We start from the raw sequence: 288,358 nt of genomic DNA, 5'->3' as shown, positions 1-288,358 counted from the left end.
CATTCTGCATGTTTCTGGCTTTTTTGTATATCTCTGGATGTTCTTCTAAAATCTCCCTTGCTGGATTATTCTCCCCTTCCTGTCCATTTACCATTGCAGTTTTAAAAGATTAATCCTAATCTCTACTATTTTCCTCTGTATCTGTGCCCTAGCATTCTAATCTATGACTATGTTTCAATTTCCACCTAGGCAGACTATCTAAAGAGTTATATCATCAGGCTTTGTACAACACTCTTTTGACCCATGCCAACCCTGCATGCTTAAAAGTCCTTTTGAATGTTTAAAACACCTTAAGCATTAAAATGTCTATAAATAAAAAATGCTGGAGAGGGTGTAGAGGAAAGGGAGCCCTCCTACCCTTTTGGCGGGAATGTAAATTCTACAGCCATTATGGAAAACAGTATGAAGATTTCTTTTCCTTAAAAAACTAAAAATAGAGTTGCCATATGATACAGCAATCCCACTCCTGGGTTTACATCCAGAAAAGATGAAAACTAATTTTAAAAGATACATGTACTCCGGTATTCATAGCAACACTGTTAACAATAAGCAAGATATGGAAGCAACTTAAATGTCCATAGACAGATGAATGGTGTATCTATATCACATCTTTATACACACACACAAACACACATATGCATGCACACAATAGAATACTGCTCAGCCATAAAAAAGAATGAAATAATGACATTTGTAGCAACATGGATGGACCTAAAGATGATCATACCAACTGAAGTAAGTCAGAAAGAGAAAGACAAATACTATATGATATAAATTATATGTGGGATCTAAAATATGACACAAATAAACAGACTCACAGACATAGAAAACAAACTTATGTTAACCAAAGGGGAAAAAGGGTGGGGGGAGGGGATAAAGGAAGAGTTTGAGTTTAGCAGGTACAAACTACTATGTATAAAATAGATAAACAACAAAGTCCTACTGTACATTACCAGGAACTATATTCAATATATTGTAATAAAACTTACTGAAAATAATATCATAAAGAGTAAGTGTGTGTGTGCACATGTGTGCGTGCGCACACATGCAAAGTCACTTCAGTTTTGTCTGACTCTTTGTGACCCTATGGACCACAGCCTGCCAGATTTCCCTGTCCATGGGGTTCTCCAGTCAAGAATACTAGAGTGGTTGCCATGCTGTTCTCCAGGGGATCTTCCTGACCCAGGGATCGAACCTGCATCTCCTGTGTCTCTTGCATTGTAGGCAGACTCTTTACCATATATGGGCTTCCCAGGTGGTGCTAGCTATAAACATATATACCTAAAATCACTTTGCTGTACCCCATAAAGTAATACAACATTGCAAATCAACTATACTTCAATTAAAAAATAAAAACACCTCAAAGTTTAAAAGTCTGAAACTGAGCTCCTAATACTTCCCCCAGAATTATCTTATCTCCATAAATGATACCAGCACCAAACCATTTTTCACAAGCTGAGAACCAAGGAATCATCATTGATGCCTCCTTCTCCTCCCCGATAATACCATATCCAATTTGATTCAATGTCCTGTCATTTTATGTCTGAAATAGTTATGTCAATTCACTTTTCTCTATCCCAACCACTTTCATTCTAGTTCAAATTAACATTATCTCTTGTCTGAATGATTACAATCCCTTCCTAATTGTAAGAGTCTACCTGTAACCCCTACAGTTTCTTCTACTTTGCCTTGAAACACAATAGGACTTAAAGCAGGTTCCATCTGCCCCCATATGAGCTGAGTTTGATGAGCTCACTCTGACTTTCTTATATAAATCCAAGCAATGGCTTGGATCCAACCAGTCCATCCTGAAGGAAATCAGTCCTGAATATTCCTTGGAAGGACTGATGCTGAAGCTGAAACTCCAATAGTTTGGCCACATGATGTGAAGAACTGACTCATTTGAAAAGACCCTGATACTGGGGAAATTGAAAGCAGGAGGAGACGGGGATGACAGAGGTTGAGATGGTTGGATGGCATCACCGACATGATGTTTGAGTAGCACGTAAGTTTGAGTAGGCTCCGGGAGTTGGTGATGGACAGGGAGCCTGGCGTGCTGCAGTCCATGGGGTCGCAAAGAATTGGACACGACTCAGCGACTGAACTGACTGACTGACTGTGGCTCCTAAGTCCCTCTGTGTCTTACCTTCATTTCAAGCCTTTTGTCACACCTCCATCTCCTCTGCTCTCTAACCTTCTAAATTTCATACGTACTGTGTCTCCTCCTGACAGAGTCGTGTGTCTGGTCTCTATTTCTAGAATGCTCCTCTCTTCTCTTTAATCTGATGTCTGCTCAAACTTCACTTCCTGAGCCTTATCGCACAGTTGCAGGTTTCAGAGCCCATTAGTACTTTTATTATTGATATTTTCCTTTTTTTAATCACCATTTACCTAATTGAATGTCTCCTTCATTAGACAGTAAACTCTGCAAGCATAGACATTATGTCAAGTATTTGTTTGCCACTGTCTCCAGAGGATTTGTCCGTTTCAGGAAAAAAGGAGGTACCCAGAAACTATTGGTGGAATGAATAAAGCAGCATAATTACCAATTAAAATTATACTATCAAACATTGAAATATGAAATATTTATGTTACTGTTTTGGTCTGATTGTTCAAGATGCAAATCTCTCCTCCAGTTTCACTTAGGCTTTTTTATAAAACAGCAGATAAGAGTCAGCAAAGTAATAGAAATAGTATGACTTATCCTGGGAAACCTTGCAGAACAGCTAAGAACAGTGAGTGATGAAGAAGAGGAACGCAGAGGAGCAAATAATTTTTATTAGGATGATGTGCTGTGCTGTGTCTAGTCGCTCAGTCCTGTCCGACTCTCTGCGACCCTGTGGACCATAGCCTGCCAGCCTCCTCTGTCCATGGGGATTCTCCAGGCATGTTACCATGCCCTGCTCCAGGGGATCTTCCAAATTAAGATGATAGTTTTACTCAAAATTTAGGCAATCCTTCAACTTTTGAATGGATAAAGAAACCGTGATCTATACAACAACAGAATATTACTCAGGGATAAAAATAAACTACATGCCACAGATGAATGAATCTCAGATACATTATGCTAAGTGAAGAGAAGTCAGACCCAAAAATCCACCCACTGTATGATGCCACTTTTGGAAATGGCACAACTATAGGGAGAAAAGAAAAAAACGGATCAACGGTTGCCAAGGGCCAGAGGGGATGAGAGAGAGTGACTAAAAAGGGACACAGGGGACTTTTGGGGGAATGGAAACGTTCTAAGTTTTGATTTTGTTGGCAGTCACATGACATGGGCTTGTCAAAACTCATCAAACTTTACCTTAATAAGAATAAATTTTACTATATTTTTTAATTTAAAAAAAGCCAAAAAACCAAATCCAGGCAAGAATTAAGTATGGTCAAAAAGCATTCTGTCCCATGACAAAATAGTTTTTAAAATGAAAATATTATTTTATGTTCTTGTATGGGAGTATCAGCATTTCTAAGAGCATTTCAAAATGTTTAAAGATAACAGTGTTTTAGTTACAGTGTGATTGACTCTCCCCAAATATCTCAGGATAAAATCTTAGGATTAAGCTTATGAAATTACTTAGCTCTCTTCCACTTTTTCTCCTTTTAACTGAGAGATTTACATGGATTATTCATTAAGTCACCCAGCAAACATGTATTTTTCAACTTGTGCCATATTGGGCTCAGCTAAGACAGTTCAGGGAGCTTTCAAACTGGTGGAAAAAATGATATACTAAAAGAACTATCAAAAAGAGAAAATACAGTAAGTAAAAGCAAAAATAGAGACAAATGCTAAAAGCATTCAGGAAGGGGAGAGAGTGTTTATACATTTGAAGATCCTGAAATCTGGAAAACCCAGGTTATGCCTTGAAACATGAGTAATTAGGGGAGTTGAGGTGACAAATTGACACAGGAAAATCCTTTGCTCACCAATACCCATATCTCTCTCTTCTTCCTGGGAGCACATAGCTTGATTGCACTTCCCAGTTTCTCTTTAAGTGTTGAGATAAAGTCATGGAATGCGGTAGAAGCTATGTGCATCTCCAAGCCTGGCCCATAAAAACCTCCAGGCACAATCTTCACTTTCATCCTGAAGAGAGAAGCCTCTAATGACCTAAAGAAGTTAAGACTCCTAAGATGAAAGGACCCTTGATCCCTGGCCTTGGCAAGAAAAGAGAACACCAGTCAACCCACTCTGGACCATGATCTGAAAGGTGAAGAGATATATTTAGACCAGGAGACCATCAAAGGCCAGGTTAAGGGAACTAGGACTATTGAAATATTTTTGCAGTTACCTGATCAGAACTGGATCCTTTAGAAAAAAATGGCCTGAGTATATATTTTTTGTAAGATGGATTGATTGGGAAAAAAGAGAGTATCAAGGGATTCCAAATTTTAGTACAAGTTGAACTAAATTAATCATTTAGAAAATCTGCTTTGGGAAAGTGACTGCAGAAGTAAAAGATTTGTGACTGTAAGAACATGTTCAAACCTCTGTGAACCCTTAATTTGCTACGTACAAGAGCCTTGCAGACAACACCCTGGGCCCGCACATATGGTTTAGCCAAGAGAAACGCTTTCCATCTGAGACCCGTAGAACCTACTCGCTCTGTCAAGGTTTCAAGCTGTCTTATCCCTACTCATCTTCACAGAGTCACTCAGTTTGTTTGCTTGGCTTTCCTTTCTTGGTGCTTCACTTCTACCGACTTAGTGCATGTCTCCCTGAACTCCATTTTTTTTTTTTTTTTTGCAATTTAGATTATCTGAGTCCCTTCAAAATTGTTTCTGGTCATTCTTATTGGATCCCATTGATCTTTAAGCCTGTCCTTACTTTCTGGCACTGTATGAACAATTTAAAAATCTGTCCTTTTGATAAAACAAATTAAATTAACAGAGGTCTTAAATTATAATCTATTAAATTGCTTGGCAAATGTTTGTTGTGCACTTACTATGTGGCAGGCTCTGTTTTAATGCTCAGAATAGGAACAAAACCAGGAATGGCCCTGGAGGCAGTGATCTCTCTGATGTGTTGCAGTGATCTCTCTGATGTGTTCAAGTGCTGTGTTTGAGGATCAGCCTAAAGGCTAGTGTGTTAGGAATGGAATGTTTATAGAGGACATTGGTGGTAGATGAGGGTGAGAGATGTTGACAGAAGATTGCATGGGACCTCAAAGATCATTATAAAGACTTTGACTTTAACCAGAGAGATAGGAAACTGGTTCAGAGTCTTGTGTAGAAGAGTGATATTGTCTAACTTAGGTGTACTCCTAGCCTCTGTGTTGAGAATATCCTCTTGGAAACAAGGTGAGAAGACCTGTTAGAAGGTTATTGGATATGCAGATAAGAAATAATGTGCAGTGGAGATGCTGAGAAAGTTTGAGAGTCAAGAATGAAAAACATTTGCTCAGGAATCAGATATAAATTAGTGAGAATAAGTAAAAACAGGAACTTGAGATGACACCCAGGTTTTTAGTTTAGACAGGATGGACGAGCCATTATTTGGTTAAAGGAAGACTGAGCTAGTGTAGGGGTTGAGGATAGACTAGGAGTTCAGTTTTGGACATGTTAATTTTTAATACTTATTAGACATCTCATTAGACAGGTGGATAGAACGTAGACAAATCATTCTGGAAATGAGGGGTTCAATCTGGACTGGAGTAATACATTTAAATAACTTTAGTGTAGAAAATGGTATTTAAAACTTTGAAACTGAGATCACCAAGGGAGAGTGTAGATAGAGAAAAGAAGAAATCAAAGGGTTGAGAATTAGCTTTATTTCAACTTCGGGCCTTGCAAAATGCAGCAATAAACTCCCTAGAAACAAACGAAGAGAAAAACCTCCTCTCCCTCCATTGTGGTGAAGATAATTTGTCCACCTATATGTATGATGGTTGTATGATAGCTATTTGATAGTATGAGCAATTTATAAAGTAGTTATCTTAATCTGTCTTAACAGAACACTCTGAATATATACATATAGATAAGTACTAAAATAAAGCATCTATATGTACATACACTTCACTAAACATTTTGTTGGTAGTGTTTTCAGTCTTTTTTGGCTTAATATGTGTTTTCCCATTAGCTGGACCCTTGATTAGATAAAAGCTCTCATTTGTTTATTCTCTTTTTCAAATGCTATTTGTTAAGTGCCTGCTATGTGTTCAGCATTTTTGTGGCTAGGTATTATGATTATAAACATCAATATTTTTACTATCTTTCTATTCCTTATTCTTTGAAAAACTCTGAGTTGGAATTTTTAGAAGAAACCAAGTGTGAATATTGCTATTTTTAGAGTGCTGAAAATAGATATGCAAAAATCAAATACGAATGCATCCACTCTGTTTTTATAACTACAGCAACACAAGCAAAATTTCATGTTGAGAAACTTTGTTATAAAAATGATTTTTAAAAATCCCACAACTAATACATCCAAAGATTTCATAAAGTCAAATGAGCTCAATTACTTCAAGCTTAAAAAGCCAATTAAATATTGGAGTCATGGGGTTCTTTGGCAATGACCTTGAAGAGCTGAAGGATGTTCTGGGAATCTCCCTGCTTTATTTCTGAAGCTACTAATTCTTGCAGGTCCCCACTGATCCATATCAACTACTGTTGGGCTTTTGATCTTAAACTAAGTACGCTGACCTATCTTTGATATCATGAATTCTTATTGTTTTCATTTGCTTAAATATAAAAACCTGGTATTCCTTAATAATTATTTTTTAGACAATAACTGCAAGGTGAGGTAAATTTTTTTTTCAAAAGCTGAAGAAGTTTTATTTCCAATTTCCAGACTTCCTGGGTTTCACAAATTAAGTGAGCATGTTGACAGTAATTTAGTGAAAAGTGATCTATTTACATGGGTAACAGTCCCTTCTGAATCTTCCTTATAACTTTTGAACTTTAAAATGTTAGAAAAATTAGGTTGATACTAAATCACCATGTCATATAATATCAGTTATAGCAGCAACCAAACAATCTGCATTTCTATCTCTTGAAAACAAAATATCCCAAACCATTCAAGGTTCTTCATAAAGCGTGAAATTACCTCCTGTTACTGAGTCACAGAATAGAACTGGAGCATAAAATAAAGATAAAGATCCATACCAACCTGAAGAAAACTTGTCTACTTACAGATGTGCAAAAAAAAGCACAAGCATATGCCAGGGTCTGAGAAAGCCCCAAAGCTACAAAGAAATAGTTAGAAGCCTCATGCTTCTGGGCAATGGAATTTAGAAATTATTAATGTGGGAAGTTTCATCTACAAAAAATGCAAATCATTCCAGAAGCAAAGAGTTTTAAATGTCATTACTTGTACTCAATGAGAAAAACATATTTAGGAATACCAAGATCAATAACTAAATGTCACACTTTCCATGAATTGTTCATGAAAGTTGCATCTACCCAGTGAAGTGTGGAAGATAATAAATGCCCTGAAATTTGCTGGTCTGAATTTTGGTGTTACAGAGATTTAAAAATAAATGAGTAATGCATGTAGCTTTAAAGGTTAGCAAATACAAGATAAAATCAAGGAAAGTTGTTGAAAATAATGAGATGCTCTTACATAGACTGAAATGTAACGATCTCCCAGATATTATTAAGAAGAAATAATTTGTGAGTGAGTGAGTGAAAATCACTGTCGTGTCCGACTCTGCGACCCCATGGACTATACAGTCCATGGGATTCTCCAGGCCAGAATACTGGAGTGGGTAGCCGTTTCCTTCTCCAGGGGATCTTCCTAATGCAGGGATCGAACCCAGGTCTCCTGAATGCAAGTGTATTCTTTACCAGCTGAGCCACCAGGAAAGCCCAAGAAGAAATAATTTGTAGAAAAATATATATGATGTAATGCCATTTGTACAAAAATATGCATGTGTATAAGTAGACAGAAAAAACTGCCAGGAGAACTGATTTCTGAAGAGGGCAGAGTGGATGCAAAGCTTTTACATTTTATTCAACATATTTTCACAATGCTGAAAATTTTTATATTAAAAAATTATTTGATGGGCCTACTGGCTTTATAAAAACATTTTACACCAAATAGATATATACAGAAAAACCAATTATAAGAAAGATTTAGAACCTTACAAATTAATTAAAAAATAGACAAATGAATTGCTTACTAAAGACCTGAAAATACTGAGGATATAAGTGGGAACACCATGAATGCATTTGAAATAGACATGAGAGTAGTCACATACTAAAAAACATCTGTAGGAAGAAGTTCCTCAAACTAGATCCACAAGACTAAGAACAATGCTGTCATCTTCGTTGGCCAATTTCACTTAGATGTCTATGACAGAAGACAGGTATACAACAATGGCTGTAAGCTTGTGAGTTGCAAATAAGCTATTTTCAGTCCACTTAAAAAAAAAATCAATGTTATCATTGCAAATGTATTACATTGGAATGACAAGAGGTTAGAAAATTTATGTTATTCTGTATAACATCTAATACATTTAATTCTTTGCTGGTCCTTTAGAATAAACTCTTCCCATGCAATATTATTAATTATGTCAGTATCAGACATTTGTGCTGCTTAATATTCTGCAGTGAGCCAGGAAAATCCTTCAATGAGTTTAACTTTCCCTCAGGATTATGAATTTCATTAGAAACTAACAGCAATTAAAATGTGTCTGAGAGAAGTTAGTGACATCTGTATTGAAATAATGGAGCCAGGGAGATATCTCCATTAACCTGTTATGGTTAGCAGAGAAGATGAAAAAAAAAATGTGTCTTGATTGTTTGTTTTCATAAACAAACACACACAAATGATGCATGATTTGATCCCAAACACTACAGGAATAAAACATCTTTTATATTTCTGACTCAAGCAAGCACAAATTTTTACTTGAGGGCATTTTTTTGGTCACTTGTCTTTCTGATATTTTAAACCTCAAAACAATAATTTATCCAGTCACAAAAGGAAAGAGTTATTCATTATATCTACCCTCAAATCATATCAGAGATAAAGTACTTTGACATGTTCATATTTTATGTGAGATGTTTCTAAATAATTAATAAAAGATTCCAGGAAATCAGCTCTGAAGACTGCAATTGTGTAGAAACAAGTGAAATACAGACACGTTTATATTTAAAAATAAATATTTTAAAATTTACATTATTCTATTCAGGATATTGGAAAGGATTCAGTTTTATTTGTGGAGGAAGTATCGTACCTCAGTACATGGTGATATTGTGGGTCCTAGAAACTCAAGTCTGAGAAATTGCATTCCTTGTCTTCTATAAGTAGCTATAATCTAATTTTCAAATTATTTTAATAGAGCAAAGTCGAATAACCATACTGGACTCTATGTATGGTGATAGCCTGGTGGTGTGTGTTGCTGAGGAAGAAATAATTCTATGAACTGACACTAAACAACTTCAGAGCCCAGAGATAGACCTAAGACCTCAAAGCTTATAGTTTAGGAAGCTTTTTAAAAGAAAAAGATTAAAAAGTGAAAATCCAAAATTAGATGTGAAAGTAAACATTTGCTTAGGATGAGAGAAAAATCACAATGAACTACAAGATTTTAAGTTAATAATTGCACAGGCATCATGAAAATCTGGAAAAATAACCTACACTTTTATCTGTCATAATCTTGTTGTAATTTTTGCCTACAGTTATTGGTTCATACTCTGGTTGCTTCTTTGTCTGAAAATAACATTGCACTATCATTTTGGTTGACGAATATAAACATAATATAGCTTTTTTTCTAGCATGGGTGATAAAACCTTACGTTTTATTATTAACACTCAGCACACATAAAGCATTTACTTTCCAAACATATTTACTGTATGTGTGTGGCTTTAGTTAGGCTTCCCAGGTTGCTCAGTGGATAAAGAATCTGCCTGCAATACAGAAGACACAGGAGATGCGGGTTCGATCCTTGGGTTGGGAAGATCCCCTGGAATAGAAAATGGCAACCCACTCCAGTGTTCTTGCCTGAAAAATCCTGTGGACAGAGGAGCCTGGTGGGTTATGGTCCATCTGGTCACAAAGAGTCAGATGCAACTGAAATGACTAAGCATGCATTCTTGGCTTTAGTTGAACCTTAAAAATACAAATTCTGATTTTATATTGCTTAATTACCATCAAAAAAGAAAATATGATCTGGTTATAATTATAAATGATACATTTTAAGAGTATGTCTGACAGGAGAGAATATCCATATTCACATGATACTGAAGACAAAATTCTCTCCTTACACCTTTAATGTCTGATGACTGAAGAATTTTTCAGATTCTACATGTGCTCATCCATGCTGAGCACTGTTTGTAAATAGTAATTCTTATTTTATTACATGTTGCAAAGAGTCAGATATGACTGAAGCAACTTAGCATGAACACACGCACATAGCTGTTTCATTCCATTGTATGCCAGAAACTAACAGCCTTATAAGGCAACTATACTCCAATAAAAATGTATCAAAAAAAAAAGTTTCATTAGCTTCAGAGCCTCTGCCAGCCGCTCACATGCACACAGCCAGAACTACACCTTCCCCTCCTTCCCCATGGATGGGAACAGCCTTCCTCAAGCTCCCTACCTACTCTTTGGCTGTAGTCTCACCTAGCTTCAGTTTTCTAAAAAATGTTGGTGGGATTAGTAGTGGTTACAAGCTGGTGGTCTAACAGGATGGTGACTTTTTTCTCCAGGACTGTCCCAACCGTAATTACAAAATCCAGAAGGCATTCATCCAGACTATACTGAATAAATCACCTTCAATATTTCAGTGAGGCATCTACTATGCTGTGTGCTTATATGGGGGCATATACATAATCTGTCCTGTGAATACATGGCAAGTGGTTGTTTCTTCATGAATTATTTTATTATTATGTACTATTTAACCCTCAAGCCAATATGCTAAAACAATCTATCTGATCAGTTCAATCAAAAAATAAGTAGCACAGTAATGATGATCAGGTTAGGCAATTTACTCAGTATAGCCGAAACCCCAGAACCTCACATTTAATAGTTTATGCTTCTCCTTGTATACAAAGAAACAAAAATCTGGCTCTTGATAATAAAATAAGATTATTTAATTTGATATTATATAGAGTGCCTGGTAAGTGACTTTGGGCAACACTGATTTGGAAGAAATTCAATTTCAACTAGTCGGTTGTCATATGAGATTTAGTGAGGGCATTTCATAATTAAATTTAATCATAGCAATCCCCACACTTTAATACCAAAATGGTCCTAATTTTAGATCTTTACCCCCAAATTTTTTCTTAAAATATTTCTGCCTGCTTCTCTTCTCAAATTACTTCTGTGACTACTGCATAATGAACATAAAGTAAAATAATTCCTGACCTATTGCTGTTGGGAAGCTACCTAATGAGAATACACAGGCATGACATGAAATGACACTGAATCCCCTGAAGTGGATTCATTTTCAGTTTGGTCTTCAAAAAGGAACTCCCCTTTTCCACTAAGGGGAATCAAATACATTTCTTCCCTTTTCACCTTTAGATTACAGAAAACTGTCATTGTGTAGAGAGTAGGGAATATGTTGAAAGTTAGAGAAACAAGACAGAGAACATTTGGATCTCAGGAAAAGAATCTAGTCCTGGAGGAAAAAGTTCTGACCTTCAAAATGGGGACATTCCAATGTAATCAACCTGCCAAAAGGTAGCAAGCTCAAGGTGTAGAAATTAGTGCCGTGTTAGGACTCAGCTATGACTTCATATGGTTGGTGGGTTATGTACTCAGCAGTGAGGAGGTGATAGCCAGACTTGGTGAGGGAGCAACAAGGTTGTTGAGGCATGCATAACCCCCATCCCTGATGGGTATTGTGAAAACAGTTTTATATCTTGTATATTGGTTGTCTGAAGATATATTCCATACACAACAGAATAGCACCCCAATATCTAAGCGGTTCATAGCAGCTGCTGTGATTGTGAATCCTCAACAGACCATTTCATTGCTTTGTTTTTCTGGGTAATGAGATGTGTGAATCATCAGTGAATTGTGAGAAGAGTCCATTGCTGCATTTCCAGGGATATAAAGGTATCCCACCTGGATGTGATGTTGGATGGGCTATCACAGCAGTGAATGAGATTATCTACAAGTAGACAACTGGTTGTGGATGAAAGTCCTGTAGACAGAAATAGCTACGTATGAGGAGATTTGCTAATTCTCTCTAATAGATTCCACATTCTAAGCCACAACTGTGATTAGCATCACCTCCTGATTAAATTTGCAATAACTGACTGCCATTCTCCCAGAATGTATTTGTCTTGTGCCCAGCCAAATAGACATGCTCAGTGGTCAGAATTACATCCCAGAAACTTGCACATCTTCGTGTGTATTCTTAATTATACATGCATAATTGTTAGCTTCCTTCCAGGGCTTCCCACTGACAGACCAAACCAAAAGCAAGCGAGCCTGTTGATGTAGTCTGTACAGATCAGATACCCCTGAGACAAAAAGATTGAAGATATCTGACTCAGAATGAAAGTGAAGGCATACAGTTTAGAGACAGAAAAAGAGAACACAGCCGAAGAAGAGACTCAGAAGAGTCACGTGGGACTTCCCTGGTGATCCAGCGGTTAAGGATCCACCTGTCAATGCCGGACACATGGGTTTGACCCTTGGTCTGGGAAGATTCCACATGCTGCAGGGCAACTAAGCCCATGCACCACAACCACTGAAGCCCAAACCCTAATGCCCGTGCTCTGCAACAAGAGAAGCCATCGCAGGGAGAAGCCCACACACCACAGCTAGGGAGCATCCCTGCTGGCCACAGCTAGAAAAAGTCCCAAGGCAACAACAAAGACCCAGTAGCCAAAAATAAATAAATAATTTTAAAAAAATCTTTAAAATATGTATACTTTAGAAAACCAGGAAGAGTCGTGTGTCTAACGTAAATTATACTGGGAATACGTTTTGCAGACTCAAAGAAGATCTGTTTAGGTACAGAAAATTCAAAGCAACTTTCATCAAGACCACTAGTAGAAGGAAAATATAAGCTTTTGATGTAGCCAAATGGGAAACAGGCTGGTTTGTAATACATATTAAGAGGAATCTGCTTTTAGAGATTTATCCCCTAGGCCCATTCAAGCTGTATGCTGTATCTAGACATACAAATAGTACTTGCCTACCTGCATATTCTTTGAAGCTTCATTTATCCTTACTGCCTCTAATATTGTAACCGTACACTGCTAAAGCAGTAGCTCCTAAAGCTTTTTTAAGCTCTTTCATTAGTTAAAAAGGGGCTTCCCTGGTAGTGCAATGTGGGAGACCCAGGTTTGATCCTTAGGTCAGGAAGATCCCCTGGAGAAGGGAGTGGCTACTCACTCCAGTATTCTTGTCTGGAAAATCCCATGGCCAAAGGGGAACCTAGTGGGCTACTGTCCATGGGATCACTAAGAATCAGACTTGACTGAGTGACTAATACTTTCACTTTCTTAGTTAAAAAAAGTACTAAAACATTAAGTATGAGCATTATTTAAATTTATGAACTGCATAAATGTATAACTCTTCTAATAAAATATGTACTCTATTAAACACACAAAGATATACATTTAAGGATGAGATGTAGCTAAATAAAACAATGTATTTGAAGTACTTTATTTTTGATAAAATGAAAACATTCAGTGCTCAGTAAAAGCATATTACAAACAATATGCTTTAGTGAGAGCAATGCTACTGAACAGGTTTTACTAATATTAAAAACCTTAGTTTGAACATTTTGTGAAACAGCGATTCAGTATCTATCTGAAATTTAATTTTTAAAATATTTCTGATATCATTGTCAAAGTACAATTAATATACATAAGGTACACACATGTACTAAAAATGTACAATTAAATAAATGTTGATATAAGTATATAATATGTATACACACACATACATACAGACCCTTGAAAACATCACTACATCCAAGGTAAAGAAGATATGTATCACCTCCAAAGGTTTTCATGTACCTCTTTGTAAAGGCTCTCTCCTGCTGCTCCTCATTGCAAGCATCCACAAATCTGTTTTCTTTCACAGCCCATTTGCTTGCATTTTCTAGGACTTTATATAAATTGAATCATACAATAGGTGGTCTTTTTTGCCTAGCTTCCATCCTTTAGCATTATGATTTGATTCATCCAAATTGCTGCGTCTGTCAGTAGTGCATTGATGAATAGAATTCCATTGTATTTATATGCCACAATTTGTCTATCCATTAATCTACTGATGAATATTTGGGTCAATTTCAGCTTGTGGCTATTGCAAATAAAGCTGATGTGAACATTTACTTTCATTTCTTCTGGGTAAATACTTAGGAGTGAAATGAATGGGTCATATGGTAAGGAAGGACATGTTTAAATTTTAAGACACTTCAAACTGACTTTCAGAATGATTGTATCACTTTAGGTTTTTCCCAGCCATGTATGAGAGTTCTAGTCCCTCCATATCCTTGCCAAAGCTCGGTATGAAGCTCAGTTGTTGTATTAGTAATGGAATCTCTTACCAAAATAGCATTACTTTCATGACTAATAATGCAAATAATTGTCCATGTATTTATTTGCCATCTGTTCATTTTATGTGGTGATGTGTTCAAATCTTTTGCCTATTTTTTGTTCAGTGGTTAGTTTTCTTGTTATTTTTGTTCCAGGAGTTCTTTATAAAAAGAACTCCGATAAAAATCCTTTATCCAATAAAAGTCCTTTATTACGTAGACAATTTTCAAATACTATCTTCCAGCCTATTCCTTGTAGCTCCTTCTCTTAACAGTGGCCTTCAAGTAGCAGAAGAGTTTTATTTAAATGTAATTTAATTTATCATCCTTTTTCTTCCTGTTTGGATGATGTCTCTGGTGTTGTATTTAAGAATCTTTAAGTTGTTATATCTCAGAAATCTTTAATTTTTGCCTTATTGTAGACCGAAGAGAGTTTCTTCCAAGTTTTCTTGCACAAGTTTAATGTTTCAGAACTTACATTTAGGTCTGTGATCCATTTTGAATTTTATATATGCTGTGACATGTGGATTAAAGGTTTTTTAAATACATGAATATTCATTTTTTATATTACCACTTTAAAAAATACTATCTTGGGACTTCCCTGGTGGTCCAGTGGTTAAGACTTCATCTTCCAGTGAAGATGTGGGTTTGATCCCTAGCAAGAGAGCAAAGATCCATATGCCTTGTGGCCAAAAAGCCAGAAACAACAGAAGCAATATTGCAACAAATTCAATAAAGACTTTAAAAATGGCCCACATACACACACAAAACTTTAAAAATAAATAATTTTAAAAGACTGACTTTTCCTAATGAATTATCTTTGTAATTTTGTGAAACATAACTTGCCTGTGAATGCAGGAACGTTTCTGAACTTTCTGTGAATTCCCTAGATCTGTTTTTCTATTTTGATACCAATACCACACTGTCTTAATTACTGACCTTTACATTAAGATATGTGCTATTAGTATTAGTAGTATTAGTCTTTCAAATTTATTCTTTTTCAAAGTTGATTTGTTATTCTAGGTCCCTTCCATTTTTGTAAGAATTTGTTCATCGGCTTGTAAATATCAACAAAACGTCTACTGAGATCTGATAGGGACTATGAGGAATATGTAAATCAACTTGGGAGAGGAAAGAAAAAGTGAAAGTGTGAGTCACTCAGTCGTGTCCAACTCTTTGTGACCCCATGAACTGTAGCCCACCAGGCTCCTCTGTCCATCGGATTCTCCAGGCAAGAATAATTGAGTGGATTGCTGTGTTCCTTCTCCAGGGGATCTTCCCGACCCAGGGATTGATCCCCGGTCTCCTGCATTGCATGCAGACTCTTTACCGACTGAGCCACCAGGAGAGGAAATACATGTTAATAATATTGAATCTTAAAATATATAAACAGTCTTCAGAATTTTCAAAATAATTTAAAAGATTTTTTTGCATCTATGTTCATGAGGGACACCGTAGTGTAGCTTCTTTTCTTTTAATGTCATTGTCTGGTTACGGTATCAAAGCGACACTGATCTCAGACCAATCTGGGATGTAGTACTAGTTCCTTGGGCTTCCCTGGTGGTTCAGACTGTAAAAAATCTGCCTGGAATGCAGGAGACCTGGGTTCGATCTCTGGGATGGGAAGATCCCCTGGAGGAAGAAATGGCAACCCACTCCAGTATTTTTACCTAAAGAATCCCATGGACAGAGAAGCCTTGTGGGCTACAGTCCATGGGGTCACAAAGAGTTGGACACAACTGAGCAACGAACACTAACAGGAGTCTGGTATATATTCAGTTCAGTAGCTCAGTCATGTCCGGCTCTTTGTGACCCCACGGACTGCAGCACGCCAGGCCTCCCTGTCCATCACCAACTCCTGCAGCTTACTCAGACTCATGTCCATTAAGTCGGTGATGCCATCCAACCATCTCATCCTCTGTTGTCCCCTTCTCCTCCTGCCTTCAATCTTTCCCCTTCATCAGGGTCTTTTCCAATGAGTCAGTTCTTTGTATCAGGTGGCCAAAGTATTGGAGTTTCAGCTTCAACATCAGTCCTTTCAATGAATATTCAGGACTGATTTCCTTTAGGATGGACTGGTTGGATCTCCTTGCAGTCCAAGGGATTCTCAAGAGTCTTCTCCAACACCAGAGTTCAAAAGCATCAATTCTTTGGCGCTCAGCTTTCTTTATAGTCCAACTCTCACATCCATACATGACTACTGGAAAAGCCATAGCTTTGACTAGATGGACCTTTGTTGGTAAAGTAATGTCTCTGCTTTTTAATATACTGTCTAGTTTGGTCATAGCTTTTCTTCCAAGGAGCAAGCATCTTTTAGTCTGGTATGGTGTTTTAGTTGAAAACATTGTAATTTCCTCATTGATTTCCTTGATCCATGGGCTACTTAATTTGCAAATATTTGAGGATTTTCCAAAGTTGTTTCTGTTATTAATTTGTGATTTAACCCCATTCTGGCTCAAGGACATACTTTGTAAGACCTAAATCCTTTTAATTTTGTTAAATCTTGTTTTATGACCCCAAATATGGTCTATCTTAATAAATAGTAATTTGCGCTAAGTCGCGTCAGACTGTTTTGTGACCCCATGGACTGCCCACCAGGCTCCTTTGTCCATGGGATTCTCTAGGGAAAAATACTGGAGTGGGTTGCCATTCCCTCCTCCAGGGGATCTTCCCGACCCAGGGATCAAACCTGCATCTCCTATGTCTCCTGAATTGGCACATGGGTTCTTCACCGCTATGCCACCTGGGAAGCCCCCAAGCTACACTTGATCTTAACCAGAAAACCAAGAAGCATCTGAGAACCTATTTGGAAATAGGTTATTCTATAGAGACTGTTTTTGATTTGTGGGACCTGAGCAGGTAAATTAATGCCCATCATGAGGCAATACCTCATGATTTCTGAGTACTGTACCCAGCCCACTATTAACTATGAGGTTTCTCCATCTGGCTAGTGGGAACTAGAACTGTCTCCAACCCTATGTGAGCATTGACTGTTGTTCCTTCTAATCAGCAGTTCTTTCCTGGAAATGAGTAATTTCCTCACATGTGTGCACAAAGTGTTCTGCAGATCACTTGAGAATACACCTTTTGCAGATCTCTGGGCTAATTTCCCTTTGCAGCTTTCTCCTCTAGTACCCTGTCCTGTAAATGCTAGCCACTTTAGTCTTCCAAGACCCAGAACTTATTTCCTGAACTTGGCATCACCTGTTTTCCCACCTTTAGTTACTGCAAAGCACTCTCTTAAAACAGTAAGTTGGCACAATCAGGGGTATATTTTATTTGTTCACTGCTTGGGATGAGTCACTGTTCTTTATACCTGAATTCCAGTGGTATAAAAACGATCATTTTATTTATTGTGTCTGTTTCTTAAAAAATAATTTCAGGCTAGAGAGTAAATCTGATTACTATTACTGTCTGCAGAAATAGAAGTTCCTAAATGCATTTTAAAAATTGATTCGAATGGCTATCCCATCTGAAAAAGATGCCTTCAATTATAAGTAGATACAAATGAATGAAGTACATTGTTTTTCATGCTTATCATATCATGGTACTGATTTTTGTATTCCATATATCAAATATACAGAAATTTTTGTTGGAACATGGCTGTTATATTGCTTTCTCCCCAAATGCACTCATTCTTCTTGAACATGTTGTGTTATTATATTTTAAGAAAATGACTTAACATGCATCAAAGCTCTTCGGAAAGTTTTTGAAACCGCTTAAGTAAATCTGTGGTCATATTTTTAAGTGTGTGAATATGAAATTTTCATAGATGACATACTTATACCATTTTCCAAATCACACAGTGATGGAGACACTAGAAGACAGCAGTTCTCAAAATGTACTCTGCATGTCAAGGAACTCTTTTTAAAAGTAGGTATTTTCTCGCTTGTTAAAATCTTTGCCTAGAAGGAGCAGATTAAATATTTTTTATTTTAGGCAACATATTTTATGGATAGCATATTATTGCAAGTAACTTATTATCACCAGGAAGGTCAGCAAATTGGGTTTTATGTGGCTTAAAGCATCAGTGGAAAAAATTGCAAAGGTTTGTCTGCATTTTCTGGTTGCTTAGATTCTAAATGTCTTCCTAATTGCTATGGCTCCACATTATCATTAGCTAACATTTCAATGCAGAAAATATACCTAATGTGAGATTCAGATAGCCTCAATAAGTTTGAGTTATTTTGGCTTCTTTCTTGTCTTATCTGATTGCATCTTCCTTGTTTCTTCCCCTTGGTGTGCTTGATAAAGAGCTCAAACTAAGAATAGAGGTGTCTACCAATTTTTGCTGTTAGCCTATAAATTAATGGTATTATGTTTAGGTCAAGTTTCTTGCAGGAAATCTCAGCCAAGAAGCCATGGCTGTCACCTTCTGTGTACTTAGAATCTGCCCTTCCCCTAGCTTGCCTCAGTCATCACACATGACATAAGCCTGTCTTATACACAAAGTAAATTCGGGCGCCTGTATCTATCCACATGTGACAGTTAAATAAAAGTTAATTTCCTATTTTTTTTAATTTAAAATATATAATTCAAAGTTCTCATATTGTAATCGATGTCTCACAACACAGAGGAGGCTGGTTTGGCTTTCAGTTATGGTGTTTACTCAGCTAAATTAGACTTCCGTGGTGGCTCAGGCAGTCAAGCGTCTGCCTACAATGTGGGAGACCCAGGTTCAATCTTTGGGTCAGGAAAATCTCCTGGAGAAGGAAATGGCAATCCACTCCAGTATTCTTGCTTGGAAAATCCCATGGACAGAGGAGCCTGGTAGGCTACAGTCCATGGGATCACAAAGTCAGACATGACTGAGTGACTTCACTTTCAGCTAAATTAGAAGGCTACAAGGAAGGAGGGAATTACATTCCCAAGGCTATAACTATTGAGTGATGGAAGCAGGCCACTCAAGCAACTACTGCAGCAATTAAGAGCTTGTATGAAAAACAAAAACAAAAAATCTACTCAGGACTAAAACCTTACTACTGAGGACATTTCTAGGAATGAATGAATATATAAGGATCATACTCAAAAATTTAAACTTATGTAACTATTGGAGATCAAACTAGTCAATCTTAAAGGAAATCAGTCCTTCCTTGGAAGGACTGACGCTGAAGCTGAAGCTCCAATACTTTGGCCACCTGATGTGAAGAACTGACTCATTGGAAAAGACCCGGATGCTAGGATAGATTGAAGGCAGGAGGAGAAGGGGACAACAGAGGATGAGATGGTTGGATGGCATCACTGACTCGATGGACATGAGTTTGAACAAGCTCTGGGAGTTGGCGATGGACAGGAAAGCCTGAGTGCTCTAGTCTATGAGGTCACAAAGAGTTGGAAATGACTGAGCAACTGAACTGAACTATTGGAAAATTAAAACAAATTCCTTGTAAAAGAAAACTGCTTGCTACCTCAAGATTAAATATCAGGATGACACCTAGATTATATACTTTCTCACACAAGAAAACATGCAAAGAGATTAATTGACATATTAGTGGATCTTAAGTTCTGCTGTCAGCAGATTTTGTCATTCAACAAGGCAGGCACAGATGGATAAAAACATCAAGCAGTTCATTCTTTAAAAATTCTTTAAAATTAATATTCTTTAAAAATAATTTTTCATTTTGGAAAGAATTTTAAGATCAAGCAAGTAGGAACTATTTTATCAATACTGCACTCATATTCCTGAGTCATAGGCTCTGCTCTTTCACAGTCTCTAATTTTAAACTTGTCCCATTGGGTTCAACATGTAGCAATTTTTGCAAGTGTATAAGGCTTGATTTTCAAGATAGAGTGGATCTCAAGGTTCTAGCCCCTCTGTCCTGCAACTGTTCCAGGAGGAATGTGTGACGGCTGGCTGGTTGAGAATGTCTATTATGCTGGAGATGAGGAGCAAAGCCTTGACCCTCAAGTATTTTGTTGAAAACTGGCTCATCGTCTGCACATCGACATACTCTGTTTATCAAAAGAGTCGTTAAAAATTCCACAGTCAATGCAGTGAAGATGGGAAAAGCCAGGAGACAGAGCCACTATCCCAGGCTGTTTATCATCTGTTTGCCTTTGGTTGCATTCGCCTGTGATAAAGTGGCACATTCTGCAAGTCTCTCTTTGAAGATTATATCCTTGACTCAGCTCCCAGCTGTGAGAATCCTGGTTCCAGTAACCTGAGCAGATGGCCACTGATGCCTCTTCCTCCTTCGAGAAAAGCATCTGAACCTAGTGATGTTACATTATCATCCTAAGTGTTTCAAGTTTTTAGAAGATCTCTTTTCCTTGTTAACTTAGCTTCAATTTTATCATTAAATGAGGTAACAGAAACATGTCAGATGACCTAGAAAAATTCAAACATTGATGACAAAATGCAGATACAAAAGGATTTTTGAATTATTTCTGCTTCTTTAAAAAAAAAATTATTTATTTGGCTCCTCCAGGTCTTAGTTGTGGCACATGGGATCTTCGATCTCCGTTGTGGCATTCAAAATCTTTGGTTGCAGCATGTGGGATCTAGCTCCCTGACCAAGGATCAAACCCAGGCCTCTTGCACTGGGATCATAGTGTCAGCCACTGGACCACCAGGAAATCCCTATTTTTGTTTTTTAAAAATGGATACTTCTTTCCTTTTTTTTTTTATTCTATGTCATCAGCATCACTCTTAGGATTATTGGCAAGATCAGAAATTAAGATAAAATTCAAAAATATGTATTGAATTTTTTTTTAAACCAACAATAAATTATTCCATGTCTAATATGAACACGGTCAGTTCAGTCACTCAGTCATGTCTGACTCTTTGCGACCCCATGGACTGCAGCATGCCAGGCTTCCCTGTACATCACCAATTCCTGGATATGAACACAGCTCTGCAGAAATACTATAAACCAGTAAAAACAGATTTTTCAAATCAGATGGGAGCACTTTTACTTTTATCATGTTTGTACCATGTGCATATGATGACGGTTGATGAAATGATATTTAGATGAATATATATATTTTAGTGTGTGTTAACATTTTAATTAGAATTTCAAATGCATGCTTCAGAAATATTCATTTTAAAAAAGAGTTAGTTTGAAAACCATCTAAAAACTTTTAGATATGTAGTTGCATCAGTCATATGCAAATATGGTCAAATAGTGCAGGTGAATAGCTGAGTGTTTGAGAGATAGTGCGCTGTGTTGCTTGTAGCGCCATGGGCATAACTTATGGGCTTTGTTGACAAGCTTCCCTGGGACTCAGACGGTAATCTGTTTGTAATGCATGAGAGCTGGGTTTGATCCCTAGGTTGGGAAGATCCCCTGAAGGAGGAAATGGCAACTCACTCCAGTAGTCTTGTCTGGAAAACAGAGGAGACTGGCGGGCTATAGTCCACAGGGTTGCAAAGAATTAGACCCAACTGAGCAACCAACACTTTTGTTGACAAAAACATCTTACATGCAGTTTTAGGCTGGATTCCTGAGACATGGAGCCTGAGGCAAGGATTTCTATACAGGTGATTTCTTAAGGGGAGGCTTTCAGGAAAAACCTAAAGGCGGGAAAAGAAGCTAGGTAAAGCCATAATGTTAGGAGAATCCTTAGCTGCAGACTTATCCTACAGGGAATTTGAGTATGTAATTGCAACAGAAGACTTGCTCTGCCCAGAGGCAAGGGGGACCAGCTGTTATAAGCCCACTTCAGTCTGTTGTGGGCCATAGACCACTTGGGGGAACAGCACAATTTCCCAGGTATATGCTGGTAAGGAGGTAACCTTCTGCAGGGGAGAGCAACAGTCACAGAAACGGGGAGACAGGCAGTCCGGCCCGGTGAAGGAATTCTGGAGGGGACAGAGAGTACTTGCCATGCAATCTTACTCAGGACAAGAAAATATCCCAAACAATAGTAAACACCCAAAGTCCCTGGATATAGTTCATTTGTAGATTGCAGTCCAATCAGATCTTGAAATCAACTGGCAACAATGACAATACATCATTTGTAAGAATTTCTGGCAGAAAAGTGTGTACTTTATTTGCTTAATCGGGTCTGACTCTTTCCGACCCCATGGACTGTAGCCCATCAAGTTCCTCTGTCCATGGGATTCTCCAGGCAAGAATACTGGAGTGGGTTGCTATGCTCTATTCCAGGGGATGACATAGGAACTGAACCTCAGTCTCCGGCACTGCATGCAGATTTTTTACCACCTGAGCCACCAGGGGGAGTCTCATCAGTTCTAAAGGTCATGTTGACCATCTTCATACTGGTGTCTTGCTTTCTAGGCAGACCTCCCTGGGGCTGACGGTACCGGATGACACCAGCAGGATTGTGACATGCCATCGGCAGGGGACTGGCCTTGTCTGATGGGGTCCCTGACCAGAGTGTTCCGTGTAGTCCGGCTAGCTGATACTCTGAGTTTCTGTTCAGTCATCACAAGGCAGAAATATTTCCTCTTCATTAGAGAGTCTATTATAAAGGGATAAAATGTGCAGAATGAATTAGCTGTGTGGCAGGCACTCAGAGGAAAGAGAGATTAGGTTTCCACTTGCAGGAGATCTGGCTTCCTGCAAGGGCTGGCCCACTTCGGGGCATGTCAATTCATTGCAGTTGACCACATATTTCCACCTAGTATCTTGTGGATGCAAACCGGATGCATCTGATTAAGTGCTCTCGGCTCTGGCTGCTGTAAGTGCCTCCCTGGCAGCTCGCCTTCTTGCAGCTATTCTGGGCGCTGGGCTCAGAGCTGGGAGCTACTGAGGTTCGCCATGCTCACCCCAGAGGCGGCTTCAGCAGGGCCAGGTACCTGGCAGTGTTCCTCTGCATCCTCTCTTTCAGCTCCTTTCAGCTCTTGGTTTTGTTTTTCCCACTCTACTCTCGACACTGTGCCTTGCTCAGCAGACCTTACCCTCTTTGTTCTGCTTGCTTGCTACCTGTTTCCTTTGGCCTGGCTGCCCAATTTGGAGCAGCCCAGAGCGCTCCATCAGGGTCAGCTGGAACTCTCCTGGGAGGGAGAATTCTTAGTAAATTTGGTCAATGACCACCTGTACAGGTCCCTGGCAATCAAGACTGCACAGTGTTTTTCCTGTTGGACATACGATGTGATTGACCACACAGTGATGAACAGTACAGACTCTGCAGCCAGACTCATTGCATTTGGGCAATATCACTTAAGAGGCTGTGTTACCTTTTGCAATGTATCTACTTTCGTGTGCCTCAGAATGACCAAATAGTCTACTACATAGGAGGCTGTGGTTTAGTTGCTAAGTTATGTCTGACTCTTTTGCGGCCCCATGGACTATAGCCCACCAGGCTTCTCTGTCCATGGGTTTTCCCAAGCAAAAATACTGGAGTGGGCTGCCGTTTCCTTCTCCAGAGGATCTTCCTGATCCTGGGATAGAACCTGCGTCTCCTGCATTAACAGGCAGATTCTTTACCACTGAGCCACCACAGTACCCTATCATAGTAGGTTACTCCTGTGGAATAGCTGTAGCAGGTTATTTCTATGATGCATACAAATGGTTAGACATAGTTCCTGCTATACAGAAAAATGTTGATGAAGTATGAGCAATTTTCCTTGTTAACATTATATAGCTAATGTAATTTATATTAATTTCATAGCTCTTCTAAGCAAATGTCTCTAATATCTTAGCTGATGAATTCACATCATAACCCTGAATTATTTTATGCTGTATCTTTCCATTTACCAAAGTTGTACACAAAGAAATCTACCTTGTCTCTCATTAAAGTGTTAACTGTATACAGTAATGAAAAAGTTTGATTGATTTCTGAAAAGTGAAAGTGAAAGTCACTCAGTTGTGTCTGACTCTTTGCGACCCCATGGACTGTATAGTCCCTGGAATTCTCCAGGCCAGAATACTGGAGTGGGTAACCTTTCCCTTCTCCAGGGGATCTTCCCAACCCAGGGATCCCACATTGCAGGCGGATTCTTTACCATCTGAGCCACAAGGGAAGCCCAAGACTACTGGAGTGGGTAGCCTATCCCTTTTCCAGGGGATCTTCCTGACCCAGGAATTGAACTGGGGTCTCCTGCATTGCAGACAGATTCTTTACCAATTGAACTATGAGGGAAGCCTTGTAAAAAGAAGACATAAAATTGAGGTGCAACTAAAAATCACAAAACAGTATGTGTAATATGACTCTATAGTCCCATTTTATGTTAAAAAGCAAATTTATAAATATATATAATTAGGCATGTGATTACATTTATGGAGGCATTATAACATGAAACAAAAATTAACCTTTATAATTACTGGTAGAGGAATTGTTTTATGGGAAGAGACCACTTTTGTTGAAACTGTACATTAAGAAAGTGTCTTAGCCTGACGGTCAAAGTACATGGGAAAGGGGGTGGAGGTGAAGTAAGATGGAGGTGGGAGTGGGCAAGTGCAGCGCCCAGCGTAGGGTGGAAGAATATCAAAGAGGAGAGAACCCCCAATTGGTGGCAGTGGGCATGATGAGAGAACATTTAAAGACAAAGAAATGCTTAGCAGAGAGGACTCCATCAGTAAACTTGACACCGCCCCCTAATACTTCAGAGAGTGAATTTCCTTTATGTAGACCATAGAAAAAGGCTATATTCAGCTTCCAGTTTGGAAAGGAGAAGAGACAGGGTTTTCAGTTGGCAATGAGCAGCCTTTAAATTATTGGGTTGGCTAAAGAGTTTGTTTGAGTTTTTCTGTAAGATGGTATGAAAAACACGGACTTTTAGCCAACCCAGGATAGGTACAGATCTATGGGGAGGTGTGCTTATAGGGACACACACACACATACACAGAGAACCTAAAAGCAGGACACACACAGTTCAGAGTGTCCTGTGACTGTGAGGAAGAGGGCATGCGATTGTGAGGACAGGAGGGCTCACTGTCTAGCCTCACTCTCTCTGTCACCAGGAGTGTGTCTTCGTGTCTGTAGGAGCAAAACGAGCAGACGAGTGGCCCTCTCCAGGTCTCCCTGGTGAAACGCTTCCGTCTTTCTCAGGCCCCGGGGCCCAGGCTGTCACTTAACTCCGCCTACAGTTGCCAGTGCCGAGGAGGTGTTGAAGGGCCTGGGGTCCACTTTGTGACTGGTTTGTGTGCCCAGCATGGGTGTCCTTTATCCTCCCTGCATTTTCTGCTAACTTTGTAAAGGCTTTGATAGAGAAGTAAAGCAATAGATGTTCTGTAGTCAGCAAGATGTGCCAGGCACATCTGTTGCAGTGAAAATGAAAAAAAGAGGAATGAGGTTTTTTTTTTTTTCTTCTTCCCCTTTCCTGAGAACAAGGAAGATAAAGAGAACGGTGAGCAGGCTTGAACATTCCTAGTTGCGTTTTGTTTTTTTAACTGTTTCTAACTCTGTATGTCTGTAACTAACTTTGTTTTCTGCCCCTTAACCCTGCAGAAGCTACATTTGACACTTATTTCCTTTAACTCGATGCTAAATACATCCCGTATCTGGTATTTACCCTTACAACACCCTTCTCTTTGTAGTTATATTATCAGAAAGCAGGCCTCAGAGCTCCCAAACTGCCAGACTCAATTACTGGGTTACTGACGCCAGCCTATGCCTGTTTTTGACAAGATCCTAACACTTTTGTTCCTCATCACTGACTCTTGACTAGGAGTCCTCATTTCTTGAAGCGTGAACTTACTGTGATCCCCTCTCCGCCGTCTGGAATTAAAGCCACCTTTCTATTTCCTCCAAACTCTGTCTCCGTCATTTTTATTCAGCTTCGGTGGGCTGAGAAAGCCAAGATTTTGGCCAGCAATGCATCCACTCACGTTTCCCCTTTAATATTCTCAGTAACCCCCTGAATTAGTCACTAGAGGCTCCATTTCACAGATCGAAACATCAGGCTCAGAAACATTTCCCTGAGGGCGAAGATCCTATGGCTAGCCCGTCTTATAGTCAGGGTTGAAACCCAAGGGTTTTGGGGTTGTAGTTATGTTGTGTGGACTTAAAAAGATTCATAACCTTAAAGTTGAGAGTTACTTTTTATTCAGTAGGAATTCTTAGGACGTCAAGTCCAGAAGGCAACATCTCCTGTGACCGTGAGAACTGCTCTGAGGAGGTGAAGTGGGGAGCCAGGTTACACAGAAGTTTTGTGCAAAACAAAGAGGAGGTGGTCTGAACGTCAAAAGATTATTGTGAATTAAAGGAAAATCAGGTGTTGCAAAGAATTTAGCACTTTTCTGTGTAAGGGAAGATGCAAGCGTGTGGGCTCACTGAAATCATTCCTTTGATATGCACCTCAGCGGTCTGGGAGTGGCTGCAGTCTGATGGCTGCTCCAGATGGCAGATATTCTTTCCTTCCTAAATTCTTTCAGGGCTTTCGACTGCAAGACTGCAATCGCTAAGGGCTGTGACATCCTTCGTTTACTAATTTGGCAGGAAAGATTCCATTTCTCGGTGGTTTTGTTTCTGCTTTTTGTTTTAGTTTCACAGCGGGCCCTAATTGGATTGCAAACGTTAAACCCTCAACTCCCTAGGGTGACTTCATTTTCTAATTCTCTATCTTATCTCACTGTCTCCTCTTCCCTGGTGTTAATCCTGCCTGCTGTCCTCTGAATTCCTCACCTGCTTGCAGCTTGTCCAGTTTCCTTCCCAGTTGCTCCATAGTTGGTTCTGTTTTGTGTGTTAGTCAAGTTGTCATAGACAGATTTTCTTTTTCTCAGTCATCTCTAGATACAGTCTACCAGCTCTTTGAAGGCAGTACTATGCTTTATCCATCTTTCAGTTCCTGGGAACATCACACTCCTAGGAAATCAATAGTTTTGAATAAAGATTGGTTGGACACGTGGATGAAAGAGTGTGGTACAGCTTTATGTGTTCATGGTTTTCTGCTAAGCTTGAGGCATCTCCATGTCTGCCCTTCATGCCTCCAAGTGCAAACACAATCCCTCCATCAACAATTTCCCCTTTATTTCTGCCCTGAAATTTTGCCCCACTTGCCTTCCCACACTATTCTGTGGAAGCTGCAGAAACTGTGTCCGCAATGGCAGTCTTCCTACTTGCTCCTTCTGAGAAAGCCTCGACAAAGGAGCAGGTGGTTCCCCAGACCTCGGTCAGTGAGAGAGTTGAGAGACCCATTAATAAATAAAGCCAGAAGTTTCCCTATAGCTTTCCATTTGCGGATGCCAACTGTATTACGTGAATGGCTGACTCTTGACATTTTAAAACTATAAAACATAAGTCCTTGAACCGTATTTGAATTTCAGTTATGAGAGTGTGAAGTCTCTTGAGAGAGTCAAGCCGAAATTACTACCATCTAGCGATATTAACCCTAATGGCAAGAGGATGCCTTTCATCTGCAGGAAAGTGCTGAAATCCTGCCATCTTGTGGCCAACTCAGGTATGACCTCTGTTGATTTTCTCTCAATTCTGAAACTGCAGTGGGAATAGCAAGCAGCCACCAATTGCCTGCTTAAGAAGTATTCTTCGCCACAAGCAGAGTGAACAAGCCTGTTTCTTTCCAGCTGCACTCTTTAATGCTCAGCATCCCTGCTTCTTAAAAAAAAATTTCCACTCTTTCCAAAAATATGTTTCTCCAGTGGAAGTCTAGATATTCAGTCAAGGTACCCTGAATTTCATGGCCAGAAGGTGTATGGTGGGCTTTTTGTTCAAACTACAGGAGATATTTTGGTCTATTTGAATCTCAGGGAACAGAAACAGGCAACCAACGCCTTCCAAGTGCTTTCTTCCACTTTTCTTCTCTTTGTCTGGTTGCACCCTCCATTGAAGCAGATTTCTAAACATGCAAATCAACCAGGATTCGAATAAACCTTTCATAGACAAGAGGAAAAACAAAGGATAAATAAGTGATGAGATGGTGATTCTTCAGTGAGACTGTGAAAGGTCTAGATGAGGCCACACTATTTGTGGTCAGCAGATGCAAAGCCCAGGCTCAGTGGGAGCCACCCTCTTGCTTTAATCTCCTTGTTTGTCCAAGTAATGCCCCGAAAGGAGGAGGAGTGCTTCTCTGAAAGCCATTGCCACACACAGCTCCTGCACATGGAGAGAGTGAAGGGGATGTACAAACTGCTGATCCGATGTTCTTGCTGGTGGGCAGATTGTACAGGGACCAAATGCACTGGGTCTGGAATACATTTATCACAATTTGATTAAAGATTTGGATCACTTATGCTGGTACCCTAGAAATTGGGTTATTTTAATTTTTTTTCAATATTACGATGAAATGAAAATGAGCTATTAATGCTGCTAATGAAGTGAAAGTTGCTCAGTCGTGTCCAACTCTTTGCGACCCCATGGACTATTACAGTCTATGGAATTCTCCAGGCCAGAATACTGGAGTGGGTCACTTTTCCCTTCTCCAGGGGATCTTCCCAACCCAGGGATCCCACCCAGGTCTCCCACATTGCAGGCAGATCCCAAACCCAGTCAGAGGGATTCAAATCTCTCCAAGTGTTTCAAATCATTCAGTAGCAGTTATCCACATCCCTCTTCCACATTTGTAGAAGCAAACTGTTTGCAGAACTCTGCTCAGGGTTATGTGGTAGGTTGGATGGGAGGGGAGTTTGGGGGAGAATGGATCCATGTATATGTATGGCTGAGTCCCTTCGCCGTAAACCTGAAACTGTCACGACATTGTTAATCAGCTATATGCCAATGCAAAATAAAAAGTTTATTAAAAAAAAAAAAAAAAACCGCAAACTCTTAAATAAAATTGTAGAGACAGTGACTCATTCTGAGAAAGCTTGTCTTTTTCTTCTGTAGTTTATGGCAGTAATGACACTCAGAGGTTAAGAAAATCAGGGCACCAGTAAAACATTTTGTGTGCAGGATCGTTTTTCTTGGTAAGAAGTCCAGTCCCTGGTACTGGATGTACTTTATAAAGATGACTCACTATTGCGAGTCAGAATTCTGTAAATACCTGAGCTGGTGTAGAACTTTCCAGAAAGTTTCTATGGCATTGCAAAGACATAGTTACTTCTGAAGTGAGGTGCTCGGGGCCCTGTGGAAGACACACTGGTGTATTTGTGTAGATCTCTGGGCCCCAAGGCAGAACAGTCAGACCAGACTCCCTGGAATGTGGCCCTGGACTCTGCATTTTTGAGTCAGGTCAGGTGACTCTTGTGCTCACCAGCATTTGTGAACGCTTGCTCTGAAATAGTAGGTCTCAACTTCCCAGAGACTTTAAAAAAATGATTTTAAAAAATACTGTCCACACACTTTGATACCATGTATAAAATAGATTAATGAGAACATACAGTATAGCTTGGGCTTCCCAGGTAGTACTAGGGATAAAGAACCTGCCGGCCAATGCAGGAGACATAAGAGGTGTGGGTTCCATCCCTGGGTTGGGAAGATACCCTGGAGGAGGTCATGGCAACCCACTCCAGTATTCTTGCCTAGAGAATCCCATAGACAGAGGAGCCTAGCAGGCTATAGTCCATAGGGTCGCAAACAGTCCAGACACGACTGAAACGACTTAGCGGGTATGCATGCCCAGTTTAGCTGAGGGAAGGCTGCTTGGTGCTCTGTGGTGACCTAAATAAGGAAATCCAAAAAAGAGGGAATACATGTGTATGTAATGGCTGATTCACTTTGCTATACAGTAGAAACTAACATTGTAAAGCAACTATTCCACAATAAATATTTTAAGAAGATATATATGTAGAAGGGAAAAAATAATGATGTCCTATTCCCTTGAGATCCTGAATTAAATGGCCTGAATTAATTCCCTTGAGATGCTGAGTGTGGCGTGGGCGTCTGGATTTTTAAAAATTTAATAGGTCGCTGTGACATGCAACAAAGGTTGACAACTTGTGCTCCAAGAATGGGACTGACAATTTTTTTGTTTTTAAATATACAGGGCCAGATAGTAAATATTTTAACCTTTGCAGGCCATTTGGTCTCTGCCCCCACACCTACCCTACTGTGTTACTGATGTCTGAATGCAGTCATAGATCCTAAGTAAACAAACAGATGTGGCCTGCGTTCCAGAGAAACACTGTTTACAATAAGAGGCTGTGGGTTGGATTTGGTCTGCAGGCTGGACTTTGCTACCTTTTGGTCTCCAGTTTAAGGCAGACCCTTAAGACCCACTCAGGTGGCTCAGAGGTAAAAGAATCTGCCTGCCAAACAGGAGACAATGCCTGCCCAAGCTCCCCGGGTTCAATTCCAGGGTGAAGATCCCCTGGAGGAGGAAATGGCAAGCCCCTCCCGTATTCTTGCCTGGAAAATTCTACGGACAAAGTAGCTTGGCAGGCTACATACAGTCCCTGGGGTAAAGTAGTCGGACACGGCTTAGTGCCCCAGGCTTACTGAATCAGACTGTGCGTTTCAGCCTGTACTACATTAAAGCTCAAGAAGCACTGCTTTAGAAGACAGCAGGGTGGAGAACAGAAAGAGCAAGTATTTGTGTGTGTGTGTGTGAGCTCAGTCGTGCCAGACTCTTTACAACCCTATGGACTGTAGCTCACCAGGCTCCTCTGTCCATGGGATTTTACAGGCAAGAATACTGGAGCGGGTTGCCACATCCTTCTCCAGGGATCTTCCTGACCCAGAGATTGAACCCGGGTCTCCTGCATTGGCAGGTGGATTCTTCACCGCTAGTCATACCTTCTACCACGCCCATGGTAGACGCTCTGAAGGTCATAGTGCCCTCTTCAGCACGGTCTCCAGATGACTTCAGAATCACTCTTAGCACAGCACTCCAGGTAACATGACTTATTAGCCGTGTCATATGGAACACAGCACTCAGCTTTTCCATTTCCTCATATATTAAATTAGATAGTTCAGAAAATTTCCAAGCTCCTTTTTTTGCGATAGTTTAGAAATTTTTGAAAATTTCCCAGCTACTGCAAGGAGATCAAGCCAGTCAATCCTAAAGGAAATCAACCCTGAATATTCATTGGAAGGACTGATGCCGAAGCTGAAGCTCGAGTACTTTGGCCACTTGATGCAAAGAGCTGACTCATTGGGAAAGACCTTGATACCGGGAAAGATTGAGGGCAGGAGCAGAAGGGGGTGACAGAGGATGAGATGGTTGGATGGCATCACCGACTCAGTGAACATGGGTTTGAGCAGACTCCAGGAGATGGTGAAGGACAGGGAAGCCTGGAGTGCTGCAGTCCATGGGGTCACAAACAGACGTGACTGAGAAACTGAACCTCAACAAATGTTCCGTAATGTTGACTAACTGTGGTCTAAATAATTGGCATGAATTAGTTAAAAAAAAAAAACTAAAATAGAAAGCAGAAAATATTATTTTGTACTTCAGAAATTGAGCAAAGTATTGCAGGGCCCAATCACTAGGGGAACTTAGAAATCCAAGAAGAGAAGATGGAAACTTGAAGAAATGCAACTCGTATCCCGTAGAAAACCTCACATAACTGTCAGGAGGGGAATAAAAGAGGATGTTGGGGAGTCATTTTTAAAATATCAAAAAAGAGCTGTTTCAATGGGTCAAAGAGAAAAGGAAAATGAACAAACAGAGGAAGGGATGCCCAGAAATGAGGATGGAATTTGAATACATTAATTTAACTTTAAAAAGGAGTCTTTCTCTACAAATAGGAAAGAAATTCACTGCTTCCCCAGTAAAGGGTAACTGTTGTGAAGTTTATTGATTTATGGTACAGAGGTAAGCTCATTCCCTGCTCTTTAGCTGTTTGGATTAGGAACCAGACTGTACACACCCCGTTTCCTCTTGGTCAGTTTGACCTTGGTCAGGGCAAGTGGGTGATTCCAGGCAGACTGAGGTCTGAAGAGCCAGTATGTTTGGTTTAACACCAGAGCTAAATGTCCGCAGAGGTGTAGACGGGACTGGCCAATCTTTCATTTGCTGTTTCTTTCACAGAATGGAAAGAATGAACTATCAGAAACTAAAGGACCCTTCAGTCAAAATAGGATTCAATTTGAATTTTCTCTCAACCATTCACAAGTGCTTTGACTTGGGCCAAATCACTCACCATCTTGGATCTTCAAATTCCTTAACCAATAAACAATTTCATGCCTTAGGATAGCTGTGAGCATTAGAGGGATAAAGAGAATTTTTGCCCAAACCATAGTACACATCAGTAATTATTAGCTTCCTTTCTGGGCCTCTTTTTTTTAGGTATTCAGGGAAGTAATTTTTTTTCTTGGTGAATGCCTAGTGATGAATATATGATTTATACAAATTTGTAAATACAGCAATGAGGAAAAGAGGCCATAAATGCCTGCAAGTAAACAGTTTATGAATGAGTGGAACTTGAAAGGCATATGCTTTCATATTTTTTTCCAGTCACTATTTTCATTTTTGGTCTGTCTCATCTCTCTTCCCCATCTATTAATTCTAATTGGTGTGATTCCATAGCTTTCCAGTCACTTGTAGGTATTATAAGAACATGATTACTTCTCAGGGATGAAAATGCTCAGTCAAATCTAAAGAACAATTATCTTCTCGTCTTCAGTTCAAAACTCGTTTCCTTTTCCAATGAGGCAGCTCTTCACATCAGGTGGCCAAAGTATTGGAGCTTCAGCTTCAGCATCAGTCCTTCCACTGAATATTCAGGGTTGATTTCTTTTAGGATTGACTGGTTTGATCTCCTTGCTGTCTAAGGGACTCTCAAAACCAGCATACAGTAGACAAACAGAATAATTGTTGACCAAAGATCTAAAGAGAAAAGCCAGGTCATTAAAACTATAAAATTAATTGATTTGTAAATTATCCTCAAACACCTATTTGATTCCATGTACATTTACTGAACACCAGTTCAAGGCAAAGCCTTTTAGTAAAGTAGTAGTTTGGAGGGGAAAAAAAGCACACTAGTGGAAAGAGAGGTGGATATATATATTTGATTTTGATATAAACTGACTGTGATAAATACAAGTAGAACATAAGCTCTTTGAAGGCAGAAGCTTTTCTAACCCTAAAGCTGGGAAATAATAATACAAATAGAATGTACAAATGGATATAAAAAACAAAATACAAAATTTCATAAAATATCAGAAGGAAAAAGTGGGGCATAATTTCAATAGGTTTTATATCTTAAGCACTTAAGATTGTTAATAGCGTAACTGAAATGTGTTCCACATTCCCACTCTTGACTGACACTTCTTTTCTCTGTTTTCAATTCTGAACAACTTTTTAAAGTATAATTGATGAATAATATTATATAAGTTACAGTTGTACAATACAGTAATTCATAATTTTAAAGATTATTCTCCTTTTATAATTATTATAAAATATTTGCTATATTCCCCATGTTGTATCCTTACAGCTTCTTTTATGCTGAATAGTTTGAACTTCAACTTCTAAAAATGTCATTGCTTTTCGTGAACACGAGGTGGCACTACAAATGCAGGCACTGGAATAAAAATTTGTTTTTCAGATTCCTGCCTACATACTTAGAAAGGGAATCTTCTATCTATTTTGTGGGACTTTTTTAGTTAGCCAGAGCTAGAGAAAGAAAAATAGTAAAGGAGAAATACAGGTGGTTCTCATTTTTGCAAGAACAGGGATTCTATCTAATATTTGGATTTTAATCAGCATTTCTTTGGTGAAAGTTACCATTTGAAAATTAAATTTCCTTAAGACTCTTTTTCTGTAAGACCTTATTTTATTTTTAGCATATAGGAGTTTTGGAAAAGATGCTTTTTTGAATTTGATGTATCATCAATTTTTTCAGTCATTACATATTTAATCAAATTCCCTAGGATGTTTTAAACTACAGTGACAATTTCAAGATTTTGTAGCTGGATTGCCTCAAACGGTTAATCATCTAACATACATACAGAGTTTACTTTAAATACTCAAATACAGATCTAACAGCATCTTGCTAACCCCTGCATTTGTAAATCAAATAAATCAGATGCATAAACCTAGTAGATCAAATTCGTCTAAGCATTTCAAACAGCTTGAGACCCAGACCACACAGACAGCATCATAAATGATTCCTTACTGACAGCCTAAGCCAAGCTCTGTTGCTTTGGGCTCTTTCGCATGGTCACATTTTTGACTGTCACGTGAGCAGAAGCTTTCTAAAATTCTCTTTTCCTCTGAAATTAACTAGCTACTTACATTTACATGATTGCAATCCAGTACCCTTGCCCCAAGTAATTGGTCCTTTAAATTCAAAGAAAATGCTCAGGTTTTTGGCCTTATAACTTTTCTATAATTATTATGTGACATCTTCAGTAAGATCTAGTGTGTTCTGATGGAGTTCAGGACCTCTTCCTTTGGCTGGGGTTATTTCCTTTCACTCTCATAATTTATGCTTCTCACTAGCCCCACTTTTGGGCTTTCCAGATGGCTCAGTGGTAAAGAATCCACCTGCCAATGCAAGAGATTGAACATGGGTTCAATCGCTGGGTGGGGAAGCTCCCCTGGAGGAGGACATGGCAACCCACTCCAGTATTCTTGCCTGGAGGATCCTGTGGACAGAGGAGCCTGGTGGGCTATAGTCTATAGGGTCACAAAGAGGTGGACACGACTGAGTGACTGAGCAGGCACGAATCTTCAATTTATAGTTGTTTCATTGACATCAGCTTGGAACTTCCTCTTTATCCTAGAGCAGGGAAGCACCTTTGTCTCAAATACAGTTCCTTTGACACTAGATACTGGAATCAAGACAAGCAGGCGTGTACCTTTGATCAAAATTGTGCCAGACAGCAATTCTCAGCCACTGATCATGAAATATGGTATCAGCCAAATGAATTCCTCTAACTTTCAATTCATTTGTGCTTTTGCTTTCCTATTCTCCTTTGCCCTCCAGGACCAAAAGTGTTAGAGAATTTGATCTGATACCAAAAGTATCAGACATATTGGAGACCGTATTCCCTCAACTCTGCAGTTTTACAGAGAAGGATTCTGAGGTTCCTTCATATGCCTGACCAAAGTCAAATATCTGGGCAAGATTAGAGTTGACACTTGAAGCCAGGAATCAGACTCTTTCTGGACAGTTCCCCTGATACGATGTGGGTTTATGACAGGGGCCAACTCTGTGTTATGTAGTCCCTATTGAATGGCAGGGAGTCATTTAATTGAATCCACTTTATTTTTTTTGGAAGAAAAATCAATAACCTCAAGATCACAAAACTACTGACCTTAGAAAATGACTTGATTTTATGAACTTCAGTGATAGCAACTATTTATTTATTGAATAAGTAGCATGTAGCAGGAGTGGGATTACTGTTTTCCACATGTAACAACAATATTGTAAGGGAGAAATTATTAACTAATATAACAGGTGAGGTAACTGAGACTAAGCTGTTAAGGCACCTTTTCAAGGTAAAAAAGAAAAAGATCTGGAATGAATTTCAGAAACATCTGCTCTGAAATCAGTGCTATTTCTTCAGCATTGGAGGTTCTCTTCATCTTTGTTTAGTTTTAGTTTCCACTGCTTTTATTTTTAATATAAGACTTCCTACAGTTTTATAGCTCACTAACAGTTTATTTCAAAATTGCTTTTGAAGTTATCTTCTACCTAGGTATTAATGACTATTATTCAGTGTATGACACAGGGTTCTAGATGGGGCCTGTTTATCTCCCTGAAGAGAAATAATTCTGCAGTTCTAATAGTCCTGGAAACACTTGATCTGGAAACACTTGATCTTATGGATGCAGCCTCTGAAATTGATGATGTTGGGAGCCTGAAGGTTCGTGATCCCCTCTAAGCAGTCTTGATGGGGATCTAGGTTTGATCCAAGCGCCTGCTCCACAATCTCTGGTATATTTGCTTTAGTCTTCTGCTTCATTGTGGAGAGATACACCTCCCAGTGGGTTTTCCCTGGTGGCTCAGAGGTTAAGAATCCGCCTGCAATGCAGGAGATGCAGGAGGCTCAGGTTTGATCCCTGGGTTGGGAAGATCCCCTGGAGGAGGGGATGGCAACCCACTCCACTATTCTTGCCTGGAGAATCCCATGTACAGATGAGCCTGGTGGGTTACAGTCCATAGGGTCACAAAGAGTCAGACACGACTGAAGTAACGCACGCATCCAGGCACACCTGTCTCTCTGCTGCACTAAAGAGAAGGTCCCTTGTACTGAGAAAGCAAGTTTTCTACGGAGCCCCACCTAGCAGCCTTCAGCTGTTTCTCTACTCCCACGAGGCCACTCCTAGAGAGAAGGTTACTTGACTCAGGCAACCTACAAAGGTAAATTACAAAAAAAAAGAAAAAAGCCTTCGGAATTTAGAAAAAGTGTGCAAGGGGTGAAAGTTCAATGACAAATCCTGAAAAGTTGAAGCCTGTTTTACGGCCTCAGGATTTCAGCAGAGTCAGGAAATACTTCAAGCTGCCAGTCTCAAAGCAGTACGCCAAGTTGGGGAGAAACCAAATCCACAGAGTGGGATGGTCTACATCTGTCTCACGCAGGGATTAGCTCTAAAGTATGCGCGCTGTCTCTGGAAAATCCTTTAGAAATGAATCAAGTTAACCACAGATATATTGATTCCTAGTGAGCACAGTGTAGAAAATTTCTGCTTCAAGTTTTCAAACAGATCAGCTTTTATTTTTGGTTGACCATCAGATGAATAGTTGGCTTTTATTTATGCACATGGTTGTATAAAAAATACATGCCTTTAAAACTGTAATTGCACTTAAGTATCTCAGATAACGAATAGCTTATGTGCAGCAGACACTTGTTAACTCCTTACCAAATACCTATTTCCTTTTTTTCTCCTTAAACAAAATTTTGTTGTTACTATATTTTTACCCTCCCAGATTCTGTGTGACTAGGGGTGGCCGAATGACTCTTCTCTGTCTATAAAAAATTTAGATGTTTAAATTGTGAAATATAATTACATAGAGAAAGAATATGTATTTTCAGTTTGGGCTTCCTAGGTGGCACTGTGGTAAAGAATTCACCTGCAAATGCATGGGATGCAGGTTTGATCCCTGGGTGGGGAAGATCCTCTAGAGCAGGAAATGGCAATCCACTCCGGTATTCTTGCCTGGGAAATCCCATGGACAGCGGAGCCTGGTGGGCTACAGTCCACGGGGTTGGAAAAGGTCTGACACAGCTGAGTGGCTGAGCACATGCATGCACACACACGCATATTCAGTTTAATAAATAATTATGATGAAGACAACACCTGGGTAACCATACCTATCAGATTTTTAAAATCTTGTTTGGGAGAGTCATCCATGTCCTTACAGTTTTAGTTCACTTCTTTTCATTGTTGCAACATATTTCCTTGTATGAATATATTCGGATCCAATATTGTAACCACTTTTATGCAATGGATGATGACAGGATTATTTTACAGTGTATAAAATTATCAAATTGCTGTGGTGTACACCTGAAACTAATATAAATTTGTATGTCAAATAAGACAATGAAAAAGAAGATTATGTTCTGATTTGTTTATTTACTTTGCTTCCTATATCTGTATCAAGTTTGTTTCTCATTTTGTTTCTTACTACACATTCTTAGGCTTCCTTGGTCTAGTCAAGACTGTGGTTTTTCCAGTGGTCATGTGTGGATGTGAGAGTTGGACTGTGAAGAAAGCTAAGCACCAAAGAATTGATGCTTTTGAACTGTGGTGTTGGAGAAGACTCTTGAGAGTCCCTTGGACTGCAAGGAGATCCAACCAGTCCATCCTAAAGGAGATCAGTCCTGGGTGTTCATTGGAAGGACTGATGCTGAAGCTGAAACTCCAATACTTTGGCCACCTCATGTGAAGAGTTGACTCATTGGAAAAGACCCTGATGCTGGGAGGGATTGGGGGCAGGAGGAGAAGGGGACGACAGAAGATGAATGGCTGGATGGCATCACCGACTTGATGGGCATGAGTTTGGGTAAACTCTGGGAGTTGGTGATGGACAGGGAGGCCTGGCGTGCTGCGATTCATGCAGTTGCAAAGAGTCGGACACGACTGAGCGACTGAACTGAACTGAACTGAACTAAGGCTTCCTTGGTGGCTTAGATAGTAAACAACCTGTCTGCAATGCAGGAAACCTGGGTTCAATCCCTGGGTCAGGAAGATCCCCTCGAGAAGGAAATGGAAACCCATTCCAGTATTCTTGCCTGGAGAATTCCATGGCCAGAGGAGCCTGGTGGGCTAGAGTCCATAGGGTTGCAAAAAGTCAGACATGACTGAAAGACTAACACTTTCACTTTCACATTCTTAATGTGTGTATCTTGGTGCAGAGAAGTCATTATTCTCACTGATTAATTACTAGGGTATATGCCTAAGAATGGAATTGGAAAAGCAGGTGTCCTGAGGCAGGAGGGAGACAGAGGTGTTTTTTTTTTTTTTTTTGCTTTGATAGTCATTATCATTAGAGAACAATCTTTTTTATCTTTTTATTTTGTATTTGGTGATAGCAGATTAACAACATTATGATCACTTCAAGTGAACAGTGAAGGGACTCAGCCATACATATGAATGTACCCACTCTCCTTCAAACTTCAGGAGAGAGCCAGAGTTTTCTGTATCCATTCTCCTTCAAACTTCAGGAGAGAGCCAGAGTTTTCTGTATCCATTCTCCTTCAAACTTCAGGAGAGAGCCAGAGTTTTCTGTATCCATTCTCCTTCAAACTTCAGGAGAGAGCCAGAGTTTTCTGTATCCATTCTCCTTCAAACTTCAGGAGAGAGCCAGAGTTTTCGAGGAAGAGCACAGAGGCCATTGCACCTGGGGCAGAATAAGTGAGGAGATTAGTCAGAGATGAGATCAGACATAGGGGTAAGTATGTATGTGTATGTGTGTGTGTGTGTGTGTGTGTGTGTGTGTGTGTGTGTCTATGTCTGTGTCTCTATCAGTATATGTGAGAAATCCTGCAAGACCTCATGATTCATTGTAAGAGTCTTGGATTTCATTCTGCTTAAAGAAGGAGTCTTTGGAGAGTTTTGACGAAGAAGTGACATGACCTGGGGTATGTTTTAAGGGGATTACTCTAACTGCTTTATAGAGAATAAACTGTAGAACGGTACGGAGACTAGCTAGGAGGCTAGTGAGGGAATGAGATGATGATGGCTTACTCCAGGGTAATGATGATGAAAATGGTAATCAGTAGATAGATTTTGAAGACAGCACCAACAGGATTTATTGAGGGGTAGGGGATAAAGGAATTGGTTATGGGGCAAAAGAGATAGAGAGGGGTCAAGTATGACTAAAACTTTGTCTAGTGCAAATGGAAAGTGGGTGTACCATCAACCGAAATAGAAAAGAATTGTGCATGGAGTAGATGTAAGGGAGAAGATGAGTCAGTAAGTGATGAACATATATTTGCTAAAAATTTTATGAGATAACCCAGTGGGGCTACAAGTAGAATATGAGTCTAGAGTTTGCAAGCAAGGTCTAGATTGCTGTGAAAGTATCCAGAATAGAGATAGTATTTAAACTCATGACATTAGATGAGTGTAGAGAGAAAAGATGGAGAAGGAAATGGTAACCCTCTCCAGTATTCTTGCCTGAAGAATCCCATGGACAAAGGAGCCAGGTGGGCTAGAGTCCATAGGGTCGCAAAGAGTTGGAGATGGCTAAAGCGACTTAACACTCATGCACACAGACAGAAAAGAAAGAAACAGATGTAGAGAAGGGAAGTCCAAGAACTTACTTGCATACGCTAAGGATAAATAGTAGAGAGAAAAGGAAGAACCATTACAGAAAATATAGTCAGTGGTTTAGGGAGAAGAGCAAGAATGTATCTTTGGAAGCAAAATGAAGAAAGTGTTTCAAGGAAGATGGACTCACCTGCGGATTGTGTCAAATACTATTGATGGGATAAGTAAAGTGAAAACTGAGAACCGGCTACTGTTTTGAGGCCACAATGTGAGGTCCCTGGAGTGAGGATTTAGAAGAAAAAGAAAGGGGGATTAGAAATCATGAGAACAACCAACCCCTTGAAGAAGTCTTGAGAAAAAAAATGGAACAGGGAAATAATATTGTATGGATGTAGACTATTTATAATGTTAAAAGTAAATTCCCACTCCTTGTTTCCTCTGAGACTCTCCATAAGACAGGGCAATGATTTCCTATTTTATAATTAAGAAATTAAAACTCAGGAAGGTAAATTGTCTTGGTCATTATCACACAGCTAGCAGGTAACAGAGCCAGAAGCAGAGTCCAGACAGGACTTCTAGTCCAAACTGTTCCAGAATGCACAATGCAGATGCTACCACAGTGAAGGTAAATTCTGCGTGCTTAATGGTTCTGCTTAAGGTCATGCTCAGCTGGGCTTATTGCACAGCTCAGTCATCACTAGTGATGATTTTTTTTTTTTTTTTTTGCAGGTTGATGAAGTAATTTATTTGTTCAGCTCCAGAAACCCTGTGGGTGTTCAATATGTGTTAATTCATTAATTGATTCTCAAGAGGAAACTTGTAAACACCAGTCTGTTTTCTTTATTGAAGAATATAATCACAATTCACACATAATCACTATAATCACATATTTACTCCTCAAACTAAGATCCTTTTGATTTTCTCAGTGACAACTGGGGACCTCATTTCAGTTGCGGCCTGTAGTGTAGCATCATCCAAAGGGCCATTATGGTCATAATTAGCATGTAAATTTAATTTAATGTCTATAGCAGGCAGAGGAAATTAGTCATACACATCATATTCTTCCTAGGCCCTTTGCAATTTCTTTTTACAGGAAACTGGTTAAGTCTAAATTAATGTCCATCAGATAGGGAAAGGAAATTTTGCCAGAGATAGATGTAAACAGGCATTTATGTTCCTCAGCTGTAAACAAAGCGTTTGTGAGAACTTATCAGACCACTGAGTGAAATCCCTAGCTGTTTAACTGTTGCTACGCTCCAGTGTGGAGAGGAGAAATAACATTTCTGGAATGGAAGTGTCAGTACACAGGAAAACATGTTTTAAAATGATAAATGGAATTATCATTATTATTATTATGCTCTAGAAATATAAATGAAACTATCCCCCAGTCAGACACACACATACACACACACTCTTTTTCCATATCTCCTCTCTGTTGCACTGCTTTCTGTCTTTATCTTCCCTGATTTCTAGAATCTCTCATGTGTATTAAGCATTCACACCCACATGCTAAGTCACTTCAGTTGTGTCCAACTCTTTGCGACCCTATGGACTGTAGCCTGCCAAGCTACTCTGCCCACGGGATTCTCCAGGCAAGAATACTGGAGTGGGTTGCCATGCCCTCTTCCAGGGGATCTTCCTGACCTGGGACTGAACCTGCATCTCTTAGTCTCCTGCATCGGCGGGTGGGCTCCTTACCACTCGTGCCACCTGGGAAGCCCTAATTTACTATAATCTATTTCCGGACATACATTTTTAAAAATTTCCTAATTCATAAAATTCCAAATTTCATTTTCTATCCTTTCATTTTAACCAAATCTTTACTCAAGTGGATGGGAAACTCAAATATAAGGACCAAAATGTTTCTGAATTTTGTTTTATTATCTTGTGGACAAATACATTGGCACATTTTCTCCATGTGGAAAAAAAGAATAATTCCAAACTAACATTGATAAAAAGCCAAACATGATTGAGGTAACAGCAATCCTTAGTTGATCCTTAACAAGGTATTTTCTTGATATGTATTGAAAGAACCTCTATAATCAAACTGAGCCAAACTTGACTCATTTCAATTTGTTTATCTTTCTTTTTTAAGTAAGAGTTTCTAACTGATTGCACTCAGAAAAATGTGTAACACCGTCATTATGTAAACATTTTCCCTTGTTTCTCTTACTATTTGCTTTTCCTAAAGCAAACTGATTAATTTTCTTGAAGCTTAAAGAAAGAAGTCTTATATAACCTGTGAAATGTGGGACTTGAGAAGGTAGGAATGCAATTTTATGATAAACTATAAAGGAATTTAGGCACAAGTGATTAGGGCATCAAACATTCATTAAAGATCATGGTCTGCTGTGGAACATAAGAGCATGATTTATGTTCACTTCTTTAAATAGCATTTCAAGCAACATAATTGAAGCAAGGCTGCAGTGGTTGGCAGTGTGGTGATGAGGAAATTGGACAGGTAGGTGGGGAAGAGAGTAGCTGCGTATAGTTGGATGGAGTGGGAAAGAGAACATCAGGGGGAGGGAGAGTAAATTAGCAGCGAAGAGAATCAAGGTGGTGGAGTCGGGTGTTTATGTACTTATTTTATCCCCTGTGTGAGTATGTGTGTATGTTCAGTCCTGTCCAACTTTTTGCAACACTGTGGACTACAGCCCACCAGGCTGCTCTGTCCATGAAATGTTCCAGGCAAGAACACTGGAGTGGGTTGCCATTTCCTTCTCCAGGAGATCTTCCCGACCCAGGGATCAAACCCAAATCTCTTGTGTACCCTGCACGGGCAGGTGGATTCCTTGCCACTATACCACCTGGGAAGCCCTGTCACCTCATATAAGGAATTACAGGCAGTTTACAGAGAATATATGCTACATACCAAAAGAGCTAGCTTTCTTTTCCCTTCCTTCCTTCCTGTCTGCCTGCCTTGTCTCCTACTCCTCTTCCCCCGCCCCCCCCCTTCTTCTCTCTTTTTTTCCCACAGACTGCTACTTTTCAAGAAGGAATGAATTACTAAGAAAATGAAACATAAAGAAAACACTCAAATTGCTCCATCTTTTTTCAGTGAGATGAGTTCACTGACCACAGGCTTGAATATCATGTCAATGTCAAATCATTCTTAGTTCTCAATTTCTTTACTTCTCTGTCACGGACCACGCTTTTACTAGCACTGAGCTATTCAAACATAAATTAAAATAAAACTGAAGAAAGCAAACAGTCACCTACAGCATCCAGAAAACCTCATGTTAGAGAAGGAAGCACTCCTGCTCATTTGCTCCTGAACGTGGTCCTTAGCGATGTTTGCATTTGTATACATCCCTCTGGCTTAAGTGCAGTGAGTAGGAGTCACTATTTTTCTGCTTTGTGAGTGATAGAAACCTCGCTAAACAGTTTTCAATTGGAAATGCATTCATTTGGGTGAATCCTAGGAAGAACAGAACTCAAACAGATTTCAGAGATTCGTGGAACCTGGCAATGTGATGACTACGTAATCTCCATTTTCTTTTTCTCATCCTTCCTAAACGAGCCTCAGAGTTTGTTGGGTGAGGGGAAGTAGATATGAGGGGAGCCTGAGAGTTAGGACTTGGTTGTATGGGCTCTTCACCAGTGTTTGAGCGCTCTGTGCTACCAATTCCTGGAGGAGGAAATGGCAACTCACTCCAGTATTCTTGCCTGGAGAAACCCATGGACAGAGAAGCCTGGTGGGCTGCTCTCTATAGAGTTGCAAAGAGTTGGACATGACTGAAGTGACTTAGCACGCTGCATGCACATGCATAAAGAATCAGAGGGAAATGGATATTGACAACCTCCACCCTGCTGTGGGTTCCCAGTTTCTGAGATGTGGGGAGTTTAGATCTCACACTTCCCTGCACGGGTGGGAGAAAGGTTCTAGAGAAAGGATGGGATCGTATGCTTGTTCATGTGGAATAAGAGGCACATATGTCATAAGAATACAGTGGGGAGAGCTATGGCAGGGGGATGGAAGACATGGCTTATGTTACAAGAGATCAGTGATGCCCAGGAGAGTGCTGCCGCCCGGCCACTGCAGGTCACAGAAAATGAGATGGAAAAGCAGTTACCAAGCAAACGAGGAGATGGGGGAGGCCTGGCAAAGATGGTCACAGAGGAGAGCACTCTGTCACTCTCTTCTCCTTACCCCAGATCTGGGAGGGAAAGAGTCAGGAAGGACCACGTCCTTCCACTCAGAGCCACGTGAACTGCCAGCGCCCTGCTGGCTGGTGGGGTGGGGAGAACAGCTAAATTGCACAGGAGAATCAAAGTCTTCAAATAAGCAGGTCTGAGTCATAGAAGCTGAATGAAACCAATTGAGCAAAAGTGACTGAAACCTTATAGAATCAAGCTGAGATATTGCCCAGGAAGATACTCCTTAGCGGGAAACAGTGTCTCATCAAGTATTAGAGTTGTGTGTTGCGTATGTGTGCTCAGTCGGGTCCGACTCTTCAATCCCATGGACAGTAGCCTGCCAAGCTCCTCCGTCCATCAGTATTTCCAGGCAAGGATACTGGAGAGGACTGTCTTGTCCTTCTTCATGGGATCTTACTCCTGCATTGGCAAGAGGATTCTTTTCATAGTCATCACTGTGTTATGTAGGTATCATCTATACAAGTAGTGGAGATAGCATTTATACTATCATACTTCCTGAGAAAATTTAGGCAGAGAGAGAGAGAGCAGAGGGACCAAGTTAAAGGCTCCAAGAAGCTTCAATATTCATAAGTAAGGTAAGGAGGAACTTGTGAAGGAGCTTAGAGGGGAAAAATAGATGGTATCATAGCATGTTGAAGAATAAAGGCAAAGTCTTACCACCATAGATCCTTCTCGACCAGAGATGAATCTTCCTTTGGTTCCTTTAGTTCTTTGACAGACCTAGTCCATTCGTCCATTAATTGTTGGGACATGTTGGGACATACTATAACTGATAGTAAGACTTAAAGTGCCAATGAACCAAAAACTTCATGAAGCAACCCTTTAGATACCAGTCAATTGTCTTCAGTTCATTTGATTAGTAACAAAACCTAACAGATGGAAAGCACCTTGGGGCACATTTCAGTTTGAAAGTTTTTGTGGGACTGGGAGAAGAATTGAAACAAAAAAGCACAATTGAAAATAAAAACAAAAAACCAACCAGTCAAACAAAAAACTACTAGAATATCAGCCACTATTCATTTTCACTCCCATTTATCAAACTGCTAAACATAATTTCTGCTTCTTTCATTTGGTTCATAAAGTTGACATTTGAGCAGAGACATCCATTTTTAGGCTTAAGTAGAATAAGTATATTATATACGGATGGTTTTTACTGCCCAAGTGCTGTTAAAGTGAATAATCTTAAAAATGTTTGTATGGAATGAGTGAATATACAAATGAATTAAATAATGCATGCAGTGTGTATCATACTCCAAACAACAAGAAAAATTTGAGAATGTATGAAAAGTTGAATTAATATTTCTCATCTGCTTTCTAAGCAGGACATCATTTTCTAGTTAAAGAATGTCATGTAACTTATCCTAATAGAGCTTAGGCTCTGAGAAGCTTTTAATTATAAATATTGTTTTGACTTTGTGGTTCAAATTATCTAGTGGAGCTAGAAAATTGTATATATAATTTTAAACGAAGATTTAGCTGTTAGGGTTCAGGATTAATTTTCACAATTGTTTCTTTGCATTCTTTCCTTTTCAGTTCAGTTCAGTTCAGTCACTCAGTAGTGTCCGACTCTTTGCAACCCCATGAATCGCAGCACGCCAGGCCTCCCTGTCCATCACTAATTCCCGGAGTTTACTCAAACTCATGTCCATCGAGTCAGTGATGCCATCCAGCCATCTCATTCTCTGTCGTCCCTTTCTCCTCCTGCCCCCAATCCCTCCCAGCATCAGGGTCTTCTCCAATGAGTCAACTCTTCGCATGAGGTGGCCAATGTATTGGAGTTTCAGCTTCAGCATCAGTCCTTCCAATGAACACTCAGGATGATCTCCTTTAGGATGGACTGGTTGGATCTCCCTGCAGCCCAGGGGACTCTCAAGAGCCTTCTCCAACACCACAGTTCAAAAGCATCAATTCTTCAGCGCTCAAACTAAGACAAAATGACTTAAACAATATTTTATCCATCATTGGAACGTTATTGTCTGAAGCCATTTTGGACTGAAAGATAATTTTTAGCATTTTCTAAACTCTAGAAAGCAACTTTAAACATTGGAATCTAGAAATTTCAATCAATGCATCAATTTCTTTTTAGGGAACAGTGGTAGTTAGGTCTTTGCCAAGTAGAAAAGGGGCTTTCTGGCACAAAGATACACTTTCTTGATCATATAAAGTAGCAATTATTGCCATCCAAAGCTATTTTTAAGTTGTTTGCCCCTGATTTAATGTTTGTGAAAATCAGTTCTGGCTGAGGGAAAGCTTGACTTAACTACTTAATTGGCATAAATATCACAAATGATTTGCTCTAATAAATGTGAACAGAAAGAAGTGATTCTCATTTTTTTTTTAAATCCTTAATAGCAGGAATTCACTTTTGAAATTTTATCATCCTTTGTTCTCAAATCGTTCATTTGCCAATGGTACATCTTGGTTCATTTCTGCAGATTTTCTATACTTGTGCTGCACTGGGGCCAGTTAGCCAGAAAGCCTGGCTAGATTTTCAGTCTCTGGGGACTATATTCAGCACAGTGGTAAATGTAAGAGGAATTTGGTTGGTGTTGAGTCAACTTGGATGGTTCAATTGCCAGGAAATGGGGAAATGGAACTACGTCAGAGTTATTTGTTGGCCATGGGGCAGGGTCAAGGTCCCTAAAGGTTGCAAGCAGTCAAGTCAAAGGGCATCTGGTGTGGTATACTTGTATACTCTCATGGGGGCCAAAACAGTGTGGGTGGAAGGTTAGTACTAAAGAGTTCTCCCCATCCTGGAGGCAGGCCAGCATATTTGGGAATCAGTGATATATATTCCCTTCCTCTTCTTAACGGGTTATGTTGGTGGCTCAGTCTACAAGGAGACCGCCTGCAATGCAGGAGACCTGGGTTTGATCTCTGGGTTGGGAAGAGCCCCTGGAGAAGGAAATGGCAACCCACTCCAGTATTCTTGCCTGGGAAATCCCAGGGACAGAGGAACCTGGCGGGCTACAGTCCATGGGGTCGCAAGAGTCGGACATGACTGAGCAACTAAACCACACATCTTCTGATACTTTTTATAGTTTTACTCAAATTTAAAAATTTTCACAGGTAATTACATAGATGTAATACAATATTCATAGAGTGAAAATGGTATATAATGAAACATAAGTACCTCTTCAAGCCTTCAGTTCTCTTTTCCAGAAGAAACCATTGTACCGGTGGCCTGTATACCCTCCCTCCAGAGATGGTCTAAGTATGCATGAGGACACATGTGTGTGTATAAAGACAATTTTAAAACATACAAATTGTGTCATACTGGTTTGCTCTTTATTTCTCATTTAACAACATATCTTTCCCCACTGCGTCTACATGTGGTTCTCTCCATTTGCATCTCTATTCCGGCCCTGCAAATAGGTTCATCTGTACCACTTTTTTAGATTCCACATAGACGTGTTAATATATGATATTTGTTTTTCTCTTTCTGACTTACTTCATCCTGTATGCTTTCACAGCTCATTCCCCAGGGCAGGTCTTTGCCTACCTACATAATCTCCCTTTTCCTCTGAGTCACCGCCCAGGGACACAGGTTGCTTTTGTTCCCTTCCTACCTGATGATACGTGTGTCTTTCATGTAGCCTTGGTCGCACTTGAGTCCTTCTGCCAGCTTAGAGTTAGGTTTCAGTGGAGTTGTTTCATATGTCGATGTATTTTGCACATGTTTGTGGTGGGAGGGAGGTGAGTTCCATATCTTCTTACTCCTCCATGTTGGTCAGTCTGGGCTTCGTCATTTTTATAGGTTCTGTTTCTCTATTAAAATCCAAAAATGGACAAAATATAGTATTTTACATTTTTATCTATTTTGTTCACTACCTGATGAGAAAAATAATCCTAGAAATTTTGAAGTTCTAGTCTAGTTACTCCAAAGTTTAGGTCATCTATTTGTCTACTTCTGTTGACTTTTATCTCTATATTATTAGAGATAAATCTTTTTATGCTTCTTGCTTATCTGGTAATTTTATTCTATTTTATTTTATTAATGGAGTATAATTACTTTACAATGTTGTGTTAATTTCTGCAGTCCCATAAAGTGAATCAGCTATATGCATGCATTTATCTCCTCCTTCTTGAGCCTCCCCATCCCACCTCACCCCTCTGGGTCATCACAGAGCAGTGAGCTGAACTCCTTGTGCTATATAGCAGCTTCCCACTAGCTGTCAGTTTACGCATGGTAGCGTATATATGTCAATGTTACTCCCCCAATTTGACCTACCCTCCTCATCCCTCCTGTTATGTGCACATGTCAGTTCTCTACATCTGCATCTCTATTTCTGCCCTGCAAATAGCTTCATCTGTACCGTTTTTATTTAGTAATTTTTATTGTATGTACTACAGATTAAAGGTCTGTGCCCCTCCAAATTTCATACGTTGACGCCCCACCCCTCAATGTGGTTCTATTTTGGCATAGGACCTTTACAGAAGTAGGGTTAAAGGAGACCTTAAGAGTGGGGCCCTGATTTGACAGAATTAGTGTCCTTATAAGAGGAGATAAGGTGACGCTAGTGGTAAAGAATCCAGTAGTCATGTATGGATGTGTGAGTTGGACTATAAAGAAAGCTGAGTGCTGAAGAATTGATGCTTTTAAATTGTGGTGTTGGAGAAACTCTTGAGAGCCCCTTGGATTGCAAGGAGATCCAACCAGTCCATCCTAAAGGAAATCAGTCCTGAATATTCATTGGAAGGACTGATGTTAAAGCTAAAACTCCAATACTTTGGCCACCTGATGCAAAGAGCTGACCCATTTGAAAAGACTGTGATGCTGGGAAAAATTGAGGGCAGGAAGAGGAGGGGAAGACAGAGGATGAGATGGTTGGATGGCATCACTGACTCAATGGACATGAGTTTGTGTAGATTCCGGGAGTTGGTGATGGACAGGGAGGCCTGGCGTGCTGCAGTCCGTGGGGTTGCAAAGGGTCGGACATGACTGAGCGACTGAACTTAACTGAACAGTGGTGAAGAATCCACCTGCCAATGCAGGAGACAGAAGAGAAGCAGATTCGATCCCTGGATCAGGAAGATCCCCTGGAGTAGGAAAGGGTACCTCGCTACAGTATCCTTGCCTGGAAAATTCCATGGGCAGAGGAGCCTGGTGGGCTACAATCCACGGGGCTGCAAAGAGTCGGATGCAACTAAGCACTGTACAGGGCACAGTAAGAAGAGATACCAGGGTCTCTGCAGTCTCAAAGAAGAGGTCGTGTAAGTACACAGTGAAACAACAGCTACCTAAGAGCCAGCAGAAGGAGGCCTCATAATGCACCCTACTTAACCAGAACCTTGATCTTGAAATTCACAGCTTCCAGAACTGTGAGAAATAAATTTCTGTTGTTTACTTTACTTGGTCTGTGGTATTTTGCTGTGGCAGCCCAAGCAGACAAAGACTAATGTCTGACATTATAGATGATGATTAGAGAAGCTCTGGATCGTGTTCTCTTTCTCAACAGTTTTGTTTGAGAAGGCGGTTAATTTACTGGTGGATTAGCTTGTCCCTCTCAAGGTCTCGTCTTAGCCTTCATTCAGGGGAGGGAATGTATTTCACATTTACCATTCTTCATAGATTCTTGTTCTTATTCCCAAGCATGGCTCTCACTCCTAGGATATGGGCCTACTGAAGTCTCAGTCAAACGTCCAGGATGTTCACCAAGTTCTCTGAACTCTGGCCTGGGTCAACTCCAGTGTGTCTTCGAGGACGTGGAGATCTCTGAAATCTCCGCCCAGCTTTCAGACACCACACAGCTGTTCTTCTCCGAGGTCTCCCAGAGACTCACGAGACAACGTGCAAGCTCATGGACTGGCCAAGGTCCCAGGGGCATGTCTATGCAAATATCTGGAATTCTCTCTCTGTGACTTATCTTCTACAAGATTTTACATCTGTTCCCAGGCAGAGGGAAAGTCCAGCCATGGCCCAAATCAGATTTTCCTCTGCCTAATATTGAAGCAACTGAGCACAAGCAATATCTAATAAAATAGAGAAAAACAACAATATCGCCCATCCACAGACCAAAAAAAAAAGTCATTTGCAGCAACAAAATCAGGAAATGGGTTTGATTTCTTGCCATAAAACTTTAAAATGAATCTTCTAATGAAATAAAAGATTAGGGTATAGACAGGCACTGACTTCCTGAAGCAGTTTCAGTGAGTCATCAAATCCTGAGTATTCTGTTCACCAATAATGAATACCTCCAATTTTGGAGAGAAATAAACTGAGCAACTATCCTTCTCCTTTTCTAACAGGAGGGACAGGGTGAGTGGGAATGGCTTAAGGGAGAGTGTAGAGGGCTCTGAGAATGAATGGAGCCTCTCAAGCTTGGGGGAATCTTTTCTTTGGAATAGTGTCGCTCCTGATTGCCTATACTAAATCCTGGCACTCGGCCATTAACAAGGCTACACAGAAACTGCCGTGACCTCTCCTTTTTGCTTTATCTTCACATCTCAGCATGATAGACAGAGTGAAATGCTTAGCCCTCAAGCCATGGCTCCACCGTTTAAAACAAACAGGTTTCAGATAAGGGAGGAACAGAGCCAGGAAGAATTCCTTTATTATGTATTGCAGCAAATATGATATCTGATTAAAATAAACAATATAATAAACAGAAAAATATGTTTTGCAAGAAAAAAGGAGGAAGGGGATCACATAAACAAAAGAAGGGTAATAACAAAATAAATTAAAAATAGCAAGGAAAGAAACAGTTGAATATACTCAGTTATACAATACAGCCCATCCAAGACTTTCTTGAGAACATTACATCAGGAAGAAATGAAAAGGGATGAATCAAAATAATCAAGAATAGAAAAACTACAGTAAAATAATTGAATAAATTTATTTCATTTAAATATAGGACTAAGTTTAAAGCCCTTTGGGACTTAGTGTTACAGAACAAATGCAGATATTATAAAATCTTGATTAAAAATAATACAGAAGTAAAAATATAGTAAGAGGGATGGGGAAGTAAGAGGCTAATTTCCTCCTGATTAAATGGCAAGAAGTCAACTGACGTTGACTAAAATATATGGTTAAATATGAACCATATAGGAGCTTCCCCTCTAGCTCAGCTGGGGACGAATCCGTTTGCAATGTTGGAAACCTGGGTTTGATCCATGGATCAGGAAGATTTCCTGGAGAAGTAAATGGCAACCCACTCCAGTATTCTTGCCTGGAAAATTCCATGGACAGAAGAGCCTGGCGGGCTACAGTCCATAGGGTCAAAAAGAGTCGGACACAACTGAGTGACTAACATTTTCACTTTCAAAATAAGTAAATATCTAAAATGAAGACAATCTTTTAAGGTTCACTTTCATTTCTTTGTCTTCTGCTTAATTTAGTGTATTTATTAAATTAAAAAATAGCATTTATTTATTATTAAAAGGATATGATGGCCCTCAGCATATCTATATGCCATTTAATATCAGTATATCCATCCATTGATTCATTTATGTTCTATAGCATCTTTAATGAGGTTCTTTTATGGTAACAATGGTTATTTCTGGATGGCATCATTTGGAGTGTGATTTTCTACTCTGTATTTTTCAACTACTCCAATTATTTGCAATTAACATGACTGGCAACTACACATACACACACACATTCCAGTCTATAATGGGTATTTCGGGCTTATACTGATGATTCATCTACTAATTTTGTGTTAGAAGTTTTAGCTTAAGCCTGAAGTCAGGCTGAGGGACCAGAGGATAACAAGAGCTCTCCCGAGGGCTATTGCTGCCTAGCAAGCAAATATACTGGGATACTACTCTCACAGAATATAGGCTACTGAAGATATTGAGGCTTCTCCAATGGATCAGTGGTAAAGAACTCGCCTGTGATACATGAACCACAGGAGACACGGTTGGATCCCTGGGTGGGGAAAAGTCCCTGGAGGAGGGCATAGCAACCTACTCCAGTATTCTTGCCTGGAGAATCCTGTGGACAGAGGAACCTGGTCATCTATAGTCCATAGGGGCACAAAAAGTTGGCCACGACTAAAGCGACTAAGCACGCACGCATGTGCTGAAAATGTCACACAATGGGTATCAGACTCCAATATGGCTACTTCACCTCTGTGGGCACAGCACGTCAAGAGTGGTAGGTATGCCTGAAAGTGCTTCCCGAAGTGAAAGGAGATTGCTGGCCTACGTACATGGGCTAAGTAGGAGGATGGAGAGAACAGATTCTGTAGACAAGTTCCCACAACTGTTACAAAAGGAGCCTGGCTTGGACCCTCTTCAATAATTCCAATTAGGTAAGAGTGGCAAAGTAGGAGTTCAACTTAAGTCTCTGTAAGTAGGAAAATAGGTATCTACATATAGATATGTAAATACAGATCTTTTTGTTAACTCCTTCCATGAATACTGGAGAAGGAAATGGCAACCCACTTCAGTATTCTTGCCTGGGAAATTCCATGATGGACAGTCCATGGAGTCACAAAGAGTCAGACACAACTGAGTGAATTCTCTTTCTTTTTTCTTTCTTTCCATGAATACAGGGTTTGATAAGCAAAGAAGGTAACATGTGAAACCTAAACACCTTAAAGCCACAGAATTCCATGTAATTGGATTTCTATAAAATTCCATATAATCTACCTGGATCATTCTTTCCACAACAGAGACTTTGAAAAGTTCCTGTATACTGAGACACTCCAATCTGTCTCTCAGACCTCCTTCCTGAGTTTCAGACTCATATTACTAGCTATTCTATCCCAAATTAAGCATATGCAAATAAATCCAATATGCACAGTCCCAATTTGTTCTCTTCATTCACTCAACTGTTTTTTGAACACCCACTATGTGCCACCATGACCGGAGAGCCTGAAAGCACAGAGACAATTATGCAATATCCTTACATTCAGGAAGGTCAAAGTTTCATGGAAAAGACTGAGGAATAAAACTGAGTACGATGCAAATATGATGATGGAGCACGGGGTGCTAGGGGACATAGAGTTGGGTCATCTAACCCAAGTGTGTATTTAGCAGCAAGACATAGGTTTGTGATGAGAAAAGTCACAGAGGAGACAGTATTTGAGATTTCTCAAAGAATTCTTAGGACAACTCCTAAGCTGCAAGGAGATTCCTGCCTCTGCCCCAGACCTAACTGCTCTGGCCAGTGTGGTCCACAGCTCATGGCTGCAGTGACTTTTCAGGTGAGCTGGCCCTGGGAACAGCCTCAAGAACACACTGCAGAGTGTACACTCAGCTCCAGGCCCCTGTCTGCTCTATGTGATAGTTTCCTGGAGCCCACCTGGTATCTTGCTAAAGATACCTAGGTTTCAAAGGAAAAAAAATAACCTAGGTGTTTCCTGCTCCTCTAACCAGAAGTGTCATAGTCTTTGGAAAATCATTTAACCTCTCTGAACTGCACCTCCTCATCTCTGAAAGGATAATAATTTTAAATATGAGTGCTTACCTCAAGGAGGGTATAAATACCAAGTAAGATAAGAGATATGAAAGGTGGTCTAGCATAGCACGAATGTTAATTGTGTTTGCTAGGTTTCGAGGACGATGGACAGTGACTTCAATACAACTGTTATAAATGCAGATCTTGTAAGGAGAGTGTGAAGCTTTTGGAACTTTCTCAAATATACAGATCTGAATTTCCATTAAATTCAGTATGTATGTCTCTTCTAGCATCTCAGCTTCCAACCCGGCCTGAATTTCATTCCAACCATTTACTAGCCTTGGGGACAAGTTCTGCGCTCAGTCGTATCCGACTCTTTGCGACCCCATGGACTATAGCCCGCCAGGCTCCTCCCTCCATGGGATTTCCTAGGCAAGAATATTGGAGTGAGTTGCCATCTCCTTCTCCGAGGGATCTTCCCCACCCAGGGATCGACCCTGCACCTTCTGAATTGCAGGAGGATTCTTTACCGCTGAGCCATCCGGAAAGCCCCAGGAAAAGTTATTTATCCTTAGTTTCCTCTTGGGTCTCATGGGGATAATTAAACATGCCTCTAAAGGATGGTTTGAAGTAGGGAATAGAAAACATCACGCATGCTTTCACACGCGAGGTTTTAACCAAGGGAAGAGGTCCTTCTGTGAGACCCCAGAGGCCGGGAACTGAGTGGGGCCAAGCGAAAAGTGTCTCGGGTGCAGCGAAGACGGGTATATGAATGGATGCTCCACTCTGCAGCGGGAGGCGGCCTCGCGTGGGGAGCGGGGCGCTGGTGCCGGTAGGGGGCGCCGGAGCGCCGCACTGCAGCATCCCGGCGGCCTCCCGGGCTGAGCTCGCGTCCTGCCGCAGTCCCTCGGCCGCTAGTCGGAGCGAGCGGCAGCGAGGAGTCCCCGGCCGCTCCGCCAGCACTTGCCGCCGCTCCCACCCACGATCTCAGCCCAGCGGCTGGGAAACGCCCCCCGCAGACTGCGCTGCGCAACGTGGGAGGGTTAGCGGTCCCGGGGAACCGCTTCCGAACTTGCCAGGGGACCGCGGCTCTCCCGGGCCTGGAGAGTGTGAACAGGTGAGTGTAACGCACGTGCCCAGGTGGCCCTTTCGGGATGACTTCCTGAAGACCCTTCGGAGCCCCTGAACGCTTGGCCTCTGGGGCGGTCCTCCTGGTCCCTGGGTCCTCGCAGGCGGGGGTTGGGGGTCGCCGAGAGGGTGATGTGAGCGCCAGCGCCAGGGGCTTGACAGTGTCAAGGAGCTAAGACCAGAAATGCCCTTTCGACTCAGGTTCCATTCTCTGCCTAGATTGAGAGCAAATGACCTGCAGTCCACGATGGGCTTGTTTATCATTCCAGGATACCTGTTGCTTTCTGAGCAACGCTATAGCCAGGGGTCTCCTACAATCTTCCTCCTCCCCGTGCATGCTGCGTTGTGATAAGATGAGGGACAATTCCTCGGTAATGAGACTGGCAAAACTTGGTTTCAGAGCTAGAGAAGGAGTGGCCCAAAGAGAATCTCAGCCCCACCGTCAGATTAGAGTCTTTGTTTCCCTAAACACCTGCACTTTATTTTGATGAGACCATGAACACAGAAGTTGAAACAACTATTACCTTATAAAGATGCTTGTAAGTATAATAGTTTAGGGATTTATTATGAATAAATCTTTTTTTTAATAAATAAGCTCAGCTTATAGTGAACTAAATGTCATAGGCCTATTGGTCTGTAAGCTCTTTGAAGATGACCATTTGCGATTAGCATGAATGTGGGATGAATCAATGCATGCATTAATAATAACAGAATTTGGAGTCTTCCTAAGCTTTCTTTTGGTACCTTTCTGTTTAGGAAAAAGATCAATACACCTTTAATCTCTCAAATGAACCTCTTATCTGTGATTTTATCTTTAGTAGTGATAGGAACCGAGAAATTTTTTTGTCCTATTAAAACAGTCCACCTAAAAACTGAACGGCAGCTTTGAGACCCAGACAGAATACTTCTGCCCAACAACATGAAAACAAATGTTTTCTTCCATCCATGTCATGGAAGCTCTTGGATCATGAATTATTTTGAACATCAGAGACTTGGCAACAGGTCCCTTATTAACACAATTGACACATTCATCTTTGCTTCCTGTCTTTATCAAATGTAACTTTTTCATATATTCATGTGAGAAAATGTTCAAAGATGTATGTCAGTTTGTGTCTCCCTTTAAGGGGTTTTTCTTAACATAACCTAAAATTGACACTAACTAGCTGTGTCTTTTTTACGTTATATATGAAACATTCAACCCACATAATTTCTCTTTCTTATGTGAAATTCCTCTGCCTCTGAGGCCATTTGGGAATTACTGAAAAACTTGACTTAACAAGTGTGTGGTTTGTTGTTTTTTTTTAAATCACATTTGATGGCTACTCTCTTGAAGCATAAATCAGATAGTAAATTATTTGGATTTTTATGGGCATGGGAATGAGCAGTCCTGCATGAAATAACAAATTGTTGTTTATACAAGCTCCAGACACTTGCATGTTCTATGTTTCAAAGAAATGCTTGCCATTCTTATTTAGAATTCATTTAGTTAATATATCTCAATAGATTATGTTTCTGTGATGCTTCTGTGTTGAAGCACTGAACTTTAAACATAGAGGCCTTTTCTTAATGAATGCACATAAAATGACAACGGAATTCTTTTATCTTTAGCCGAAAGTGTGGGACTGGACAAATTACAGATGTTACAACTTCTACGTTTTGTGCTACTAATGATCACTAAGGAGTTTTTTCATTATTTTGATGAAGTAAACAACAGCCAATGCTAATGTTGACCTTTCTGTCCTTCGGAGGAAGCTCTGACACTGTGAAAGTCAGCAAATACAGAATTTGTGAGGCAGAGGTCAATGGTTTAGATGCATAGGGAAGGAAACAATTATATGTTAATGTCTTTGTAGAAATACTTTTTCAGAAGAACTTTTACTTTTTTTCTTTCTCTGGAAAAGCTCTTTTAGAAAATTTGTAGATGCCAAAACCCTGGCAGGAGCCGTTCATATGTTTAGATAACAGACTTGAAAGTGAAGTCTTGTATTTAAGATGAAAACATCGATTGCGGAAGTTCAGAGTGGGGGAGCCTGCAGTTCATGTGAAAAATGTGAGCCTTAATATGAGTGATTGTGCTGGAATATAACCAGCATGCCTTGACGAAGAAGAGGAAGAATCCCATGAAACTTGTGCTGGGTCATTTGTCAGGTCACATTTCAAGGGGTTGAATGCAGAGGATGCCACGTTTCTAGAGTGATTAAAATGGCAAATGCCAGGGAAGGGAGCTGCATGTGGTCAAGAGGGAAGGTGAGGGTCAAAAAGCATAAACAAGAACAGACGTCTCCATGTAGAACCAAGGAAGAGGACTGGGTCTCACTTTCCTAGAAAGTAGAAGTCTAGAATGGGACCAAGGCTCCTAGTAATTGCTAGATACTTGAAGGGCTCTGAGTGAAAGAAAAGAAAAAGTTGAAAGAAAAGAAAAGTTATGCTCCTCCTCCCCCCACCCCTGGAAGTGGTAAATTAGACCCTGAGTGGTTATTAGATGGTTGCCTGGTCATATGAAAGGGCTCCTGTGATGGCTGGAGAATTTTTTTTTTTCATTAACTCCAGGACTCCAATTTTACATTTCCATGGTACCAAGGACCTTGGCGTCATTCCTAAAGCACCCATAATATAAAGTGGGCTTGCATCCGTGTAAGTTACTGCAGTTTTGTCTAACTCGTGTGACCCTATGGACTGTAGCCTGCCAGGGTCTTCTGTCAGGGTGTTCTCCAGGCAAGAATACTGGAGTGGGTTGCAGTGCTCTCCTCCAGGGGGTCTTCAGGGACTGAACCCGCATCTCTTACGTCTCCTGCATTGGCAGGCAGATTCTTTACCACCAGCGCCACCTGGGAAGCTTACGCTTACATAATGTCTTTTACCAGGTGGTGCTAGTGGTGAAGAATCTGCCTGCCAGTGCAGGAGACTTGCAGGAGACGGGGTTTCTGATCCCTGAGTCAGGAATATCCCCTGGAGAAGAAAATGGCAACCAACTCCAGTAGTCTTGCCTGGAGAATCCCATGGACAGAGGAGCCTGGCCGGCTATAGTTCATGGGGTCACAAGGAGTCAGACATGACTGAGCACCCAAGTGTTAGGACAATGCCATAAACTAATGTACTTGAGGTTGTTATAATAGCATTTATCTTTTGTGTTCCAGGGCATTGTGCCTAGGAAAATGTAAAAATATGTATATGTTATGTATCAATTTTAGGAACGTGGGTATCTGTTACATGACTTGACCTTGTGATCTAGTGAATGGAGATAAAACTTAAACCTTGAAAGGCAAATTCAATCATGTTATAGTGGGGTTAGCTAGTAGGAATGTGTATTAGTCAGCCCAAAGGGAAATCGAATTCCAAATGTGACTGTCTGCATCGTGTGTTTTTGTATATTGAGTGTTTACAGGCACATGGTAAATACATGTATTCACAGACAAGGATTTGTTATCAATTACTGACATAAAACATTCTTTGAGGAAGTGCTTTTGAAAATGCTATCTTGTGTTAAAAAAAAAAAAAAAAAGTATGTTTTAGAACCAGACAGATTGAAGAGCAAGTCCTAGAACTATTATTTTTTAGTTGAATGGTTTACAGTAAATTGCTTGAGCCCTCTTGCAGGATTGTGATGGCGATCAACAGGGAAGATGCTGATCAAGTCAATGATGCTGGCACATAGAAGATGCTTAATAAATATGAAGTTCTTTCTCCAGTCACTTTCTCCAGTGAATTCCCAAATCTCTTTTGTTTAAGGATTGCAGATTTACCATGATATGGTGAATCCCAGGGCTGGAAACAAAAAGATCCTCTCAGCTCTTTCGTTCGAACCACAGTGAATTGTCTCCCAGCACCCAGCATGGCTAAAAGTGCAGAGGTCAAACTGGCAATATTCGGGAGAGCAGGTGTGGGCAAGTCAGGTAAGGTGTTTGTTGTGATTGTAGTGCGTGTGTGTCTGTGTGTGTCTTTGTTACTGCGATTTGTTACTAACTGAGCCGGGGGGTGGTGGGGTGGTGGGAGGGGGCGGTTGGCATATCTCCTATTCTCCTGTGTGGCTCTATTAGATGAAGCGTCTTTCTCTTTAACTCAGATTTTCATTTTGCATAATCAGGTTTTATGTCCTCTTTTGCTTCTTTATGGTAAAGCAGCGCTGTTGATAATACACAAGGCAATGGATACGTCAGAGGTCTTGATATTCCAAGAAAGGATATCTGAATTCCAGAGAAATAAGATTGTAGAAATTAAAAAATACATTTGCTCTTTTTTTTTTTGTCTATATGAGATCCTGAGGGGCCAATGTAATATCTCATCAATCTCTATATGCTCAGCAACCGGCTCAATGTCAAGCATGTGTTGAGTGCTGAATAAATGCGTCTTTACAAGGAGAAGAATTCTATTATTGTTATCCAAAGCAGGGTTCGACTGCTCACTGCTCAAAAGTCAATAAAGAGGCCAGATTGGTGGAAAGGAAAGTTTGCCTTATTTTGGATTCTGGCAGCCAGGCAGGGAAAGAGGACATCTGTCTAAAGGCTGACTCCTCTGCACCCCAATCAGGGCACATGAATTTTTATAGACAGAGGGAGGGGGCTACATGCAGAAACCACACAGTCAGCTCTGACAGTCATCTTGAAATTGGTCATCGATGGTCTGACCAGCATCATCTTGATTGTTTTTAGTACAGTTAATTTTCAGTTCCCAGGTCAGTTTGTTTCCATTTCCTTGAGGCCAATTCTTGGAATTGTGACAGCTTATGTCACGGCTACAGTCTGGTCATCCTGTACTTAACTCTCCACCTGGTAAGGCTTTCAGTATCTAGAAGAGCTCACAGGATATGCCTCAGAATATTATCTACAACCCTTGAGAAGGGAACTAAGGGTCCTTGACTTTGCTTAATGACGACATTATTGTTATTTGGTCTCCTTTGACTATTTTCCTTTGTTTCTGCATATTCTCACTTCTCTGATTAAACGTATTTGGCTAGTTTTTCCACAGTCAAAAGGCAGACAGAGGACAAGGGTGAAGGACCGTAGAGTTCTGCTCCATTTCATTGTCACTCGACACGTCTAAAATCAGGGAGGACTGTGAAGGCTGGGATGTGCCTGACCTCAAGGGAAACATATTGCCAGCACCTCTAGGGTCAATTTAAATGACCAGATTGTGGTGCTCCTCAGTAATTGAGAGCCTTTAGTGTTCCACACCTGAGGAAAGGTTTGCAGACCTTTCAGGTGAAGGGCAAAATGGTGGAAGTGAAAAATGTATCTAGTCCAATTTGAAAAACAGATCTCAGATTTTATAATTAAAGAGTGCTAAGCAAGTGTTGCTAAAATGCCAGGGTAACGTGGTTTTTCAGAGAATGTTGCTTTGGTCTCTTACTGGAAGAAAGACTCATAATTGATTTTGTCCACTGAGCTTTTGGTTCTCAAGAGAGGACTCTAACAGACATAGTGCGTGTGTGTTTGTAGAGAGAAGCCTGTTCAGATCATCCGATACAACAGGTCATCCAAGTAATCTTAAACACGTTGTTGTTGTTGTTCTGTCATTAAGTCATGTCTGACTCTTTGTGACACCATAGACTGTAGCCCACTAGGCATCTCTGTCCTCCACTGTCTCCTGAAGTTTGCTCAAATTCATATCCCAAACACATATGAGCAGTCATTAATTCTGTAACCAACCTCTCTTTCCAAATTGGCTCTCTGGTTTCATTTCAGCAGTAAATACTGCCGACTCTAAGTCTTTCTCTCTCTTTTTCTTATAATTTTCTTGAGAGGGCTCTTCTCTGCCATCACCCTTTTCTCCCACTTGCTATTTGCTTTGGCCTTTGGCAGAAACCAGGTAAAGAAAGTAACAGACAGTTGGCAAGGCCAAGAAACTGCCAGCCTTCACAAGCTCTAAGATTGTTAAACTCCTCCCTATTCATCTTAGTTTCCTGATCGCAAGCATGCATGCTTGCTTGCATGCATGCTAAGTTGCCTCAGTCGTGTCTGACTCTTTGTGACCCTATGGACTGTAGCCTGCCAGGCTCCTCTGTCACTGGGATTCTCCAAGAAAGAATACTGGAGTGGGTTGCCATGCCCTCCTCCAGGGGAACTTCCTGACCCAGGGATTGAACCCGTGTCTCTTATGCTGCCTGCATTGTCAGGCGTGTTCTTTCCCACTAGCGCTGCTTGGGAAGCCTTCCCGATGGTGTGAGAACCTAACTTTTGTGGCTGGTGGAAGGATCTGGAGAATGAGGAAACTGTTTCAGTGAGTGGAGGATGAGGGTGAGGCAGTGTGTGGGAAAATTCATTCTGCCCACAGGAGCTGGCCTGAATTTTCACCAGTGAGGGATCAAGGCTCAGAGCTCATTGTTTAACATCTATTCATTCACAATTTAACATAGGCAATAAGGAAAGGGGAATTTTTAAACCTCATGTCATCGCCAAAAGTAAGTCTACATGCTTTGGAAAGTGAATCATGAAAATAAAAATACAGTTGAGAGAACCACTTACTTTCTGTACCGTATGCGTGCTGCATGCTGAGTTGCTTCAGTCCTGTCTGACTCTGTGCGATACTATGGACTGTAGCCCACCAGGCTCCTCTGTCCATGGAATTCTCCAGGTAAGGATACTGGAGTGGGTTGCCATGCGCTCCTCCAGGGGATCTTTCTGACCCAGGGATTGAACCTGCATCTCTTACGTCTCCTGCATTGGCAGGCAGGTTCTTTACCACTAACATCACCTGGGAAGCCTGTGTACCCTGTAACCACCACTTTTTCATCTGTATTATCTCTGAACACACTGGGTATCTCCTTCTGTCAAGGCTGACCCATCAGAGCATAGACCTCAGTTGGCTTTGTCTCCCCCAAAATAGTTTCAATCCTTGTTTCAAGGATTCCTCTCATTCTCTACTGACCTTTTCCCCTGAGCATTTCTTTGTCCACTACTCCATCTTTTTCTTTTCTCCAAGGTTATTGAACATGGACTCTGGCCTCAGTGTCTTAACTTTTTTTTGACTTCCTGTTCATTGCTTAAACAACTTTCACTGTGATCATACTGCTGAAACTGATTTTATAAAGGTCAGGGCTTCCCAGGTGACCCAGTGGTAAAGAATCTACCTGCCAATGCAGGAGACGCAAGAGATGAGGGTTTGATCCTTGGGTCGGGAAGATTCCTTGGAGGAGGATATGGCAACCCACTCTAGTATTCTTGTCTGAAAACTCCCGTGGACAGAGGAGCCTGTTGGCCTACAGTCCATGGGATTGCAAAGAGTTGGACATGACTGACCACACACACACCATTGATCAATAACCAACCAATCTAATGAATCTTTCCCAGTTCTGATCTTCTTAGAACTCTTGTTACCATTTAACACTACTACTTACTCTTTCCTAAAACTCCTGCCTTCCCAGGTCCCATTACATCACCCTGCTTGGCTTTCCTGCCACTTCTCTGTTGACCCTAAGCAGCTGGCCTACCTCTCAAAGATCGGAGCTTCCAGCTTCCACAGACTATTCTCTTGTCTTCATGCTCCATACCTTCAGGGAATGAGCCCTCATGCCCAGAGCTTGAAGATAATACCTGCCCAAGAAGTCCACATTCTGCAGACCTTGGTTTTAACTTACGGAAAGTGCAGAAGTGGAACTTGTTAATTAAGGTCCTTCCCAAGTCTTAAATCCTATGATTCTTGATTAATAACTCTTCTTTGGACTGATTTCTCACTCTACCTTATATACATTCTGCCATGGGTGTTTATTTTCATTTAGGGGAAGATGACAGTGATAGACCACATGCCTTTAAACAATTGCCTTTTTGTCTGTCATCTATAAACAGGCAGTGTTTTCATATTTCAACATGAGACTGTTTTCCCGAGACCTTGTAACCACACCTCCCATTTAAAAAGAAGTATTGGTTTAACTTATGTATGGGAGTCAGTTCTGAGACCTTTTCCCAGAGTTCAGTGAAAACAACCACAGAGGACTTGATAACCTATCAGCTTTGAAACCAGACTCTAGCCATGGTGAATTCATGTTTATTCTAGTTCTTTATTAATATGGATAGCTCAGTCTCTGCCTTCTCATTGTACTCTACCTTCACCTTCCTATTGTACAGATTGTATCTGTTTTGTAAATAACTTTTGTTTTTTTTAAGTCTGCAAGAAATTATACCTTCTGGAATGTATTCGGCTCCTCACTTACTCAAATGCCTCCCCAAATGACCATGATCTACTTGTGGGCTCAAACAATCCATTTCTCACCAAACGCCCAGCAGGAGACATATTCCTAGGAAGGGCGGGGCAGCAGGTGACCTTGGAGTAAAGGAGTGGTAGAAACTGAGTGTCTCTGCTTTGAACCTGGGTCTAAGTGTCAGACACGACTTGGCAACTGAACAACTGTGTGAATTGCTTCAGAGGCTCAAGTCTGCCATGGCCTATCTGCTATCCCCCACACTCAATACCAATTTGGAATTTAGTATGCTTAGTTACTCAGTCATGTCCAACTCTTTGAGACCCCTTGGACTGTAGCCCACCAGGCGCCTCTGTTCATGGGATTCTCCATGCAAGAATTCTGGAATGGGTAGCCATTTCCTTCTCTAGGGGATCTTCCTGACCCAGGGATCGAACCCAAGTCTCCTGCATTGCAAGTGGCTTCTGTACACTCTGAGTCTCCAGGGAAGCCCAGGCACTTAGGGTAAATAAGACCAACTGTCTGCTAACAGTGGCCCGGGTGGCCTGGAGTCAAGTACAAGAGCCCCAGTGTCCTACTGTTGGGTCTGACTCCCAGTTCTACACATTATTAGCTGTGTGAACTTGGCAACTTTGACATGGCCCTTAAATTCTCCGCTTCTGCAATTATACAAAGATTATAATAGGGCCTATCTCAAAGAGTTGTTGTTAGAACTGAGTGAGATATTATACACAAGTTTTTTAGATCAGTATCCGGCACAGAGTAAGTGCTCAAGTATATTACAGTTTTCAAGGTGTGCCTTTTAAGTTTGTTAGTTGTCTAGTGAAAACATATAAAGATATATTTCTACTCAAGTGAGTATTTGGGTTTTCAGTAAAAGTCAGAAAACTTATAATAAAAAAATTCTGTATCACTGCTCAGCACACACACACACACACACACACACACACACACACTTTTTCTATCTCTCTCCTCTTAAATCCACAGTCTGGTCTATGTCAATTACAGCTTGACCACTGATGATCATAACAATACTTCTCCTGGCTAATATCTTGGAAATCTTGGGGAAAAACAGCCAGAAATATTTTGGTGTCCTTAATAAATTAAACCTCTTAAATTTGAAAGCGCTTCTGGTATGTAGTTGATGGCTTCCTAAGCCCAGGTAACAGATAAGCCCTCCATGTTTAAAACAGACTTTAACGGTAACCAGAACTCTTTGGTTGACAGGTTGACATTAGACGCGTCAGCACAAGCGAAATTTAATAATGTGTTAATTACCAAACACATGGGGTATGTCTGTGTGTGTATGTGTATTGCAGAATTTACAGGGTCTTTTGGTTCAGGAAGATTCTTCTTCCTTCTGTCTAGTTTTGGCAGTTCTCGCAGTTCTGTCTTCAAGTGATCTTTCTGGCTTAGTGAGCTCACTGGTTCAGCATGGGGAGCACTGTATGGATGCTTCAAAGTGTAGAGTCAAAGGAAGCCCCGAGTTTTCCCAACCCTTTCCTTTTTCTGTTGCCCCAGCAGAGCAAATGTTTTTCTTCTCTGGCTAAGGATAAGGCAGCCAGTAATAACATGGCATGTAGGACATAGATTTTCCTCACATGTTTGCATCAGCCTCTAATGTGACAAGTAATGAAAGCAAAAAGACCTGTCGTAAAACCTAGAATGCACACCATATTTATTATGTAAATGCTTCCTGGATTCACAGTATTCAAATGGGTAGTATGTGTGGGAGGAGCCGGAACAGAAACAACTGAAATTTTCAATTCCGTTTCACAGTTGACATTCTCATTTTAGGACTGAAATATTGTGTGCCTTAGCTAAATATATTTCTTGAAAGGGCTAGTCTCAAAGTTAATGGAGTAACCCTTGTTCTCTAATTCAAAAGCCAGTTGATTCACTCATCCATGAAGGCCTAAGTTCATAGATTCAGATTGCTGGACTGTAAATTGGGGTGCCAAACACAAACAAGCATGTGATATCGTTTCCCTTGGCACAAAGAGATTTATTTTTTTCTTCCCTTCTCTTGCTGTTGTTTGATTTTCCCTCTGTCTTAATTATAAAAAGTTTTCAGAAGTTCTTTGCATTTTATCTTCAAGTAGGACAGGCAAGGACAATGCTGATTTTAAACGTAACTCTTCCAATGAGCATTGGACACTGCTTTAATATGCATGTGTCCTTTATGTCTGAGTTATATTTATGAGATCACATATAATTAATGTATTAAGTAAAAACAGTATCAGTGGTGTCTTAGGTAGGTCAATTTCCTTAATGCTATAGTATGTTTTAGAACTTTTTCTTTACCCAAGTAGTTACACCAGTCTATATCCTTCATTGGAAGGACTGATGCTAAAGCTGAAACTCCAATACTTTGGCCACCTCATGCGAAGAGTTGACTCATTGGAAAAGACCCAGATGCTGGGAGGGATTGGGGGCAGGAGGAGAAGGGGACGACAGAAGATGAGATGGCTGGATGGCATCACCGACTCAATGGACATGAGTTTGAGTAAACTCCAGGAGTTGGTGATGGACAGGGAGGCCTGGTGGGTTGCGATTCATGGGGTTGCAAAGAGTCAGACACGACTGAGCGACTGAACTGAACTGGACTGATATCCTTCATTTATACTGAACAGTGTAGATTGATGCTTCTTAAACATTGTCTCCAAGGTGCTTTACAAAAGAAGGAGAAGGGGACTTCCCTGGTGATCCAGTGGTTAAGACTTTGCCTTCCAATGCAGGGGGTGTGGGTTTGACCTCTAATAGGTAAACTAAGGTCTCACATACCTTGAGGCTGAAGAACCAAAACATTAAACAGAAACAATATTGTAACAAATTCAATAAAGACTTTAAAAACGGGCCACATCAAAAAAGTCTTAAAAAACTAAATAAATAAAAGGAGGAAAAAGATCTAGGGGATTGGGTCATACAAGCATCTCATTACAGTCATGTAATTCTATTGCATGTTTTATTGATTATATAAGTATAGGCAAAATTTAATATCAATGGTAATATATAATATTAACTAAAATAGTGTTTATAATATTAACATTAAATTATTAATAGTAATGTGTGAATATTAACATACCATGCTTGTTTGAATATAAAAATTATTTTCTCTAAAAATCAGTGACCAAAAGGGACTCTTCATGAAGATATAGCAAGTCGATCTCTAACACCTAGGCATCGGGTACAATTCCAGGAACAAGCAGGTTCAGCTATGTGCATCACATGGTGTGAGCATTGACTCCTGTACTTTACCTACTCAAGAGCCAATCAGCTCTTCAAGTTCTTGTTTATTCTTGTCCTAAGACTATACGGTATAATCTTAATGATAAATTTTCTTTAGCTCTTTGTTTAGGTAAAAAGAGGGACAGATTGTGTTTCAGGTGGGTGCAGAACTTCCATGGCTCCTGGAAGAAGTCTGTGTGTGTGTGTGTGTGTGTGTATGAAGATGCCTTACCTAAGTAGTTGTTGAAATTTAAAGATTACCAGCAATGAGGTCCATTGGTTATTGTGCAGTTAGTTGATGGTTAGAGAAGTAATTGTTTTTTTTAGTGGATTGGATCAAAGAGAGGAACGTGGCATTGAGATGTTTCAATGGGGCTGGAAAAATAGTTGTTCTCTTGTCATAAAATATGGTAATGTGGCCTTTGAGCTTTTATACCTTCCTTTACCTGAAGAGATGGAAAACCAGAAAGAGGCAAACAGCCAAAACAAGTTGATTTTCTTCTGGTTGTTCCACCCCAAGAGGAATAAAAGGGTGTTTTCAAATTGCAGGTGTATACCTATGTGTACATATTAAGTTACTTTAGTCGTGTCTGACTCTTTGCAACCCTATGGACTATAGCCCACTGGGCTCTTCTGTCCATGGAGTTCTCCAGGCAAGAATGCTGAAATGGGTTGTCATGCTCTCCTCCAGGGGATCTTCCCGACCCAGGGATTGAACCCACGTGTCCTGAAACTCCTGAATTGCAGGTGGATTCTTTTACTGCTGAGTCACCAGGGAAGGCTATACCTAGGGAAATGTACAAAAAGTCAGACTTCTATGCAGGGCTTAAGTCACACTGACCTTTCTTGCATGCCCAGGAAGTCAAGCAAAATGAGGAGTCATGCTTATAAGGGTTTAGAAAATGGAAAGGAAAGGAAAAATTAAAATCATAAAAATCAGTTGCTTATTGGTGGGTAAACATTTTTGTAGGCTGGCAGTGACCAATTCTTAAACTTTTCTCTTAAAAACATATAACTAGGAAGAAACGATACTGGAAAACAAAACAAAATCAAGAACTGTTTTTCAAAGTCAAAAGGGCATATCTCTGTCCTGGTTTTTTTCTGTTGAAATATATTATTAAAATTCAGTTGTCCTTTATTTTTATCTGATAGCTAATTTACTCATTGAAATACTTCCCTGTAGTTAATTATCAGTTGCTAGCTGGTTCCATTTTGATCTTGTTTTCTTGGCAACTGACAAAGACTAACTTTGAGGAAAGGGAGGGAAGAAAATTGTAAATCATCCTTGTAATTCCCCTTTTTATTACTGGTATTTCTCCAACTTATGGGTTTGGGGAAATCAGCCAAATTTTCAAGGTGGTACTGGCCTCGAAGCCAAAATTCCAGTGCAAACGCGTCCTTGTTGCTCACGCTGCCTTTGAAAATTGATGTGGTTTCAGAAAAACAGCCATAATATCCTCCATCCCATTAAAAATGAAAGTAGTTATATTATGAAGACAAGGCAGCCTGAAATAGCTAATTTCAGCCTTGAATAAGAAAATATGTAAAACTCTTATACATACATATGAGAGAGAGGACTTCCCTGATGGCTTAGACAGTAAAGAATCTGCCTGTAATGCAGGAGACCTGGGTTTGATCCCTGGTTTGGGAAGATCCCTGTAGAAGGGAATGGCTACCATTCCAGTATTCTTGCGTGGAGAATTCCATGGACCAAGGAGCCTGGCGGGCTACAGTCCATGGGGTCACAAAATATATATATATGAGAAAGATTATTACCTAGATCATCTGCCTCCATAGAGCCACAGCCAAGTCATGAAGCTCAGTTTATGACTGTGAGGCTTTTGCAACTTTTTGCTACGAAATGTTTTCATTTTGTAATACCCTATTCCTTTCAAACACCTTATGTTAGAAACATCATTAGAATTTTGTGATATGAATTTTGTTAAAAAAAAAAAACTAAAGAGTTTATTTTTATCAGAGATTTCCACTAATCAATGAATTACCAATGCATGACAAAGGCCCCTGGGAGTCCTAGATAAGTTGCCAGTCAATTCAGTCAACATTGTCAGCAACCTGTGTATATGGACATTCCCCTATAATGCAGTATTCCATTTCTTACAGCTTTGGATCAAAAGTAAGAAGGCTGTTGAATCATCTCCTGCTAAAGAATACATTTTTTATTGCTGTTATTAAAGAAGAATATGATGTACCATATTCTTTCAATATGATCTAACTTTTTAAAAAAAGTGCCCAACTGAACTATCAGGATTGGGGTTTAAACTTCACACCATCCATCACTCTCTCTTTTCATTCATCTGTCAAATGATACATCTATTTGCTTTTTTTTCTGTGATGCCAGTCAGGCTGTGAAGGTGCTTTGAAAAAGTACAAGTTGATATAAAATATGCTCCAAATATTATCATACTCTTTTAAAAATTAATTAATTTTATTTTTGGCTGCCCTGGGTCTTCGTTGCTGCACACAGGCTTTCTCTAGTTTCGGAGAGCGGGGGCCACTCTCTAGTTGCAGTGCACAGGCGTCCCACTGTGGTGATTTCTCCTGTTGCGGAGCCTGGGCTCGAGGGCATGCAGGCTTCAGTAGCTGTGGCGAGGAGCACAGGCTTAACTGCTCCACAGCGTGTGGAATCTTCCCAGACCAGGAATGGAACCCGTGTCCTCTGCATTGGCAGGCAGATTCTTACACACTGTACCACCAGGGAAGTCATATCATGCTCTTGTTATTAATATCCGTGCAGTGCTTCCCCTGTGTTCCTTAACATGTGTGTTTGGAAAAGCAGTATGGTCAGTTTCCTGGCTGTCCATCACAGGGGGCTGGATGGATACGCTCAGGCCAGTAGCCGTCTGTGAGTGTTCTTCCACTGAATGTATACTGTTATAGACTATTGGAAGGTTGTAGATTTTCTGCTGAAAGAATTTGCACTTTCAAATGTGTGAAATGAATGCATGTTGAGTTGGGGTAATTTTTTAGGATCATTATGTAAGAGTCAAAAAGGGAGGTGGGTTTGGGAAAATAATTTGAACTTATGCCTTATTGGAGAAGGAAGTATGGTATGTTATAGAATTTTTTGATAGTCAAATTTTATCCTTATTAAAAAATTAAAGTTTTAAACATTTGCACATTTTTGATAGACAGATTTCTCAAAAGTATATATAAATATATGTATCTGTAAAGTGTTAGTTACTCAGTCTTGTCTGACTCTTTGTGACACCATGGACTATAGCCTGACAGGCTCCTCAGTCATGGAATTCCCGAGGCAATAATAGTCGAGTGGGTTGCCATTTCCTTCTCTGGGGAATCTTCCCAACCCAGGGATTGAACCCAGGTCTCCTGCATTGCAGGCAGAATCTTTTACCATCTGAGCCATCAGGGAAGCCCACATGTATCTGTATGTTTCCCTATAATCTTAAACTATGCTTTTGTTCATTCATTCAATTATTCATTCAACAAGTATGTGTTTAATACCAACTCTGTGTTCTAGAATAGCTTGCTCATGGTACAGGATTCATATGCATTCTAAAAAGGCAGAGTAGCTATTTCTGCTCTTTATTATGTCCCCAGAGCAGATGAAGACAGTATCCTCAATACACTGAATAAATTGAGTTGGACTGTGTGGTCATCAAATGCCAACTGTCACTGGAGAAGCCCAGTTGTCTATGAAGCCTCTATTGCAAGATGGTGTCTCCTTTCTTCTTTGAACAGGGAAAGTAGGCAGGAAGCCCAATTGTGGAGAGCTCAGCTATTTTTATTTTTGGTTTTCCATTGCCTTCCTTCTACAAGTATATTAGAGAACCATTGGAGAGAGAAAACTGTGAAATGTTGCTTTATAGAAATGATTGTGAAAGCTTTTATCACTGCTATACCCCTAAGAGCCTAAGCTCTACACTTTTTGAAATGTTAGGGAGAGTAAGCCTATAATTTCAAGATACCTTAAATAGCAAAATTTGAACCATGTCTTCCAAGTGCCATTCTTCGTAAATCTATTTAGAATCAAACTTAAAAATCACCACTGGCAAATCATTTTCGTAGCCTATATGGCAACTGAACTTTCTTCTATTTAATTTTTCAGCACTGCTTTATTATAAGACATAGGTTGCAAAAAAATAATAAGCTGTTTGTATTATAAACTGAAAAGAATGAGAATCATAGAGTAGATTTGCAGCAATCTTTTCTGAGGATAGCAAGAAAAATCGACATTTCAACTGTGCCTTTAAATTCACAATCAGGTTGATGGAAACAAATAGCACCAGGTCATTCACCTTAAAACCTAAATAGAGAAACAATCGGCCAGCCAGAGGTATAGAATTAGTATAAAATTTAAAGACTCAAGAGACAGTTCTCTATAACAGGTTAACCTGGGGTATCCTGTAATGCACATTAATGCAGTCTCCTTTATGTACAGTTGGGAAGGTCCCCTGGAGGAGGAAATGGCAACCCACTCCAGTATTTTTGCCTAGAGAATCCCATGGACAGAGGAGCTTAACGGGCTACAGTCCATGCGGTCGCAAAAAGTCGGACACTACTGAGCAACTAATACTAAAAATACCATGTGGTCTATACATGCTACATAATTTCATCAAGAATCATATCTATATGCACGTGTGCGTGTGCATTCGTGCTTAGTCATGTCTAACTCTTTGTGACCCCACGGACTGTAGCCTGCCAGGTTCCTCTGTTCATGGAATTCTCCAGGAAAGAATACTGCAGCAGGTTGCCATTTCCTATTCCAGGAGATCTTCCTGACCCAGGGATCGAATCTCAAGTCTCCTGTAAAGAAGGTGGGTTCTTTACCACTAGCGGCACCTGGGAAGCCACTCTGTGAGGCAAATGGGTTCTCAGTCCCCCAACCAGGGATCAAACCCCTGCCCCTGTGAAGTGGAAGCATGGAGTCTCAATCATTGGACTGTCAGGGAAGTCCAAGAATCACATATTTTAAATGGTCTCTTTATCATAACCAAAGTGGTTTCCTCACCTGCCTTTGACTATCTTGGGTGAAGGGAACTCATCATGATGGGAAATAGACCATTCCATTCTTGGGCAACTGTATTAATTATAGTCTTCCAGAGAAACAGAACTAATAGGACATACACTCACTTGCACAAATTATGTAATGTCTGTATTTATTTGGGCTAGCAAGACTGAAATCTGTAAAGGAAGGTAGCAGACTAAAAACTCAGGGAGGGGTGAATATTGCAGTCTCAAAGCAGAATTTCTTTGACTCTGGGAAACCTCAGTTTTTGTACTGTAAGCCTTCCAATAATTGGACGAGGCCCACCCACATTAATAAGAATAATCTTCCTTGTTTAAGTCAACTGATTGTAAATGTTAACCATCTCTACACAATAGCTTTACTGCAAGATTTGATTGAATAACTGGGTCCTAGAGCCCAGCCAAACTGTCTCATGAAGCAATCTCAAGTCTTCCAGTTTGTTATTTTACCTTCTTTGGAACCAAAGGCTGTTCGTCAGCTTTTACTCATTAGTTTGACTCCCTTAAAGTTCCACTGTTATTGTTTAGTCGCTAAGTTGTGTCTGACTCTGCGTCTCCATGGACTGTAGTCCTCCAGGCTCCTCTGTTCATGCGATTTCCCAGGCAAGAATGCTGGAGTGGAGAGTTCCATATAGCGCTTTAGATCCCTCTTCCTTAAGATAGCCCTGAACATATTTGAAGACAGCTATCATGCCTTTGGGGGCTTCTCTGGTAGCTCAGCTGATAAAGAATCTGCCTGCAATGCAGGAAACCCTGGTTTGATTCCTGGATCAGGAAGATCCCCTGGCAAAGGGGTAGGCTACCCACTCCAGTATTCTGGGGCTTCCCTGGTGGCTCAGATGGTAAAGTATCTGCCTGCAATGCAAGAGACTTGGGTTCGATCCCTGGGTTGGGAAGAACCCCTGGAGGAGGAAATGGCAACCCACTCCAGTGTTCTTGCCTGGAAAATTCCATGAACAGGGGAGTCCATTGGGCTACAATCCATAGGGTCAGGTCCGACAGGATTGAGCATGAACGCATGCATAGCCTGCCTCCACCCATGCCCGAGTTTTCTCTTCCATCGTCTAGTACTCAGCGGGTCTTTCATTTGCTCTGCAGACATCACAGTCTCTGGTCACAGCATCATCCTTTCTGTCCTATTCCAGCTGTGCATTCCATGAAGTGTGGGGCTTGGAAATGAGTGCAGGCGTTTCAGATGTGGGATGCCCAGTCCAGATCAGAGCACAGGTGTGGTCCTGATACTAGATCCTTTGCTTCTGCTTAGACATTCTAAGGTCACTGTTGCTTTTACAGTGACGATGGGCACAGTGCTGACTCATGGAATGTGTACAGCAAATGAAGTATATATGTTCTTTTATATGTATTTTGCTATGTATGTATACATATGTATGTATGTATATGTATGTATACGCTGTTGCTGAGTCAAGTCTTCCCAAGCCTATACCTGAGGGTATGTATATTTCATTCAGGAATAGAAGTTAATTTTGTCCCCTTAAATACTGTTTTGTTAAATTTAATTCATTCTTCCAGCCTGTCAGGAGCCTTTTGGATACAGCATCTGTATCATCCTTCTCTCCTTTCTGTCATCTAGAAATATGTTGGTTTTGGAACATTTTAGGCCCTGGATGCTCTTATTGAATCGTAGAATTTTCCACTTTCGTATTATTTAGCTCATCGAAATGATGAAGGATCCCAGTGAAGTTTTTTGGATTATTTTCCGCTAGTAAAGAAAAACAAAGCTCGTTGGCTCTTGGTGTGAGGACATTAACACCATATCACATTACTTCTATGTTCATTAACTAAGTTCTGTTTAGATGTGCCATAAAATAGGTTGTCTGGGAGAAAGCCTTGCAGTTATAATCCCTTGTTTGCCATTTTATTTAACATTTTTTGTTTCTCACATTCTTGTCTTAGGATTCAAGGCATCTTGTTATATAAAGGGCATAACAGTCATACACTCTTATTGGTCCAAATATCTATTCCATACAGAAAGTCATTTTCTAGTCACATTCCAGGGTATGTATGTATGTTCTGTACTAAAATAATTGAGCTTCAGTTCAGTTCAGTCGCTCAGTCATGTCCAACTCTTTGCGACCCCATGAACCGCAGCATGCCAGGCCTCCCTGTCCATCACCAACTCCCAGAGTCTACCCAAACCCTTGTCCATCGAGTCAGTGATGCCATCCAACCATCTCATCCTCTGTTGTCCCCTTTTCCTCCCGCCCTCAATCTTTCCCAGCATCAGGGTCTTTTCAAATGAGTCAGTTCTTCGCATCAGGTGGCCAAAGTATTGGAGTTTCAGCTTCAACATCAGTCCTTCCAATGAACACCCAGGACTGACTTCCTTTAGGATGGACTGGTTGGATCTCCTTGCAGTCCAAGGGACTCTCAAGAGTCTTCTCCAACACCACAGTTCAAAAGCATCAATTCTTTGGTGCTCAGCTTTCTTTAGAGTCCAACTCTCACATCCTTACATGACCACTGGAAAAACCATAGCTTTGACTAGACGGCCCTTTGTTGACAAAGTAATATCTCTACTTTTTAATATGCTGTCTAGGTTGGTCATAACTTTCCTTCCAAGGAGTAAGCGTCTTTTAATTTCATGGCTGCAGTCATCATCTGCAGTGATTTTGGAGCCCAAAAAAATAAAGTCAGCCGCTGTTTCCACTGTTTCCCCATCTATTTGCCATGAAGTGATGGGACCGGATGCTGTGATCTTAGTTTTCTGAATGTTGAGCTTTAAGCCAAGTTTTTCACTCTCCTCTTTCACTTATGTGATGCAAATCAGAGATGACTTTGGGAAAGAGTTCTCTCCATTGGGTTATACGGGTAGAGATACCAAACTTCAATCTGCCTCAGGATAAGTTGAGGGGTGTGTGTGTGTGTGTGTGTGTGTGTGTGCATGTGCGCATGCACGCTCAGGTATATCTGACTCTTTGTGACCCCATGATTGTAGCCCATCAGGCTCCTTTGTCCATGGGATTCTCCAGGCAAGAATACTGGAGTGGGTTCCCATTTCCTCCTCCAGGGGATCTTCCTGACCCAGGGATCGCACCAGTGTCTCCTGCATTGGCAGGCAGATTCTTTTCATTGAGCCACCAGGGAGGCCTCCTAGAATCACATGGAAGACTTGTTAAAATATAAGATTCAGGCCTCCATCCCTGAGGTTCTGATTCAGTAGGGCTCGAGCGTTTGTATTGCTAACAAATTCCAAGAGGATGCTGGTACTGCTAGTCTGGGGACCACATTTTGTGAACCATTGTTTAAGTTTGCGGAGTGTTCAGTTTCCATTTGAAATAGGTGTTTTCAGCTTTGAAAAGGCATGTAACTTTTTGTGAGCTGCAGGTAATAAACATTGAGTGCCAGGAATGTCATGAGTAACCGATGATACAAAGGTAAAGAAAACAGACAATCTTTCTGCCCTCATGAAGCTAATATTCTAGTGGGAGTAGACTAGGTGAGCCAAAAATACTCTACTGGGGCAGAGCAAATGTGAGACTTTTCTGTAGTTTCTTAAGAGTAGACTTTTTATTCTCTTCATAGCAAGATAAGTTTTGTTTAAAACATAAAACAGTGTAAGCCTCAAAAACAGTGACATACTGACCTTTGTTTTTAAGATGATACCTTGAGCTATTTGGCAATAGTAGGGGTAGATTAGGGCTTCCCTGGTAGCTCAGTTAATAAAAGAATCTGCCTGCAGTGCAGGAGACCCAGATTTGCTCCCTGGATCAGGAAAATTCCCCTGGAGAAGGAAATGACAGCCCACTCCAGTATTTTTGCCTGGGAAATCCCATGGACAGAGGAGCCTGGTGGGCTACATAGGGTCACAAGAGTTAGATACAACTTCTCGACTAAAGCACCACCACCACAGGGGTAGGTTGGGCTATACTACTAAAGTCTGGAAATTAAATATGGTCCAAGACCATGGTACCAAATATTATACTGAGAAAAGGTAAATAGACCACGTAGGAATTGAACCTGATAAGCTTGAGTTTATTAAACCATGCTGGGGACTTCCCTAGTGGTCCAGTGGTTAAGAATGCAGGGTATGTGGGTTCAATCCCTGGTTGGGGAACCAAGATCCCACCTGCCACAGGGCAACTAAGCCTGTGAGCCACAACTAGATAAAGTCAGCATGCCACAACTACTAAGCCTACATGCTCTAGAGCCTGCACTCCACAAGAGAAGCCCATGCACCGCAACGAGAGAAAGCCCACTAATGCAGATTAGCTTTAATGAATATACAATAATTATTCTTTCTCCAACATTTGGAAAAAATAATTTTCAATCATTTGCTGACAGTGGCATTTATAAAATTTATGCAATGGTTGTATAGGCAGAACTGCAATGTTGAGAAAAGTTCATGAGTTTCCACTGTTTTGGATTGAAAGATAACATCTTTTTCTTGATGATGCATTTCCTGTTTTTTTAAAAAAATATTTTTCAAAAGCCCTCTTTTGTTTTATGCCATTGGGTAGTCATTTAGGAGGTGAAGCCAAAAATTTTAAAGTTAGAATAAAAAATTGGGAATATGTATCTGTCTGAAAAGCATTTGACTTCTTTTTGCATTAAGAATCTCATAAATTACAACTGAACCTAATAACTGAGCCAGCTTCCTAGTCATTTGGCAACATGTGTTGAGTTAGATGTTTTAAAGGAAGACTCAGCCACACTTGGTAGTGTGAGTAATGGTTGTCTGTTCCAATGCCTGGGACTGTTTTTCCATTCAAATGTTTTATATCTTGAATTTATTTTTCTAGCAGTGTTCCAAAAAGAGGTGAAATCAGGAGGACAGTAACCATACATTTAAGTACTTGAGTCCCAAAATTTAACCCATGATTTCTTAATGTCTCCCACTTATCAATTTACAGAGATTTGTGAAATTCCTTCTATGTCCCCAATTCTTCCACCCTCTCCACCTTCCCATCATATTCCCAATAAAATGCCAGTGTTTGTGGAAGTTCAGAGAACTCTATGATTGTCCTTGTCTTCAAGGACCCTAATGTTTTGTTGGACCTGTCTGACTAGAAATCAGCTGGTGGTGGTTTCTAGCCCATTGATGGATTTTGACAAATTTCAGTTCAGTTCAGTCGCTCAGTTGTGTCCGACACTTTGTGACCTCAAAACTGCAGCACGCCAGGCTTCCCTATCCATCACTAACTCCTGGAGTCCATCCAAACCCATGTCCATTGAGTCAGTGAGGCCATCCAACCATCTCATCGATTTACGTCTTGAAATATTTTTAGAAAATTGTCAGAGTTGCGGAAACAGACAGAGAGCACTTGTATACCCTTCACCTAAGTTCCCCACAATGATTACAGTACCTCATATAACTACAGCACGTGATCAAAACCAGGAAACTGACATGGACAGGGTATCAGTTGTATAATATGGATACAACTAAGCTGCAACTCTTAGAATGATTGATTTTTAACACCATTCAGTCTCAGGGTCCATTTGAAAAGACAATGGGAGAGCAATACAGAAGGAGAGACTTCAATTGTTTTAAAATTTGTAATTATTTATTTTGCAGTTTGTTTGAAACAGGCTTTTAATAAGGGCTGTGAATTGTAATTTTGTTTGATATGTTTCTTTCATTTCACACAAAAAAATTATGAGGTTTAAGTTTCCTCCTCCATCAGTTTTTGAGGTTTATTTTTGTTAAGAAAAGTGCATCATTTGTTCTGGTCGTTGATCCACAATCTTTGGACTTTGCTGACTGGATCCTCATAATGTTGTGTAACAGTCCTCTGTCCCCTGTATTTCCTGTAAACACAGGAAATTGGTAGTTAGATCCAGAGGATTTATTTTATTCAGGTTTTTATTTGTCTGTTTTGCAAGGTGCTGTTATGTAGCTCTGTCAATCAGTGTCTGGTAGAAATTGACGTTCATTGTCTAGAGTTATGCTTTCTAGAACAGCACTTTCCATAGAAATTTCTCTGGTGATGGAAGAGGTCCATATCTATTTTTACTTTAGTTGTAGTATTTTTTTTATAAAAAGAAACTTCCTCTTAACAACTACTTTGCTACTATGAAGTTCAGTTTATACAGAAAAGATAGAAAAAAATTGCTTACTTCTTACTGTCTATTATCAGCTGTCAGAATAATAAGTTGTTTCCTTTTCTTTCTCAAAAAGTGATACATCTTCACTCTTCTGTGGTTTTTGCTGTCCTCATGTAGTCATGATGTGTATTTTATTTTACTGTAGTCATTCTTGTTGAGGTTCAAATTTGTCCATCCTTGGCTGGAAGGGGTTTACTCAGATCTCATCATGAGTTTTTAAAAGGTGAAATTCGATAAGTAAATATACTATCAGAAATTATATTTGTTGAGATCTGTGCAAGTTAGTGTCTTAAACTGTACATAAGATGGCATTCTAGCAGTTGAATTCAGGCCATATGTGCTATCGGGATTAAGAAGAGAGAGAAAGATCAGTGGGAAGTACTTGGAGAGGTTTTGAGGGAGGCATTGAGACTGAAATACTGTACGTTCATTGGGGTTTTTAAGATTCTCTCTCGTTTCTTATCTTTCAAAATTATGATGTTTTCTTCATACCAATTCACATATGTCATTAATATTGGAGTTAGGAGGGGAAAACGGATAACCAAGTGATAAACGAATGGGATAGGACCTGGATAATGCTTACGGAGAGTGAAGAGCTTTGGGAATCCTGCTGATTCAGTTGCAGGAAAGGCCCTTTTAAAGCTCCCCAGTGCCAGCTCTTCAGCCCTCATTTCCCTTCAGTGGCAAGAACACAGGTTTGGAGCCTGACAGGCCATATGTTAACTGTGTGTGTGGTCAGCTTGCTTAACTTTGGTGCACTTCAGTTTTGTCTTCAGTAAAATGCAGAGGATAATAAGCATCTTCTATTAGGGCTGTTGTGCACCAAACCCATGTGAGATCTGATGATAACCAGCAATCATAATAATTAGCTAATGCTTATAGCATTGACTATAAGCCAACCGCTGTTGGAGGACTGGACACATATGAATTCATATAATCATCGCCACTCTTCTATGAACTGGGCCTATTATTATCCCTTCTTAACAGATGGGGAGATTGAGGAGGATATAAATAAGTTGCCCAGGGTCTTACAGGTAGAGACGGGACTCCAGCAGAATCAAGATTCAAACCCAGGCGGTTTGTCTCCTGTGTCTGTGCTTTTATCCTCAGTACTTGAAAAATGTCTAACAAAATGCCAGGCCAGAGTTGTAGATGCTCAGAGAATGCCTTCTTCCTTTCTCCTTCTCTTGTCTTCTCTTCCCTGTTACTTGGTAACTTTCATTTAGATTAATCAGTATCTATGAAAAGTACTCTGGGCTTCCCAGGTGGCTCAGTGGTAAAGAATCTGCCTGTCAATGCAGAAGCCACAGGAGATGCGGGTTGGATCCCTGGTTCAGGAAGAGCCCCAGAAGGAGGAAATGGCAGCCAACTCCAGTATTCTTGCTTGGAGAATCCCAGGGACAGAGGAGCCTGGCGGGCTACAGTCCATGGGGTTGCAATGAGTGGGACATGACTGAGTGATCACACATGCACACATGCATGAAAAGTACTTTAGGGTACTTCCCTGGTGGCCAGTAATTAAGACTCCAGTTTTCAATTCAGGGAACATGGGTTCAATTCCTGGTTAGGGACCTAAGGTCCCACATGCCACAGGGTGTGGCCAAAAATTTAAAAATGAATAAAATAATTTAAAAAAAGAAAATGAATGCATTTCTTAAAGAAAAAAGAAAAGTGCTTCACTTCACTGGAACCATTACTAAGGAAAAATGAAGAATCAGTACAGAGGAAACTGTGATTAAACTACCAAGAGATCTTCTAGCTTTATATTACAGTTTTCTTTAGCTCAGTTTTAAAAATAATATTTCTATTCCAAATTCTGCCTATGATTTCATGCTAAAACCTCTTATTGGACTTGGAGGCACAACTGTATGTGAAGAAGGTGTTACTGGAGGAAAGTGGAAGTTGTAAAGAAAGATGGGAGAGCTTAACATTGAATATGTGAAAAATGTGAAGTGTGTTAAATATCCTCAGTGGGAAGGGAGGATACATTAATAATTTGACCTGGAAGGGCACCAAAAGCAAAACTCAGAAGATATTTTAAAATGTGCAAGTCTTGGGATGTCAACATTAAGGAAAATAGATAGTCAAGTCAAAAATTTTAAATGATGGGATGTGTTAAAAATATTGGATTGCAGAGTTTCTTCATTATTTATCACAATAGGAGGGTGTTTTTTTCCTCCACCGAAATACAAGATGTTCTTGTGAACCAAATAGCTGAAAGACAGGCTCCTACACAGGGCAAAATGCCAGAAGCCTTCAAACATTTTATGAGGGCAGATTGGGTAGGGTTGGATCCCATCAGATAACTGGAGATCTTTTATCTGCTATGAATAATTCATAATTAATTATTGCTGGAGACTTATAGGTCAATAAATATTGAAGACTAGGATACTTATAAAGGCAAAGGGACCACTGTCATCATCACTGATGATTGTTTTTGATTCTGTAATTTGTTATTCAAAATTACATTATGATGGTGGTGTTTTGGGTGAATAATTGCTATAAATAGCCTTGATGGAAAAGTGGAAACTTTACATACTATTTTCTTAAGTCATTTTTCTCAGATTCAGTGAAAAGGAGATTTTGTTCCATATGAATTCAGAAGTTTCTCAAACCAACCATCACGAGGAAACATGAGCTTTTGTTAATTGTGTTTTATTTAAGGTGTAATGAAATAAGATTTTTTTGGGGGGGTATTATCTTTTATTTATGCCGTGTAGCATTTTCATAGTTAGTTAGTGAACACTTTTATTTAACTCGGTCACCTCTGCTTTATTCATTGTTGTTGTTCGGTTGCTATACCATGTCCAACTCTTTTATGACCCTATGGACTATAGCCCTCCAGGCTCCTCTGTCCATGGGATTTCCCAGGCAAGAATACTGGAGTGAGTTGCCCTTTCCTTCTCTAGGGACCTTCCAGGACCAGGGATCAAGCCCTCATCTCCTGCATTGGCAGGAGGATTCTTTTACCCCTGGGCCACCAGGAAAGCCCCCAGTATGTTCATTATAATCTCCCAAATACCTTTGTCTGTCTGCTCAGTCAAGTCTAACACCCTTGTGCTCAGTGCCAATAGCATTCACACTGTAATAGGTTTTATTTCTAATGTGTTCTAGTTTGAATGGCTCAAGAATTACTGTAGAGTAATTTTATTGGAGTGAAAGGATTTCATTTTATTGAGAGACTCATGCAAGCAAAAAGAATTTGCCAGAAAATATCAAGTTCATTTTAATCTTGGAATGCTGTTTCTATAAAGAGGTATTGATAAAGTTAGAAACAAAACTGATTTCTTCAAGTTCCCCATTTTAAAGATACTGGACTAGCCATTAGATCAAATTAGATAATTTTCAAATCTCCACTGTTATCTGGTGAGTGTGTGTGTATGTGACTGTGTGTCTATATGTGTGTGTCTGTGTGTTAGCTAAGAGTGCTAGTTCAGAAAATCTGAACCTCAACCAATTATGAATGGCTGTATTTTCTACATTTTAAACTCATGAAAAATTTTAAGATACTAGTGGGTTTAATATTTAGTCTCTATTTAGTCTCATATTTAGCATTTCCTTCCATATGTGACAAGCACGAACCTAGAAAATAGGAATATCAGAAAAAAACATGTAACTAGCTCTACCCTGGGAGCAGAGAGTTGTAGTCAGAATGGGAAGATAATAATTGTCTACAGTGGGCATGGTGGGACATGAAAAAAAAAAAAAAACACTTTCAATACAAAAACACTTCCAAATACAGTTTCATCACCAAGTGGAAACCTTGATAAAATATGTAAACTATAGAAACAGCAATTGAGTTATTTCAAAACACTCATATTGGAAAAAAGGCTCCCTTATGTTGCCACCTAGAGCCTCAGCTATCCTGGTTTATCTGAAATAGATAATAAGATTCCAGACTTTTGATTTGGGATTTTTGGACTTTGAGTAGATACTGGAATGCATTGAAAATATTAAGGATGTTAGGATGGCATGAATATATTTGCACAAAGAATTCCCTTTAGGGGCCAGAGAGAGGAAATGCAATGGGTGGAATAATGACCCCAAAAGATGTGCAAATCTGTACATCTTTACAATGATGTATAAATCTGTAGTTCTTTACAAAGATGTCCAAAGATGTCCTAATCTCCAGAATCTGTGAATATGTTACCTTACAGGGCAAGGGGGACTTTACAGGTATGGTTGAAGTTATGAACCTTAACTGGGGAGTTTATCCTAGATTATTCAGGTGTGCCCAGCTTAATAGGGAGTCACATGACTCCCTGACATTGAAGAACCTTTCCAGGCTGAGGTCAGAGGCCAAGATTAAGAGGAAATGTGAATAAGAAGAAATAGACACAGATATGTAATGCAGCTGGCTTTGAGGGTAGAAGAAGGTGAAATTTAGCTAAGAATTATGGATAGACTCTGGAAGGTGACCCTGTGGACTATAGCCCACCAGGCTCTTCTGTCCATGAAATTCTCTAGACAAGAATACTAGAGTGGGTAGGCATTCCCTTCTCCAGGGGATCTTCCCAGCCCAGGGATCCAACCCTGCACTGTAGGCAGATTCTTTACATCTGAGTCACCACGGAAGCCTGTGAAAACTCACGAATGAAGGCCAAATCAGACTTGAGGGTGACCAAGTGGATGGGGATGACCAATATCCTGAAGAATCCTAGCTGGTTAGTTTCCAAGTTTAGGGAATCGCCTTGAGCGATCACTTGGGTGAGGCATGACCTGAGAAGACTTGAATCCTGCATCCCTCTTGGTAAAGAAGGGAGTTGCCTATGAGTACTGCCCAGAGAGGAGACTACTAACAGATCAGACCATATGGACTGACCCGTGGAAGCATCCTCATGAAGAGAGAGGACAGGAAGATAGAAAGCACAGAAAGTTAGGTACAGGGGTTGTAAATGAAAGAGGACCGAGGTCCCAGGGGTAGAGCAGCCAGACCAAGAAATGGCCTCATGGACAAAGTGATAAGTGAGCTTCAGGCATCTCTGCTTTCAATGAGCCCTGGGTGACCGGGTCATGTTGAAGACAGAGACCCAAAGAGCTGATGATAGGGGATGAAACACTCAGGCTCCTTGACACAGGAACCTCCCTTTCAGTGCCCCTGGGTAATGCAGGGCGGTGTGCCGTCTTTCTCTCTCTATTGCCTACATCCATGCACACACACGCTGAAGACAGATGGGCCGGAGACCTCCACTCCCCTCAGTCTGTGCAGTCAGGCATTTATCCAGTGCAGGGCCGACATTCCAAGATGCCTTCTTTCAGTTTAGTTCCCCAACCAGGGATCATACCTGTGCCCCCTGCAGTGGAAGCTCAGAGTCTTAACTGCTGGACCACCAGGGAAGTCCCAGAATAGTTTACTTTCTATAATTCCAGGCATTTGACACAGTATTTTATTTCTCTTATCTCATGTAATAGCTCGCCACAGCACAGGAATTGCAGCTCTTGTTATAATTTCTGTCTTCCAGATGATACTCAGAAAGGTTTAACAACTTACCCCTAAGCATCCGTGGTATAAATGGCAAAGCCAGAACTTGAACCCAGGTTGGCTGATTCCAAACACCAGCTCTCTTGTTTCAGGCCCTGCTCCAACTATTCCCACGGACATGAGCTCAGTCTCAGTAATCCAGCCACACTGGTCACAGAACACACATCTCTCCCAATTGCTTCACATTTAACTCTTGGCAATCTAAGAGATTCTCATTGGTCCCCCAAAAGATGCTTCATTGTGACACCTGCTAATAACTCTGATGATTTTACAGCCCAGCAGCTAGGCTCTTTGGATTCAAATCCTGGCTATGCTAGAATCTGAGTTACAGAATGCAGGCCTTTGTGTGTGTGTTGATCTGTACAATAGCCCCAGCCCCCAGACTAGGTTTGACACATTGTTTGTGTTGTTTAGTGGCTAAGCCACAGTCCAACTCTTTCCCACCCCCTGGACTGTAACTGACCAGGCTCCTCTGTCCATGGGATTTTTCAGGCAAGATTACCGGAGTGGGTTGCCATTTTCTCCTCCAGGGGATCTTCCAGACCCAGAGATCAAACTCACGTCTCCTGCCCTGGCAGGAGGACTCTTTACCACTGAACCACCTGGCAAGTCTTGACACTTTGTAGGTGCTAAATAAACATTTGGAGAATAAATGACTGCTTCTGTTATCACTGTAAGTACTAAGTGGAAGAATCCATGAACATCCTTAGAACGGCAGCTGATAATGAATAAGTACTCTGCCAATGTGAGCAATTGTTATTGTATATGAAACTGATGTGATTGGTCTGTGGTCCAGGAGGTTTGTGATCCCTCGAGTACGTATGGTTGTTATATGATTCCTAACCTTTCTTATGTCTCTTCTCAGTCTCACCTCAGATTGTTTTGTTTCAGTGGCAGCAATTAAAGATCACGAAGTATTTCTAAAATATTAACTGTGCTATGAATGCTGAAGAATAATTTCTCCTCTGCAGTATTGTTATGTATAAAATACCTTTCTCCGAATGAATTACTGACAGTAATTGGTGAATCACCACTTCTAAAGGTCTTTCAAAACCATTTCTCAGCCCAGAGAGGTGGGTTTTGCTTTCAGTGTAAACCAAGAGCTCACAAGACATCAGAAAGCTTTCCCTTCAAATGTGTTTACTTGAGTTGACTCTTAGCATATATTTTTGTGTAAGATTCACAGCCTCTGTAGCAGAAGACCTGATTGACCTTTCTGCCAGGGCTTTAAACTTGAGCATGGCTTCACTTTAATATGAAGCCCAAGTATGGGGTTGCATCTGTTTGAGAAATACTTGTTCAGGGGAAAAGGATAATGCAGACAAGGTGTCATTTTTCTTGCATATTTCTGCCAACCTTGTAACAAGCTGATAATGTTAATTATCTCTTTCCGAGAAGCCAGGGTCGACTCTTCCATCAGAAAAACTCTGCCTGGGCAGAACAACATGTTCTTTTTCTCTTGTAAATAAATAAAAGCTCTGCCTCCACACCCTTTTATTGGGAAAGGTGGTGTGCTCCTTCTCACAGCATCTTTCCTCCTGGGCTGCTTTCTCATTCGACTCAAGATGATTCCTATTCACCAAATCACTGACTAGAGAGGTCTCACTTATGCAAACTTGTGAAGGAGTAGCAACCCCTTTCTTGGATTTTTAAATGTCCTAAAAGGAGGCAGGAAGTGATGGGATCATATTCTTCAGGTGGTTAGGGCTCACACACTCAGCTTTCATGGGGCTTGTTTGCAGGCCACTGAGTTTCATGGGTGGATATGGCTATATCCCATCCACATGCTTGTCTGTTTAGCCTGTAATGTGTCTCACAATATGCAAAATCTAAAACCATCTGACTGAGTGGCTCTTCGCCTTCTGTTGTCCAATTTAAGCCATGATCAGGGGACAGGAGCATGGGACAGAACAGAAGCTGTGAGCCTTCTGGACAGGAGGATGACATATGAGCAGTGTATCCATTATCAGTGAAATAATTTCCGGGTAGCTGCTTCCTCAGTGTGGTGCCCTGTGGCAACCCATGTTGGTTTCCTCCCACCTTCCTGAACTGATTTTCTTTTGACCTCAGTTCAATTTGAGACAAATAAATGCTGATGGATGTGGGTAATTAATTAAACCAACAAGAGAAAAAAAATTAATAACCCACAGCCAAGTTTGCTGTGAGTTAACAAGGTAAATGGAGATTTTTCTATGGATGGCTACAGAACCAGGATGCACAATCATTCATAATGTAGAGTGAAGGCCACCTACTTAGCAGGAAAAAAAAAATGAGTGGGCAGAAGCTACTGAGAGATTAACAATGACCTCTGTTGATTCAGCTGTTCATTTCCTAATTAGGCACACTTGGCATTCAAGGTAGCACCCTTTGTGTGTGAGGTGGGAAGGGGAGTGGGTGAGATGGTCCTATAGCATTGACACCCCATTCCTTTTCTGTCACCTTAGATTCATTCTCAGCTGTATGGGACCTTACCCAAAGCAGGACCTTACTCCTGAAGACAATATGGGAATCTCAATTCTGCCACCATCTCCAGGTGGCTAATTAGAATCTTTCCATTTCAACACTTGTTTGTTCATTAGCCATGACTCTAATGATGTTCAGAAGGGCTAGACCCAAGTCATTTTGCAAGCATTCATTTGAGAAGCTCTCTAGCTTTCTGGTTGTTGCATTAAACTTTTCCATGCAGTGTATTCTTGAAGATAATATAGATAGGCTATTTCAAAACCAAAGCAATCCCCCAAACTCCATTTCTGATGTATGTAAAGGATGACTCCTTGACATAAGTTACTGCATACCATCTGGCAACTGGAAAGTGGTTTTGCTGAGGTAGTGCATTTTGAGTTGGTTATAGAAATAATGGGCTTCCTAGGTGGCTCAGGGGGAAAGAATCTGCCTGCCAATGCAGGAGATGCAGGAGAGTTGGGTTTGATCCCTGGGTTGGGAAGATTCCCTGGAGGAGGAAATGGCAGCCCACTCCAGTATTCTTGCCTGGAGAATCCCATGGGCAGAGGAGCATGGTGGGCTACAGTCCTTGGAGTCACAAAGAATTGGACACGACTGAGCATGCATGCATGCATTCATGCATGAAAATCATGGCTGGAGAACATAACATCAACGATGTGATTTTTTCTGTGGATTTCATCAAGTTCTCAGTAGTCATACCGTCAACCCAATATCCTGAAGCAACCAGAAGTTGAAAAATTGACGTAGCAAGAGATCCTGCTGTTGTCAGCAGCATTGCTGTAGCCAATAAAGCTGAGGACTTCTTTCTTGGTAACTGCCAACTGGACATCATGCGAAGCATTCCTGGAAAAGATGAGATCCAGGCTCTTAAACGACACCACGACTGTATATACGGTGCATGAGTCTGAGCTAATGAAATGCCCGTAAAAGAGTAAAGCATTCCTCATACAGATTTCACTTGAACACCAGTTTTATTTTTTCCAGGAGATCAGAAAACTTCTTTTTTCTCTCTTAATTAAAAACATTCAGTCTAATAAAGCCTACTGTCAAAAGCATAGGTTCTGGAAGGAGAATGTGGGGAGCTGAGGAGCAGCAGACCATATGTGAGAGGGGATAGGAAAAGGGTGTTTAAAGAGATCCGTTTCTAGGGACTTGAAAAGGATCATTTACGATCGTCCTGGAATGCCTTCTGCCTTTGCTCCAGGCACAGCAGGCCTGGAATGTGTTGCTGAAGGAAGTCAGGGTTTGTTGTCTAGAGTCCAGCCTGGATCCTGTAAATGCATGTCAGGCAAGCGTGGCTGTCCAGCTCCACACAGTTTCTTTTTCACCCTTCAGCAAATAATATAACATAATCCCCAAAGTTCTCAAACCAGGGAAATAATCTTAAATCCCTGCACTGAGTTTGTGAGTCATTGTTTTGATTGTTCTTGTAAAGGTACTTACCTTTTTTTTCCTGCTGGCAAATAGAAAATCTCAGGTTCAGATTCTCTTGAAAGAAGGGTGGGAAAGTCGAGAAGAAAAAGAAGCAAGCCTTTTCCCCCCATTCATGCCATTTTATAGTATAAAAATAGTATGAAATTTAACGACACTTGCTCCTTGGAAGGAAAGCTATGATAAACCCAGACAGAGTACTAAAAAGCAGAGATATCACTTTGCCAACAAAGGTTCATATAGTCAAAGCTATGGTTTTTCCAATAGTCATGTATGGATGTAAGAGTTGGACCATAAAGAAGGCTGAGTGCTGAAGAATTGATGCTTTTGAATTGTAGTGCTGGAGAAGACTCTTAAGAGTCCCTTGGACTGCAAGGAGATCAAACCAGTCAATCCTAAAGAAATCAACCCTGAATATTCATAGGAAGGACTGATGTTGAAGCTGAAGCTCCAATACTTTGGCCACCTGACTCGAAGAGCTGACTCATTGGAAAAGACCTTGATCCTGGGAAAGACTGAAAGCAAAAGGAGAAGAGGGTGGCAGAGGATGAGATGGTTGGATGTCATCACCAACTCAAGGGACATGAGTTTGAGCAAACTCCAGGAGATAGTGAAGGACAGGGAAGCCTGGCATGCTGCAATCCATGGGCTCACAAAGAGTTGGACATGACCTAGCAACTGAACAACAACAATAACTGGAATTGTTTGCCTGCCTCTGAAATTTGAGAACGTGAGAAAGAAAGGTGAAATAATAGCCAAGTGTTCACAGGCAGATTTCTCTCACTTGAAATAATATTCATCATTTCCTTTACTTACAATATCTTTTCATTCCAATCCAGACCCGGAGTCAAAATGCCAGATTATTGGAAATATCTCTCAGCTCTAGGTTCAGTGCTCTTTCTGCTCCACTGTCCTGCCATGTCTCCATTATCGTGTCCTGGACGCATAGAATTTACTAAAACTCATTGTAAGTGTGTCTTCTTTTGAAGAAAACAGAAGAGGGGACCCCACTGTGGGGAATGTGGGAATGAGTACACAGGTAAGACTGTCACAGTGTCGGAGGAACAGGTATAATTCTGTACTGAAAGGAACTGGAATCCCTCGGGGAAGGGGTCCCAAGGCAGAGCCAGGCGAATGAAAGGTGAGTGTCTTGTGGCACCAGAAAGTAAGGAAGTGCTGAGAAATAGGACAGGAGAGAGGCATATTTACCAACTTGCAGGGACTCCCACTGGCCAGAGCTGGAAGAATTCCAGCAAAGTGAATAACAACACAAATCCAATAACAGTATGGACTATAACCCAATGGATAACATGGGTATCCTTGAGTCCACACTGATGGAAACAAATAACCAGGTAAATAAGTAAAAGAGGAAGAAATAGCAAGCCTTCTTTACAAAAAAATTCCAGGGAATAAGTACAGACTGAATGAGGAGAATAGAACACCACCACATCACGGTAATTATTTCTGCAGGCAACCATGGATAGATTTTATGGGTGAAAATTTAAGCCCAAATGGGATATCTGCATAGTTTCAAGAGACCTCCCCTACAATAAATATTTGCTAATTGCAAAAGAAAAAAAATAGCAATGCTACAGTGAAAAAACTTGGCAAGCACCAGTTTAAACAAGTACTAAAGGGGAAATTAAATAAATAAATAAAGAAGTTAATCAATTAAATAATCACTAGGTAGAAGGCATATCGAAATGGTACTATTCACCTCAGTGTCATTCTTTCCAATAATGTATAATCCTACTCTAACCATGGATTAATGCCAGACAAACCCACATTGAAGGATATTCTGCAAACAGCTGGCTAGTACTTTTTAAAAGTGTCAGGAAAGTTGAGAAAAGGAAAGCCTGAGGAACTGTCACAGAATATAGAGACACTAAGGAGACATGATACAGAATGCAGCATAGCATTCTGGATGGTATCCTGGAAGAGGAGAAAAGGGGGCGTTATTGGAAAACCTGGTAAAATCCAGATAAAATCTGTAGTTTGGTTAATAGTATAATATCACTGTTAATATGTTCGTTTTAATCATTGCACCATTGTTACATAAGGTATTATCTTTACATGGATGTCAGTGAAAGGTATACGGAGCTCTCTATTTTCATAACTCTTCCGTAAGTCTCAATTTACCTCAAAATGAAAAATTACTGCATCTGTGATTTTTAATTAGTGAAAGTTGCTCAGTCGTGTCCAACTCTTTGCGACCCCGTGGACTATACAGTCCATGGAATTCTCCAGGCCAGAATACAGGAGTAGGTAGCCTTTCCCTTCTCCAGGGGATCTTCCCAACCCGGAAATCAAACCCAGGTCTCCTGCATTGCAGGAAGATTCTTTACCAGCTGAGCCACAAGGGAAGCCCAAGAATACTGGAGTGGGTAGCCTATCCCTTCTCCAGTGGATCTTCCTGACCCAGGAATCAAACCGGGGTCTCCTGCATTGCTGACAGATTCTTTACCAACTGAGCTCTCACTCTGTATTTTTCAATACTGGAAAATACATGAGTGTAAGACATCAGGGATGATGGCAAGATAGCAGCTTTCAAGAAAACTTGGCATTTGTTCATTTAACAGTTACTCAGAGATTTAGCAGCTAACCGGCCAGATAGATCCTAACAGAGCAGTAAGTGCCAGGATAAAGGAAGTACATGGTTCTCTATGAAAACACAGAAGCAATGCTTAATTTAGGCTTGGAGAATCAGAAGTCATGAAACTGAAGATGAGTGCAAACAAGCCAAGTTGGTTGAGTGGAGAGGGGATATGGGGTTGAGGGGGGTGGGTAACAGACAGTAGAAACAGTATATCAAGGTGGAAGCAAGAGATGACTTCCCTGGTGGTCCAGTGGTTAAGACTTCACCTTCCAGTGCAGGGAGTGCAGGTTCAATCCCTGGTTGGGGAGCCAAGATCCCACATGCCTCAAGGCCAAAAAAACAAAACATAAAACAGAAGCAGTATTGTAATAAATCCGATAAAGACTTTAAAAATGGTCCATGTCAAAAAGAAATTCTTGAAAAAAAAATTAGAACAAAAGAAAAAAAAAAGCATAGAACTTTTGAAAAACAAGGAAATAGCTAAGTTGTTATTAGTTTTGTATTTTAGAAAACACTCTGGCTTCCTTGTGAGGTCCAGGTTAAACAGGAGGGTGGGGCAGAGTTAGAGAGGCAGGGAGACCAAGTAGGAAACTATTGCAACAGTCCAAGCAGAGGATAGCAATGGCCTTGACACCATGGAGAGGGCGGGTCTCCTGCATTGCAGGCAGATTCTTTATTGTCTGAGCCACCAGGGAAAATTTAAAGAGAAAGAGGAGAAATTTAAGAAGTTTCAGGAAGGTATAAGCAAGAGAAATCAATGCTGGACTGTAAGAGGATGGTGAGGCAGAGAGAGGATTTGCTGTTGTTCAATTCTAGATGTTCAATTCCGCATCTAGAATCTATGAATCATTTCTTAGGCTACAGGTAGATTGATGCTATCATGTATGGGAGTGGCCTAGGACTCAAATATGAGTATTTGGAGATTTAGGATGATGCTAGTGTGAGTGTGACAGACACACCCTAAAATGATCCCTGCTGAGTTAGTTCCCTTTCCCCTTGAGTTCAGATAGAACCTGTAACTTGCTTCTAACCAACAGAAAATGGCAAAGGTAATGAGTGTCACTTCCTGTGATCAAGTTACATTGTAAAAGACTCTTTCTTAGCAGAATGGAGTGAGAGAGACCCCAATGCTGGCTTTGGAGGAGTAAGATGCTTTGTTTTGAGAAGGCTGAGTGGTGAGGAATTGTGGGGTAACTTCTGTGAGTTTAGAGACCCCCTCCACCACCAGCCTGCACAAAATGAGGAACCCACAGCCACGAGATATTGAATTCTATCAACAAACTGAAGAGACTTGAACATGAATCTTTCCCAAGTCAAGCTTCTGAGGAGACCACAGTCCCCAGCTGACCCCTCAGTTGCAGCTGGTGAGACCCTGAGCAGTGTAGTGAGATAAGAAACTATGAGAACCTTTAGTATGTTTTGAGCACCTATGTTTATTGCAATTTGTTATGCAGCCACAGAAAATGAATACACTTTTTTTAGATGCCTTTATTCACTGTTTCATATTTCTTATCTTAAGCTCTGTTTGTTATCTCCATATCTATAACCAGAGATCTTCTTGTTTTTATCCATCCTTAAATTATCAGCGATTTAATCCAAATGTTCCAAAAATCAGAAAATCTTTTATGATCCAAAAATCAGAAAACCTTTTTGGCTCCAGTACCAGAACATGGGTTAAATTGAAAATTAAGGAACATCTTACCACCTTTGGACAACTCTAGAGCTGTGATGTGTACATAATCCATGACCAGCGACATTTGCTTCCAGATTTTGGAGCAACCCGAAGGTCTTCCCATTGTTCAATCTCTGAGGGCCCGTCATAGACCGAAGCTGCCTTGCATGTTCTCCTGAATCCCTTACCTTAGGCTCTGTGGATAGAAGATGTTTAGGATTTACGTAGGCTGTCAACATCTGCCTTAATTTTTGCAGTTCTTGAACTCCATAATCTAATCTCTCAGTGGACTCTGCATAGTACAGCCCCAACTCCTCCCTGTCTTACTATTACAAAGAAAAGTAACATTTTAAATTAATATTAGGAAATGGATAGATGATTATGAAAAGAGCATTTTTAGAAATGTACAGAGTCTAAGAAATCATATGGATTCCTTAATGTCTGGCTTGTATCCTAACTGAAGTAGGTGATAATTAGGAGACCGTGGCTTTCTGTCTTATTCATGAATTTTTGAGGATGGGATTTATTCATACCAAGCTCTCCCCCTTTTTTAAAGATTTTTTTGATGTGGACCATTTTTTAAAAAATCTTCATTGAATTTCTTACAATATTGCTTCTGTTTTATGTTCTGGGTTTTTGGCTGCGAGGCATGTGGGAACTTTGCTCCCCAACCAGGGATTGAATCTCTACCCCTTGTGTTGGAAGATGAAGTTGTAACCACTGAACCACCAAGGAAGTCCTGCTTTCTACTTCTCACTTATGGAGAAGGTCATGTAAATTCCTCTCCCAGAAGCCCTTTCTTCCTAACACTCTAGCTATAGAACCATTTTCTCAACCAATATTTATTTACCATCTACTATATACCAGTCAACTGTCTGAGGCTCTGGGAATATAGCAATGAACAAACTATTAAAAACAATGGAATCTGCATTCTAAAGGGCCAGAAATAAAATGAATATTTGTAATGTGTATTATGTTAGATGATGATGGCTGTGATGGGAACAAAAATATGAATATGGGAATAGAAACAGTGTTGAGGATTGCAATTCTAAATAGACTGATCAGAGAAGATTTCAGTAAGACTGCATAGAAGCAAAGATCTGAAGAAAATAAGGGAGTGAGTCATGTGGTTATCTGAATAGAGAACATTCCTGGCAAAGGGAACATGAGAGCAAAGGTCTGATGTCGGCAAGGACATCAAGAAGGAAGCCAGTTTAGTTGGAGAGGAGAGAAGGAAGAGAAAGAGATCAAAGTGATTCTTGAGGCTGATGAAATCACACTGGTTCTGCGTCACCGTGAAGACTTTGACTCTTACCGGGATGACACAAAAAGCCATTTGAATATTTTAAGCAGAGGGATGACATGATATGGCTTATGTTTTAATACAACTATTCTAATTTCTACACCAAGAATACAATATGGTGTGTGTTGGGGAAAAGAGATTGAAACCAAAGGTAGGAAGAGAGATGCTGGTCAGGAGACTATTTAATAATTCAGGTAACACAGTGCAAATACAGAGCAACTCCATCATCACAGAAAGTTCTATTTAATTTATCAAGAAGAGGGACAGTCTGCAATACTTTGGCTTCTTCTAGGGACTAATGTCAAGAAATTCCTTGATCTGTTTACTCTGAAAGGATGTGAGGGGCTGGGGTGTTCTTTTAACTCCTGCCAGTGGAAAACAGAGAGCTGTGGAAGGAATTCCTCCTTCTATTAAGTAGAACATTTATTTCTCTCTAAGAATTTTAATTTGGGTAGAAAGGCAAGAATACTGGAGTGGGTTGCCATTTCCTCCTCCAGGGGTTATTTCCAACTAGGAATCGAATCTGTGTCTCCTGCATTGCAGGCAGATTCTCTACCATCTGAGCCACCAGGGAAGCCCCCTTATTTCTCTCTAAGAATTTTAATTTGGTCTAGAAAAGCCATTTGAAGGAAGAGCAAATAAAATCTAGTTATTGGTCATCCATTACATGCTAAATACAATTTTAGTATCACATTGGTATAGGAACACATTATGTGTGCCCATTCTGTATGAAATACAGTTTAAATGGTATCTCATTTTTTTAATTTTATTTTTTATTCAATTAATTTATTTATTTTAATTGGAGGCTAACTACTTTACAATATTGTGGTGGTATCTCATTTTTAGCTCCACACTAAGTATATAAAGGATATCTTCATTTCTTGGTAAAGTCACAGTTCAGAAAAAAATTAATGACATGTTCAGAATAGGAGCTAGCATTGGAACAAGAATTGATCCCAAAGACCATTCCCTGTTTGTCATTGTACTTTGCACTGCCTTCTTTCTGAGCATTTCTTCATGCATGATGATCAAAGAAGAATGTTAGTAGATTCGAAGTCTCTGTATATCTGTTTGTGTAACTTCCTTAATATAGCTGTAGAGACACTGTGACCTTCTTCAAGTAACAGTGGTTACTCAACCTTGGATCTTAGAGCAGACTGTGCTTTCTTATCCTTTGTTGAAAGCCTATTCTGCTAGAGCGTGAAAGATAAACATCTCTTCACTGAGAAGGCATTAAAGCTGGCCATGTGAGCAAAAGGAAACACTGGTGGCAGGACATGAGCATTGGATTGGGTGAAGGAGGGGGACATAAGTTATGGTCTTGACTTTGCCACTAATTAACCTTGTGACTTTGAGCAAGTAAGTCATCCATCTCTCTGGATATCCATACCTCCTTAAGGATCCATATCCATCCTTAAAATATGACTACCGCCTGTCTAAGAACCTTTCTAGCTCTGGAACTCTAGAACTCAGTTTGGTGTTCTCTAGTCTTATTTACCCTGACAGGAAGAAATTTTCTAGGTCCTTGTATCTTCGGTATTTATTTCCTGATAATGTAGAGGATAGCAATATGCAGTCTTATAAAATTATCATAAAGTCTTGCTTCACTGTAATTCCCCTAGTATAATGTCAAACAGGGTCTCAGAGTATTTCACTTCGCTGTTAAAAATGGGACTTTGCTGGCGATCCAGTGATTAAGAGTTTAGTCCCTGGTCAGGCAACTAAGATCCCACATGTAGTGCAGTGTGGCCAAAAAAAGAAAAATAAGCAAAATACCAAGAAGAAACAGTATATATGTACTACCTTAATTCCCGTTTGTACCTAACATTGTCAAACTTAAGAGCTGACAGTGTTATGTCTGGTTGCTGTCATGTGAGCAAATTAGTAACAGTGCTAAAACTCCAGACCTAAAAAACTTTCAGACTGCCAGTCAAATGATATTTAAATTTTGCATTAATATATTCATACTTAGCATTTGGTTGTGCTAAATACTACATTTACTCTCTGGTTCGTTGTAAGCTTTGCTTTCCAAAAAGAGTAGTGTCTTTTACTTAGGATTTATCATGATGCCTTAATCCTACTTGTTAACTCGAACTCTGATTCTCCCACCTCTTGAAATCCCAATTTTCATAATGACTATTCATCCCTCTTCCCACCTTCTCAAAAATGATCTTGGTCATGACTCGCAGTTTAGCCTGGGGTAATGGAAAAGCTTTACCCCTAGTTCAGCGACTTGACCAGTGAGAGATGAAATAGGCAGTCTGATTATCTCTGGAGGGATCTTAATTGAAACCAAATTGTCCCCTTTGTTAATTTTATTTTGTAAATAGGACGAGAGAAAGAAGAAGGCAAAAACCAAGCACCCAAGTCCTCCTCCATTTTCCGCTTCATAGCGAAGTTAACAAGAGGCTTTTCCTGGGTATTATTCATTGACTGGGATCATTTTGGCTGTCCCCAGGGCCATCGACTCTTCCCAGCTGCTCCATTAATCTCCGGGAAATCCCCAGGGCTGCAACTGTCACTGTATAATTAAATGCTTTGTTATTTTCTGCATGGGCCTGTACTTTGGCAGCTTATTTTCATTAATAGCAGGGCCTGTTCTTTGTCACTTACCCCATATGGCTGTGAAAAAGTAGCCTCTAAATCTTTCCTCTTTTTTATTTCTTCCTCTTCTCCTTCTGAATCAAGCAGTTTACTTCCCTCCTCCTCTTTCCCCCTCCTCCCCACCCTTTCTCCTCCTCCATCCCCTCTCTCTTCTCCCTTTCCTCCCCTTCCCCCTCCCTCCCTCTCCCCCTCTTCCTCCTTCCTCCTCCTCCTGTCCTCCTGTAACCACTTTCCCTCTCCCTCCTCCCCCTTCCTCCTCCTCCTGTAACCACTTTCCCTCTCCCTCCTCCCCCTTCCTCCTCCTCCTGTAACCACTTTCCCTCTCCCTCCTCCCCCTTCCTCCTCCTCCTGTAACCACTTTCCCTCTCCCTCCTCCTCCTGTAACCACTTTCCCTCTCCCTCCTCCCCCTTCCTCCTCCTCCTGTAACCACTTTTCCTCTCCCTCCTCCCCCTTCCTCCTCCTCCTGTAACCACTTTCCCTTCCCCTCCTCCTCCTTCTCTTCCTCTCCTCCTCCATGCTCTTCTCTTCTCCTTCATCTCTTTGACACCAAGACAGATTCTCTAAATAATATATCAGATTGATACTCACAATTTCTTTTCCTTTTAACTTTTTCCTCCCCAGAAGAAGATTTAAAGCTTTAGATGTATTGTGCCTTGCTTTTTAACTTTTTCCCCCCACAGGGGGTTAATCTTGATCTTGAGCAAAGGGCCCAGCAAGCATCCAGACACCATGGATGGCTATGAAAGCAGCACAGGAGGAAGAATCAGCAATTTCACTTCTTAATGTTGTCATCATGCTAGTAATTTCTTTTTGAAAGTTTTATTTACTTTTAATTGGAGGATAATTGCTTTACAATGGTGTGTTGGTTTCTGTCATACATCAGCGTGAGTCAGCCACAGGTGTACACATGTCTCCTCTCTCTTGAGCTTCCCTCCCATCTCCCACCCCATCCCACCCCTCTAGGTTGTCACAGAGCACCAGACTGAGCTCCCTGTGCTATCAGCTTCCCATTAGCTGTCTATTTTACACATCATCATGCGCTAGCATTTCTTAATTGTGGTAATAAGGACTACGCTTTGATAATAACACAGGAAGATCCCTTAAAATCATTATTTTCCCCAGAGAGTCCAACCTCAGAATTTTTGCCTAAGATACCTTTTGTTGTTGTTGTTTTTCAGTCACTAAGTCCTGTCCGACTCTTTTGTGACCTCCTGGACTATATAGCCCACCAAGCTCCTCTGTCCATGGGATTTCCCAGGCAAGAATACTGGAGTGGGTTGCCATTTCCTTCTCCAGGGGATCTTCCCGACCCAGGGATTGAACCTGCACCTCCTGCCTTGGCAGGCAGATTCTTTACCACAGCCCCCCAGGAAGCCCAAGATACCTTATTATTGCTTAAAAGTGACGCCATTGCTTTCACACATGTTGAAGTGGTTTCTTGACAGTAAATGAAATATCTTCCACCAGGGAAGAGTAGTGGCTTCCTGGGAGATCCAGGGGAATGAGGGGTTCTAAGGGTGAATTTTCACTGATTTGAACTGCAAGCTCCCTATGGAATGTTCCTTCCCATCTTCATTTCCCCTGTAAATTGATTCTCAGTCTTTGGGGGCACATTAGAATTAGGTGAGGGAGCTTTCACAATCTGGATATCTAGATCACAGCCAAGACCAATGTTAGATGGGACTGTTACAGGGAGAGGTTACTAATTTCGTAACTCCAAAGGAGACATGGATGATGAGAAATGACTAAGAACTCTCATGGGAGGCCAAATGATTACATGATTATGAATTTGGCACCTGCCTAGCTGTATCACCTTCTCCTTACATGGAGACAGTATAGTGGATCAAGTGATGATTAGGCTCTGGAATCAGACCCAGATAAGAGCTACCACTGCTGCCTACAATCCTGGAGCAATGCCCCTTGGCCTCTCTGGCCCTCAATTCTGTCATCTGTAAATGGAATGATTTACCTAATGCATATATGTCCCATGAAATTTCAGCAAGAATACACTTTAAAAGCACAAACCTAATGTGTGACACTTCCCAAGAACCTGGTGAATGATTAAGGCCTTGTTTAGCATGATAACTGTTCCACACCTTGTCTCTGTTCCTACAAACTCACACGGATGATCCAGTGCTCACAGTTCTCTTTTGCGCCTCTATAGTTTTATTTTTGTTTTTCATTCTAACCATAAGAAGCTATCTCCTTGTTTACTAGCCAAAGTAATATATATCCTTCCAGGCTTAGCTTGCTTTCTGTGTGTGAAGCATTCTTCCACTTCTCTAATCTGGAGGAGGGCATGGCCGCCCACTCCGTAATCTTGCCTAGAGAATCCCATGGACAGAGGAGTCCGGTGGGCTGTGGTCCTTAGGGTCGCAAAGAGTTGGACACGACTGGAGCAACTGAGCCCACATGCAATCAGACTTAAGTTTTCTTTTTGGTAATTTTTCTCCTACACTTTATACCTTCCTTGAAAAGTGTAAAAAGTATGCTATTTATTAAAAGACTCATCTGTCTTCCCACTGAGGCTTCTCCAGTGGCTCATCAATAAAGCATCCACCTGCAATGCAGGAGATGCCAGTTTGATCCCAGGGTTGGGAAGATCCCCTGGAGGAGGAAATGCAACCTGCTCCACTCCTGGAAAATCCCTTAGACAGAGGAACCTGGCAGGCTACAGTTCATAGGGTTGTAGAGTTAGACATGACTGAACAATTGAGTATGCATACATGCTATATTCCCACTAGATTCTAGTTACTAAGGCAAGAACTAAATGATTTTGCTTAATACCCCAGTGCCAAGTATAATACCCAGAGCAGAGTAACTGTTCAATAAATATTTTTTTGAATGAATGGGAATGAATGAGTTCCTTTAATACAGTTTTCACACACACCCCCCCCCCAGAAAAGCTGGAGTTGCCCAGAATGGTGTCATGAGTCAGAAAGGAGAGGAAGACATAGACCTCCAAAGGTGGAGATTATCTGGTAGGTAGAGAAAAGAAACTCACGAGTTGGAAAGAGGTGGTCAAAAACCACTGACCTCTCAAGGAAAACACACACACCCCCCCAAAAAGCTGGAGTTGCCCAGAATGGTGTCATGAGTCAGAAAGGAGAGGAAGACATAGACCTCCAAAGGTGGAGATTATCTGGTAGGTAGAGAAAAGAAACTCACGAGTTGGAAAGAGGTGGTCAAAAACCACTGACCTCTCAAGGAAAACTGGTTTTTGGTTTTTGTTTGTTTGTTTCTTTTGCCATGTGGCATGTCAGATCTAGGTCCCCAACCAGGGATCAAACCCATACCCACTGCAGTAGACGCACAGAGTCTTAGCCACTGGACCACCAGGGAAGTTCCAGGAAAAAATGTTTTGATTGTTCTTTGAGGGCTCAAATTTTATTCCATTAAATTTGAGCAAACTCTGGGAGATAGTTAAGGACAGGGGAGCCTGGCATGCTGTAGTCCATGGGTTCACAAAGAGTTGGATCCCAGCTTAAGTACTGAGCAAGAACAACAAATTGAACTGAATTGCAAACTTCCTGAGGGATTTCATATCCACTTTGGCCCGCTTATCCACTGATTCTCACGCTGTCAGTGTATACTGGAATTATCTGGGAGCTTTAAAAAAAAAATCTTTGACCACATCCTAGACCCAGGATCAGTATTTTTTAAGGTCCCCCTCTAACTTCAGTGAGAAGCCAATATTGAGAGCTATCGCCTAGCACAGAATCCAACTTAGTTCGTTGCCCACAGTGGCGGTTCATAGTCTGTTTTCTAATTGCATAACTGAACCTCTCACTTGTTACCTAACTCCTTCCTAGCTTATCATAGCTGAGAATGAGAGCAAATAGCAGTGTTTTCCAAATAGTGAATTAATCAACCCTACAAGTCTTCAAAACAGACAGGAGCAACTAATTTGTAGCTTTTAAGAATGAATGTTTGTTATTATGATTTTTTTTTTTTGCATGTGCTCATCTTTGCTGTCAAATTAATATATTATATTCTTAGAGTAGTCAGACAACTCTAGAACTACCGTGGCAGAAGATGGTGATTCAGGAAGGGAAATAGAGCAATGGGAACCTCTGTTTCTGCCAGTTGATTATTCAGGTATTTCGTTACCCTTGGCTTCCCTGGTGGGTCAGACGGTAAAGCGTCTGCCTGCAATGTGGGAGACCCAGGTTTGATCCCTGGGTTGGGAAGATCCTCTGGAGAAGGAAATGGCAACCCACTCCAGTACTCCTGGCTGGAAAATTCCATGGACTGAGGAGCCTAGTAGGCTACAGTTCATGGGGTCGCAAAGAGTCGGACATGACTGAACGACTTCACTCAATCACCAAAGTGACAGATGACTCTCGCAAGAGGACATTGACCGTTCAACACATAAAGCTTGATAGGCATTTCCCAAAACTGCTGCTCTGGAATTAATTATGAGCGTCAGTGAAGGATTTCAGAGCAACAAGGTAAAGGGAAGAATCCCCAAGGATTGGGACTTCCCTGCTGGTCCAGTGGTTAAAACTTCACCTTCTAATGCAGGGGGTGCGAGTTCGATCCCTGCTTAGGTAGCTAAGATCCCACATGCCTCATGGCCAAAAGAACAGAACATGAAACAACAGAAGCAACATTGTAACAAATTCAATAAAAACTTTACAAAAATGAAAACATAATTGTTATACAAAAAAGAATCCACGGGGCTTAAGGTAGCATTTGCTCCCAGAAATCAGAGAATGTTTATTGTACATTTGGAGACAGGAGGTGAAGGAAGAGAAGAGATTTAAAATGAATACTACTTTTTCACTGTGGTTTCCTTACCATCTTGGAAATCAAGGAATTCTGACCTCCAAACCAAACCTCAGAGCCAATGGATTCGTGTTGAAGCACGCAGTGCCAGTGTGCTGCTGATGGCTTCTGCAACACTTGCATGCCATGGAGGGAAACTCTTAAAAGCTCATCTTTCATTAGCATTCCTTGAGGGGGTGGATAGGATGTGCCTTATAGATTGGCACAGATGAATATCATTAAGGAGATTGACTTTGCACCATAGAAGAAGCAGTTTAACTCTTTCATCTTCACAGACCTTGCGTGTCTGAGGCCCTGTGTGTTGTATTAGATTTTTGTACTAGATTTCTATTGCTGTATAACACATTTCTGCACATTTAGTGGCTTCACACAATTCCTACTTATGATCTCAGTTTTCATGGGACAGGTGTCTGGGATCATCTCAGATGGGTCCTCTGCTAAGGGGTCATCTTAGATGGATTCTCTTCTCAGGATCTCAATCGCTGGCATACAGTTTCATCAAGAGGCTTGACTAGGGATAGAGTCTGCTTCTGAGCTCACTTAGGACTTTCATAGCATATATTGCCTTGCAGCTGTGTGTCTGAGGTCCCCACTTCCCTGCTGACTGTCAGCCAGGGTCCTCTGTCAGCTCTAGATGTGCCCACAGGTCCTTGCCACACAGCCTTTCTGCAACATGGCAGCTTACTTCTTCAAACCCAGCCAGGACTCTCTCTCATCCCAGTCTTGTGTAACATATGATTATGGGATGGACATTCCAACACCTTTGCCATATTTCATTGACTCGAAGCCAAACACAGGCTTTACACTCAAGAAGATGGGTGGGGGAGTGGCTTACACATGTTGTGACTCAGTGTTGTGACTGTACTCTGTGTGTTGACCACAATATTCTGAGCAGGCATTTTACTGAAGTTGTTGATTTATTAGAACCAACTCAGTAAAGTTGGAATCATGTGCAGTAGAAGAGAGAGTCCTGGGATTAATGTGCTTTACAATCACGTATCTCCATGGCCTTCGACTAGTTACTTAAATTCTGAGACTCAGTTTTATTTCCAGTAAAGTGGGAACAGCTAATATCTCCTCTATAGAGCCGTAAAGATAAAATTACATGTGCATTTGGAAATTCCTGTATGTTGTCCAATCAATTTTAGTTTCCATTAAAAGCATGATCAGTAGAGATTATTTTAGTATGTCTGTGTTCTTTAATCCCAAAATCAAGTCAACAAGATTAAATTCTTCTTTAACTCAATATCTGGAATTTTAGCAACCTATTTGGCAGCAATATAACTTATTTTCTCTAGCTAGTATGAATTCCCATATGGAGGGGAAGCCTTCTGTTGAATCCTCCAGGGCCAGATTATGTAGAGGGAAAAATAATCAGACAAATTGAGGTAATTTAATTACCCACAACGTTTCCCTCCCTACAAAAAGGGTGAAAGAAGCACATTTTTTTTTAACATGGAGTTTATAATGAAAATCTTAGAATATCAAGCTTTAACTCACAGAATTCTATCCCAGTCCATACTATTCCTTTTTAAGGAATGCATTTGAGGTTTAGCTTGTTAACAGACACTATTTTAAGAATATAGAACATACCTTCAGAGCAAAGAAACTAAATATTGTGTGTTCTATATTCTAGTTGTTGAAACATTGCATGATTTGGATTCAAGGTATGTGTATTCTGGCAACTGCGGCAATCAACATCAGATCTAAGTGTTTCAGGGGGGAAAGGATGTTATATAAATATAGCCACAAGGAAAAAAAATATCATGGACATGTACCCTTCCCTAAGATGTTGCCTGCTTAGGAATAAAGTAAATATTGGGGAAATTATATGGAGGCGTTTTGTGCCATGCATAAGAAACACACATGTCTGTGTTTGACAAATTACTGGAGCTGCTTTTCTGTCACTTGCCATTAGAATTGGGTTAAGAGAAAATAAAATTGTATGTAAGACAGAATATCCTTTATGCTTGCCACCACTCTTCTCTGTGGTATTTCAAATTTTGTCACCTAAGGAAGACATTATGAGTACCTCAGTTCATACTCTGAAAGGACTCCTAAGGGTTAGCCCACTTAAGAAGTACAGTTGCCCCAAAACTGACTCGGTAATATGCATTTTTCATAATTCACCTCTCATGGCTTTAATAACATGCACCCTGTCATTGTGATTTGCTGTCATTGGATGCTATTAAATTCTTCAGTTCAAACACACTCTCTTCCCAGGTTTACAGCTTGTAATAATGATCTGGATCTGTGTGCATTCCTGATGAATTAGGCTGGTATGATCACGTAGCATGCATAGGGAAAGTTAACTGGGTTTAAAAGCTCAGGCATTGTGACTTATTGTATCTTCTCTAGAAAAAAATTTCATAGGTCAGACTTTTATCTTTTTTTTTTTTTTTGAAGAAGCAAGCCAAAAGTTTAGAAAAACCAACAACATCCATTTGAGGAGAAATAAGACCTGCTTTCCTGCAAAATTAGTCCTATATACAAAGGAGCATCTTTCCCTTTGTATTTGAACTAGGCCCGTTTAGTTTCATTACCTGTCACTATGATACTGATATATTATTTTCATCATAAAAAAGCATAAAAATGTAGACATTTTTAAAAGATGAGATTAAAATTAATAGAAAGAGCAGTCTGAATTTTTTTTTTCCCGGCATCCCTTGGAAGACTATTGGTGTGGGTGAGGAAATGGGATAAAAGGTGTGGTGATTCACTCCTTTCTTCCATTCTGATTGGTGCTCCCCATCACATTCTGACAGGTGAGTGTCATTGGGTTTGATGTGGGTGTCTTGGTTACAGGAGATGAGGAGTAACAGCGCTGTAGAGTACATTTCCATAAATTCACATCATATATTTAATTTTTAGAAAAGTTAGTTGGCTTCCTACAAAGTTGATAGTAGGACAGAGAAGTGATGGCAGGGATATTAAGGCTCCTCACTAGACTTTTCGGAGAAGATGAAGGGATACATAGTTGAAATAACTAACGAGAGCCTCCTGTAGAGCACAGAGAACTCTACTCAAAACTCTGTGGTGACCTAAGTGAAGCGAGTGAAAGCCGCTCAGTCGCGTCTGACTCTTTGAGACCCCATGGACTATACAGTCCATGGAATTCTCCAGGCCAGAATACTGGAGTGGGTAGCCTTTCCCTTCTCCAGGGGAATCTTCCCAACCCAGGAATAGAACCCAGGTCCCCTGCATTGCAGGCAAATTTTTTGCCGCTGAGCCATAGGGAAGCCCAAGGAACCTGGAGCAGGTAGCCTTTCCCTTCTCCAGTGGATCTTCCCGACCCAGGGATCGAACAGGGGTCTCCTGCATTGCAGGCAGATTCTTTATCAACTGAGCTGTCAGGTGACATAAATGGGAAGGAAATCCAAAACAGAGGAGAGATATGTATATGTATAACTGATTCACTTTGTTGTACAGCAGAAACGAATATAACATTGTAAAGCAACTGGACTCCAGACAACCTGGAGGGATGGGGTGGGGAGAGAGACGGGAGGGGTGTTCAGGATGGAGGGGACACATGTACACCTATGGCTGATTCATACTGATGTATGGCAAAAACCATTACAGTATTTTATCATCCAGTTGAAATAAATAAATACATTAAAAAATAAACAACCCTGAGCATTATTCCCAGCTGGGTTCATGGCAGGCTAATCCTAAAATGTGTGAGTTTATGCTTAACCAGGATGAGCTTTTTCTTCTACCCTATTCATGGGCCTGTATAAGAACTTTGCTTTTTATGGATTTAGGATAAACTGTAATAAAGCAATAGAATGGGTAAGACTAGAGATCTCTTCAAAAAAATTAGAGATACCAAGGGAACATTTCATGCAAAGATGGGCTCAATAAAGGACAGAAATGGTATGGACCTAACAGAAGCAGAAGATATTAAGAAGAGGTGGCAAGAATACACAGAAGAATTATACAAAAAAAGATCTTCACAACCCAGATAGTCATGATGGTGTGATCACTTGCCTAGAGCCAGACATCCTGGAACACAAAGTCAAGTGGGCCTTAGGAAGCATCGCTACAAACAAAGCTACTGAAGGTGATGGAATTCCAGTTGAACTATTTCAAATAGCTGTGAAAGTGCTGCCCTCACTATGTCAGCAAATTTGGAAAACTCAGCAGTGGCCACAGGACTAGAAAAGGTCAGTTTTCATTCCAATCCCTAAGAAAGGCAATGCCAAAGAATGTTCAAGCTACCACACAATTGCACCCATCTCATATGCTAGCAAAGTAATGCTCAAAATTCTCCAAGCCAGGCTTCAACAGTATGTGAACTGTGAACTTCCAGATGTTCAAGTTTGTTTTAGAAAAGGCAGAAACCAGAGATCAAATTGCCAACATCCACTGGATCATTGAAAAAGCAAGAGAGTTCCAGGAAAACGTCTATTTCTGCTTTATTGACTATGCCAAAGCCTCTGACTGTGTGGATCACAACAAACTGCAGAAAATTATGAAAGAGATGGGAATACCAGACCACCTGACCTGCCTCCTGAGAAACCTGTATGCAGGTCAGGAAGCGACAGTTAGAACTGGACATGGAACAATGGGCTGTTTCCAAATCGGGAAAGGAGTACATCAAGGCTGTATATTGTCACCCTGCTTATTTAACTTCTATGCAGAGTACATCATGAGAAACGCTGGGCTGGATGAAGCACAAGCTGGAATCAAGATTGCCAAGAGAAATATCAATAACCTCAGATATGCAGATGACACCACCCTTATGGCAGAAAGTGAAGAAGAACTAAATAGCCTCTTGATGAAAGTGAAAGAGGAGAGTGAAAAAGTTGGCTTAAAGCTCAACATTCAGAAAACTAAGATCATGGCATTTGGTCCCATTATTTCATGGCAAATAGATGGGGAAACAGTGGAAACAGTGGCTGACTTTGTTTTTGGGGGCTCCAAAATCACTGCAGATGGCAATTGCAGCCATGAAATTAAAAGACGCTTACTCCTTGGAAGGAAAGTTATGACCAACCTAGACAGCATATTAAAAAGCAGACATTACTTTGCAGACAAAGGTCCATCTAGTCAAGGCTATGGTTTTTCCAGTGGTCATGTATGGATGTGAGAGTTGGACTGTGAAGAAAGCTGAGTGCCGAAGAATTGATGCTTTTGAACTGTGGTGTTGGAGAAGACTCTTGAGAGTCCCTTGGACTGCAAAGAGATCCAACCAGTCCTTCCTAAAGGAGATCAGTCCTGGGTGTTCAGGACACGACTGAGCAACTGAACTGAACTGAACTGTAATAAAATAATTTTTCTAAAGTGATATATGCAGGTCAGTTATTTAAAGAAAAGAAAACATCTTAATAGCTTTCTAATTTCTTTTTGATGTCTCAGAATGACCAATTGTAAAATAAACATACTCTAAAGCATAAAACTTTATATAATATCAGGGAAAATACTCTTCCTGTGTTAGAAATTGTACACCTGAACTATAAGTTTGGATTGAATGCCATTTCCTGCCTTCATTGGTTTTCTTTAACAATAGAGATGTTGTTATTGTTTAGTTGCTAAGTCAGGTCTGACTCTTTAGCCTGCCAGGCTCCTCTGTCTGTGGGATTTCCCAAGCGAAAATACTGAAAGTGAAAGAAGCTCAGTCATGCCTGACTCTTTGCAACCCTGTGGACTGTATATTCTCCAGGCCAGAATATTGGAGTGGGTATCCTTTCCCTTCTCCAGAGGATCTTCCCAACCCAGGGATCAAACCCAGGTCTCCCACATTGCAGGCAGATTCTTTTCCAGCTGAGCCACAGGGAAGCCCAAGAATACTGAAGTGGGTTGCCATTTCCTTTTCCAAGCAATTGAAATAGACGCTTACATGTTTTGGCTGCCAAAAAGAGAGGCTTTTGTGTATCAGTATATATTTCAGGAAGATGGCAGAAATTTTTGAGTTGCAAACAAGACAAATAATGAGTATACATTACGCATTTAAATTAGTAAACAAAATTATTTTTATTTAGCATTTACTTTTTAAAATTCTAAACTAAATTGTTTAGTCAGTGTTAGTACTCTAGCACTTTCTTAATCACAGATTATTATATGTTCTATTTGTGCCACAGGTTTATGTTAAAATTTAAATAGCATTATGACTGAAAAGATTTTTTAAACCATAAAAAATGATATGATATGACTTATTATTACATTATATATTATTACATACATTATTATTACATTTCAAGTTATTATTACCGTCACTGCAATTTATGTCTTTCAGCCCACATATCTTCCATCATACTTTTTCATAATGTTTGGACACAAATATCCCTTTAATACCTTCTTAATGACATAATGTCTGTAAAATATTTTGAGGTCATCAGGAAGTGAAAGATCATTGTTGTTAAGTCAGAACATAAAGATGAACTGTTTATATCACTCGTTGATGTCATTCTGAAATCAACATGTCTATGTAGAAAGCGCATGTTTTGCAGTTTGGCAGTTGACTCATCTTTCCTAGAATTATACACAGTTTAATGGCTTTAGAGGAGGAGAGAAGAAAAAAGATACATACTTTAGGATGTGATCTTACATCTTTGAGTCAATATTTGAATTTTTTTTAACTTCTGAGATTCTTAGTAGTGACAGCCTTCCTTTGGTTCCAGTATGGTTAACCCTTGGCAGGACTTTCTTTGTATGGATGGATAGTTCTTTTAGCAAGGAGCCAGGAGACCTTTTTCAAGCTTAATCTGCCTTTTTCAAACCTAATCTGCCAGTTAGTCCTTCTTTTGAGATAAAATTGTCTCATGAACTATAATTTAATTCATCAACGTGTAAAAGAGAGGGACTTCCCACGTGGTCCAGCCCCTAAGACGCTGCACTCCCAATGCAAGGGGCTCAGGTTCCATCCCTGGTTGGGGAACTAGATGTCACATGCTGCAACTCACGTTCACATGCTGCATATGGAAAATCCCACATGCCATAACTGAGACCTGGCACAGTCAAATAAATAAAATAAAAATAAATATCTTTTTAAAATGCCTTCTCATAATACATTTTTTAAATATGATAATTTTTTTTAAATGTATAAAAAAGAAAGTGACTGAATTTCCTGGTGGCTCCTGCCAGTGGTCACACTGACACTCTTCCAAACTTTACTGTATGAATACCAAAACTATTTGGCCGTGCCTTAGAAACAACCTCCCTGGGCATTTTTCACCTGGCTATAAGTATGACCTCACTTCTTACCTTCTTTTTCCTGTTCTCCACTCTCTTCTCACTGATGTAAATTTAGAGGGCCATCACAGCAGGCTTTTGTCTTTTTCTTTCTTCCTATATGGGATGGAGAGTATGTTCATACAGATATAATAATAAAATCTAACATTTACGGAGCTATTCTGATGTTCCAGGAATTGTTCTGAACATTATATATATATATATATATATGCTATAACAGCTCTATGAAAGTTAGCATTCAGTTCAGTTCAGTTCCGTTGCTCAGTTGTGTCCGACTCTTTGCGACCCCATGAATCGCAGCACGCCAGGCCTCCCTGTCCATCACCAACTCCCAGAGTTTACTCAAACTCATGCCCGTCGAGTTGGCGATGCCATCCAGCCATCTCATCCTCTGTCGTCCCCTTCTCCTCCTGCCCCCAACCCCTCCCAGCATCAGGGTCTTTTTGAATGAGTCAACTCTTCGCATGAGGTGGCCAAAGTACTGGAGTTTCAGCTTCAGCATCAGTCTTTCCAATGAACACCCAGGACTGATCTCCTTTAGGATGGACTGGTTGGAAGTTAGCATTGGCCCTTGCTTATTGATGGGGAAATTGAGGAGAGGAGGTTAATTTTAAGGAAGTGGCACAACCAAGATTTCAAACCTAGCAACACTGGCACCAGCACCCTGTACTATGTCACTGTTGTTCAGTGTCCAACTCCTTGTGGCCCCACGGGCACATGGCTTCCCTGTCCTTCACTATCTCCCGGAGTTAGCTCAAATTCACAGAGTTGGTGATGCTATCTCCCTGTAATTATTTACTGTTCTGTCTTTAAGTCTTCAAAGCCCAGATATTAGCCAACTTGATAAATGGCATATCTGTGAACACAAACAAGGAAACAAACCCCATGCCAGCTTTTGAATTGGATGTGGAATTTCATAAAAGTGTCCTCACTTACTATTTCACATATTATTCAAATTGTTAAAATTCTTCATGACAGAGAGGACTCCTTTACTGGCGATTGGGTTCCTGGGTTAAACCCACATGACTCAGTCATTATGGGAATGGCTCAGGGCCTCCACTGGGAGGATTGAAGGCTTTCTTTGGATTGCTACATACATGCTGGTTCTAAATGAAATCAGAGTCTGGGAGGCAGAAGATAAACCAAAAACAGATGATCAAAGCTATTGATGTCTGTGCTTGGTTTCTTCTCAAGGGAAAAAAAAAAGTGTAAAAAACAAATGTCTAGATGCAATAGAATTGTCACTCTTCATCATTTGTACATGTGAGAAGAACTGAGACTGAGAATGCATGAGGTATCTTTATGATACATGGTCTGCCTAAAAAACTAGGAGCAACCTGGCTGTGTAGTCTTATTCCCCAGTTTACACCAAGAATGCTGAACCTAACTGTGCATGCATGAAGCTATTTTTAGTCCCATGTAGTTTCTTTGTATTTTTTGCTTGAGGAGAGGTGTGTCCAGGTGCAAGGACTGCAGCACTGCAGAGGGTCCCATATCCCAGCCTGTCTCATTCTCCACAAGACACTCTACACCCTTATTCTTAAGGACTAAAGAGTCACTGGTCTTTTCTGAAACTTCTTCCTGCTGTACAGGGGCCTCAGACCCTGGCCTACCTTAGAGGTATAGAAGTCCCTCGCTGACTGTTACAAGGACCTGGGCCACTTTCTGCTGCAATGGGCTGAATTCCTTGAGCTATGAGCCTTACTTCAAACTGTTGGACCCTAAAAGACACAAACTTAACCAGAAGGTTAAACAAACAAGAATAACAAGAAGATCAATAGCCACTGCAGGGCCTAAGAGGGGAAGTAATCAGGTGAACTTTGGGCTTTCTTAACTGTTAACCAGACGAGAGAGGTGATACTTCCCTGCCAAAATTATGAAGCTGCTCTGCCTGGGTATATAGCAGTTAGGGCAAATTCTGGACGAAAGATACCAAGAGACTGAAAAAACTAACTGCCACTTCTGAAGAGCCCTGAGTAAAAGCAGGTACTACTCATGTCCCTTGCACACAATACCACCTAAGGGGTGGGCCGACCACCTAAGCTACCCCTCCCACCTGCCCCCTGCACACACCCCTACCCTGTATAAAAAGCAAACTCACTCCCACCTTGGGGAGCAAGCAAGGGAGCCTGTTGTTTGCTCTGACTCCCTACTGCTGCAGCAGGGGCCCCAAGAAAGCCTTGCCTGGAAAAAAAAAATACTGGATAATTCTGCTTTCCTCTTTGAAACGTAGGGCCCCCCACCCCCAGTTCCATGCCTTGCCAAATCAGAAGGGGAAAATATGTCCCCATGGAGTCTTCAGTGAGGCTTTTAGTGCTGAGTGAGGCTGAAAGCCACCTCGGGTTTATCAGCAGTGCTTTGAACGAGCTTGAGTCACCCAGCTTCTCGCAGACAGGAGGGCTCCACACTTTCCCTGTTGCCTTCAGCCAGTATGACTTCAGTCTCCAAGCCTGTGCCTCCAGTTGGAGGCTGTTGGGGATGATTTATTAGATTTGCCTTCAGGGTGTAGAGTTTTGTGTTTGAACATTCTTGGCCACCGCCTGGGCAGCTACTGCTCACAGGAAGCTTGGCTGTTGGGACTGCAGAGAGGCAGGGTTCCTTCTCCTGCCAGAGTCAGAGCTGGGGCCTCAGGCCTCCCCACTCAGGGCCCCAGGTCTCCCCCCGCACTCCAGGACAGGAAGGGGTGGTGTGAAGAGGGCTCCTGAGGGCCTGAGTGGCCCTAGGAAGGGGCTCTCAGGATCCACAGTGGATGTGACTTATGCATTCATTTCATGTGGAAAACCGGGCTGCAGCTTTATCTTTTTTCTAATTTTTCATTGAAGTGTATTTGATTGACACTGTCATGTTAATTTCAGGTACACAGCCAAGTGATGCAGTTATAGATAGATAGATAGATATTCTTTTGCAGATTATTTTCCCTGATGTGCTGTGCTGTGCTAACTCATTTCAGTTGTGTCTGACTCTTAAAACCCCATGGACTGTAACCCACCAGGCTTCTCTGTTCATGGAGGGAGGTTGCCATGCCCTCCTCCGGGGGATCTTCCCAACCAGAGATTGAACCCACATCTCTTATGTCTCCTGCATTGGCAAGCCGGTTCTTTACCACTGTATTACCACCACCTGGGAAACCCATTATAGTTTATTACAAAATATTAAGTATAGTTTCTTGTGCCATGCAATAGGCCCTTGTTTTTTGGTTTTTTTTTTTTAATCAATCATATATATAGCAGTGTGTACATGTTAATCCCAAACTCCTAATTTATCACTCCTAATATCTTTGGACTTTTGTGGTGGCTTAGACGGTAAAGAATTAGGCTACCCAGGTTCCATGCTGGAGACCAGTATTCAATCCCTGGGTCAGGAAGGTCCCCTGGAGAAGGAAATTGCTACCCATTCTAATAGTCTTTCCTGGTGAATTCCATGGACAGAGGAGCCTGGTGGGGTACAGTCCATGGGGTCCCAAAGTGCTGGACACGACTGATCAATTAACACACTTAAATACATCTTTATAATTTAAAAAACCGTTGTTCAGTTCCTTTATCAGTCTTTTACAGTAAAATTCCAAGATCTCCTGTGAAAAGACATTCTTCTCTGTTTGAAAGGACAGTCTCACATGAGATTTTTTGACTTTTCAGTCTATAAAAAGTTTAATTCTAGCCAAGAAATGCTGTTATTATTTTTTTTAATTATTTTCTTGCACTGGAAACCTCCATAGCTATGTTCAGATGGGTGGATTTCTTGTCTTTTCTTTCTTCTTCCCCAACTACTAAACTCAACCCATCTGCTTTTCATTACAACTTTGGCCTGGCCACTGACCCTGATGATCTGGTCCAAGCTTGGGAAGTGCAGTTCTATGCACTTCCAGACACGATCTTTCGAAGCTCCCGCTGTGTGGTGGAGAAGCTGCAAGAAAGCATGACCAGAATTGCAGCTGCCCACACTGTATCCCTCAGTGCCTCATTTAGCTTTCTCTGTTGATTGGTAATTTTCTCCGTGAAAAGCCATGAGTCACTGTTGTGGCTTTCAGCGATGGCAATTGGAATAAGAAAACCCGTAGGCATTTTCTCACACATCTCTTAATGTCTTGATATTTTGGGATGTTACATGGCAGCAAGCAAATGTTTCCTAACAATTTTTTGGAGAAAGAGGCAACCTAAATTTGGAAGCTAATGCATTCAGGGGAATAAGCCAGACACTTCAATTTTTTTTTAATGGAAATTCACAAAATCTATACATTTAACTGCAGTATGGTGGGACAGGAGGTTGCTTTCAACCAGGTATAGGACTCTCATCCTGGCTTGAACAGGGATTGCTAACAGAGACCTTAATGCAGTTCTACAGTTCAATTTATTAATAGTTAGATAAAAACAGTGCCTAGCCCTAGCTTTCAGAGAAGGCAATGGCACCCCACTCCAGTAATTTTGCCTGGAGAATCCCACAGACAGAGGAGTCTGGTAAGCTGCAGTCCATGGGGTCACTAAGAGTTGGACATGACTGAGCGACTTCACTTTCACTTTTCACTTTCATGCATTGGAGAAGGAAATGGCAACCCACTCCAGTGTTCTTGCCTGGAGAATCCCAGGGACGGGGGAGCCTGGTGGGCTGCCGTCTATGGGGTCGCACAGAGTCGGACACGACTGAAGTGACTTAGCAGCAGCAGCAGCAGCCCTAGCTTTCAGCCTTGCTCCAAATTACACTGGTTTTGAGGAGCCTTCCCTTCTAAACTGCCTTTGAGATTGCAAAAATGTTATGGCTGATCAGGTAAGAAAAAATCACTGCTGTCTTTAGAAGCAATTGTATTTAAGTAATATAATACAAATTTAACTCTGATAACAGAAGAGGTTAATTTGGTCCCAGGATAGCTAAGTAGTAGCCACCCTCAGGAGCTTCTGCGGTGGCTCAGTGGTAAAGAATCCACCTGTCAAAGCAAGAGCCGTGGGCTGGATCCCTGGGTCAGGAAGATGCACTGGAGAAGGAAATGGCAACCCACTCCAGTATTCTTGCCTGGGAAATCCTATGGACAGAGGAGCCTGGTGGGCTACAGTTCATGGGGTTGCAAAAAGTTGGAAGCTGCTTAGTGACGAAACAACAACGGCAGCCACCCACAGTCACTCCTCCATACTGACACACACTCACACTCACACACACACACACTCATGATCACCATCCTTTTCCTCATCCCCTCACCCCACATGTTTAACACATTCTCACTTGCTCTGTCTCTTCCCTTCCTGTTATTTCTTTTCCTTTTACATTTCTGATGTCCAAAATCTTCATTCAACTGGGACATGGGGAAATGATTATGTTTCAGGCAACATGCCAACTAAAGATAGTAAAGTTATCATTTCAACACGAACTTTTAGTAAATAATTAAGAAACATTTACTGTAGGTGTTCACCTCTTATAACTGAGATAAAAGAGTTGACCTGATTTTGAACACAACTGTAACTCTAGAAAAGCACACAGTTATTTACAGATCCTCTTCAGAAAAAGGCTATTTTTTTTTCACATCTTTAAAAGCAGAGACATCACTTTGTCAACAAACATCCTTAGAATAAAAGCTATGGTTTTTCCAGTATTCGTGTATGGATGTGAAAGATGGACCATAAAGAAGGCTGAGCCCCAAAGAATTAATGCTTTCAAACTGGTGGTGGAGAAGACTCTTGAGAGTCCGTTGGACAGCAAGGAGATCAAACTAGTTAATCTTGAAGGAAACCAGCTCTGAATATTCATTGGAAGGACTGATGCTGAAGCTGAAGCTTCAATACTCTGGCCACCTGATGCAAAGAGCCAACTCACTGGAAAAGACTCTGATGCTTGGAAAGATTGAGGGTAGGAGGAGACAGCAGAGGATGAGATGGTTGGATGTCATTACCAGCTCAATGGACATGAGTTTGAGCAAACTCCGGGAGATGGTGAAGGACATGGAAGCCTGGTGTGCTGCAATCCATGGAGTTTCGAAGAATCAGACACGACTGAGCAACTGAACAACAAGGGTTGGTCCCTACACCTAATCTCCAAAACACAGAGGAATCTGGAGAATGTTGCAATGTACATGTCCTGGATGAATGTCCTGGGGTTTGTAGGAGTCAAACGTTTGTTTCAATGCAATCATTTAATTTATGTTTATGATTTGGCCCTCACATCAGGTTTTATTATCCATATTTTACAGATGAGAAAATTAATGCTCAAATACAATATGTAACTTGTATAAGATCACACAGCAAGAGAAAAACTTGGAATTCAAATATGAATCCAAAGCATATTCTCTCCCCAAGTAAAACAGTCTGTAAAGTTGATGAAAAAAAAAAGAAAATAAATAGATGGATATTGTTTTGGGTACTTTCCTTGATACCGTATCAATCATTTCTGGTATTTTAACTTTGCAGAGTATAGATCAAGCCTATTCATTACTGCCAAGGTCCCAGTCTTCATGTTTTTACTATAATCCTTCAAATATGTAACAATAAATATTGCAGAAAACCCAAGAGTGTCATTTTAAATGGAGTGGGAAAATACAAAGCTTCAGCCAGAAGAATGGTTTAAATGAATAAGAAGAATGTCATCAGTAAATTTCTAAAGAGCTTAAAGCTACTCTTGAATCTGTTGCATTGTAGAATCAAGTTCTTAACACATAGTCAAAATGCAAGAACTGCAGAGTATCTGTCCATTATACCATTAGGCTGTCCCCTTCCTTGCTCTAATTTAGCGTTAAAAATGTGAAGTCTGTTTCCTCAGTCATCCAGGGAAGGATTTTGAAATATTTTGGGGAAAATACCGAAAAAGGCAAATCTGGAAATGATAGCATGTAAATGTCTAAATGTATGCTTCCAGCTCCCTTTGTTCTATGTGCTCTGAGTTTCTGGTTAATACAACAAACAGTAAAGTGTGATATCATGTTTTTAAGCAGCAAAAATAATAGAGGATAAAAATAGAAAAGTGGTGGAATCAAGAGAGATCAAAATTTTAGCCTCTTATTATGTCTCTTGCTTCTTTATTTCTCATGTCCTTCATATAGGTTCCCTGGGTTGGGAAGATCTCCTGGAGAAGGAAATGGCAACCCACTCCAGTATTCTTGCCTGGAAAATCCCATGGATGGAGGAGCCTGTTAGGCTACAGTCCATGGGGTTGCAAAGAGTTGGACACGACTGAGGGACTATATGTAGTAAGTCCCCTACATAAAAACGAGTTCCATTCTCAGAGCACAATCATAAGTCCAATTTGTTTGTAAATCCAACCAAAATTAGCCTAGGTACCCAACTAACACAATTGGCTATATAGTACTGTACTATATATGTTTGTAATACTTTTCACACAAATAATACATAAACACAAAAAATTTTTAAAAAAAACCTTTTTTAATCTTATAGTACTTTGAAAAGTACAATAGTACAGTACAGCAACTGGCACACAAGGGCTGGCCTCGAGTGAACAGGCAGGAGGAGTTACTGGCTAGAGGAGGGAGGAGGTGGGAGACGGCGGAGCTGGAGGATCGTCAACCACAGGGGACGGAGGGCAAGCTACACTTTCACGCACACCTGACGCTGATGGCACAGGTTCTGGTTCCTTGATGGTTTCAATTCTGTCTATCCTCTTGAAAAAACAACCCAGTCAGTCGAGGTAGTACTGTACCAGCCACCTCACCGCTGCATTTAGGCTTGCTTCCAGACGTTTTGGGCTTGAAATAGAGATCTTGTGCCACTGTAGTCTATACAGTACAGGCAGTAAGTACACAAAAGCACAGCTGCTTGAAGATGCACACGCATGACAGTGTACACCAGACACATGAACTCACCCACGTGACTGGAACTAACTGGCCGTGATCGGACATGCAAAGTTATGTTGACATCTTTGAAAGTTCACAAATTGAAGGTTTGTGTGTAAGGGACTTACTGTGTGTGTGTGTGTGTGTGTGTGTGTGTGTGTGTGTGTGTATGTATTTGGTCTCTTCTCTAGATTTTCAGCTGTAGTCCATGTGTTTATAGGCTGTGAGACTGATAAAAATGCTCCTTTAAGTTGACAGCTTAGTTGCCTTTAATTCTGAAGTACTGTGATTATTTTTGCCTCCTTTAATGGTCACACATGGAGACTTTGGACTTACTAGAAAGAAATGTGCTTTGAGGTGCTCTCTTTGCAGGTGGCTCTAGTGGTAAAGAACCCTCCTGCCCATGCAGGACGTGCCAGAGATGTGAGTTCAATCCCTGGGTCCGGATGATCCCCTGGAGGAGGAAATGGCAGCCCACTCCAGTATTCTTGCCTGGAGAATCCTGTGGGCAGAGGAGCCTGGTGGGCTACAGTCCATGGGGTCGCAAAGAGTTGGACATGACTGAAGCAACTTAGTATGCACAATAAGCAGTGGTATGAATTACAGAAGAAAGTCATAAACAAATGGGTTAAATTATAGAGGTAGAATTTTACTATATGAATTTTAAAGTTTTTAAGAAATTAGAAGTGATCGTGTCAAAATATACCCTTAAGTTGATTTGAAAGTAAATGAAAAGATTATGCACACCTGTATACCATTTAGATGTAGAAAAATTGAGTGATGACATTTTCAGGAAAATCAATCATTTTCATACATTATAACATTTTAGTAAGATATCTGAAAGATACTAGTCAAATAAATGTGTTTACCCTTTTTGTTTGCATTATTGGTACTTAAGGGGGGTAAGGGGTAATTAGTTAATGTGTGCGTGCTTAGTCGTGTCCAGCTCTTTGTGACTGTAGCCCACCAGGCTCCTCTGTCCATGGGATTTGCAGGCAAGAATACTGGAGTCAGTTGCCATTTCCTTCTCCAGAGGATCTTCCTGATCCAGGGATCAAAGGCATGTCTCCTGCATCTCCTGCATCGGCAGGCAGATTCTTTACCACTGAACCACCTTGGAAGCCCAGTTAGTTAATGGGAGTGAGTTATTTTGTTGAAAGATCAAATATTGTTAGAAAAGTGTTCTAAGGCAATGCATTTCTCAATGGAAGAAGAAACTAGATTAATCTAGGATTAAAAAAAATTAAAATATCTTTAAAGAATACAAAAGGAAGTACCAAGTAAAATTTTGTGTGTACTGGTATTTTAAATTAGATCCTTATAATCATGAAAGATGGGTGGAATTTTTTCTTTCCATCATTTCCTAAAGTAGCTATGCATCATGGTAGGCAGTTTGAAAGATATGTGTCAGCATTCTGACCATTAGCCTTCTGACCATTTTCAAACTGCAATGTTCCTGACCTTCAATAATGAAAAACTAACTTTTTCAGCATATGTTTTACAATTTTCATTTTTCAGTGTCCCATTTCAAGCTGCTAAGAATCTATGCAGGTTCATGTACTCAAGCAGATGTGTACACTGAAAAACAGCAGCAATATAAGCATAATACCTATTACAGGAAGACGAAAAATTCTCTTATGTTCTGCAAAGGTCTGAACACAGCATAGAAATACTGTGTTCTGTTCTGAGTACCAACAGCAACAAAGGCACAATCAAAATAAGGGGAAAGAAAGGAGGGCCACATAGGAGATTTAATGTTATGAGGTTTAACATTAACATAGGAGGTTTAATGTTATAATATGAGGAACTATGTGATATGAAGAAGGGACTGGAAAAAAGTTGGAAAATTTATGTTTATGCCATATGTCATAAATTTGTGAACTTTGAACTAATATATGTAATCTCCTAAATAAATTAGATGAAAACAAAGATCAAAAACTACTTATACTGTATGAAAAGTTTCAATCGAATTACATTTCTCTTTAAGGATGAATAATGGTAGTAGACTTATAGAGTGGCCAAATGAAGACCTCTGTAAATTCATCTTCCCAAACAAGCAATGAAAACACTGGCAAAGCCATCAAAATCACCTTTTTTAGACCACAAGAAATTAGCTAAAGTCTTGTAACAATCTGAGAATAGTTTATTCAGGAAAAAAAATGCTGAACCTTAAGAACTACAGCGTTTGTGGCGTTTTAACTTAATCTACTATTTTATCACTCTTTTCCCAGCTCTGTACAGTGACCTTGAAAACCAGTCTCACAGCCGTTAACTATGAAAAATGGCAGACTTGGAGTCACTGGAAGGGTAGGCAGGTCCAGGCAAGAACACTGGAGTGGTTGCCATTTCCTTCTCCAGGGGATCTTCCCGACCCAGGACTTGAACCTGGGTCTCATGCATTGCAGATGGATTATTTACCATTTGAGCCACCACGGACAGTCAGTGATGAACAGTATTATCACTCTTTTCCCACCTCTGCACAGTGACCTTGAAAACCAGTCTCACAACCTTGTAACTGAAAAATGCCAGACTCGGAGCCACTGGAGGGACAGGCAGGTCGGGTTTGGAGCCCCACAGAAAGTTCTACCTAGAGAGCATTGTCACTATTTGACTTTTCTCACAGCCTGGGGAAAAGCCCAATTCAGGATGTTGTTGTTATTTGATCTGACTCAGGACACCTGCTGGAGAAAAAAAAACCCTATCTCCAGGGCATTTGTCAGAAAAAAAAAAATCAGTAGTGATTGTTTAACATCACAGACAAACGAGCTTGACTAGAAACGTAAAAAGGAAGATAAGGGAAATGTGACATTCACAGGGGGTTTTGAAAAGCTCTATAGTGTTCCTGGGGATTTGGAAGGTTGGACTCATGTACAAAGTTATATGCATGCTCAGAAAGACCTGAGAGGGCCTCAGTCTCTGACGTGTGGCTGATCCTAAAGCCATGTACCAGCAGAAAGTGAAGTCTGAGCAGACTCATAAACTGACTGCCTAGACCTTGAAATTGTGTCCCAAGACACAGGCAGAGTCTGATAGAAAAGGTTGGAAGGCTTATTTTTGCTGAAATTCATAAGTTGGTCCTAAAATTCATATGGAAATTTAATGAATCTAGAGTAGCTAAGGACTGGAAAAGGTCAATTTTCATTCCAATCCCAAAGAATGCTCAAACTACCACACAATTACACTCATCTCACATGCTAGTAAAGTAATGCTCAAAATTCTCCAAGCCAGGCTTCAGCAATACGTGAACCGTGAACTTCCAGCTGTCCAAGCTGGTTTTAGAAAAGGCAGAGGAACCAGAGATCAAATTGCCAACATCCACTGGATCATCGAAAAAGCAAGAGAGTTCCAGAAAAACATTTATTTCTGCTTTATTGAGTATGCCAAAGCCTATGACTGTGTGGATCACAATAAACTGTGGAAAATTCTGAAAGAGATGGGAATACCAGACCACCTGACCTGCCTCTTGAGAAACCTATATGCAGGTCAGGAAGCAATAGTTAGAACTAAACATGGAACAACAGACTGGTTCCAAATAGGAAAAGGAGTACGTTAAGGCTGTGTATTGTCACCCTGCTTATTTACCTTATATGCAGAGTACATCATGAGAAATGCTGGGCTGGATGAAGCACAAGCTGGAATCAAGATTGCCGAGAGAAATATCAATAACCTCAGATATGCAGATGACACCACCCTTATGGCACAAAGTGAAGAGGAACTAAAAAGCCTCTTGATGAAAGTGAAAGAGGAGAGTGAAAAAGTTGGCTTAAAGCGCAACATTCAGAAAACTAAGATCATGGCATCTAGTCCCATCACTTCATGGGAAATAGATGGGGAAACAATGGAAACAGTGTCAAACTTTATTTTGGGGGGCTCCAAAATCATTGCAGATGGTGACAGCAGCCATGAAATTAAAAGATGCATACTCCTTGGAAGGAAAGTTATGACCAACCTAGACAGCATATTAAAAAGCAGAGACATTACATTGCCAACAAAGGTCCGTCTAGTCAAGGCTATGATTTTTCCACTGGTCATGTATGGATGTGAGAGTTGGACTGTGAAGAAAGCTGAGTGCCGAAGAATTGATGCTTTTGAACTGTGGTGTTGGAGAAGACTCTTGAGAGTCCCTTGGGCTGCAAGGAGATCCAGCCAGTCCATCCTAAAGGAGATCGGTCCTGGGTGTTCGTTGGAAGGACTGATGCTGAAGCTGAAACTCCAATACTTTGGCCACCTCATGTGAAGAGTTGACTCATTTGAAAAGACCCTGATGCTGGGAGGGATTGGGGGTAGGAGGAGAAGGGGACGACAGAGGATGAGATGGCTGGATGGCATCATTGACTCGATGGACATGAGTTTGGGTAAACTCCGAGAGTTAGTGATGGACAGGGAGGCCTGGCGTGCTGCGATTCATGGGGTCACAAACAGTTGGACACGACTGAGCGACTGAACTGAACTGAACTGAACTGAGAGTAGCTAAACAATCTTGATAAAGAGGAACAAAATCGGCGACTCATATCCCCTGATTACAAAGCTACAATAATCAAAAGTGTACCACTGGCATAAGCATAGAAATATGGAACAGAATTGACAGCCCAGAAGTAAATTCATATTTATGACCAATTAATATTTGGCTGAAGTATCAAGACAATTCAATGAAGGCTAGTCTTTCCAACAATTGTTTTGTGACAAGTTAATATCCACATGTATAAGAATGAATGTGGACATGGACCACACCATATAACATTTCTAACTCAAAATGAATCATAAATCTAAACATAAGAGCTAAACCTATAAATTTTTAGAAGAAAAAAGAATAATAGTATTTGTGACTTTGGGTTTGTGAGATGTGACATGTAAACACAACCTACAAAAGAAAAAAATAGATATGTTTGACTTCACCAAAATTAACTATTTTTCATGCATCAAAGGACATTACAAAGAAAGTGAAAAAACAACTCACAGAGTGTGAGAAAGTACATTCAAATCAAATATCTGATAAGGGACTTATAACCAGAATTTTATAAAGAAGCTTTATACTAAGTGATAAAAAAGATGAATAACCCAAATTAAAAATGAATGGAGGGTTTGAATAGACATTTCTCCCTGGAAGATATATAATGAACAATAAGTACACAAAGAGATGCTCAACGTCATTAGCCATTAAGGAAATGCAAATCAAAAACAACAATGAGATGTCACTTTGTACCCACTGGAATGGTTATGATGAAAAATGGACAATGATAAATATTGACAAGGATGTATAAAGTTGGGACTCTCAAACAGTGCTAATAGGTGTGTAAAATGGTGTAGCCCTTTGAAAAATGACAATTCCTCAAAATGTTAAACAAAGTTACTATATGGTCAATCAAGCAAGTCTTATAGCTATATACCCATCCAAAGGAAAGAAAACATATGTTTACATAGAATCATACAAGTGAATGTTTATAACAGTATTATTTATCAGTTCAGTCACTCAGTTGTGTCCAACTACTCTTTGCGACCCCATGGACTGCAGCATGCCAGGCTTCCCTGTCCATCACCAACTCCCGGAGCTTGCTCAAACTCATCTCCATCGAGTCGCTGATGCCATCCAGCCGTCTCATCCTCTGTCATGCCCTTCTCCTCCTGCCTTCAATCTTTCCCAGCATCAGGGTCTTTTCCAGTGAGTCAGTTCTTTGCATCAGGTGGCCAAAGTATTGGAGTTTCAGCTTCAGCATCAGTCCTTCCAAAGAATATTCAGGACTGATCTCCTTTAGCATGAACTGGTTGGATCTCCTTGCAGTCCAAGGGACTCTCAAGAGTATTCTCCAACACAACAGTTCAAAGGTATCAATTATTTGGTGCTCAGCTGTCCTTATAGTCCAACTCTCACATCCATACATGACTACTGGAAAAACCATAGCCTTGACCAGACGGACCTTTGTTGGCAAAGTAACGTATCTGCTTTTTAATATGTTATCTAGGTTGGTCATAGTTTTTCTTCCAAGGTGCCAGTGTCGTCAATGTATCTATTAGATACTTATTTTGACCCATCATCACTCCTAATCACAGTTTTACTGAAGTGGTCTTTCTTGCTTTCACTGTTTCTCAGTGTTTGTGCCCCACTGAGAACCCTTTCCTGGTCACCCCTAGGGTTCTCTGTGGACCATGTAGGATTTCCCACAGTCTAAGTCCAATCCAGTGGCCAGCCTTATCTGCCATTCTTACATAAACCCTGTGAATCATTCAAATTATTTGGTCTCTGAACTCATCTGGCATTTATTCATCATTTATTTCATTAGTCTTTTAATTAAAATATTTGTTCAATATCTCCTAGGTATTGTAAGTACTATAAGCTCAAGGTCTAGATATGTGGGGGGAAATCAGAAGACCACAAGGCGGAGTAAAAAATAATGTGTTAATTCACACATACACAGCAAGAAGGCCCAACATCAGCTCTGATTGCCGTTGTTGTTCAGTCACTCAGTCACGTCTGACTCCATGGACTGCAGCACACCAGGCTTCCCTGATCTTCAGTATCTCTTGGAGTTTGCTTAAACTCATGTCCATTGAGTTGGTGATGCCATCCAACCATCTCGTCCTCTGTCTCCCCTTTCTCCTCCTGCCCTCAATCTTTCCTGGCATCAGGGTCTTTTCCAATGAGTCAGCTGTTCACCTCAGGTAGCCAAAGTATTGGAGCTTTAGCTTCAGCATCAGTCCTTCCAATGACTATTTAGGGTTGATTTCCTTTAGGATAGACTGGTTCAATCTCCTTGAAATTCAAGGGATTCTCAAGGGTCTTCTCCAGCACCAGTTTGAAAGCTTCAGTTCTTCAGCACTCAGCCTTCTTTATGGTCCACCTCTTACATCCGTACATGACTACTGGAAAAGCCACAACTTTGTCTATGCAGATCTTGGTCGGCAGAGTGATATCTCTGCTCTTTAATATACTATCTCGGTTCACCATAGCTTTTCTTCCAAGGAGCAAGTGTCTTTTAATTTCATGGCTGCAGTCACCATCCACATTGATTTTGGGGCCCAAGAAAATAGTCTGTCACTATCATTGCTTCCCCATCTATCTGTTATGAAGTGATGGGACTGGATGCCATGATCTTTGTTTTTTGAATGTTGAATTTTAAGCCAACTTTTTCACTGTCCTCTTTCACCTTCATCAGGAGGCGCTTTAGTTCCTCCCTCTTCGCTTTCTGCCATAAGGATGGTGTCATCTGCCTATCTGAGGTGGTTGATATTTCTCCCAGCAATCTTGATTCCAGCTTGTGCTTCATCCAGTCTGGCATTTCGCATGATATACTTTGTATAGAAGTTAAATAAGCAGGGTGACAATATACAGCCTTGATGTACTCCTTTCCCAATTTGGAACTAGCCTATTATTCCATGTCCAGTTCTAACTGTTGCTTCTTGACCTGCATACAGGTTTCTCAGGAGGCAGGCCAGGTGGTCTGGTATTCCCATCTCTTTAAGAATTTTCCACAGTTTGTTTTGATCCACACAGATTCCCAGCTCTGATTACAGCTTCCCAAACAGGGGGATGCAAACATCCCAAAGCAAGATAATAATATCATGCTGCAGTGATCCTCGTAAGCCAAAGAGACCTGAAAATCATCATTTGTGCTACACAGAGTACCAATAAATACATCAATTAAAGCAGAGGTGAGTTTTTCTAAAGCTCCCTTAAGTTGTCTGCAGAGCAGACAATATGCACAAAGATAGTAAAAGAAAAAGGTGGTATCTATTTCCCCTGATTGTTAGGGAAGTGATTTATATTTTTAAAAGGTGACTGCTGGGACTTCCCACACCGCGCTTCCAATGCAGGGCACACAGGCTCAATCCCTGGTCAGGGAACTAAGATTCTGCATGCAGTGTGCTGCCAAAAAATAGGGGGAAAAAAGTGATTGTTTAGGGTCATTTTCTCTTTGGGGAGCTAAAGTATTTAGGAGGCAGCATGTATGGGAAAGCTATGTTATCTTCAGCCAGAGCTGGAAATGTCATTTTGACCTAGACTGCTTTAACACTGCAGAAATCTGCAAGTTTCCTTAGTCTGTGGCTGCTCATAGTCTGCTCTACAAAACACGTTCATTCAGAACAAACGTCTGTGACCGAAAGTTACGCTAGAATCTAGCCTTCAGACATATTGCACTCAGAGGTCAGAAGCAGTGGCCCCTGCATGTTTAAGAAATGTACTATGATCCTAAAGCTTACGACTCCAGAAAGTGCACCTTAAAAATGAAGACTATTTCTTTTTTACAATAGACCGTGTTTTAGAGCAGTTTTACATTCATAGCTAAACTGAATGGACAGTACAGAGAATTCCCATATTAACTTCGACTGTCCCTCCTGCCTCCCCAGTTTCAACATCCCACACCAGAGAGTGCATTTGTTATAATCAGTGAGCCTACAGTGACATATCATAGTCACCCAAGTTTCTGTTAGGGTTCACTCTTTTAATATTTATTTTTAAATCATTTAGAACATAAATTTTATTTAAATAAAATTGTGTTTTTATGTTAAGGTGGTCCAAAGTCTTGATTATCATTAGAATGGTTGAATTCAGTCATGATGGCCATTTTTGTATATTTATGTCTTACTTTATATTTAGTAAGGTTTACAAAGATTAAAAATACAAAACATTGTGCAATCTGCGTCTTAATATCTGGTCTCAGAATTCCTGCATTGAGATCTCTCTCTCTCATGCACACACACATTTAAATGGATGCTGTGTTGGTGTGTGCCCTCCTTGTTTCATTGCTTATGTCTACATTCTGTTAATGTTCCCACCTCCTGCTATCTAAAAGAAGTATGGATTAGTCATTAAAAGAGGAAGTTTAGTACAGGCCAGGAATTGCTGTCACATGAATGCCTGGCTAGGAACTCATAAAAATAAAATTCTGCACACATTTAAGAGGGAGCACTTTCTAGCTGAAAGAAATGCTACAGATCTGTCTTTATAGGCTGGCACACATTGAACCTGTCATGAGCTAAAACCATTTAAACCACACCGCTTTGGGCATGATAGATCAAAATTTGGGCTTATGGCTCATTTCACCAGCAAATCAGAGGTAACTCCCACTCTCTTGTTTTACTTTCCTGCTTTGGGATCCCTTGTGACTGTTCATCATCTCCTCTACAAAACACGTTCATTCAGAACAAGGGTCTGTGACCAAAAGTTACACTAGAATCTAGCCTTCAGACCAACCTATTGCACTCAGAGGTTGGAAGCACTGGCCCCTGCCTGTTGGTGAAATGTACTTAATAGCCATGATCCTAAAGCCTACAACTCCAGAAAGTGCACCTTAAAAAATGCTGAAAACTAAGTCAAACTATTTCGTCCCAAAAGTCATTAAAATAATATTCTTTGCAAACAAAGGAGAAAACTTTAGTATATGGATGAATCACACCCTTTGCTTGGCTGTCTGTCTATCTGTCCATCCATTATTTATCTATCTACCTACCTACCTACCTGTTCTTTAGTTATTTAAATTTGGTTTCCCGTAAGAAAAGCTTCTTAGTGACAGAAAGACCATGGACTTTTTGAGAGGACTGGGTTCTGCTCCTTACTGTATACTTAGGAAGACAATAAAAATCTGTATTTTTGTTTATCCATCTGTGAAATGGAGGAAATCATATTATAACTGTACAGGGATTTAAGGGCTGAGAGGGATCATGTATCTGAACATGACTTTATCACTCACACCACAGCAAAGAAATGTCAGCACTGCTGCGGTGGTCAGTGGGTGTGGAGCCATCATCCTTCCTTACCAGAATCCAGGCATACATTTAAGAAACTGCTCACTATGAACAGGGACCAGGGCGAACTAACAATCCATCACTGTGAATGCAGGGCGCCCGTAAGACAACACCAAGAAGAAGGAAACCTTGCTGTTTTCTAACGCGAGTTTCCAAAATGCAGTCACTCCTGTTATCTCATTCTTATTTTGATCATCAAAGCAGCACAGTGAAGTAGTCCAGGCACTGATTATTGGCTCCACTTTACAATGGAAAAGAGTCTGGGAGGTCAAGGGCTTCTCCAGGTTCTGGAACCAGTGGGCATTAAAGCTGGGTAGAGACTGTTTTTAAACTCAGAAGAGGACACGTACTCTGCTGGGTTGCTCCCTGGCTAGCCAGGCAGGTGGACCAAGTGAGGCAGACACTGGACCTTGCTTACACTTCACTCTGGTTAATAGTGGGTAATTGAAGCTAGAGGGGACACATCTATATCATTAAAACTGAGAATGAAAAAGAGCACATAAATTTCAGGAAATGTAGCCTTTTTAGGAAATTAGGGAACTGTACACATTTTGTTGTAATGCGGTCTACTATTAATGTGGAGGCTTGGAGCTCTGCCTGTGACAACAAGAAAGGCTAAGAGCTTAATTGGTTAATTATTAATGAATGGGCTTCCGTGGTGACTCAGACGGTAAAGCATCTGCCTACAATGCAGGAGACCCAGGTTCAATCCCTGGATCAGGAAGATCCTCTGGAGAAGGAAATGGCAACCCACTCCAGTACTCTTGCCTGGAAAATCCCATGGATGGAGGAGCATGGTAGAGTACAGTCCATGGGGTCCCAAAGAGTTGGACACGACTGAGCGACTTCACTTTCACTTTCACTTTAATGGATGGGAAGCAATCATAAGCCAAACTTGCAAGTATAATAAAGGGGGAAACAGATCTAAATGGGATCTTACCTTCTCTCAAGGCATAATTCCTAATTCTTATTTGATTTTCAAAGAACAAATTATAAATCTGCATTGCCCATCTGAAAGCCTTTGACCTTGATTTGATTAAAGAACCAATTAAAACATTATTCAGGTTTAATAGCTTGAGGGGTATAACAAGATTAAACAAATGAACAATACGAGATGATTTTATGTCTTTATACAAATATTAAATTGTGAAGTCTACATGAAAAAATATTATTTGGATATACCCAATGCTATCTATTTTAAAAGTTTATATCCATTATCTACTTTTATTTTTGACTGTGCTGGGTCTTCATTGCTGCGCAAGCTTTTCTCTAGTTGCGGTGAGTGGGAGCTACCCTCTAGTTGTGGTGCTCAGGTTCCTCATCGCAATGGTTTCTCTTATTGTGGAGAATGGGCTCTAAGGCACGTGGGCTCAATAGTTGAGATTTCTGGGCTCGAGAGCACAGGCTCAGTAGTTGTGGTGCAGGGACAGAACCCATGTCTCCTCCATCGGTGGGCAGATTCTTCACCACTGAGCCACCAGGGAAGCTTCATCATCCACCTTTTTAAAAGCGCTTTTTTCTATGCTAGGAGCCATCAGAATAAACTCACGAGACTGCTTATTTTTGAGACACATGTAAAAGGTTATTTTAGATACCAGCACATGAGTTTGAGTAAGCTCCAGGAGCTGGTGATGGACAGGGAAGCCTGACGTGCTTCAGTCCATGGGGTCGCAAAGAGTCAAACATGATTGAGCGACTGACCTGAACTGAACTGATAGACACTGGCCCCAAAGAATGTGATTCTCAACCTGTGGTCCTTGGAACATGAGTGTCAGCATCGTCTTGGAAATGCATGTTCTCAGGCACCACCCTAGACTTACTAAATCAGAAACTCTAATATTGGAGGTCCAGGAATCTAGGTGACAACCCCAGCAGGTGATTCTGGTGATTCTGAACTTTGAAAATAACTGCTTCAGAAGAGTCAGGCTTTGTCGTGGGGGTGGGGAGGTGGGGGGGGGTGAAATAGGGTTCTTTCAAGGCAGAAGAGGTTGATAATAATAGAAGTGTCTTTGGAATTTTTGCTCAGACTACAAATGATAGTCTTCATTTGACAGACTACAAATGATAGGGTCCTCATGGATCTAAGTCCTTCTCCACCCTGTGGGTACAGAAATGAGTGTCTTGCATGATCTCCAGTGGTGCTGACTGTCCACCACTTACACATCCCGTCTCAGAGCTCCTATAATTACACTGAGGAGATGATCAGGGCAGCTCAGTATAGTCATGGAACAGACTGTGATCCAAGCACGTCCTTCTATCTTGAAAAGACTGACAGGGAGAGATGGAGAGGATTATATTCTAAGATGAACAAATTGCAGACGAATCCTGTGGGGTTGGAGTGATGGGGTTAGCTGATCCCTGAAAGCAGAGTTAATTTGCGGGGAATCTAAAAATGTACATGCTGGGAGTGTTATGGTTATTGCTATTTGTTTAAACTTCTTGGGTCTCCCTGATACTAATTCCAGGGCACCATAACCTCGGTTTGGAAAAAAAAAAAATGTTCTACTTGTGAAAGCCTACATCACAAATCTGGGTAGGACTGTTATTTAAAACCTCTCTGGTCCCTGCATTCTGCAGATGGAGACACCTTCCCATGGTAACTCTTAGCACCACCCGTGACAACAAAACCATTTGCCCAAGGGTAGACAGTGCGTGTGTGGAAGGAGGGAGCCCAGAATCCCACATCATTCATTCTGTGAGGACCCTCAGGGAAGCACCGAGTGTATATTTTCTGGAAGTACAGTTTATTATGTTGTTTGAAAATGTTACTCTGAGCAACAGATGTTATTTTTGGAGGCCGAGCGACTTTGTTTTAGTGAGAAAAGCCTTGGCAGAAGTTAAAAGATTGTTGGCTAGAAGAAGGGGTTGGTATGTGAGCTTCCAATCCTGGTCTCTTGAGTGGTACTGGGACAGTTTACATGCAGAGGCAGAGGGTTGTAATTTGCAGTCTGTGAGTGGCCACTGCTCTGTTATGACTAATGCTACCAGGGTTCAGCAGCAACGCAAGGACCCTTCCTCTCATCTTCAGCTCTCAAGTGCCATAGGGAGAAGGAAAGGGGTTGACAGCTGATTGTGTCCTCGGATCCACTGGGGTTTCAGGACACCCTGTTTCCCATCTTTATTTAAGTCAGAGTCTGCTCTGAAGGAGCAGATTGAAACCTTGAAGAAAGAGCAGAATCCTCAGTGCTAAGAGGATTATGTGCCATCTGCTCTTCTATTTACATTTTCAGAGTGGTGCCCTGACTTCATGGAGATAGCACTTCAATGGAAAACTCCAGTAACACCCTTTTTGATTCTCTCTGGGGCTTCCCAGGTGGCACTAGTGATAAAGAACCTGCCTGCCAATGCAGGAGACATAAGAGACGTGGGTTCAGTCCCTCGATGGGGAAGATCCCCTGGAGAAGGAAATGGCAACCTACTCCAGTATTCTTGCCTGGAGTATCCCATGGACAGAGGAGCCTGGTGGGCTATAGTGCATGGGGGTCTCAAAGAGTCGGACATGACTGAAGCGACTTAGCTCTCATGTGATTCTCTCCAGGGACAAAAGGTCAAGATTCCAAAGGAAATTTAGTTGTGTTTCCATCTTGTTCTCAGACACCTTTGAATCTTGTATGTTGTTTAACCTCTCTCATGGATGGCAAATGACTGAAGGACAGATAGAGAAGGAAAGCTCAAATTGTCTGCTTATGGACCAGGGGCAATCTGAGTGCAGAGAACTGAATGGCGGCTCTGTTGCCCCCAAGGCTGGTGTCTCAGAAAGAAGGCATGGTGCTTCTTGAGAAATTCTGGTATTGGCCATATCCAGGAGGTCCAATGTGGTGGAGGGGGACACAGATCCTGGAGTCATAATGGTGATGATCTAGGATGTCTCATAGGTGGCTGATGATCTACTCATTTTAGATCAATATCTTCATCCAAAATTAAGGGTTTAGGCCTTATATCCCTTAGAAGAGGGAGTTAATAAGAGCTGCTTACTAACAGGCTTTCAGAGTCTCAGAAGAATGCTTCAGGATCAGAATGGATTCTTGTGGTGAGCTGGAGGTTGACTTTTTAATAGCCCAGACACTTTGGTTGTTTAGGGAAACTCTAAAGTTTGGCAAATAGACAATGAATTTGGAGCTTACTTCAAAAGCACTGAAGAGGAGGATGGACAAATACAGACCCTTTGGTAACAGAGGTCCTAATGGAAAACTTGCTTCACTTGGGACTGGCTCAGAGATCAATGCAATGGGGATCTGCTGGAGTCAGACTTCATTAACTCTGCTATGTGTTCTGGTCAACAAACAGTAATTTCAGATTCATTTCTGCCCTTTTTCTGCTTTGGAAACGGACTACTTTGCAAATGGATGACATTGTTTAGGCTCCCATGTCCTTTGCCCCCCTAGTATGTTTGGCCAGTATGAAGCAATGACAGAAGATTGAAGGGCTAGAGGAGGGAAAAACCACCGAATGTCTCCCTCCTTCTGTCTCTGCTCCCTATTTTCTCCTGTAGTAACAACATGTCTTCTTGAATTCTCATTACTTCAGAAAAGCCCCTCCTTCCATGAGATTCTCCCACAAGGCATTCTACACTTCCTTCTGGAAGGCTCCAGATGCTTGGCCCTGGTTACCTATTTCCTCCTGTTATCTCATCACCTCTATTTGTGATTACAGCTTTCCGCTTCTGCCTGTCCATCTCCATCTCCATATGGCTTTTCCATTCTTTCACTGTTTTCAATAGCAATTCCCCTCTATTAAAGGCCTTCTGTTTGAAAGACCCATGGTGGTTCCCTGTGCTCCTGGCAAGACCCTAGGGTACACTCCTGCTGAGCAGGTGTGGAATTGCATCAGAGACCATCTGACTATAAATTACTTCCTTTCCCCTGTTTCAAATTTATGTCCTATCCTCTACTGGAAACATTTCCTCTTTCCTTTTTTTAAAAATTGAGTTGTTTCTGATGTGTTTCAAGATTATTTTATTTATTATTATTATTTGCAGTGCTGTAGCATGTGAGGTCCTAGTTCCCCAACCAGGGATTGAACCCGCAGTGGAAGCTCGGAATCATAACCACTGGACCACCAGGGAAGTCCCACGTTTCCCCTTTCTAGCCTTATCCTTCACATCCATGCTTAATTTTAGTTTCTTGGGGTCATTGTGTCCTTTTCATCTCAAATCTGTATATTCATCTTAAAATTAGCTGGCACTGTTTGAAATACAACCCAGGAAAAATGGCTCTATGAGTCACAAAATGAAATTATAGATGTTAATTCCCATCCCTTCTTCTTCTCTGCAGCCTGAGTCATCTACTTTTCCTACTATGTTATTCCTTTCTCCTATCTGAATATCAGGCCACCTGGCAGGGGTAGCATCTGCCCAAGTTTGTGTAGCGCTTCTGGCATTGTTGGCTCATTGCGAAAGGAAAGCACTCATGATCTCCACCTACATCTGTCGTGTTTCAACAAAAGGCAGAAATGCCATGTCACCACTGAAGCTAGGGATCCTCATTAACACAGCCAGGGGCTCCAGAGAAAACAGTTACTTGTATTGCTTCAGCAAAGTCTGTTAAAATTCTTAACAAAAATTTATACTTATCATGAATATCATTCCATAAAGCAATTGCTAATGGTAGAATTTAAATTTTTCACAACATAGATGTATATTATAGGATTCCAAGATCTGGTACTTATTCATGATGCCCATAATTAGCTGTGTGACCAGAGCAAGACTTTCATTTTTGGGTTTATTTTCACATTTACAAAATAAGGTAATTGGACTCAATGGACGTGAATTTGAGCAAACTCTGGGAGACAGTGGAGGATAGAGAAGCCTGGGATGCAGCCATCCACGGGGTTGCAAAGAATCTGATATGACTTAGTGACTGAACAACAACAACAAATCTCTAAGAGCCCATATATATAAAGTTATAACTGTACATTAAGTTTGGTTATTGCTTGTATTGCTTTAGCAATACAATATAATATACATCTATATTGTGAAAAATTTAAATTCTACCATTAGCAGTAGCTTTATGGGATGATTCTTGGTATGCATAATTTAAATTGTTCACAATATAGATGTATATTATACACTCATCATGCTTTATTTTTCCTCCTTGAGAGCAAAAGAGATTGTTATGAACAAAGAAAGAAAAACCTTTCTCTGCTGGCTTTTCCCTCTTCAATACTCCTACCCATCTTACCCCCCTTTTCCTTTAATGTATCATGCATACTTAATATTATCCTTTTACCCTAGAAGCAGTGCTAAGGGTGAGACAAAAGTCTAGTGGGGTTTTTGATTCTGCATTTTCAGTTTGTGTAGTTAGTTTTCATATACTCAAGCTCTCCCACCCTTCTTAGCTTGGAATATCTTAACTTTGGTATAGTGTAAGACTTGATCCCCTGATTTTGCTTTTCTTTATCCTGATTGACCCACCCATTCTTTCTCCTGGTTGGCAGTGCCTTGTCAGGGTGATGTATGGGCCTTGTTCCATTTTGGGCATAATTAGAGTGGGCAGCCATTTCAGTGATGAGATTTGAATTCTTCTGCCCTCAAACTTTCCTCTTCTCAATCCCCTCCTGTTATCCTGCATGAGGACATTTAAAGCTGCATAAGAGATTCATTCTGACAAAGGTAGTGTCTCATTTTTCAAGTCTCAGTTTATACAACACTTTCTCAGGAAACCTTTTCATTTCTATCCCTAGCGTGTGTTAGAGTCTATTTCCTTACTGCCCTATACTTTCTTTACCAAAGAGTACAGGTACTGGAGCTAAGTTTTAAATTCTTCCTGTCAGGTAGTAACTGTGTGAAAGTTACTTCAGCTTCACAAGACTTAATTTTTAAAATTGTGAAGTGAGAATAATAACTGTGTGTGTGTGTGTGTGTGTGTGTGTGTGTGTGTGTGTGTGTGTATGTATGTATGGCTTTCCCTGGTGGCTCAGTGGTAAAGAATTACCCTGCAATACAGGAGACCCAGGTTCTATCCCTGGGTTGGGAAGATCCCCTGGAGGAGGGCATGGCAACCCACTCCAGTATTCTTGCCTGGAGAATCCCATGGACAGAGGAGCCTGGTGGGCTACAGTCCATAGGGGGTTGCAAAGAGTCAGATATGACTGAACGACTGAGTATGCATATATATGTGTGTATATATATATATACATATATATGTGTGTGTGTGTGTATATATGTGTGTGTGTGTGTGTGTGTGTGTATCCATGTTTTGGGGAGAATTTTTCACATGAAACACTTAGAACAGTGCCTGGCAATTGGTCAGTGCTCAGCAATATGACCTGTTCTTGTTAAATATTATCATTATTTTTTTAATTAAAAAATTTTTATTTTGACTGTACTGGGTCTTCACTGTAATTCGTCTCATTGCGGTGGCTTCTCTTGTTGCAAAGCATAGGCTCTAGGGTGCATGGGCTCAGTAGTTGTGGCTCATGGGCTTAGTTGCTCCACAGCATGTGGGATCTTCCCAGACCAAGAATCAAACCTGTGTCCCCATCATTGTCAGGCGGATTATTTATCACTGAGCCACCAGGGAAACCCTAGTTGTTATTATTATGATTGTTGTTGATATTATTGATTGTTGGATCACTTCTCTCCACCACCAAACTGTAACTACATGAGAGCAGAGATTGTATGTTTCTTCTGCATGATCAGAGCCTGAACTGCTAACACAGAATTGGTGCTCGTTAAATATACAGTGAATGAATGAATCTCTAAAATCTCTTCTAAAATGCATGTATTTCTAGGAGTATTAACTGAGTACCTCAGCCATTCAGACTGAGTGAAGGGAATCTGGCTAGTTCCTAAAGAGGCAAAATACAAATGAGAAGAGGGCAGAAGTGGGGTCCAAAGCATATGGAGAGCAGATCTGTGCCCTGCACCAGGGTTTTCAGTGACTAGCTCACTCCTTGGAGAAGGAAATGGCAGCCCACTCCAGTATTCTTCCCTGGAGAATCCCAGGTACAGAGGAGCCTGGTGGGGTAGCACAGAGTCGGACACAACTGAAGTGACTTAGCAGCAGCAGCAGCTCACTCCTGAGAAAAGAGAGGCTTCCAGAGGAGATAAAGAGGCTCCAAGCAATATACTTCTGTTGACTCTGAGGTTTTCCTTACGATAGCCCATTTTTATTGTTCAGTCGCTAAGCTGTGTCCAGTTCTTTTACAACCCCATGAACTGTAGCCCGCCAGGCTCCTCTGTCCATGGGATTTTCCAGGCAAGAATACTGGAGTGGGTTGTCATTTTCTTCTCCAGGGGGTCTTCCTGACCCAAAGCTCAAACCCTTGTCTCCTGTATTGCAGATGGATTCTCTACTGCTGAGCCACCAGGAGAATGTGATGTAGTGGCATACTTTATTTATATCAGATAGACTGGAACATTCAGTGATGCCCCTGCTATTGAGAAGCATTATTGCCTAAGGCTTTAATGATTGTTGAGCATCCCAGGATGTATTTTCCCAACTCAGTTCTTAAATTTCCATCTCTCCTATGTGATGGGAGCAGTTAAATTCTTAATCCAGTAATCAGTATAATGTCCTCAAATGTCTCTAAACGATGTGTGTGATCATAACTAATGTGACTCTGTCACATGCAGAGTATTTTATTGTGCAGGTTTTCTTTTACTATAATAACGTGTGGGATAGGTAAGGTAAGTATTATTATCATCCCTTTTTAAAGATGATGGAATTATGATTAAAAGCTTAAAAGACATTTTTAAGGTCACACCCCAAATTCTACATACCTTCTACCATGCAGTTCTTTTAGGTTTTCTTTATGGATGGAACCTTTTCAGAATTTTCCAAGTATGTGGGCTTTAAGAAGCCACATTTCAGTTGTATCTGCATGTCTCTTGCATCTGCTTCAATCCTTCTGTGCTGCATTCTAGCTCATGAAATGGCCTGGGAACAGCAGGGTTACTATGCCACCCAACAAGGGTCATAGTGCTTCAGACTGAGAATCAGTGAAATCAACACAATCTAACACGACTTTCAGTTCAGTATCAAGGAAAGGATTTAAAAGAAAAAGTACATAAATGTGCTACTATATAGATATATGTATATAATATATACTATACATATATGTATATATACACATATCTATATATGCATCTATATGTATAGATATATATAGATATGTACTATATATATACTACATATATATACTACATATATATATATCTGCTCAACTACAGAGAAAGTATATCAGCCATTATAATGAAACATTTGCAGTTTTATATAAAACAAATTTGTCATAGATGTGAAGTAGCTATGGCCATTTTTCTCTTTTCCAACATTTAAGGCAATCTCTACTGCTCTCTTCCTTCTTATATGAATGATAGAATATCACAGTTTTCCTTCCTTGTCTAAAGCCTCTGTTGAGTCTCTAAGCCTCTGAGTCTCTGTTTTTCTATTCTCAGGAAGATAAACTTGGTTAAAATATTTTTGTCATTGGTTTTGTCTTTGGCCTGATTGATGCTTGTATTCATAAGTATAAACAAGTGCCTAAAATCAACAACTGACATAAAGAAAATCACAAATCATGAAGAGTAAAACACATAGTTTAAAAAATATATATATATAGTTAAATCAATCATTAATCATTATTCTCCTTCCTGTAAAAAAAAAAGGAATCATCTTTATGAAAGAATCAAAGATTTATTTCTGTATTAGTGAGGCAACAAATTTTGCAGAGAATGAAATACTATTATTGTTGTGTTCAACAAATAAATAATGGGAGCCTGTCAAAAGGACATAGGAGTCAGCTTGAAAGGGTACTTGCTAGACAATTCTGGGACAAAATAAATATTGATAATAATGGATGACAACCTTGAATAAAATAATATATTAGTACATGTCTTTTAAAAGTATCTATTAATTTTATTATTTGGCTGATAGGGTCTTAGTTGCATCATGTGGGGTCTATCGTTGCGGCCCACAGACTCTGTAGTCATGGCATACAGGCTCGGTAGTTTCAGCACATGAGTTCAGTTGCTCCATAGCATGTGGGATCTTAGTTCCCCAACCAGGGATCAAACCCACATCCCCTGCATTGGAAGACAGATTATTAACCATTGGACCACCAGGGAAGTCCCTATGAGTCCAGGTTGACATAAACAATTGACTTGCTTAAGAATATCAGGTGTGAAATGAACAGCAGGTTTAGGTAACTACCATTTGAGAACCATTGTAGTACTAATTGATTAAAGTAAGAGTCACACGTGGATGCTGAAACTAATGGATGAAAGTTTGATGAGGATCAGGATATCAATAATTACATAGTCTTAGATATCTCACCTATTATTTATTCATTGGAAACAGAAAAATAGCAACTTTACAATGGAGAAATCTGAACAATGCCACCTTCATCAACTGATTAAAGTTAACTTCACCAATGGAGGCATAAACCAACCTGTGCATTCTAACATAATTGACTGAGAAGGACATACTGTAACTTCTGTTGCATTTCTCTCCCCAAATGTGTAAGCTGAATCTAGTCAATTGCCGTGTACTCTCCAAAAATGTCAAAACCTTGAAAAATATACATATATATAAAAGAGTAAAGAAATATTCCAATTTTAGAGCAAGTCGAAATGATAATAACTAATTTCAATGTTTGCTCCTGGATTAGATACTGGACAGAAGGAAAAAAAGTAACTGTATAAAGAGTATTATGAGGACAATTGAAGAAATGTGAATACTGACTGTGGATTAGATAATATTAGTGTGTCAATGTTAAATCTTCTGATACTGGTAATTATGCTGTTATAATACAAAATATCCTTGTTAAGTACACATATTGAAATATTTAGAGGTAAGGATGCACAATATCTCCAACTTACTGTATAATGGTAAAAAAAAATGCAGATTGTATATAGTATATATTACATAAAGAGAGAGAGAGAATGATAGAACCAATGAGGCAAATTGTAAACAATGGGTGAATCTCAGTAAAGAATATGTAAGAGTTATTTATTCTATTTTTGTGGCTTTTTTCTAAGTTTTTCTAAGTGTCCAAAAAAGTGACCAAAATATTGGATAGCAAAATTTCCCCTTCAGCAGATGCCATCATTTGTATTTCACTGTGATGAAATGCAGCAAAAGAAAGTAAAGCCCAGCTTCCAAAAATAAGCAGCCAAAGTTGTCATTTCCTAGTCATCAGTTATCTTTGTGTACAAGTTCTGGTTTAGTTTTTTTTGTTTGATTTGTTTTGTTTTTATTTTTTGCATCCTTAAGTATAAAATGGAAACCAAAAAGAGTGAAAAAGGGACACTCCTATTAAGTTTAGCCCTACCACTTTAAGACAGGAAGCAGTTGATCAGTTTTAGGACCATATTTTCATGAAACGGGAGTATGGTTGTTTCCCAAGAATGGCCATAAATTACATACTTCAACTCAGCCCCAACTAGTGGGAATTCATATGAAAAATTACTTGCTAGTTCACTAGCTTCCTGCATGTCCCTCATGACATTTTGGCAAAGCAAAAGTGGGGGTGGCTGGATTGTAAACTATTTCCCAAAATTACAAAATATTTTGGAGCTGATACCAGACCTATGCTCTTATCTGCTGACTGCACATAGTTTTAAACTATTCTGGTATGTCCTGCACATCTGCCTCAAATGCAGTGTAAGTGGCCTCTTTTCTTTTCTTTTGCCCTCTTGAACCGAAGAGATCCAGAGGTCAGGACAAAAAACAGAGCTCATCCGCTAAAGGGATGATCCTAGAGCAGGTCCAAGAAAAGAAGCTGAATAGGAAGACAGGCTGAGAGATGTCTGTTAATCTGTAGCTGGCCCTCCTTTTTTCATTTCAGGACAGGTGAGGGATACTTCACGGCAGGCACTGGTTTAGTACATTAGGTACATTGTCTCATTTGATCCGTTAATATTTCTGAGATGGGCACTACTTTTATTTCCATTTGGCAACTCAGATAACTGAAGTTTAGAGTAATAAAATGATTTAGCAAATGTGAGCTGAAGGGTTGTGATTTGAACAATTTGAATGAAATGTTGCCTGACTTCAGAGTAGGCTTTCCTAGGCTTCGCACGCATGCTCAGTCTGGTCAGTCAGGTCTGACTCTTTGTGACCCTATGGACTGTGGACCGCCAGGCTCCTCTGTCCATAGGGTTCTCCAGGCAAGAATCCTGGAGTGGGTTGCCTTGCCCTCTTCTAGGGGATCTTCCTGGCCCATCTCTTATGTCTCCCACATTGGCAGGCTGAGACTTCCCTGGTAGCTCAGTCAGTGAAGAATCTTCCTGCAATGCAGGAGACCTGGATTCGATCCCTGGGTTGGGAAGATCCCCTGGAGGAAGGCATGGCAACCCACTCCAGTATTCTCGCCTGGAGAATCCTATGGATAGAGGAGCCTGGCGGGTTACAGTCCATGGGGTTGCAGAGTCCACAGGACTGAACTGCTTTCACTTTTGATTTTGTTTACCACTACAGCCAGCCACCTGTGGAGCCCATGTACCCTGTTTTATTAACCGTAATGAATCCCCTGCTCTATATTTTTCCCCCTGAGGACTCATGGTGCAATGATAATGTCAACCTCTCTTGCAGAATATGTAGCACATCTTGGTTTAGAAACTACTATCTGTTTTCTGAACCCAGTGATTTCATTAACAAACATTCCTCCAATCTACAGGCTGATAGTATTTGATCCTCATGATGTTACCTCTTGGCATACTATTAATATAAGATTTTGAAGTGACTTCTGAATCTTCAGAGAGATAAACACTTCTTTGATGTGGGCCACTTTTAAAGTCTTTATTGAATTGTTACAATATTGCTTCTGTCTTATGTTTTGTTTTTTTGACTGTGAGGCATGGGGTATCTTAGCGCCCGGACTAGGGGTCGAACCTGTATCTGCTGCATTGGAAGGCAAAGTCTTAACCACTGGACCATCAGGGAAGTCCCAAGTTAACACTTTTGTGAAGTGGTAATCATAATATGATTGCTCTAAAACTGATGAGGTGTTTGTGGCAAACTTCTGTATCAGGATGGGTAAACCTCTCTAGCAGTGTTTCTAACCTGAGGTCCAGACCCACCAAAGTCTTCAGAGGTTCTGTTAGCTTGGATGGGAATATATTTCATCTTCGTTTTCACTAACATTTAAATTTCATATAAGTGAAATTTAGCAGTGTCTTCCATTATGATGTTGTTACAGATCAAAGTGTTGTTAGCAATACCATGCCTGTTGACACTAGAAATCACAGATATTTTCAGTCATATCAGTTGCTGCTCCTATTTCAAAATGTCACCTGTACTCATAATTAACTTGAAATTATGATAATTATTAGATTATTATTAAACTCATGACTAGATCTTATGTAAAATGTTCAAGAAGCATGTGTAATTGCTATATCACAAGTTTGTTTCTTTAAAACAGTAAGTACATCAATATTTTAATAGTGGTATTTCAACCCAGGTTTTATTTGTAATTGTATTTTTATATTATATATTTTAAAATGTTATCCTGTTAATTGATTTACTAGCTATCCCAAAATGGTACAGGGCATGCAAATGGTTAAGAGTTCTCTGTAGCACAAACCCAACATAGACTAAGTAGGAAATAGCCTCTTAACAGCTGGCTGCTTTCAGGGTACCCTGGAAAATTGCAGTGACCCCAGGAATGAATAAAAGTTCTAAATGCTAGAACAAGATAATTGTTAGGTTCTACCAAGTACATCCTACCCAGTGCTTCAGCAACCTTCTCCCCGCTCCAGCCCCAACCCCTTCCAGAATCCAGAAGTTTGAGCAGTTATTCTGCTCAGCCCCACTGCTGTACTCCTTCCTACTCAATTTTAATGAAAGCAGGTCTCCTGGCAGCAGCTCAAATGCGACCCCAGTGCTCTGGGGAGCCGGGCCTGTGTCAGCAGGCCATGGGGGTGGATCAGAGCCAAGACTTTTGTGACTCTCTCCACCCTCATTTTCCTGAGAAAACACAGCCCAGGAGGACTTTGCTGGAGGGTTGATCGACTTAGCTATATATTTACTTTGCTGGAAACTTCAGTTGTTCTTTTATGTGTCATTTTCTCTAATTTCATGTGTTTTAATCCTGTATTTTGCAACAGATGGAATTCTGGTCACACCTACACAGGTGGCACCAGGTTTGTGCATATTTTCCTGATACTTACAATGCATCATAGACACTTGCTGGAAAATGAAAGACGAAAAATTTAGTAGTGTTAGATTTCTTTATATGTTCCAAATAAAATGGCTGCTTCCTTTCCTTTTTGATTTTTGTTTGTTTTTGTTTGTTTTCTTATTGCTTCATATATTCTTCATCTAGGTTTCCTTATTTGATCTTTTTATTTTACTTTATTTTATTTATTTATGCAGTCTGAATAGTTCTTGGCTGAGTTGCTCATCAGAACTGTTCATTTTCTAGATAAACTATTCAGTTTCTTTTCCAAGTCTATATGGAGCAAGGATCAAGACAGTGTGGGATCAATGTCTAAATGCCTAAGCACATGTAACTTACGGGACTTCCCAGGTGATACTAGTCGTAAAGAACCCGCCTGCCAATGCAGGAGACATAAGAGACGTAGGTTCGAGCTCTGGGTTGGGAAGATCACCCGGAGGAAGAAATGGCGATCCATTCCAGTATTCTTTCCTGGAGAATCCCATGGACAGAGGAGCCTGGTGTGCTATAGTTTATTAGGTCGCAAAGAGTCGGACACGACTAAAGCGACTTAGCACAGCTGCACATGTAACTTACATTTCAAAAATGGAAAAAGTTTGATACTATCATCACATTTAAACTAGCTTCTTTGAAGCTCCTTCATCAAATACTAGGACAAGTCCCTTCTGAAGTTTAATTTATCTTAAAAATTATAACTTAATTCCATGTGCATGCAAGATTTTAAGTCTTCATCTGACCCAAATGATATCAGAGATAATGTTCATAAACATGATTTCTGCGTGTGACTGAGGCAAGTTATAATCTGTATTATTGCCCCATTAGTCAGGGGACCAATGAATTGCCACATTATGGAAGTACCAGATGTATCAATGGATGTCCATGATTGCTTCTTGTAATCCCAGTATTTTTTACATTCTGCCAAATATTCCACGAATCAGACCTACTCTAGCCATTTGGCCAAACTTTCCTTGAAGATCATGAAATGCAGTCAAAAGTCATATTCTTTTCTAATTATTTGAACAATAATCAAAATCAAAGGTATTTGGCTTCATAATGCAATATATGAGTTTCTGCAGCAGATTCACCCTCCTAATTGCTTTGCTCTGGCCAATTATAAAAGGAACTTGCCTTATGTGAATGGTAGAGTCAGATGGTCCAGCACTGGACCAGGTGGTTGGCTCTGAGGGCAATCTGGATACAACTTCTGTGCTCTGTTAATTGCAGGAGACTTGGTGGTAAATCGCAAACTACAAGACAGACATCAGGAATAGATATCTGGATTTATTTCTGGGGGCTGCCCTAACAAAGTACCATAAACTGGGTGTCTCAAACCACAGAAATGTGTTATCTTGTGGTGTTGGAGGCGAGAAGTCAAATCAAGGTGTCAGCAGCATGGTTCATTCCTTCCATTGTAAATATTTGTTTATTTATTTGGCTGTGTGAGTCTTCCTTGTGGTGTGTGGGATCTTTAGTTACAGCCTGTGAACTCTTAGTTGTGGAATGTGGGATCTAGTTCCCTGACCAGGGGTTGAACCCAGGACACCTGCATTGGGAACCTGGAGTCTTAGCCAATGGACCACTAGGGCAGTCCCAATTGTGTACCTATTGAGGCTGTAGGGGAAATCTGTTTCTGCCTTTCTCCCAACTTCCCGTAGCTTCAGGCATTCCTTGTGTTGTAGACGGCGTTTTCTCTGTCTTCACACTATCTTCCCTCTGCACGTGTCTGTCCCTGTGGCCAGATTTCTCCTTTTTATAAGACTGTGGTCACACTGGATGAGGACCCACCCTAATGATCTCATCTAAACTTGATCATCTGCAAAGACTCTATTTCCAAATAAGCTCTAATTTTGTGTTCAAAGGCAGTGGGAGTTAGGACTTCAATATCAATTTCGACTCAGTCCATGGACTTCTCCAGGCAAGAATACTGGAGTGAGTAGCCATTCCCTTCTCCAGAGGATCTTCCTGACCCAGGGATCAAACCTGGGTCTCCTGCATTGCAGGAAGATTCTTTACCATCTGAGCCACTCTAGACCCCAAAATCAATTCAACTCATAACAATATCTATTGTGGAAAACCACCAGAGAGAATAATTTGTAACTATAAGTAAAATTTATGTGAATCCTACAGTTTAGCTTCTGTTATTTTTTTAATTCTAGACATCTTATTTAGATGATAGAATGCCAAAACTACCGTGAATGTTCTTTTTCTATAAATTATCAATGCTATTCAATTATTCCTACATTTTCCAGGGACTGTGGTTCTCTATTGTTTTCTCATAGACCTTGTTGGTATTTTCTGAATTTCATTGCTCCCCCTACATTTCATAAACACTAGACTCTCCCTCTTTTATGCCGGATAAGCACATGTTTAAAGAATGGGTAAAGGATTGCTTTTGTAAGTAAAGTACACATCTGAGACGCTGCTATTTGGGAAACTTGATTCAATTTCATTCATTCGAAACACTCAGAGTCTGTACCACTGCTTAATATTTTTCATTGCCCACAACAATAACCTTCACAGTGGTTATCTATGTTCTTTTAAATAAAGTAGCATACAATTGTAATAAAATTTAAAATTAAGCACCCATCACAACTCCCCCCATTCATTTTTCATTTTTGGCTGCACCTTGTGCAGCATATGGCATCTATTTCTCCAGTCAGGGATGAACCCCTGCCCCCTGCAGCGGCAGTGCAGAGTCTTAATCACTGGACCCCTAGGGAAGTCCTTCCCCGTTCTTCCATTCAAGAGAAACTAAAGAAACCTTGTGTGATCCTAGGACCCTGTGAATTGCCTGAAAAAACACTGACCCAGAAAAGAAATGTGTAATAAGTCACATTTTTTCCATTACTTAAGGGAAATTGTGGTGTTAATTTTTTCTTAATCTCTGGGCTAAGTATAAATCTGTGACTCACCCAAACTACCTCATTCCTAGACCATAAATATTAGGAGTGATGACTTATAAGAAAGTCATGTTGACGTGTGGTGAGTAAATGCTTGTCTGCACATATTAATTTAACAAGAAAATAGCACTTTCCTAAGTAGCATAACATAAACAGTAGAGAAGTCAATGTAAGTGGAAAGCAGTGTTATTTTTGAAAAGCTATGATGGCAAAAGAATCCTTTTTTTCACCTCCAAATAATAATGCAATTGTATTAGGCTTTAGAATCTAAGAATACATGTGTAGATCTGGTTCCAATCAAAAAAAGTTCTATTAAGTTTCCAATCCTATGGGAAAATTAAATTTTTAAAAAAAAATATATTTGTTCATTGCAAATTTCTATTCCTAGTACATGGAAAACCACAAGGAGGTGTTCCAGCTGCACTGAATTTTCTCAAGTCAAGTTATCCATGTTAAACTTCACTCCTAGGGCACTGCTTCATAACTTGAATTTCAGAGGCAGAAATGGGATGGTGTAACATGTTCTCTGTTCTTGGAATAAAGCTCTACTGTGTCCAGGATCAGGCAGAACACAGTGAGGACCTCAGTTTCCAAGAGGTGGCTTGCTTCCCAGTCTACTCTGTTAAGAAAAATTGAACACTATAGATAACAGCTTCAGAAAAGAAAAAAAAACAAACACACATACAGTAGATGGGACAGAAATATCACTTGATCTCTAAAGCAGGTAAATTGGTGCATTTAAAAGTTTTCTAAGTCCATGTAGACTGTCAGAAATATTAAATGAAAGGCTTTAGTTTTCCTTAGTCATGAAATTTCTGCTTCCATAACTTTGCTAATGCTGGTTTCTGCTTTCTTTTCTGCCTGTTTTAGTAGTACATTGTTCTCTGCTTTTCTCAGATGGCTTTCCAAAATGACCATGGCTGATATTCCCATCGGTCAACCACAGTATTTTGCAGTGCACAGCAAAATAGCATCAGCCTTCTACATTTTATAGTTCCTGGGTTATCTCGTGTGCCTCTTGGTTATCTCAGAAGCTATTTGTCTCCAACATGCAAGCAAGAGTGTGGTCTTGGAGTTAATTTATACCATGGTGGTGACAAGCTCGGGACTTAGCCCATGAGAAACATTCAACATTTGTTGTAAAATGACATGTTTACAATCAAATGATTATGACAGTTTAAGAGTCATAAGAGTAAGCGGACCCTCTGTCCATCAATCCCTTCACAAAGAAGAAAAACCTCATCTAATTTATGCAGAAAGAGCAAGCAAAATAAAAGTGGAATTCTGTTGACCTTATCCTGTCAGCTTTCTTTGCTTAGAACTAGGGGGTAAGAAGGATGTTCATGTCTTTCCTGAGGGCTCAGACCGTATAGAATCTGCCGGCAATGCAGGAGACCCAGGTCGGGAAGATCCCCTAGAGTAGGGAATGGCAATCCACTCTAGTATTCTTGCTTGGAAAATGCCATGGACAGAGAAGCCTGGAGGGCTACAACCCATGGGGTCTCCAAGAGTCAGACACAACTAGCACGTTCACTTTTTTTTTTTCCTCAAGGAGGTTCGTACCTTTCCTGAGGAAGTGTTGTTTATACTGGTAGTGCCCTCTAGCGGCTGATAGCGAACTTCTTGGGTCATTCCAATCCATTTCACCTTCAACTACCAGTTAGCACTCTACCAACCCCACTCGATTTCAGCAGATTTCTCTTTCAAAGTGACTTGGGATGCTACAGTCTACCGCAAATGTTGCTAGTGTGCCCTTTGGGAATTCAACTGAAGTGAATACCAGTTTTTGCCCTTCCAAGTCATTCAGATGCCCGCGTGCAGGCTATTTAACTGTTGCGTGCAAACCCTTGGCTTGGGTGTGTTTATGTAAACAGTTCAAAGCTGTGGACTATGTGTCTGGCATGCTGCTTCCAATACACAAAAGAGAAATCAGCATGTTTTCCATTTACAACACATGTGGTTCTTATTGCCTTACAGAGACTGGTCCTTGTTTGTACTTCATTTTATTTTTTTTTAAGTGAGTTTTCCACGGTGAAATAAAGTGTGTTCAGTATAGAAAATGTTGAAAAGACAGAGGAAAAAGAAAAAAATTACCCGGAATTCCACCAAAGCCAAGGCAGATTTTAGATGTAGCCTGACAAGATAGCCTGCTTCCCTGGACCAGGGAACATTAGAGCCTGTCTCCTGTGTGTCCTCAGGGAACAGGCTCTGAGGGACTGAGAGTGAGCGTGTCATTAACCTCCCTTGCAGCTGTTTTCTCAATTTATAAAGTGCAATGATAATATGGCATTTGTTTACTTTCATTTTCTGTCTCAAATTAGGTCCAGTAATTGCATTAAAATTAACAGCCATTTATTTATTTAACACAGAATTTCAAAACCTAACCTTAGAGTTGCCATTTGCCTCCCGGAGAATAACAATTCAGCCCAAACTCGATTCATCCCTATAATCTCCCACATCTCTGCCAGGATTTGTTCTTGTAGTAATAATAACTGCCATTGATTAAGTTCTTATTATAGAAGATAATACAGTGGTTAAGTATGTAGCCTTGAATTTTAATTCAGGCTTTCCCCCCTCGCAGCTGTGTGATCATGCATGAGCCTAAAGTCTGTTCTACAGTTTCCTGGTTTGTCAATAAAGGCCCTGCCCCACAGGGTTTTTAAGAGAAAACTAAGTCCTTAAAACAGACCTGGGTACCTGGGAAGCACTCTATAATCATTAGGTATTATTATTACTATATTGTAATGACATATTTGACATTATGCTGTGCGTGTATGTTTAGTCGATAAGTCGTGTCCAATTCTTGCTACCCTATGGACTGTGACCCACCAGGCTCCTCTGTCCGTGGCATTTTTCAGGCAAGAATACTGGAGTAGGTTGCCACTTCCTTCTCTAGGGGATCTTCCCAACCCAGGGTTCGAACCCACATCTCCTGCACTGCAGGCTGAATCTTGACTGCTGAGCCACCAGGGAAGCCCCAGACATTATACTACATTCTTTTTAGTAATTATGCCACTGAACCCTCATAGCAATCCTATGAGTTAGATATGCTGTACCCTATTTCAGCATTTCAAAAATAAAACAGAACCTCAGTGACCTGTCCAAACCACACAGCAAGTTACCAGTAGACCTAAATCCTAGCCTGGATTTGACTATCATAAAACCTGAGCTAGCCATCCTTTTTGGATGTAGTGGGTTAACGATCACTTTGTTTCTTTAATTTTTATTGAAGTATAAGATATATTTTATGTATAAAATATATCACAAGTTTAAAGCTATGTAAATTTTCACAAATGAAGTCAACTGAGAAGTGAGCATCACAACTTTGACAGATCCTAGGGACGTGTCCTTATGACTGCATCCAGTCACTAATGCTTCCAACAGTCACCACTAAGCTCATTTCCAAGACATAGATGGGTTTGCCTATTTTAACCCTTTTTGTGTCTGACATCATTCACTCAGTTTTATGTTTGCAAGTTTCGTCTTTATTGTTCATTTTCATTACCATATAGTTTATATCCATTGACAAATCCCAGTGCATCCATTCTACCCTTGGATATTTGGAAGATGTCCAGTTTGGGACTAACATGAATATTGTACTAAGTCGTGTCCGACTCTCTGTAACCCCATGGACAGTAGCCCGACAGGCTTCTCTGCCCAAGGGGTTCTCTAGGCAAGAATACTGGAATGGGTTGCCATTTCCTTCTCCAGGGGGTCTTCCTGACCCAGGGATCAAACCCAGGTCTCCTGCATTGCAAGGCAGATTCTTTACTGACTGAACTGTGAAGGGAAGCCCCAAAATATGAATATTGCTATAAATATTGCTGCTATAATAATGTTTGTACATGACTTTTGGTGACTATACATATGCTTTCCATTGGATTAAGACATAGGAGTAGGGGGTGCGGGGGAGGACTTCCCTGGTAGTCCAGTGGTTAAGACTCTGGGCTTCCAATGTAAGGGGTGTGGGTTTGATCTCTGAAGGGGCAACTAAGATCCTGGATGCTGAATGGTGCAGTTAAAAAAAAAAATCTAGGAGTGGAACTGTTGGGTTTTTGAGCAAGCATATTTTTAGCTTTAGTATTTATTGCCATATTCTTTTCCAAAATAATTGTAGCAATTTATATTCCTTAGAGAGTTAACTTTTAACCTACTTAAGATAATTAGAGGCTACTTTTTATTTTTAAAACCATTAGGACAAAAGATAATTTGTTCTGAATAATTTTTGGATTTAAAAAAGAAAATCAGTTAACAATTAGTTGCTCCTGCAAAAGCATATGGGTTTAAATTTACTTACACAATAGAAATGACTCATTTTTGATGTAGTTAAATACTATCATGGGAATAAACTATCAAGAAATTTAAAGGAATAGAAAGAGTAAGCAAAGCTGTGGTATTTATGGCAAATTAACTCATGGACAGAATAGCTTGCTTGCTGATGTGCTTGGAAGCATATCACATAGTCGTCCATAAACTATGTGCGTCCACACAGAACTAGCTGTTTAATATCAGCGATCTTGTCTTTATCACTTGCAAAGATTGTGGAAAGACAGAAAGGAATCACATTAGAAAGTCCTAATAGTTTGCAAATTCTTAGTAGAAAATCCATTGATCGAAAGAAATCTTATTTTGAATTGCAAAATGTTAACCAGAGGAGCTGCTATGTTAGAACACATGTGAGAAGCCTCTGATCTCCATCTGTACTGCTTCCCTTCATTGCTCCTGGCAAACTCCAAAGACAATGATAGATCCGAGGAGCAGGACAGGAGAACGAAGGCCTATATCCTGGATGATAAGATGCAGTCGTCTTGCATGACCTCAGTCAGTAGGTAGCAACTCTCAGGAACAATACGTCAAGGAAGGCCCATAAGGCCACAGTGATAGCACAGGACAAAGTCCGCCATGATCAATTAGTAATGCCTGTCACAGGCCTGGAAGGGGATAGTGAGTGTCTGTAGGCTGGCCTTAAATATCATTGATATATATGATATATATTGATATAGACACACTTTCTTTTATATATTTTATTTCCTAGTAACTCCAATCTCAGTAACAGAGTGATTGATATGTTGGCGTAGTCAAGCGGACAGCTAATTGTTTGGTAAAGATAAGCTAAATTGTGACATAGGAAAATCACCGAGGTACATAGTATCTTTTTGTATTTGTCCAAAATAGCTTTTGGGATAAATTACTAAAAGTGGAATTTCTTCCATTAGCATTAAATCTCCCATACTCTTCTATAGAATTGAACTCTGTCTCGCCAAAGTGTAACTCAGGTCACGTTTTGCCCTATGCTATTGTTATGGTGAATATCTATCTCCCATCAGAACTGCAAAGCCCTGGGGTATAAGTTCTGTCTTGATTATCTATATTTCATCCCTCTCTCCCACCAGCTGAGCCTAGCACAGTGTTTCCTTTTTCCATAATAAATGCAGGTGCATATTTTTTGCTTTAAATAATAATGATACATTTTAAAGAAATGCTGAGAATTGTGTCATAATTCAGCTTATATAAGGAAAGCGTGAGGTGAATTAATAGAAACTAGGAGAACATTTTATATATTTTAGCATAGAACAAAGAAACAAACACGGTCTTGTTCTTCTCAGTTATGATTATGGACAACATTAACAGTTAAAGGACCATTAATGAATTTAATGGAACTGTTGTCCTGATCATTAATATTCATTGTAGAGACCAAAATTTCAGAGCTTAATATCAGAGCAGGAATATATGAATATTTAAAAAAAAGGATCTCTAAATGCCTACAAAATCACTGGTTTTAACAAAAGTGACCTTGTCTAGTTCACTTCATGCCCCCCCAGTGCCTCTGCCCTTGGCATCAATGACTGATTTATCAAGCCATCTCACATAAAGCTTTTCCCCTGATAATTAATACATTTAGATTATTTTATATGAAGTTTCTTGTACTGACATCATAAAAACGTTTTTTCCAGGGTGTTTAAGTATTTGCATTTGCAGGACTCAGCTCCACATTCTTTCAGAAACAGGACAGTTCACTAAAGCAAACCATTACTGGCATTGTTCATCACTTACTGTTTGTTTTGTTTTTGTTTTTTTTTTAAGGCCAGTTTGGATTTGGTCACTACTTTCTTTTTCTTTTTTTCAGTTTTACATTATGATTTTATTATGTGTTTTCACCCAGCATAGTACAGCAGTGATGGCGTATCTTGTGTACTCAGTCACCTATAATCATTTGCCCCCCATTAAGCCTGATGTTCACTGTTTCTTTGAAAAAAATATTTATCATTTAAGTTGAGCTTTATTTCAGAAACTTAACACAACTGAGCTTACATTAATAACATGATTCTTGTAAAACTGTTTGAAAATACAGGAAGTGATAAAGAAGAGTATGTCTGTTATATAAGAGCAGAATGTAATGGAAACTTATAAGAACAAGGCTTGATCAATTACAGGCTCCACTGGTCTCTACATATTTTATTCATCCCTTCTTGTTTTTTTTCCAGTTAAAAAGCTGAAAAATATTTTGTGTTTTCCTTTTGGAAAATACAAAAAGTTCCCATAATGGCCAGTCTGCCTAGTCTTCTGTGTCCTTTGATTTTATTAAATACAATTCACTTACAGTTTGTTTTTAATGCACCTGTAACCTTGTCTTCTGGAAAGTTTCTCCCTCTGGCTTTTTTCTCTGTTCAGTTGTTTAGGAAGATACTACTCTCACTGGCTGGGTTGTGTCTCTGCTTTCAACTTTTGCAGTGCTTTCGTATATCTACCTAACCTCTCTTTGAGAGAGGATCTCAGATTTTTACACACCTCCATCTTATTCTGAGGGAACCTGATGTACTTTACATATGTTTGACATGTTTCATGTACAGGCTATTATCCATCAAGACTCACAGACATGTTGCCTGACTCCAGAGACATATTTTTATAGAAGTGGTAGGATTAGCCCCAATTTTATGAACATACCTTTTTCCAAGTACAAAATAATTCAGTGGTCTCTCTTTTCTGCTTTGGCATCTTAATACATGAAATTCTCACAATCTACCTTCTAATGCATTCGGACCTTGTCTTCAGTTAATCATTCTAGAGCAATGTTTTGTTTGCTGTTGAATGTTGCTAAATAGTTCATCACATTTTGATGGAGGTATTCTGGATCAGTGGGTATAATTTCAGATACAAGTTCTACACATACATGTATTATTTTTTCAAAGTTTCAGTCTCCCCCCATCTTATATCAGTATAAGAGGATGCTAATTTATGCACTAACTGTTGTAAAAAATAAATATATCTGCAAAACTACAGTTACAAAATAATTTCATTTTCTTCCATCTTTATTCAGATTATTTCAGCCTAAATTAACTAAAGACCATCCCCCCAAATAGTCATCTCATTTAGCTCCTAAAGACACAGTTTTAGTTCAAGAATGTTACAAAACACTCTTTTGCTTAGAGCAAATTTTATGAATAATGTTCATTTTCAGACCCAGATTTTCGTCTTTTTGATTTATAGTATTAACTTAAGGTCACAGAATTCTGTGAACCAAAGCCAGAGAGTCTTTCTGGTCACCAGTATAATTATAACTTTCATCCTCTGTTTACCAGGGGATAGTGAATTCATTTTGTTAAGATGAGATCTGGCATGAACCTTACTCCAGGCTTTACTAAGCAAACATAGCCACCCCCCCCACCTCCCCTTTATGAGGTTTCACTAAATTAGATTTACAAACTGGACATAATTAAAAGCTTTAGAATACCAAGGAAAAGGCAGATTTGAGGGAGATGGAGATTTTCTTTTAAGAATGTTTGACTGAAACCAAAATAAAAAGAAAACTGAAGAGAGGGGTTGTTAATGTAATTTTTTTCTAAGTTGATTTGCTTATAGCTAATGTGCATGCTTTTGGATTGCTTGCCAGTCCAGTGCAAAGGCCAAATCCCTGAAGATAAACAGGATTTGGGAGGCTGCCTGCTCAGAAATTCAAGGATTAACCTTCACTGTGTTCTTGACTTGCTGCTTTCAGTCTAGGTGGGTCCCATGTTCTGTGCCTCAAAAAAATGGTTTCAGTTTATATACACCAAGGGCTTCTCAGGTGGCTTAGTGGTAAAGAATCCGCCTACCAATGCAGGAGACCTGGGTTTGATCCCTGGGTCAGGGAGATCCCCTGGAGGAGGAAATAGCAACCCACTTCAGTATCCTTGACTGGATAATCCCATGGATAGAGGAGCCTGGCAGGCTACAGTCTATGGGGTTGCAAAAAGTTGGGCATGACTTGGCAACTGAGATGCTCGCAGGCAGTCTAAGGCAAATCAAAAGAGTAACTTTGTACTTTTCATGATGGCACGGTAGATAGAACAGCCTGGCCTTTCAAGTTGGTGGGCTTAGATTTGATTTCTGATAAGGCAGTGTAACTCACTGAGAGAGCACAGGTAAATTGCTCAGGCCATTTGAGCTTTAGGTGCCTCATCTATGAAAAGAAAATAAAAATACCTCCTTTATCTTGCAAGGATATTGTATGAAACATATACACAGGGTGACCATGTAATTTATCATCTAAACCAAAACTACATTTGAGAGTAAAAGTAGCATTTTTAAAAAATGATGCCAAGGCAATAGCAGTAAAATAAGGCTCTCCTGGCAAACCAGGAATATAATATAGCATAATATAATGTAACATAATGTAATGCAATATAATTATGTGCATGCTAAGTCACTTTGGTAATGTAATAAAATATAATTATGTGCATGCTAAGTCGCTTCAGACATGTCGACTCTTTGCAACCTTATGGACTATAGCCCACCAGGCTCCTCTGTCCATGGGATTCTCCAGGCAAGCATACAGGAGTGGGTTGCCATGCCCTCCTCCAGGGGATCTTCCTAACCCAAGGGTTGAACCCCACGTCTCTTACCAGCAGGCAGGTTCTTTACCACTAGTGCCACCTGTGAAACCCTATAATATAATTACTACATATATTAAATATAACATAATACATATAATATTTATCATAATACAAGGAGCCTGATACATTGTAGCATCTGGTGTCAATCTCTTTACCTTTTATGTGGAACATTTATAGTTTTTAAAACACTTTTATGTATAGCATGGGATTTTATAATCACAGCAGTCTTGTAAGGTATATTTACTTGTTCTCCTTTTACAAATAAAACCACTGGAGCTCAGAGAGCATAATTTCCTTGCTTTAAATTATTTGGAAAGTTGCAGAGGTGGGACTCAAATCTAATTCTTACCATTTCAAGTATAGAGTATTGTATTTCCCTATACCACAATTTCTCCCAAAGAGCTTGCAAACACACTTTCTGTGTAATTGTGGGCTCATGTGGCTGGTATAATTTTCTCTAAAACCACCTCATTTCGATCTCCAATCGTATTCTGTTTTCTGACATAAACTTAAAATCGCCAATTTTTATGAATTTAGTCTGAAACTTCAGATTTTTTGCAGTGGACTTATAGTCCACTGTGGGGTTTTCTTGCTGCCTATTTATCTCCTGGTGTGATGTGGAAGATATTACTGCATGGATTTCCATCAAGCACTGGAAGTTCTTCACCATTGTCCCTGCTGGTGTCTGCTGGCATTGATATTCAGGCAGGTTCATCCCTCTGGTCTATCTAACCATCTCATCCTCTGGTGAGAGAGCCCAGAGGGATAGCATCACCAACTCAGTGGACATGAATTTGAGGAAACTCCGGGAGATGGTGAAGGACAGGGAAGCCTAGTGTGCTGCAGTCCATGGGGTCACAAAGAGTCGGACACAGTGGAGAGACTCAACAACAACAACAAAAAGAGTACGTAGTAGTGTGTATATATCTATGGGCTTCTCTAGTGGCTCAGATGGTAAAGAATTTGCTTGTAATGCAGGAGACTCAGATTCAGTCCCTGGGTTGGGAAGATCCCCTGGAGGAGGGCATGGAAACCCACTCCAGTATTCTTGCCTGGAGAGTTCCATGGACAGAGGAACCTGACAGGCTACAGTCCATGGGGTCACAAAGAATAGGACACAACTGAGTGACTAACACTAACATATATATATATATATGTTATATATATTCAAGTTCACATATATATATTCATATATATATGTGTATATATATATATGTGTGTCCCAAATATATTTTTTCACATAATCTGTGAAATTAGGTAATATGAGGAACTTGAGTCATAAAAAACTAAATAAAACTAAAAATGAATTATTAAATACTTGTTAATTGAGCTGTTTCTAGTCCTATGATGCTACTGTAGGTCAGGGAAATCCATTTTGCATTTGCCCACATGAAAAATGCTGGAATATATACAACACACGGCTGAGCTAAAAGAATAGTAAGAGAGTATTGAAGAGGCAAAAATAACAATAAGATCAAGAAGCCCTGGAATCTACTTATCCTGTAAAAAAATTTAAACCACAATCTGATTTCAGCCCTGAAATGTAAAGAGCTTCTAAATCATCACTTTTATCCTTATAACAACAACAACAACAAAAAAGCTGAACACACAAAGCTAATTACTTTTTCTGGTCCAACCAAAAAAGTGAAGTTGCTAAGCAATATACCATATCCTGAAATCTAGAAAGACAAGTGAATACAGAAAATGATAGCCAAGATTAGCTTACCTGGACATAAGCTAATGGAACTATCACATGAACAGGCAAGAGAAGAAAAATCACAATATCATAATTAGAGGTGCAAAAAAACACTTGACAAAATCCAACACTCATTCATGCTGAAAACTCTCAGCAGCCTAGGAATAGAGAGGAACTTCCTCAACTTAATAAAGAATATCTATAAAAAACCACAGCTAACATTATAATTAATGGTGAGACACTACAAGTTTTCTTGCTAAAATCAAAAACAAGGGGAAAAATGATTCTTTTTACCACTCTTTTTCCACAGTGTAGGATGTTCTAGAAAATGCAATAAGGTAAGAAAAGAGTAGAAATAGATGGGAAAGAAAGAAAGAAATTGTCTTTGTTCATGATGACATCATCATATATGTAGAAAATCTCAAAAAGTAGACAAAAAGAAAGAAACCTCTTGGATATAATAAATGATTATAGCAAGGTTGCAACATATGAGATTAAAATACAAAAGTCCATTGTCTTCCTTTATACCAGCAATGTGCTTAGTTGCTCAGTTATGTCCTATTCTTTGCAACTCCGTTGACTATATATAGCCTGTCAGGCTCCTCTGTCCATGGGGATTCTCCAGGCAAGAATACTGAAGTGGGTTGCCATGTCCTCCTCCAGAGGATCTTTTCAACCCAGGAATTGAACCAGGGTCTTCTGAATTGCAGGCAGCTTCTTTACCATCTGAGCCACCAGGGAAGCCCTTATACTAGCAGTGAACAAGTGGAATTTGAAACTAAAAGCATATCATTTTTATTAGCACCACAAAAATGAAACAATTGAGTAGATACATAATAAATGTGTTTATGATGTATAGGAGAAAACTACTAAACTCTGATTTTATTTTTTATTTTATTTTATTTTGGTATAAATATGTAAGATGTCATTATCTGACATGCATTTTATTTTTTTCCCCATTTATTTTTATTAGTTGGAGGCTAATTACTTTACCATATTGTAGTGGTTTTTACCATACATTGACATGAATCAGCCATGGATTTACATGTGTTCCCCATCCCGATCCCTCCTCCTGCCTCCCTCTCCATCCCATCCCTCTGGGTCTTCCCAGTGCACCAGCCCTGAGCACTTGTCTCATGCATCCAACCTGGGCTGGATTTCTGTTTCACCCTTGATAGTATACTTGTTTTAATGTTATTCTCTCAGAACGTCCCACCCTCGCCTTCTCCCACAGAGTCTAAAAGTCTGTTCTGTATATCTGAGTCTCTTTTTCTGTTTTGCATATAGGGTTATCGTTACCATCTTTTTAAATTCCATATATATGCATTAGTATACTGTATTGGTGTTTATCTTTCTGGCTTACTTCACTGTATAATGGGCTACAGTTTCATCCATCTCATTAGAACTGATTCAAATGAATTCTTTTTAATGGCTGAGTAGTATTCCATTGTGTATATGTACCACAGCTTCCTATCCATTCGTCTGCTGATGGGCATCTAGGTTACTTCCGTGTCCTGGCTATTATAAACAGTGCTGAGATGAGCATTGGGGTGCATGTGTCTCTTTCAGATCTGGTTTCCTGTGTGTGTATGCCCAGGAGTGGGATTGCTGGGTCATATGGCAGTTCTATTTCCAGTTTTTTAAGGAATCTCCACACTGTTCTCCATAGTGGCTGTACTAGTTTGCATTCCCACCAACAGTGTAAGAGGGTTCCCTTTTCTCCACACCATCTCCAGCATTTATTGCTTGTAGAGTTTTGGATAGCAGCCATTCTGACTAGTGTGTAATGGTACCTCATTGAGGTTTTGATTTGCATTTCTCTGATAATGAGTGATGTTGAGCATCTTTTCATGTGTTTGTTAGCCATCTGTATGTCTTCTTTGGAGAAATGTCCGTTTAGTTCTTTGGCCCATTTTTTGATTGGGTCATTTATTTTTCTGGAATTGAGGGGCAGGAGTTGCTTGTATATTTTTGAGATTAATCCTTTGTCTGTTTCTTCATTTGCTATTATTTTCTCCCATTCTGAAGGCTTTCTTTTCATCTTGCTTATAGTTTCCTTTGTTGTGCAAAAGCTTTTAAGTTTCATTAGGTCCCATTTGTTTATTTTTGCTTTTATTTCCAATATTCTGGGAGGTGGGTCATAGAGGATCTTGCTGTGATTGATGTCGGAGAGTGTTTTGCCTATGTTCTCCTCTAGGAGTTTTATAGTTTCTGGTCTTACATTTAGATCTTTAATCCATTTTGAGTTTATTTTTGTGTATGGTGTTAGAAAGTGTTCTAGTTTCATTCTTTTACAAGTGGTTGACCAGTTTTCCCAGCACCACTTGTTAAAGAGATTGTCTTTTTTCCATTGTATATTCTTGCCTCCTATGTCAAAGATAAGGTGTCTGTAAGTATGTGGATTTATCTCTGGGCTTTCTATTCTGTTCCATTGATCTATATTTCTGTCTTTGTGCCAGTACCATACTGTCTTGATGACTGTGGCTTTGTAGTATAGTCTGAAGTCAGGCAAGTTGATTCCTCCAGTTCCATTCTTCTTTCTCAAGATTGCTTTGGCTATTCCAGGTTTTTTGTATTTCCATACAAATTGTGAAATTATTTGTTCTAGTTCTGTGAAGAATACCGTTGATAGCTTGATAGGGATTGCATGGAATCTATAGATTGCTTTGGGTAGTATACTCATTTTTACACTATTGATTCTTCCAATCCATGGACATGGTATATTTCTCCATCTGTTTGTGTCCTCTTTGATTTCTTTCATCAGTGTTTTATAGTTTTGAGTAGATACATAATAAATATGTTTATGATGTATAGGAGAAAACTACTAAACTCTGATTTTAAAAACCCAAAAACTAAAAAACTCCATGTTTATAGATAGGAAGACTCAATATTGTCAAGATGACAGTTTTCCTCAGCTCAACCTAAAGATTCACTACAGTCCCATTCAAAGTCTCAAGGTTATTTTGTGAACATAGACAAACTAATCCTAAAGTTTATGTGGTGAGGGAAAAGACCCAGAATAGCCAACACAGTACTGAAGGAGAACCAAACTGAACTGATACCACCTGACTTCAAGATTTACTATAACCTGAAACAATGAAGGGGGCTTCCCAGGTGACTCAGTGGCAAAGAATCCATCTGCCAATGCAGAGACGCAGATGTGGGTTCGATCTCTGGGCTGGGAAGTTCCCCTGGAGAAGGAAATGGCAACCCACTCAAGTATTCTTGCCTGGAAATTTCCATGAACAGAGGAGCCTGACGGGCTACAGTCCATGGGGTCGCAAAAAAGTCAGAAACAACTTAGCAACCAAACACAACAAAATCTTACTATGATCTGGGAATTGTACTCCTAAATATTCACCCAAATTGTCTGGTAACTTCTGTTACATAAACACCTTCATGTGAATATTCATGGTCAAAACATAATTGCCAAAAATTGGAAGCATCCAAGATGTTCTTCAGTTGGTGACTGGATAAACTATAGTATACCCATACAATGGAATAAGCTCACAAGCCAGGGCATGACATGGAAGATGTTAAAATGCACATTGCTAGGGAAAGACATCAGACTGAAAAGGTCACATATAATTCCAATTATGATTTGACACATTTACTAGTGGATAGGAGTGAAGGAGCAGTCATTCTGTCTTTTTTTTTTTTTTCTGTAGTACTAAAATAGCTCCTTCACTAGTCCTCCTATCTCTAGTTCATCTTGGCACTGAAACAGCAGTGACCTTTGTAAAACAAAAAGGCATCATGTCATCTTTGTGTTTATACTATGTTAATGGCTTCTAATCATCTTAAACTGTCTTAGCTTGGTATCATTTTAAACCTAATTAGAAATGTCTTAGCCCTTCATAATGTGGGTCCTTTTCCAGTCCAATCACTCACAACTCCTCTTCGTTACACGCTTATTTTGCTAGGCTCTAGTTCTCCATGTACATTGTGACTTTTTAAGGCCCCATGTTTTGGTTTTATCTTATGAGGTTTTGAAGGTAGGAGTGATGATGGGGCTACAAATGGAGACACCCAACTGCTAGAGGTGAGACCCCCATACTAGGGTCATAGGCACAACCTCTTAAATCTATTAATTTCAGTTCAGTTCAGTCGCTCAGTTGTGTCCGACTCTTTGCAACTCCATGAACTGCAGCACTCCAGGCCTCCGTGTCCATCACCAACTCCTGGAGTTTACCCAAACTCATGTCCATTGAGTCGGTGATGCATCTAACCATCTCATCCTCTATCGTCCCCTTCTCCTCTTGCCCTCAATCTTTCCCAGCATCACGGTCTTTTCAAATGAGTCAATTCTTCACATCAGGTGGCCAAAGTATTGGAGTTTCAGCTTCAGCATCAGTCCTTCCAATGAACACCCAGGACTGATCTTCTTTAGGATGGACTGGTTGGATCTCCTTGCAGTCCAAGGGACTCTCAAGAGCCTTCTCCAACACCACAGTTCAAAATCATCAATTCTTTGGCGCTCAGCTTTCTTTAGAGTCCAACTCTCACATCCATCCATGACTACTGGAAAAACCATAGCTCTGACTAGATAGACCTTTGTTGGCTAAGTAATGTCTCTGCTTTTTAATATGCTGTCCAGGTTGGTCATAACTTTCCTTCCAAGGAGTAAGCGTCTTTTAATTCATGGCTGCAATCACCATCTGAATTAATTTTGGAGCCCCCAAAAATAAAGTCAGCCACTGTTTCCACTGTTTCCCCATCTATTTGCCATGAAGTGATGGGACCAGATGCCATGATCTTAGCCCATCTAGGCAGGAAGCAAAATGAGTGTGGAGCAGAGGCCATGTGAAAGCAGAATAAATTGTAAGGTACTTGGTTCTTTATAAAAGAAGGCATTTATTGGGGATCATATGAGATATTCTTCTGCTTGTCTGCTTGTCTAGGATACTGAGTCACTCTGAATCACTTTAATGCTCCCACAAATTCTATACATTTCCAGTTGCCAACTTCTTGGGTGTTCTAGTAATACAAGCACAGGAAAAGAAACTCAGAAATTAACACCAAACGTGTTCCTCTTCCAAAAATGAGTAAAAATTAAAGATTCAAATTTTATGACCAAATCCTTTGAAAAATTTAGAAAAATCCTTAATATAAGATACATAATTCTATTTCTGTATAGTGCTTTGGTATGAAATATTATTCTAGTGAAAATAATTTTAAATTGTAAATTATTAAATTAAAAACTCTGGCCTAGGAAATTTAGTGACTTACTTCTTAAGCATCACTTACAATTAAATTATAGTTAAAATGAATAATAATTTACAGCTTATATAAAGCTGGTTTGAATCCCTTAGCACAGAATCCAAAGCTTTTCACTTATTAACTTTCAAATACAAACTAGGAAACAAAACCAAATCAGTTAATTACCATATTTCAAAGTTAACTTCTCTCGTTCCTACTTTCAATTTAAATTCAGGAAGAATTTATTGTTAGTCAATCATACAAGTTAATTTTTAATTTAAGATAAAGTTTTTTCTTGATTTTGCATTCTTTATAAGCATCCTCAAACCTCTACTCTCTATCAAACATTAAGTATTACAAGTCATGGTCTTGCCATATCCCCCATTCTGATTTGTCATCCTAAAGCCCTGTTGTCAGTACCAAATCCTTACCTTACCATTCCATAGCAAAATAAGTCAATTTTCAAGACTTGAAATGCACTGAAGTTAGACTCTGTGGCTAGGTTTCCAGATACAAAAGCATCTCTAATAATTCTTGAAGATTACACCATTTATCTTTAAGAATTTCCCTGCATAGAGAACTGACATTAATTTTGTAACTCTTTCTCAAAGTGATATTTTTGTCAGAATGCAGGACAAGTCAAAATTTTCAGGCTTAAGCAAATAATAATTTAAAAGCAACACTTAGACCCTCATCTGGAACCAATTTACTTCTCATCTGAACTTCTGGCATTATAAAGCACCCACTTTTATATTGCATTAATTTTAAATTTCCATTAAATTGCTCAATTTCCATGTTTTTATGGGGCTTCAATTTTTAAATTTCAGTTTATTTTGACCATCACAGGAAATGGAGCAGGGAGTAGAGGACTGCGGGTGGTTCTGCTTCAGAGACTATATGAACAAATTTTTGTCCTCTGACTTATCTGTTCAGTTTTTTAGTTCGTCTAGAAATTTGAGGAGTTGACATGGAGAAGAACATAGGAAGTGAAAGAGTTCACCATTAAGATGAGACTGAAAATAGAGTTCTGTGCTCAGTCCTCTGTTCTTATTTTAAACTTTCTACATGGGGCATCTTAACCATGCCTATTGCATTTGCAAATCCCTAGATCATTCTAGCAGTGATCAATTCTGTTCAGCTTCATGCTGTGATGTCAGCTGCCTGTGGGACAGTGCTTACCTGTGACTGGGATATGACAGGTATTTAATAGATATACACTTAATGTATGATAGATGAGTGAATGAATGAAAGGATATGAGATGGATGGATGGATGGATGGAAGGAAGGAGAGATAGTACTTCTCTACCTGGATATTGTCATTAGTATCTCATGTTCAAGTCCAATCTCACCTGCTCTTAACTGATTTTTTCATTATATTCTGCCTCAGAGAATAATGCTTCTTCTATACTTTTATTCCATATGAACCAGTCCCTCTATCATTCTCTACAGCTAGTCAGTGAACAGTTGCTATACGTAACCAGCTCAAATTAAGCCACCTTTCTACTCAGAATCCGTGTGCCCATAGACTTCAGAGTAAAATTCAAGCTCTTCAATGTGATGTATAAGCTCCTTCATAGAGTGGTCTCTGAAGAACCTCACAAACTACCCCCTACATAGTTCCACCCACATACCACTCAATCTACCCTGAACCACTTGCACTCCTAAACCAACCAGAGTCTCCCATGTCTAGGCCTTTGAACATGATGCTCTTGGCTTACAGCGCTCTCCCTAAGTTAGCAAACTTTCAATTCATCCAAGACTCAGCTCTCAATTTAGGTCTAATATGAAGTCACTGTGAAGATCTTGCTTAGGGAATCCTCTCAATCTTGCTTTCTTTCATGTCTAGCACAGTGATCAATAAATATTTAATGATTAAATAAATGTGTTCAAAACTCATATCTGTGGGGAGGAGAAAAAGACTTAATGAGAGAACCAGATGGAGAAGCATTTGAAAATTACTAAATTTAGATATCAGTAATTCTATCTGAAATCTGAATTCTGTGTACGCATCCCTTGCTCTGAACCCCTCTGTAAGATCTGACATCTCAGAAGATAAAAAAGAATATACCAATGTGTATAACTAAATCACTTTGCTGTGCAGCAAAAATTAACACAACATTGTTAATCAACTATACTTCAATAAAATTTACAAAAATTAAAAAAAAAACCCTGACATTTCAAGTTGCACAATTTCCTGGTGCATTTTTGACGTCTCATTTCCAGTCCAGCCTATTTCCATCCCTTTTTGGTTAAATTTCTCAGTTCAGAAAGCGCTTTTAGCCCCTTTGACTAGAGGTCCTAAGATTCCAAAGTGCCATATTCTTGGTTTCAGCCATCACTTGCAACTGTTAAGCCCAGACTTCAAAGAAGTGTGCTGGCCTGCACATGTCTTTCTAGATCAAGTCTCTGTGCTGAGATTTGCATAGTTTTCTCCTCGATTTAAGGCACAGTGGCCCATGTTTCCTGGGGGAGGTTAGTGTAGTCACAGAAAGAGAAGATGCTAAAAGGAAGAACATGAACCTCAGGTTGGTGGTTCAGGAGAGACCCAGGAGTAAGGTACAGAAGCGTCGGATCCAAATGGGATGGGGGTGGGGAGAATAGGGAAATTTTATTTGGAAGCTTAATTTGACAAGAGGATGATAGAGGTCCAGCTGAGGGAGGAAAAAGATAAAACTGAACTACCTCTTACCTTTTAGCCAAACCCCATCCATCTTGAAGATGGAACAGAAGCAGTCATAGGATTGACAATTTATACGTATTACTCTGATTTTGTCTCTTACACTTTCCTTTCTGGAAAACAGAAGGCTTTCTCCCTTTGAGGCACTTAAGTTGGTAAAACTCACCTCAGTCTGGCCTCCCTTCTTTTACCTGGGCATCATAACAGGACTCAAATTAGATAATACTCTAAATTAGCTGTATGTCTTTTGATTTTTCCTGGAATATGCAAAAGTACAAATTCTCAGCCTCTCAAAAATAAGAACTGCATCTTATTTTCTGTGCTGTCCTCTTTGCTGCCTACCATGTTCCCTGACATCCCATTTGCGTTACTGAAAGAAGGAACTTGTTAATGACAGAGGAAAAGAGTAAGAAAACAGTTGTTTATCACGTACTAATTTATGTCTGTATCATTACATACCCTTTTTTTCCTCCCTTTGCTGCATCTTTTAAAGACCTTTTCAAAAAAAAAACAAAAATCTTATTTATGTAAAAGTTTCCTTCTTGCATCTTGAAACTCATATTGTCTTTCTGTGTTGCCATGGTTTCTGGTCATGGATATTCCCTCCACTCTGGATGAAGAAATCTAGTCAAAAAATGCACTTTTCAAAGCATGCTTCTTCATCAGGTGTAAGCTCATAGGGAAAACAATTTCAGCCATTCAGAACTAAATCATATTCATATAAATATTAAAATATAGTGGTAAATATTGGACATTAGAAAAAGCACACATTTTAGAGTAAATGAACCCAGTTCAGTCCAGTTCTGTCACTTGCCTGCTCTGCAAAACAGACATGTTTACTACTTTTCAGTTCAGGTCTCTTATGTGTAAAATAGGAACATTAATCCCTACTTTTGAGAGTGCTTGTGAGAAATAAATAAGCTTGTAGTCAATATTCAATATAAACTCCCTTTCGGTAGTTACCATTCCAGAAATCCCATTAGTGTCTTTATTTAAATAATAGCTAAAATCTACTTAATGGTGTTCCAAAAAGTATGTATACTTTAACCTAACAGCTCATATAGTTATTAACTGGGTACTGAGTTCTACCAAATTAATTTATTCAGCAATAAACTGTCTACCCAGATCTAGAGTAGAACTCAACCTATTTTTGTAAATAAGCTCATTTTTATTTCTCTGAAGCTTATGACCACTGAAGGTTTGGAGTTAAACTTAAGGCTGATGGTAGTATGAGGTCGAGGACAGTGGTTCCCTCTGGCCCAAGAGAAGGGACCTGGTGGGTCTCGAGGTTGACCAATCAGATTTTTAATAGACATCTGAACTAGGCATTGAACCTGAGAAGGGATGCCTTATATTCAATGGAAGTTCCACTGTAAAGAAGATTTTTTCAAATAATAAAAGCACACTAGAGTACTGACTTGAGTACAGTAATAATATGGGGGTCAAATAATTTATCCAGATTTTAATTGTTTCCTCATTCATCTCTTTAAATATTTATTGAGCACATATTATGTATCAAGTAGTATTCCAGCCCCAGGAGACAAAAGGGAACAAGGCTTAATCTCTGACCTCAGATTATTCACAATTTGTAAGACATACAGGAATATAAGTGAATATTTTGTGAGGCAGTTGTGCACATTCTATAATCGAGAAGAAACAAATGACAATTTCACATCACCATGGGGAGTGATTATGGCTTGGGAAAGTCAAGGAAAACTTGAAAGAGGAAGTGGTCCTTCACTAGTTTCTATAAATAGAAATGCTCTGGTGAGCAGTAACTATCTATGGATTCATTGTTTTCTAAATACATATTTCAATATCCCTTTCTTTGATTTAGTTCCATTCTGGGTTACCTACATAATATGCTTACTAGCTTCTTTGGGCTTTCCAGGGTGCAAAATTTTTAAAAAGGAACAGCCTGAAATCATTTATGTGCTGTGCTGAGTTGCTTAGTCATGTCTGACTCTTTTGTGGCCCCGTGGACTGTAGCCTACCAGGCTCCTCTGTCTGTGGGGATTCTCCAGGCCAGAATACTGCAGTGGGTTGCCATGCCCTTTTCTAGGTGATCTTCCCAACCCAGGGATCGAACGCAAGTCTCCCATATTTCAGGCAGATTCTTTGCCATCAGACCCACCAGGGAAGCCCAAGAATACTGAAGTGGGTAGACTATCCCTTCTCCAGGGGATCTTCCCAGCCCAGGAATCAAACTGGGGTCTCCTGCATTGCAGGAGCATTCTTTACAAGCTGCGCTACCAGGGAAGCCCTGAAACCATTTACGGAACACTCAAAATAAGCGAGGATCTCCACATTGTATGTAAAATTGTAATAAATAGGCAGGTGGCAACGGGGGTGACAGAGGATGAGATGATTGGATGGCATCATTGACTCAATGGACATGAATTTCAGCAAACTCCAGGTGACAGTGAAGGACAGGGAAGCCTGGCATGCTGCAGTCCATGCTACAAAGAGTTGGACCCAACTGAATGACTGAACAAGAAAAATAACAACCAACCACATTCAAATGAAGCGACATATACCATGAAGATGATTGCATTGCCTCTGTGTTAGTACATCATGGATTATAGAATGAAAAGAGTGAGTCACTGCTTCATACGGAAGTAATAAAAGAAACCCAGGAACGTTCAGAAGCACGTGTCTAGAAACTCACTTTTTTCTAGAGACATTTCAAGCCTTTATTTTCACCACAGTTTTGATCCCTTTTTTTTGTCACAAAAGCAGTGTTAGGTAACTAAAGAATATATTTTCTTCAAAATGGAAACTGTATATAAAATACATACAACTTTCTCCCAGAAATTTTTCAAATTAAGAGTTTAGTAACAAAAGAGGAGGACGCCAATAAGACTTTCCAGTGGCAAATTCCTCATCTGTATTAAAAAAAAAAAAAGAAGCATCATCCACTGAATGAATGAGTGTGACACAATGAAAGAATGTGATTCCTGGTGTCAGACAGGAGTTGGCACATATTTCAGGAAGGAATGTAAATAATCTGAGCTTCAATTTCTTCTGTGAAGTACACACATACCTATATATAGGTGTATCTATATGCATAGTCACATACTATACTATATGTATCCCATGCTATGGAGCAATGAAGAGTAAAGATATACATGTAAAAATATAACACAGCACCAACCTGAGAGCACACGCTCAATAAACAAAACTTGATAACAATATGGACAAAAACTGCACTATTTTTTGACTATTTTCCCATTATAATCTTTATGATATTGTTTAGATTGATGTTGTGCTTAGTAGAGTGAGAAAACAATTCCCAAGTGATATTGAATTCTTTCATCCTTTTCCATTATTTTTCAAACACCTTACTTATTGTGATATCTTCCCTATAGATCATAAAATTCAAGCTGAAAGCAATTTAATATTGATTTTTGCCACCCATTTAATCTTGGTAATCACCATTTCTTCTCATTTTTGCTGGCCAAGTGGTTATATTGTAAGTAGTGTGATGAAGTGCAGAGGAGGAGGAAGAAAAGAGATGTTCTATCTTCTATGCATTACAATATTGAGAAGTTTCACATTTAGGATACTGTGTAAGCTTATTATAATGTCTTTTCATGGTTTTTAATCTTTTATATTCATTTAAACACTGAAAGAAATGGTTGCAAAATAGAAAAAATAATTCAGATAACAAGTGGTAAATATACTTACAACCCAGAATGGACTCTGATTGTGCTAATATTGCCCATATTTCTTTTCCTATAACAAAATTTTTAGTTTTTCACTGAATGATTAAAATTCTTTGTGAAATAATTGTTCTAAATTTAGTAGACTCTTGTAGAAAATCATTTAAAATTATTTAAAAGTTACCTTGTTTACAATTTGGAAGTAAATATATTTCTTAATGAAAGTCCTGCAGGTTACAAATAAAAACCACATACATCACTTAATATATATAATTCATAATAAGTTTTCATTATGATGTGAATAGACGAGATAATAAGCACCATTTTAGCATATATATGACGTCAAGGATTTTCGCTCAGTGTATTACCAAGATCAATGGCAAGTTCAAAAGTTATCCAAAATGGCAGGTGAAAATTAGTATTCCTTGAAGTATTCTCAATTGAAGCAGAAATTCTTTTCCTATCCTAAAATTCTGACCTAGCCATTTAAAACACTTTTCAGCTGAATTTTTTTCTTCAAACAATCAATTGCCCAGAATTCTATAAGCACATGGTAACTTTCCTATAATAAATGCTTATTGTTATATGCTGCTGAGTTTTGAAATATATTTGTTACATGGCAATTGCTAATTGATACAGAAAGGAAAGGTTTCATACAGGAGGTTATATTTGGGTTAGACTTTGAAGGATGATTGGGATTTCACTAGCTGGATAAAGACTTTCAAGGCAGCAATAACAATGTGATTAGAAGCATTAAGAGATGAATTTGTATGATGTTAGTTTAGTACAATCCATCTTATGGGGTGATGTAAGGAGTGCTATGAAAAGTGACTGAAATTCATATTACAGAGGAGATAAGTGTGAGGATCCTGGAGCTACAGCGTGATGCTCTTATCCTTATATTATTCTTGAGAAAGCCAGAGTTTGAAGAGGACAAGTAATTGGCAACTGCTTTAACTGAGAACACATTCAATACACATCCATAAAGAGATAAAAGTTCCTTTCAGACAAAAAGACTAGACTTTTAATAATAAAAATACATCTTTAAGAGAATATAGAAATGACAATGATCACAAATATTTAGGGGGTTGAGTATGCCTGAGTGTCTTATGAAACAACTATATCAGATACCTTGTTAATTAGGCTATTTCATGGTTGTATAAGTGAAAAATAATGATATAACAGGATTTTTTTTAAAGAATATGAGCTCAAAAAGTAACCTTTGAAAGTTCTTTCTGAATGTCTTTTGAGTATATCTCTTAACTATTTTTAGAGTGGAAGAATATCATGGGTGTTTTCATTTACTTTGAAAAGTTCACTTCTTTTTAAAAGCTAGTTTACATGTGTTTACATGTGTTCCCCATCCAGATCCCCACTCCCGCCTCCCTCTTCATCCCATCCCTCTGGGTCTTCCCAGTGGCTGATTCATGTCAATGTATGGCAAAAACCATGACAATATTGTAAAGTAATTAGCCTCCAATGAATACAAATAAATGGGGAAAAAAATAAAAGCTAATTTATTGCAAAGATTATATCTGGCCATTTTTCATTTAAAAATATTATTCTAATCCTTAAAGCTGGTACTTCTGATGTCTGCCTCATTGTGATAATGACATCAGGAATTATTTTGAATAACTGGCCCAGCCTTGTTAACCTTTAGAAATAGTTTGACTATTTTAATGTAGAAATTTTACCTGCTAGCTCTTGCTTTTAAACAGAATTTTTATCCTATTTATTTATTACCTTGATGTCACTTTTAGTAATATTTCTTTGGATCAAATTCTGCTTAGTGAATTTTCCATTTCATTGGAAACTAGTTTTCATTGATAATTATGAAATTTAGTGCCAGGAATTCCAAAAATAAACCACATGTAAAGAAGAATTACTCAAATAGGTTATAATTTAGGCAAAATGAGGAAAATGTTACTCTCTAAATTAGAGATTTTTTTACTTATTTAATGGAAAGGTATGTGTTTTCAAGGCAATGGGAAGAAAATAAGATATTTTATAATACAGAGACTTACTTGTAACTAATCAAATATGTCAAACCTTAAAACTTAGGGAAAAAAAACCATATGTCAGACTCTTAGTGGAAGTAATTGTTATCAATACCACCATTTTATATCAAAAGAAGACCTTTGCTTGGGATTGTTGGGATGGAAACCACAGGATATTTAAAAGATAATTAGATCAATTTTACAGTTTTAATAAACTTTAAGAAATGTAATTTGTATAAGCATCATAAAATAAACATTTCGGCTTGTATATTTACATGACATTTTAGAAAAACATTATAGCATGATTCTGCTATGAATTCTCTTGGGTTAATTTTTCTGCTTATTCTCTTGATGCCTGGTTATTACTTAACTATTAAGAAGAATGAATGGTGGGTTGATACATCTTTTTTCTTCTATTCAACAAGTATTAATATTTTTGTCTACATGTGCCAGACACTAGAAAATAGTGATGAACAAAGCAGATCCCATGCCTTCATGAAATATACATTCTAAAGAAGGAATCAAGTAAAATGATAACAATAATGATAATAACGAAGAAGCATTTTAGTCGTTTTAATTATTCATAGTAGTGATGAGGGTGGTGATGGTGGTGATGTTGATGGTAGATTTATGGAAGGGGAAGGCATGACTGAGGGAAATAATCTAATCAGCTTTGCTCGCTATTGCTCATTATACTTTAGCCATACTGGCTTGCTTAATATTCCTTGAGCATATCAAGTGCATATTCCTGTTTTAGGACCTTTGCAATGACTGTTCCCTCTTTTCGAAATACTATTCCTCCCACGTATATTCCCTCATCTCTTTCTTCTATCACCTTCTCAGCAAGAATTACCCTGGTTACCCAATCTTAAACAGCACCTCTCACACCTTCATCTCCCAATGTGGAGTCCCCCTTACCTTACTCTCCCTCTTTGATCCCTTATCACTTATCACCTCTAACAGACTATATAATTTTTTTTTTATCTGTCTCCTAGTAGAATATAAGCTTGGTATGTTAAAAAAATCTTTGTCTCAGTTGTTTACTGGATTATTTGTTGTTGTTGTTCGATCCCTAAGTCATGTCCAACTTCTTGGGACCTCCCCCCCTCCCCGGCTTTGGACTGCAGCACACCAGACTCCCCAGTCCTTCACTATCTCATGGAGTTTGCTCAGATTCATGTCCACTGAGTCGGTGATGCTATCTAACAATCTCGTCCTCTGTTGCCCTCTTCTCCTTTTGCCTATTGTGTGTTAAATGCCTGTCACGTGTTATGCAGGCCTCCCAGGTGGCTCAGTGGAAAGAATCCACCTGGCAATTCAGGAGACCTGGGAAATGGGGGTTCGATCCCTGGGTCAAGAAGACTCCCTAGAGAAGGAGATGGCAACCCACTCCAGTATTCTTGCCTGAAAAATTCCATGGACAGAGGAGCCTAGTGGGCTACAGTCCATAGGGTTGCAAAGAGTCAGACCTGACTAACTGAGAACACACACAATATGAAAATATATTTATAGAACCAAAAACTAAAATCATTCAAGAGCCATAGCACTTTAGAATCATTCTGCCTCTACCACTCTGCAGCTTCTAGAAGTATTTCCACAACTACGCAGGGCAGTAATAGATTCTTAGCTAAGATCTAGACATTTAAAAGTGATTTAGTTCTATTCAGTATACTAGGTTTCAAAAGGTAATGGCATGTCTAAAATATTTTAGAAAGATTTCTTTGAGAAATTATTAAAGTTTAAATGGTCTAGGAACCAGGGTACTTCAAACTTCAGTTGAATGAGAAATTTTGTTAATTTTAATAGCTTATGACTTAAAGATGCCAGATAAATGAATTTTGCTAGGTCACAAACTTTCAAGCTAAAACTCCATATTCCAACAAAAATGTGAAACGCTTTGAATACTGCAGGCAGTTATGTTTACTAATAGACAGTTGAAAAGCAGAAAAATTCTATCTAGAGCTTTCTACTTCTTACATGCAAAAAAAATTTTAAATGACTCAGTCTCAAGAGAGTGAATGGTGACAGACTCTGCAAATTGAAGATAAAACCACAAGTACATGCACTGTGGGAAGCACCCATAGGGTCAGTGGCCTTGCTACTTTTGGCACTGCAAATATTTTGGCTCAAATCCAGCCTCACACTCTGTAATTAGAAAGAGCATTGCAGCTTTCGGTCTACAGCCAAGCCACGTATCCTTGTGGTCTGTCTCATGAAGTTTTCATTGCTATTTGCACTGCAGTCTCTCATATAGGCCACCGTGGTAGGGAGTATATACCTCTGTTGATTTTAACAGAGGCAGTAGGAAGAGGAAAGATTGACAGTGCCTTTCAGTTAAATAGTCTTATTTCTCCAAAGAGTATCTTTAGAATACCACATACAGGGCATTTCAGTAAAAATAAAACTACCCTAATAGATATTTTTAAAATAACATAATTTCAATAAACACTGATTCTTTAGTTAGGGTCAGTGAGATCCCAGGAAGACCATGAGGGTATTCAAAGAGTTAGTGAGCCTGCTGAAATTATATACTAGACTGTGTGTATATACATATTTCCAGGGAAAGAATCCAAAGCTTTCATTCTATTTTTAAAGTATCAGTGATGCTCTCCTCCAAAAAAAAAACTTTTTTTTTGGTAGATTAAAAACCATTGTTTTCAACTATAATACAAGTCTAAGAAAATGTCTAGCATTTGTCACATCAGTTTTTTAAGGACAATAGAATCCACTTTTTTTCAGCATCACTCTTTGTCTGACTCATCTTCTAGTTAAGTATTAGCCAGATAGCCTTGGCCTTAAAACCAGTTTTAGACAATGAAGAAATTACAGGTTTTGGAAATAGCCTTTTTGGAGTCACATCCTGGCTCAGCCACTAACTGGCTAGATGAGCTTAGTTAAGTGAGTTAACCTCTCAGAGCCTCAGTTTCCTTATCTGAAAAATGGGGTCAATCCTAGTACTTGCCTCACAGGGATGAAGTCCTGGTCGAGGAGATCATGGAAGTAGGGTGCTTCGCATAATTCCAGATTCTGATTCTTTCTACAACTACCTCATCAGCTTTACTTTTGATGTGCTTTAATGACTCACTAATAAAATCCTTAATTTTGAATATTTTTATAATACAAATGGGGCTTCCCTGGTGGCTCAGTGGTAAAGAATCTGCCTGCAATGCAGGAGATCCAGGTTCAATCCCTGGGTCAGAGCTCAGAGCCCCTGGAGGAAGGCATGGCAACCCACTCTAGTACTGTTGCCTAGAGAATCCCAGGGACAGAGGAGCCTGGCGCGGGACAGTCCATAGGGTCGCATAAAGAGTCAGACATAACTGAAGCGATTAAGCAGCAGCAGCAGCATAATACAAATATCTTTTCATTACAGTAAAAATAATCACCTTTTCACTGACCTGTATCAATCATTATCAGTATTCAAACTTTAGACACCAGCATTGTGATGCTTTATGGTTGAATTCATTGTTTTGCTAGAAATTGAGTATGTGTGCGTTTTCACATTGTGATGTTTTCAATTCCAGGATTCAAGGGAAAAAATCTAAACTGTTCATTAAGGTAAAACAAACTGTGAAAACATTATACCAATTTTTAGACCACAATATGAAATTTTAAAATATTTGAATAAACATAAATAAATATATTGAGTTTATTTGCCAAGGAACCATAAAACGCATATAGTTTTATGGGCTAGTCCTCTTTCTGGAGGAGGGTTAAAAGCTGTTAAGAAAATTAACAAATTTGATTAAAATGTTGTTCTTTTTTCCCACAGCTCTTGTAGTGAGATTTTTGACCAAACGGTTCATCTGGGAATATGATCCCACCCTCGGTAGGTCAAATTTTATTTCATCCTCCTCTCCAATCAAAGTTTTGACCTAAAAGAGAAAATGATGTTTTCTGTTGCAACATTTTTAAGCGTCTTGCAGCTGTTTGAGAAGTGCTTTATCAAGTCACGCAAAGGGCCCTGTAAGAAGATGGATGTGTGTTGTACGCTGTCTGTGCTTAGAACTCTGCAGGATTTTAATGCATAGATGAAGAAATCTGGTCAAACCTGAGACAAGAAGGAAGTGGGTACAATGTGATGCTCTTCCATCAGGAAATGTAGCATCATTCTAGTGGGAGAAAGAGGATGCAATGGATATGGCTAATTGGGTCTGGGAGAGAAGGGATGGGGAGAAGAGACTAATAGTAATATAAAGCTTGTGAATTCTCATTTTGGTAAAATGTATAAATAAACCATGTTTTTCCCTCCTCTTCTCTCCAATGAATCTGATTTAAGCCTATTTAAAATATAATAAAGAAGCAAAAGTTGATATCTGTACATCTTGAAAGTAGCAATAATATTGATGGATGAAGTATTCATCAACTGTATTTTTTGTAGTCCAGAGCAGAGTCCTTATTGGTTCTCTTATTTAGTTCTCATCTTCAAAATAACACTGAAAATCCATGGGTTTCAAATTGAGCTAAAGTTTGACTCTGAATTAAGCCTTTGAGTTTTTGTTTGTTATGATTTGGGACCCTAGTTGGTTTTGTAAAGGTCAACATCGTTGAAATCCAGAGGCAGTAGGAAAGGCATACATCATTTTATTACCAAGCACAGTGTCCCAGACCAAGCTGGCCTTATGCAGAATGATGAAATGGGCAAAGATGTTTCCCAGTTTCTTTTCTGTTTTTGTGTTTGTTACTACAAGTTTACACCATCCAGCTTCAAAGGGGGCTTTCTTTGCCCTTGTGAGCTCCTTTCATTGCTTTCACTCATTCATCCCACAAATATGTATTAAATGCCTCCTATGAGTTAAATGATTCTAGATGCTGAAGATAAACCAATAGGCAGAAGGAGAAAGCATGGGCTTTGTTAAACTTACAGTTTAGTGAAGAGAGAAGAGTCAGTAAACAAATCGATGTCAAACAGTGATAAGCACCATGAAGGGAAACTGAACAGGAGAGGGGATAGAGAGTGATCTTATATTTTACCTAATTTCTAACTTTTTAATCTATAGAATTTATTGTAGTGAGAAGTACAAGGTGAAGAGGCAACATTTTCCCCAAAGAATTGACCAACTGTCCTCCTATGACTTACTAAATTATATCCACCTTTCCCCACTGCTTTCAATGCTGCCTTTTATTTTTTTTCCCATTTATTTTTATTAGTTGGAGGCTAATTACTTTACAATATTGTAGTGGTTTTTGTCATACATTGACATGAATCAGCCATGGATTTACATGTATTCCCCATCCCGATCCCCTCTCCCACCTCCCTCTCCACCCCATCCCTCTGGGTCTTCCCAGCGCACCAGCCCCGAGCACTTGTCTCATGCATCCAACCTGGGCTGGTGATCTGTTTCACCCTTGATAATATACATGTTTCGATGCTGTTCTCTCAGAACATCCCACCCTCGCCTTCTCCCACAGAGTCCAAAAGTCTGTTCTGTACATCTGTGTCTCTTTTTCTGCTTTGCATATAAGGTTATCGTTACCATCTTTCTAAATTCTATACATATGCGTTAGTATACTGTATTGGTGTTTATCTTTCTGGCTTACTTCACTCTGTATAATGGGCTCCAGTTTCATCCATCTCATTAGAACTGATTCAAATGAATTCTTTTTCATGGCTGAGTAACATTCCATGGTGTATATGTACCACAGCTTCCTTATCCATTCGTCTGCTGATGGGCATCTAGGTTACTTCCATGTCCTGGCTATTATAAACAGTGCTGAGATGAACATTGGGGTGCACGTGTCTCTTTCAGATCTGGTTTCCTCGGTGTGTATGCCCAGGAGTGGGATTGCTGGGTCATATGGCAGTTCTATTTCCAGTTTTTTAAGAAACCTCCACTCAATGCTGCCTTTTAAAAATACATGGAATCATGTACACAAGGATGCAATTCTAGATTTGCTTTTCACATCCAATGCCAGTACCACACTCTTTTGATAATTGTATGTTCCTTAGGACATGTTGATACTCTGTAGAGAAAGCCTTTCTTCTTTACTTTTTAACAAAATTATCTGGACTCCTATCTCTAGTTTATTCTTCCAGGTCAATTTTTAAAACTATATCATAGCATGAAATAATTTTGATTGGAATTGCATTAAAATTATACATTCCTTTGAGAAGATTCACAGCTTTATGATATTCATTCTTTTAATCTAAGAAAATAGCATGTCTCTACATTTATTAGTCTTCTCTGGTTTTGCTTTTAAATAAAAGGTTTTTCAACATCAATAATTTTTGAAATGTTTTTAATATAGCCACAGTTTAAGCTTAAGATGATATATTTGTATCTAAAACATTGTAGTTGGTTTGAAAAAAATCAGTATCTATTGTTTACCCCATCTATGTAAATGCTTACTCCCCTCTTATAATTTAATTACTTATATAAAAATAAGCTTTATAAAGATTATAGCCCCTGAGAACCTTAATGATTTATGGGAGTTTAATAGAAAAATACTAATTTTATTTATCTATACCGGTACAACTCAACAAAAGATAAAGCTTCTAAAAGATGATCTTAAAAATTTTTGAATACTGTCTGAGATTTGTTCCAGTAACTAATGTTGCTTTTTAATTAGTCTTAGGTCAACCATTTTCCCTTTGGTTTTATTCCTTCTGAAAAACAAATGCTATTAATAGAAATCTCCTGCACCAGTTATTTGTACCATGGGCTTCCTTCACTATGAATAATGAAACTTTATTGAGTGACCTTGTACTGTTCTGCTCCACAAGAATTGCAGCTGCTAGGCAACAAGGGGGCTCATCTGACTTCAGGCGTATCAGATAGATGACTCACTCCCAGGTGAGGCTTTCATTCAGTCACCCTGGAAACTGGATGTGTGTGTGTGTACACTCATATATAAGAAGTCACTAATGTTCTAGCCTAGAGGAGTTCCAATCCATTTGATTCAAGATGAACCAAGCATTTCCTGGGCATGCATGCATGTGTGCTATTTTGCATGTGTCATGTCCTACTCTTTTCAATGTTATGGACTGTAGGCTGCTAGGTTCCTCTGTTCATGAGATTTCCCAGGGAAGAATACTGGAGTGGGTTGCCATGCCCTCCTCCAGGGGATCTTACAGACCCAGGGATCAAACCTGAGTCTCTTGTATCTCCTGCATAGGCAGGCAGGTTCTCTACCATTATTGCCACCTGGAAAGCCCTTCCTGGGCATAACTTCATAATATTAGAGAGTTTCAAGACCGCCACCCAAAAGGAAAGCTATCTTTGAAAGCAAAGTAGCTTATTTGTAAAAAACAGTTTTGAATTCTGTATCATAAGCCGTCCTCAAAAACATGGTGCTGTTTTTCAACCTGTAACAGAATTTTTACTCCATGAGGAACTGAAGACTGTGAACATCCTTCAGCATATTAACAGCCCTGGAATATCTATTGCTCTGAGATAATTCTGTAAAGAAATTGTTTGCTAGTATAAGCACAAGTGATTTTGAAACTTTTAGATTTTGGTGTTTTTTTTTTTTTAAGGAGAGGAACTCTCATAGGAATTCCAATTACAGATGGAGGGCTCAGAAGGTGAGGGAGAATTAAAAATTCTAGTGGCACTTCCATTTTCGTATAAGAAGGAACTATTGTTAACATCCACGTGTTTTGAAGGATATAATCTAAGGGGAAAAAAATCAGTCCTTGACTTTGGACAATGTTATTTTTCCTTAAATTTTTCTCATTTCACCATGGACCAGTGAAATCTTTGTCAGAGGTCAGAAGTGGTCTGTGAATTGCATTTAGAAACTACTCATTCCCAGATGGTGCTAAAGAATCCACCTGCCAGCTCAGGAGACGCCAGAGACTCCGATTTGATCCCTGCATTGGGAAGATCCCCTGGAGAAGGAAATGTCAACTCACTCCAGCATTCTGACCTGGGAAATCCCATAGACAGAGAAGAAGAGTCAGACATGACTAAGCACATACGCACACACACAGACACGCAGACACACAGACACGCAGACACACAGACACACATACACTGAAGCCTGTAGAATTTGGGACTGGACCATCTAACCAAGACAACTCCCTGCATGATGGAAGTGGCAGCAGTTTCCTGGGTGCGGAACAGCTTCCGTGTCCCGTTTAGATTCCAAAAAAAGCCTGAGTCTCTACCTCTCAGAGTCATACTACCTTCAGAAAATGCTGATCGTGGTAGAGAATACAGACGAAGACTTAGATCGTTTACAGTTGTGGTGCGTTTGTGTGCTTGTGGGTGCGTGCACCCCTGTGTGTGTTGGGGGCAGTTGGAGAGAGAGAGGGAAACTATTACTCCTTAGGAGACACTGCACTCTGTTTGAATGGATTAAGGCAACACAAATGAAAGTAGGAAGTGGGAGACATATTGGACCCACTGGTGCTCTGATTTTGTGACTGGTTCTCCCTACCTGAATTACAGTTCCCTCTGATTGGAAAAACTCATACTAAGAAAGAGACACACTCAGAACAAATTGTCTCAACTGGACACTAAAACAGAGGTGCTTAGCCAACTCACAGAACTGGTTCATATTGGCACAGCAAGGAACTTTGAGATTGTTGTTTGGCAATTAAGAAAACAAGTCCAACAAAGTCAGTTTATCCAAGATTACATGGCTATTTTGTGGTTAGATCAGCAATAGAACTCCAGTTAGTACAATTCCCACTCTAGCACAAATCAACATTACTAACTGTTGTTGCACTAGCCAAATGTCCATATTAATATGCTGAAATTTGCAAAAGAGCTAAATTAGTAAAAGGATTAATGGTACGAAACATTCCTCTGAGCATCAATTTCTCTTAGTATGCAAAATATACTTCAGTTTATAAAATGATATGGAATACAGGTTTTCAATCATGTATCTCTCATATACAGTGAACTTGAGATACATATTTAATATGCCTAATTCCATCTTGGACTTCCCTGGTGGCTCAGTCAGTAAAGAATCCACCTGCAATGCAGGAGACTGCCTGCAAAGCAGGAGACCCAGATTCAATCCCTGCATCAGGAAGATCCCCTGGAGGAGAAAATGGCAACCTACTCCAGTATTCTTGCCTGGAGAATCCCATGGAAAGAGGAGCCTGGCAGGCTACAGTCCAGGGGTCACAAAAAATCAATCACAACTAAATTACTACCACCAGCAGCAGCACAATTCCATCGTGAAACAAATGTTGATCTTGTTGTTCAGTCACCAAGTAGTGTCCGACTCTGCAACCCCATGGACACCAGTCTTCCCTGTCCCTCACCATCTCCTGGAGTTTACCCAAGTTCATGTCCACTGAATTGGTGATGCCAACTATTGATCTTACAGTATCCAATATTTGGTTCATTTTGAAGTATCTCTTAAACAATCATCCCCTTACCCATCAAGAAAAAAGACTAAAATGATCATTTTTTTGTGAGTATGAATGAAAAGTATTTCCATTCTCCATTTTTTCTTAACTTCCTTAACAAAAACTTACATATTTTTTCTTAACTTCCAGAATGAATAGTAGAGTTTCATTCCATTCTAACAGTACTTAGTGCATTTTTTTAGAATTATCCTCGGAAAAGCTAGCACACCAATGTACATTTTGCCTCTGTAAGCACTATTTCCACTGTTTTACATGTAGCCATGAGTTCCTAATGAGAGAGAGAGAAGGGACTTAAAGAAAATATTCTTCCAATGGCGTGAAACCAGTGTTCAGCTTAGATGAAATCATTGCTGCCTCCCGCTGCTGTCTGTGGCCGACATTCCCTCATTTCCTGCCTTTCATCGTTTTCATTTCAGTTAACAAACAGCCAAAGAATCACACAACTTCATACCGTTTTCTTTATATTTTATTTCCCCCCTACTGTGGCCTTCTGTGGTTGAAATACATATTCTATTTAGCATGGAGGCAACTCAGAAAAATGTCCCTGTTTGTCAGACAACTTGTGGTGCAAAGAGATGGACTAAAGCCCAGAACTCTGTTTTCCAGGCTCCAGGGCTGATGCCAGTCCTTTAAGAGGGAAAGCAGCGCAAAGGTCACGGCAGAACAGTGGAGAGAGAAACCAAAAGGGCGTGGACCCTAGCTTGTGCAGGGCCCTCTGGGCTTCTCCTCTTCAGACTGGAGCCCAGGAGATGAAAAGGAAATAATTGACAGATCACTTAGAAATGAGTAGTGGCTGTCAATGGTATTTTAGAGCATTTAATTATATAAAACAATCATCTCCCATTTAACATAACAGAGAGGAATGGAATGATCTAGAATTGAGAATCATACATACCCTATAAGGATTACGTATTACAGGAGAATGATGATAATGTAAAATACACTTATTAAGATAGATTGAACATAATCTCCTTGTCATTTTTTTAAAATTGACAAATAGTGACTTACAAAGTTATATTAGTTTCAGGTGTACAACATAGTGATTTGATATATTATAGATTACACACTATATAAAGTTATTATAAAATATTGGTTATTGTCTCTGTGCTGTACAGTTATTTCTAATAGCCAAAATAAAGAAGCAACCTAAATGTCCACTGACAGATGAATGGATAAAGAAGATGTGAGATATATACATATATACATTGCAGGCAATGGAATATTGCTCAGCCATGAAAAATGAATTGAATCTTGCCATTTGCCACAACATCGATGGACCTACTTAGTGAAATAAGTTAGATAGAGACAAATACTATCACTTACATGTGGAGTCTAAAAAAAATAAAACAAACATGACCTCATTTTAAACTTTTATTTTTCAGAAAATACATCTGCAATGTGTGCTGCCTTTGTGAGTGGTTATCACATAGGACTGATGGCTAGGTTACACTGCTCAGCTAAGCTTCCTTCCTGTGGTTTGTATTTTGAGTAGGAGATTTGATTTACAGCAAAGTAACATAAAACTGTGGTCAAGAAAGAACTGTAAGATAGTTGCTGGAGAAATGAAAGAAACATGAGATAGATAGATAATAGATAATAGGTAGGTAGACAGATTATAGGAAAAAATAAAAGCAACAGCTTACCAGTTACCCTGGTAGGGAAGAAATTTCTAGGTTTATTTAGTTGATTGACTGGTTAGTAACTTGAGTACTTCAGGGCAAATAATTGAGTTAATACTTAAGTCAACATGCTGCTCTATTCCTAGCACCATGTCATGTGTATGTGAAGGCTTTCTATTTCTTCACTTTATTTTTCCTGCACCCCCTATTCTGACACCGTTGCCTTACTCTATGAGGCATATAATCTAATGCGGTTGATACTTAGCACAGTGCTTCAAAGTCTAAATTCCCAAAGCCAGTCTTCTGTGCTCCAGTCGTAACTGTACCATTTACCACTTAACATCTGTGTGACCTTCAGCAACTTATTAGACATTGCTGTACCTCAGTTTCTTCACATACAATAGATCTGATAGTATTACATACTTCATGAAATATTTGTAAGAAATAAATAAGTTAACATGAGTAAGGCATTTAGAATAATTTGTGTTCAAAGGGTAAGCAGTATGTGTTAGTTATTACATATTTTTTGAAAAAAATTCTATATATACACATATTTTAAATTTGTATACATTTTATCATGCTATAGATCTACCTATGGAGGTACTCAAGTGATTTTTATTTAGTTCTTTAATTTGTTAATTGCACTGATAGTTATAAACACTTTGTATTCCCGAAATAAACTCTACTATTTTATGGTGTATTTTTCTTATTATACTGTTGGATTCAACTGGATATTACTTTTTTAGAATTTTTGAATCTGTGTTCAAAAATGAACCTACATTTTTATTTTCTTTTTCTCTTCTTATTAGTTTTCTAATATTTCTTTTGGAATTCATGTAGTGGGTAGCTATCCTTTTTTTTTTTTTTACCCCTAGAACAACTTGTTTAATATTTAATAGAAATCTATAAAGCCAATTAGGTAGTCATTTTTTCTCATAAGAAATCTACAGTTAACATTTAAATTTCACAGGCTATTGACCTAGTTAAGTGTCTTATTTCTCATTGTACCAATCTGTGCATTTTTTCCTCAAAGAATTAATCAGGCTTTAAAATTTGTTTGGTATACAGTTCACAACATTATTTCTATTTCACCAGGATGTGTAATTACTTCCTGTTTTATGCTTATTTTTGTTTGATTGCGCCTTCTCTCTTAATTTACTAGTTAGTTTTCTCTGCTCTTTACCTCTCCCCACCCTACTTTTAAATTTTTCAAGTGCCATGCTTTGCTTTTGTTAACCTTATCTAATTTTTTCTGCCATTTTCTCTTTTACTTTTCTCATATCTTCTTGGATTTGCTTTGTTTTCCTCTTCTAATCGTTGAGTTGAATAATTTGTTCACTTTTTTCTGTTCTAAATACCTTTTTATTATATCATCATTTGGAATAATGCAAGTACATTAACTCCCTCAAACCTGCTTCTGGTCTCTAGCCTCATCTCCACCCTGATATTTTGGTGTTATCTAGACTTGTGGTTCTGAATTGCTTCTGGTATAGTTTTGTTGCTTTCGTGATTCCTTTAGGATCTTGAATTCTGTTTTGCTGATGAGAAGTCCAGTGTCAGTCTGAGTCACACGCTTTTGTATGTGATGGACTTTTTTTCCTTTAGATCTTTAAAAATTTTCCTCTTTGTCATTGATATCTTTACATTTTGTTGTAATAGGTTGAAATTGGGGCTTTTCCCTTGTGTCCTGTCAGTCCTTTTTAAAAACTTTTATTTATTGAAGTATAGTCGATTTTCAATGTTGTGTTAATTTCTGCTGTCTGGCAAAGTGATTCAGTTATACATATGTAAACATTCTTTTCCATATTCTTTTCCCATTATGGTTTATCACAGAATGTTGACTATAGTTCCCTGTGCTATACAGTAGAACCCTGTTGTTTATCTGTTCTATACTAATAGTCCTTTTAATGTGAAGTCATTCAATGGCTCTAGTCCTGGGAAATTCTCTGTTACTACAGCCTCAGCTTCAACTATTTTCCACTCTTCTATGTATTTTAGTCTCTCTTCGAGGCTCATTTTATAGGGGAAAATAACATGTCTGTTTCTATTATCCATGCCTCTTATATTTTGCTTTCATATTTTCCTTCTTTTTATCACTTACTAGTACTTTCTGGAAGAATGTTTCAACCTGAACTTCATCAACTCAGTCAGTCACGTATTGAGTGCTTTATGTCATTTGTTTCATTTTCATATAGAGCAACACCATTTAGTGATCTTGCCTGGAGAATCCCAGGGACGGGGAAGCCTGGTGGGCTGCCGTCTATGGGGTCGCACAGAGTCGGACACGACTGAAGCGACTTAGCAGCAGCAGTCGCAGCAACACCATTTTAATGCCTGGTTCTCGTTTCACGTCAGAACACTCAGAGCCACCTAGTGGTTGTATTTTTCCTGACTCCTCCTGACCCCAGCAGAGCTTGAAGATGACTCTGATGTTATCTTGAAGTGAAAGTGTTAATCTCAGTCGTGCCAGACTCTTTGCAACCTCTACAGACTCAATAGCCCAGTCGTGCCAGACTCTTTGCAACCTCTACAGACTCAATAGCCCAGTCGTGCCAGACTCTTTGTAACCTCTACAGACTCAATAGCCCTCCAGGCTTCTCTGTCCATGGAATTCTCCAGGCAAGAATACTGGAGTGTGGAGCCCTTCCCTTCTCCAGGTGATCTTCCCAACCCAGGGATCGAACACAGGTATCCTGCATTGCAGGCAGATTCTTCACTGTCTGAGTCACCGGCCTCCAACTGGTACTAAGCAACCTCTTCTGCCTCTGAATTGTTCTCTCTCTCCCTCAGTCCTCCTCTACTGTGGGTGACCGTTCCTTACAAGCCCTGAACACCCGGGTCCAACCACCTTCTACCACCCCAAGGGTTCCTCCTAGGTTTCCACAGTCATTTTTTACATGAATAGGGATCTGCCTCCCTCTAATGTTTAATACATTCCTAGAGTGGAGGTCTAGATGGAAATGAGCAGCTCCTGTCTGCCTGCCATCTTGTCAGGAATAGGAATTAACATGATTCCTTAAGCTGTACTTTTAGGAGTCTCAAGGTAGAATGCCCTTGTGGGAATCTCTTTCTCTTTTTAGGATGTGGAAGTCTCCTTTCAGAGAGAAAAGAGTATTAGAAGGCTTGCCTCACAGGAGAATAAAATAATAGAAAAAGGGAATCTCCCATGCTATATCCTGAGCATCTGTGGATCCCATATTAGAACCTGTTACTCCCAAGAACTTAAGAGTATAAAAACAGCACCTTCTTCCACCCCTTAAACTGCACGTTATTCTAATGCTCTGGAAACAGGTGTACACTGGAGACTAATTTATAATTTCAAGGATCAAATCTAACTATGCGTTTATTTACCATTTTACCTTCGTTTTGCTCATTCCCTCAGAATCAACCTACCGACACCAAGCAACCATTGATGATGAAGTTGTCACCATGGAGATACTAGATACTGCTGGGCAGGTGAAAAAGGAATTCAGCTCTAATATTTCTGGATAAATAAAAATGAGATGTGCATAATATGAACAGAATTAAGACACTTTTCTATGGTTAACCTAATGATGCCTAAAGACTTAATTATCTAGTTATGCTTTATATCAGTTTATTTGCAATAGCTTATATATGTGTCCTTATATAAATTTCTCAGTGCTCCAAGAGGGTTTTGAAAATACCTTAACATTCATATGCTATCATCTAAAGTAGAATTTCTCACCTCTATTATGGGGAGATCACAGGATATTAATATTAGGTTTTCATGGTTAAATGTGTTTTGAAATACTCTGATCAAGTTAAATATATATCTTCACTGGAGAAGTTCTCAGTACCTTTAATATGCTTATATATATAAGTTGAATCTTAAAGAAATCTACAATATTTATATTCTCGACTTATATAACCTTAGAATCTTTTTTCAGAATACTTTATTTTAGGAATCTTTTCTGTAATATTCTTTCTAAACCTCATCACATCAGATTAAAAACTTGAGCCATATCATTGAACGCTAACAACTTATTTTAAAATGAAACTGATATACTTTTGCGTTGCAGCCAGTCAGTTCTGAAATTAGAAACAGTTTATAGGAAGGCTTGGTTCCCAAGAATAGAAAGAAGTGAAAGTGAAAGTCGCTCAGTCATGTCCGACTCTTTGCAACTCCATGGACTATACAGTTCATGGAATTCTCCAGGCCAGAATACCAGAGAGGGTAGCCTTTCCTTTCTCCAGGGGTTCTTCCCAACCCAGGGATCAAACCCAGGTCTCCCGCATTGCAAGCAGATTCTTTACCAGCTGAGCTGCAAGGGAAGCCCTCCCAGAATAGGGGTGACCACTGAGAATGAGAGTTAGGAAGCTGAAGGATATGATGTTGCTTTTCACTTACTACTTGATAAAACTATTTAATCCAAGAAATATATTTGCAGCTAGTTATACAGTTTTCCTTCTCATCACTACCTGCTCCCTAAATATGTGCTCATCTTCCAGTACTGATTCTAAAGAGAGAGACAGCAGGAAAGTACATGCCTGGAGAAGTCATTTGAGCCTATAATGGCAATACATTTTCAAATCACACCTGCTTAAGAATGCTTTCAAATGCTACCTTCTTAAGAAGGAGCGATCACCCCTTTTGAGAATCACTGCAATTGAGTTTCTATCATTATTGAGACTGCATAATATATCAAAGGTGCTGAGATAGAAAATAAAGCCCAAATCCCCTAGCTTTTACTTTGATTCTATACGGTTTTTCACTTTGTGTGTGTGTGTGTGTGTGTGTGTGTGTGTGGCTAATTGTCTCTAATCTGAAGAAAAGAAGATTAAAAAACAAAACAAAATCAAAACCACTTCACTAAGCCATGCCTCTAATTCTGATCTCAGAGGATGGGGTAAGGTCTACTTGTTTGTTACCTATTGGCCAATTGTTTAATTGTGATGAAAAATCTCAGAGGCAGTATGCTCAACTAGGAGGATAATTTCTTTATAGTCCTTGCAATTACACATTTAATGATGTGGCAAGAAAAAGTTAGAAGCACAAAGTTAGGCTGCGCGCAGTTAGAAAATGTTTAGTTCCCTAAGTTATGCTTCTATTCGAAACTGAGAGGGTCAGCTTGTTCAGGCAGTCTACCAAGAATTTCCAACGCTGCTGAATGTAAGGAATGGTTGTTAAAGGATCACTGTTAGCATTTGTAGCATCTATATACTGCAATTACTTCCAGGTCTCCCGACTGCTGTTTTTTCCCTGCCAACAGGAAGACACCATTCAGAGGGAAGGACACATGCGATGGGGGGAAGGCTTTGTGCTGGTCTATGACATTACTGACCGAGGAAGTTTTGAGGAAGTGCTGCCACTTAAGAACATCCTGGATGAGATCAAAAAGCCCAAGAACGTGACTCTCATCTTGGTTGGAAACAAAGCTGACTTGGACCACTCCAGACAGGTCAGTACAGAAGAAGGGGAGAAGCTGGCCACAGAACTGGCATGTGCTTTTTATGAGTGTTCTGCCTGCACTGGAGAAGGGAACATCACCGAGATATTCTACGAGCTGTGTCGAGAGGTGCGTCGCCGGAGGATGGTCCAGGGCAAGACGAGGCGACGCAGCTCCACCACGCACGTCAAGCAAGCCATTAATAAGATGCTCACCAAAATCAGCAGTTAGGCAGCTCCGTCCTTGGGAAGACCCTGCTCAGGTCGGTTTGGGTAATTGGAAACATTTTCTTGCCCTTTTTCTTTCTCCAAAGAAAAGAAGATACTACATTCCTTGTTCTGACTCTGGGAAAAGTTTGGGCTTCCCACTGGTCCCAGCCTTCCGTATGTTGGGAAGTTGCAGGGTGTTTTAATGCAGTTTCAGTGCTGACAATCTCTCTTTTGCCTGCTTGAATAAAACATGCTCTATTGCAGTTTGAACATGTAATCACCAAATTCTAAAATGGCTGGGTTCGTATTAAGCTATTTTTAGGCATCTTCACCTTGCTTCCATAGGTTAAAATCTTTTCAGAAGCATTTTAAATTGTATTCCTTGTCAAAACCTACAAATGATCATCCTAACAATCTAAGAAAACAGAAAGTACAGGGCTTCCTAGGTGGCGCTAGTGGTAAAGAATCTGCCTGCCAATGCAGGAGACATGTTGGTTCGATCCCTGGATCAGGAAGATCCCCTAGAGAAGGGCATGGCAACCCTCCAATATTCTTGCCTGAGAGAATCCCATGGACAGAGGAGCTGGGTGGACTACAGTCCATAGGGTCACAAAGAGTCAGACACGATTGAAGAGACTTAGCATGCATGCACACAATAGAAAACCCAATGAAAACAGTAAGAGTAGCTGAGACATTGTACTGAAGAATAGAGTCTGTTTCTATTTGAAGTGAGGCTTTTCTGAATGATCTTAAACCATCTAGTTTTTCTTTAACCTCTGTTCTGTTGTTAAATTCAAACATGCGCTCACAAAGTTTTCCATTGTCTTGGAGAGTTTCATTTCAATTTGAGTTGACTGTCTCCTTGATCTATTTATTGATCATTGCATCCTAATTATTCTTCTGTGATTCCAACAAGACTTAACTATAACAGAGACAGCAGGACCCCTCATTTCAAATCTGCCAGGCCATTTCTCATCAAGCCCAGGGTGAAATAAAGACAAAAGGAATTTTTTTTCACCAAACCCTGACTTTATTGAATGCTAATAGAGGATTTAGAATTGGAAGTTTATTCATTTACATTTCTCTCTCTATCATCTTAGCAGAAAGATAACATTCAGATAAACAGGGGAATTAAAAATGAAGCTTAACTACTCTTCTGTTGGAGAGCCCAGGTTCTGTGACAGGCACAGTAAGAAGAATTAGCTTCTGATTCATTTAAACTGGCTACATGGCTTCTAATATATTGGATAAATTAATTCATTTAGAATTCAGAAAAGAATGAATGGTTAGAGTTCACTATACCTGAATAAATGTGTATAAATCAGATTCTTATATTGTGAAACAGTCTATAACTGATAAAGCTTTATGATTCTTTTTTCCCCTATTATGCCCCCATATATTAAGATTTGGGCACTTTATTTTAGAAGAAAATATATATCTTTTACATATGTGTGTATTTATAAATGCATAGATATATGTATAAAACTTTGTAAGAGTTGGAGGCTTTAATTCACCAATGCATTTGGACAACTCGGTGTAATTGACTATTTTATGTGAATATAATAAAAAGCATAATTTTCACATTCTGTCACATTCAGGCAGTTTTTCTTGTGAGAAGTTTGCCATTTTAGGAGAGATTTTAGAAGACTATTGGATTGCAGAGTTGATGACTTATTGAATGTGATGCAAAGAAATAAGCACCTATTCATAATAATCGCTACTATTTTTAGAGTCCTTACATGCTATTATAGGCCCTTCATGTCTTATCTCATCATATTCTCACAATACCCCTATGCAAGAGATAGTATTATGGTCACAGTTGTAAGGATGAAGATACTGAGCCAAAAGGGAAAATAAGTTTGCAAAGCTATTTAGTGGGTAAAGCTAGGATTTGAACTCAGAGAGGCAAAGTCAGACTGTAAGCCTAGACTGTGATCCACCATAGTGTTTTAGTAGACTTATTCTTGAGTCATCGGTATGAAGAAACAGAAAGGAGAAAATTTAGGGAAGACTTGTTTTATTCATGGGGCTTTCCTGGTGGCTCAGTGGTAAATAATCCTCCTGCCAACGCAAGAGACAGGGTTCCATTCCTGGGTCAGGAAAATCCACTGGAGAAGGAAATGGCAACTTACTCCAGTATACTTGCCTGGGAAATCCCATGGAGAGAGGAGCCTGGCAGGCTACAGTCCATGGGATCACAAAAGAGTCGAACACAACAACTAAACAATAACAACTGTTTCAGTTATGCTTTCATTTATTCATGAACAAATATTTACAGATAAACTGGACATGTAACTTGACACATTAGTCCATCTGATGGATTCTGAGCTGAACCTTTAAGAATACATTTGACCTTTGAAAGTGGAGGGGGTGAGAGGTGCCAACTCTTCACACAGTTAAAAATCCATGTGTAACTTTTGACTTCTCCAGAACATAACTACTAATAGCCTACTGTTGACCGGAAGCCTTACCAATAGTATAAACTCTCATCTGACACATGTTTTGTATGTGTTATGCATTATATATTGTATTCTTACATAAATTAAGCTAGAGAAAATGTTATTAAGAAAATCACAAGGAAGAGAAAACACAATTACAACACTATACTGTGGCGGGCTACAGTCCACGGAGTCACAAAGAGTCAGACACGACTGAGCAACTGAACACATATACATGCACTGTGTTTATCAATACTATAAGTTTATGTCATCTGTTTATAAAATGAATCATCTATCAGTACATATAGATATATAGTCTTATGTGTTACGAAGCACTGTAGATGTTATATGTATTATACTTGATGTCAACAATGGAAATATCTGTGAAAAAGAAATTTATATTTATTTCATGCATTGATCATGAAGAAGCAGCAATATGATTCCTTTATAGTAGCCTAGTGTAATCAGTATGATTGCTTCATAATGGCCTAGCCTATACACAATGAATGACTCCATTATAAAATTTGTATGGTGTACAGTATTACAGTCAAATTCATAACACAGTATTGGAAAATTTACATTTTTTAAAAACCTCTTATCCATGACAATAAGCTGATACATAGTTTCTTCAATTTTGGGAGAGTGGTATACTGTACTGTAATATGATTCTTTGAAAACAAAGTTATAAATGGTAAGAAAAGTAATACATTATTAATTTTATAGTAAATATCACTCACCTTATGCCTATATGATCTCCATAGCTACATATTTTTTATGTATTCATGACATAGCTAACTTTTTCTTAATTATTTCTATATTTCTAGGCTATGTGTTTTATCTGCAAGTTTTTTCAAATGGTCACAAACCTCCAAAAAGCTTTCCAATGTATTTGCTCAAAAAAAAAAAAATCCACACATATGTGGACCCATGCAGTTCAACCCTACGTTGTGCAAGGGTCACCTGTACATACAAGTTATCTAGGAAAGAAAGATGGTAAAAGTATCTAATCAAAAGGAATAGCACGGAACCAAAACATGGAGACACGAAAGGTGATGGTAATGTAGTAATTACGAGTTTAGAGAGCCACATATATCATTCTTCAAGAAGAAAAAAAGAAGGTGAGGAGAGAGGAGGGATTAAGAGAAAGAAAAAAGATAAGGGATTCGGAAGTGAAGAAAGTATGTCACATCTATTCATAAAACCACAAGTTTAGGTAACTACATATTAAAGGACCAAGTAGGTAACTTAGCTGTGATTCATTTTCAGTAATGTCCATTTAGACAGGGTAGGGAAAAGGAAAGCAGAGAAAATTTGTTTTTAAAATAGCATCTTCTAGAAATGCAATCTCTTTCATTCTCTCATGCTATACTTGGGGATGAAGCTCAGCCAGTGCCCATTAAGAATATGCGGCTAAGGAGGCCTACTGTAGTATCTGGACGCTCTCTTAGGTCAAACACTAAGGAAGTGAACTTACAGTCCCCAGTACCGGTATCTTCCTTAGACAGATATATACAAATCCAGACCTGTTAAAACATAGAACCACTGGCAGAAGTCCCAACTGGTAATTACAGAAGAACTTGAGATTGCACAGATATAAATTAGTTATTCCTCTCATGCCTCAGGCTTCTCCACAAGTGAAGATTATAAACACATTGGTTCTTTTACACAGTATTGTAATGACGGAAACCTGTGTGTTCTTGAACTGTAATGATGGGTTGTTATTACCACACTACCACTACCGATATTTGCTTTCTTGTAATTGTTTTACTTTCAACAGTCAAAAGACTTTTTTCCGTATATTGTGTTTGTACTCATATGTCTCACAGCCCTGAAAGAAGGCAGGATCTTTCTTTTAAATAATATTTGTGGTACATAGACATAGATAAATGCAACATCTTGCATTCCAAGTATGGTAAAAATCAAGCTTTCTTATTAAAACAGCCTCTGTCCACTTTGAGGATAAGAAAAGTAGTCAGTTCATTTGGCCAAATTTAATCAAAGTAAAGTTGAATTAAGGGTAAAGTTGTTGAGCTAATCACTTATTGGGAGAGTCTCAGAAGAAAAAGGACAAATAATTTTTTTTTTCTCCATAGGTTTGGCATGTTACATTTAGCAAATTCTGTATTCCCATATATGTGGGTCTATTTGGAGACTGTTCTGTTTCATTGGTCTGTTTGTTCATGCTCTAGAACCATGGTATGTTAAAATTTGAGCCCAATAATATGTAATAATTACTCCTATTATAATATGATTTTTTTTTCAGAGAACCTTTGCTCTTTATTTTCGTGTAAAATTTTGCATTCACCCTGAATTATGTATTATAAGAGTGGTAAGCTTGCTTCTTTGTGACTGGAATAGTGATACTCCCTGAGGTAATCAAAATTAAGAATAAATTTTTTGATTTGGGCATTACTGTACTCTGGGACTATGTAACTATTTCATCTAAAAATAGAATCAGAAGGAAGATTTTCTATTTGTGCTTAGAAGGCAGTGTCTATTTTTCCCCAGCCTTACTAAGATATAATTGACAAAACATTGTGCAAGTTTAAGGTGTACAACCTGATGATTTAATGCATGTGTGTATTGCGACCACAATAATATTTCTTATCATGTTTATCACCTCACATAATTACCTTTTGTTTTTTGTGGTAAGACTACTTAAGGTTTACTATCTCAGCAGCTATCAAATACAGTTACTATCTCAGCAACTGTCAAATACAGTATTTTTAACTGTAGTCATCATATTGAATATTAGATCCCCTGAACTTATTATTTTATAACTGGATGAGTGACTGGAACTTTGTACACATTGACCAATATCTCCCCATTTCCCCTACTTCCCATCCTTGGCAACCACCATTCTACTTTGGTTTGGCTTTTTTAAAGATTCTAATGTAAGTGAAATCACATGATATTTGTCTCTCTCTGACTTATTTCACTTAGCCTGCTACCCTCAAGGTCCATCCATGTTGCTGCAAATGGCAAGATTTCTTCTTTTGCCTGGTGAAATAATATTCAGTAGTGTATGTATTCATGTCCTTTTCTTTGTTCACTCATCTGTCGATGGGGACGCTTAGGTCCTTAGAACCCCAGTATAAGGCCCTTTCAAGATCTCCAGGGGTGCAGACAGGAGTGTTTTCTGTAGGGTTCCTGAACCAACAGGATTGTTTATGGACTCTGGCTGGAATGGACTGGAGCCCAATTATAAGAACCTTTCAGAGTTTGCGTTCAGACTGTTTCACAGGCTTACCTGTAGGGGTTCTCAGACTGTGGTCAAGAGGGTCTGGAGTGAGTTCACAAGCTACTTCTGTTATCCAGTGCTGAGGTGGGCATAACTCCTCCAAGGTTCCTCGGTATCTGGTGCCAGTAACGGACCCAAACCCAAAAGGGCTGTAGCTGAGTTCTTATGGGTATGGGACTGTTTGTCTGTAGGCAAGACCACAGTTCACAAGTCAGCCATATGGTGGTGAACCTGCCTTCTTAAAACGGCCCTCAGTCTTAGACTACACTTCAGTTTCACAACCTCCAGTCTGGATCCCAAAGCTCCCATGAAGACACTTTTTCCATGCTAATGCTGTGTGTTCAGTCCTGTCTGACTCTTTGTGACCCCATGGACTGTTGCCTGCCAGGCTCCTCTGTCCATGGGATTTTCCAGGCAAGAATACTGGAGTGGGGTGCCATTTCCTTCTCCATGGAATCTTCCTGACCCAGGGATTGAACACACATCTCTTGCATCTCCTGCATTGGCAGGCAGATTCTTTACCACTGAGCCACCTGGGAAGCCATGTCAAATTATTGTTGTCGTGAGGAGGATATATGCGAGGGACAGCTTATTCAGTCATCTTGCTGACATCACTTCTAAATAAGTTAATATTACTAGGTGTATGAGTGGCAATGAAGCACGATCCATTTTGCTTCAGTAGGCACAGAGTCTTATTTTCAGTGTTAAAATTGTATCATTCACCTGGCCATGATGGAGTAACAGAGATCAGACCAGATTTCCCTTTACATATTAAACAACTAGAAAGAACCAGACAAAATATTTGAAACAATGGTTTTCAGTCATTGAATGACAAGCAGTACAGTATGATAATCCCTGAGAGAAGGGAAAGAATGAGGTAAACCCTATGTTCGTTCCAGTTTCCTGCCAATTGGCAGGTTCCAAGAAGCAATATACATCAAAACAGAGCCTAGGAGTTGTACTGAGTTGAGGAGACAAAAATCGGAGTTTGGAGAGGCCAAGTTGATAAGACCCTATTGGCTAGAATGTCTAGAAAGGCTCAATGGTAAAGAACCCTTTCAAGACAGGAGGCACAAGAAACTTGGGTTTGATCCCTGGGTGTGGAAGATCCCTGGGAGGGGGAAATGGCAACCCACTCCAGTATTCTTGCTGGGAAAATCGCAGGGACAGAGGAGTCTGGCGGGCTTCAGTCCATGGGGTCCTGAAGTCTGACACAGCTGAAGCAACTGAATATAAGCACACACATGGAGAGATCTTCAGAAGGGTTCCTTACAGCCTTTGGCTGAATATGGATCTTTGCATAGTGAGAAAAAATTCCTCAAGGTTGGAGGAAAAAGCACTGGAAAGAAATAGGCCAAAAATTGGGAGGAGCATGCATAGGGCTGACAATAGTATTTGTATTTCCACTGGCCAGAGTGAAAACACCTTGTAATACACAGGGCATCAGGTGATACACAGGACTTCAAAAGCACATAGTGTTAATTATGAGTCTGAATTAGCCTTAGACCCAGTTGCCATAAGAAAGCTTAAAAGGATGTCTGAATTTTTTTTTTCAAAACGAGTTCAGGTAACTTGATTTTGTGCTGGAATAATACCCAACTCACTATACAAAGGTATACAACAAATCCTGCACTCAAGATAAAAATTGCAATGTCCGACATCTAGTCAAAAATTACCATTTACGCTGGGAAATAGGAAAATATGACTCATAAATAGGAGAAAATTCAATCAATAGGAGCAGACCAAGATATGCCAGATGATAGCATTAAAAAACAAGTAACTTAGCTGTTATAAGTATGACACATATGCTTAAGAAGATAGAGACATGAACAGTATGAGGACAGAAATGAAAGATATAAACAAGGCTTAATTGTAACTTCTAGAGATTGAAGATACAGTGTCTGAAATAACAAAACAGTAGGATTAACACCAGATGACGTCCTAAAAAATCACAGGGGAATTTAATGACATAGTACTAGAAATAATCCAAAATAAATCAAAGAGAGGAAAAAAGACAATAATAAAGAATCAATGGCATTTGAAACAAACTCAAACAATCTAACAATGCATATAATTAGATTCCCAGAAATAAAGGAAAAGGATGGTGGAATAAAGAACTATTTGAACAAATAATGGCTGCAATTTTCTGAAATTATAAGCCCCACAGTTCCAAGAAGCTCACTAGACATCAAGTAATGAAAAGCAGAGGAAACAACACCAAGGAACATCAAAATCAAATTCCTGAAAAACAGTGAAAAAAAGAACATTTATAAAGCAGCCAAGGGTAAGGATAGTAGGTGGAAACATGAGTACAGTGAAACAAAAGATGATAAAATATAATTATATTATTTGAAGATGTGCAATGATAAGTTCAATGAGTATCATGTAAATCTAACAACCATTTAAAACAAAAATGAAAGCAAGAACCAAAACATAGCTGTAGCTAATAAGTCAATAGTGTTTATAAAATGGAAGAAATACTAAATTCAGAAAAAGACAGAAAAAGGAAATAAGGAAAAAATAACAGATGAGCTAAATAGAAAACATGAGCAAGATGGTAGCTTTAAATCTAATCGTATCTTTAACTATGTTAATTGTAACAAGTGGAATAGACCATAGAGGGGCTCATCTGAACCTTCTAGGGTGAAGAAACTATCCTATATCATGATTACTATGATAGTCATATGACTACATACATTTTCTAAAGCTCAGCAATTTAAAGTTTAAAATTGGCTTATTGATTGTATGTGAATTCTATCTCAAGAATGCTGAGCTTTCAGTTGGCAATTAAGCAAGGGGGACATGTCAAAAAAAACCCATCCTGAAATCTATTTAAAACAAATGCTCAATATCTCAGAATAGGTTTCTAATTTGTACTTTTCCCACTCTTAATAAAGTATCAATATTGTATTTTAAAATAATAATTTATTTAAATTGTCCATGCTTCTATGTCATTTCGGGCTCCCTGGCCTGAATTACCTCTAGTCACTAGAGACCCATTGCAAGTGAATATCATTCTGTTCTTTTATGAGCCCAAAGACCTTTTTACTTTTCCTTTGGAAACACGAATGAGCACCTGAACTTACGGAATTTTGGACTATGCACGTGTACATGTGTCTGTCTAGTCTTTCTTTACCTATTTTATGATAGAAGAAAATAATTTGGTTTATTCCCGGGCAGAGTATTTTTAAGAATAAAATCTCATTGTTCAGCAATCTAGGGAAGTGCTTGTTGATGCCTTCTTAATGCTCCTTAATGATTTATGAGAGCCTATAAGCATAGTCATAGAAAACTTTTGTTCTATCATCCTCTTCATCTTCTGCTTGTTATGGGAAGCAAAGGGCTTATTGAGAAAAACAAGGTGGGTATTGAAACATACACAGGATACTGATTGCTTCTATTCCCTGAGCCTCTGAGTCAATCTATACACTGGAAGTGTCCAACTACAATTTATACTCCTAGCATTTGGTTGTAAATTGGCTTCTTGAGATGTTGAGTTCAATTTCCCTGGAAAACAAAGCTACAAATCATATTTAGGTTCCCCAGCCTGTCCATAGCAGCCTGTTAACCCATAACATTGCACTTTTCTTGATGAGAAATACTTTTAAAATAACATTTCAAAAAGGATAAAGATCTTTCCAGCATCCTCTCATCTTTCCCACACATTTTGGTATTCCCCCTCCACTTTCCAGGTGGCTCAGTCAGTAAAGAATCCACTTGCAATGCAGAAGATCCCAGTTCAATCCTTGTGTCGGGAAGATCTCCTGGAGAGGGAATGGCAACCCACTCCAGTATTAGTGCCAGGGGAAATCCCATGGAGAGAGGAATCTGACGGGCTACAGTCCATGGGGTCACAAGAGTCGAACATGACTTAGCTACTAAACCAACACCACCTGTCCCTTGAACCCTTCACCATATATGCTTTCTTTGGAAAATGGGGCAAATCGGGGATTTTTTTTAAGAGTAAAATTGATTACACAAATATATCTAATGGGTGATATTTCAAGTAGCCTAGAAAAGTGAAAGGAAATATTTTATGCAAAATAGGGGAATGATTTTTTAGAAAAGAAGGATGCATACACTGAAACAAGTACCGTTTATATAAACAGAGACGAAAGGAACTTGGTGATCATTTAATTCAACAGCATTTGCTGCAGTAACACCTTTCTTGAGCCTGCAGACTGCTACTGGTTATCATTTTTAAAAGAGGATTATGTTTCAAATGATTGGAAAACAGCATGTTAATATAAGACAAGCATTCATTCATTCAAGCATCAATATTATGCTAGTGAATGCTGTGAATTAGTAACTGTTGCCTAAACTCACTTGGCTATGGGGTGCACCTCACGGGATTCTGTGAAGTATACTTTAGGAAATAATGTTTTCATCCCATGAAAATGTGTCTTCTACATCATCATGGTTTTCCATTAATAATGGAGGATCTCTTTGTAAGTTGTACTGTCCTTTTAAAGTAGTCCTGTCAATGAAAATATAATGTGAGCCATACATGGAGGTCACAGTTTTCTATTTTCAATTTATCAGATCATCATTAATTGTCTAAATGACCCAGCAATCCCACTACTAGACATATACTCTGAGGAAACCAAAATTGAAAAAGACACATGTACCCCAATGTTCATTGCAGCACTATTTACAATAGCTAGAACATGGAAGCAACCTAGATGTCCATTGACAGATGAATGGATAAAGAAGCTGTGGTACATATATACAATGGAATATTGCTCAGCCATAAAAGAGACATATTGAGTCAGTTCTAATGATGTGGACAAACCTAGAGCCTAGTATACAGAGTGAAGTAAGTCAGAAAGAGGCCATATAAATATCATATACTGATGCATATATTTAGAATCTAGAAAGATGGTACTGATGAACTTATTTTCAGGGCAGCAGTGAAGAAACAGACTTACAAAACAGACCTATGAACACAGCGGGAGGGGAGAGTAACATGGAAATTTACAATACCATATGTAAAATAGATAGCCAATGGGAATTTGCTATGTGACTTAGGGAACTTAAACAGGGGCTCTATGACAATCTAGAAGGGTGGGACGGGGAGAGAGATAGGAGGGAGGTTTGGGAGGGAGGGGACATGGGTGTATTTATGGCTGATTCTTGTTCATGTATGACAGAAAACCACAAAATTCTGTAAAGCAATTATCCTTCAATTAAAAAAATAAAGTGACAAAAAATAAAGTATGTAAAATGATTTACAATTAAGGTAAAAAGAAAAACATGAAATTTATTTTAATATATTTTGTTTCATCCAACATTGTCTGATATATGATCATTGAAGCCTACAATCAATATAAAATGAATTCACACAATATTTCACAATTTTTTGTACTACATCTTTGAAATTCACTGTGTACTTTTACACATACGGCACATTTCAGTTTGGACCAATTACATTTAAGAGTTTAATAACCACATGTGGCTAGTGCTAGTGGCTACCATATTGGATGGTGCAGCTTTAAAATAGTTTAACATCTATTGTCTTAATCCTCCTTTATTCTGAAGAAGTCCAGTCATAAAAAATTGAAATTAGAATCCTAAAATTTTATACATGAATGTGTTCCTGAGGTTGGTAGGCAGGTTACACTCTCCTGGTCCCTGATATACTGTATGGTTTTAAAATGGATATGGTTAAGATTTGAATTTATAAAAAGAATCACTGGCTTTACCTTAAAAAACAATCACTACAGAATTCTCCTTGAAAATAGTCCACCTCCAGAAAATTTAGTATGTGATTCTTTAAAATAAAAATTCAATTTGCAAACACATTTTACAAACTTCATCTACTGCATAAAGTGATGCCACCTGCTCATTTTTGGTGCCAGGCTAAAAATGGGGCATAATTTGTAGATTAAAGAGCAATCCTTGTCTGTTGCTATATTTTCATTGTATGAGGCCCCAAAGTCAACTGTACAAGCATATAACAAACTCAGCAACCACAGCCAAGTCAGTAATATGCTTGTCCTTCTCCGTTTCTCTCAGGAGAAGAGGCATCCAGCTTCCATTCATGTGCTCAGCTCTGTCCTTAAGCCAAATGATGTCACTTACAGCTTGAATTTTAGAATTTACTTTGTTAGTTTCTCTAGCCAACTCATTCTGTTGGCTTTAGGGGAAAAAAATAGAAATAGGAAAAAAAGACATGTAGTAGGCAAATTGAGATTTATTAATCTATGTGACCAAACTATTCTTCAATAAAAAATTGTAACATTTCACATCCATATTGATTTTCTGTAATAAGTGGGTTTCTAGTTTTGCTAGCTTAGCATTCTTGACCTAGTCTCTAGTTAACTGTCAATACATACTGAACATGTACCCCTGAGAAAACCAAAATTCAAAAGGGCATATGTACCCCAATGTTCATTGCAGCCCTATTTACAATTGCTAGGACATGGAAGCAACCTAAATGTCCATTAACAGATGAACGGATAAAGAAGACATGATCATAGGTACAATGAAATATTACTCGGCCATAAAAAGGAACAAAATTGGGTCATTTGTAGTGATGTGGATGAATCTAGAGTCTGTCTTACAGAGTGTAGTTAAGTCCAAAAGAGAAAAACAAATATCAAATATTAACGCATATATAGGGAATCTAGAAAAATGGTGCTGAATTACCTATTTGCAGGGCAGGAGTAGAGGCACAGATGTAGAAAATGGACATGTGGACACAGAGGGGGAAGGAGCGGGAGGGTAGGATGAGTTGAGAAAGTAGCATTGACATATATACACTACCATGTGTAAAATAGCTTGGTGATGGGAAGATGCTTTATAAGACAGGGAGCTCAACTCGGTGCTCTGTGATGACCTAAAGGGATGGGATGGGGTGGTGGGAGGGAGACTTAAGAGGGAGAGGATATGTACACACAATAGGCTGATTTGTGTTGTCACACAGCAGAAACTAACACAACGTTATAAAGCAAATATACTCCAATTTTAAAAGTAAAAATAATAATAATAAAAAAGGTAAATATGAAGCACCCAAGTCAACCAGTGTATCAAACAAAAACTTTTATGGGAATAAAGGAATATGACCCAAGGATATGTGAGGACAAAGCAGACAAAGCCCTACCCACCCAGGTATCTTAGGGATATAGAGTGCTGATAATAATATTCCTAATCTTATTTTAGGAATAATGCCAAAAAAAAAAAAAAATAGAGAGAGGTGCTATTGTGATCATCTTTCTGGCTGAAGTTATTAACCGTGAATCAACATCCTGTCTCCAACTACCACCTTGGCTCGAAACAATCCATTAAAGTCGCAGCTCAGAGTGGGGCACAAAAATTCTGCTGGGCAACTAATGATGCTGATAAATGGTTAGGTCTTGACCATAAAACTTCAGGACCGATTAAAGCATATTGGAACTCTTCTCACTAACTCTAATGACTGGGCACCTGTCCACAAACCATAACGTGTATCTGACTTCTGCAGGGACTAGACCTAAACGGCACTAGACCTAAATGACACTCTGGATTGCCAACCCACCAGATGTTACCTCCATATTGCAAATCATGTCCTTTCAAAAGAGTCAAGGGTGAATCATGAGTGCAAAAACCTGAATCCATAAGTAAATAACTGTTTCTCCTGGAACCACTTGGTCAAACCCTACTGGCTGCACACTACAGCTGAGCATCATATCCCATTTCGATCGAGCTTGTTAGAATCCCTGGGCTTCCATGATGCAACTGAGTACATTGCTCCCTATGGCAATGTTTCTCCAAATACAGTCCATGGAATACTTTTAATAGAGTCATCTGGGAAGCATGTTTAAAATTTAAATCCTGGACCCACCCACTCCAGTCCAACTAAGCCAAAATATATAGGAGCAGGGCCCAGAAATCTGCATTTTAACCAACTCTCTAAATGATAATGGTGTACATCTGTGTACACTGGGTACAATGACAGTCTTTCCTGGAGTGCCAATGAGACAGAGCAAGAAACCCATATCACATATATCAAGTAACTATTTTCTGAAAAATCTGTGAATCTCGTGGGGTGAAAAAGTATCTCTAAATTGTTATCATTTCTTGCCACCCTACAAAAACAGTATGCCATATCTTCACATTGCTGTGCAGGAGACAGAGTTTTCCAATGTCCTCTGAATGATAAGAACTTTGACAAAAGCACCTGGATAATTTGTATAGCTCCTGGAGACAGGATGAAACTGAGATGCTAATGAAGCCTCTCACTTCCAACTTTACAGTAATACTTGTTTAATTAAAATGGTATTAAAGAATAAGGCCACCATCCAGCACCTGAATACCAAAGTCTCTCTATCCATCTTTTTTTGTATCCAGAATAGACCTTGTCTCAAAATAGCTTTGGCATCAATATCAGGTTTCTTCAATGGGCAATTCTTACTTAAACTGGGCAGAAATGGTTCTAAGGTATGGAAGGAAGTAGACAGATTAATTTCCGATTCTTCTAATACCAACCAGGGTTCTTGGCCTTCCCCAATCAATAGAAATTAACTAGATGTCAAACAAGAAATTCAGGCAAATCTTTATTGGGATTCCTGTGCCGGCTATAGGAGGAAGAGAAAACAAGTAACAGATTCCTTTACTTGCTCCCCAGGGGGTGAGCTGATTCCTCATATGGGTTGAGGGTAGGGGTATGTCCGGGGATTGGGATGGAAGGGTGGCTTAGGTTGTTTGTCCACCCCCACGTGGTGTTAAGTGCAGGGGGACATGTGTAGTACCCTGCTTTTGCTCCTGACACAAAATTTTTTGCTCCCAACTCTTCAGAAATGGCAGTTGGAGTTTTTTTGTCATTGTGTCTTTTGGTCCAGCATTTGCCCCAATGGCATGTACGCACCGTTATCTTTACCACCATATAGTTTCTTCTTATTTTGTTGCTCACATTGAGATGTGTCCAGGTGCAAACTTCATGGGACTGCAGTAAAGGATTCCAGCTACCAGCCTGTCTCACCTCCACAGGGCAGTATCCCATGAGGTCAGCATCTCCCAGCAGTCTGTAAATAGTTAAACTGTTTAACACCCTCAGTGATGTCAGTAAGGATATGGACCTCTTCACTTTACTCTGCAGAGGGAAAAAAAGAAGCATTTTCAAGCTTGTGAGGAGGTGCCAAGGCCAAATTATACCTGGACTTACCTGATGGCTCAGATGGTAAAAAAATTTGCGTGCAATTCAAGAGATACACATTCAATCCCTGGGTTAGGAAGATCTTTTGGAGAAGAGAATGGCAATCCACTTCAGTGTTCTTGCTTGGAGAATTCCACGGACTGAGGAGCCTGGCAGGCTACAGTCCATGGGGTCACAAAGACTCGGACATGACTGAGCAACTAACACTTAAAGCAAAAAGGGAACGTTGTTTAACCCAGGTATTGAAAGAGTCATGGAGAGATAACTACAGCTGTCATCTGAAGCTCTTTTTATATCAAGCCTCTAGATTATTCTGCATATAGCAAAGATCTTGTATCTAGACACCAACAGTTAAAAGTTATAAAATCTAGAAAGAATTGACTATTTGGAAGGAAGTATAGAAGGGGGTGGGTAGCCATTTCCTTCTCTAGGGGGATCTTCCCATCCCAGGGATCAACCTAGATCTCCTGCATTGCAGGCAGATTTTTTATCATCTGAGCCACCAGGAAAGCCCCAAAAGGGACCATTTCTGGCTAAAGAATATTAATACTTTGTAGCACACAATAAAGCAAAACAAATGTACAACCACTTTATTGGAATTGTAGAGAACAGATAAGCATAAAACTTTCTAGCAAGCAAAGAATAGTATATAGAAATTCATTGATATCCATTATACAAAAGTAAAGGGAGGTCCAAGAGGGAGATGATATATGTAGACATATAGCTGACTCACTTCATTGTCCAGCAGAAATTAACACAACACTGTAAAGCAGTTATATTCCAACTCAATAAAATAAAAGGCATTGAGATTAAAAAGGAAAAAAAAATCAATAAAATGTTCATTTGATGTTGAATTTGTTTGACTTTTTTAAACATAATAAGCACTTGTAAGAGTCGTTGACCATCTAGTCTTGTTTTTGTTACACAAATTCCTTGAACTTTTCCAGGGAAAGTTCTTCTATCATGGGGAAAAGGAAATAGCAATCCACTCCAGTATTCTAGCCTGGAAAATCCCATGGGCTACAGTCCATGGGGTCGCCAAGAGTTGGACACAACTGAAGCAACTTAGCACACACACAAGCATTAGAAATGTTGTTATCAGTCATAGCTGACAGAAACTATGCAATCTAGTCTAAGTATGATTGTGAAGGTTAGGGATAAGGGCTTCAGGCATTGACGGATCCAGGGGATTAGAGTACAAAAGGATTCTCTCTTCATTCTCTGTGCATAAGATAGAAAAAACAGGCACTGAACCTGAATGATCTCCAACCACTTTTCTCAGCTCCTTCTGAATCGGTGTTGTAATGACTGGCACTGCAAAAAATTGAAGCAGTTTAAGTCTTTCCTGTATCTAAAATTTTAGATTTTTTAACATAACATTAAATTTTACTTAAAACATTGGTGTGTGCACACACACACATGAACACACCAACTTTTAAAATCTCACTCCATCAACAACAAAAAAGCAAATAACTTGACTTAAAAGGGAGTGAAGAACTTAAATAGACATCTTCAACTTTAATGAGAATATATATTTAAAGCAGTGTATGCGGTTGTCCTGTATCCTGATTATTTTACTCATATTTCTGTTTTCGTACAAATAAATATGCAATTACAGCATAAAAATAGAAGAAGAAAAAAAAAAACAGTTACTGGCCAGCCCAGGAGGGAGAGTTTTTGATGATATTTTCTGCTAGGAAAAAATTCCACATACTTTGCTTGTCCTGACACATGTGTTAAACTCATCCTTAAACCATTCATTGTACTCAGTGGGTTGAGTACTCTAATTACTCACGATTATGTTTGCTGCCAGCACCTCTAGCTGGAGAAAAGCTCAGCTGCATCCAGATAACATGCACTGACTTCCCTGTAAGAAAGAGAGGTTCTAGTTCGAGGAGAATGGGAATCTAACAGTGGGTATTTTTGTTTCTAAAGCACAGAAGCAAACAAAATGGAGCTCTGTGTGAAACAGCCAGTGGGATGGTAGATGTATTTCTCTTTGCTGTTGCTCACTGGTAAAAAGTGTAATTTGCTCAGTCGTGTCCTACTCTTTGTGACCCCATTGACTGTATGTAGTCCACCAGTCTCCTCTGTACATGGGGGAATTCTCCAGGCAAGGATACTGAAGTGGGTAGCCATTTCCTTCTCCGGGGGAATCTTCCCATCCCAGGGATCAACCTAGATCTCCTACATTGCAGGCAGATTTTTTTTTTTATCATCTGAGCCACCAGGGAAGCCCCAAAAGAGACCATTGCTGGTTAAAGAACATCCCTTGGCCTAGTGTTTTCTTCTCTAACAACCATCACAGCTAGCAAGAAAGGACTCTCAACTCTCCAACTTTTGTAGCTGGGTTGGGCACACTAGTGTTTCCTGACCTGGTAAAAAAAAGATATTCCAGTTAGATCTGAAGTGGTTTCATGTCATTCAGCAGCTAGGCTCCCCAAAAAAGCATCCAAAAATTCCTTCCAAGGTTCTTTCCATGATCCCTCTGTTCTAACCAAAAGGAATGGGCTTGGACTTCCTTGGTGGCTAAGTGGTAAACAATCTACCTGCAGGTAACATGGGTTTGATCCCTGATCCAGGAAGATTCCACATGCTGTGGGGCAAGTAAATCCTTGTGCCACAACTACTGAGCCTGTGATCTAGAAGCTGGGAGCCAAAGCTATTGAAACCTACACATGCCTAGAGCTTGCACTCCACAGCAAGAGAGACCACCACAATGAGAAACCCATGCATCACAACTAGAGAGTAGTCCCCACTTGCCGCAACTGGAGAAGGGCCATGCAAAGCAATGAAGACCCAGCGCAGCCATAAATAAATATTTATTTTAAAAAAAGAAATGATCTCATGGGCCCATGCCTGGGTTGTTCCAGTCCATATCTCCTCTGTCAGCCCCACTATTTCATCCCTAGAAAAATAAGATCATCTTTAGATTTTCTGTGTGAATTTTGTTTGTCCAGCAGCTCACCATTAGCTCTTCTTTTTCATGATTTTTGGCTTAAGGATTCTGGATACTATGCATTTAGCGATCTGGAGCCTCTCCATTAGCAAGTTGTGTAACTGACAGACTCCATTATCTTAAAATCACTTTTAAATATTTTTTTAACTTTTATTTATTTATTTTTGGCCCTGCTGGGTCTTCATTGCTACATCAACTTTCTCTAGTTGCAGCGAGCATGAGCTACTCTCTAGTTGTGGTGCTCAGGCCTCTTCTTGCAGTGGCTTCTCTTGCTGTGGCGCACAGGCTTTAGGGCACGTGGGCTTCAGTAGTTGCAGCTCCCAGGCTCTAGAACACAGGCTCAATAGTTGTAGCTCAGGAGGGCTTAACTGCTCCAGGGCGTGTGGGATCTTCCTGGATCAGGAGTTGAACCCGAGTCTCCTGCATTGGCAGGTGAATTCTTTATGACTGAGCCACAGGGGAAGCCCTTGAGATCACTTTTTACTTTTAACTTCCAAACCTCTGACCACTGTACTAGCTATAAGTTTCTCTTTCTCTCATTGGGAGGTATCTTCTCTCTGTTACTACGTTCAGCTATTATGAGGTCTTTATCATTTAAAACATGCCTGCAGATTTCTGCTCTGTTTTTCTTTTCATATACAGAGGACCCTGTATTCACATGTTAATGTAAGACCTATGTGGAAAAATCATCTCTGCATTTCATGGTCATATTTCTAGATGAACTTTACATTTCCACAGTCATTTTTAAGCCAGGGAAATAGTCTGCCTATGATTATGCTGCTTCCTGTACCTAGAATATTATTTCTGTCTCTACCCCTTTATACCTCCAAATATTTACACTCAAGAGTCTACTTCTAGAAAAATATTTTAAAGAAAGAAAAAAGTGCAACAAAGACAATACCAAAGGTAATGAGGTAATTACACTGTCTCATAACAACAACAACAAAAAACAAGAAAGCAAAAAAAAAAAAGAGGAAGTCATTTACATATCCAGTAATTATTTAAAATTGTAGTAAAAGCAAATACAGTTTATAGACATTGAATATTATTTATAAGTTTCAAAAAATACCAGAAAGTGCTTATGACAATTTTTAAAAGGATGAATGAGATATAAATAATTCATGTAAATCTCAACCACATAAAAACTATGCATAAAAAGAAGAAAAATGAAATCTTTAAATAAAATTATCTTTTACTAATTTTGGTGTTTGTCAAATAATCTGCATAGGCATAACTTTCAGAAGAAAAATAAGTTGTTGGCAGTACTAAAAATAAATACAACCTAATCTTGAGGATTAAACATCATCTTTTCAGTGAACTTTCCACTGACCTTTCTCCTTTTCCTTCTTTGTATTCACAGACTACTTGGCTTATGATGAGCCCTTTTTAACTTCCATTGTGGTGATTAAAAAGCAGAGATGTTACTTTGCCAACAAAGATCTGTCTAGTCAAAGCTATCGTTTTTCCAGTAGTCATGTGGGTACATGAGAGTTGGACCATAAAGAAAGCTGAGCACCGAAGAATTGATGCTTCTGACCTGTGGTGTTGGAGAAGATTCTTGAGAGTCCCTTGGACTGAAAGGAGATCAAATCAGTCAATCTTAAAGGAAATCAGTCCTGAATATTCACTGAAGGGCTAATGCTGAAGCTCCAATACTTTGGCCACCTGAGGCAAAGAACTGACTCATTGGAAAATGCCCTAATACTAGGAAAGATTGAAGGCAGGAGGAGAAGGGGACGACAGAGGATGAGATGATTGGATGGCATCACTGACTTGATGGACATGAGTTTGAGCAAGCTCTGAGAGTTGGTGATGGACCGGGAAGCCTGGCGTGTTGTAGTCCATGGGGTCACAAAGTTAGACACGACTGAGCGACTAAAGTGAACTGTGGTGATTCATAGTTTTTTCAGTCTCATGAATCAGATAACCATTCAGTCGACTGTAGAAGTTATGCCTTATTTGCTTTTGGTTTCCATAGCCTTGAGGCCAGGGTCTTCTAAAAGCTTAGTACTCATTTGCAATGTGTTGTATTAAATTGAAAGCATTAAAATTGCTGTTCCCTTGGTTTTTTTTTTTTGTGACAGCTTCTATCTTCTATATAATGAGCTTCTGAGGATGTGGCAAGGAACTTTAAAAAAAAATTAAAACAGTATCTGATCACAAGAGCCATCAGATATCAGTTACCTGAATACGAGACCAGTCTCTGGGTGAAAATTGCTATTGTTCCCAGAAAAGAGTGAAATTAAAGGGACGACATACCAGAACTAGAATTATAGCCCAATGACAAAACCAAAATTTAAACCTTGGGAGCCTGTACTCTGTAATCTCTGTCTGAGATAGGAATGTCACTTTTGATTTGACATGTCTGTGTCCACACAGTCACCAGCAAGGCTTGGGTTTGATCCTTGATCCTAGCTGTGACTACCGAGCCAAAACCACTAGCTTAAAAATGTCTGCTTAGTCAAGTCAGTCATTTGTTTCCAGGGGACCCAGAATAAAGAAGTTGTTAAGATTTTTTTTTTTTTAATCTGAGGTTAGTAAATCAATCTGTGGTCTTGGCTTGCAAAAATATGACCTTAATGTAAACCCTGCATAGTTAAATATGGACCCAACCAACTCACATTGCAGGATTGGACCAGCCTCAGTCAGAATTTGGAAATAAGCAATTTGCCTTAAGTCTTCTCTTTTTTCCTTATTTGTCTCTGCTCTTTCTGTCAGTCTGTTTCCCTTCCTTTCTCTCTTTCTCAATGTCTGCTTATCACAATTTGCTGTATAGCAAATGAATGTTTATAACTAAGACCTAATCTCAGAAAATAACATCTTAATTATATTCCTTAACATCTTGAAGTGAATAGATAATCCACAATAATACATTTTTAAATCCCCTTTCTTCTTTTTACTCCTAGTAGAGCTCCTCTGGCACATTTCTGCTCAAACCCTCAAAAAAAAAAAAAAAAAAAAAAAGCTAAAAGCTCCTCCCCTTCTTTCTTCTCCTGTTTGCATATTTCTCCAGATTTTGTGTTAAAGAAGCTCAAAGGACAAACCTAAAAGTGACAGGCTTTTCTTTGGGTGGACAATACAGAGGAAAAAAACAGACAGAGTAAAGCTGAAACCATTTTTGGTGACAAGGGAGGGGGGAAACACCTGGAAATGGTTTATATTTTCAATTTACTGACCATGCCTGCTTTCTATAAATACCTGTCAGTCTTCACATAGGAAAGAAAAACTCATTTTCACTTATTACCATCAGTCTACATTACTCTCCTTTCCCACTTGCTTCATATCAGTCATTAGAAAACCTGAAAACAAATAAAATAACAATTTAAATATTGAGTGCTTCCTGTGTGCTAGACACTGTGATCAATAAATTTCATGCATTATTTAATCCTCAAATCAAACTTGTAAGTTAGAATATTACCACCTTTTAGCAGATGAGGACATGAACATTTATATAAGGTGGTATTTTCCCAAGGCCATTCAGCTAGTAAATAACAGCGGACCAAGTGTTAAGCCTCTGTATCTTTGACTGTAAATATCCAAATTATGAAGTATTGTTTTATACTCTATGAATATAGCAGATTAAAATATGGTATATATTGATTATCTCTTATTTCTCATACATTGTGTGGAACTCATCTCTACATGCCTACTGGAAAAGAATAACATACCAAGAAAAATATTCACATGCATTCCCAAATTATATCTTTAGTTTATTTTAGGACTAGCTCAATAAATTGTGGCTTTCAGGAATCTTAGAATATGCCTTTAACCTCAGCTTCAAGTTCAGTATCTAACATATAAGAACCATGGCCAAGTTTCAAAAAAAATTTTTGGTGTAGAACACTTGGAAAATGAGGTATTCTAATTAATTTTAAAATGTGGTAGTTTTTGTGGTCCATTTCTGAAGTATTGGGTTGACCAAAAAGTTCATTTGGATTTTTCTGTAATAACTTATGGAAAAACCCAAGCAAACTTTTTGACCAATCCATAGTAATAGGAACTTGAACTTGGACTATAAGAGAATACTATTACTAAAGCACTAAGGTAAAAGAGAATCAGTGAGGTGAAAGTCAGGTCAGGTGCAGGGGAGAAATTAGGGTAAGAATTTATCAGAATGTGAGGAGAAACAATAGAATTTTTGTTTATGGTTTTGATATTCAGTCTTGGTTTCTCATATGGCTATAGAAGAAAGATAAGGAATCTTATTGAAGTATTGTTTCTCAAATAGAAAATCATGTATTAAATTTTACAAACCTCTCAAGGTAAAGGCAGGGACCATAATATGTCCATTTTATTGTTAAAGAATTGGCTCATGAGAAAAATGTGTCCAAGGACACTGTGCTGTGCTATGCTTAGTTGCTCAGTCACGTCCAACTCTCTGTGACCCCATGGAGCCCCCAAGGGCCCGCCAGGGTCCTCCTCTGTCCATGGGGATTCTCCAGGCAAGAAGACTGCAGTGGGTTGCCATGCCCTCCTCCAGGGGATCTTCCCAATCCAGGGATTGAACCCAGGTCTCCTGCATTGTGGGCAGATTCTTTACCATCTAAGCCCCGGGTGTGGTAGACAGGATAATGGCCCTTATTATTGTGAATCATTGAATATGTCATCTTACTCAGCAGAAGGGATTTGGCAGATGTGAATTAGTAGAGAATCTTGAGATGGGAAGTTAGCCTAGATGGTCCAGGTGTATCCACTCTAATCACTTGGGTCCTTTTTTATCTAGAGTCACAGAAAGAGATGTACCAATGACAAAAGCGGGATCAGAGAGATATTAACTCAACCCACCATTGTTGGCTTAGAGGATGAAGGAAGGGAGCCATGAGCCAAGAATAGCAGGCAGCCTCTAGAAGCTGCAAAGGACAAGGAAATATATTCTCCCCTTACCAACACCGCCTAGAAAGGAAACTAGCCCTGCTAGCTCCTTGATTTTAAACCAGTGTCAGACTTCTGACCCCTGGAGTTGTTTGATAATAAATCAACATTGTTTTAAGCCAATGCATTTATGGTCATTTTTTCAACAGAAAATGAGTGCATGTATACAAGTTAACACACGGCAGAGGGAGAACTACCCTATTTTTACTAATATTTGAGTACTGCCATCTGTCAGTGCTATATTCTCACTTCACATATTACAGCCCACAAAATAACTCGCAAGAGGGATGTTATTCCCATTTTTCAGATAAAGAAAGTAGTGGTTAATTACACACCTATGTTCATATGATGGCTCAGTTGGTAAGGAATCAGCATGCAATGCAGGAGACCCTGGTTCAATTCCTGGGCCAGGAAGATTCTCTGGAGATGATAGAGGCTACCCACTGTGGTATTCTTGGGCTTCCCTTCTGGCTCAGCTGGTAAAGAATCTGCCTGCAATGTGGGAGACCGGGGTTTGATCCCCGGGTTTGGAAGGTCCCCTGGAGAAGGGAAAATCTACCCACTTCAATATTCTGGCCTGGAGAATTCTATGGACTGTATAGACCATGGGGTCACAAAGAGTCGGACATGACTGAGGGACTTTCACTTTCATGTTCATATGATATTAGTCAAAGAGCTGTCTTAGCCATTGACAGATCCTGTAGGTTTCTACCACCCCATACTGTTTCGCAGCTCAGGGTTTTTGACTTCTAACAGACTGTCTTCATGACTCAGTCAATTGTTAGCAAAATGTTGAACTACATGGAATTTTTTCCAAACGTTCCATGGTATACATTTAAACAGTACATTTAAGTAGCTCAGAGACCCCCGAAAGTAGGACTTTTAACCAATGTGTGCTGTTCTGAGCTGAATTGTGATGTTCCCTGTCACCTGCCCCCACCCAAATTCATCTGTAGAAGTCTTAACCAGAGTACCTCGAATTGTGGCTGTATTTGGAAGTGGGGCCTTTAAAGAGGAAATTATGGTAAAATGAGGGCATGAAAATTAGCTCTCATCCACTGTGACCAGTGTCCTTACAAGAAGAGGAGACAGGGGCGCAGACAACACAGATAGAAACGTGATCATGTGAGGACACAGCACAAGAAAGAGGCCATCTCAAGGCAAGGAGGCCTCAGAAGAACATGAACACACCTTGATCTTGAACTTCTAACTCCAGAACTGTGAGAAAATAAACTTCTGCTGCTCGTCACTCAGCCTGTGGTGCTTTGTTATGGCAGCTTTAACAAACGAATACACATGCCCTTCCAAGAATAAGGTCTCATTCCTGTTTCCCAGAGGAAGATTTACCTGGTCTGAGTGCTGCTTCAGTTCAGTTCAGTTCAGTTGCTCAGTCAAGTCCAACTCTTTGTGACCCCATGGACTACAGCACGCCCCATGGACTGTAGCACACCAGGCTTCCCTGTCCATCACCAGCTCGTGTCCATCGAGTCGGTGATGCCATCCAACCATCTCATCCTCTGTTGCCCCCTTCTCCCCCTACCTTCCATCTTTTCCAGCATCAGGGTCTTTTCTAATGAGTCAGCTCTTCACATCAGGTGGCCAAAGTACTGCAGCTTCAGCTTTAGCCTCGGTCTTTCCAATGAATATTTAGGGCTGATTTCCTCTAGGACTGATAGGTTTGATATCCAGCCAAATGAAAAGGCAAAGAGTGCTGCTTATGTACCAGGTTTTTGTTTATTTCAATTTAGATCAATTCTCTGGGTTTGTTTTTTTTTTTTAATTTTTAAGATTTACTCTTACAGAATCTTTTTAAAAATGTTTATTTTATTTTATTTTTTTTTTTGTTTATTTGGCTGCACAGGGTCTTAGTTGTAGCATAAAGGATCTTTAGTTGCAGCATGCTGGATTTAAGTTGCACTGTTGCCACATGTGGGATCTAGTTCCCCAACCAGCAGTTGAACCTGTGCCCCCTGCATTGGGAGCGTGGAGTCTTAGTCACTGGACCACCAGGGAAGTCTCAGATCAATTCTGTCTGTGGAGAATTTTAAAACTGGTCCTTTTAGATAAATTCAATCTTTAATAGATGGAGAAGAATAATATCCAATAATTCAGATGTATTTACAAAACGTTTCTTTCAATATTACCGTTCAGTCGCTAAGTCGTGTCTGACTCTCTGTGACCCCATGAACTAACTGCAGCACGCGAGGCTTCCCTGTCCTTCACAACCTCCTGGAGTTTGCTCAAACTCTTGTCCATTGAGCCAATGATGCCATCCAAACCTCTGTTGCCCCCTTTTCCTCCTGCCCTCAATCTTCCCCAGCATCCTGGTCTCTTCCAATGAGTCAGCTCTTCGCATCAGTTGACAAAGTATTGGAGCTTCAGCTTCAGCATCAGTCCTTCCAGTGATTTCCTTTAGGAAATCGAATGCCTGAATACTATGTAGGGCAATATTAGCTTTTGAAACAGTAGGAAATTAGCTTTACCTGGTTTTTGTGCAAGTATTTCTCCTGAGAATTTTTCTGTACCTGAGCTATGGAAGGTACTTACCTAAAGAAAAATTTGCTATTATAGCTTAAATGTTGAGAGAACAGTTTAAGTTCTGACTCTGCTCCCCTCTGGGGGTAGCTTTAGTCTACCTCACTTTCCTGACTCTACATTTCTTACACTGTTATACCCTCACCTTATCTTGAGAGTACAGACAAAAGGGATGTTAGTAATAGAAATGACTGTGCTAAAACCATTGAACACAATTTCAAAATATCCTAGCTTGAATGTCACAATAAGAAAAACTTGCTTCCTTTAACAAGGACATTTTAAAATTCCTCTTCTTACCGGAAATGCTGCAAATAGCAACCTTTTTTCTCAGTATCTCCTGAAGGCTTTAAGAAAAATCATTATTTTGGTAGCTATTTATGACAATTGCATATATGAAAAGTGCTACTTACTACTCTGGTCTGGGTAAATGGAAAGAGAAAAATTAGTATTATAGTTCTAGAAAGAGAGGGTAAGGAACTAGAGGCTGCCACTCAGCTGATGCCAAGTTCTTCACATGGTCAAGATCAGCTACCTTCATCCTGGAATGCAAAGATTGCAATAGTTCCAAGCTTCTTTCTGTTTTAGTATCTTCCTGAGAGGAAAAGGGTTTTAGTAAATTCTCAGCATGTACTCATTTGCTCTCCAGTTGAATCTGCAGCTTTAAGAAAGGCAATTCTAAATGTGGTAGCTCTCTGGAATTTTCAAACTGGTGTTATTTAATGCCAGTTCATATCAATCCAATTTCTTCTAATGTTCTCAGAGCATTAATTACTTCAATCTCTTCCTCCATCTCTGTTTCTATGCCCAGAATTTCCAGGGAGCAGCTTTATTCCATGCAGACGAAAATGGCCCCTAAGTCTGAGTAACTGATTCAGACGTAAAAAGGCAGTTCTTTATTATGCCATTTGTTTCCTCAGGCTTCATATTTGGCAGCAGTTTGTTCAAGCACTTGGCATGAGTGATGATAAAGCATTAGTGTTTGGCATATAAATGCCAAGCACAGGTATTTTGTGCATCATTCAAAGGCCCAAATAGCAGGCAAATTCTAGTTGCCTCCTCTAAAAGGCCTTTAAAATTTTTCAAATCATACATTCTGTCACATAATCTTATATCCTATTTATTGTGACTCTACATTTGTATAATGGCCTCATGCTTCTTCACTGAATTTTATGTCTCCACATACTCTTGAACCTAAGACAGTACTAAGAAGAAAGTTCGTGCCAACTATTTCTTTATTTAAAACCAGAAAAGAGCTTGTCAGAATATAAATTTTATGACAAACATGTTTATTGATATTGTGAAAGAGTACCTATGCCTTAAATAGATAATGAACATAAGTAGATAATAATAAGTATAATAGATAAGAAACAGCAGAGGGAAGACACCTTGTACTCAGAAACTTTCTGCTCTTCCCTCTTTACTTAAAAATATAACCCATAACACTTGCGTTCTTTTTCCTACATAATTCAGAATTATTTGCTAGAATTTATCTGCACTGAAGACAGCAATAACTATAATCCAAAGTGTATTTAGCATGATGTCAAGTCGTTTCTTCCAGATATAGAAGCAATTGGTGATAAATTTCCAGTTATCACTGGTGAAAGGACAGGTGTGCCACCCCAGTGCCACAGCTCAATTTTCGAGACCATTTTACCATCAGGGTGTCTATGGGAGACCTTCTTGGAATCAGAGGCAAATTATTTGCTGAAGTAAATGCTTCTTGTTTGTCCCAATATTTTAGAGACTAGTAGCATTCAAGGAATCAGAAAATATTTCCAGCTTACTTTTTAAAAACACACCAAAAAGTAGTTGTTTGAATATGGTTTACACCTGCTAAAAATAAGGTGACCATGTTTGCCATCCAAACTGAAGCACTTTGGAGCCTAAGGGAGATTTACTAATAAGTTTGCCGAGAAAATAGGCATAAACTAAGACTGTCCCAGGAAAAATGGCTTCTACGTTCACCCTACTCATAAATACACTTTTGCCACAATGCCAAGGAAAGGTAATTTGTGCTGTAAAGTATATTATTCCTCTAAGAGTACCATGATTTTCATCAAAATTTTGCAGTCTTTTACTGTCTGCAGCATTTTCTCCTGCCTGCTGGCATCTAAATGTCAATCCAATGAGCAGAACTCACAAATATGCAAAACAGAAAACTCAAAATCTGACCTGTCCATCATCAGAACTTGACCTCTTTCAATGCTCTGTCAGTCCCACCCCAAACAACAAAGTGAGAAACAGAATCAATGGTTTTGTCTAGACAGTATCAATCAATGTCATCCCTCAAAAAAATGAACAAGCATGGAAACTAATAGTGAGAAAGTGAACTTGATGTGCTCACAATTAATTCATTGCATGCATCACCGTACAGAGAAGCTCAAATATATATGGCTATTATAAATCCATAAGCCTTGCATAGACAGAGCCCCTAAAAACTGTTCTGATTCTAGAATTTGAATCTTTAGGGAAAAAAAGAGTAAAAAATTTTATCCCACATAACTGAATTTAGAACATGAACCCTGTTCTGTAATAGAAAAGAAAAAAGACATTGAGTGTGAAATGCTTTTGCCTTGAGACCTCAGGGAAACTGGAAATTACTTCATTCATTTCAGATGACACTTCTGTTCAAATGAATGTGTGTAGGCCTTAAGAACTAAGGTGCTCCCAGGACACAGATAAAAGAAGGCAAAGGCTACTTTCTTCTGAGTAACCTGACCTTCTGTGATGGGGAAATAGAGAGACAATATCCCCATCTAAATCAGGCACTTCCAGTACCTTTGTACTAGAGAAGGCATAAAAGACTGGTCAAGGTCAACCTTTGGTTTGAGTTATACTCAATATCAGTTGTTACTATTCCAGGGTCTGGCTGATGATAGAATATTATAAAAATAACTTTTGGGGAAAATGTAACTGAATCAATAGAGCTTAGTTAATGTTTTTCACAAAAGGCTTGTGTGGCCGCCTGATGCAAAGAACTGACTCCTTTGAAGAGACCCTGATGCTGGGAAAGATTGAAGGTGGGAGGAGATGGGACAACAGAGGATGAGGTGGTTGGATGGCATCACTGACTCAGTGGACGAGTAGACTCCAGGAGTTGGTGATGGACAGGGAGGCCTGGTGTGCTGCAGTCCATGGGGTCGCAGTCTGACACGAGTGAGCAACTTAACTGAACTGAAGTCATGTCTGACTCTCTGTTACCCCATGGACTGTAGCCCACCAGGTCCTCTGTCCATAGGGATTCTCCAGGCAAGAATACTGGAGTGGGTTGTCGTGCCCTCCTCCAGGGCATCTCCCAACCCGGGGATCGAACCTGTGTCTCTTATGTCTCCTGCATTGGCAGGCAGGTTCTTTACCACTAGCACCATCTGGGAAGCTCCCACAAAAGGCTTACATACTTTCAATTCTGTAGTCAGAGAGTTTTCAACTTAGAAAAATCAGAATTTGCAGAGTAAGAATATTACCGTGCTCTCCTTTGTAAGAAGAAGCTTAAATACAAATAGATTTTGTGGTTTACCTAAGATCACCCTGAGTGGGTGGCAGAGCTAAGGATGTACAGCACAAGTACCTTCTGTTTTGTTAGACTACTGGGAAGTGAAGGATATTTTAGGCATTTCAAGAACAAAATGTTACCGCAATGTTTTTGGTAAAGAGCACACTATATGTTTTTTTTTTTCCATTTATCAGTTGGAGGCTAACTACTTTACGATATTATAGTGGTTTTTGCCATACATTGACATGAATCAGCCATGGATTTACACGTGTTCCCCATCCCGATCCCCCCTCCCACCTCCCTCCCTATCCCATCCCTCTGGGTCTTCCCAGTGCACCAGCCCTGAGCACTTGTCTCTTGCATCCAACCTGGGCTGGTGATCTGTTTCACCCTTGATAGTATACTTGTTTCAATGCTATTCTCTCAGAACATCCCACCCTTGCCTTCTCCCACAGAGTCCAAAAGTCTGTTCTGTACATCTGTGTCTCTTTTTCTGTTTTGCCTATTGGGTTATCGTTACCATCTTTTTAAATTCCATATATGTGCGTTAGTATACTGTATTGGTCTTTATCTTTCTGGCTTACTTCACTCTGTATAACGGGCTCCAGTTTCATCCATCTCGTTAGAACTGATTCAAATGAATTCTTTTTAATGGCTGAGTAATATTCCATGGTGTATACGTACCACAGCTTCCTTATCCATTTGTCTGCTGATGGGCATCTAGGTTGCTTCCATGTCCTGGCTATTATAAACAGTGCTGCGATGAGCATTGGGGTACACGTGTCTCTTTCAGATCTGGTTTCCTCGGTGTGTATGCCCAGGAGTGGGATTGCTGGGTCATATGGCAGTTCTATTTCCAGTTTTTTAAGGAATCTCCACACTGTATATGTTTTAACATATCACGTTGACCATTGATTCACAAAGTGCATCAGTGTCTCTGGGGAACTTGTTAGAAATGCAAAAATTTTGCCCCTTTCCCAACCAGATCTCCATGTTAGTTGCTCAGTCATGTCTATTCTTTGTGACCCCATACACTGCAGCCCTCCAGGCTCCTCTGTCCATGGAATTCTCCAGGCACAAATACCAGAGTGGGTAGACATTCCCTTCTCCTGTAATGCAGGAGACCCGGGTTTGATTCCTGAGTCAGGAAGGTCCCCTGGAGGAGGGCATGGCTACCAACTCCAGTATTCTTGCCTGGAGAATTCCATGAACAGAGGAGCCTGGAGGGCTACAGTCCATGAGGTCTCAAAGAGTTGGACACAAATGAACAACTAAAACACACTTTTTTCCCCCCAGACATTTCAAGTTAACGAATGTAGCCTTTTTGTATGTATGGGAAGATGCAAAAGTCTGGGCTCATTGAAATCATTCCTTTGACATACACCTCAGCTATCTGGGCCAATATTCTGTGTTTTCCCCTACCGAGTCTCCTCAGAAACATTGGCAGGTTGCTGCAGTGGCTGAAGGCTTGATGGTAGGCATCCTGGTTCTATCTTGAATTCCCTCAGGGCTCACCATCGAGGCAGCTATAATATGATGGCTTGATGGCGGCAACATCCTTTGTTTACTGATACAGCGGGCAACAGTTTTTTCATTGACAGAAATAATACACAAGTATTGTATATGCTTTCTATTTCCAAAGGTATACTGTTTTTAATGTAAAAAAAAAATTGACCATCAGAGCAAAAAGGAATCACTACTACAATTCTACCTGAAACTTAATTTGGGAAGGTTTCTTCTAACAATACATAGAATACATCTGGTCATTGCTAACTGATATGATTGACTTTATTTCAAGAAATCCCATATGTGAGCAGTAGCAGCATCAGTATGAGACACTCATCAATATACTATAATTTTCCAAGAAAAGAAACTTCAGTTTCCATTGTGGGCAGTCAATTAACTTTTATGAGTTCTTGTGACACCAATATAACCTCTGATTTCACCCCCAAGAGCTCATGTAACAACATTCAGTATAATCAATCTGAAAAAAATTAACTTTGATAACCAAGGAAACATAAAAACCAGTGTTTTTAGATAGGAAATTGAATACATGAATTTATAATTTTACTTAGCAATTCAAAATGAAAGGTCAAACCATATCCCTGGGCCAGGAAGTAGGAATGACTGTTGCTAAAGTGTAATTTAATAAGTGAATAAATGGCCAGATGATCTTGCAGTCATGGTAACTGATTTCTCTATGACTATACTGAAAACAGATTTGCCTGAGAAAGTAAAAGCTCTCATTTTATTTATGCAGTCTAGATTTCACATAAGACAAAATATTAGGACATAAACAAGCATTTGCCACTAACATTTACAATATTTGCTGTTGAAAAAATGATACTTAGGATGTCTGAAGCAATGATGCACACTTGATTAACCATTGTTCTCTCTGATTATTTTTTTTTCAAAGCAGTAAATAGGCATATATTAAACTGCAAAAAAAAAAAAAAAAAAGCCAAACAACTGCAAAGCATAAAATTTTCAAACATGAATCCCAAGCTAGATTTCTGAATCTGCTGATATTAGAAGCAAATCTGTGGGACAGTGAGCCTACCTATAAAACAAAGGTTTTTGATTAGATTTTAGGAAAGACAATGATGAAAGGTATTAATAGATTTGAACATTAAAATAGGCCACATAGAGAAGGAAGCATACTTCTCACATTATAATGTCATCTAAACATATACTACATTATGCATATACATAAATTACATGTGAAGTGAAAGTCACTCAGTCATGTCCGACTCTTTGCAACCCCATATACAGTAGCCTACCAGGTTTCTCTGTCCATTAAATTCTCCAGGCCAGAATAGCTGTTCCCTTCTCCAGGGAATCTTCCCAACCCAGGGATGGAACACAGGTCTCCCACATTGTAGGCAGATAGATTCTTTACCCTCTGAGCCACCTATATACACCCTTAAATTAAATATTGATAAATTAAGTACATATGTATATACACATATATAATATGTATATGGCAATATGTAATTTGCCGTGAAACCCCATGAACAGCATGAAAAGGCAAAAAGATAGGACACTGAAAGATGAACTCCCCAGGTCAGTAGGTGCCCAATATGCTACTGGAGATCAGCGGAGAAATAACTCCAGAAAGAATGAAAAGACGGAGCCAAAGCAAAAACAACACCCAGCTGTGGATGTGCCTAGTGATAGAAGCAAAGTCCGATGCCGGAAAGAGCAATATTGCATAGGAGCCTGGAATGTTATATCCATGATTCAAGGCAAACTGGGAGTGGTCAAACAGGAGATGGCAAGAGTGAACATCGACATTTTAGACTGGAATGGGTGAATTTAACTCAGATGACCATTATATCTACTACTGTGGACAAGAATTCCTTAGAAGAAATGGAGTAGCCATTATAGTCAACAAAAGAGTCCAAAATGCAGTACTTGGATACAATCTCAAAAACAACAGAATGACCTCTGTTTGTTTCCAAGGCAAACCATTCAATATCACGCTAATCCAAGTTGTTATGCCCGATGTCCGAATCCCCGAGCGGGAAGAGAGAAGGCCTCCAAGACAATGCAACTTGCAAAAAGGGAAGTTTATTGCTGAGTCGAGTCAGGGCTCCTGCCGCATCCAACGCAGTGGTGCGGGGTCAGAGAGCCCCGAGCCCAAGCTGTTACACAAATTTATAGGGTGAGCACACGCCGCTGGTAGTTGGTTTAAGCGGATTGGTTACAAGTTTGCAAAACAATTTCATTGGTCCTTTCAAAACTTTCATGCGCACAGGACTTTCCTGGGGGTTTCTGCCCCGTTCCTAATTGGCAAACAGCGGTCAGTGTTAAGCTGATTGGTTGTATCCAGGTGGCCTGATAATCTTACCACCCAGAAGTAGGAAGGCCTACTCCTAATCTAAGCTGCCTGCCATGGCGTTACTTCTGCTCACCTCACATTCCCCCCTGTCTGTTGTTCAGGTAGAGGAATCTTCCTCTTTTCCATCTTGGGCCACTGGCTGATATTGTCGTCTCAACACCATAATCTGAATGGTGTTGAGGCATTTTTTAATAAATGATACTAGTCAGTTTAAAATACATGGGCCAAATGTGAGTATCAATAATAGCACTATAAGTGGACCCAGGAGGGTGGAAATTAAGGTAGTCAGCCAGGGGGAGCATTGAAACCAACACTCAAACCATCTCTGCTGGGCTTCCCGTTCTCTCTTTCATTGTGCCAGTCGCTCTCTCACTTTTGCCATAGATTCTCTTTTCACTCTTGTATGGTCTGCATAGAAACATTCTTTTCCCAGAGCCGTGCAGACCCCACCCTGTTGGAGAAAAATCAAGTCTAATCCTCTCTTATTCTGCAAGACCACCTCAGACAAGGAAGTCAAAGACTTCTCTAAGTGACTGATTGAGTTATATCTTCATCTACAGCGGCTCGTAGGGAGGAAAGCCCTTGGCCTTGCAGAGATAGTGAAGCTTGGTTAAATTGCACCTGTATCTGAGGTACTTGGCCCTGGGGATTGCGCCACACTTGGGACTACCAAATCTCTGTTTCCTACGTCCCATTCCCGGGGCCCATCACAAGAGGTTACACAGCTCCAGATCCTGCAATAATAGCTTTCCATGCCACCACAGGTTTTCCAGTTATTTCTTATGTTGCCTGGGCACACAAAGAACCCCTCTTGGCCGAGTTTTCTCCCGGTCCCTATGGCCCCCCATGGCCCAAACTGTGGGTATTTCCCCCGGGGTCCTTCCCCGGGGAAGACCCCCCTCAGATCAAAGTAAAGGTCTGGCCACCAGATGTTCGGAGGGTGAACTCCTGAGGTTTCGTTGAGCAGCTCGTGGGTCTGCCCATCGCTGAGTTTCCAGGTGATCTTGGCAAGTTGATGGGGGTTGCGACTAGTCGCTCCTGGGTCGGTAAGGGCAGCCATCAACAGGAGAATTAGGAGGCCTCCCAGCGGACGAGTTTCAGGTTCAAAGGATTTGACGGGTGAGGATTCGCCTTCCATTCTGCTCGCGCTTTTTCTTGTTCTTCCGGTGTGGCTTGCCGCACATGATTGCAGTGAACCCAGGGTCCAATCCCGTCAACCTTGACAGCGGTAGGAGTGGTAAGGAGAACAACATAAGGGCCTTTCCATCTAGGTTCTAATACTTTAGACTGGTGCTGTTTTACCCAAACCCAATCACCTGGGCCAATATTATGTGAGGGGATGGCCCCCTTATTTTGACCCTCATGTATCTCTCGAATCAATTTCCAAACATGGTTATGCACCCTACTTAATGCCATCAGAGTTTGCTGGAATTGTCCCAAAGTCCTGCTCCTGCCAGCCCAAGACTGAACAAGGTTGCTATGGTGATCGCACTGATTGGCTCTCTCTTTTGTCTTAGCATTTCCTGGTCCCAATGTGAGCACATAACCTCTTCAGAGTGGTATAAGATTTTTGGCATTACAGCAACCAAGACACAGAGTGGGTGGCAGGCATTTTCCTTTGAAAATAGGACACACAGGAGGGGGTCTTCCATACAGAATCTCAAAAGGGGTAAGATTCAGCTTATAAAGGGTGTTGCATGCCCAAAAGAGTGCGAAGGGAAGGAGGGTCACCCAGTCCCTGCCAGTCTCTATTGCCAACTTTGTCAAAGTTTCTTTTAGGGTCCAATTCATTCTCTCAACCTGTCCTGAGCTCTGGGGATTATATTCACAATGTAACTTCCATTTTGTCCCCAGAGCTTGGGCCAGCCCTTGTACAATCTGGCTCACAAAGGCAGGTCCGTTATCAGAGCCCATAGTCACTGGCAGCCCGTACCTAGGCACTATCTCCTCTAAGATCTTTTTAGCAACCACTATTTCTGTCTCTCCCTTAGTGGGGAAGGCCTCCACCCACCCCGAGAAGGTATCTACCAGAACCAACAGATAGCGATACCCATACTTGCCTGGCCTTACCTCAGTGAAATCTATCTCCCAGTGTTGCCCTGGCTTTTCCCCTCGGTACCTCATTCCCGTGTGCTGCTTCTTCTCTGCCCTCATTAGCTGGCACGCTTTGCAAGCCTGAATTATCTCTCATACAATTGCATTTTGTCGAGGGAACCTCAGGCAGGCCGTCTGGAGAAGTGTTCTCAGCCCATATTGTCTGTCCTGAATCATCAACTATGGCGGCTCCCGCCTTCTTTTGCCCATCTTTTACATAGCTACTCCCATCGGTGAACCATTTAAGTCTTTCCGTGCCGCCAGGGCCTCAGCCAGTATCTCACTGCAATCATGGAGAGGGCAGTCTTTCTCTGGGTTAGGTAGGAGCGTGGCTGGATTCAGGAAGCAAGGGGTCTGAAAACGCACCCATGGGGCATCGAGCAGCAAGGCCTGGTAATGTGTCAAGTGGGCATTGGAGATCCACTTACCCGGCGGCTGCTTCAAAACCCCTTCAATGACATGGGGGGTGTAAACCAAGAGTTGCTGTCCATACATCAACTTGTGAGCATCGCGGACGAGGGGATGATGCGAAGGCAAGGGGGCCACCCAGCGGCCACCGGGTCCAATCGCTTCGAAAGGTATGCCACTGGCCGCTTCCACGGTCCCCATTGTTGCGTCAAGACCCCCTTTCCTATTCCTTGCTTTTCATCTACAAACAGCTGGAATGGTTTATTTGGGTTAGGCAGGGCAAGGGCCGGGGCTTCTAGTAGGGCCCATCTGAGTGTCTGGAAAGCCTGTTTCATTGGCTCAGTCCAAGTCTAGTTTGGGGTCTCTTTACTTCCCTCATACAAGGGCCAGGCCTTCTCAGCAAACCCCATGATCCACAGTCTGCAATATCCAACAGTCCCCAGAAACTCTCTCACCTGGCAAGGGGTCTTGAGCTCTGGTATCTGTAATATTGTTTCCTTCATGGCCTGGGTTAGCCACCTTTACCCCTGCCTGATCTTATACCCAAAATAGGTGACCTCTTGCCAGGCTATTTGTGCCTTCTTTGAGCTAGCACGATACCCCAAGGTGCCTAGGGTCTGTAAGAGGTCCCCGGTGGCACAGCTGCATGCCTCCTCTGTGGTTCCAGCCAACATAAGGTCATCCACATATTGTAGCAGAATGACCTCTGGGTGGCAAGTCTGATATTCATAGAGGTCCTCACTCAGAGCCTCATTAAACAAGGTAGGGGAGTTCTTGAACCCCTGTGGGAGGTGGGTCTAGGGATAAGACATGTATCGGCTGTCCAAGTCCATCCATGACTGTCATTCTCCCAGGGTCAAAATGAATCTGAGCATTAACTTTAGTCAACAAATCTCTTCCAAGTAGAGGGGCTGGGCATTCTGGTATCACCAGAAACGAATGGAACACCTGGTGGGTCCCCAGATCTACTTTTCGTTCTGTGGTCCAACAATATCTTTTTGTCCCTGTGGCTCCTTGCACCAAGCTGGTTTTCTTAGACATTGGTCCCAGTTTTTGATTTAAAACAGAGTGTTGGGCACCAGTATCTACCTTGAAGCCAACGGGTTTTCCCTCCACATGTATGGTTACCCAGGACTCGGGGAGGGGTGCCAAGTCTTGACCCCCCTAGTCATTGTCTTCTGCATATAGAACTTGAGTTCTAGGGGAGACTCTCTCTCTCTGGGTCGTTCCTCTCCTCGGGTCCCTCTTAGGGCACTCGTTTTTCCAGTGCCCCTGTTCTTTGCAGTAGGCACACTGATCTTTCTTTAGGGCCTGCCATTTTGGTTTATCTTTTTCTCTCATCCGGGGGTCTCGAGGTTCCCTCAATTCTGTTCCAGCCTTTATCCCCGCAAAAAGAATCTGGGCTAGCTCCCTCTGGTTCTTCTGGTTTTCCCTCGCTCTATGTTCTCTATCTTCCTTCCTGATCTTCTCAGCTAATTCCCTTTCCTCCAGTCGAATTCTTTCTTCCCTTTCTTCTGGGGACTCCCTATTATTAAATACCTTTTCAGCTGCTTTCAGTAAATCCTGTATCGTCTGTTCTCCCAATCCGTCTATCTTTTGTAATTTCTTCCTAATATCTGGGGCTGCCTGATTTACAAATGCTAACAGAACTGCAGCGCGTGACTTCTCAGCCTGGGGGTCCGTAGGTGTATATTGCCTGAAAGCTTCCATCAGCCTCTCTAGGAAGGCTGCCGGGCTCTCAGTGGGCTCTTGCCTTACTAAATTTACCTTTGCCAAATTTGTCAGCTTTCTAGCTACGGCCCTCAGGCCAGCCATCAGAGTCTGGCGGTACACTCAGAGACGCTCCCTACCTTCCGCTCACTCAAAATCCCAGTTAGGCTGCAACAGAGGAAACCCCTCGTCCACGAGATGAGGCTGGGCGGTTGGCCTCCCATCGACCCCCAGGACCCGTTTCCGCACTTCTGCCAGAATTCGCTCCCATTCTTCTGTGGTGAAGAGCACCTGCAACAGCTGCTGACAATCGTCCCAGGTGGGGTTGCGAGTGAACAAATGGAATCTAAGAGGTCAATGAGGCCTTGAGGTTTCTCTGAGAATGGTAGGGAAGAGAGAGGGAGAGAGGAAGTCACTGAGAACAACCACCAAAAATCATACCGGGAGTGGTGGTGGCCAAGAGGTTGGGCTTATGGTATGCTTTTGGAACTGTTTATGTGCCTGCGTCGTTGCACGGAAGTTTTCTTGCTGGGGGCGGGCACCCTAGGGGCTTCTAGCCCCTTCCATGACCCCCTTATCCTCTCACGGGAGTCTTCAAGTGGCAGGCGCCCTAATGGCCTTTAAGTGCCTGACCCGTGCCCACACAAAGAATTTTAGGCCATGTCCTCAGTTAAGGATGTTAAAGGAGAGTTTCACCCGGTCGGGCTCTAGTTACTGAGGCTCACTTAGGGTAGGGCCTTCAGAGTCCGCCAGGGTGTAGCCCTGGCCGGGACTCATCAATTGCCCCCACAACCGTTCGCCTGTTCACTGAAACTCCTGAAAAGAGTAGGAGTTGAGGGCAGATCAGAGAAGAAGGGGAGAAGGAGAATAAGTCAGAAGAGAGAGAAGAGAACGATGCACCAGAAGAGAACAAGACCAGAGACAATGCCGGCACACACACAAACACGGAGAGCCAAAGACAAACACACGGACAGACAAACGTTGGCCGACAACACAGCGCTGGGTTTTCGGGCCCCCTGAGTTTTCTTGCCTCACCGAATGGCGTCCACTGCTCACCAGACTTGGGATCAGGAGAGGAACTCTCCTTCCCACAGAGCCGGCTGCCTTCCAGCACGCTCGCTGGCCTCGGTCTTGCGCCGGCTGGAACGTCCAGCCCGTTCCCAACTCTCTATAGAAAGCTTTCTCCTGTGCCAGATACCTTCCTGCTTCACAGCGGGGCCTCGGATTTACACTGGACTTTCCTGTCCTGCCTGAGCACCGGTGCTATTATCTATCCTTCCCCTCTGTCCTGGAAGTGTTCTTTTCCCCCGGTCAAGGGATCCCGGATGAGCCCCCAGATGTTATGCCCGATGTCCGAATCCCCGAGCGGGAAGAGAGAAGGCCTCCAAGACAATGCAACTTGCAAAAAGGGAAGTTTATTGCCGAGTCGAGTCAGGGCTCCTGCCGCATCCAACGCAGTGGTGCGGGATCAGAGAGCCCCGAGCCCAAGCTGTTACACAAATTTATAGGGTGAGCACACGCCGCTGGTAGTTGGTTTAAGCGGATTGGTTACAAGTTTGCAAAGCAATTTTATTGGTCCTTTCAAAACTTTCACACGCGCAGGACTTTCCCGGGGGTTTCTGCCCCGTTCCTAATTGGCAAACAGCGGTCAGTGTTAAGCTGATTGGTTGTATCCAATAATCTTACCACCCAGAAGTAGGAAGGCCTACTCCTAATCTAAGCTGCCTGCCATGGCGTTACTTCTGCTCGCCTCACACAAGTCTATGCCCTGACCAGTAATGCTGAAGAAGCTGAAGTTGATGAAGTTGAATGGTGCTATGAAGACCTACAAGACCTTTTAGAACTAAGAACCCCCAAAAAATGTCCTTTTCTTTATAGGTGACTGGAATACAAAAGTAGGAAGTCAAGAAACACTTGGAGTAACAGGCAAATTTGGCCTTTGAGTACAGAATGAAGCAGGGCAAAGGCTAATAGAGTTTTCCCAAGAGAATGCATTGGTCATAGCAAACATCCTCTTCTAACAACATAAGAGAAGACTCTACACAGGGACATCACCAAATGGTCAATACTGAAATCAGATTGATTATATTCTTTGCAGCCAAAAATGGAGAAGCTCTATACAGTCAGCAAAAACAAGACTGGGAGCTGACTGTGGCTCAGATCATGAACTCCTTGTTGCCAAATTCAGACTGAAATTGAAGAAAGCAGGGAAAACCACTAGACCATTCAGGTATTACCTGAATCAAATCCCTTTTGATTATACAGTGGAAGTGACAAATAGATTCAAGGGATTAGATCTGACAGACAGAGTGCCTGAAGAACTATGGATGGAGGTTCATGACATTGTACAGGAGACAGGGATCAAGACCACCCCCCAGAAAAAGAAATGCAAAAAGGCAAAATGGTTGTCTGAGGAAGTCTTACAAATAGTTGAGAAAAGAAGAGAAGTGAAAGGCAAAGGAGAAAAGGAAAGATATACCCATTTGAATGCAGAGTTCCAAAGAATAGCAAGGAGAGATAAGAAAGCCTTCCTCAGAGATCAGCACAAAGAAATAGAGGAAAACAATAGAATGGGAGAGACTAGAGATCTCTTCAAAAAAAGTAGAGATACCAAGGAAACATTTCTTGCAAAGATGGACAAAATAAAGGACAGAAATGATATGGACCTAACAGAAGCAGAAGATATTAGAAAAGGGGGCAAGAATACACAGAAGAACTATAAAAAAAAGATCTTCATGACCCAGATAACCATGATGGTGTGGTCACTCACCTGGGGCCAGACATCCTGGAATGCAAAGTCAAGTGGCCCTTACAAAGTATCACTATGAACAAAGCTAGTGGAGGTGATGGAATTCCAGTTGAGCTATTTCAAATCCTAAAAGATGATGCTGTGAAAGTGCTGCACTCAATATGCCAGCAAATTAGGAAAACTCAGCAGTGGCCACAGGACTGGAAAAGATCAGTCTTCATTCCAATCCCAAAGAAAGGCAATGCTAAACAATGCTCAAACTATTGCCCTCATCTCACATGCTAGCAAAGTAATGCTCAAAATTCTCCAAGCCAGGCTTCAACAGTACATGAACCGTGAACTTCAAGATGTTCAAGCTGGATTTAGAAAAGGTAGAGCAACCGGAGATCAAATTGCCAGCAACTGTTGGATCATCAATAAAGCAAGAGAATTCCAGAAAAACATCTACTTCTTCTTTATTAACTACACCAAAGCCTTTGACTGTGTGAATCACAACAAACTGTGGAAAATTCTTCAAGAGACGGGAATACTGACCACCTGACCTGCCTCCTGAGAAACCTGTATGCAGGTCAGGAAGCAACGGGTAGAACTTTTCATGGAACAACAGACTGGCTCCAAATTGGGAAAGGAGTACGTCAAGGTTGTATATTGTCACCCTGCTTATTTAACTTATATGCAGAGTATATCATGCAAAATGCCAGGCTGGATAAAGCAGAAGCTGGAAACAAGATTGCTGGGAGAAATATTAATAACTTCAGATACACAGATGACACCACCCTTATGGCAGAAAGTGAAGAAGAACTAAAAAGCCTCTTGATGAAAGTGAAAGAGGAGAGTGAAAAAGTTGGCTTAAAACTCAACGTTCTGAAACCTAAAATCATGGCATCTGGTCCCATCACTTCATGGCAAATAGATGGGGAAACAGTGGAAACAGTGAGAGACTTTCTTTTGTTGGGCTCCAAAATCACTGCAGATGGTGACTGCAGCCATGAAATTAAAAGATGCATGCTCCTTGGAAGAAAAGCTATGATCAGTCTAGGCAGCATGTGTAAATCCATGGCTGATTCATGTCAGTGTATAGCAAAAACCACTACAATATTGTAAAGTAATTCACCTCCAACTAACAAAAATAAATAAAAATAAATAAATAAAATAAAATAAAAATAAAAATTCAGTCTACAGATCAAAAAAAAAAAAAAAAAAAGAAGAGACATTACTTTGCCAACAAAGGTCTGTCTAGTCAAAGCTATGGTTTTCCAGTGGTCATGTATGGATGTGAGAGTTGGACTATCAAGAAAGGTGAGTGCCAAAGAATTGATGCTTTTGACCTGTGGTGTTGGAGAAGACTCTTGAGAGTCCCTTGGACTGCAAGGAGATCAAACCTGTCAATCCTAAAGGAAATCAGTGCTGAATATTCATTGGAGGGACTGATGCTGAAGCTGAAACTCCAAAACTTTGGCCATCTGATACAAAATACTGACTCATTGGAAAATACCCTGATGCTGGGAAAGATTGAAGGCTGGAGGAGAAGGGGATGACAGAGAATGAGATGGTTGGATGGCATCACCAACTCAATGGACATGAGTTTGAGTAAGCTCTGGGAGTTGGTGATGGACAGGGAGGCCTGGCGTGCTGCAGTCCATGAGGTTGCAAAGAGTCAGACATGACAGAGTGACTGAACTGAACTGAATTGAATATATATATATATCAGTTCAGTTCATTTCAGTCGCTCAGTCATGTCCGACTCATGTATTCTTACTTGTAAAGGAGAGAACTGATAAGTGCCACTTGTTGTTGTTGTTGTTTAGTTGCTAACTTGTATCCAACTCTTTGCGACCCTGTGGACTGTAACCCACCAGGCTCCTCTGTCCATGGAATTTTCCATGCAAGAATACAGAACTGATTTGCCATTTCCTCCTCTAGAGGATCTTCCCAACCCAGGGATCAAAAGCCCATCTCCTGCATTAGCAGGTTAATTTTTTACCACTGAGCCACTGGGAAAGCCATAACAATACACAGAATTCGGAGGCTATGAGGTTAGTAGAAGGATAATAAATACTACAATTTAGAACAAATTTAGGGTTTATTAGGACTTGTGATAAGGATTCATGTTAAAATTCATGCTATGCATTCAAAGACCCATCCCTTCCTCTTTTAAGTAAGTTCTCATGGAATGTTTTTGTAGAATAAAGATTTTCTGACTGACAGATGAGGTACTTCCTTCAGTGGTTGTAGAGATAAGAGGTCAAAAAAGAGGTGAAAAACATTTTAAATATTGAAAAATCTGTATATTCATAGGAATATTCCAGTCAAGAAGAAGAAATTTGTGATGCAAAAGAGAATGAAGCTGTAAGACAACAAAGAATAAACAGATTTCATACAGGAGGTACCTTGTACAACATGTTTAACTTACAGAAAATGAACCTGAAGTTTAAAAAGTTCTGTAACTTCCCCATAGAAATTTAGCTTAGAGTCAGCAATAATTCTAGAACCTTCACCACACAATCTTTGCTTGAATGTGCTTTTAGTTATACTGAGCAACAGTTTTTTGTTTTGCTTTGCTAACTTTCTGAGTCCCTGAGATACTAGTGTGATATGATCTGACTTCTGAGGCAGGAAAACAAACCACTATATCCTAAGGCATTCATTTCTCCACTAGGGCCTGGTATAACTACAAAACTCAACTGATAAGGTTCCTCAAGGCAGAATTCCTTTGAGAAGGAACTTTCCCCTGGTCTACTTCAACCTGAAAAGGGTAATCAACTTTGAAACTACAAAGATAATGTTACTTTAAGCAAGTTTACTCCAAAAATAAATGTATCAGATTTCTTAGTCAACTTTTTTCTACCTGAAGAATAAAGTATGATAATTCCACGGAACAAAACCAATTAGACACATTAACAAAATAATTTTTTCATGCTCCAAAAAACCTTGGGAGCAGATACATGGCCTTTGGAACTTGAGGAAAAAGAAGCATCATTTTAAGAAATGCAGGCAAAGCAAGTGACTTGACTACAGCAATTGTATTAAAATTATTTATAAAACAAAAATTATGGAATCAGGTAAATTTGAGACACATTTTCTGTTTTCATAGAACTTAGGCAGAAGCTAAACAAGCCATCCAGTAGTTAGGCCAGAGCCACTGTATGCACAGCCAGTGAAGTGAAGTGAATTGAAGTCACTCAGTCGTGTCCAACTCTTTGCAACCCCATGGACTGTAGCCTACCAGGCTCCTCTGTCCATGGAATTTTCCAGGCAAGAGTACTGGAGTGGGTTGCCATTTCCTTCTCCAGGAGATCTTCCCAATCCAGGGAAGCAGACGCTTTACCGTCTGAGCCACCAGGGAAGTCTAAGGAAACCACAAATAAAACAAAAAAACAGCCTAGATCTAGGAGAAAATATTTGCAAATGATGAGACTAACAAGGGCTTGATTTCCAAAGCATACAGGCAGCTCATATAACTCAACAACAAAGAAACAAACAATCCAATTAAAAAATGGGCAGAAGACCTAAGTAGACATTTCCCCAAGGAAGACTTCTAGAACACCAACAAGCACATGAAAAGATGCTCATCATTGGTAATTATTAGAGAAATGCAAATCAAAATGACAGTGAGGTACCACCTCACACAGGTCAGAATGGTCATCATTAAAAATTCCATAAATAACAAATGCTGTAGAGGGTGTGGTGAAAAGGGAACTCCCTTGTAAATTGGTACAGCCATTATGGAAAACGGTATAGCGTTTCCTCAAAAAACTAAGAGTTGCCGTATGATCCAGCATGCCTACTCTGGAGCATATACCCAGATAAAAGTACAATATCGAAAGATACCTGCACCCCTATGTACATAACAGCACTATTTACAATATCCAAGACAAAAAAACAACCTAAATGTCCATCAACAGGTGACTTGATGTGGTGTATGTATATATCTATATATACATATATGGTGTATGTATAATATATATATGTATATATACATATATATACATACACAATGGAATATTGTTGTTGTTTAGTCACTAAGTCTTGTCCAACTGTTTTGTGACCCCATGAACCAAGCTCCTCTGTTTGTGGGATTTTCCAGGCAAGAATACTGGAGTTAGTTGCCATTTCCTTCTCCAGGGCATCTTTCCGACCCAGGGATTGAACTCCAGTCTCCTGCATTGCACGCATGCAATAAGGATACGCAAAAATTCTTAACAATTTTAGCATATTAATTTGGCAAGTGATATTTATTTTAGGAATGTAAAGTTGGCCTCACACTTGAAAATCAGCATGTCAGCAAAATAACAGGTTAAAGGGAAAAGTCACACGGTCATCTCGTCAAATACAGAAAGAACTTGACAAAATTATTCACCAGGCTTACTAAAAATTCACAGCAAATTAGGAATAGCACAGAATTTCCCCAGTCTGATTACCTGTACATATTAAAAAACCTACATCTTACTTAATGGTGCAACACTGAACCCTTTTCATATTAACATTAGGAATAAAGAGGATATCTACTTTCGTCATTTCTATTCAACACCTTACACAGTCTTATACCGTAAAACTATATAAGGTGAGAAAAATATAAATTGCATTGAAAAGTAAAATTGTCTCTATTTGCAGATATGATTTTTTATGTAAAAGTACCTGAGGTAATCTATGAAACAACTACTAAGTGAATTTAGCAAGTTCTCTACACAAGGCAATATGCACAAACAACTTGTTTCTACATACTTGCACCGTGTGTGCGTATGTGTGTTAGTCACTCAGTCATGCCTGACTCTTTGCAACGCTATGGACTATAGCCCACCAAGCTCCTCTGTCCATGGAACTGTCCAGGAGAGAATACTGGAGTGGGTTGCCATGCACTCCTCCAGGGAACTCTTCCTGACCCAGGGACAGAACCCGGGTCTCCTTCACTGGTAAGTAGATTCTTTATTGTCTGAGCCACCAGGGAAACTCTATACTTGCACTATACAGGTAAAAAATAAAATTCAAAACTTCTACTTACAATAACATCTAAACAAAATATTTAGGAATAAATTTAACAAAACATCTGAAGGCTTATACACTGAAAACTAAAAAGCATTACCTTGAGAAAATAAGGACCTAGGTAAATGAAGGGAATATTAAATTCATGGATTGAAACATTCATTACTGTTAAGCTACTAATTCTCTCCAAAATAGATTGGAATACACTCTAATTACGATCCCAGAAGGATTTTTATCAAAATGATCAATCTATTTCTAAAATTCAAATGGAAATGCAAAGAAACTATATTAGTCAAAGAGATTTTGACAAAATTATTGGGAGACACATTAAGGTAGAGTAATTAAGATATTCTATTGGCATAAGGATCAAAGAGAAGAGACAGTACAGATGTAAACCTATTTACACAATCAACTTGAAAGAAGACAAAATTATTCAATAAGATAATAAACATCTTTTCAACAAAATCTGCTGAAACAACTGGAAATCCACATGGAAAAAGCTAACCTCAACACTTACCTTACACCATACTGAAAAATTAACAAAATGGACACAATGTAAATGTTAAAGTTATAGACCAAAATGTAAATCTAAGTCCATAAAACATCTAGATGCAAACATATCTTTACAGTCTGGGGTAAGGCAAACGTTTCTTAGACTGCAGAAAGCAATAGCAACAAAAGAAAAAGTGTTACAATTCTGTCAGTCAAGACAGCATTAGAAAATGAACAGACAAACCACCAGTGCAGAGAATATATTCACAATATATCTAGCAAAAGCTATGTACAGAATATAGAAAGAATGCCAACAACTCAATGACAAAAAGACAATCTTATTTAAAAATGAAAGAAAAGGTTTGACACCCCACTAAGATTCACAAATGGCATATAAGCATGTGGAAAAAAAGCTCTGCAAGTTAACCAAGAGAACGCAAACTGCAACACAACCCACCACAATAGTTACAATTTAAAAGACTGACAATACTAAATGTCAACAAGGATGTGAAACACCTGAAATATTCATACATTATTGGTGGGAATATGAAATGGTACAACCACTTTGGGAGAAATTTGGCAGTTTCTTATACGTCCTGCCATCTAGCATGTAAACCCAGCAATTCCCCCAAAAGAAAAAAATACATGAAAATTTATATCCATAAAGAAACTGGTACACAAATGTTTGTAGCAGTTTGATTCACTGGCAGAAAAACAGATGAAGAAACTGTAGTACATTTGTGTGATGGACTATTGCTTAGCAATTAAAAAGATGCATAATTAAAAAATTATGCATGCAAAATGTGGGTAAATCTTAAATTTATGCTGAGTGAAAGAAGCAAAATACAAAAAAGTATTTACTATAAGATTCCATTTATCAGAAGGTTTAGATCAGGCAATACTAAGCTATGGTGGTTAAAAAAAAAAATCACAACAGTGATTGCCTGGACTGGGGAAAATGTCCCCAGGAAATGTTGCAGAAACAGAAATATTCAATATCTTGCCTGATGTGTTGGCTTTACAGGTGAATGCATTTCTCAAAACTCAAATTGTGCACTTAGTATCTGAACATTTCACTCTAAATTTTACCTTAAACACAATTACAAAAACTAAAGCCATAATACAATAGAAAGAAACTTGCCCTGTGATCTAAAAAAGCTGAACATGAGTTCAAACTCTACCTAGTGACCTTAGAAAATCATTTTCACTCCACATACTTCAGATACTTATTTTAAAAAAATAAGTCATTAATATCTGCGTCAGAGGATGAGATGGCTGTATGGCATCACCAATGCAATGGACATGATGAACTTGGGCAAACTTTGGGAGATGGTGAGGGACAGAGAGGCCTGGCGTGCTGCAGTCCATGGGGTCGCAAGAGTCGGACATGACTGGGCGATGGAACAACAACATTAAAATCTACATTTCCTTCAGCCATTATTTAAGGACCTACTAAAATCCAAGGGTTCACTAAGCAATTCTACTATTTCATAAGCTTATTATAAAGTTCAGATGAGAATATGAAAGTGATTTATGTGATGAGACAGTGTACAAATACTGTGATTTGCTACTGAGTAAAGTAAGGGAAACTACCTCCTGGGAGAAAAAAAAGATACACTCTAGACTTCAAATCCTGTGTAGCAATGAGTAATTTCTGCTTTTTTTATAACATGAAAGAACATGAGAGATCTTAGATGAGAGGGAATATTTTAAAAGATAAACTACAAATAGCCCTTCTAGTTTATGATCACAGAAAGTACTCTTATTTGTGTAATTAAAGCTGGTTGCCAAGCGAAATAGCAAACCTACAAGCCTTTAAAACCAAAAGTCTAAAGATCAAGAATTTAAATCCATGAAGTAGAAGTGTTGACATACAGTGTCAAAAGGACAGACTCCAAATAAGTAAATGGAGGTAAAACCAAAATTTGAATAGATCAGCTCTATCTCTATCCATTTAAAATTTTTCTCATATGACTGCAAATGGCGCCTGTAGCTGTGAAATTAAAAGAAGCTTGCTCCTTGGAAGGAAAGAAAGTGTGGCACTCAATATGCCAGGAAATTTGAAAAACTCAGCAGTGGCCACAGTCAATCCTAAAGGAAATCAACCCAGAATATTCATGGGAAGGACTGCTGAAGTTCCAATCTTGCTGTGAAAAGCCAACTCATTGGCAAAGACCCTCCTACGAGGAAAAGGGTGGGTGACAGAGGATGAGATGGTTGGATGGCATCACTGACTCATTGAACATGAATTTGAGCAAACTCCGGGAGATGGTGAAGGAAGCCTGGTGTGCTGCGGTCCATGGGGTCACAAAGAGTTGGACATGATTTAACAACTGAACAACTCAAGGGGCTTGCAGATACTTTGTGAATTTCCTTCTATACTAGCACTTATTCGGCAATGAGAGAGAAGTAAGCCACAACACTTTTGAAGAAACAAAGGGATAATTTCTGCTTAAAGAGTGGATACTCTACCCTTGTTTTCCATGAAGTGAATATATTTTTCATTCAATATCACAAACATTGTGTTAGATCATTTGTCAAAGGGAAATGTCCCTGTCTTTGTTTATATTGGCATAGTCCTTGGATCTAGCTAATATTGTTCAGTTCTCAGAAGTCTTGGTGGTTTCATTTTTTAAACGGTAACTGTGTCTTGCCTGATAACATAGGGGGACTTATATTGAACCAATCTGCCTTCAAAGAATTTTATGTAAGTGAAAACAGAAACCCTTTAAGCAAGAAAATAATATGAGCAAAGATTTAATTTAGAGCCATATTTCTTTTTTCCCCAGCTTTCTTCTTACTCAACCGAAGTGTTCCTATACATTGGTTGTTTCCATGCTTCCTAGTACTCCCTGAACAGAAAATAATCCAACTTGCTTTAGCATGCAAGTCTTTGTCATTTTTCCCAAAGATAATTAGTAAAGGAAGAGACATTGAGAACAAGATGGGGAAAGGGGATATTCTTGGGACAGAGGAAAAAGGCTGTTTGGTGCCCTTCAAATCATGCAACATGAAACTCCACTGTGTGAATCTAGCTCTGAACAAAAGGGGAGTTTTCTACTGCAATTCTACACTTTGCAGTTTATGTTCAAATATTAGACATCGAAGTACTTGGCTGACATTTAAACATATGGCTAGCATATGCCAAACTTGTATAAAGTTGTGTCCAAAAGTTCAAAAGTGGAAGACTAAAAGTCCTTATTCATGTTTTCTTATTATATTCTCCTAAAGATAAATCAGTGCCAATATGTCTGTGTGTGTGGCAGGTTTGGGGTGGGTAGGCAATGAAGGAGGATTAGAGAGCAAGTAGAAAATCCTTCTTTGTTTTTCCTTTTCCCTCCCTGGAAAATCAAGGTAGAATGCTGAGAGTCTTGTAGCAGAGCAAGTCTTTGTATCCAGTAGAATACACATTTTAGATGATAGTTAAAGATACAAAGTTAAAGTGAGAATGTTAATTGCTTTGTGACCCTGTGGAGAGCAGCCCACCAGGCTCCTCTGTCCATGGAATTCTCCAGGCAAGAATCCTGGAGTGGGTTGCCTTTCCCTTCTCCAACAGATCTTACCGAGCCAGGGATTGACACAAGTTCCTGCATTTCAGGCATATTCTTTACTGACTGAGTCACCAAGTAGGTCTTTTAAAGCCTGTATGGTGGTACCTTTTCAGTGCTAAAAAAAGATATTCAGTGGTAAATAAAATAGGAAATGTTTTACCATAATTATATAACAGTTTGTGTTCTTTGGGCCTGGCACTTTTAAAAATGCATGCATTAATTATTTGAATCTCAGAACAATCCAAAATGGTAGTACTTATTATTATCTACATTTTACAAATAAAAGCACAGATGGACTGAGAAACTATATATTTTGACCAAGTTATCAGTGCTAGAAGATAGTGGAGCCAGGATTCAAACTCAGGCAGTTTAGTTCCATAATTCATAATCTTAACCACAATGTCATAGAAACACTGAACTGATCAAATCTCTGTTACTGTTACTTTGAGGAGAGAGGAAGTATAGCCCAGTCTCAGAAATCTGAGGATTATTTCAATACTTTCTATACCCATATATCCATTCTCCCCCACCCAATTATTAGTAGGAAGAGCTTAAACAAACAATCATTGTGCTGAATAGCAGGTCCTTGCTGGTTATCTATTTTGGATATGGTAGTGTGCATGTGTTAATCTCAGATTCCTGGTTTATCCTTTCCCTGCGTTTCCCTTTTGGTAACCATGAGTTTATTTTCTATGTCTATGAGTCTATGTCTAATTCAACTAAATTTCTTAGTTGTTAAACTACAAAATCTGTTGTAAACTATTTACCATAAATCATTACTATTACTAGAATATCATTGGCATGGCATCAATAAAAGGTCATTATGAATATGTTATTTTTGAAAGATTAAATACACGTTTATTACATTCTTTAAAAAACTAAAGAATAAATAAAAAGAGATGCCAATATGACTTTCTACAAGAGAACTTTGGTTTACCAGCAAAGGGAAGTAAAGGAATCCCTATGTGGGACTGAAAATAAGTTCTCCGGCAGAATCTGCCTGCAAAGCAGGAGACCCTGGTTCAATCCCTGGGTCAGGAAAATCCCCTGGAGAAGGAAATGGCTACCCACTCCAATATTCTTGCCTGGAGAAATCCACGGATAAAGAAGCCTGGCGGGCTACAGTCCAGAGGGTTGCCAAGAGTCAACTGAGCAACTAACACACACACACACACACACACACACACACACACAGCATCATTCATGTGACAAACACAAAAAAGTAAGTTGATGATAAACAGTAACTAGTGAAATGTAGTCTTCAGCCTTCTACCTTCTACCATTACTAGAAAAGGATGATCTCAGAGATCATCATATATAATTAGCACTATAAACATTCAGTGAACAAGTTAAAATAAGAGATATGCTCTTAAAATACATAAAAGGAGCAACTCCAACATGACTTCTGCATTAGTGAATAGAATTTCATCAAAAAGGCAAGTAAATGGACAAATGTGTCTTTTTGAAAATATTGTGCTGTGCTTAGTCACTCAGTCATGCCCAACTCTGCAACCCCATGGACTGTAGCCCACCAGGCTCCTCTGTCCACGGGGATTCTCCAGGCAAGAATAGTGGAATGTGTTGCCATGCCCTCCTCCAGGGGATCTTCCCAACCAAGGGATCAAACCCAGGTCTCCTGCATTGCAGGTGGATTCTTTACCATCTGAGCCACCAGGGAAGCCCTTTTTAAAGTGATTCACAATTTTTAAAGGTTATACTCCATTTGTAGTTATTATAAAATACTGTATATAATTCCTTGTTATACAAAATATCCTCATAGCTTATTTTATACTTAATTGTTTGGACCTCTTGTTCTCCTAACCTTATATTGCCTCTCCCCCTTTCCCTCTCTATGCTGGTAACCGTTACCTTGTTCTCTATATCCACCCAACAGTCTGTCTCTTTTTTGTTATATTCGCTAGAGTTTTTTTTTTTTATTCTACACATAAGTGATATCATACAGTATTCATCTTCGTGTGACTTATTTCACTTAGCATAATGGCCTCCAAGTCAATCCATGTTGCTGCAATGGCAAAATTCATTATGCTTGAGTAGCATTCCATTGTATAAATGGACCACATATTCTTTATCCTTTCATCCGCTGATGGACACTTAAGTTGCTTCTATATCTTGGCAGTTGTAAATGATGCTACTATGAACATTAGGATTCATGTATCTTTTCCAATTAATGTTTTGGGTTTTTTTTTTAGATAAGTGTGTTTTCCTCAAAAGGGATCTTAAATTGAACACAAATCTTTCCTTCAGCTGATGTATCTATTGATAATTTATCATTAGTGATCATTCCTAACTTATTCTTGTGGCAATACCATAATTCAAGTCATTACCATATAACAAAAATCTTGCCAAGCACATAAAACTTCCCTTAGGGCTTTTCCTTCAAGCCATTCCTTTTCTATGAAACCCTATCTGATCATACGTATTGTCTTTAAAATTTGTGACATTGGATACTTGCATTCTGTCCTGTATGTTGTCCACATTTTATGTATTATCCTGTTATCTAAACTGTAACCTCACGTTGGTCAGATAATTTTGTCTGCTCAGTGATGTTATAAATGTACAAATTACAGACACTCAGCATACTTGAATGGTTTCATATTTCTATAATTACCATGTAGTCTTGAAAATCTGGTTCCAAATAGGAAAAGGAGTATGTCGAGGCTCTATATTGTCACCCTGCTTATTTAACTTATATGCAGAGCCTATCATGAGAAACACTGTCCTGGAAGAAGCACAAGCTGGAATCAAGATTGCCAGGAGAAATATCAATAACCTCAGGTATGCAGATGACACCACCTTTACGGCAGATAGTGAAGAAGAACTAAAGAGCCTCATGATGAAAGTGAAAGAGGGGAGCGAAAAAGCTGGCTTAAAGTTCAACATTCAGAAAACTAAGATCATGGCATCCGGTCCCATTATTTCATGGCAAATAGATGGGGAAACAGTGGCTGGCTTTATTTTTGGGGCTCCAAAATCACTGCAGATGGTGATAGCAGCCATGAAATTAAAAGATGCTTGCTCCTTGGAAGAAAAGGTATGACCTAGACAGCATACACATTACTTTGCCAACAAAGGTCAGTCTAGTCAAGGCTATGGTTTTTCCAGTAGTCATGTATGGATGTGAGAGTCGGACTATAAAGAAAGCTGAGCACTGAAGAATTGATGCTTTTGAGCTGTGGTGTTGGAGAAGACTCTTGAGAGTCCTTTGGACTGCAAGGAGATCCAACCAGACCATCCTAAAGGAGATCAGTCCCGAGTGTTCATTGTAAGGACTGATGCTGAAGCTGAAACTCCAATATTTTGGCCACCTGATGTGAAGAGCTGACTCATTTGAAAAGACCCTGATGCTGGGAAAGATTGAAGGCTGGAGGAGGAGAGGACAACAGAGGATGAGATGGCTGGATGTCATCACCGACTCAATGGATACGAGTCTGAGTAAACTCCGAGAGTTGGTGATGGACAGGGAGGCCTGGCGTGCTGCAGTCCATGGGGTCGCGAAGAGTCAGACACAACTGAGCGATTGAACTGAACTGAATCTTGAAAAGGGTGACACAAGATATGAAAGTTGGTTATAAATTATTAATAATAGCTAAGAACACAGGTAATGACATTGTTGCAGCAAAGCAGATAAGAATAATTTTACAAATCACATTGTACATTGGTACACTGTACATTGTACAAGAGTACATTGGTACTCTTGCCAAGATAAATTTGAATTATTCTCTCTCACAAAAGTCCAGACTCAGGAGGAATTCACAGCTTTCGATGTGACAAGTTTTGAACAGACACATTTGCTTTCTAAACCAGCACGACAAGCAAGTTACAGTACTTGTAACTTGTACAGCACATCAGCCCCTTATTTATTTATTTTGCAGGCAGCCACTGGAGTCATGAAGCTGGCCAACAGAGGTTCTATAGAAACATTCAGCGCCTCTACCTCAAAGGGCTGGCACGCAGCCATCTTTACAGGTTTTGATTTTCCCAAGCCACAATCCTACCCAAGGGGTAGAGTCCTAAGCATTTTGCTTATTCTGTCAGCATCAAGAATTTGTTAAATCTGCCAAGACCCACAAGTTTTAACACCTGCAGTCAAAATAGGTTTGGTTTGCGTACTACCCTCAAGAAAAATATTTGGGTAGCTTGCAACACACTAGGCCCAGGAAACTTTATTTAGACTACTAGGCTATTACAGCTATTTCCTGAAGGATTAAAAATGAGGAATGGGCTGAGGCAAAAATGGGAACATTGATTTGATGAGTAAGAAAACCTTAGTGTGCAATACCCAAGACCAATATTCTAACACCTAAAACCAATACTTCAATAATACAACTATTAACATTAGTGCTTAAACAAATGTGAAATACACAAGAAAGAAAATATATAAGTGATCCTTCTCTAAGTCTTTTAAAGAGTGTACTGTGCAGAAATATTTTCTCCAGTACATAATTAGGAAATAATGTATCTTACAATTGTAGAGAATAAACAAAATGATATTAATGCTTAATACAGTGCCAGACATGAAGCAAATGCTCAAGAAAGTCAAAATTCCTTGTAAGTCTTTTGGTGAACAAATCCTTCTAATGGGGATCTCGAATTGACCTATCTTAAAGTGTCTTCTTCTCTGACGAAAAGTATGTTAGTGAAGAACAATTGTAGCAACAGTGTACTTTCACTAGATCAAATGCTACTCATCAACACCAAGATAATATTCATAGCCTGCTTTTGATTAATTATGATGTTGTTCTCAACACTTAACTTAAACTAGCATGTGTAAGCCTCAGAACAAAGCAGAAAAAAAAAATTATCCCCACTTTTCAGATGGGAAAATTGATGTCAAGAGGCATTAAGTAGACTTTTCAGGTTACAGAGACAGGCAGAGCTGAGATTTGAACTGATGCAGTCATACTCCAAAACCCATGCCCTTTTAACTACTAAATTATACCACCTCTGGCATTTGGGGAACTAGAGATAATAATCATGGTGAAATCGCACCCTTGACTTACAACTATAATAGTAGAGCAGAGGCATTTTTATTCCATTTCTCTCTCCTAAAACAGTTACAAATAAGCTGAATTTAAATAAAGATACAACCACCCAAAAATGTAAACTTTTAAAAACTATTTACTACGTTAAGTTTGCAATAAAATAATGGAGTAATTCAAACTGATGCGTGTTCTAATCTGATTTTTTCACTTATGAAATATGGTTTCAGAAAAGTTATTCCACCTTTAGCTTTTTTAAAAAATAATTTTATTTATTTATTTACGTTTGGCTACACTGGGTTCTCGTAGCTGCACAGGTTTTTTTTTCTAGTTGCAGCAAGCAGGGACCACTCCTTAGTTGTGGTATGCAGGCTTCTCATTGCAGTGGCTTCTCTTTGTCGCTGAGCATGGACTCTAGACACACAGGCTTCAGTAGTTGCAGTGTGTGGGCTCGGTAACTGAGGCTCCTGGGCTCTGGAGCACAGACTCAATAGCTGTGGCACACCGGCTTACTTGATCAAAGGCATGTGGGATCTTCCTGGACCAGGGCTCAAACCAGTGTCTCTTGCATTGGCAGGAGAATTCTTTACCATTGAGCCACCAGGGAAACTCTTCCCTTTAGCTTTTGATTCTACAATTAGATGAAAATATAACTTTTGTGGTGAGTATTAAATACCTGAAACTATACTGGTTATGGCTCTTGGAACACATAATGTCTATAAATTATTAATGATAACTCTTCCCCTGCTGAGGACACTAGAGTGAAGGAATGGGAGAAGAAAACAGAAGTCTTAATGAAAGGAGCATTCTTAGTACTGGGAAACCTGTTCCCTGTCTGTTTCAGGGGGAGTAAGATGATTTGATGTTCAGCTTCTGATTTGATTTAGGTCTCAAATCTGCATGTTTAGAAACTCATGGATTTTTATGAAACCATTGATGCTAAGACTCCAACTCAGTCCAATTAAAGCAGATCTGTGGGGAGTAGGACTGGACATTATAATTTTTTAAATACTCCCAGGGAATTTTAGTCCAGGCTTGAGACCCACTTTACCATGTGCTTGTCAGCTTGGCCTACCAAAGAGTGTATCAATGTAGTCATGGTCGGCAGCTACAGGTGCCAAATCTCAACTTACTGCACATTCAGTGAGTTGGGAAGCCTTGTGAAGGAGGGAATGGCAAGACTCATCATCCCATAGTTAACAGAGTATAGGTATAAAGACAGTATAGTTAATGAGACTCAAGATGTCAGCTTTCTTGAAGGTCAGTCAGATTGCTCATTTCTCTCCTAAAGCACAGTATTCTTTGGCAAGGCTGATTTTAGCACCACAGTAGGCCATTTTTTCCCTAACCCCAAACTGCAGGCATCAAAAATAGGCAGGGTTAATCTGGTGTACTCACCTGATTGCAGGCTAAAGAAGTTGGAACAAAGAGAGCTGGAAGAGCTGGACCTTTCTCTTTCATCGAGGGGACTAGAAGAACAAGGGACATCAACTGCCTTTTTTGACAAGAGTGTTGCCATTTTCCTCATGTTAGAGCAAAGTGTCCTGGAGGTTCTGATGGTAAAGAATCTGCGTGCAAAACAGGGGGCCCAAGTTTGACTCCTGGGTCAGGGAGATCCTCTGGAAAAGGGAATGACAACTCACTCCAGTATTCTTGCCTGGGAAATCCCATGGACCGAAGAGTCTGGCAGCCTCAGTCCATGGGGTTGCAAAGAGTCAGACATGACTGAGTGATATTTCACTTTTTTTTTTCTCTTACTTTTTTCTTCCTGAAGTGAAAGTGAAAGTGTTAGTTGCTCAGTCGTGTCAGACTCTTTGAGACCCCATGGACTGTAGCCTGCCAGGTTCCTCTGCCCATGGGATTCTCCAGGCAAGAATATTTGAGTGGGTTGCTATTGCCATTTCCTTCTACAGGGGATCTTCCCGACCCAGGGATTGAACCTGAGTCTCCACCAGGGAAGCATGTGACAATATAAATAATACCCCAAATAATACAATGCCCTAAAAATTAATAACAAAGGTTATCTAAATATGAGGTTGCCAGAGAGATTAAATTCCTAAATGGAATATCCTTCTCATGCACTAAAAAAATTTAAGTTCAAAATCAGTTTTCTCTTTAGCCCAGCTCAGAGGACAGTCACTTAATCTGGGTTTATTCAGCAGCTTGGTGCATCCTGTCCTGTCTTCCCAGGGCAACCCCCAAACTGTTGCTATTTCAACTTTAACACTTGTGTGTACCTCTTTTGCAGTCACACTCAATAGGGTATACAGTCAGTCTATCATATCACTGTCCTCATACCCATAAAACCTGTGAAACAAATCTTTGGCCCCTGTGGGTATATTCCTAGGGGGAAAATATATATATATTGCAGAATTTAAGGCTACGCATACCTACAGAAGTGTCAGTATTATCTTGGAAAGAATAGTAGACAGGAAGTATAAGAGATAAAGGGAGAAATGCCTTACCTTCAGGACATCCTAGATAGGGATGCCATTCAATCGGTGAACAATAGTCTGAAGCTCAAGATCTATGAGTTGAAACTCATTTCTAAGACACCTCCCACTGAGAGGTTAATTGTCATAATATGCTTGCCCCATCCTGGGGGTAAAATCCATCTATATGCACTGCTTTACCTCTCAGAGCATTTGAGACATTTGAGTATCCATAAGCCTTATTTTTGCCCCTTGATCCCACATATTTAAAAAGTCTTAATTTCCATTTTCCCTTAGAAAATGTACTTAACAGCCCTGGCAAGAATTTGGTGTAGATTATTTCTCATGTAACCACTGGTGCTTGTGTATAAGTAGAGCTTCTCTAATATTTGACACACAACTTCTCCAAGCAATTTATTGCCCTTCTTTCTTTGCAGCCTCTTTTATCCCTTTCTGCATTCCAGTAAGATCTCAAGACTTTGCAGCCATATGCTGCCTGCAAATCCTGTCTCCTAGGACCAGTTTCCCCATTGACCCTACAGACATGCCAGCTGGAGAGTTACTCTCAGTGGATCTCAGAAATAAAGCTGCTTTGGATGCTACCAAAACCCATGCCCTCAGAAACACCAGGAGGTTGAAGGCTTTCCCTCACCTTCTAGATGGTACCTAGAAAACTAAGCAAATGAAAAAAAAAAAAAGAAAGTCCGTTGTTAACTTCAAGAGAAATGAAAAGTTACACAAGAAAAAATGTAATGGCAGTGTACCAAATGCCTCCGTGGACAACAGGTACATGATTCTAGCAATCTAAACCTAATGCTAATTTAACCAAATGTGTTGAAAGTGTTAGGGGAAGCACACTGACTGAAACCACCCACCCTGGCCAGGCACCATAGTAACTATTTGCATGAGTTGTTTTATGACAGGAGATCCTGATAAGGAATAAGGAACTAATAAGCCACCACCAGCCGGAAGAGTTCGGGAAAGGTTGAGAAGAGACCCTGCCTGTCCGTCCACTTTCCAGAATCCCTCTCGCTAGCATCCATCTTGGCTGAGCGATGCGTGTGCCATCAGGAAAGACTCTGAATTAGAATGATTGGCCAAAGACCACCCGGAAACTAATCCCATCACCATAAAACCCAAGACTGCGAGCCACGTGGCAGAGCAGTTCTCCTGGGTTCCCTTACCCTCCTGCTCTCCACCCGAGTGTCCTTTCCCAATAAAATCTCTTGCTTTGTCAGCACGTGTCTCCTCGGACAATTCTTTTCCGAGTGTTAGACAAGAGCCCAACTTCGGGCCCTGGAAGGGGTCCCCCTTCCTACAACAAAAGGATGAGAAATTGAAGTGCCTAGGAGCAGTATACAAAGAACTAAATCTTCATCTTCCAGAGTAGGAAGCCATCACATAAGTTGAAAAAAAACCCCAAGAAATAGCCAATAAACATACTACAGAAACATGGATGTAAATGCTAGAAGCAGTATCCAAAACCGTTGATCAACACTTCTCATAGCCCTCAGGGATGAGAGATGGGTCATGCGATTACTCCTTGTGTATTTGTGTGTATGTGTATTTAGTATAAGCCTGTGACATTACAGAAATTTCCAAATCATATTCTGGTACCAAAATTAAAAAATTAAATTAATGTATAACATGACACATAGCAAGCTGAGAGAGTCTGTCTTTCTAATTTTTGTCTTTGTCAAGCTACTTCCATGTACCAGAAATGCAGTGCTGAGAGTTTAATGGCTAAGAACACACCTACAAATATTTAACAGAGCCCATATCTTAATTCTACACACAATAGAAACAGACTGATTACTCGGGTTCCCTTCCCCCTTATTTTTCTTTATCGTGTATAAGTAATTTCTCAGCCTTAAGCAGAGAAAAGCTATGTGCAATTTTCCATTTCCATGAAGCAAAAAATAAGAACCGTCTGAAAACCCTGTCTCCCAGCCTAAACACTTCAAGGAAGCTTTACTTGTTTGAGCTTGCTAGTGCCTTGAATTTAAAAAAAAAAAAAAGAGGCAAGGAAAAGAGATCAAGATGGGTAAGTGAACACTCTATGGAGGAAGACATTTCTGAATTTGAGCCAATGGAAGGATTACAAAGTCCTGTCTTGCAGATGGCAATGAAGCCTGCACATTTGGAAAGAGTTCTTCTCACATGCAAATCCAACTGACAAGACTGCTGAGCCTGATGAGGACTTTACACCAGCAAAAATGTTTCTTTTTTAGACCTCTCACCGTGTTCCCATTAAAAAAAAAAAAAAAAAAAAAATTTAGTTTCCCTTTCTGGATGCAATACATAGCTTTAGAACTTCTTTATTGACAGCTTTGCTCTGTTGAAAATGCCAGTGTAATTTGAACCATTATCTTTAGTTGCAGGTCAATTTCATGCCCCATCAGTTCATGTGATTCCCATTTAATGTGCAGAATTCTTGTGTTTTATTGAGCCCCTGTTCTTATCCTTTCAGATTTACTGATATATGTATGGTATTTCAATGTCCTGCATAATTAAAATGTAGATTGTGAGACCTGAAGATGGGGAAACAAATAAAGAAAGGATTGCAAATGGAACCTAGGAAAAGCTAACTGGATTCTGATTTTTGAATCTGAGTCCAACGTTGAGAAGTCCATTCATCATGTATTTCAAGGTACTTAAGAAATTGCTATAAGGGAATAGTATTCATGAATTTTTTCTATCTCATTGAATAAATGCCAGAAACAGTTGTAGCTTACTTCAATTATGGATTGAATACATAATTACTTGTTGGTTTTATGTTATCCTGAAATAATCAAACAAGGAGCAAACTTCACATTAAGCCTGGCAGCATTCTCTTTCTGCCTCCAACAATGTGGTCTGTTGAGACCAGCTCTGGCTGTATTTCCAGTGATTACATCTGCCTGGGATGTTGCTATTTCCCTGTATTGCACTGCCTCGTAGCCAGCTGGTTCCCTTCATGCTCTCCCTGATGGCAGTGGGCAGGCTTAGCCCTCTTTGTGATCAGTAGCCCACACAGTTCATTTAAGAAGCTTTCTTCTCTCCTTGCTATTCTCTGGAACTCTACATCTGGTTGGGTATATCTTTCCCTTTCTCCCTTGCCTTTCACGTCTCTTCTTTCCTCAGCTATTCGTAAGGCTGCCTCAACCACCTGCTTTGGCTTCTTGCATTTCTTTTTCTTTGGGATGGTTTTGGTCACTGCGCCCTGTACAATGTTATGACCTCCATCCATAGTTCTTCAGCACTCTGTCGATCAAATCTAATCCCTTGAATCTATTTGTCACCTTCACTGTATAATCATAAGGAATTTGATTTAGGTCATACCTGAATGTCCTGGTGATTTTCCCTACTTCCTTCTATTTAAGCCTGAATTTTACAATAAGGAGTTCATGATCTGAGCCACAGTCAGCTCCCGGTCTTGTTTTCACTGACTGTATAGAGCTTCTTCATTTTTGGCTGCAAAGAACATGATGAATCTGATTTCAGCATTGACCATCTAGTGATGTCCATGTGTACAATCGTCTCTTGTGTTGTTGGAAAGGGTTGTTTGCTATGAGCAGTGTGCTTTCTTGACAAAACTCTGTTAGCCTCTGCCCTGCTTCATTTTGTACTCCAAGGTCAAACTTGCCTGTTAATATGGGTGTCTCTTTACTCCCTACTTTTGCATTCCAATCCCCTTTGATGAAAAGGATATTTTTTTTGGTGTTAGTTCTAGAAGGTCTTGTAGGTCTTCATAGAATCTGTCAACTTTAGCTTCTTCAGCATCAGTGGTTGGGCCTAAGACTTGGATTACTGTGATGTTGAATAGTTTGCTTTGGAAGTGAATTGAGATTCTACTGTTTTTGAGATTGCAACCAAGTACCGTATTTCAGACTCTTTTGTTGACTATGAGGGCTACTCCATTTCTTCTAAGGGATCTTGCCCACAGTAGTAGATAGTAGTAGTAGATCTTGCCTGTAGTAGTAGTAGATTCAGTGGCCATCTGAATTAAATTCTTCCATTCCCGTCGATTTTATTTCACTTATTCCTAAGGGGTCAACGTCTTAACTAATATACTAAAAGTTCAAGTAATAAGAGGAAAATTAAATGTATACATTAGATTACATCAAAATTGAAACTGTTCTTCAATGAAGGACATCTTAGACAAAGTAATAAATAGACTGGAAAAAATATATGTACTTTTTATAAGACAAGAATTTAATATTGAGGAAATACAAGGAACTCCTGAAATAAACAAGGAAAATATTGGAAACCCAATGTAAATGTAAAGTTCATATACCTTTTAATTTGGTCATTTTATTCTTAGACCAAAAATATCAATCAAGATGTTGAGTGCACCAAAATATTAACAGGGTAGTTCTTGTAGTAGCAAAGGTGAACATAATCCCTGGAGTATCACCAGTAGAATAGCTAAGTAACAATATACACATACAGTGGAACTATTATTGCCACAGTCAGGAGTCATGAAGTAGAATTCCTAACAGTGATGGTCATTGAGAACCTAATATTGTGGAAAAATGGTAAGAAAGACAATGCCATTATAACTTTTATTTTACAGCATTAAATCTACATGTATTAAACTGACAGAAAATCACACCTTATTTTTTCAAAAATTAAAGTATGCTATGGAAGGTGGATTGGAAAGACTTACATGGCTTATACAAAGTGGGATACTACTGAAGGGATAAGAATGGGGTTGGACATGGCTGCTAGTAAAGGAAAATAATAAATATCACAAAATAAACATGGCCATAATTAACCATAACTTGAGGAGTATGATCAGTTTTCTTCTTTTCCCCCAAAGGAAGAGAAAAGTGGTATTCATTGTGTGACTAAGTAAAGAGACTGTAGTGATCAGGAATAAAAGCTTGAAAATAAGAAACACTGACTTTGTCATTCACTGTTTCAAGATTAGAACACCCTGAGGGACTCAGATGTCCTATTTACCTTGCACACTGGGCTGGTGTTCAACAAGTATGAACCATTTTGGTAGATTATAGCCAGAGTCCTAACTGAGGACAGTACGCATTTGTTTGGGTTGAGGTGTGTGTTTACCTATTACAGAGGCAACCCCACTGTGGAGATCAAAACAAAAAATTATCAGAATTTGATAATATTAATTATTTAGAGCATATAATTAATTCTTTCGTTCTGAGGCCATACCTCTGGGTAACATCATCATTAGTTTGCCTATAGGAAAATCTGTATGGATTAGAAAAAAGGGAACAATTGTACCGAACAGCTTTATTTCTTAGTGTAAATTAATAATGTTGATATTATGGTTAAATTTTATAACACAGTATCTTGAACATACAAAGTTGAAAATGAAATCTTGGATCCCGATAAATTCATCAAGTCAGTTTGTTGTTTTTAATGTTTACTTTATCTAAAACAGCAAAAGCTTGTTTCGATTATTAAGCATGTTTATTGACCCCATTTCAATATTTATGAGAAATCTGAATTTGAATGATTAAACATGTAATTTCCCAGTTAATTTCCAGTATTGAGGAAATTTTCCAATAAAAAAAAGGAATTTTATTATCTGGGCCATTGTCTGAAATGATTCTAAATTGTTATAATAATCAGTTTCTCTATCTATGAACTTGCAAAACAACCCATGACTCCTGCTTGTGTCTTCCAGAGTATTTCATAAAAACAAGGAATGATATTTGATCAATTGTCTTTTTTCTTTTAATGTCTTCGTGAAGTTGACATTTTCATTTCACTAGAATGGGTGAATTTAACTCAGATGACTATTATATCTACTCCTGTGGGAAAGAATCCCTTACAAGGAATGAGTAGCCATCATAGTCAACAAGAGTCCAAAATGCAGTATTTGGATGCAGTCTCAAAAATGACAAATGACTTCTGTTTGTTTCCAAGGCAAACCATTCAATATCACGGTAATCCAAGACTATGCCCCGACCAGTAATGCTGAAGAAGCTGAGGTTCATCAGTTCTATGACGATCTACAAGACCTTCAAGAAATAACACCCAAAAAAGATGTCTTTTGCATTATAGAGGACTGGAATGCAAAAGTAGGAAGTCAAGAAATACCTGGAGTAATAGGCAAATTTGGCCTGGAGTATAGAATGAAGCAGGGCAAAGGCTAATAGAGTTTTCCCAAGAGAATGCATTGGTCATAGCAAACACCCTCTTCCAACAACACAAGAGAGACTCTACACATGGACATCACCAGATGGTCAATACTGAAATCAGATTGATGATATTCTTTGCAGGCAAAGATGGAGAAGCTCTATACAGTCAGCAAAAACAAGACTGGGAGCTGACTGTGGCTCAGATCATGAACTCCTTGTTGCCAAATTCAGACTGAAATTGAAGAAAGCAGGGGAAACCACTAGATCATTCAGGTATAACCTAAATCAAATCCCTTATGATTATACAGTGGAAGCAACAAATAGATTCAAGGGACTAGATCTGATAGACAGAGTGCCTGATGAACTATGGATAGAGGATCATGACATTGTACAGGAGGCAGAGATCAAGACCATCCCCAAGGAAAAGAAATGCAAAAAGGCAAAATGGTTGTCTGAGGAGGCCTTACAAATAGCTGAGAAAAGAAGAGAAGTGAAAGGCAAAGGAAAAAGGAAAGATATACCCATTTGAATGCAGAGTTCCCAAGAATAGCCAGGAGAGATAAGAAAACCTTCCTCAGAGATCAACGAAAAGAACTAGAGGAAAACAATAGAATGGGAAAGACCAGAGATCTCTTCATGAAAATTAGAGATACCAAGGGAACATTTCAAGCAAAGATGGGCACAAGAAAGGACAGAAATGGTATGGACCTAACAGAAGCAGAAGATATTAAAAAGGGGGGCAAGAATACACAGAAGAACTATACAAAAATGATCTTCATGATCCAGAAAATCATGATGGTGTGGTCACTCACCCAGAGCCAGATATTCTGGAATGTGAGGTCAAGTGGGCTTTAGGAAGTATCACTATGAACAAAGCTAGTGGAGGTGATGGAATTCCAGTTGAACTACTTCAAATCCTAAAAGATGATGCTGTGAAAGTGCTGCACTCAGTATGCCAGCAAATTTGGAAAACTCAGCAGTGGCCACAGGGCTGGAAAACATCAGTTTTCATTCCAATCCCTAAAAAGGCAATGCCAAAGAATGCTCAAACTACTGGACAAATGCAATTATCTCACACACTAGCAAAGTAATGCTCAAAATTCTCCAAGTCAGGCTTCAATAGTACATGAACCATGAACTTCCATATGTTCAAGCTGGTTTTAGAAAAGGCAGAGGAACCAGAGGTCAAACTGCCAACATCTGTTGGATTATCAAAAAAGCAAGAGAGTTCCAGAAAAACATCTACTTCTTTTTTATTGACTTATGCCAAAGTCTTTGACTGTGTGGATCACAACAAACTGTGGAAAATTCTTCAAGAGATGGGAATACCAGACCACCTGACCTGCCTCTTGAGAAATCTGTATGCAAGTTAAGAAGCAACAGTTAGAACTGTACATAGAACAATAGACTGGTTCCAAATCAGAAAAGGAGTGTGTTAAGGCTGTATATTGTCACCCCTCTTATTTAACTTATATGCAGAGTACATCATGAGAAATTCTGGGCTGGATGAAACACAAGCTGGAATCAAGATTGCCAGGAGAAATATCAATAACCTCAGATATGTAGATGACACCACCCTCATGGCAGAAAGTGAAGAACTAAAGAGCCTCTTGGTGAAAGTGAAAGAGGAGAGTGAAAAAGCTGGCTTAAAGCTCAACATTCAGAAAACTAAGATCATGGCATCTGGTCCCATCACTTCATGGCAAATAGATGGGGAAGCAATGAAAACAGTGACAGACTTTATTTTTTGGGGCTCCAAAATCACTGCAGATGGTGACTACAGCCATGAAATTAATAGACACTTGTTTCTTGGAGGAGAAGTTTTGACCAAGCTAGATAGCATATTAACAAGCAGAGACATTACTTTGCCAACAAAGGTCTGTCTAGTCAAAGCTATGGTTTTTCCAGTAGTCATGTATGAATGTGAGAGTTGGACTCTAAAGAAAGCTGAGTGCTGAAGAATTGATGCTTTTGAACTGTGGGGTTGGAGAAGACTCTTAAGAGTCCCTTGGACAGCAAGGAGATCCAACCAGTCGATCCTAAAAGAAATCAGTCCTGAATATACATTGGAAGGACTGATGTTGAAGCTGAAACTCCAATACTTCGGCCATCTGATGCGAAAAACTCATTTAAAAAGACCCTATGCTGGGAAAGATTGAAGGTGGGAGGAGAAGGGGATGACAGAGGATGAGATGGTTGGATGGCATCACTGACTCAATGGACATGAGTTTGAGTAAACTGCAGGAGTTGGTGATGGACAGGTAGGCCTGATGGGCTGAAGTCCATGGAGCCATAAACAGTCGGACACAACTGAGTGACTGAACTGAACTGAAGCTGACATTTTCATTATACATTCAAGCATTTATGTTTTAGTCTTGCCAGAAGTAATTTATGATTCCTTACTATTTGAATACTCAGAACTTAAGGAATCTCTGAATTAAAATCATGTTTCTCTTTTCCTTAAAAGAACCTCCTTGACAGTATGTGACCTGCCCTTTTAAAGAACAGAAGGCCCAAAGGAGAGTCTTCTTGCTGCTTTAGGAGTGGTACTCCTGTTTAAATACACAGCATCTGCGTCCCCTGGGAACACCTGAGCTCCACTCCCCCACCCACGCAGGTCCACAAATTGGAATCTCCATTTTAACAAGAGCCCTGGGTGAATTATGTGCACTTTAAAGTTTAAAAAGCACTAGTTTTCCCAAATCTGGCCAATCATCAAAATCACCGTGAAGAGCTTTTGAAAACTTTGAGCCATGTATCTTGCCCATGGAAGCTCTGATTCACTTAAAGATGGGTCTAAATCCCAGCTTTTATAACTTCTAAATCTTGGTCAAATTTCAGAACCAATGCATAAAATGTTTTCATCAGTAATGCCCAGAAACTAATCCCGTCTAGTGGAAACAGCTATTTAGTTGCACTGAGGAAACGACTCTCTTCTAACTTGAAACATGGAGGCAACTTTAGAGAACCAATCTAGGAACCTTCTAGATGTAAACATTCTGCTCTATAGGAGAGAAAATTGTAGCTAAGAGATATAAAGTGATTTTTTTTTTCTAAATTACGTTGTTAGTAATTCTAGAACCATGGATTGAACATAAACATACTGCTTCAAAGTACAGTAATTTCCCCACTATGCCAGAGCTGTCCTTTCCTTCTTTGTTTCTTGCAATCATGAAAATTCTTTTATTGCTCCTTGCAGGATGGGGAGGAGTGTGAGAAGACCATACTTCCATTAAAAGTCCTATGTTCCCTTCTCTCTGGAAACAGGTAAATTGGTCCAACTAAAATCCCAGGTACATCTTTTTTTCCTATCAAAGCTATAAGGAATACAATATATTAAGTTCCAAACTCTAAATTTGAATATTATTTCAGAATTCATGAGGAAATAAAATCCCATAACCTTGCTACCCTACAACTTTTATATTGGTATTGTCACTTCCAGGTTTTGTGTTACATATATTACATATATTTACATAGTGACAATTGCTATAGTTTTACCTCCATAAAATCCTCAAAAATCTCCCTTCCAAAAACATTGATTGTGGTAATAGGAATATCATTGGATTTACACTGGTACAGAAGGACAGCATCAGAGGGCAAAAGAGTCTTTTAACAAAACTTGTATGTGATCTGTATGTGGAAATAAGAAAATTCTAAAGAAAGCAATCAGAGAAGACTTTAATACTTGGAGAGAACATGCCATGTGTATAGATTGGAAAATTTCACATAATAGATGTATATTTTCCCTAAATTTATCTGTTTATTAAAATTCCTATCAAAATCTATGAAACTTTTATGCAAAAATAGATACTTATTTTAAAATTTATACAGAAGGAAAGCGACTCTAGACTTTTATTTTTCAAAATAATTTTGAAAATTAAAAATAAACTGGGAGGAATCACTCTTCCCAATATTCAGGCTTAGTATATAGCTTAAATAATCAAAAGAGTATAGTAGTGATACAGGAAAAGATCAATGAAATGTTAATTAAAATTTTTAGAAAGTGGTCTTCTGATACAAAGTGGGGACTTCCTGGTTGGCTCAAATGGTAAAGAATCTGCCTGCAATGCAGGAGACCCAGGTTCTATCCCTGGGTTGGGAAGATCCCCTGAAGAAGAGAATGACAAGCCACTCCAGTATTCTTGCCTGGAGAATTCCATGGACAAAGGAGCCTGGAGGGCTACATTCCATGGGCTTGCAAAGAGTTGAACATGAAGAGTGCCTAATACACACACACACACATCCATTTCTGATACTACCTCTGCTGCTGAGAAAAATCAATTACGATACCATGTTTCTCTGAATGAGAATATTCTATGTCTGCTCTTCCACTTTTGAACTCTGTTGGAGATACTATGATGTAGGTCCTATAAATCCTCACTCACACCCCTTTTGATGTTTTCACTGGAGTGAAAGCCAGCCAATTTTCAACTTTCTGAGGACCTTCTCTGCAGGCTAGAGCTTGCATAAATCTGGCTAGAAGTGCTGAGGAATCAATGTTTCCACCTCACACCCACCTCTGTGACATTTCTGAACCCTCACCCTTTGGAGGAGCAAACTATGAGGTGTATTTTCGACATACTGAGAGAGTTACACTCCTGTTACAAAAAAATGGTAACTGAATTGATTTGCACCCTTTATTAACTTATTTCCCTCCCTTTTCTTGATTTCCCACTATCCATCTGGTTTTTCCTGGAATCACCATCTCTCAATCAAATATCTTGCATTAACATACTTGCATTGGGATCTGTTCATTACGAGCCCAAAATATGACACATTCACTCCACAAATCTGAGTGAATTTTGATGGGCTTTATGTGATCTTTTCTTCCACTGCATGTTTTTGCACTTCATATACGCTTGCCTAGACCTTGGAAGTAGAATGTCTGAGGTCCAGTGTTTCCTTCTATTTGATTTGACCTAATGAGCAATGAGTACAGAACCATCCCTGTTTCTAGTACATTTCCCACCCCTTATTAGCTCCCTGAACTCAGCTCAGATAATACCTCACTGGCTCTGACTTTTTTTTTTTCTTGAATAAATAGAAATCTAGTACCTACCTTACTGCCATCCCAAATTTGTCATGAGAATAAAATGTAAACATGATTGGGAAAGAATAAAGCATGATGAAATGTGAAGGTAGAGCATCTGTACCTTTTTTTTCCCAGGGAAAATTCTCTCTGAAAGCTTACTGCACTGGTGTGACTGGCTGCAGAGAGGGGTGAGGCTCTGAGTCACCCATTTAATCTTTCCCTTCAAGGCTTTCTCTGCATTCCACTCAGTGCCAAATGGCTTTTGTAAGCAGTGTGAGTCTGGTTGTGTTCTATCTTGTTGGAAACTTCAAGATATCTAATTCCCTTTTCAGAAAGCCTGCTCCAACATCATTTCATGTTCAGCCTAAGCCAGCAAAGGAACTTCCGTTTTGCAAAAAGCAATCACATGCTCCCTTTGTTATTTTGTGTGAATCTCTAACAAAGGGATCCGAGTTTTATGAATTTTCCCTTCTGCACATTCATAACAGAGATATACAATTTTCTCCCTCTTTTAAATTCAAAGGGAAGATGTTGCCCAAGGCAGAGAATACTTATCAGATATTCATTTTTCATGTAGTTTTCCCCCTGCTGTGACTTAATATAGAGATAATGAACCTACTTCTCTCATGTAATCTGGGTTTTAGAAAAAACTATGACAAAGGTCTTTCTCACATGTCTTGGCTGAAGTGGTACAGATCTCTTGAAATGAGGGAAAGCTTTTGGAGTAAAGAAATGAGAAATGTTTGGTGTGTCAGGTCCTAAGAAGTTAGGTCTCCAAACCTCTCACTTCCAAATTCTCTTTTTCTACATTCTTTTAGAGGCAGTAGTAACTATAATGCCAAAGAGGTTTTCACATTATACCAGTTTAATAGCTGAGTGACCTTCAGCAAGAGATTTTAAACTTTGTGAGCCTTCATCTGGAAAAGGGGCCTAATGATGACATCTATTTCATGAGTAAAAATGCTCAGTTCCTGGCACAGGATAAGTTTTTCAACAAATGCTCCCTGCTGCTATCACTACCATCATCATCAAGAGAATTAAGGTTTTTTTAATATTACTATTATTTTTAATCTTTCGACCTCGCTGTACAGCATGTGGGATCTTAGTTCCCTAACCAGGGATTGAACCCACACCCCTTGCACTAGCAGCATGGACCATCAGGGAAATCCCAAGTGTACTTTTTCAAATGCAATAGTATGGTCATTAAGATTCTCTTCCTGAAAGATATAGAGCTATTCACCAGATACTTTTTCTTTGCTTTAAATGACAGATTATTCATTTGCTCCCAATGGTATGGCAGTGCTGGCTCATTTGAGAATGTATTCCACTTCACTGAAAGAAAAAATTTTCATGAGTGTCCTGAGAATCACCGGTTTTCCCCCCATAATGTTTGGCACTCTAACGAGGGACAAGAAATAAGTGTCTGCCAGTGTTTCCCTGATACCATCTTTAGTTTCTTAACATTCCTGTGTTCAGTATTATCAGGGAACCAGTTTTAATAAAGCAGACATAAATGGTAAACAAACTGATTACTTGTCTGTTTTCAGGAATTAGGGTGTACTTTTAAAATATGTAATGGACTATTTTTTTTTTTTCTTTTAGTAATTTTAGGTTCATGGGGAAAGTGAGCAGCAACAAGAGAGTTATCAGTAATAATCAATAAAATAATAAAAGAATAGCCATGAGTCACTTATAAATAGGACTCCATCTGGCTAAGAAAAGTACATCTCTTTTATAAAAGAGTCTCAAACTAAAGAGTTCAATCCTGCTTGAGAGTTGGATGAAAAGGTGACAAAAGTAAGAGACAATGCTTTAAGAAGAGGGCAAAGAGAGCTCTCAGAAGACATTGACAAGGGTGAAGATTTGTCCTAGAAGTAATGGGAAACTATTAAAGAATTTTGCCCAGAGAAAACAACATAATCAGATTTGTGTGGCAAGGTCAGTCTGATAGCAATGTGTCAGATGGATTAAGGAAAGTCAAGCCAAGGTGGGTGGAAATTGATGTGTCTATTGAAATAATTCAAATGCAATCATTCAAATGAGAACTCAAGCAGCGACAGCAGGATGAAAGAGAGGATGAATCATATTTAAGCATTATTAAAGAGCTGAAATTAACAGACTATTTTGAGTCCTTCTTGGTGAGGACGACACAGAGGAAGAAATATAGAATGACTCCCAAGTTCTGGCTTGGGCAATTAAATTATTGATGCTGTCCTTTCCTGATAAAAAGCATGTAGGAAGAAAAGAATATCAGAAAAGAGAATAAATTGGGTTTTAAATCTGTTGAGTTTAGGACATTCAGGTAAAGCTCTCTGATAGTATATAAGATGTAGCATTCTGGAGCCCAGATAAAGATGTTTAAGCTGGAGGTAAGATTTGAGGGTCATTAGCTAATTGATGGCTCAGATGGTAGAGAATCTGCCCACAATGTGGGTGACTCAGGTTCAATCCTTGCATTGAGAAGACCTCCCTGGAGAAGGGAATGGCCACTGACTCCAATATTCTTCCCTGGAGAATTCCTTGGATAGAGGAGCCTGGCAGGCTACAGTCCATGGGGTCACAGAGAGTCAGACCCAACTGAGCAACTAAATACTTCCACTTTCACTTTAGCAAATTGATGACTTTTCCTAGGGTGTGTGTACTTGGAAGAAAGGGGGGTCTAGGATATTCTAGAGAATATCAATATTTATGGAGTAGCTAGAAGAAGCTGCTGAAGTTAAAAAAGAATCAGGTGAAGCTGAAGTCAAGGAAGCCAATAGAGAAGAAAGTCTCAAGAAGGAAATAGTCAGGCTCTGTAAAAGTGAAAGTGCCGACTCTCTGCAACCCCATGGACTGTAGTCTCCCAGGCTTCCCTGTCCATGGGATTCTCCAGGCAAGACTACTAGATGGGTACCCATTCCCTTCTCCAGTGGATCTTACCAACCCAGGGATCAAACTCAAGTCTCCTGCTTTGCAGGAGGATTCTTTACCATCTGAGCCACTAGGGAAGCCTTGTAAATCAGCTTCTAATGTAACTAGTCACTAGAAGGTCATTGACAACCTCAGCAAGAGGAAATTTACAGTAGACTGAAGTATAAAAATGCAAATCAGTCTTATTCATCACTGAATCCCCATCACCTGGCACAATGATTGGCTTCCTCTTTGTTCAGTAAATATTTTTTGGAAGACTGCATGATACATCTTTTTCTAAGTCACTTAATCAACAGTGAGCAGTAAAACTGGTGTTCTTTTGTTGTACTAAATATTTAGTGATTCCCCTTCTCTGATCCAGGCTTCCCAGGTGGCCCTAGTGGTAAAGAACCTGCCTGCAAAAGCAGGAGACACAAGAGATGTGGGTTCAGTCTCTGGGTTGGGAAGATCCCCTGGAGGAGGGCATGGCAACCCACTCCAGTATTCTTGCCTGGAGAATTCCATTGACAGAGGAGCCTGATGGACTACAGTCCATAGCATATCACAGAGTCAGATATTTAAGCAATTTAGCATGCCTGCATACATATATATATATAAAATTTATTATTTTTGGGGGGAGGGGGAGGGTTCCCTGATAGCTTAGTGGGTAAAGAATCTGCCTGAGATGCAGGAGACCCCAGTTTGGTTCCTGGGTGGGGAAGATCTGCTGGAGAAGGGATATTCCCACCCCAGTATTCTTGGGTTTCCCTTGTGTCTCAGCTAGAGAATCCTCCTGCAGTGAGGGAAACCTGGGTTTGATCCTTCGGGTGGGAAGATCCCCTGGAGAAGGGAAAGGCTTCCCACTCTAGTATTCTGGCCTGGAGAATTCCATGGACTCTATATCCATGGAGCTGCAAAGAGTTGGACACTGACTGAGTGACTTTCACTTTCATGTCTCTGATCTGAAAACTTCTCTGACAGACTAGTATCATCACACTCACTCAGCTCTCACCTTGACGTCCTGTGCGCCTACTCAGTTATTCTTGTGAGGGTTTTAAAACAAAGTATTTTTCTCTGCCAAAAATTTAAAATAAATTTTTAGTACTTTAAAAATGTGTAACTGTGGTAAAATACATTCAAATGACCATCGTAACCATTTCCAAGTGTTTGGTTCCTCCATGGTAACTGTTTTCACTTTGTTGTACCACAGATATATAAAACACTTTGATCTTGCAAATTTGAAATTCTAGAGCAGTTAAACAACTCTCTATTTCTCCCTCCCCCAGCCACCAGCAACTAACAGAATTATACTCTCTGTTTCTATGAGTTTGGCTACTTCAAATGCTTCATATAAGTGTTTGTCATTTTGCAATGAGGTTCGTTGCCCTCCAGGGCTTCCCTGGTAGGTCAGTCAGTAAAGAATGTGCCTACAATGCGGGAGACCCAAGGACAATCCCTGGTTCAGGAAGATCCCCTGGAGAAGGAAATAGCCACCCACTCTAGTATTCTCACCTGGGAAAACCCATGGACAGGGGGGCCTGGCAGGCGACAGTCCAAGCAGTCGCAAGAGTTGGACACCACTTAGCAACTAAACCACCACACTGTTGCCCTCCAGCATCATACATGTTGTACCACATACCGTGGACCTGCTCTTTAAACATGGCTTCAGCGCCTCATTCCTGAAAGTTCTAAGAAGCCGACACCATGTATAAATCATGCAATTTCAAGTTAAGTGGGAAACATGAGGGTTTGTCTATCTGCTCTTTGTGTTTCTCTAACAGGGAAAGAAATCATTCTTCTCATCAGAAATCATTCAGTGACAGGGAACCCACAAACTTTGAGGGTGCCTACCCCATATTTTAATAAACCTCACCATTGAAATTTAACACTACTCTCTATGCTGTCCCGGAGATGTATTTATTGAAACCCCAGAATCTGACAGAAATAAAGCAGCTACCCAGTGCCAATTTAAAGCAAGGATTTTCCTCAAAATCTAATAACATCTTTCAAGTCACCTTTGCCTTTTTGGCAACTAGCCATTCTATTCATTGTATCATTAAACTGGGGGTTACTGATTAATTATACCCCAGGAGATGACTGCAATAACAGTGTTTTGCAAATAGGATAAGCTTTCTGGTTTGGGGAAATGAATTGTGAGACAGGTATAAAAGGGGAAAGTTAGAATCTATCTACAAAGACCAGACAGAAACAAAAAGCAGTCTACTATCTCAGCAGCTAATGGCTACCTCCTACACTACCAGATTTTACTATAATTAAGCTCTCCGGATCTAATTTAGCACAACTGCAACTTGCAACAATATTTCAGGGGCAGACACCCAAAAACATTTCCCACACAGTTTTTATCTGTAGTTTGTTGCTGTGGCTGCTCCTGCTTAGTTGCTCAGTCAGGTTCAACTCTCTGTGACCCCATGAACTATATATAGCCCACCAGGTCCTCTGTCCATACGATTCTCTTGGCAAGAATACTGGAGTGGGTTGCCATTTCCTCCTCCAGGGGATCTTCCCAACCCAGGGATCAAACCTGTGTCTCTTGCGGATGGCAGGCAGATTCTTTAACACTGGCAGCACCTGGGAAACCTCATTTGTAGTTTGGGCAACAGAAAGTTTGAAAATGAGAAAAGGTGATGTCCAACTCCTTACATAAATAGAAAGTAAGGACAATCCAGTTCTTGTGCTTAAACCTACACTTCTCAATTCTACCACACATATGTTCCAGAAAGAACTGGGTTAATCTTACCTAACATGGTTCTTCCTTTTGGCCAGGTACAGTAGTCTAGATTCCCGAGGGCAAATATGTTTTAGTAATTTTTACTAGAGTTAAACAAATAAGCACTGAATCTTTCCTTTAAACTAGAGCTGATCTTCCACATAATATTTTAGGAAGTTCCAAAAGGTTTTGATGTCTTAAGTTTTCAGTCTGGTGTTTGCACTTGCTTCACTGTTGTTCCCTGTTGCCCACTAGCCAATCCTCATCTTAAAAAATCAGCTCTCCATATAAAATATGAGGAAAAAATCCATGATTACTCTGAATACAGTTCAGTCAGTTCAGTTCAGTCACTCAGTCATGTCTGACTCTGCAACCCCATGAACTGCAACATGCCAGGTTTTCCTGTCTATCACCAACTCCCAGAGCTTGCTCAAACTCATGTCTATCGAGTCGGTGATGCCATCCAACCATCTCATCCTCTGTTCTCCCCTTCTCCTCCTGCTTTCAATCTTTCCCAGCATCAGAATCTTTTCCAATGAGTCAGTTCTTCGCATCAGGTGGCTAAAGTATTGGAGCTTCAGCATCAGTCCTTCCAATGAATATTCAGGACCGATTTCCTTTACGATAGACTGGTTGGTTCTCCTTGCAGTCCAAGGGACTCTCAAGAGTCTTCTCCAACACAACAATTCAAAGGCATCAATTCTTCGGTGCTCAACTTTCTTTAGAATCCAACTCTCACATTCATACATGACTACTGGAAAAACCATAGCTTTGACTAGACAGACTTTTGTGGGCAAAATAATGTCTTTGCTTTTTAATATGCTGTCTAGGTTGGTCATACCTTTTCTTCCAAGGAGCAAGTGTCTTTTGATTTCATGGCTGCAGTCACCATCTGCACTGATTTTGGAGCCCAAGAAAATAAAGTCTGTCACTGTTTCCATTGTTTCTCCATCTATTCGCCATGGAGTGATGGGACCAGATGCCATGATCTTCGTTTTTTGAATGTTGAGTTTTAAGCCAGCTTTTTCACTTTCCTCTTTCACTTTCATCAAGAGGCTCTTTAGTTCCACTGTGTATGGTGTCATCTGTGTACCTGAGGTTATTGATATTTCTCCTGGCAATCTTGATTCCAGCTTGTGCTTCATCCAGCCCAGCATTTCACATGATGTACTCTGCATATAAGTTAAATAAGCAGGGTGACAATATACAGCTTTGATGTACTCCTTTCCCAATTTGGAACCAGTCTGTTGTTCCATGTCCAGTTCTAACTGTTGCTTCCTGACCTGCATACAGGTTTCTCAAGAGGCAGGTCAGGTGGTCTGGTATCCCCATCTCTTAAAGAATTTTCCACAGTTTGTTGTGATCCACACAGTCAAATGCTTTGGTGTAATCAATAAAGAAGGAGTGATGTTTTTCTGGAACTCTCTTGCTTTTTTGGTAATCCAACGGATGTTGGAAGTTTGATCTCTGGTTCCTTTACCTTTTCTAAATCCAGTTTGAACATATGGAAGTTCACGGTTCATGTACTATTGAAGCGTGGCTTGGAGAATTTTGAGCATTACTTTGCTAGTGTGTGAGATGAGAGCAATTGTGCAGTAGTTTGAGCATTCTTTGGCATTGCCTTTCTTTGGGATTGGAATGAAAACTGCCTTTTTCCAGTCCTGTGGCCACTGCTGAGTCTTCCAAATTTGCTGGCATATTGCGTGCAGCACTTTCACAGCATCATCTTTTAGGACTTGAAATAGTTCAATTGAAGTTCCATCACCTCCACTAGCTTTGTTCATAATGATGCTTCCTAAGGCCACTTGACTTCGCATTCCAGGGTGTCTGGCTCTAGGTGAGTGATCATACCATCGTGTTTATCCGGGTCATGAAGATCTTTTTTGTATATTTCTGTGTTTTCTTGCCCTCTTCTTAATATCTTCTGCTTCTGTCCCGTTTATTTTGTGGTGAGAAGATAGTGTTTCACTGTGTCGTTTATTGACCCTACTAAGCAGGGCAGGGAAGGAGACATTTATTACACTACTGTTTCTCATGGGAAAGAACATCTGGTTTCATGGCGCATGGCTGCAAGATGTTTCCCAGGTTTCAGTGGTCCTGGTAGATAAAAGAAAATTAGCAAGGTCAGAAGAGAGAAGAGATTTATCATGCAATAGAAATGATAACTGTATACAGTTAGCTAATATTTTTTTAAAGTTTTTGCCAGGCATGTATCTTCTTTCTACTATAGAACACAAGCAATATGAACAGTATCGTGGGCTTATTACTTGTGTTTACTAAGGTTTTCCCTTTGAGAAGACACTTAAGTATACATTGAGACTAACAGAAATTCCTTTATATGGGAGATATTAGCAGTTAAATTTTACTATGCTATATACTCAGATATATACATTCTTTTTTAAACTAAAAAAAAAAAGAGTTGGCCATATCACACAGCATGCAGGATCTCAGCTCCCTGACTAGTGATCAAACCTGCACCCCCTGCAGTAATAAAGCAGAGTCTTAACCACTGGATGGCCAGGGATGTCCCAGATATACACACTCTTAAATGCCCCTTATAACTGTTCCAGATGCCCAAGAATCCAGGGCTAGGTTATGAAGTATGACCTGGGTTTTCACCAAACTACATGATTCTGCTCTAGGATGAATCTGACTCACTCCAGCCCCAGGCCCTCTACGGATCTGAGAAACATCCTCTCAGCCTTCTGACTTATTTGTGAGGCACAGCTGTACAAAAACAGTAATTCTTGACACTTTCATAGAGAACATAGTTACAAAACATGTTCTCATCTAAGATAACCAGGTCTGGAAACACTGCTACAATTTATAGATCGGGAAACCAAGGATAAAGCCATGGTCTAAAGACCAAGAGGTGAGCAGAGTGGAGACAAGATCCTTGGTTTCCTGACTATTCACTGTGGTTTTCCTTCTGGAAAGAACCCGCCTGCCAATGCAGGAGATGTTAGAGACGTGGTTACAATCCTGAGTAGGGAAGATCCCCGGGAGGAGGGCATGGCTACCCACTCCAATATTCCTACCTGGAGAATCCCATGGACAGAGGAGCCTGGCAGGCTGAGGTCCATAGGTCACAAAGAGTTGGACACGACTGAAGTGGCTTAGCATGGAAACACACATGCGTAAGTCATAGAGTGAAAGCAACATTGTTCTTAATACTTCTCTTTCTATTCAGTTGTCTTGTGCCCTTATCTCTGTTTTCCCCTCATCAGTCTTCTAATAGTGGTTCTGGAAGTTACCTCTGCCCCATAAGAGCCGGTGTGTATTTATCCTTCGTAGCTGCATCCTGAGGCCTCCTGAGCTAATGATTTCCCTGAGCTCCAAACACCTCTCACTTTTCTCAGGGCCCTGCTAGACTCTTAGGACTGATTCATAAGTAACTCATGGGAGACAGTGGTTTGATGCAGTGCTTCTCAATCACTGCAGGGTGATTGACAAGGTGATTTTATCCCCACAGTGTCCTTTGGCGATGTCTAGGGACATTTTGTGCTACCAGCGTCTACTGGGTAGAGACCAACTGTTGTTGTTATTCATTTGCTAAGTTATGTCTTACTCTCTGGGACCCCATGGACTGCAGCACACCAGTTTCCTCTGCATGCCACTATCTGGAGTTTGCTCAGATTCATGCCCATTGAGTCAATGATATGAACTAACCATCTCATTCTCTGCTGGTCCCTCTTCTTCTGCCTTCAGTCTTTCCCAGCATCAAGATTACTTAGCCCCAACTGTCAGTAGCATCCCAAATGTAAAGATTGAAAACCCTTGACTTAGAGCTATAATCTACCCTGAAATATTTATTACAACCATTTCCCCCAAAGAATGACCAGCATCAGGACTTTCTGTCACCATGGAAATTGGAGAAAGTAATAGGATTCAATGGAGTGGGGACTGAAGAGTGGCAAGAGAGAGTGGTCTTTTCAATGAAGTCACTGAAGTAATAGCCTAGTTGGACTGTGTGACCCAGTCATTCTTGACACCATAAAACCATGTTAGCTTTACAGGACTGCTTCCTGGTGACATAGCAGACTTGCCAAGTGAGAAAAACAGGGAAGTGAATGTGACCATGAGGTTCTCCATCTCAGACACCCTCATGGTTTGTTGTGTGAGCTCCACAATGGATCTTCTGCTTCCAGGGGTGAGTTCTGGGCAAAATGAGTCCCAGGCAACTACAGGAAGTGATTATGCCTTCAGAATTAAAAGACAAAAAATAGTATCCCAAGGTGAGGAGCACAGTGCAGATGTGAGAACCTGAATGTGAAATCCACGGTCTGCCTTTGCTCAATCTATCGGAGCTGGAGGTCATCTAATTCCATTCCATCTAGAGAATGAAATATTTATACAAATTCATTCTGAGACCTGTGTCACCTAAATTTCTAAGCAGCAGAGCAAAATTCCATTTCATCTCAAGGACAAAACAACAATTTGCTCTGAGCTGCAAGCTTCCTTTCTTCCCTCTCTGGCATTGTCAATTCTGTTCTTAGTTCTTCCTGTCTATCCTCACATGGTACCAGCTCAAAGGACAAAGATGTCCTTTCACACCATTGTCCCTCCATTTTTGCATTCATGACATGTATCACAGTATCTTAAATGCATTATCACTGCCAGTGGAAATTTGTTGTATGAATCAGGGAGCTCAAATCAGCTGCTCTGGGACAACCTAGAGGGGTGGGACGTGGGAGGTTCAAGAGGGAGGGGACATACACATACCTATGGCTAATTCATGTTGATGTACGACAGAAACCAACACAATATTGTGAGCAATGATCTTCCCACTAAAAATAAATAAATTTAAATAAATAAATAATAAACGTCCTATCATTACTTAAGTCTAATATTTTTTCCAAAAAACATTTTTTGTTCAAAAAACAAATGAATGTTCAAAAAACATTCAAAAACATTTCCCTTAAACTTCTTTCTTTCCCATTCCAGTTCGCCCAATCCAGTGTAGTTTCTCCCTTCCCACGTAGCTTAAATCCAGGGCCCAATCTTTGTTATCTGCCCTCTGGACCCTTGTTTCACATTTGACACTTTTCCACGCTCTCTACTCGACATTTTTCCAGTTTGAACTGCAGAGGCATTTGGTTTTTAATCTTCCCTCTCTTACTGCAGCTTTCTGTTACCAGAACATGACATGTGCACACATCAGTTCTTTTCCCTTTGTACAATAGGATTGAAATTGTATGGGTATGTAAGTTCTACTTGTCACTGCTCATGGAAAACAGCATTTATTTTGAGCTTTCATCTCATCTAACTACAACCCACCTGTCACAGTCTGATTCATCTACTGAGATAAGTGGGCTTGAGCTCTCCTAACATTTTTCTTTTCCACGATCAGTTTTGAGCAAAATCAACAAAATTAGCAAAATTAACACCTGTGGGGGGTGTGTGAGTGACTGTATGTGTGTGAGAGAGAGAGAGAGCAAAGGAGACCATCATAAACAAGAGAGAGAGAAGGATATTATTTTCAGATATTTAAAGGTCATAGAATGGGGCTTCCCTGGTGACTCAAACTATAAAGAATCTGCCTGCAATGCAGGAGACCCAGGTTGGACCCCTGGGTTGGGAAGATCCCTTGGGGATGGGAAAAGCAACCCACTCCAGTATTCTTGCCTGGAGAATTCCATGGACAGAGGAGCCTGGGGGCTTACAGTCCAGGGGGTCACAAAGAGTAGGACACAACTGATCAACTGTCACTTTCACTTTCACACAAAGGGCACAGAAATTATTTCTCTTAAATAAGTTTCTACCTGTGTCCCTGGCTGCTATAGTACATCCAACATAACACAATGACCCTTTGCTCTTCCATGTCAAGGTTCCAAGCTTAAGGATCATGCTAAGAAGAAGGATTTAGGACTGCATTAGTTTCCATTCACTATTGGAGTCTGTCCCAATGCTTGACTGTTTTTTATCCTTTGGCAAAGACAAGTTTTTGCTTTGTTTAGAAAGTTCTTTGCTGTTGGCAGTAGCACATATTTCAAAAAAAGATAGAATGAAGGAAGTGGAGAGAACTATGTGACAACATTTTTCTTGATTTTTTCCCCTCAAAGTGGAATGATAGGGGTCATTTAGGATAAGAAAAATAAGGTGTCCACTGACCTTTGCAAAGTAAACCCTGAATCTATTTTCCTTGCTGTTGTTTAGTAGCTCATCGTGTCTGAGTCTTTGCAGCCCCATGGTCTGCAGCACGCCAGGCTTCCCTGTCCTTCACCATTTCCTGGAACTTGCTCAAACTCAGGTCCACTGAGTCGGTGATGCCATCCAATCATCTCATCTTCTGTCATCCCCTTCTCCTCCTGCCCTCAGTCTTTCCCAGCATCAGGGCCTATTTTAACATCCCACAAAACCTAGTTTCTCTAATAAGTCAGTGTCCGGTCAGTATTATCACCAGTTGGTTTTTGTTCTGAAAGTCTAATTTTAAAATAGTCAATTAAGAACTTCTTGTGAAAGCATACATTTTACCTTTATAAAAAAAAAACACTGTATAGAAGGTTAAACGGATCCACCCAGTGGAAGCATACACAAAGGCTTTACAACTTTCAATGTGCTGCTCCCTAGTGAGCACTTTCTAGAAAGACTTCTCTGCCTGAATGTTTTATTCCACAAGCCAGAGGAGGAGCCACAGACTGTGGGGCCAGGTTGGTGCTGGTGGTATTACTGATACAGGGGGCAGATCAGGAGAGGCAGGAAAGCCACCAAAGAGCCTGAGACAGAAATACAGAGACCAAAACTGCTGTGGAATGACTCCTGAAGTTTCTCTGATGCATTAAAAGACTGTGTGGACTAAGCCAGCCAGGTTTAAGCAAGTTCCAGTGATTAGCCAGCACTCTATTTTGGAAACCAGGGACTAACGTGAGGGGTAGAGAGGCAGTGAGCAAGAAGCTGATCTATCAGGTGGTGGTAAAAAACCAAACTAACCAATCTGAAATTCACAGGTAGTCAGAATCCTGAAAGATGCTATCTGAAAGAAATGGCCAGCTCTTCAGAAATTGTCCAACTTCCACACATTACCTTCTTTCCACAGCAAAATTGTTGTGGGCAAGGGAGGGTCACAGAGTGGAATTTTTGCCACATTGTGAAGAGCGGGTCTGGGCCTGGGAGTTCACAGGTCCAACACAGCTACTCTGCTGGAGATAAGACATAGGTGAGCTGAACACAGCTTACAAAGGATGAGGAGTTTGGAGGTCTGACCCCGCCAATGAATACTGAATCTTTTGTTTCAGCATTCTAAGATGGCCTACTCTTCCCTTCTTGGGTATGGAATATAGGATTAACTTCTTCAAAATTGTGAAAAGATGAAATGCATTTTAGATGCCAATCCTATCCCTTTGGGGTAGCTTTATTATTATTGTATTATTATTAATTATTATTACTACTACTAGTGTAGGAAACCTACTAGCCATTATTTATGAATATTTACAGTGTCTTTCTTTAATCCTGAAAATAACCAAACCTGGATGTAAATTTAATTTCCCAGAGATTGCTGCCAAGAGAGTTTCTCGTGATTTAGTACACGGCAGTACTAAAACACAAACTGTTAGTCCAACACTAAAAATTCAAGTCTTTCCACCATACTCAAGTGGCTATCTCTTCTTTTTAACAATCATTTCTTTTCAAGACATACAAAATTCTATTTGCTCTTCAGAAAAGTAATGAGCAAAGCTGATGAATTAATCTGAACAAAGTAACCCTCCCTCTTCTCCTGAGTCATAAGGACATTTGTCACCACGACTTTTTGAGATGGTGTCAGACTAAAGGAGATCATTGGATATTTCCAATCAGACATAAAAGGAGACTAAAATTATGACAAAACAGTACAGTAAGCCCTCAAAATACGAATGAGTTCTACTCCATTCCAAGAGTGCTTTCGTAAGTCAAATTTGTTTGTAGGTCTGAAGAAGTTAGCCTGGGTACCATATGTAATACTCCAATCGGTTATATAGTACTGCACTATAATAGGTTTTTGGGCTTCCCATGTGGTGCTAGTGGTAAAGAATCCGCCTGCCAATCTGGGAGACAGAAGAGAGGTGAGTTTGATCCCAGGGTTAGGAAGATACACTAGAGAAGGAAGTGGCAACCCACTCCAGTATTCTTGCCGGGAGAATCCCACGGACAGAGGAGCCTGGCAGGCTACAGTCCATCGGGTCTCAAAGAGTTGAACATGACTGAAGTGACTGAGCAGGCATGCTTGCATAGTTGGTTTACAATATATTCATTTCAGGTACACAACATAGAGATTCAAAATTTTTTGTAGATTATATTTTATTTAAAGTTATTAAAAATAACTATACTTCTTTGTACTGTACAATTTATCCTTGTTGCTTATTCATTCTATACATGGTAATTTGTGTCTTTTAATCCCATACCTCTATTTCACTCCCACCCACTCACCTGGTAATCACTAGTTTGTTCTCTATCTCTGTAAGTCCATTTCTGTGTTGTTATACTCATTAAGTGATAACATAAAATATTTGTTTTTGTCTGACATTTCACTAAGCATAAAAATCGCTTAGAGGATATTTTTAAAATCACTGTATTTCTTTTAAGTTGTGCCTTAGATATTTTATGTAAATAAAACCAGTTTTCCCAATAAAAACATTATCTAACAAACTTTGATTCCAATATGCTGAACCAAAACATACATTTTTAGATAAACGAGAGATTTTTTTAAAAATAAATAAACTTCAAAAACTAATATTCATATGAAGGCCTTCCTAAAGTCAACAGTAAATGTACGTTTATATTAGTTCTAGCCAGAAAACTCTTTCAAGATGGTATTTGTACAAACAGTTCTTTGCTTAAGGTTTCATAAAATCCTTAGTGAATACTTTTGGGGGCTCTTTAGAAAAACAAAGTTTGAGTTAAAGTTAATTGCTTTCTCAGAATAAGCAAGCAGGAGTTTCAGATGGAGCATGGAAATCCTTTCTAGCCCCATTCATTATTAAGGAGAAAACAAAAAGACTTCATACTTTAATAAAAGGAGCCTTGTGCAAAGAATCAGGGGGCTCCAACTGAATTATAGCTCAGGCTCTGATAATGATTTAGTGTAAGAATTAAAGGCAAATATTTCATCTCTTGCTGTCTCGAGTTTCAGCTTTGCTGTGTAACATTTGACAAGTTCTGTAATAAGGCTCAAACTCAGTTTCCTCATCTATTAAGTTAAATAACGCCAGCTTCTTGTAGGGTTGCTATGAGGATTAAATGAGTTAAGGTGTGTAAAGCATTGAGAACAAAGCCTGGCACAGAACAGCTAATATTAGTGATTGCAATCACATGTCTTCTCTCCCCTTTGAAATTAAAAAAAAAAAAAAAATAACTGAAATTAAAAAAAAAAATAGCTATCTCATTATCTTTTTTTTCCCCTGTTTTTTGGCCATACTATATGGCATGTGGGAACTTAGTTCCCTAGCCAGGAATTGAACTTGCACCCGCTGCAATGGAAGCATGGTGTCAAGCACTGGACCACCAGGAAAGTCCCTCCCCTTTGAAATTTTAAACTTCCTGAGTACAGGGATCATATCTTGCTCCATCTTAATACTTTCAAAATACCTACAATGTATCTTGTATATAGTAGCTGCTCGATAATTATTTACTGACCTGAATTTAAACATCAAGGACAATGGCCACGTACTATGTAGGTTATTGGTCTACATTCATCTAATTTTTTTTCAAGATGCAGCTGTCTGGGAAAATAAGAGAACTCTTTGGGGAAAACATCTGTGAACAAAGTATTCCCAAGAGAAAGTTTCTATCAGGTTGGAAAAGTACTTTAAAAATTCTTCCCCCAGTGAGGGCAAGAGACTTTTGGTCTCTCTGGGCGCCAAAGTCTGTTCTCTTAGTGGAGCCTGGAATATACCCACTGTCTGGAAAAACCAAGCTCCTCTCTTTATCCCCTTCTCTTCTTTCTACTTTCCCCATCCCAGGCCCATGAATCACCCCAGCTTCTTCTCACTCTGCTGGAGGCCTCCTCCTCCCAGGAGAACTAATTGTAAATTCTTTATTACTTTAGCTTTATTGCTTTTAGCTCTGGAAAGAGCATGCTTTAGGTGGTAATTATATTTCATTTATAAATATTATCTCAAAGAGAATAGCTTAATAGCTTTCTGGTAATGCTATCTGTAATTTTGTAGCTGCTAAATTTATGTGTCAACTAGAAACTTGAAGTAAACAGAGTTTATAAATTTATTCCTGTAGAATGATGTAAGATCTTGTTTGACTCTTAATACAGCTCAGATAAGAAAAACAGAGCCCATCAGCTAAGCCAGCAGTGAAATTAAAAATGCAAAGAACATTCTGAGCAGTCTTCAAGAATCGGGGTGAGTTAACAGTTAAACTCAGCATGTGAATGTCAGTTGTTCTGTGAAGTCAGGTTACAGGTTACTTGGCCTTCAAAGGTTTATGTGTTTTTTCACAAGTTAGGTTCAAGTTAGCTTTTCCCATTAAAAAAAAAAAAAAAAAAAAGATTCTGATAGAAAATGCCTTTAACCTTCACAGCAAGGAATTTCATGGAATTGTGAAGAAGAATCTAAGTCACAGGTACCATTACTGACCCCTGTGGAAGGACAGCAGATGGAAATCCTGCTCAGTAAGAAGTTACTGTCCTCTCTGATGTCTTAGCTGTAATGACAGGGTCAGGATGAGGATAGGATGGTGATTGGATCCCATTTTTGTCCGGAGGGACTCCTAAGGAAAACTACATGCCATGGCCTTCCCAACACTAAGGAGGATTAATGTTAGCAAACATCTGCATACTTTGGTGAGGTTCACTTTCTCTTGAGAGGTAGCCTTATGGAATGATAAACTGCATAAGCTCTAAGAACAAAGCTTAACAGATTTATAATCAAAATACTATTTGAATTGGATAAGCTCTGTTGGTTTTTTCCATTTGTAAAATGGGAGTAGTTGCAAAGAATAAATGAGTCAATACAACTGAAGGGCCTCAGTTCAATTCAGTTCAGTTCAGTTCAGTAGCTGAGTCGTGTCCGACTCTTTGCAACCCCATGGACTACAGGACGGCAGGCTTCCCTGTCCATTACCAACTCCTAGAGTTTACTTAAACTCATGTCCGTTGAGGTGGTGATGCCACCCAACCATCTCATCCTCTGTCCTCCCCTTCTCCTCCTGCCTTCAATCTTTCCCAGGATCAGGGTCTTTTCAAATGAGTCAGTTTTTCACATCAGGTGGCCAAAGTATTGGCATTTCAGCTTCAACATCAGTCCTTCCAATACATATTCAGGACTGATTTCCTTTAGGATGGTCTGGTTGGATCTCCTTGCAGTCCAAGGGACTCTCAAGAGTCTTCTCCAACACCACAGTTAAAAAGCATCAATTCTTCGGTGCTCAGCTTTCTTTATGGTCCAACTCTCACAGCCATACATGACTACTGGAAAAACCATCGCTTTGACTAGACAGACCCTTGTTGGCAAAGCAATGCCTCTGCTTTTTAATATGCTGTCTAGGCTGGTCATAACTTTTCTTCCAAGGAGTAAACGTCTTTTAATTTCATGGCTGCAATCACCATCTGCAGTGATTTTGGAGCCCAAAAATATAAAGTCTGTCACTGCTTCCTCTCTTTCCCCATCTATTTGCCATGAAGTGATGGAACCAGATGCCATCATCTTAGCTTTCTGAATGTTGAGCTTTAAGCCAACTTTTTCACTCTCCTCTTTCACTTTCATCAAGAGGCTCTTTAGTTCTTCTCATTCTGCCATAAGGGTGGTGTCATCTGCATATCTGAGGTTATTGATATTTCTCCCAGCAATCTTGATCTCAGCTTATGCTTCATCAAGCCCAGCATTTCTTATGGTGTACTCTGCATATAAGTTAAATAATCAGGGTGACAATATACAGCCTTGACATACTCCTTTCCCAATGTGGAAACAGTCTGTTGTTCCAGTCCAGTTCTAACTGTTGTTTTCTGACCTGCATACTGGTTTCTCAAGAGGCAGGTCAGGTGGCCTGGTATTTCCATCTCTTGAAGAATTTTCCACAGTTTGTGGTGATCCACACAGTCAAAGACTTTGCCATAGTCAATAAAGAAGAAGTAGATGTTTTTCTGGAACTCTCTTGCTTTTTTGATAACCCAACAGATGTTTGCAGTTTGACCTCTGGTTCCTCTGCCTTTTCTAAAGCCAGCTTGAACATCTGGAAGTTCATGGTTCATGTACTATTGAAGCGTGGCTTGGAGAATTTTGAGCATTACTTTGCTAGCATGTGAGATGAGGACAATTGTGTGGTAGTTTGAACATTCTTTGTCATTGCCCTTCTTTGGGTTTGGAATGAAGACTGATCTTTTCCAGCCCTGTGGCCATTGCTTAGTTTCCCTAATTTGCTGGCATACTGAGTGCAGCACTTTTACAGCATCATCTTTTAGGATTTGAAAGAGCTCAACTGAAATTCCATTATCTCCACTAGCTTTGTAAATAGTGATGCTTCCTAAGGCCCACTTGACTTTACATTCCAGGATGTCTGGCTCTAGGTGAGTGATCACACCATCGTGATTATCTGGGTCATGAAGATCTTTTTTGTACAGTTCTTCTGTGTATTCTTGCCACCTCTTCTTAATATCTTCTGCCTTTGTTAGGTCCATACCATTTCTGTCCTTTATTTTGTCCATCTTTGCAAGAAATGCTCCCTTGGTATCTCTACTTTTCTTAAAGAGATCTCTAGTCTTTCCCATTCTATTGTTTTCCTCTATTTCTTTGTGCTGATCTCTGAGGAAGGCTTTCTTATCTCTCCTGGCTATTCTTTGGAACTCTGCATTCAAATGGGTATATCTTTCCTTTTCTCCTTTGCCTTTCACTTTTCTTTTCTCAGCTATTTGTAAGGCCTCCTCAGACAACCATTTTGCCTTTTTGCATTTTTTTTCCTTGGGGATGCTTTTGATCCCTCCCTCCTGTACAATGTCACAAACCTCCGTTCATAGTTCATCAGGCACTCTGTCTATCAGATCTAGTCCCTTGAATCTATTTCTCACTCCCACTGTATAATCGTAAGGGATTTGATTTAGGTCTTACCTGAATGGTCTAGTGATTTTCCCTACTTTCTTCAATTTCAGTCTTAATTTGGCAATAAGGAATTCATGATCTGAGCCACAGTCAGCTCCCAGTCTTGTTTTTGCTGACTGTATAGAGCTTCTCCATCTTTGGCTGCAAAGAATATCATCAATCTGATTTTGGTATTGACCATCTGGTGATGTCTGTGTGTAGAGTCTTCTCTTGTGTTGTTGGAAGAGGGTGTTTGCTATGACCAATGTGTTCTCTTGGGAAAACTCTATTAGCCTTTGCCCCGCTTCTTTCTGTACTCCAAGGCCAAATTTGCTGTTACTCCAGGTGTTTCTTGACTTCCTACTTTTGCATTCCAGTCCCCTATAATGAAAAGGACATCTTTTTTGGGTGTTAGTTCTAGAAGGTCTTGTAGGTCTTCATAGAACCATTCAACTTCAGCTTCTTCAGCATTACTGGTCGGGACATAGACTTGGATTACCGTGATATTGAATGGTTTGCCTTGGAAACAAACAGAGGTTACTCTGTCGTTTTTGAGATTGCATCCAAGTACTGCATTTCGGACTCTTTTGTTGACTGTGACGGCTACTCCATTTCTTCTAGGGGATTCTTGCCCACAGTAGTAGATATAATGGTCATCTGAGTTAAATTCACCTATTCCAGTCCATTTTTAGTTCACTGATTCCTAAAATGTCAATGTTCACTCTTGCCATCTCTTGTTTGATTGCTTCCAACTTGCCTTGCTTCATGGACCTAACATTCCAGCTTACTATGCAATATTGCTCTTTACAGCATCAGACCTTGCTTTTATCACCAGGCACATCCACAACTGGGTGTTGTTTTTGCTCTGGCTCCATCTCTTCATTCTTTCTGGAGTTATTTCTCCACTGATCTCCAGTAGCATATTGGGCACCTACCGACCTGGGGAGCTCTTTCAGTGTCTTATCTTTTTGCCTTTTCATACCATTCATGGGTTTCTCAAGGCAAGAATACTGAAGTGGTTTGCCATTCCCTTCTCCAGTGGACCGCATTTTGTCAGAACTCTCCACCATGACCCGTCCATCTTGGGTGGCCCCACACGTCATGGCTCATAGTTTCATTGAGTTAGACACCGAAGGGCCTAGCACATAATAAAAGGTCAATGAGTGTTTGCTATTATCATATTAGTATTATTATTATTTAGTTATTTTTATTTAGAATAACTTCTTAGGATTATTTCATTCTCAATAGTTCTATTATTTATAGTTGTTATTTAGTTCTCTCTTAGCTCTTGCCACCTTTATTTCAGCTCAGCTACTGCCAAGCTGCTGACACCATCTTGACTGTCCTGAAAGTCTCTCATTTTTTTTTTTTTTAATTAAAAGACCAAGCAAGAACAAAAACAGTTAAATCTGAAAGGAGAGGTAATGCAGAACACAGCCTTCCAAAGTGACTTTTTACTACTGCTAAGGGAACGGAGGTCCCTCGGGAGCCTTTGTCACCCCCAGGGAGGGGGAAAGGGAGGCTCTATTTCAGGAAATACAAGGAATTTAGGCAGTTTTCCCCTCCTCTGAACTGTGGCTTCTGTTTTCATCTACTGGGATTTCTTTTTCTTTTTTTTAATATTTGCTTGGCTGTATTGGGTCTTAGTTGTCCAGAGGCATGTGGAATCTTAGTTCCCTGACCAGGGATTGAACTCACATACCCTGCCTTGGAAGATGGATTCTTAAACACTGGACCAGCAGGGAAGTCCTTTTACTAGGATATCTATTCCCTCAAGACTGGTTACAGAGTGGATCACAATTCTCCCCTAACTTTCTTCCTTTGTGCTGTCTCCCCAAACAACACTTTTTGTTCCAATAATTCTATTACTGTAGAGCAAAAAAAAAAAAAAAGAGGATACTTAAATATTTAAAAAATTTAAAAAAAGAATTTCTCAAAAAATAAAATTGGGAAGTTGCAGAGCTCTCAAGGTTCTTAGGAAACTTTGGGATTTTGACCCTGAATGCCTTTCTGGCATGGAACACAGACCCCAGTGTCCTCCCATTTTTCTGTCACTCTTAAAATGTGGAGCTTAACAAAGTAGAATTCATTACTAAATTTTCTCCAAATCCTTTACTTTTTAAAGACTCTATAAAATAAGCGTAAATATATCGTTAAGGTGAATGATGGATGGCATCATGGACTCAATGGACATGAACTTGGGCAAACTCCGGGAGATGGTGAGGAACTGGGAGGCCTGGCATGCTGCAGCCCATGAGGTCACAAAGCGTTGGACACAACTGAGTGACTGCACAACAAACAACAACAACAACAAGGTGAATGAATTAGGCTCTCCTCAAATGAGTGCTGCATATTTCAGATGAATTCCAGACATACAGCTCTCATCTGGGGCCACATTCGTGTTCCTGCACTTCTGTATGTGAAAGGTCACTGAGTGAAGTCCATTCATTTCACCTAATTCTCATTCTTAATCCAGTGGTTCTCAAATTGTAGTCTGTATCACGGTCATCTGGAGGGCTTGAAAAAGCACAGACTACTGGTCTCCACTATCAGAGTTTCACATTCAGTAGGTCTGGGAAAAGCCCCGAGAATTTGCATTTCCAGCCAGAGTCCAGATAATGCTAACTCTGCTGGGAGCACTCTGAGAACCATTGACCTATGCTCTTCCTATCCTGGCCCTTCCTTTTTGCTCAAAAAGAAAGAGCTTTTCCGCAAAATGAAGCCAGAGTGAGAAGCACAAAATCAAGAGAAAGGAAGCAGGCACAGAGACAGAAACAGAAACAAAATTGTTCAGCTCTGGGACCCACCAGGGTCTAAAGGCAACATCCATACTCCGCTTCCTAGTTACAGGTTAAAAGTTATCAATATCCTTTTTGTTAAGCTATTGTGAATTGGGTTTATGCCACTTGCAGCAAAAGAAGCACAGCCAGTATAATCTCAGTAAAATGTACAGTTATTACCATGTCCACTCGAGGGCATTTCTCTCTGCTCCTGTAAGTAATCAGAGAAGTTATTTCTCTGCATCAGTTTATCAGATTCATCACCAACAAATATCTGTTACCAGTGTGACAACCACACATGTTTAATGATGAAGATCTGACAGTAGTCGAAGCAGTTGGAAAGTCCCCCAAGGCAGATCAAGCACTGAAGGCAAAGTTGAGCATATGTTTGGTGAGCCTGGAATCTTTCTTCCATTTATTCAATGAATATTTGTTAAATCCCAGCTACATGTTCTTCATTAGGCCAAGTGCTGGAAGAAAACAGTGAAAAAAGCCCTTCTTGTCAAGTTGGGGTGACAGAAGTAAGCAGTCCTTTACAATAGAGTTCTGATCTAACTCTAGATTAAAATGTGGAGCTTAACAAAGTAGAATTCATCAACACAGTACCATTGGCTCTGGAGTGAACAAAGGCACCAGGAGACCAGGGATGTGTTCCGTGAACCATTGCTTTCAGACAAGTTCTGGGTGATGGTGAGAGCACAGTGGATGTCAGACAGATGGACTTTTGTATCTTGGGGGACAAGGTTATGGCTTTGAATAGACTTAGGTTGGAGGCATGGCTCCATTGTCCTGTCATCTAGCAGTTACAGAAAGTCCCTTACATGTGAACAAGTGTCCATTCTGAGAGTGCATTCACAAGTCTCATTTGTCTGTAACTCCTACAAAGTTAGCCTAGGTACCCAACTAACACAACTGGCTATATAGCCCTGTACTGGTATAGGTTTATAATAATCTTCACACAAATAATACATGAACAAACACAAAAAAATAAAGAAAACATTTTTAATCTTATAGTCCAGTACCTTGAAAAGTACAGTAGCACCAGCTACATCGGACTTCCCAGGTGGCGTAGTGGTAAATAATGCACCAATGCAGGAGACACAGGAGACAGGGGTTCAATCACTAGGTCAGAAAGATCTCCTGAAGAAGGAAATAGCAACCTGCTGCGGTGTTTTTGCCTGGGAAATCCTATGAACAGAGGAGCCTGGCAGGCTACAGTCTACAGGATCGCAAAAGAGTTGGACACAGCTTAGGGACTAAAATGTAACAACCAGCTACATCACTGCTGCTTTTATGCTTGCTTCTGGATGTCCTGGGCTTCAAATGAAGATACTGTACTACTGTATTCTATGCCCTGTACAGTAAAGCATACAAGCGCACAACCACTTTAGAGGATGAACACATACGACAGTGTACACCAGACACGTGAACTCCTAATAACTGACGTGATTGGATAGATGAATGCACCTTCACATCTTTGAAAGTTTGCAACTTGAAGGTTTCTATTTAGGGCACATAATGTAACTGGAAAGTCTCAGTTTCTCTTATTTATAAACCAAGCTATTTTTACTTATTTTAGGCTAATATTGCAGTAAACCCTGCATACCAGGACTAAATATATGGGCTTTCCAGGTGGCACCAGTGGTAAATAACCTGCCTGCCAATGCAGGAAACATAAGAAACTCGGGTTCGATCCCTGGGTTGGGAAGATCTGCTGGAGGAGGGCATGGAAACCCACTCCAGTATTCTTGCCTAGAGAATCCCCATGGACAGAGGAACCTGGGGGGCTACAGTCCACAGGGTCACACAGAGTCAGTCATGACTGAAGTGGCTTAGTGTGCATGCATCAAACATATAATAAATGTTCTATCAATGTTTACTAAGCAAAATACCCCAAAATTACATAATTTTAGAAAAACAGTATAGGAAGCCCTCATCTTCCAACGGAAAGCTGATTATGGAGGAAATGTGAAACCTGAAGTTCCAAAGACCAATATGACACTAAAATTAAATAGAAGAGAAATTTTGAGTGATCAATAGCTTCTAATGGCCAGTAGTGTTAGGTCCATAGGAAAAATGTTGTATTCAATCCACATCCTTTCCCTAATGTGATGAACACACAGAAAATTTTACAAAAATAACTAGTGGCTCCAGTTTACCTGGATTGACATTTTACATTAACTTTCTCTCTGCCATAAGCCATTGTTTCAACTGTCAGTGGCTCGTGATAAGCAGCCCAATTGACAACATGTACCTGATAAAAGAACACCTAAGATTTTTTGCTTTCCAGGAAGAGCCTTAATACAGACACATCAACTCAAGGCCAGCTCATTGAGTTGGGTGAGCTGCAGGATACTTTCTCTGAGGATGTTCTGGTGTCCCAGACATATTCCGTGGGTGTCTGAAATGGTCCATCTCAAAGAGCTTTTCTGATGAGCTGCAGGTGCAGATTTTGTAGGGGAAACTAAAACCTAGAGAAGATGTTTCAGGGACTGATGCTTCTTTTAATGTTTCAGTGACAAATCACCTATTTGCAGCTTACTCCAGATTCCTAGTGGCTACTGCTTATAGATGGCATCTAAAATGTAACACAATCTCTGGTTCTGTTCAGTCAGCTTTACCCACTTCTGTCACCTACTGGCCCTGGAGGTATTTGAGCTTTTCAGACTCTGTATTCTACTGAACAGCTCAGAATAGATATTAACAACATTTAATAACCAGTAAGGCATGGGCAATAAGGCCAAATTCTAAAGGTCTTAGGCATTGTTAGGTATTAACCTCTTGGTTTCTGATTGTGAGAAGAGGCTAGGGTGTGGGGGTGCAGGGAAAACTTAGGGGGCTCAGGGTGGTAGTTACTTGCCTATGTTGTGAAAATATCAATATCTGAGCAACCCACATGGTCATATTGATTGAATGTTAGATCTAGGTGAGCACTTTAGGCAAAGGAGTTATGAAACTTCTTCGCAAGTTTAAAGTGACTATTGAGACAAAAGAAGATATAGAAGTGAAAGAAAAGGTGGAGTGAAGAAAGAAGATATGGGATCTTCAGTTGCATAAATCTAGAGACTAAAGGAAGAGGGTGTGTGTGTGTATACCAGAAAACCTAACTAAGGAAAGCTTGTAGAGAGAAGTGAAACAGGAGGAAAGGGGTCAGGGCACAACTTTTAAGAGAATGAAACAAGCATAGGACATGCATGACAAAAACTGATTAGTATCAAATAGGTCCAAGATGACAGGCGAGCCATCTTCCATTAGACCTTGAGCCTCAGTATATGCTCATTGTAACACATCAGCAAGCGAAATCACACACCCACAGGCTCCATGACAGACAGTTCCAAGGCCGACTATAAAGGTCAAAAAATAGGCAGTGACCCAATTCCTGGAACTCTCCACCCCTTCCCCAAAATAGCTGGAATACTCTTCTCCTCATTAGCCTATGAAATTCAGTTCAGTTCAGTCGCTCAGTTGTGTTGACTCTTTGCGACCCCGTGGACAGCAGCACAACCAGGACTCCCTGTCCATCGCCAACTCCTGGAGTTTACTCAAACTCATGTCCATTGAGTCGGCGATGCCATCCAACCATCTCAACCTTCTCATCCCATGGGTACGAAATTACCCACTCTTATAAAACCTGACAATCCCATACCCTGGCAAGGGCTGCTCTCACCTTCTGAGATGACCCACATTCTGTCTGTGGAGTGTGTTTCTCTATAAATAAGTCCACTTCTTACCTGTCATTTTGTCTCTCACTGAATTCTTTCTGTGATGAAACATCAAGAACCTGAGCTTCATTAAATCCTGAGACCAGGTATGTGATCTCAGTTATAAGACTATGGGTTTACATCCCAAAGTGAGTTACATGGTTTCAAGAGAATATTGTTTCTGAGGCCCTGAACTTTGAGCTCTATCAGATGCCAGGAAACAACTAAGAGACTCCTGTCTTAAAATGGATAAGAAAAGCAATGATTCCCTAGGCCTGCAGGCCTCATAATGGAAAAACTTGGGCAACAAGACTTCTATTAGATCCTTTATTCCACTTATCTTTCCCCTTCCACTGGACTGAGAGTTTCTTTGGACTTTGTATTTCCCATACATAAGACAGCGGCTGGCACATGGTATGTTTCTGCCCATACCCTTCCAACTTCAAGCTAATTTAGGTGTTCTCCTTTTGCTCCAATTTATCAATCTCTGCTGGAAGGCCCCTGAGGGAACAGACTGTGCCATTTACTTATCATTGTGATAGGACTTGGCTCAGAGTAAGGCTTAATATAAATATTTGTTGAACAGATAAGTAGATGAATATCAATCCATAAACTGTCTTGGCAAATCCTTGTAGGGAAAATCCGTAAGCTTAGGCATCTATTTGTTTAAAATATGCTGCTGATTTATGGGAAAATGGGTCAGACGTTAGTGACTGTACCCAAAAGCTATTCCCAACTCCTTTATCCTAGTGGTCTCTTTGTATAGCAGCTGAAAAGCTTCATGGTCCACTTTGCTTAGAGGTAACCATGTAATATAGCTCTGATCCATAAATGGAAGTCTACTGGGGTGAGGATAGGTGTAAGTGTTTTGTTCTCTGGCTATTTTTAGATCTTTTCCATATTTTCTTCATCCTATCTTAAACATGGATGTGATGGCTGGTACTGAAGCAGCCATCTTGAAGTCATGAAAGAAAAGACATGGAAATCCAGTCCAGGACATCTTTGAGCAACTGAACTGTCACTAGAATCTACATATGTTCACTCTACTTTTTTATGATTAAAAAAAGTGAAGATTAAAAAATAAACAAATGTCCTATTACTTGCAACTGGAAACAATACTAACTAATAAATTGCAAATGTTAAAGTTATACAGTTCTGGAATATAGTCTCTGGTGGGGACACTGTGGGACTAGGGAATGTAAATCTATTTAGAGCGAAGGAGTTGAAAGAGTGGGAAAAAAGAAGCCAAGGTGTGTTTCCTGAATTTTCCCTACAGTCTTTAGACAATTTCCTTCCTACACACACTAAAAATGAACCTACCTTGCTGAAAAAAGAAAAAAAAAATAGACTTAGAAATTTATTACTCCATTTTTCTGAAATGAGATACACAAGCCTCTAGTTAAGCTCATTTTCACATTGAGAATGTTCCTAAACTTCTGGGTTCAATTTCTCTCCCTTTCCCATTTCCCCAGTGGCCTTTGCACCTGTTTTATTGACTAAGAATAAGAAGTTTAGCCCTGCCCCAAAGTGTAGTCCTTCCACATTTTCACAATAAGACTCTTACAAGAAATGCTTTATTACCCTACTGTGTGTTAGTCACTCGGTCATGTCCAACTCTTTGTGATCACATGGACTGTAGCTCATCAGGCTCCTCTGTACGTGGAATTCTCCAGGCAAGAATACTGGAGTGGGTAGCCATTCCCTTCTCCAGAGAATCTTCCCAACCCAGGGATTGAACCCTGATCTCCACATTGTAGGCAGATGCTTTACCATCTGAGCCACCAGGGAAGTACCCTACTACAATGTTATAAAACCAATTACAGTATTTAAAAGATTAATCATATTGCTACCATTAATATATAGCATTGAAAAAGATTAGTGAATATTGATTAATTCAACTCTGCCTGTCCTTGCCATTCATTTCCAGCAGCTTGAAAGCTTCTGGATTAAAAATGAAATAGGCCAACAACTTATTGAACAATCTTTAGAAGGAGACTTAGAGATTCTATCACCTGATTTTACAAGTGAAGAAACTGAGTGACCTAAAATGGGTGTCATCTTTATGTATATTTTCATGCTTTCATCAGCTGTGTTTGTTTATGTAATCTAATCAGGACAATTTCAAGGTGAGAACCATTTGAAAATGGCTCATATGGTAAAGAGTGAGCCTGCAATGCAGGAGACCTGGGTTTGATCCCTGAGTCGGGAAGATCCCCTGGAGAAGGGAACGGCAACCAACTCCAGTATTCTTGTCTGGAGAATCCCATGGACAGAGGAGCTTAGCATGCTACATACCATGGGGTCTCAAAGAGTTGGACATGACTGAAAGACCAACACTTTCAGCTTCACTTTCAACGAGGGATAAAGATTGCTTTCTCACATCCTTTTTCTTGCTTTATTCATCCAGTGCCTGACATAGTACTTTGCACATAGAAGATGCTCAATTAATGTTTACTAACTGAGGACATGATTCCACACATTTGATTAGGTTTTGTCTCATTCATCAGACAATAAAAGACTGGCCTCCATCTAGTCCTCATGGGCCTCAACGGGCCTCTGAATGTACCTTGATCATTCTCACCCACCAATCTTCTCTCTAACTGTGGTCCCCTCTTCAGCCAGCTCAGGTTCTAGCTCCCCTAAGGAGTCATCCATGCAATCTCCAAGCCTCATGGTTCTCACCCTGCTAAAAGAGCGCAAAGGGCAATCAGTCTGTTTTATACAATTTAGTATTTCATGATGTAATGTCTTTTACTGATTTCTCTTTTTCTTGAATAATTGTGTCCCTGCTATCATCTAAACTCCCAGAAGGCAGGAATAATATGCTATGTTTTCTGTGTGCCAAAGGGCACATCTTGTCCCAGAGTACATGAAGGTCCTCAGTCTGGAAGAGACAGAAGCTGCCTCCAAGTTCCTTTGTAGATATGAAACAACTTCCATATCATGAAAACAGCATCCTAAAAACACAAATGAGAGGCAGAATATTTTATTGAGAATCAGAAAGCCATACTAGCACTAATAAAATACAACAATTTAACATCAAAAGGATTCTAACAAATTGTTCAAGTCGCTAGACTGGGTAAGTGTATTTATATACTGTACCTCCCAGAACACACTGAAATAGTTCCAAAATACACACACTCACACAAAATCCAGAAAACAGCAGGGATAGGGGACAAAAATAACCAATAGATGAGAGGTTTCAATAAACTCCTGGAAGACAGAAAACAGATGGGAGTATATTGATGGACCACACTAAAGGAAGTCAAAGCCTGGAATGTTCCATAAGGGGGCCAATATGGGGATGGGGGTGCCATGATCTGCCAACTAGAATCTCAGTGGGGCTCTGGACTCAGGAGGAAAGATTGGTCTGAGTCCTAGAAAAAGACGGATTTATTGAACATATAAACAGAGAAGAGGTATGACAGTTCATTTCTCCTCTCTACACCTCCTTCATCTGGGGAGCTGAGGCTTCTAGCTGGCACCCACAGTAAAGTTTTCTCACTCTCACTTTTGAAGGAGCCCCACCTGACAGCCATCCCCACATTATTTCATTTTATAGCTAAGCCTGCCATTCCACAAACTCCCATCTGTGCAAACAACTCCATCTCAGAATTTCCACTCCATGGAGCAGCCTATCAGGAAAGCAATTGGAAATCAATTTAGCAGAGGAGACGCCTGTACCAGATGCCATCTCTCATTGTTAAATGTGAAGATAACCAAAGATAGCCAGACATGAGGGCATCAAAAAGAGAAGAAAAGAAGAGAAAAGCAAAAACGAGATCACAAGGAAAAAATGAGAATTCAAGGTATTCAAAAAGACTTTATACCCATGAATCCATGCAAAGAAAAAGGAGCAAGCAAAGGACAGTAATGAAGTTAAAAATAGGATTGCCAACAAACCCAATAAATAGTAGAAAAATAAAAAAGAGAAAAGTCAAAAAATGGAAGCAAAATGATAAAGAGAAAGAAATATAATACAAGAGGAAAAAGAGAACCCATCTATTGATTTAGAATTCCAGAGAAAGAAGGACAAAGAAAATGGTGCAGAGGATATTATCAAGGCAGTTTTTAAAAAAAACAATCCTCAAACTTGGAAAGACAGAACTCTTCAACAGAGAAGGATTCCCTGATAGCTGAGAGCGATGTTTGAAAAATCTTTGTCATTTTTAGATCACCAAGGATAAAAGATAATCATAAACATTTCTAGAAAGGAAACCACAAGTGTGATCTGAAAAACGAGGGTGTCTGGGATGACACCGTAATGCTGTGGGGTTGGAAGATAACGAGTCCAGAGTGGTCCAGTAAGATAGAGGCTCTGGTAGGGACTGAATTTAGGGAAGAATAGATGGGGCAAGTAGTCAACGGTATAAGATAATATTTCAGCTTTTATAGCAAGGAGTCTCTAAACAGTGATTAAATAAAGACATAAGCCTATTACTTAAAGTTGTGGTAACTACAAGAAGATAAAAAATAGAAGCATACGCATAGAAAGAGTTGCCTCTAAGAAGTGGAGAACTGAAAGCATATAATGAGTACTTTGCTGTTGGAATAAGTTCTTTAGCTTTACAAAACATGTTTTTATACTGGTTTTATAACACTAAGATTGTGATAAAATAATATATTAAGAGCCATCGCTCAGCCTCATTCCCATTCTTGAACCTCATCCTATCTTTCAGTTCTGTTCAGTCGCTCAGTCGTGTCCGACTCTGTGACCCCATGAACCGCAGCACGCCAGGCCTCCCTGTCCATCACCAACTCCTGGAGTCCACCCAAACCCATGTCCATTGAGTCAGTGATGCCATCCAACCATCTCATCCTCTGTCACTCCCTTCTCCTCCTGCCCTCAATCTTTTCCAGCATCAGGATCTTTTCAGATGAGTCAGCTCTTCTCATCAGGTGGCCAAACTATTGCAGTTTCAGCTTCAACTCCAATTGAACACCCAGTTGAACACCCAGGACCGATCTTCTTTAGGATGGACTGGTTGGGTCTCCTTGCAGTCCAAGGGACTCTCAAGAGTCTTCTCCAACACCACAGTTAAAAAGCATCAATTCTTCTGTGTTCAGCTTTCTTTATAGTCCAACTCTCACATCCATACATGACTACTGGAAAAATAATAGCCTTGACTAGACAGACCTTTGTTGGCAAAGTAATGTCTCTGCTTTTTAATATGCTGTCTAGGTTGGTCATTTCTTTCCTTCCAAGGAGTAAGAGTCTTTTAATTTCATGACTGCAATCACCATCTGCAGTAATTTTGGAGCCCAGAAAAATAAAGTCAGCTACTGTTTCCACTGTTTCCCCATCTATTTGCCATGAAGTGATGGGACTGGATGCCATAATCTTAGTTTTCTGAATGTTGAGCTTTAAGCCAACTTTTTCACTCTCCTCTTTCACTTTTATCAAGAGGCTCTTTAGTTCTTCTTCACTTTCTGCGATAAGGGTGATGTCATACGCATATCTGAGATTATTGACACTTCTCCCGGCAATCTTGATTCCAGCCTGTGCTTCATCCAGCCCAGCATTTCTCGTGATGTACTCTGCATATATGTTAAATGAGCAAGGTGACAATATACAGCCTTGACGTACTCCTTTTCCTATTTGGAACCAGTCTGTTGTTCCATGTCCAGTTCTTTAATCTCACCCCAAATCTCATATCTGTCCAACCTGGAACTTACACAGTCTTCATTACTGAGCTGGGAGTGCATAGTTGATGTATTAAAATTGCCCATCAGATTGGCCAAATGAAAATGTCACAAGGTCATTTCATCCTCTGGGCCTCGAGTTTTTCTTCTGCAACATGAGGGCCTTCAGTGAATAATCAAGTCTCTTCCAACAGTTTTCACATACCTTAAGAATGAATATGTACATTTGTTTACATATTTGTTTTTTGTCAGCACTAGATTGCAAATCTAAACATCCACAAGATGGCAGTCTAAGTCCAGTTCTATGAAGATTCGGCCTTTGTTTTGCTTTATAGCTCTCTTAGTCTTGCTGGTAGGAACTACACACCATAAAGAACTAAGAGAAATATTTTGAGGAAAATTCATTGTAGCCATCAACACCACCCACAGACCAGGCTTACTTCTCCCAACTTTCAAGTATTTATAATAAATAAATGCTCTCCAACAGCTTGTGAATTGCATTGTTGTGCTTTCTAGGTGGTTCCATGGTAAAGAATCCACCTGCCGATCCTGAAGACGCAGGTTCAGTCTCTGGATTGGAAAGATCCCCTGGAGAAGGAAATGGCAACCCACTCCCGTATTCTTATCTGGAGAATCCCATGGACAAAGGGGCCTGGCTGTCTACAGTCCATGGGGTCACAAAGAGTCATACTCAACTGAACAACACTCACACACACAAACACACACACAAGTTGTAACAGCTTGAGTGTAAACCTGGTTTCAAAATAATAATCAGAGGGAATTCCCTGGTGGTCCAGGGGTTAGGACTCAGCACTTTCACTGCTGAGGGAGCAGGCTCAGTCCTCAGTCAGGGAATTAAGATCCTGCGAGCCATGCAGCATGGCCAAAAAACAATCACAAAACCAAATTCTCTGGTTTGGACATCACCATCACTGAAGGAAGCTGAGTCTGCTGCCCATTCCCCCAAGCCACTCAGCTATTTCTGAGATGCTGGACAGGTGCTTTATCAGCCAAACCTATGACACCTTCACTTCTGCATCAGCCTCAGGTCTCTAAGGAAACATCTTTCCCTGCTTCACTGGCTTCTGATGGTACACATCTCCTGGCTGTCACAGCACAACTCCTATCTTCCTTTATTGTCACGAGGCCATCTTCCCTCTGTTTGTCTGTGTCTGTGTCCAAATTCTCTTTCTCTTTTTTCCTTTTCTATTGCTATTTATTTACTTATTTGTCAAAGTACAGTTGATTTACAGTATGACATTAGTTTCAAATGTATAGCATGTTGATTCATATATATATATTCTTTTTTAATTTTTTACCCTTGTAAGTTATTATAAAATATTGAATATATAGTAATATATTAATTACTGAATATATATTAATATAATATGTGTATTATATTAATATATGAAGAGTGACTTATTGGAAAAGACCCTGATGCTGGGAGGGATTGGGGGCAGGAGGAGAAGGGGATGATAGAGGATGAGATGGTTGGATGGTATCACCGACTCGATGGACATGGGTTTGAGTAAACTCCGGGAGTTGGTGATGGACAGGGAGGCCTGGCATGCTGTGATTCATGGGGTCACAAAGAGTCGGACACGACTGAGTGACTGAGCTGAACTGAACTGAACTGAATATAATATATTGTGTGTGGGTGATAAGTCACTTCAGTTATGGCTGACTCTGTGCAGCTCTATGGACTGTAGCTTGCCAGGCTCCTCTGTGCATGGGATTCTCCAGGCAAGAATACTGGAGTGGATTGCTATGCCCTCCTCCAGGGGATCTTCCTGATCCAGGGACTGAACCCACGTCTCTTATGTCTCCTGCATTGATTGGCAGGTGGGTTCTTTACCATTAGTGCCACCTGGGAGCCCAATATAATATTTTAATATATGTTAATTAATTATTATATAGTCAATATTTTGTAATAACATAAAAGTAAAAATTGATATGCATTAATATATAATGTTAATTGATATACTAACATATGATAATAGTCAATATTTTCTAATACTAAGGATAAAATTTTTGATACACATGAATATATAATGTATATAACATAAATATAATACATAATGAAATATTAATATATTATATAGTCAATATTTTATAATAACTCATATGGGCAAAGATTCAAAAAGAATATATATATACACATATATATTTATGTGCTATACAGTTCCTTCTTGATTATCTATTTTACATATAGTAATAGTATCTGTTAATCTCAACCACCTAACTTATCCCTCCCCTTCCCCTTTCTCCCTTGATAACCATAAATTTGTTTTCTATGTCTGCAAGTCTCTTTCTGTTTTGTAAGTAAGTTCATTTGTATCTTTTTTTAGAGTTCACATATAAGCAAGATCATATGATATTTGTCTTTGTCTGGCTTACTTTGCTTAGTATAATAATCTGTAGGTCCCCATGTTGCCGCAAACTGCATTATTTCGTTCTTTTTTATGGCTGAGTAATATTCAAAAAATGAGAAGATCTAAGAGACATTTCTCCAAAGAAAATATACAGATGGCCAACAGGCACAGGAAAAGATGCCCAAATCGCTAATTTTTGTGAAGTCGCTCAGTCGTGTCCAGCTCTTTGCATCCCCATGGACGGAAGCCCACCAGGCTCCTCCATCCATGGAACTTTCCAGACAAGAAAAACTATAATGAAGTATCACCTTACACTGGTCAGAATGGCCGTCATGAGAAAGTCTACAAATAATATTAATAAATAATGAGGGGAGGTGGAGAAAAAGGAAACCTCCTACAATGTTGGTGGAAATGTAAATTGGTACAACCACTATGGAGAACAGTGTGGAGGTTCCTTTAAAAAGTTAAAATAGAGTTAACAGATGATTCCTATAATGCCACTCCTGGGCGTATATCCAGAGAAAACTATAATTCAAAAAGATGCATGCACCCCGATGTTTGTTGCAGGACAATAGCCAAAACATGGAAGCAACCTAAATATCCATCGACAGAAAAATGGGTAAAGAAGATGTGGTACATATATACAATGGACTATCACTCAGTCATAAATTCCCCTTTCCTTAAAGATAACAGTCACATTGGATATGGACCTAGGGCACTGAGTGGAAACAAGACTTACTCTGAATTTGTGTTCACTCGTATACTCTTTCAATGTTTATGTTATGGGTAGACAAATATGTACATGATAAATATGAATAGGACTTCCCTGGTGTCTCAGACAGTAAAGCGTCTGCCTATAATGCGGGAGACCTGGGATCAGTCCCTGGGTCAGGAATATCTCCTGGAGAAGGAAATGGCAACCCACTCCAGTATTCTTGCCTAGAAAATCCCATGGAGGGAGGAGCCTGATAGGCTACAAGTCCATGGGGTCGCAAAGAGTTGGACATAACTGAGCGACTTCACTTCACTGCACTTTAAATATGAATAGCCAAGTAGCATAACAGTTCAAACTGGTCAATAGAAAGGAACAAATTCAGAATCAGTCCCATGTATTCAAAAGTCTATTAGATAAGGTCTTCACAGTGTTCATGAAGTGCTCATTCATGACAGCAGGTGGCAGCACTACATATGATTTAGTTTAGGGGACTCTGGAGATGTGTGAAAGTAGTTAACCATTCAATGCAAAAGGCCAGAAAACAGGCTCAGTGCCTTAGGACTTCTGGCCGTAAAGAGAAACGGTTTGTTCCTGTTTGACATATGCCTAGATTTATTATTTGATTTTTAGCATTTTATACTTGGCAATTATTTAATGCAATATCCTTGCTTTAATTCTCACACACTAAGCCCAAAAGAAGACAAGTGAATTCCTGATCACTTAGTAGGCTCTGAGCACCACAGCCAGGCAGAGCCCAGGCCTCCTGGCTGTTTTGCCCCAAGGAGATGGTGTGACTGATGTGGAGAATCTTCCCCATGATTCTCACTTGTAAATTTCAGTTTTCAGCAGTCTGACTCTGCCATGGTGATGTTAGAAATCAAGCCTCATTTCCAGTTGCAAAAAGCACAAGCGATTTAACACAAACATGCTATTTTTGTGGCCCGTGTAACCCTTCCCCTCAAGTCTTCTATAAAACATAAGCCCTCCTCTGTTTCTCTCTTTTAAATAATTCAGTGTCATATTTGCTTAGTTCTCATAATATTGGTTTTGATGTTGTTCAGTCTTGTGTGATTATTTTCCCTCTTGCACTGAATATTGGGCTTACTGATTATTCTTGTCTGTGTATCTTTTCCCTTCACTTCTCTAGTTATTGAGAAAATGCTCTCCTTTCCTCAGTTTACAGTGCTTCTTGATTTTTTTTTCACAATCAAGGTCAACAGCACCATAGCAATTGTTTAATAGCAGCTATGTCTATTTGCCTCAGGCGTGCATACCAGAGGAGCACTTATTTTCTGCTCTAACTGTGATGCTCAGAACTCTGGAATGGGGGTTGGTGCCTACCTCACCAGCCCCGTCACCCCCAACTTCTACCCAAGGATACAAACAAACAGGAAAGAGGTGGAGGATCAGTGAGGTTCACTGCCACCACCTGTCCAGAAAAAGCTCTTTAAGTCCCTGGTCCACCTACTCCTGTCAGAGGAGGCAGACAAGGACAGGAGTGAAACAGGCTACAGAGAGAGAGTGGCCACGCCAGGCCACGGCAAGAGGTCAGCCCCGGGAATAATGGTGCCTCTTTGGCTCTAGCTTCTTGGAATTTGTCCAACACTTAGATTCTGAACTCTCTGACATGCTCTGCAACTGGAGAAGTACTTACCTGGGTTAGGTGTGGAGGAGGGAGGCATTATCTATTCTATTAGTCAACACAACAGTCTGAGTCAGAACTCATGCTATTAGGCTGTATTCTTACACATTAGGTATGTTCCTAGGGGCAAATAAGGGCTTCCCTGGTGGCCCAGACAGTAAAGAATCTGCCTGCAATGTGGGAGACACAGGTTTGATTCCCTGGGTTGGGAAGATCCTCTGAAGAAAGGAATGGCTCCCCACTCCAGTATTCTTGGAGAATTCTATGGGCCGTGCCACCTGGCAGACTACATACAGTCCATGGGGTCGCAAAGCGTCAGACATGACTGAGTGACTAACAGAGAGAACCACTTACATCAGTCACTGGGTGGCAACATGTTCAGCATTAGCTAATTCCTGATGTTTAAAATGTAGGCTTGGACCACATCAGGAAGCAAACTGGTACAAACATAAGAATCATTGGGGAGGGACTTCTCTGGTGGTTCAGTGTTTAAGACTCTGCACTCCCACTGCAGGAGGCATGGGCTTGATCACTGATCGGGGAATTAAGATCCTCCCTGGTGAAAAACACAAAATAAAATAAAGCTGTTTTTAAAAAGAATTATTGGGGACTCGTTAAAAATACAGATTCTAAGATATCGCCCTTAGAGATTCTTATTCAGAAAACCTGGAGTGGGGCTCAAATTTTGTGCATGTTAAAAAGAGATTCTCAACAGCTCTTATTTATCAACAAAACATAAAAAAGATTTTTTTTTAATCCTCCAAACCCTAAAATTTGATGAAAACTTCTGCAATTGTTCTCTTTCATCTGTTGTGTTCTTCATATTTGACACTGTGCTTCCTGCACTTCCCAGGTTTACCTTTAGAATCACATTTGGAGGTTTCAAACATATCCATGCTATTTTCCACTTCTAAGTAAACATCACTGGCTGACAAAGTGTCTGTTCTTCCATACTATTGCTATGCAGTATATTTCCAATTTGCCCCTTCACACCCACTTTCCACCCTTCTCCACCTGCTCTTTGGTGTTGAAAGTGGCCCCTACTGATCACACTGATAAGCTCCGTGGCTTCAAAGTTAGATTTATCCCATGGGAGGCATCAGGGCAAGAGTAGAGCATAGGAGAACAACTTTGGGTTATTAATTAGCCTCACCCCTTCCCTCCTGACTGCCCATGTGATCAGGGTGGGTTGGCAGTATCTCACTACTGAAGACCACCTCCCTCTCACCAGGTGGGTGGTGGGTGGTGGTGCTTTCTTATGATTAGAGCTGACCTCAGGGTTCTTCCAGGTCTAGGTTGGTCCTGTAGCCCCAAGTTACTCTACTACCTTTTGTAGATTCTCCTTAACACTTCCCAAACCTTTGCAAATAGTCCCTTTGTTAAAAATTTCCTCACTCTGTCTTAATATGGCATCTCCACTCCTGGGATTTTGATAGGGACAATAATTCAGCTTTATCTCTTTCATATGTGCTGCTTGTGCAATCAGGATTTTCTTGTTTCTTATTAAAATATTAGAAAAGATAGATTTAGAATTTAGGAATAGAAAGAATGAAACTTTAGAGTTTGAAAGCACTTTATGTCTATTCCACACCATGTTTTGTTACAGGAACTAATGTAGTGTTGTAGGTAAAATATACTTCAAAGTCAAACAAACAAGCAAACAACTCATAGAAAAAGAGAATAGACTTGTGGTTACCAATGGGTAGGGTGTTGGGAGGAGAGGGAATTAGATGAAGACAGTCAAAAGATACAAACTCACAGTTATAAGATAAATTAGTACTATTGATGTAACGTTTGTGCATGCGTGCTCAGTGGCTTTGGCCATTTCTGACTCTGTGACCCCATGGGCTGTAGTCTGCCAGGACCCTCTGTCCATGGGATTCCTCAGGAAAGAATACTGGAGTGGGTTGCCAAGCTGTGGGGGAGCTTCCCGACCTGGGGATAGAACCCATGTCTCCTGTTTCTCCTGCATTGCAGGTGGATTCTTTACCCACTGAGCCAGCAAGGAAGTCCAAAAATTGTTTAACAGGCCCCAGAAAGATGACAAATATAATTAATACTGCTATATGTTATATGTAAAAACTGTGGCGAGTAAATTCTAAAAGTTCTGTCATCACATGAAAAACATCTTTTTCTATTTCTTTAATTTTGTGTCTTTAGAAGATGATGGATGTTCACTAAACTTATTGTGATAATTGTTTCATGACATACTTAAGTCAAATTATTATGCAGTACACCTGAAATTTATATAGTGCTGTATGTCAACTATATCTCAATAAAACTGGAAATACTAAATGAATTATATCTATTCTAACTTACCATTAATTACTAGACTCCTACAGGAAATATTTGTGCCATCCTGTTCATTGCAACTTTGTAAAAAAATTTGCTGACAATGATCATTTTCTCTTTCAGCCTAACTATTATGCATTCTTCAACAGTTCTTCAGGATCTAGGATCTAGGGTGGTTTCTAGATCCTTCTCCATTGTGGCCATTGGCTGTGTTCCTCTGGGTGAATCCTGTTGTGTCAAAGTTATAGCTTCACATTTAGAAAACATTTGCAAAGTAAGCTGAATGTGGACAGGCTTCCAGCCGGAGAAGAGCACTGGCATCCCTAAGTGAAAGGCACACCCTTCTACTGGGAAGAGCAAGTGCAGACTAAAGGGTCTGGCTGCAAACAAAGCAACTCCTCAAACACAGGTACACGAGTGGAGGCGGGAGTTCCTGAGGGTGGTAAGACATCCTTACCACTACTCACCTTGCATGTCATAGTTTCACGTTTAAATTTAGACCCTACTTTTTCTTCTATACTTTTTTATTTTGCATTAAGTGTACTCTGGCTTCCCTGGTGGCTCAGATGGTAAAGCATCTGCCTGCAATGCGGGAGACCTGGGTTTGATCTCTGCGTTGGGAAGATCTGGAGAAGGAAATGGCAACCCACTCCAGTACCCTTGCCTGGAGAATCCCATGGACCGGGGAGCCTGGTAGGTTACAGTCCATGGGGTCGCAAAGAGTTGGACACAACTGAGCAACTTCACTTTCTTTCACTAAGTATACTAGGGAAGAACAAATGTGACTTCATATTGGATCTGCTTCTTTTACTTTAACCTTTGTATTCTAGTGCTTTTGCTATAAGCTAATCACTAAAGGGATGTTACCTATAACTTGAAGTATACATGGGGCTTCCCAGGCGGCTCAGTTGTAAAGAATCCACCTGCCAAAGCTGGACATGTAGGAGACTCGGGTTCAATCCTTGGATGGGGAAGATCCCCCGGAGAAGGAAGTGGCAACCCACTCCAGTATTCTTGCCTAGAAAATCCCATGGACAGAGGAGCCGGGTGGGCTGTAGTCCACAGGGTCACAAAGAATCGGACACACCAGAGCATGCACGAATGCAAAGTATACATGACAGCCCACCTCTGGGAGCCCTGGCTCCCATGTCTGAATGTTGGGCTAAAATGCCTTTGTTTAAGCTCACTGGAAACATCCTGACCAGGCCCACTTGTAAATGGCTGCAGGAAAGAAGAAATTAACAGTCCCCTTTGGATTATGGCCAAAATCAGAAAATACTTGAAAAAATGTATCACCTTTTAAAATTTTACCTCCTGCTGTCACTGCTGCTAAGTTGCTTCAGTCGTGTCCAACTCTGTGCGGCCCCATAGACGGCAGCCCACCAGGCTCTGCTGCCCCTGGGATTCTCCAGGCAAGAACACTGGAGTGGGTTGCCATTTCCCTCTCCAATGCATGAAAGTGAAAAGTGAAAGTGAAGTCGCTCAGTCATGTCCGACTCTTCGCGACCACGGGGACTGCATCCTACCAGGTTCCTCCGTCCATGGGATTTTCCAGGCAAGAGTACTGGAGTGGGTTGCCATTACCTTCTCCGTTTCCTCCTGACACCTCCCCTACTTTGTTCTATAAAGTAAAGTAGCATCCAAACCTAGGCAACACAGTTCTCTAGTCCACCATCTTCTAAGTCTGCTGGCTTTCCAAATAAAGTCACCATTCTTCCCCAAATGACTCACCTCTTGATTTATTGTCCTGTCATGCAGTAAGCAGCCTGAGCTTGGTCTCAGCAACATAAAGAGGGGACAAATGGAATTCTAGTTGGGCAAGCTAGACTTCAACAGTATTTGAACCGAGAACTTCCAGATGTTCAAGTTGGATTTAGAAAAGGCAGAGAAACCAGAGAACAAATTGCCAA

At 39.9% G+C, this 288,358-nt stretch overlaps 1 protein-coding gene and 1 long non-coding RNA gene across 4 annotated transcripts; one reads left to right on the top strand and one right to left on the bottom strand.

Moving 5' to 3' along the window:
• Positions 1 to 37,455: 37,455 nt before the first annotated feature.
• On the bottom strand, positions 37,456 to 46,964 carry LOC122423076. The gene is made up of 3 exons (XR_006264086.1): positions 46,820 to 46,964; positions 43,498 to 43,500; positions 37,456 to 37,466 (listed from the first exon to the last, which is right to left on the bottom strand). It is a non-coding gene; the product is annotated as an uncharacterized LOC122423076 (long non-coding RNA).
• Positions 46,965 to 54,254: 7,290 nt separating this feature from the next.
• RERG (RAS like estrogen regulated growth inhibitor) lies at positions 54,255 to 200,909 on the top strand. Of its 3 annotated transcripts, XM_043441731.1 has the most exons (6): positions 54,286 to 54,467; positions 58,208 to 58,371; positions 168,842 to 168,898; positions 179,396 to 179,469; positions 181,212 to 181,683; positions 200,762 to 200,909. In XM_043441731.1, the coding sequence occupies exons 2-5, from the start codon at positions 58,311 to 58,313 to the stop codon at positions 181,650 to 181,652; spliced, it is 633 nt and encodes a 210-aa protein (XP_043297666.1). In that variant the 5' UTR covers positions 54,286 to 54,467; positions 58,208 to 58,310; the 3' UTR covers positions 181,653 to 181,683; positions 200,762 to 200,909. The 3 variants fall into 3 exon arrangements, with proteins under 3 accessions (XP_043297667.1, XP_043297666.1, XP_043297665.1); XM_043441732.1 differs by lacking the exon at positions 200,762 to 200,909 and having other exon boundaries at positions 54,255 to 54,467; positions 181,245 to 183,211; XM_043441730.1 differs by lacking the exon at positions 200,762 to 200,909 and having other exon boundaries at positions 181,212 to 183,211.
• The last annotated feature ends 87,449 nt before the right edge of the window (positions 200,910 to 288,358 follow it).

This window comes from Cervus canadensis, chromosome 21 (genome assembly GCF_019320065.1).
Source record: "Cervus canadensis isolate Bull #8, Minnesota chromosome 21, ASM1932006v1, whole genome shotgun sequence".
Classification (NCBI taxonomy): domain Eukaryota; kingdom Metazoa; phylum Chordata; class Mammalia; order Artiodactyla; family Cervidae; genus Cervus; species Cervus canadensis.
The sequence above is the reverse complement of the archived record's forward strand: the minus strand, read 5'-3'. Positions and strand labels throughout refer to the sequence as shown.

Bases quoted from the DNA above. Each gene is read 5' to 3' on its own strand.
- RERG (XM_043441731.1), top strand. From the start codon at position 58,311: ATGGCTAAAAGTGCAGAGGTCAAACTGGCAATATTCGGGAGAGCAGGT. The intron at 58,372-168,841 runs GTAAGGTGTTTG...TTTTTCCCACAG, and splicing joins AGCAGGTGTGGGCAAGTCAG to CTCTTGTAGTGAGATTTTTG. The intron at 168,899-179,395 runs GTAGGTCAAATT...TCATTCCCTCAG, and splicing joins GGAATATGATCCCACCCTCG to AATCAACCTACCGACACCAA.